The 288358-nt window shown below is 43.6% G+C and overlaps 2 protein-coding genes and 2 pseudogenes across 8 annotated transcripts; 2 read left to right on the forward strand and 2 right to left on the reverse strand.

The window, feature by feature from the left end:
• Window positions 1-42045: 42045 nt before the first annotated feature.
• Window positions 42046-42721, reverse strand: LOC147605839 (MFS-type transporter clz9-like; annotated as a pseudogene).
• A 6406-nt stretch (window positions 42722-49127) lies between these two features.
• LOC147605840 (cytochrome P450 703A2-like) lies at window positions 49128-51392 on the forward strand. 2 transcript variants are annotated; one of them, XM_086792835.1, is made up of 3 exons: window positions 49128-49196; window positions 49302-50283; window positions 50555-51392. In XM_086792835.1, exons 1-3 carry the CDS (start codon window positions 49189-49191, stop codon window positions 51164-51166), a joined length of 1602 nt encoding a protein of 533 aa, XP_086648961.1. In that variant the 5' UTR covers window positions 49128-49188; the 3' UTR covers window positions 51167-51392. The 2 variants fall into 2 exon arrangements, with proteins under 2 accessions (XP_086648961.1, XP_086648962.1); XM_086792836.1 differs by having other exon boundaries at window positions 49128-49174.
• Window positions 51393-61845: 10453 nt separating this feature from the next.
• LOC147605841 (putative triglyceride lipase) lies at window positions 61846-232210 on the reverse strand. Of its 6 annotated transcripts, none has more exons than XR_015265097.1 (19): window positions 231751-232210; window positions 201065-201123; window positions 193488-193569; window positions 188812-188879; window positions 188523-188592; window positions 188306-188387; window positions 156358-156422; window positions 154963-155973; window positions 154672-154734; window positions 136961-137007; window positions 124425-124470; window positions 124257-124336; window positions 122109-122222; window positions 121889-121970; window positions 86761-86886; window positions 86334-86440; window positions 63916-64041; window positions 62740-62829; window positions 61846-62611 (listed from the first exon to the last, which is right to left on the reverse strand). XR_015265097.1 is itself a non-coding variant. In XM_086792837.1 (19 exons), exons 1-18 carry the CDS (start codon window positions 232105-232107, stop codon window positions 62764-62766), a joined length of 2625 nt encoding a protein of 874 aa, XP_086648963.1. In that variant the 5' UTR covers window positions 232108-232207; the 3' UTR covers window positions 61846-62611; window positions 62740-62763. The 6 variants fall into 6 exon arrangements, 5 of the variants coding, with proteins under 5 accessions (XP_086648963.1, XP_086648965.1, XP_086648964.1 ...); XM_086792837.1 differs by having other exon boundaries at window positions 86360-86440; window positions 231751-232207; XM_086792839.1 differs by lacking the exon at window positions 201065-201123 and having other exon boundaries at window positions 86360-86440; window positions 193488-193565; window positions 231751-232207.
• On the forward strand, window positions 93531-116093 carry LOC147605842 (uncharacterized; annotated as a pseudogene).
• Window positions 232211-288358: the final 56148 nt, after the last annotated feature.

Genomic DNA, 288358 nt, shown 5'->3' on the forward strand with positions numbered 1-288358 from the left:
GCTCAGTTCCACAACAAGAGATGTGTCAGGATCTAAAGATATATGATATGTGGATTCTAATGCCTCTAACCACATGACCAGTCATAATATGAGTGGTTTAGAGATATGCAAAAAACGAAAAAACTAAGTTATGTAGAAACGAGTGATGATACTGCACATCCCATTGCGCATGTTGGTAAAGTGCCACTATCTATGCATGAAGGAAAAATGAAGTACTTGGCAGATGTACTTCATGTTCCAAATATTACAAAGAACCTGGTTTCTGTGTGGACAGATGGTGGGTGAGTAGGGTCTACAAGTGAGTTTTAATCCTCAATGATATTTTATGGAAGACTTTAAAAATCAATGTCGCTTGGTGGCAAAGGGTAACAAAAATGGTAGGATATTTACTTTGGATGTGAAAATGCATGAGGTAAAGGCAGCCACGTTTGTGCATGGAACAGGTGTCATTACAGATATTGACATATGGCACAAGCACATTGGTCATGTGAATATAACAAGGATTAAAGTCTATGCAGGCCCAAAATATTATTGCAAGTTTGCCAAAGTTTAAAGTTGATGGTATGTATAAATTATGTGAAGCATGCCAACTTGGTAAGCAGGCCAAAAATGCTTTCCCACATGAAAAGCATGTCAGTGAAAGGCCAGTAGATGTTATAAATTCAGATGCATGGAGGCTAACCAAGATTGGAATAATTGTGAGTTGTAGATATTATGTTACATTCATTGATGATCACACTAGGAAAGTGTGGGCAAATAAAATGCTTAAGATTAGATGATGGGGGAGAGTATTTCTCCAATGAGTTCAGTGATTTCTTGAGAAAGCAACAAATCAAGAGATAGTTAACATGATGGTACACTCCACAACAGAATGGTATTCTAGAAAGAAAACATATACACATTGCAGAAGTGGCACATGCCTTGATCTCTGAAAATAATATGCCACATTATTTTTGGGCAGAAGCAGTAGCAACTGCTATGTACATTATGAACAGGACTCCCACTACAGTTGTTCATGGTATGACACCTGAACAGAAGTTTACAGGCATAAAACTGGATGTGTCTCACTTGAAAGTGTTTGGGCGTATTACATAATGTACATAGCAGTAGTGACTGCTATGTACATTAGGAACAGGACCCCCACTAAAGTTGTTCATGGTATGATGCATGAACATAAGTTTACAAGCATAAAATCAGAGTGTCTCACTTGAAAGTGTTTGGGTGTATTACATATGTGCATGTTTCCAATGAAGTGAGAACAAAGCTGGATCCAAAGGCAAAGAAACACATCTTCATTAGTTGTAATTTGGAGTAGAAAGGTTATAGATATTATAACCCTACCTCTAAAAGATGCGAGTAAGTAGTTGTAATTTGGAGTAGAAAGGTTATAGATATTATAACCCTACCTCTAAAAGATGCGAGTAAGTAGAGATGTTATCTTTGATGAGATGATGAGTAGCTAGTTTGCACTAGTAGTGACAGCAAGAGAAGATGCATATGTAAGAAATACTGAGGCTATGCCACATGTAGAGCAGCAATCACAGGTGCTTAGTGGACCTAGAGATTCCTCTAGTACTGGATCCATGGCTAGGCAAGTTTAGAACAAATGTAGGTATACATGTATCACACAAAGGGAAGGAAAGGTAGATAACCCTTTTGTGCCTAACGTGTCACAATAGGTCACTCATATGTGGATGGTGACCCTAGTGGCTCCGAGCAGAGCCTTGATGAGGAGCTTAGCATTCCATATGTGGTTACTCCTGGTGTAAGCAGAACCATGGCTGTTTTGAGAACACTTGGCAGTGATCCAGGTGTACGCAAGTCTACGAGGGTTAGGACCCTATCTGGCAGGTTAAGAGATTATGGATATACCTCCTATCATTATGCTTACATGGTTAAAGAAATACAGGAGCTGGATCCCACTTGTTTTGAGTACGCACTTAGAAATAAAAAATGGAAAGATGCCATAAATGAGGAGATGGCATGAAAGATCCATGCTCCCTCCGTGCAACGAATTTTGGGGTGCTAGCAGTGGAAGTAGCACTTCATGCACAGAGCAGAGTCTCCCACTTGGGACCTCGCCCACGAATATCCGGACAAGAGACTAATCCCTCGGTTCTTCCCCAAAACCGAACCCGAAAAAACTTCCCTCGCCCAACAGATAGGCAATTCCTCCGGGATATTTTATTCTAACGTAGTCAAGGTCTTAACTAACCAAACTGATCCGACCAAACCTATAAGTCATATGGTAAGATCAAAGAAGAGACTTGCACTTGGATCATAGGGACCAACGCTTTTTTCCTCATCAAGAGGCACATCTGTTGATTCTTTTCCCATAGAATAAGGGTTATCTAGGATTTACTTTAACTATCGTAACTTAACAGAATTGAGTCACATTTTAGGGATCCATCAGTCCAGCCTAACCCCATCCAATCCCATGGGTTAGCCAACCACCCACAACCACTATAGTGATAGGATCCATTTAGGAATTTGGTTATGTTTTGCCCCGAGTACCAGGGAAAAGAGTTCCCAGGCCCCCTAGTAGTCAGCGCTTCAAGCACACTTCAAGATAGTCACACCACTTACACACCCAATATTAAATTGCCTGTTTCATAGATTCACCTATCTTTAAAACAATCTTTTAATGAAACCATAGTATCACTCATCATAATCCTCCAAAATATCTAGCTTTAATTCTAATCATTCCTTCATCGGTGTACCTATTGCATGATTGGCAACCAGAACGCTCACCACCTATTCACTCTCAGGGGCCTTTTCAATAGGTCCTAGCTCATAGTATCTAGAAATATAATCATTTAAGAAAATCCAGATGGACTTTCTATTGAAGATTAGTAAGACCAACCAACAGATCCATATAAAAGAGCCATGGACTCATCCGTTGAGGACCAGCAAGGCCAATCAACCAGATCCATACCCGAGTTCAGAAAACAACTCTAACTCCTTGTTCCATTTTCTTCCCCCCTTAGTCGTCCCTCATCCATCATACCAGAAGCTCACCATTTAAATCGAACCGAGGCTGGTCAAGACCTCGGCCGACCTTACTACGCGAGACGTCCTCCATTGACTGTTGCAACTTTATCACTTAGGTCTCCACGACCTTATTCATAAGATGGTCAAAATGCTTCCCCAGCATTCTTGACATAAAATAGTCATTTAAAAACAGGTTTCATAAATACAGTTTCTAAAACGAACTCTCATCTTTCCACATTGTTCCACATCATTTCTCGTTATTCCACATTCTTCTACATCAATTCACATTGCTTATTCCACATCCAGTTGTATGTATTCCCATCATCCTTCATTCATTCTCATCCAATCACATCTCATCATCCTCATCTATCCTCATCACATCACGTCACAACATATCCATATCACATCTCATCCATTCATATCACATCACATCCATCTACATCCATTCAGATCCACATCACATTCACATATCATCACATCACGTTCACATCTATTTACATCACTTCACATCCATTCACATCTACCCAAGTCCACATCACATCATCACATCTCCACATCATATCTCATCCATTCATATATCTAACCAGATTCACATCACATCACATCCATTCATATCTCATTACATCACATTCACATCTCACCACATCCATTCACACCCATTCACATCCCACATTCATTCACATCCATCACACCCATTCACATCCCACATTCATTCACATCTCGTCACATCCATCCTCATCTTATCACATCTCGTTCACATCCATCCACATCACATCACATTTATTCCATGCACATCTATCCATATCAAACCACATCCATTCACGGATCATCACATTCATCCACATCCATTCATTTATTCACATTCACATCTATCCACATCCATCCATTCATTCACATGCACATCTATCACATCACATCTCATTCTCATCCATTTACATAACATCACATCCTTTCACATCTCATCACATTCAAAACCACATCCATTTACATCACATCACATCTCATCACATTCACATCCACATCCACATCCACATCCATTTACATCTCATCCACATCTCCTCACATGCACATCCATATCCATTTACATCCATCACATCCATTTACATCTCCTCACATTCACATCCACATCCATTTACATCACATCACATCCATCTACATCCATTCACCTCCACTCACATTCGCATCCACATCCATTTACATCACATCACATCTCATCCACAGCTCATCACATCCACTCACATCTCATCACATCATATTCACATCTTATCACATCACATTCACATATTATCACATCACATTTACATCTCCTCTAACCACATCGCATTTACATCTCCTCTAATCACATATTATCACATCACATTTACATCTCTTATCACATTCACATCTCATCCATTTACATCTCATCTAATCACATCGCATCCATTTACATCTCATCACATTCATTCATATCCACATCCATTTACATCCATTTACATCCATTTACATCTCATCACATTCATTCATATCCACATCACATCTTATCACATCCACTTTTAGTACTGTTTTCTACTTTCGATACTAATAGGACTTTTCTAAGTTTTTGCCAATTGCTTGGCCTAGGTAAAGGTACTTTTTCTCGATCCCATTGAATCTACGTAGTATGAGAGTATTGTTGAAGGTTTAAAATGGAAAAATAAACCTTATCAGAATTGAATAGTAAAAACTCAAAAAGAGCATATACGTATTGTATTTTCATTCCTTAAGCTTCATTATTGTATTCTAAACTTCCGTTTACTCATTGGATCCTCGATCCTCCTAGGGATTCTAGATTCTCTTTTCTCTGAATAAGAATTATCCATGTTTTCTCGATGGATATTTTCATATTCTTTCTCAAATTTCTCAAGTAAGATATATCCAATATTCTTCTTTTTGAGTAAAGGATTCATGGGATTTACAAAAATCAATTCTACCCATATTTTCCAATAAAAATAATAATACTCAAAATTCCACTTTTAATAAATACTCATAATTTGAATTATGCCAAAAATTCCTCTTTTACCATTTAATTACTTGGATCTCAAATATCATGGAAATTCCTCTTTTTGCATAAAAATAAATTTACCAAAAATTCCTCTTTTCTTTTAATTAAATATTTATGCATAAATACAAAAACTTTATTTCCCATGAATATGATGAAAATCATTCTTTTTGCATAGGATGTCCAATCCTAATAATTCTCAAATTTTCCTAAAAGAGTAAAAGCTTGTAATGAAAATATTATAGCAGTTCCTCTTTTATACTTAAAATCAAACTATGAATTTAAATCATAATTTTAAACATAACTATGATTATCTCCCTAGATGAAACTAATTTCAACTTCCTCTTTTTTCAAATTGTAATCATTTTGAAAGCTTCTCAAGCTTGAGAGGGGTTGAGAAGAAGAAAGTTATTGAGATAATTTGAAAAAACCATATAAATCAATTTTACCTCCAAGTTTGGCTTGATTCTTTGTTAAGAAGCAGTGAAGCCCCCGACCAATCAATTGGTCCACCAAGAGGAGAAGAGAAACTCCAAAAGTTGTTGTAGAGAGAGAGAACCTCCAAGCTCCCAAGAGAGAGGAAAATTTAAGAGATAATAGAAAATATGATTATTTTAATATAATACTGGCATGGTATAGCTCAATATAAAAATACAAAGGAATGAGGGTCTATTTATAGGTGAGGGAGGCCACTAACCAAGTCCAACTAGGTTCTAGAATTTTCCAGGTTCAGTTTGACTCAATTTGGACAAGATTTGGACCAGTTTGGCTCCCTTTTTTATTTGGTTTGATCCAGAAGAGAGGAGATATAAAAATATCACAATTTTTTTGAATTAAAAACCCTTCCACACATGTGAAAAAGGTGCCTACAAGACCATATTAGGGAGTTTGGAAAAATCCCAATTCCCATTTTGCAAGATCAAAAAATTGGGGGCATGGTGAATTGTTTTAAAATTTTGTCAAAACCCCCTCATGTGAAATATCATTAGAAAGCTCTTGAAGAGTAGGTTCTAAATCCACGTTCTCCGACAAGGTTGGAATTGGTATGCTCAAGATATACCAAAAAGTAGATTGAAAAGAAAATTCCCAAAGTGATGGGATTTTTTCAAATTCCCTAATATGGTCTTCTACCTCAAGAGTCCCCCTTTCCTTACCAAGGTGTCAAAAATGCATCATTATTCCAAAATATCTCAATTTTCTAGTAATATCTCATAATTTTTAACAATAAACCTTTTACTCAATCAACTCTTCATCTTATGTGAGCATTTACTCATTTTTAGGTATTTTCTTTTGGATTTATCTCATCCCAACACTTGGATTAATCCAATTGGCCCATTGGAACCTTAATTGGACCATAATCTAAAAATTTCTGAAAATGTAGACCCTTAGGCTAAGGTCCCTTATACTATTTTCAATTAATTCCTAATGCACATTGGAAAGTTCATTTTGAACTTCTGTTTTAGGGGAATCCATTTTAGACACTAGAAAGACTTTTATATCCAAAGATATCTCAATTTTGGATTATCTCTCGTCGCTGGATATTTTCTCTCTCTAGGCCAAAACAGGGCAAAACAAGATCTTTCTTCTATTTCAGAGAGGGAAATAATTACAAGAACAGAAGAGGAGGTTCTTACACCTGTACACCTCAAAAGCTGGAGGGAGGAATCTTACATGGCAACATTGGATGCAAATGCAACATGGGAGTTAGTGCCTTTGCCTAAGGAAAGAAGGCAATTGGATGTAAGTGGGTGTATAAGGTCAAGTGTAACACATATGGTTTAGTGAGTAGTAGGTATAAGGTGAGATTAGTTGCCAAGGGCTAGGCGTAGACCTATGGCATTGACTTTTAGGAGACATTGAACCCGATTACGAGAATGGTAACCATGAGAGCTGTCATTGCTATGACTATAGAAAAGGGTTAGTCTTTACATCAGATGGATGTAAAGAATGCCTTCTTGCATGGTGATTTGTAAGAAGAAGTATACATGATGCAGCCACCACATTATGAGAGTGATGCACACCAAGATTTTGTGTTCAGGGTACACAAAGCCCTGTATGGCTTGAAGCAGGCACCCAGAGCATGGTCAAACAAGATTGAGAAGTATCTTGTTACCATTGGATTTTAGATATCTAGTGCATATTTTTTACTTTATGTGAAAAAGATAGATAGAGGGATCACGCTATTAGTTATTTATGTGGATGACTTGATTATCATTAGTGATAGTAATGCTGATATACATGATGTCAGAAGGCTTTTGAAGTAGAAATTTGAGATGAAGGATTTGGGTGCGTTGCGGTATTTCTTGGGCATAGAGGTGGTGAGATCACCTCATGGCATTTTGTTCCTACAAAGGCAGTATGGCTTGGACATGTTGTCCAAGTATGGTATGATAGGATATGAGAATATTTCAATGCCATTGGAAAAGAACACAAATCTTTCCCACATATACAAGTGAGATTTTGGAGAACCCCACTATGTGCAGGTGCATAGTGGGTAGCTTGAACTACATGACCATTAATAGGCCAGACTTGAGCTATGTTGTTGGACTTGTGAGTCAATTTATGTAGGCCCTAGGAAGCCACACTTAAATGTGGATAGACAGATTCTCAAGTACATAAAGTCCACAGTTGATTATGGACCTTTCTATGAGGCTGGCACAAAGATATAGCTACATGGGTACATAAATGCTGATTAGGTTGGTAGTGCCATAGACAGGAAGTCTACTAGTGGCTTTTTGTTTTCATTTGGGAGTGATGCTATGATTTAGAGCAATAAGAAACACCTAACAATTGCTTTGTTAATAAGCACATAGGCTGAGTGTGCTACTATGGCAAACTTGTGAGGTAGCTTGGTTTCAGAAGCTACTTGGTGATATGGGTAAACCCATGGATATGGAAGTTGTTTACTGTTGTGAACATAAGTAACATACAATTGGCTAGAACTTGCATATCAGATATGTTAGCTAAGAGGATAGATTGAGCAATTTTGAAAATAGCTATATCTTTGAGCATTTGGTCATTAAGGCCAGATAGATGGAAGTGTTTGTAATTAAGACCGAGGAATCACTACGTAGTGAAAAATATAGGGTGACTATGGGAAAGAATCCATCGTACACGTCTAAATTTTCAAATTAGAGTTGGTGGGGCTGGTAGATTATATTATGTATGCACCTATATTTTACATATTTGCATATATTTTAGGTTAGATGTGAGCCATAATATATTTATACATCAACCCACTCTTAAAAAAGAGGACCTAATCAGAATATTCAATAGTAGTAGGAAAATAATCTAAAAAGGAGCTCTTTTAGTTGGTATTTAAGTTGATGATAATATTAATGAGAAGATTATTTTTTATAATGTTTGTTTTCTCACAAATTTACATGAGAAAAAGCTACATAGCGTTAAACTCACATAAAGTATATAATGTCCTTGATATCATGTCACTATCAACTCTCTATGAAGGTATATATACTTTTTACTTTTTTATATCTTTCTAGGACAATCAAATTGGTTGTATTATAATGCTTCAAATGGAAAAGACAAATATATTTTTTTTTGTTAATGTCAATGATTGGAAACTCTTCATTTTATATATTAACTTTTTTTCATATGTTAATGTCAACATCGCCATTGTATATATTATTAATGGTTATAAAATAATTTCCTAAATATAACATTTATCCATGCAATTACTTTTCAAGTCATCACCTATCACATTAGAGAAAATATTATGGTAACTACGATAATCTATGGAAGGCTAACTTTCACCTCCCACTAAGTCTTCCTTCATTGCATCTAGCAATGTAGAATCTGTTCTAGAGGTACAAGCTTCGGAACTAACTCTTTTTGTAGCTCTTAAGAATGGTTATGGTCTCGGTGTCAAGGCCTTTGGTTGCACTAAGGTTCCCTTATTATTGGTTCTATGATTAGCTCTGGGATGGGCTTAGGGACCAATGGTTTGTACTCAACCACTTGCTCAAGCAGGGCCAATGGTTTGTACTCAACCACTTGCTCAAGTACTAGCTCTAGTTTAGCCTATACCTTCCTCCTCACAAGCTCTTCGGCTTTCTTCATTCCCTCTTTTTCTCCAACACGGGGTTGGGGTACCCTTGAGTTTCTTTGGAAGTTTTTTGTAGTCAATCAGTTTTTTAGTCAATCGGTTTCTTCACTTTAGGAAGAGCTGGTTTGAGAAGGAGATCACTCGTTATCTCTACAAGGGAGGTATCTTCAGAGCTCTCATGTTGTGAACTACTTTCAATGGTCACATTTTTATTTCCCTCGACAATTAATCATTTGTTGTGTTTCCATGGTTATGTTTCCACGTGCTCTTTGAGGTCTTCTTCTTTTGGACCTCTAGGTTTGGTCCATTGGCATTTTTAGGGGTTGTTACACCCTTTGGGGCTTGCACCTTTATCTCTTAAGGTCTAAGTCCTCCTTGTACACAACAAATTAGGACAATCCTTGAAAGCATGTTTGTTGGGTTTTATGCTGTGTATGCACCCAGAGGAGTGCTAGTGATCATCAGTAGATTACTGGGGCACTTTTTACTTCAGTTAGTGGAGTTTTTTTTCAGTTTCACTTATATGCAGTTTATAAGTGTTTTGGTCCACCCGGCACATTTATGGCCGGACATGTGAACACTTATCTTTTAGGGTCACTATCATGTGGCTATTGTACTTCACTTTTTGATTATTGAAGCATACAAAAGTCGTGTTCTCTCTCATCTTGGTTTCCACGCTTGCTTGAACCTGTGTAAACCCTAACCCTAACCCTTGAGTGCCTTCAATTGGTATCAGAGCATTGAAGCTCTGCATTGCCCTGCCCGTACACTGCCAAGCTTTTGCTACATCTGCCCGTACAGCATCCGTACATCAAACCTGCGCAGCCTTCAGCTACACGTGTGCGCTAGCTGCCCGTACACCCAGTCTGCGCCGCCTGCATCCCCTTCAGTTCTTGTACCAGCCCGTACAGTCAAGCGCAGTACACTGCCCATACACTACCTCAGCATTGCCCAGCCCATACAATCAAGCGCAGCCTTCAGCCCGTACATCTGTGCGCCGCCTACTGTACTTGGTCGCCTACTGTACTTGGTCGCCGTCTTCAGTACCCGTACTATACCTGCAACACACGTGTATACTGTACCTGCTTCGAATGATTGCGCCTGTCAGTATCAACACCAGCTCTTGTCAACGCTGGTCGCTTTAGAGTACTCAATCGACTCTGCTGCAACAACAACAGGCGCCCGTACAGTCAGCGCCAACCATCACCTGCGCGCAGAGAATCGTGCAGCATTCAGTGCTGCATACCTGGCGACTCTACTTGCTGTGATACGACTGTGTGATACGACTCTACCTGCTGTGACCTGTAACTACCAGAATCAGTAAATTGTACCTACTAGTACAGTCAACTATACCTGCAGGAATACCACAAGCTAACCAGTCATTCAGTGGTAAGCATTAAAATTCAGTTTTTGGGCATTTTTATTTTCTCTGTGAAAATATACAGGCACAACAGGCTGCATGTACTTGGTATTTTGATAGTGGTGCCTCAAAGCATATCACATCTCGCAGGGATTTATTTAGTCATGTTGGCCCTGCCCCTATTGGCAAAACTGTTCAGTGTGCCAACAATGCTTCATATCCAGTTCGTGGCATTGGGGAGATTCAGCTCACAGCCATTGATGGCTCCATTCTCCGCCTTACAGATGCCTTATATGTACCAGGGATAAAGAAGAATTTGTTGTCCATTTCTTCTTTAGCACATTGTGGAATACAGGTCCACTTTGATGATGATAAATGCATGGTCAGAGACAAAGCTAATGCCTTGACCTTGATGCTTACTGGTACATTATGTCATGGACTTTATCAGTTGGATGCATTTCAACCAGTGGATCACTCTGCTTATCATGCATTCACTCTTACTCCAGCTATGGTTGATGCGGAGTTATGGCATGCTCGCATGGGGCATGTAAATTTTGGGAGTCTTATGCTTATGCAGCGACATAATATGTTTACAGATCTACCTCTCATGGAGAAGCCTCCAGATCATATTTGTGAAGGATGTATTTTGGGAAAAATGCACAGGTTTTCCTTCCCACGTGATCAGGCTCTAAGAGCAACTGCAAAGTTGCAACTTATACATAGTGATCTTTGTGGTCCCATGCAGACAAAGTCATTAGGTGGTTGCTTTTGTTTTGCAACATTTATTGATGACTTCTCTCGTATATGCTGGGTCTATCCTTTGACACAGAAATCACAGGTATATGATGCATTTTTGGCCTTTGTAGCACTTGCTGAGACAGAGTCAGGATGCAAGGTGAAGACTCTCCGTTCTGACCGAGGGGGGGAATATATGTCACATGTGCTGAATTCCTTTCTTGGGAGTAGAGGTATAAAACATCAGTATACTACTCCTTACACTCCACAGCAGAATGGGGTTGCAGAAAGGAAGAATCGGTCACTCATGGAGATGGCCAGATGTATGCTAAAGGCAAAAAGACTACCACATATCTTTTGGGTGGAAGCAGTAATGTGTGCTTGTTATATTTTGAATCGATGTCCCACAAAGGCATTGGTCTCTATTACTCCTTTTGAGGCTTGGCATGGCCGCAAGCCTTCTGTATCGCATTTTCGTATCTTTGGGTGTCTTGCATATGCACACATACCCAAAGAGTTGAGGAGGAAGCTGGATGATAAAGCCACAAAATGCATTTTGTTGGGTATAGCCGTGAGAGCAAGGGCTACAGGTTATATGACCCACTATCCAGGAAGATATTCATCAATCGGGATGTGATTTTTGATGAAAAATCAGAAATATCCATGGCTGGTTATGAGGCAAATCAGGCTGAAAATGATGTGTTTGAAGGTCTACTACCCATGGAGTTTCATTCCACAGTTGGTGATCCAACTCATGAGGGTATTGGACAGCCAGCAAATGATGTAGGTGGTGCAGAAATTCAGCAGCCAAATGAGCCAGAAGCTGAACCAAATATGGGATAGCAGGCACCACAGGTCAGACATATACCTAGATGGTATTTGAGGACATTACAGGACAGCCATTTAGAGGGTCCTCTTGCTGGTCGTACTTGTAGGGAGACAAGGACCAATGAGCATGCACACATCATGGATTTGAATCTGGTTATGGCAGCCAGTTTACAGGATGATGATGAGCCTGATTCATTTATGGATGCATGAGATAATGTGCATTGGAACAAAGCCATGCAAGATGAGATTGATTCTATTAAAAAGAATCAAACATGGGATTTGGTTGATCTGCCCAAAGGCAAGAAAGCCATTGGTACTAAATGGGTCTATAAGTTGAAAAGACATGCAGATGGATCCATTGACAGGTACAAAGCCCGTCTAGTTGCAAAGGGCTATGCACAGAAGAAGGGCATTGATTATGAGGAGACATTTGCTCCTACATCCCGTATGTCGACACTTAGATGTGTCATTGCATTGGCTGCACATCGTGGTTGGGTTGTTCACCACATAAAGACTGCATTCCTATATGGGGACCTCAAGGAGGAAGTTTATGTATTTCAACCCATGGGATTTGCAGAACATGGTCATGAGGGGAAAGTTTGCAGGCTGAAAAAGGCCTTGTATGGTTTGAAACAAGCTCCACGAGCTTGGTATGCAAAAATAGATGCTTTTCTACTCACTCAGGGATTTGTGAACAGTCCATCAGAGGCCACTCTGTATGTAAAGAAAGAAGAGATAGATTTGCTGGTCATCAGTCTTTATGTGGATGATCTCTTGCTCATGGGATCAAATGATGACAAAATTGCAGCTTTTAAGGAGATACTGCAACAGACATTTGACATGTCTGACTTGGGCCTTGTACATTACTATTTGGGCATACAGTTTGTGCAGGATAACAGAGGCATTGGGTTGTTGCAATCACGCTATGTTGCTAAACTTCTGGAGAAGTTTAAATTTCAGGATTGCAAGCCTATTAGTACTCCTATGGAGCCTGGGATGAAACTGTCACTACAAGATGACAGTGTTTCCTTTGATGCCACTACATATGCTCAGGCTATTGGGTGCCTCATTTACTTGTGTAATACAAGGCCAGATATTCAGTATGCAGTCTCTCAGTTGAGCAGATTCATGCACAGCCCACGGTTGTCACATTGGCAAGCTGTGAAGCGTGTATTCCGTTATTTGCAGGGTACCTTGTCTCTTGGGTTGCTTTATCCTGAGGGGGGTGACATGCAGTTACATGCTTACAGTGATTCAGATTGGGCTGGTGATTTCGATACCAGACATTCCACTAGTGGAAATTGTTTCTTCCTTGGCGCTTCATGCATTTCTTGGCTAAGCAAGAAACAGACCACAGTGGCCACTTCGTCTTGTGAGGCAGAGTACAGAGCAGCCTACACTACTACTGTTGAGTGTGTTTGGCTGCGTCGTCTTATGGACTGATATGGATATTTCAGTGGAGGAGCCTACACCTATCTATACTGATAGTCAGAGTGCCATTGTTGTGGCCAAGAATCCTGTGTTTCATGCTCGCACGAAACACATTGAGATTCACTATCATTTTGTTCGGGAGAGACTCCAGGCAGGAGATATCAGTCTGATATACTGTCCTACAGATCAGAATGTGGCAGACATCTTCACCAAGGCATTACCACGTCCGAAATTTGAAGCATTCCGCAATGCTTTGAATTTGTTTCCTTTTGGTGGATGATGTACAGTGATCACATATCACTCCAGGGGGGTTTGTTGGGTTTTATGCTGTGTATGCACCCAGAGGAGTGCTAGTGATCATCAGTAGATTACTGGGGCACTTTTTACTTCAGTAAGTGGAGGTTTTTTCCCCCAGTTTAGTTCAATTTCACTTATATGCAGTTTATAAGTGTTTTGGTCCACCCGGCACATTTATGGCCGGACATGTGAACACTTATCTTTTAGGGTCACTATCATGTGGCTATTGTACTTCACTTTTTGATTATTGAAGCATACAAAAGTCGTGTTCTCTCTCATCTTGGTTTCCACGCTTGCTTGAACCTGTGTAAACCCTAACCCTAACCCTTGAGTGCCTTCAATGTTCAAATCCACACTTGTAACATGTGCCTCCACATGGAATGAGATTAATGTTTCGACATTAGGCAAAATATGGACTCTCATTTTTGCCCCTTAAGGATTTCCAAACCTTCTCTCTCTAGAAAAATGGGCTCATGGTGAAATTTTTGCAAATAAAATCAAAAGTTGGCGGAGATTACACATTTGGAATCTACTCATCGGACCTTTCCAAGACTAAGACTCCAGCTGGTGTTGGTTGGGTACCCACCAACCAACATGTCCTTACCTAGGGCTCTAGTTGTTAGTGTTGGTTGGGCACCCTTGTCCAATGATGAGGCTTTGGATGATGCATCCCCTATCTCTTGGTTCAGGTGGAAGACCACATCATTGTCTTACAGTTATCTACTAGGTCTATTGCCTTGTGGGATAGCATTTATCAAAGATATAGGGCCTGGACCTATAGAGATGGTCATGAAGCCTCTTTCTCTTAAAATAGATCGATGAGAAATAAGCCATCTAGTCTTACACGGGTGTTATATCTCATGTGGAGATACTTGGTTCTAACAATGGAATCCCACATGGTTTCTCCCTCCTCTTGCTTAAGACCTCAGAGATGGCCTTTTCAAGGTTTAGTGACCTAAACCACTGGCCTACTTTGCCTTCAAGGTAAAGTCCACAAATGAGCAGACCTTGGTGGGATCACCAATCCATCATGGCCGCACAAATTTCATTGAACATCTCTATATAGTCAATGGATCTTTAATTTCATAAAATTTGGTCGACATCCTTGAGATGTGGATTAGCTGGGTTTTGCCCAATTCTGAGCCTCTAGGTGTTATGTTGGTTACAACCCCCCTTCCCATTTCAAATGCCATCATAAACATGTGTTCTATATGTTCACGTGTGGTGGTGGAACGTAAGGAGGTGGTTGTATGAGACCCTTTTCTTTAGGGTATGGGATCTCTTGCCCTATGAGGTTGGGATGCATGGTTTCTAATGGCACTTAGCCTCTCTACCTTGGCTTTGAGGCTATTGGCTTGTTTTACAGTTGGCTGAGGACAGGCTGAGGACATGTTCTGTGTGAATTCCTTTTGTGGATCCCTTTATGAGGAGGTAGTCCCTGACATTGGATTTTTACGCTTCCTTGCATTCCCTAATCCTCGTCCAAATGAAGAAGAACTAGAACTTGGTTCCATGGTAAAGGCACTTCTATAAATAACTCCTATGGAGAAGGAGAATCTTGCTTGCACTATCTGTGTTTACTATTGTGTGTATTATGAAACATTTATCCCTAGTGGTACAATAAAAGGGACATTTCCTCTTTGTTGAACTATGGTTGCTGGGCTATTTTATGCTTAGAAGCCATATAGCTAAGATATCATACATGCAAAAAAAATAACGTCACTTGTTTTTGAAAGGAGATGTTCACTCATGTCCATTTAGGATGTGAATCATACTACCTTTTGACGTTAAATTTTCAATGCCATGAGGAAGTCATTTCTTCAGACTTCTTGGAAGAACTACATTTTTGGCTTGCCTCTAGAAAAGGAAGGTCTTTGTGGCATTCCAATTTCTTCTTAGTAAAAAATGGGGAAAAAAATAAAAAATCTTGGAATATCTCTTTGGTATGATTGCCCACTGAGGGATTCCATGTTCCATCATGTTTTTCTAGCATGTTCTTTACACATGTAAATACTCCCTCTTGATTGGACCCACCTTTTGAAGTATTCTAATTTTTAAATAACCCTATTAGAGAACCTTTTGGTATCTTAAGGTCTTATGAGGGATATTAAGGTTTTAGAATTGTAAGGTCTTGAGGGATCTTAATATCTTACAAGACCTTGAGAAATCTTAAGGTCTCTTGAGATATTATGGGATCTAAAGATCTGTTAAAGTATTATGGGATCTTGAGATCTCTTAATGTAAGATCCCTGTTCCCACCGAGCAACAGATTCGGGATACTAGCAGCGGAAGTAGCACTTCTCGCGCGGGACAGGGGTCCCACATTCGGGGTCTCACCCACGGATATCTGGATAAGAGACTAATCCGTCGATTGTTCCAAAACCGAACCCGGAAAACTTCCTTTACCGGAAAGCACGGGCGATTCCACCAGGATAACTTTTTACTCTAACGTAGTCAAGATCATTTCTGATCGAGCTGATCCAATTACATCTATAAGATACTTGGTCAGATCAAGGGAGAAACTTGCACTTGGATCATTGGGATCAACGCTTTTTTCCCCATTCAAGAGGCACAGCCGTTAATTCCTATCCATAGAACAGTTACTGTCCGGGATTTATTTTATCTATCGTAAACACAAAAGTTTGAGTCTCGATTTACGGATCCATCAGTCCAGCCTAACCCCATCCAATCCCATGGGTTAGCCAACCGCCCAACCACTGTAGTGATGGGATCCAATTAAGAATTTGGTTAGGTTTTGTCCCGGGTACCAAGGAAAAGAGTTCCAAGGCCCCCTAGCCGGATGTTCATGCAAAATAAAACTAGTCACACCACTCACACACCCAATATGAAATTGCCTTTTCACAGATTCAACCAGTTTAAAATAATCCTTTAATAAAACCATAGTATCACTGATCACCATCTTCCAATTTATCCAGTTGATTCTTAATTTTTCCATCATTCCTTCATCAGAGTATCTATGGCATCATTGGCAACTAGGATGCTCACCACCTGTCCACTCAGGGGCCGTTTCCTAATCCCTAGCCCATAATACTCGGTAATATAATCACTTATCAAGATGGACTCTCGTTGAAGATCAGCAAGATCAACCAACAGATCCATATAAAGGGCCATGGACTCATCCATTGAAGACCAGCAAGGTCAATCAACCAGATCCATGCCCGATTTCAGAAAACAACTCCAACTTTGTTCCAATATCTTCCTCGACGCACGCGTGGGTATCCTAGGCGAGACCCAGAGCCCGGGCACCGTATGGTCAGCACCCTAGGATCCTTCGCAGGTGACCTAGCGCTTCACTCATAGGCTGCTTCCTTGGCCCCTCATCCACCGTACCGGAAGCTCACCATTTTAATCGCACCGAGGCTGGTCAAGACCTCGGCCGACCTTGCTACGCGAGACGTCCTTCATTGACTCTCCGTCAGCAGTTGCAACATTATCAGTTAGGTCTCACGACCTTAATCACAAGATAGTCACAATGCTCCCCCAACAATCTTGACATAAAACAGTCATTTACAAACAGCATTTACAAACAGTTTACAATACAGTTTCTATTTTTACTTTCATTTTTTCACATTATCCCTCTCATCAATCCACATTACTTATTCCATATTCCATTTATATGTATACTCATCCCATCACATCATTTTCCATCTCAACACTTCATATTCCTTCACATCACATATCGTATATTCACATCCATACATATATCCACATCCACATCCACATCCACATTCACATCCACACATCCACATCTACATCCATACATCTAATTTCACATCCACATCTACATGCACATTCATGCATCCACATCCATACATCCACATCTACATGCACATTCACATCCATACATCCACATCTATATGCGTACATTCTCATCTACATGCATACATCCACATCTCTATGCATACATCCACATCCACATCCACATTCACATTCTCCTCATACATCTACATCTACATGCATACATCCACCTCCACATTCACATCCACATCTATACATCTACATCTACATGCATACATCCACCTCCACATTCACATCCACATCTATACATCTACATCTACATGCATACATCCACCTCCACATCCACATCCACATCTACATCTACATGCATACATCCGCCTCCACATCCACATCCATATCTATACATCTACATCTACATGTATACATCCACATCCACATCTATACATCTACATCTACATGCATACATCTACATCTCCATTCATATCCACATCTATGCATCTACATCTACATGCACATCTCCACCTCCACATTCACATCCACATCTATACATCTACATCTACATGTATACATCCACCTCCACATCCACATCCACATCTACACCTACATGCATACATCCACCTCCACATCCACATTCACATCCATACATCTACATCTACATGCAACATCCACATCTCCATGCATAATAAAATTCTTTTAATTAATCTAGGACGATAGTTCCTAGAATATGGTAGGAAGTCCTCTTTTTATGCTTTGAATGAATTTATTTTATGCGTAATTTCTATAAAAATTTTGCCATAGCTCCGCTACTATGACTGATAAATCTCAATTTTTTTTCTAAGGGATAAAGCTTATCATTAAGGATATAATTAGAATGGTCTCTAATTGGGTCATCAATCCATAAGGGATTGAATCATCAATGTGCATAAACTAAAAGTATAGAAAAAAGCCATTAATTTGGCCTCAAGCATAGCTTAATCTTGGATTAAGGAAAAGCTTTATGAAAAGCTTCATTTGGATTGAGAATGGGTCATGAGTATGACCATTTCTTGAGTGAGAGAGAGAAATTACATAAAAACCATTAGAATTTAAACATAAATGAAAATTAACTTCAATAGCATTTATTAAATTATGTAACTCTTCACTACTATTCACTAATTAACTTCAATAGCGTTAAAAAAAAAACCATACCAATTAAGCTTCTCAAGCTTGAGAGGGGTTGAGAAGAGAGAATCATTGAGAAATTATAGAAAGATCAAAATTCAATATACTTACCTTATAATTTGCTTGATTCTTTATTCACGGTAGAGGCCCCCAACCAATCAATTGGTTTAGTATGTTGATGGAGCCACCAATGGGGATTGAAGAAAGAGAGAAGTATCAAAAACTAGTGAATTATCAAAGAATTCACAGCTCTTGGCTTAGGTAGAGTAGAGTAACAATGCATAAGACACTCTATATTTTGGCTTAGGTGGAGTAGAGTAACAAAGCATAAGACACTATATATTTTGGCTTAGGTGGAGTAGAGTAACAAGCATAAGACACTATATATTTTGGCTTAGGTGGAGTAGAGTAACAAAGCATAAGACACTATATATTTTGGCTTAGGTGGAGTAGAGTAACAAGGCATAAGACACTATATATTTTGGCGTAGGTGGAGTAGAGTAACAAGCATAAGACACTATATATTTTGGCTTAGGTGGAGTAGAGTAACAAGGCATAAGAAGACACTATATATTTTTCAACAAGGGGAGGCTTCTATTTATAGGAAAATTTGAGCTCCTAACCAAACAAACTGATTCTAGAATTTTCCAAGTCAGTTAGGTCACTTTTTGACCATTTTTAGGTTAGTTAAGCTAACTTTTTGGAACTAGACTTGAATGAGGAGAGAGGAGAGATGAAATATCTCAATTTTTATGAGTTTAAAACTCATTCAAGCATGTGAAATATGCACCTCCTTTAAAGAACTCCCCTTCCTTACATATGTGTCAAAATTCTATTGCTCATAGTTTTTTTACTAATAAACCTTGTACATTTTCAACTCTTCATCTTATGTGAAATATGCACCTTCTTTAAAGAACTCCCCTTCCTTACATATGTGTCATAATGAAATCATTTTAATATTGCTCATAGTTTTTTACTAATAAACCTTGTACATTTTCAACTCTTCATCTTATGTGAGCATTTACTCATTTTTGGATACCCAAAATATCTCATATTTTTAATATTGCTCATAGTTTTTTACTAATAAACCTTGTACATTTTCAACGCTTCACCTCATGTGAGCATTTACTCATTTTTGGGTATTTTCTTTTTACAATTTGGATTTATCTCCTCTCTACACATGGATTGATGCTATTGGCCCATAGGAACCTTAATTGGACCATAGTCTAAAGATTTATGAAAATCTAGACCCTTAGGCTAAGGTTCTTTATACCTATTTCCAATTAATTCCAATTGCACATTGGAAAATTCTTTTTAAATTTCTGTTTCAGGGGAACTCATCTGAATTATAAGAGATATTTTTCTATCCAAAAATATTTAAAATCTGAATATTCTCTCTCTAGAATATTTTCTCTCTCTAGGTTAAAACAGTTAGAAACAAGATCTTTATATTTCTGAAGAGGGATTGATTACAGGGGAAGATACTAGACATCAAAAAGGGGGTTGGGGGAGGAATCTTACATTCTACCCGACTTAAAAAACGCGAGATGTCCTCATCTCACAACTTGGGATAATTTCGCAAGATGCACGAATATGAGACTTAGAGAAAATTTTAATCACGATTAACCACCAAGAAAAGTCTTAAAGAGAGCAAGATTCAAAATAAGAACAAGATTTAAACTTTATTCATTCATGAAACTTATATAGTAAAGATAGAAGAACTCTTTACACTTCCATAAGCCCGTCCATCATATGGTCACAAAAGCAGTCCTCATAAGCTGCACAAGTATAGGGTAACTCATCTATGGGAATGATTCTACTGGTTATTGCCGCACCTATCTCAGTGGTATGAGGTGATCTAACAAAAGGACCTCTGAGAGGCAAGCCAAAAACGGGATAAAGGCATATCTTCTCATGAGGAAGAAAACACGCCAGTAAGAAGACCCGCTCAGAAAACCCAAGATGCCTTGATCTCATGACGCAATAGTATCAGGGACCCAAACCCAAAGCTTCAATAACCATGGCCAAGCGAACATTGTTACGAAAGTGCTGCTGACCGCCCCAGGGTGTTATCCTAGTTATGTTTTGATAGGTCCGCCATTTGGTCTGTGCTACAGAAGTTCCCAACAAGTGAGGGAAAAGTGAGCGCTCATACTGTTCTATAAAATCTTTCTGAAGGTGAGAAATCATCATGGATAAAACTAATTCCTGTTGCCAAGCCATGAAGGAGATTAAGAAAGAAAGGAGATTGATGGGAGTAAGATTACTGTGAGCGACAAGTAAAAGTTATGACTTATATAAAGGAAGGAGCTAGCGTAACCTAGAAGCCAACGGTAACTTGCCACTGAAGTTTTACCGTCTTTCCATGATTTGTGTTTGACACATTTTTCTATAGAAGGCATTAAGAATTTTGAGATGAGGAGATAAAAGAAGCTTGTAGGCTAAGTCACCTACTTTCATATTGAATTCAGATATAAGGGTCACAATATCTGGGGGATAATAATTATAAGATCAGAAAGGGAGATTCTTACTTCTGTATACCTCGAAGGCTGGGGAGGAATCTTACATTCTACCCCACTTAAAAAGTGCGAGATGTCCTCATCTCGCAAGGTAGAGGACAGCTCTTATTCTTAAGATCCAATTTTATTATGGGGTTCCTTATATTCTGGTCAACCCAACAGAACACTGGGATAAATATCCCTTATATAGAACTCATCATTAAATAACAATTCATTCACATTATATCATTCATATCTTTAACATGATAATGGTCCATTAGACCGAAAAGTTTCCTTCCGAACATTCCTCCATGGAAATTTTAGTCAAGCAAGTTCTCAATTTGACATCCCTTAACTTGATCTACCAGTCAAGTATTAACAGTAGCAATCTGACAGCACAACCCACTAATCTCAAAGTGATTTGCTGAATTCGTTATCATCATTCTAGTTATGAATATCATCACAGGGACTCGTCCCATTCCCCCTCATTGTGGTTTCATTATATTTCAACTAATTTTTAAAATCAACATTTTGCAATCAGCATTTTCAATCAGAATCCAAATCAATTCATCAATTCTCAAACAGAATTAAAAATCATATCAATCACATTCGAAATCATCATCTGGATAGCATTAACACTTATAATTTCAAGTCTTAGATTTACTCGTATATACTGTCAGTAAGAGCTGCAGTATACTCTCGGTATATACGGGTAGTCACAGCCCTTGGAATTATAAGGTAAATACTATCATGTCTAGGCCTCAAGCAAGTCAGGGATTCTATATAATTGCGGTACTTCCATCTGGAGAACCAATTACCAAATTATGAATTTCAGTTTGAATATCAAATTGTATGAATTATATCACACAATTATAACCTTTTTGTGTTTCTTGATAAATTTTTGACATATTTGTCTTCTCAGTTGATCTTTATTAACCAAATGCTCTGATACCAACTGTAAGATCCCTGTTCCCACCGAGCAACAGATTCGGGATACTAGCAGCGGAAGTAGCACTTCTCACGCGGGACAGGGGTCCCACATTCGGGGTCTCACCCACGGATATCCGGATAAGAGACTAATCCGTCGATTGTTCCAAAACCGAACCCGGAAAACTTCCTTTACCGGAAAGCACGGGCGATTCCACCAGGATAACTTTTTACTCTAACGTAGTCAAGATCATTTCTGATCGAGCTGATCCAATTACATCTATAAGATACTTGGTCAGATCAAGGGAGAAACTTGCACTTGGATCATTGGGATCAACGCTTTTTTCCCCATTCAAGAGGCACAGCCGTTAATTCCTATCCATAGAACAGTTACTGTCCGGGATTTATTTTATCTATCGTAAACACAAAAGTTTGAGTCTCGATTTACGGATCCATCAGTCCAGCCTAACCCCATCCAATCCCATGGGTTAGCCAACCGCCCAACCACTGTAGTGATGGGATCCAATTAAGAATTTGGTTAGGTTTTGTCCCGGGTACCAAGGAAAAGAGTTCCAAGGCCCCCTAGCCGGATGTTCATGCAAAATAAAACTAGTCACACCACTCACACACCCAATATGAAATTGCCTTTTCACAGATTCAACCAGTTTAAAACAATCCTTTAATAAAACCATAGTATCACTGATCACCATCTTCCAATTTATCCAGTTGATTCTTAATTTTTCCATCATTCCTTCATCAGAGTATCTATGGCATCATTGGCAACTAGGATGCTCACCACCTGTCCACTCAGGGGCCGTTTCCTAATCCCTAGCCCATAATACTCGGTAATATAATCACTTATCAAGATGGACTCTCGTTGAAGATCAGCAAGATCAACCAACAGATCCATATAAAGGGCCATGGACTCATCCATTGAAGACCAGCAAGGTCAATCAACCAGATCCATGCCCGATTTCAGAAAACAACTCCAACTTTGTTCCAATATCTTCCTCGACGCACGCGTGGGTATCCTAGGCGACCCAGAGCCCGAGCACCGTATGGTCAGCACCCTCTAGGATCCTTCGCAGGTGACCTAGCGCTTCACTCATAGGCCGCTTCCTTGGCCCCTCATCCACCGTACCGGAAGCTCACCATTTTAATCGCACCGAGGCTGGTCAAGACCTCGGCCGACCTTGCTACGCGAGACGTCCTTCATTGACTCTCCGTCACAGCAGTTGCAACATTATCAGTTAGGTCTCACGACCTTAATCACAAGATAGTCACAATGCTCCTCCAACAATCTTGACATAAAACAGTCATTTACAAACAGCATTTACAAACAGTTTACAATACAGTTTCTATTTTTACTTCCTTTTTTCCACATTATCCCTCATCAATCCACATTACTTATTCCATATTCCATTTATATGTATACTCATCCCATCACATCATTTTCCATCTCAACACTTCATATTCCTTCACATCACATATCGTATATTCACATCCATACATATATCCACATCCACATCCACATCCACATCCACATCCACATGCACATCCACACATCCACATCTACATCCATACATCTAATTTCACATCCACATCTACATGCACATTCATGCATCCACATCCATACATCCACATCTATATGCACATTCACATCCATACATCCACATCTATATGCGTACATTCTCATCTACATGTATACATTCACATCTCTATGCATACATCCACATCCACATCCACATTCACATTCTCCTCATACATCTACATCTACATGCATACATCCACCTCCACATTCACATCCACATCTATACATCTACATCTACATGAAGACATCCACCTCCACATCCACATCCACATCTACATCTACATGCATACATCCACCTCCACATCCACATCCATACCTATACATCTACATCTACATGCATACATCCACATCCACATCTATACATCTACATCTACATGCATACATCTACATCTCCATTCATATCCACATCTATGCATCTACATCTACATGCACATCTCCACATCCACATTCACATCCACATCTATACATCTACATCTACATGTATACATCCACCTCCACATCCACATCCACATCTACATCTACATGCATACATCCACCTCCACATCCACATTCACATCCATACATCTACATCTACATGCAACATCCACATCTCCATGCATAATAAAATTCTTTTAATTAATCTAGGACGATAGTTCCTAGAATATGGTAGGAAGTCCTCTTTTTATGCTTTGAATGAATTTATTTTATGCGTAATTTCTATAAAAATTTTGCCATAGCTCCGCTACTATGACTGATAAATGTCAATTTTTTTTCTAAGGGATAAAGCTTATCATTAAGGATATAATTAGAATGGTCTCTAATTGGGTCATCAATCCATAAGGGATTGAGAAAAAAGCCATTAATTTGGCCTCAAGCATAGCTTAATCTTGGATTAAGGAAAAGCTTTATGAAAAGCTTCATTTGGATTGAGAATGGGTCATGAGTATGACCATTTCTTGAGTGAGAGAGAGAAATTACATAAAAACCATTAGAATTTAAACATAAATGGAAATTAACTTTAATAGCATTTATTAAATTATGTAACTCTTCACTACTATTCACCAATTAACTTCAATAGCATTAAAAAAAAACCATACCAATTAAGCTTCTCAAGCTTGAGAGGGGTTGAGAAGAGAGAATCATTGAGAAATTATAGAAAGATCAAAATTCAATATACTTACCTTATAATTTGCTTGATTCTTTATTCACAGTAGAGGCCCCCAACCAATCAATTGGTTTAGTATGTTGATGGAGCCACCAATGGGGATTGAAGAAAGAGAGAAGTATCAAAAACTAGTGAATTATTAAAGAATTCACAGCTCTTGGCTTAGGTAGAGTAGAGTAACAATGCATAAGACACTCTATATTTTGGCTTAGGTGGAGTAGAGTAACAAAGCATAAGACACTATATATTTTGGCTTAGGTGGAGTAGAGTAACAAGCATAAGACACTATATATTTTGGCTTAGGTGGAGTAGAGTAACAAAGCATAAGACACTATATATTTTGGCTTAGGTGGAGTAGAGTAACAAGGCATAAGACACTATATATTTTGGCGTAGGTGGAGTAGAGTAACAAGCATAAGACACTATATATTTTGGCTTAGGTGGAGTAGAGTAACAAGGCATAAGACACTATATATTTTTCAACAAGGGGAGGCTTCTATTTATAGGAAAATTTGAGCTCCTAACCAAACAAACTAATTCTATAATTTTTCAAGTCAGTTAGGTCACTTTTTGACCATTTTTAGGTCAGTTAAGCTAACTTTTTGGAACTAGACTTGAATGAGGAGAGAGGAGAGATGAAATATCTCAATTTTTATGAGTTTAAAACTCATTCAAGCATGTGAAATATGCACCTCCTTTAAAGAACTCCCCTTCCTTACATATGTGTCAAAATTCTATTGCTCATAGTTTTTTTACTAATAAACCTTGTACATTTTCAACTCTTCATCTTATGTGAAATATGCACCTTCTTTAAAGAACTCCCCTTCCTTACATATGTGTCATAATGAAATCATTTTAATATTGCTCATAGTTTTTTACTAATAAACCTTGTACATTTTCAACTCTTCATCTTATGTGAGCATTTACTCATTTTTGGATACCCAAAATATCTCATATTTTTAATATTGCTCATAGTTTTTTACTAATAAACCTTGTACATTTTCAACTCTTCACCTCATGTGAGCATTTACTCATTTTTGGGTATTTTCTTTTTACAATTTGGATTTATCTCCTCCCTACACATGGATTGATGCTATTGGCCCATAGGAACCTTAATTGGACCATAGTCTAAAGATTTATGAAAATCTAGACCCTTAGGCTAAGGTTCTTTATACCTATTTCCAATTAATTCCAATTGCACATTGGAAAATTCTTTTTAAATTTCTGTTTCAGGGGAACTCATCTGAATTATAAGAGATATTTTTCTATCCAAAAATATTCAAAATCTGAATATTCTCTCTCTAGAATATTTTCTCTCTCTAGGTTAAAACAGTTAGAAACAAGGTCTTTATATTTCTGAAGAGGGATTGATTACAGGGGAAGATACTAGACATCAAAAAGGGGGTTGGGGGAGGAATCTTACACTTAAGGTCTTATAGGATCATAAGATCTTAAGATGCTAAGTTTTTAAGATCTTAACGCCTTCATTTTTTTAGTAAAAGGACTCTTTAGGTTTCTTTAGATCTTGATGTCTTATAGGATTGTAAGATCTCTTGGGAAGTTAGGATCTTAAGGGATTCCAATGTCTAAAAGGATTCCAATGTCTAAAAGGATATTAAGTCTTGTAAGTTCATAAGATCCATGATCCTTATGCTCTCCTTATGAGAATCTTAAGGCATTTGAAGGAATCATAGGGGATTTCAAGGTAATCTTAAGTCATCTTAAGGGTTTATAGGAGGTAAGGAATCTTGAGCTCTTTAGTAAAAGAAGGGATGTTTGAGAAGACACTGTAACTTGTTCTTAAAATGGCCCAAAATGAGTTATAAATGGTAAAATATAACCAAATCTCAATATTAAAGCGTGTGTGTATGTGTGTGTGTGTGGGTATGTGTGCGCGCACACGCATGAGAGAGAGAGAGAGAGAGAGTGGTACACTTAAGTTTCAAAATACATAGTCTTAATATCTATATATATAATTTGTATCATAAGTGTAATTGCTTGAGTATAACATACAATTGAGAATGAGTTTTGTTATAGATAAATCAATGAGATGAGACATAATAATCCATTGAAGATTGATGTATATTTTTAAGTTGGTTTCATAATATCATGTAGTGCATACCGCCTTCTTGCATGATATTTCTGATCAGGAATTCTTCTGAAATTCTAGCATTCAATGTATTTTTTAACATTTTTACAGATTAGCTGACACATGATGTGATATTCGGTAAGTAAGTAATTCCTTCCCTATGTCGGATGTGATTTGACCAATTGCCTAACCCAGAATTTAAACCCTTTTTTAAAGGTAACTCAAGTGGACTTAATTTTATTATTTTTTATAGGTAAACCAATGAGATGTGACATAATAATCAATTGAAGATTGATGTGTATTGTTAAGTTGGTTCATAATATCATATAGTGCATACTTAATTTTATTAATGTATAAAACTTGATAAAATCTTATTCGAACTTAAATTCTAACACTTAGTAGAGTTAGTTGCAACTTACATGTGCATTTGCACTACGTCTAAAGATGAGACCACCGACTATTATAGAGAGTTCAAAAAAAATGAGTTTAATGTAGTTTACACTAGCATATTTTGAAAAATACCTTTAAATTTAAAACTTGAAGGTACAAATACCTCCAGATTTTGAGAAGGTATAGAATAAAAACCTTCAGATTTCAAGATTTCCCTTTATAAATAATTTCACAATTTTTAGACGAAGGTATTCCACTTATTGGGAAAATAACTTTTTTTTGAAACACTATCGTGATATCGTCATGCTCTTAATTTTGAAGCTACCGTTAATGATAGGGTTTTATTAGAGCACCGCCGCAGGATGGTGGCCTACACCCATGCCTACTCCATGCCGCCCTGAGTAGCTCCTTTCTTGCATTGGTATCAGAGCTCATGCCTTTGATCCATTCTCTTGAATTTTCTGAATTTTCTTGATGTTCTTGATGTTCTTGATCAAGAAGATGGATATGGTGACCTTGAATGGTTAAATTTCCTTTTCTTTGTTTACTTCTTAAGCTTTTGGGACCATGGGTTTTATGTGGACCAAATTTTGGGTGATCCAGGACCAAAGTTGGGAAAATTTTCACTAATCTTGATTAGTGTAACTAATCAAAATGTTTTTCTTTTGGCCTCTTCTTTGAGCTTGATCTTGAGAGCTATGGAGCTTCCTTCTTGAGAGCTATGGAGCTTCCTTTTTGAGGTTTAATCTTGCCATAGCTTAAGGTTTTGATTGTGCATGACATGGGCTTCACAATGAGCATAGCAATGGCTTCCTTCTCTTCACATTTCTATGCGTGAGGCTATGTTCAGGTTACGTGCATTTCTCTCCATTTCTTGGAGATAATAGCTCACATTGAAGCTTGATTGAAGGTGATTAAATCCTAATAAGCTTAGCTAGCTTAATAATGGCTTATTTCTCCTTCACATTTCTATGCATTTTTTTGCTTGGAGACTGCAGCCTGCTGCACGCATTTTCCCTTGTGTTTCAGTAAAAAACCTACCAAAACATAAAATAGGCTTTTGAAGAAATAAGTAATATAGAACATTATGGTGGTAATGTTCAAAGTCAAAAGGTTGTGTATGCAAAAGCAAGATTTAGATTTTCCATGATGTATGGACTTATGCATACAAGGTTGTTGAAATCAATGGAAGTGCAAGCTTTTCTTGATTATATGGTATCTACTCAAGTGGGTAGTTTATGGTTCAAAAGAGGAGATCCATTTGCACAAACATTGTTTACATTTGATGGTGAAAGAGTCACTTGCATGGGACTCAAGGATTGGATTCATAACTGGGATGCATATTTTCATGCCTTTCCTTGTGTGGGCAAGCTTTACAAAAAAGTGAAGAAAGTGACTTCTCATTTCATGGGAAGAGCTAGATCTTTGTGGTTGAAGGAAATGCATAAATATAATTGGGATTGGCCGAATTTGGCATATGATGTTGTGCAACACTTTGTGACCACCCAAGAGCAAAAGTGTTTTAGAGATCGATGCATGATATTTTCACATGAGGACTCTCTATCTAGTTATATGGAGAGATATTGGTATCTTTCCTTTTTCATCTCCCGAACATCAAAGAAAATGAAAATATAGAGTGTTTTGTGCAAAGATTAGACGAAGACTTCATGAAGTATCTTCAAAGTATTGTGCAAATTGATGAGGACATTAGTCTTAATAATGAGATCATGCTGTTGGTGGGACTTGTCCACATGCATATCCAAAGGGTTGATCACAAGGGCAAGTTTGTCAAGCTAAGTAAGATAGAAATGAATGAGTTGATGTTATCCATTCTTGGCTATACGTCATGCTTGAGAGGGGATGGAATGCTTCAACTCATGTTGAAAGATTTGGGTATCAAAAGGGATAAAAGAGGTTACCCGTTCACTCAACCTTTTGGTCATTGAATAGAGTATGACTATGTGCATCCCCTTCTGATAGCCTGTAAGAATTTTAGAAAAGAGATCATTAAAAATCCAACCATTGATTTGCAATTTTGACTAACCACCACATTCTACTAATGTCTCACTATCTACCACTCTTTTGATCTACAAGATTGAGCATTTTAAGTGGTAGTTATTGTGGGTATAAAATGTGGCATATATTATAACACTTTAAAGATCTTGAAATATTTAAAGAAAATAGACACATATCTTAAAATTTTCTCAAAAAATCAAGTTAAGCTCTATATTATGTGAAGGTCTAAGGTCCAAAGTGGGAATCTCATATGAATTTATATGTAAAAGATATTAGGATTTTATGGAATTAATCAAAATTTGGGACAGGGTGTATACATTGACTTTGTACCTAAGGAAATGAGGACTTTCGACTATCTAATGCTTAATCAGATTATGCAACTATATTCCCAAAATTTCATGTGATGTTCCAACAAAAGAACTTGAAAGGAAATTCCTTCGTTATCTAGGAGAGATTACCCACACTAAAGGTAAACAAATGCCTATTTTTTTATTGTTTACAAGGTGACTGAGTGGACAAAACTGGGCACCCTAATCCCGCAACCACCCTTGCATAGCTCCCATAGCTAGTGTGGTTTGAAAAAATCTAGGGTTTTTATAGGTCAACTTACTCACAACAAAGCCCCATAGTAGAAACTTTGCTAAAATTAGGGTAGAAGGCATGTATGCCAAGGCAAGTTTCCTTTGCAGTGATTTACTAGGGCTAGAAAGCTCATTATAGTAAGGATATTACAAAGTGTAGGGTGGAGTAAGATGACTACCACAAGAGGCACAATCGGGTGTCATGTAGGATCACAAAGAAACAAGAAGCAGCATCCAAGGAGGTAGTTTCTTTGTACCTTCCTTATGAAGTCACAACAAACATGGTAGGATAGTTCTGTGCCGAAGAGATGGAAAGTGTAAATGGGTACATGCTCTGAGTCAAATTTCATGTCAAAGATGGGTACACGCATAAGGTATACTATGCCATGGTGTCATTGCTAGACTGACAGATTGATCTTGGAGAATGTCAATGCCACCCATAGCTGCTACAAAAAGTAGGACTCCTTGACATTTTTAGCTTGCACTCTTGGGGATGGATTACCTAAGGTGCTTCTAGTCCATGGCCTCCTATTACCACATATAACAAAGACCTTTTACGACTGAAAAACAAAGGCCTTTCATTTTGACTCAGTCAAGGGCTAGGGAGGGCAAAGAGTAATCTTGAGAATGGGAGGCAGTGTAAAACTCCCTTAGCACATGCCTGGATAAAGCGGACATCATTGTTTACATAGGCAGAGTGGACATCATTGTTTGGCATGACAAAGCTAACCAAGCCTCATTGTTTGGTAGTGTAAAACTCCCTTAGCACATGCCTGGATAAAGCGGGCATCATTGTTTACAGAGGCAGAGTGGACATCATTGTTTGGCATGACCAAGCTAACCAAGCCTCATTGCCATACTTAGTCACAGTGACAAAGGCAATTCGTACATATTTCTCTTTCTATAAGCTAAATAGATTTATAGAAGTGGACACATGGGTTATCCTTAAGCTTTGCAGAGCCTATAAAGAGAAGGGTGCTGAGGTAGCCATGTAAAACGTTGTAGACTCTAGTCTACAAGGAACTAAATAAATTTCTTACACTAGAATTGGGCACGTCTTTTGTTAAGCTAGAATTGGGTGCAGGTCTTTTGCTAAACCAGAATCATGTATTCACGAATGGAAGCACTCCAATAGCTGCCTACACTTATGGAAAGACCTGCTGAAGGGAAAACTTCCACACAAGGAGATAGAGTCAATAACTCCCCTACTTGCAAAAGAAGATGAGAGTTGAAGAAGAGGCACAAGCTACTGTCGATAATTCTACAAAAGCCAAGGGTTGAAAGGAAAAGCTAAAGCCTAGGGGCATTGATTTAGTGATGACTTGAGAGTCAGATTTAGTGACGACCTGAGAGTTAGATACAAATATGGAAAGAACCCCCTCTCCGAAGCCAGAGCCACCACAAGGAACGGGAAAGGGTAAAGATCTTGAAGGCCCATTAGTCACAACACAACCCATGTAAAACCACCACATTGTTGGGGCTAGGGGAGCTTGCCTGTACACAAACACACACACGCACACACACACACACACACACGCACACACGCACGCACGCACGCAGAGAGCTTGAACAAGGAAACGTGTGAGAGATAGAGCTGCTGGAAACATACTTAATAATAATGATGATGTACAAAGTACAATGAGTACATAAAATCGTAGGGCAAGGTGCCCAACACACATAAGTGTGTAAGTTGGGTTTACACTTGAACTAGCCGGGAGTGGCCGGACAGACATGACCAACACACATGACAAGTAAATAGAGCATCGTGCAAGGACTAAGTCCGAGAGGATGCACCTAGTGCTCTAGCTCATGGGACCACTATTCCCAAATGCCAAGAAAATTGCCAAGTGGATGGTAAAGGATGTAATTGCTAGCCTAACTACTTCAAAAAGCCACAACTTAATTACCATTAGATAACTAGACATCCAAGTTGGATGTATTTAGTTGATCCAACACTTTATGACTCACTGACAACTTTCCCAAGTACACATAGTTCATTCATAGAGGGATGTAGAAGATACTCTACAAATCCCTATTTTAAGAAGAACAAATCAGATTAAGGGAGGCCCAAATACATGAAACTTTGAATTAAAGGAAGAATTACTGGCAACCATATGAGAGATGGAAAGGAAATATTCAAAATCTTGGAGTAGGACTCCACAGGCTCACAACATAGCTTAGCTAACCAATCGATTTGACTAAAAAAGACAAGGCCATCCACACTTTAAGAGTGTAGCCTTTAAGTCTTGTAAGAGCAATAAGCAAAGGTCCAGCCACCTTGAGGTTGGAACTACACAGAACTAATACCTTGCATGCAATAGAAATGAATAAAAGGGATGATGTTATTAGAAGTCTACAATAGGAGCTAGCCAAGGAGAGTGCCCTAGAGCCTGTGGGCTCAAGCTTACATGAGTCAATTAGGGCCAATGATGATCCTTGAGGTGGCAGTGCATCTGTCAAATCTGGTGGTGCAACACCATAACCCCGCTCAATACTTTCACCTAGCCCTCCAGGTGGTATCACTAATGTTCACATATTAAAGATATGTGTTGGACCAACTACTAAACCTTCATGTGTTCACACCAAGTTATGTAGAAATGTGCCAACAGAATATATGCACCTGATAAAACATGATGATTTTTAAATAAGACATCTTCTTGGAGAAACCAATAGACATTTACAATCAAATAGTGCATCCAATTATCTCAAATTACCATGTATGGTGTGTCGTGTTAAAAAACCCATGTGTAGAGGTTGATGCGTAGAACCCATTCTACTGCATGCAGACTAGTTTATATAGCTTGTTTCTATGGTGGAATACCATTATGGATCATATAGAGACATGGATTCATAAAGAATGCCTTACAGACATGTAGGCAACATGCAAAGCTCTTCAAGTGAGTCCATTGGCTATAATTTCTGACCCAATCGGCATGGTAATCCTTTATCATTGTATTGTGGCCCAAATCAAAGAGCAGAAAACAACCAATGCTCTATTCTTTACTACACTCCAAGATGCCTATCCTACTTTTGATAGAATGGAGGGGGATGAGGCCCTCGACTTTATTGATGAACTCAAAAGAAGGCAAGATTAAAAGCATGGGAAGTTAGGATGGTTAGGTCCTAGAGGACTTAGTGAGGGTGTTAACAAGGATGCAGAGGATGCCATCAAAGTTGCTAAAGAAGGGGCAAAGAGCCACCTTCAGGCACTATCACAGATGAGCAACCAAAGGATGTTGAAGCCTCCAAAGGAATTTTGCACAGAAAGGGAAGACATGCCCCAATAAGTGGACTTTCCGAACTTGAATTGCCAAAGCTTCTTTTGAGGAACCACCATAGGGGTGCAAGAAGGAACAAAGCCACAAAGAAGGAGATGAGGTCCTATTAGAAACAAATTAGAGAACCACACCACAGCGCACGACGCCTTGCTTGGCAATTTTAATCCCACTAGATTTTTTTTGAAGCAAAAGGAGATTGCTTTAAGTAAGGCCCCCTACCAGCAATCCATAATTATACTAAAGCTATTTATAGGCTCGCAAAGGATCTCCCTATAGGAGATTCCTAAGGCCCCCTACCAGCAATCCATAATTATATTGAAGCTATGTATATGCTCACAAAGAATATCCCTTGCTAGAGACTTGATTCAAGGTATCCATAGGCTTGAGGTCCCGCTTATGTGGCTCTACCTCGAGCAAACTTTCAAGCAATGGTTACAGAACATGTAAGTCAAAGAGCGAAGTGGTTATAATAGATGAAAAAGCTTTTAATCAAATGAAGAACCAATCGAAATGGTAGCTCCACACCAATTCAAACTGACATCTATGATCACAAACTAAACACCAAAAATCAATCTATTAATATATAATAAATCTAAGTGTAAAGAATTTAAAAAAAAAGTAATAAAAAGAAACTTATAATTTACACAAGAATCAAATATTGATCAAAACATCGACAAAACCAAAATATAAAGCACAATAAACACTTATATGCTCCTTGAAATCTTTGTCAAACTTGTTTGCTCCCTGAAACCTTTATGAGACTTCAAAACAAAAAAAACAAAACAATGTAAGAGCTTGTTTTCTATCAGAGAACACAACCAGCGTCTTAATATAAGAAAATATTAATAATGGAATCTTCAATACACATGTAAAAAATTCATTAAGCCAAATCATATCACTTTGAAAAAAACACTTCTAAGCTTTTTAGAACTAAAACATAACAATAAACATCATAGAGGACTCTTAATCAAAAATATTGATCAGAATATACAAAATGATTAAAACATGTAGCAAAAAGGGAAACCCCTTATTTGAATGCTCTTTGAAACCTTCTCCAAAATTTAAAACAAATAGATCAAATAATGTTAGAGCTTCTTTTCCATGAGAATATAATAATAAAATAAAAACCTTCAAAAACTTATATTTCTAACTTGAATGAGTTAAATCTTCTTACCTTTTATAAATAGTATTGCCAAACTTCTCAGATCTATAGGAGAGTACTTTAATGAGATAGAACATTAGTATGGGATGTTTATCTAGAAAAGACTATAGAGGTGGCATGCAAAATCAGTTATATCTCATTGAGTATTTGTCCAAAGCAAACAAAAATATATTAGAATGGAGACAAGGTAGCTGTAAATTTAGCCTAAAACATATGGAGCACAACAAGAGATATGGTGAGATTGAGTCCCACATGTGAGAAAAGGGGAGAAAGGGGAAAAGAAAAGGGGGGGAAAATTATAGCATGAAAAAATAGGAAGGAAATAAATTCGAGTTTCAAAGTGGTCACCTTTTTCCTCATGTGAATAGTCTATTGTGAAGACCACAAGGTACAACTAAGAAGTCTATACTTTTTTAAGAGATGGACCCCTCAATATTATATTTGGGCAACTTGATCTTGAGAGAATTAGTGGAAGAAGATTCAAAAATATCCAAGTTACATAGATCCACAATGCTAGCTCTCTCATTGGTTTGCCCATTCTTTTTTCATTCACTCCTTAGAGGCACGCCTTAGAGGGCACTCTTTTGAGTCCACATTTTTGCTAATGCTTTTTGTGATGATAGCCCCAAAAAGATATATGAAATCTATACGGTCACACTTTTACACTTGTATTATATATATAGTACTATATATGCTGAAGTATAAAATCATTGAATGAGCATGTGATGTTGAAGCCGTATAGCTAAGATATCATATATGCAAGAAAAATAAGGTCACTTGGGTTCGAAAGGAGCTATTCACTCGTGTCCATTTAGGATGTGCATCATACTACCTTGATGTTAAATTTTTAATAAAATGAGCAAGTAATTTCTTTAGACTCCTTTAAGAACTACATTTTGGGCTTGCCTTTAGAAAAGGAAGGTCTTTGTGGCATTCCAATTTATTCTTAGTAAAAAATGGGGAAAAAAATAAAAATCTTGGAATATCTCTTTGGTATGATTGCCCATTAAGGGGTTCCATGTTCCATCATGTTTTTCTAGCATGTTCTTTGCACATGTAAAGAGTCTCTCTTGATTGGACCCACCCTTTGAAGTATTCTAAATTTTTAATGACCCTTTTAGATAACCTTTTGGTATCTTAAGGTCTTATGAGGGATATTAAGGTTTTAGAATTGTAAGGTCTTATAAGATCTTGAGGGATCTTAATATCTTACAAGATCTTAAGAGATCTTAAGGTCTCTTGAGGTATTATGGGATCTGAAGATCTGGGATCTTGAGATCTCTAAGGGTCTTATAGGATCATAAGATCTTAAGATGCTAAGGTCTTAAGATCTTAACGCCTTCATCTTACTCTTTAGGTTTCTTTAGATCTTGATGCCTATCGGATCGTAAGACCTCTTGTGGGAAGTTAGGATCTTAAGGGATTCCAATGTCTAAAAGGATGTTAAGTCTTGTAAGTCTATAAGATCCTCTTGAGGTATTATGGGATCTGAAGATCTGGGATCTTGAGATCTCTTAGGGTCTTATAGGATCATAAGATCTTAAGATGCTAAGGTCTTAAGATCTTAACGCCTTCATCTTACTCTTTAGGTTTCTTTAGATCTTGATGCCTTATCGGATCGTAAGATCTCTTGGGAAGTTAGGATCTTAAGGGATTCCAATGTCTAAAAGGATGTTAAGTCTTGTAAAGTCTATAAGATCCATGATCCTTATGAGAATCTTAAGGCATTTGAAGGAATCATAGGGGATTTCAAGGTACTCTTAAGGCATCTTAAGGGTTTATAGGAGATAAGGAATCTTGAGCTCTTAGGTGTATTTAAGGCATCCTAAAGGTTTATAGGAGGTAAGGAATCTTATAGTCTTAGGACTATGATAGTTGAAGAAGGTCTAAGAAGGTATACTTTTTTCATACATAGTTTATCATGGTATAAAAGGGATGTTTGAGAAGACACAACTCGTTCCTAAAACGTCCCAAAATGAGTTATAAATGGTAAAATATAACCAAATCTCAATATTAAAGCGTGTGTGTGTGCGTGCACGCATGAGAGAGAGAGAGAGAGAGAGAGAGAGAGAGAGAGAGAGAGAGAGAGAGGTACACTTAAGTTTCAAAATACATAGTCTTAATATTTATAGATATAGTTTAAATCATAAGTGTCCAAATTACTTGAGTATAGCATATAATTGAGAATGAGTTTTGTTATAGATAAATCAATGAGATGAGACGTAATAATCCATTGAAGATTGATGTGCATTGTTAAGTTGGTTTCATAATATCATGTAGTCTTGGGGGGTTCACTATATGTAAACCCTTTGTATGGCATGCATTCAAGGCTTATTTTAAAAATCCCTTATCTATGAAATTTTCATGAATAAAACACTCCCTTTTTCTATTCAGCCTGTGAATACCCCCTTTAAATGGTACTTTTCTGTATGTAAAAAATGTATAAAAAGGGGATTTTAAAGATCCCTTCTATTGAACCCACATGATATGCTTACATATTTATAAGTGACCCCCCCACTCCCCTGCCCCGCGAGTATGTAGTACATACACTGCCTTCTTGCATGATCCTTCTGATCAGGAATTCTTATGAAATTTTAACATTCAATGTACTTTTTAATGCTGGTACAGATTAGCTAACACATGATGTGATATTCGATATGTAAGTAATTCCTTCCCTGTGCCGGATGTGATTCGACCAAGTGTCTAACGCCAGAATTTAAACCCTTTTTTAAGGTAACTCAAGTTGACTTAAGTTGATAATTTGTTACGGATAAACCAATGTGATGAGATGTAAATAATCCATTAAGATTGATGTGTATTGTTCATAATAATAATCATAATATAAAATTTGTTATAGATAAACCAATGAGATGAGATTGATGTTGTGTATTGTTAGGTTGGTTCATAATATCATATAGTTTATACTGAATTTTATTAATGTGTAAAACTTGAATTCTAACACACTAAATCAGTAGAGTTAGTTGCAACTTGCTTGCGCGTCTAAAGATGAGCATAGTGAATGCTACAGTAGTGTTGAGAGTTGTTTAGTGTAGTTTGCACTTGCATATTTTTGGAAAAATACCTTCGAATTTAAATCAAGGTCAAGGGAGTCAGGTGGCGAGATGAAGACAGAAGAAGAAGCTCGAATTTAAATCAAGGTCAAGGGAGTCAGGTGGCGAGATGAAGACAGAAGAAGAAGAAGAAGCTGCTGTAAAGTGAACACAGTACTTACTACAGGCCCGTCTTTAGGGGGTGTAATGCGCGTGAAAGAAAACACGGATGCCGGCGGCAACGGCCCGTCGGCGCCTCTCTCTCTCTCTCTGCGGTGCCTGCCATGATGATTCACACCATTTGTAGCAGGGCGATAAATAACCAGCCGCAGCTGTCAACGGAGGTTGTTGGATTCCCGCGCACTGCACTGCACCTGTGCAGCACAGTGAGCACACCTAAAAAGCTGCCACAGTAAATATGCATGCAGACTCTACACTAGAAAGCGCGAGATATGGGTTAGCACGCAAACAACTAATGATTTCTACACTGCCAACAGCCACAGCCACAGAGAGAGAGAGAGAGAGAGAGAGAGAGAGAGAGAGAGAGAGCCAAAGAGAGTTATTAACGTCAACATGAGGGCAGAGAGAGACCGACCGCACTCTGCACATGTCCCATGTGACCACTGACATCCAGTACATATGCACATTAATGTAATGTACATCGAGAGAGAGAGAGAGAGAGAGAGAGAGAGAGAGAGAATTATACTAACGTCTGTCGAAGGCCAACCACCGAATACAAAGACCATAGGCCAACTATCTAGTCCCATTTTAAATGAAAAATTAGTCCTAATGATATAATCATCTAGTAGATCTACACTACCACGCATCATTTAAAATAAGTCCTAAAATACGTGCACGAAACATTGAATTCTTGGCCAACTGAATCGAATTCATGCTATCACTGGGTCTTTCAAGGTTATTTCTAAATCTGCTAAGAGTTCCTGCATACATGCTGCTTGTACTAAAGGCTACCGTAGGTTGTTTCTTTGATGTCCAAGAAACAAAACCATTCCCAATTAAGCAACATATGCCCATGGGGCTTCTTCTTATTGATGGATCATCTACCCAATCTACATCACACTATGTATGAAGTTCAAACTCATCCTTACACCAATAGTAAAGTCCATGATTCACCGTGCTTTTGACATCTCTCAAGATTCTTCTCACTGCATCCATGTGAGGTTTCCTTGGGCTTTGCATTAATTGGGGTTACCAATCCCACTATGTGAGCAATATCTAGCCTTGTAATTGTGAGATCTCCTACAAGGAAAGTTTCATCTTCAAATATCGATCCTTTGTCCACTTTTCAAGCTTCACATTCACCTCCAAAGGTGTAGCTATAGGTTTGCAATTTGTCAAACCATATTGTTCCAACATGTCTATGACATACTTTCTTTATGAAAGTATATATGCTTTTTTTCTCCTTTGTTTTTTCCACTTCAAGAAAATATCTTAGTTCTCCCAAGTCTTTCATATTGAACTTTGCACAAAGCTATGCTTTTGCTGTTGGGATGATGTAGATCTTCATACCCTTGAGGTTGCTCCATATAAACCTATTCCTTCAAGTAACCATTGAGAAAGGCATTCTTTACATCCATTTGATGAAATATCCATCCTTGATTTGCTCCTAAACCAATGATGGTTCTCACCGTTGCCATCATTGAAACGGATAAGAAAGTTTCTTCATACTCTCCTTCATAAGTTTGTGCATATTCTTGGTATCAAGTCTTGCCTTCTACCTGTTTACACTTCCATCCGAGATGTATTTAATCTTATAAACCCATTTGCATCCAATGACCTTCATGTCATCTTTGTATGGTTGTATAGCATCCTCAAACCTTTTTGGTTCTTCCAATTCTATTACCTTTGTCATATAAGCATAATGTTTGACGATAAAAGAGTCATAGGTCAACCTTTTTGGTTCTTCCAATTCTATCACCTTTGTCATATACGCATAATGTTAATTATAAAAGAGTCATAGGTCAACCCTTAATCCGGATGCAATATCCTGATAGACCTTCGAGGTTGAATTTATTTAACATCTTCACTCCCTTGATTGATTCGAGAAATCACTTCTTGATTACCACTAGTTCTTAGTTCACTAATGATGGTGCAAAGACCTACTTTCCATGGAGACATCTTCTTCTTTGTGTAAATGTTGAGCCTCACTTCTCTTCACACTTGTCATACCATCCACTTTCTTTGCTTTTTCTTCTTTGTGTAAACATTGAGCCTCACTTTGCTCATATCTGACGTCAATCTCTTCATGCTTTATTATACTATCCATGCATCTCATCAAAGTCAACATCTATGCTAGCATACATCTTTTTGTTTGTAGGATCACAGCATTTATAGACACGCTTTCGTAAATCAATTCTAATGATCACACATTTCAAAGCTTTTGGCTCAAGCTTTGTTCGTAACTCATCTGACATATGGGGACAACATAACCATCCAAATCTCTTTAAGCTTGCTACATTAGGCTCCACATTAGGCTTTTGTCCTGTGAACTTCTCTTTCGGAGTTATGTTTAGATCAATCTATGTTGGAGATTGCTTAATCAAGAAAATTTCATGATTACATGTCTCTACCTGATAGTAGTATGGTATACTTTTCTCATATAACATGGCTCTTGCCAAATATGTCGATTCTTCCTTTTTGCCACTCCATTCCTTTGCAGTGAGTTAACTACCTTTTGATACCTTGTTACTAGAAGTATTTGTCAAATTCCCATGACATATACTCTCCTCCTCCATCACTATTTTGAATTGTTGAAACTGATCAAAAGCTTCGCTTTTAGCTTTCAAAAAATATATCCAAACCTTCCTTGAATAGTCATCATCAATGAAGGTTAATCATCCTTCCAATTTTTCACCTCTTGCTAGAACTTTAAGTGTGTTATTCTTCCATAGCACACCCAACTAGATTCATTGTTACTTATATATTTTGCTCCACAATCTATCCATAACAACTGGCACCAAGTTCTTTGTAATACTTGGAACATAAAGAACATTTCTTAAATGTTAAACTCCTCCTTCAAGAATCTCCAAAGGTATAATCCCAATGTGAGTAGCATAATGTGGTGTATCATCTGCACTTCTTGTTTTGATGAAAACAAGTCTTCTCTTGGCAATTATGTGATTTGCACATGTGGAATCTATGTACCATTTTTCTTTTCTAAGGACTCTACCATTGACTGATGATGCATAGCAAACAAGTTGTGTTTATCTTCTTCTTTTCTCTCTCCTTCCGTCGAGGCGTAATTCCCTTTCTTTAAAGTGTCATTCCTAATGTCTCTTTGCTTTAAATAGTAATCTTATTAAGCCTAATGTCTCTTTGCTTTAAATAGTAATCTTATTAAGCCTAATGTCCCATCTTGCCACAATAGTTGCAAGCATCTTTGTTGTTTTATCCTCTTCTCACTATTATAGCCTCCTTGATTTGAGGATTATCTTTTCCACCTCATCCTCCTTGAGTGTTTCTTTGACTCCCCCTATCTATGGTGTCCTCATGGATCTTATTACCTTGTCCTCTTCAGAAGTCACCACCTCTTTGGCCTTAATGTCCTTGTCCTCAACCTCTTCCTCTGGCTTTTCCATCACTGATATACATAGTGCTTTCATCATCACTCCAATCTTCTTTTGATTCACTTCCCCCAAGTATTTCCTCTTCAAGAATCATCGTTGCCACAAATATCTCAAAGTTCAAGAACCTATCTCAAAAAAAAGATAGATGTTTTGAACAAAATCTCTCCTAAGATCTCTAAAGTGTATCTCTACCATCTCTTCATCTTCAATTGGATCACCAATGATGGCTAATTGATCACATATACTTTTGACATTTGTAACATAATCAAACACTAACAAGTTCTTTTGTATGCTCCTTTGAGTTGTATCTTGCAAGACTTTGACACACTTTCAAACATGCTTAAAAGTGTTTCCCACATGTCAAAAGATGACTCATAGTGTTCAATGTGTGGAATTATTATTTAACTAAGATGGGGCATTACATAAACAAACAGGGGCATGATTGTACCAAAAAGGGGCATAACATAAGATAACATCACCTAGGCAGCCCATTTCGATGGTGGCAGGCCAACAATGGTGCCTTGAGCTTCCCCACAACTTTTATATACGGGTTATTCGTGCCATGCGATGGTGTAGCCCATCAACATGTAGAGGCATAGGCTGAAACCCTATGCAGGCTGCACCCTCCCATAGAACTGCTTATAGCCTCTTCTCAAATCCTTGCTGAGCATCCCATGCCATCTTCTCAAATCCTTGTTGCTGAGCATCCCACGCCATCTTGACAACTCTTTGTTCCTGTCTAGCTTCCCTTTTCCTTTTGCGTTCCTCTGAGCAACAAGATTCTCTTGTCTCTTTCTCTCTTTCTCAATCCTCTTCTGTTTCTATGTACTGACTTGATGTGAGAATCAGGCTATTAGTTTAATCAACGAATGCCTCCCGTGGAGCTCTCCATACACAAACCTCTATTGTTGGTACCCATAGAATATCTAATGTCCTTATAGCATCATCTGTGGCCGTAGGTATTGCAACCTGCATGCAATCTCCATTTATGGCAATTGGCTCTTCATTCACCATTGATGTTAGTGCTTCTATAGCTTGCCCTTCTATCTCGGTTCCCATGAGAGTGCTTGGCACTTGAGATAAGTCATCTTCAAGGCTGTCCAACCGCTAATGGATGCACAATGTTAAGGTGATTACAAATTGCACCATCAAACTGCACCGCTTGCGGGTTAAGAGGCCATATCCCTGTGGCCCTGAAACCAGCTCTAATGTTCTCCTCGGTGCATGACAACTTGAAAGCCTTCGATGTTATTTGCTTGCTTGTCTACTCTTGGTCCTATGCTGCCATATTGCTCTTTCTTTGTAAATGTGTCTTCAATGACCTGAAGACTATAACATCTCTAGAGGTTGTAGCTTATGGGATGTATGATCTGGCAAAGTTAATATGTCAACCCCCCATTGACATGCCTTCTCCACAACGGCTACTGATACATGACTTCCATGGCCATCCAAGATGAGTATGTGCATGTTTGCAAAGCCTATAGTGCCTTTGATAACATCATGAAAATGATCAAGCCATGCATGAAATGATCAAGCCATGCATGAAATAGCTGACCAGTCATCTAGGCCTTCTTTTGCATGGCCATCACAACACCTTCTTTACAATCTTGCACATAGTTTCCCCCAAGTCTTTGACCCTTGAAGATATAGTATCCTGGAATGGACCGACCCTCTGCATTGACACAACATAGAATTGTCATCCATTCCCAAGAGTCGGTTGTCAATCCATAAACTGCCTTGGATCCTTTCCTTGCCAAGACCCTCATGCCCTTATCCCTTGATTCGCGAAATCCAGTTTCATCCACGTTCCAAATGTTGGTTGGGGGATAGTGGTGCTCTTTATATAGCTTCTTTAGATTCTCATGCAAGCTTGACACAATTTCAGGTCAAAAATTGACTGCCATAGAATGTTCCAAGGGCTCACTCACCCAAAAGACAAGATTGGGGTGCCTCTTACGAAACCCATTCCACCAGCTCTTCCCTAGTATACCTTCGGTGAATAATGCGTGCCTAGTTTGGCAAAGTTCTGCCACTTTCAACTTGACATCTATCACTGACACTCCATGACCTACATCTATTTTTTTGAAGCACCATTCAAGTAGATCATCCTCCTCCTCTGTAGTCAGCATCGTGGGCGGGCATTTCTTTTTCTTGCAAGTTCTACCTACTTCCTAGTTGCTTATGGCTATTGTATTCATTCTGAACTGTAAGGAACACTTCCTTAAGGATAGTTCACCTTCATGTGCTACAAGGGCTTTGGCCATGTCCTCTTCCCCCCACTATTTGCTCCTCTTTTTAGGCCTTGGTTGTTTAGATGGAGGCTCTGTTGTTGCTTGTTGAGGTGTTGATTGGTTGGTACTAGCTCTTGATGGTAATGTAGGAGAAGGTGGGGCCAATGCTTGGGAGCGTTGTACTGGACAGAATCTTCCTTTTGATCGCTTAGATGATCTAGTTGCTTTCTTTGCCATCCTAATCATGCTTACATCGGATGGAATATTGTTAACATTGTAAGGTCATTTGCTTTATAAGATACATATAAAATATAAACAATGAATTATATTTAACATTAATACATCACTTGAGCTATATGCTTGCTTGCTCTACTGATATTGGCCCAGGAGATTCTCATATTACTTCACTGAGAACTTCCTTTTTGGTGGTGGAACATTCTAATCTTGTGTGAAGGTGCAGGATATTTAGTACATAGTTGCAGTTCTGAAGAAGCCAGCTTAAGCGTTGTAGCAAGGGAGGCTTTGTATGAGATTGGGGGTGGAGAAAGGCATGGTTTGTTTGCAGTGGTAAGTGGAGTTGTGGAAGGAGAGGGATTTTGCCTTAGGGCCTTGCACAAGAAGGTCGGTCTTACATGCACTCCCCGACAACAGCACACACGATCTCCATTCTTATGAAGTAGTACATTTGCACAGAGAATGTTAGCAATCTTTGGGTGTCTCTCAGATAGATATCTTTTGCACTCACAGGGGGGCTTGGCGTAGGACATTAATATGAAGTGGGAATTGTTGGTAAGCTATTCTCTACAACAATAGAGGGAATCCTAAATAGTAAGTTGTATTGTAAATCGCATACTCTAAATCTGATGGTAGAAAGTATGTAAGTGTGCTTACACCGTTGATTTGTGTAAATCCAGCTTCTGTAGTTTGATTGGTTGCCTGAAGCATGTTTGGATTGTCAGTATTAAATGAGAGAATATTTGAAGTATCAAAATGGTTGTTGTTGTGTGTGTGGAGTAAGTAGGGTGGTTAAGGACGCTGAATGCTGACAACCTGGCACCTCTATTTTGTTGCAGGTGGAAGATATGCAGGGGTGGCTCTAGTCGTGAAGTATGCACAGGCCAATCTCGATGGGCAGGGAGCCCAATAACGGGATGCCCCATCACTTTTCAGTTTACAAATTTATGTGGAAATATGGAACAACTAATTTGGCATTAATATGGGTAGTCTGTTTCTTTTTTTTTTTTGGCGCTCACTAGTGCCTAAAATGTGTAATGCCACTGGGCCCTGTCATTTTTTGTAGCAAGTGTAAAATAGGAAAACCTTCTATATTTTTTTTTAGAAAAGATATTTTCTTTTTTGTAAACATGTATATAAGGCAATTGAGCCAAGCATAACAAACATGTATATAAGGAAATTGAGCCAAGCATAATAAACAAGTCAAGATTTGGGAGCCCTTCATCAACAAGGACTTTTAACATTGGTATCAGAGCAAGGTCATCAAGTCTTGGAGAGCGTGGAGAACAAAGCTTTTGAAAAGCTCAGGTGGAGTTTGTTTTTTTTACACAAAAGAATTTATGTTCTTTGTAAACCTTATAAAGTCTAATGTAGTTTTGGCTAGAGTTTTCAGCATGCTCCATGCCCTCCCAAAGACTTATGATAGCATCTAGGATATACCTCCCCTTAATAAAACCTTTTTGCTCTTTCAAGATCCAGGAATCCATGTAGGGGCTTATTCTCCTAGTCAGAATGTGGGCAAAGACTTTGTAAAGAGATGAGAGACATGTTATGGTCTCCAATTCCCCAAGTCTTCCTTCTCCCCTTTTTTAAGAATAAGTTTTATCACACCCACATTGGTTTTATGAGCAAGGAAACCCCTTCTCATAGCTTCTTTCCATATGTTTAAGATGTGTGGGGTGAGATCCTCTTTGAAGGCATGGAAGAATTCATTAGGGATCCCATCTTCCCCAGGAGATTTCCCCTTTTTGAGGTGAGTGATGGCATCCTTCACCTCATCCTTAGAAGGGGGACATCTAATTTCATATCCAACAAGGAATTAACCATTTTTTTCCTAGTGAGAGCAATTTTGGCTCTAGTTGAGATAATTTCTGGAGTGGGAGTGGAGACAATGGAAAACAACTTAAGAAAATGGCCCTTCATGACTTGAAGGTTTTTCTCTTCAGTAGTAGCAACCTGGCCATTAGGTATCCTAACCAGAGGAAGAAGATATCCTTTTGAGTAAAGAAAACATCTTAGGGTGGGGGGTGTCAATTTTTCCAGCCCAAGCTTCTCTATACCAAAGCATAGTAGTCTTAGCAGCAAGCAGTTCCTCAAGTCTAAGCTGGTTCCTCAAATCAATTAGTTTATGGATCAATCATCCCCTTGTTAGTTTGAGAGAGATCTTGAATCTGTTTCCTAATCTGTATGCTTTCAGCTTATAGTCCTTGCAAATAGTATGCACCCTACTGACCCCATCCCTTGGAGGGGGAAACACCTTGTTTGAAGACATCTGAGATGCATCCTTTTATCTCTTGTTGCACACACGGCAGTAGGAACAGTGGTGGGTCCAAGTGAGGCCATCCTGCCCTACCTTTAGCCTGGCCCACCGAAAGTTTGCAAATCAAGGGTAAGTGGTCTGAGATGTTGAGGGAAGTGTCTGTAAAGCACTTGACATTCTGAACATATCCACCAGACTTCTAGAGGCATAGAGTCTGTCTAGTCTCGCAGCCCCATGATAGTGACCTCTTTGAAGGTTAGACCAGGTGAACCCTGTTTTAGGGGAGAGGTGTGTGAGGTCCTTTCCTATCTGAAGAAGTTTCCATTTAGCCTTCTCAAGACCACTAACTGTTCTTCCCAGAAATCTACTTCTATCATCTTGCCATTCAACCATTCAACCATGTTAAAATCACCCACCATCAAAATGGGACCCTCAATCTGCTTAACAGAATGCCAAGAGGCAGCCCTCATGCTAGCCAAGCAAGAAGCGTATATAGAAACAACTGTAAAGTTAAAAGGATTCCCTAATCGAACAGCTGTCCAATTGTGCAGATCATCAGACCAAGCATCCTGAATGGAATGTTCGCACTTTTTGTGGATGCCTACTGTAGACCCACCTTTGCCTGTAGTATGATTAGTAAAAAACCTATTGAGCGTTCTTTGAGATTCTTTGCAGATTATGATGAAGCTGGGTTCCCCCAACTTTAATCTCTTGAAGATTCAGAAAGTCAAAATCATGAGGCATGTCCCTAATCCATCTGTTTTAATGGCTACTACCCTTTCAAGGTTAGTGAGCCCCTTACAATTGAAAGAGAGCATGTTTATATGATTCATTTTTTACTAGATTTGAAGGGTTTCCCAGTGGACATAGAGGTTCTCAAAGCCTCTTGGACGTTTTCCTTTTTCCTCTTCATCTTAGCACTTAAAGGAAGGGGAGAGAAACCTCCCTCCTCAGGTTGTTTAGCCGGGGAAAGGGACATTCTTTTCATCATTGCTACATCTTCTGCTTCCAACTGAGATTTAAACTCATTATCAATGTGTTGAGTTTTATCTATGAAGTCCTCATCTGATTCCATAGGAGAGTCTTGTTCTTGGCTGTAGAAAACTCTATCCTTTTGGGCATTCATTCCAGGAGAATCTTGTTCCTCCCCTAAATGAGCTGCCTTTTCTACATTTTGAGGCTCTTTGTCTTGATTGGGATTATCCAAAGTATGACTTTCACTTTTCCCAACATACACATCTTGGACTTCTTCCAAGAGAGGAGCAAATCTCTTGGACTTCTTCCAAGAGAGGAGCAAATCTATTGGCGGGAATATGCCAATTTGCTTTGTGATTTTTATTCTTAGAAACGTGTTTTTTTTGGGGAACCACAAAGTTCTCATCCTTGTTTGGAGCCTTAGAATTATCAGTGGGCTTTTGTAGATCAGGGCAATCCCTAATCATGTGTCCTTGTTTATTACAATTAAAGCACGCATTGGGCAAATTTTTATAAGTTAAACATTGTTCATATATGACCTGCCCTTTCCTGTTTTTAAGAGGAACTTTTTCCTTTAAAGATTTAGCCATATCCACCTCAATGAGCATCTGGTAAGCCCATTGAGGGTTAACCACCTGGAAGGGCTTCTGCCCTAACACTTTACCAACAGCACCTCCAATCCTTTTGGCCCAGAGGGAGAACTTAGCCGGCATGTCAGTTAACTCAACCCACACTGGGATTTTTGTTGGCTTAGGCCCCTTAGGGTCAAAACTTTCAAACCATCTGAAAAAAGACAATAGTGTATTCCTTATAATCCATTGTCCACTGTTGATGATAGCGGTGGCACTTTCAGAATCCTCAAAATGAAACATGTAGTACGCATTAGTAGGCAGATGTTGGACTGAAGCAACCCTTATACCCCTCTATTCCCAGTTAACCTTGATCCAATACTTTAATGTGTCAACATGGGGTCTAGCCCCATGTGACAGAGGGCGATAAGCATGTGTGAGGACAAGCGTTCCTACCATGCAGCTAGCTCATCATCATCAGAGATGACAGCACCATCATCATCAACCTCTCCATCAGAAAACCCTTCTTCAAAGACAGGGTTATGGGAGAGATTTACCTTTGGATTAACATCATTCATAAGGGGAATTGAAAGAGGAACATGACCTGATAAAGGGCGATCAGTTTTCTGTTGACAAACAGCATCCGCAAAAGATATAGGTGAACCGAAATGGGCCGGGACGGGTTGTGGTGAAGCACTTCTGCCTTGACATGGCCCTTGCTACCTTCCAATCCCCGAGGCTCCGCACAGTCCTTTTGATGCAGAGGTAGAGGAGAGGGCATATGCCCTATTTCTGGTGGAAAATGGTAACTGACATGGGGGGGCACAGTAGGTGCTTGTTGTAATACCAGCGATGAGGGGCCTGCTCCCTCTCTAAGGGCTAGGGTTGGGGGGTTGGAGCCGAGCAAAACAATGTCCTGTAAGGACATCTTGAGGTAGAGCTCCCCCCTCTCCGGGGGAAGACCTTAACAGCAGGCGAGCTCAGAGAGCATAGAGAGGAGGGGGACACGAGGTGGATCCAAAGCTTTGAATAAAAGCAGGTATTACCGGCTACAAAATTATGGAGGTGAGGTAGGGGGTGAAAGCCCTCCACCCTTGCACTATAGAGCCTAGAGTTGCGACTGGGTGATGGCTATGGGGGGCATGTTCTTGCATATGGGGAAGAGTGCCTACCCTCTACTCAGGAGGCCCTATGGGGGCAGCCTCTAAAAAGGCTAGCTTCTTCAGGCCGAGACTTCTCTCACTATCCTAGGCAATCAGCAAAGAGCAATGACCCTCTGGGTCTCTATCTTAGGCTCTAGAGGTATTGGAGCTTCATCACATAGCTTAGATCCACGTTTACAAGATATTCTCTCTTCTCTTGAAGCTGAAGAATCTTGACCTTATCTATGACATTCTTTGGAGTGCTTCCAATAGGGCCTACTAGTTTTGAAATTCTGGCCTCAATGTCAGTGATCTTCCTCAAGTAGAACCTCTCCCCTACAATGATAAGGAGACTTTTGAGGGAGCAGGTATTCCGGGTATCACCGTTGTGTAGGGCCGCTAGTCTTTCAATCCAGAAGAACCAGAGGATTTCTGTTCTTAATACTGTCCATAGTTCAGTAGAGCAGCCTATGGGTTCCCCAATGAGGAGATGCTTCCAAGGTAAGCAAGTTTTCCCCCAACTGGCCTTGACCGCTATATGATGTGAGCCCGACTTTTGTAACTTGTCACGATTTTCTTCTTCAATAATAAAAATGCCTTTATTGAAAAAAAAAGGCTAGCTTCTGCCGACTAGCCGAACAGCATTTAATGTGCATTTATGAGAAGTGTGTGAGCTCAGACCACGTGGACTCCACGGCCAAGTTACATTAAATGTAGTTGTTGACTTGGTGTCTCCCACTAAAAGGGTTATTAGTGTTTTCTTTAAACGTAATTCTCTGTACTGCTTGCGGAACTCTCTCCTTTCGAGGTATCGCATTGCGAATGTCGAGGTCTCTCTCTTGTGTTGTGTTCATGCTGTGATTTTTTTATTTTCATTTTTCTCTTGTGGATTATGGTGTACTGAAGCTGTTGTGTTGTTCCTCCCGCGGCCCCAGTCTCTCTGTCTCTCCAATGGATATCATCTTCCAAGCAGCCAAAGCTTGGTGTTCGGCGCATGATTTGTATCTGTGCCTTGCTAAGCTACCACTTACAGCAGCTGTGTTGCTGCTAGCTGTATTCACCTTCAGTGCTGTGCGGCTCACGAGGAAAGGTGGCGGGTCGAAGCGGCTACCACCAGGGCCAAGGCCATGGCCAGTATTGGGAAATCTGCTACAATTGGGGGCGGTACCACACGAAGGGATGAGGAGGCTGACAGAGAAGTATGGTTCGTTGGTGTATTTGAGGCTAGGGTGTGTGGGGACGGTGGTGACAGACGATCCGAAGCTGGTGACGGAGTTTCTGAAGAAGCAGGACCATGTGTTTGCGTCGCGCGTCCAAAACATAGCCTCCGAGCATTTCACGTACGGCGGCCAGGACATCGCCTTGTCGCCCTACGGCGTCCACTGGCGCAAAATGAGAAGACTCTGCCTGTTCGAGCTGCTCAGCCCTGCAAGACTCGAATACTTCCGCCAAGGCAGAATGCAGGAGGCCCAGCACATGGTCAAGGAAGTGCTTGCTTGCTCTCAGTCCAACCAAGCGATCAACCTCAGAGATACCTTCGGCGCCCTCTCCAGCAACACCCTCTCCCGCATGATCCTTGGCAAACGCTTCTTTGGCATTGGCAACCCCGGCCCTAAAGAAGCTGCCGAACATCAGGCCTTAATCTCTGCTGCTTTCGCCCTGCTTCATGCCTTCAATATTGGTGACTATGTCCCCTTCTTGAGGTTCTTTGATCTCCAAGGGCATGAGAGAGCCATGCGCAAGATCATGGGTCGAGTTGATGAGATCTTGAATGCTGTCATCGATGAGCATCGCCAGAGGCGCGCTCAAGGTCTGGTTGGTGAGACACATGCAAACTTTGTGGACCATTTGCTGTCACTTCCGGGAGAGAATGGAGAGGAGCATCTCGACCAAAGCACCATCAAAGCAATCCTCGTTGTAAGCTTTCAGAGTGCCCTTAAACCTTCGCGTCTGATTGGGGGTAATCTTAGTATAATCTTGTTTAGTATAATCAGGCATGCGTGTGGATCATGTGTTGACAAACCCCTTTCACGCCGTGAACTAGCACGGTGGAGGTCACGAAGTGAAACGGACTTAGGGTTCGAAGTGCAATCTTTACTGTAACGTAGTGGTTAGATCCTGATCATATTCTGAGAGCTAGTAGCAGCATCATGAGCATGGTGTATTAATCATGTAGGCTGTGGTGCAGGATTTGGAGGCAGCGGGGATAGATACCTCATCGTCAACGAGTGAGTGGACAATGGCGGAGCTACTGCAGCACCCAGAAGCAATGAAGGTGGTGAGGGATGAGATAGACAGGGTGGTGGGCATGGAGAGGGTGGTGGAAGAGAGCGATCTATCAAGCTTGCACTACCTCAAGGCAGTGGTGAAGGAGGTGTTCAGGCTGCACCCAGTGGGGGCTTTCCTCATACCCCATGTTTCCTTGGAAGACACAGAAGTTGCTGGCTACCACGTCCCCAAAGACACGATGGTTCTGATCAACACCTACGCTCTGGGAAGAAACCCTAAGGTTTGGGAGAGATCGAATGAGTTCGTCCCAGAGCGCTTCCGCAACGAGAATGTTGAATTAAATGACTCCGAGCTGAGGATTGTGCCCTTCGGAGCTGGGAGAAGGGGCTGCCCTGGTGCAACCTTGGGTTCAAATGTGCTCCTCCTTGGCGTAGCAAGATTAATCCAAGGCTTCGATTGGTCCCCAGCAAGGATTGAAACGCATCTCAAGACAGCTTATGGACTAATGGTCCTTGAAAACCCTCTTGAAGCCTTTGCATCTCCTAGGTTAGCACCTCATTTGTACGAATAAAATTGTTGGCTTTTTTGGGTGTTTGGGGGGGGGATTATCAAGGCCCAATTTCTCACTAATAAATGGGCTTTGATCAAGTGCGTGTTGATGGAGGCGGCTAAGCGCTACTAGCAAGTGGTATTGTAGAGGGGTTTTAGGGATCAGCTTTCGTCCCTTGACACCATATGTTTAATTTTTGGTATGGAATTTTATTTGATCCTGTCCTTTGTTCCTAACCTAATGCAAAGCCACCACACTTTTAGGTGTTTCCCTCATAAGAATGCTCTCTAACTTCATAAACCGTAATTTAGATCCCACTCAAAATAGGATTTTAAGAGGAGTTTTGGTATATATTACTGTCAAAATTAGTTGTCAAATTAGAAAAATCTCACGAGTTTAGTAGCACATCTAATATGAGTCCGACTCAAAATAGAAATCGAAGAGAAGTGTTGGTATATCTTATCATCAAATTGAAAAAATCTCACAAGTACGCCTAGCTTTGTCTAAAATTGCATGTAACCTATTTAGCAATGTATCAAACCTATCTTAATCTATCTCAAACCATATAACATCCATAGGCCATAAGATTCTACCATCTCATTTCTAACACGGGACCTACTGGGCATTGGACCACATTTGGATGGTCACCCCTAAAGTGTATACAATAATTTTGGCATGTATGTGCATACATATACTCAATACCGAAAGTGGAGAGAATTTTCTAGCTTGGTATGGATTATTATATGCATGGAAATAGAATCCATACCAAGAGTGAAGAGAATTTTCTAGCTTGGTATGGATTATTATATGTATAGACATATAATCCATACCAATTTTCTAAATTGTTGTGTTAAAAAGAAGTGATCTTGTATAGATGAAGGGGGGGCATAACTCTTAGTATGTACATGTGTATTATTATGTGAAGATCCAAAAGGTTATTTTGGTTGATGTAAAATGGTGAAAATGATTAAGTTTCATATTATGTAAGCAATGATCATGTCATTATCCACATGGGTGCCACGTGGTGTGTGGAGAGATTCAAGGAAAATAGAATCAAGCATAGAGACTTTAGGAAAGGCGGAGTGATTTGTGGTGTAGATTATGGACCTTATAATTTATTAATTAAGTATTAATTATCACCTTAATTAATAATCATGGCATTTTTCATTTGGTTTGATCCTCGCCAGCTAATACTAGAGACTTCAAGAAAGGTGGAGTGATTTGTGGTGTGGATTATGGATCTAGATGCTCTTGAGAACCTATAAATTGATGTATTTGGAAACCCACTAAGATGTGAGTAATAAAGATATTGTGTTGATTTTAAGCTTAACACCTTGGTTATAATTTCTTGATTAAGCATTAACTATCACCTTATTTAATCATGGCATTTTGCATTTGGTTTGATCCTCCCTACCTACTAGGGAATGTGAGTAATAAAGATCTTGTGTTGGAAATGTGGATTGATTTGTGGTGTGGATTATGGATCTAGATGCTCTCGTGAGAACCTATAAATTGATGTATTTGGAAACCTACTGAGGTGTGAGAGTAATAAAGATCTTGTGTTGGTTTTAAGCTTATCACCTTGGATATAATTTATTAATTAAGTATTAATTATCACCTTAATTAATAATCATATTATTTTGCATTTTGTTTGATCCTCCCTAGCTAATACTAGAGACTTTAGGAAAGGTGGAGTGATTTGTGGTGTGGATTATGGACCTAGATGCTCTTGTGAGAACCTATAAATTGATGTATTTGGAAACCCATTGAGGTGTGAGAGCAATAAGTATCTTGTGTTGATTTTAAGCTTATTACCTTGGTTATAATTTCTTGATTAAGCATTAATTATCACCTTAAGTAATCTTGGCATTTTGCGTTTGGTTTGATCATCCCTGGCTACCAGGGAATGTGAGTAATAAAGATCATCCTTAGCTACTATAGGGAATGTGAGTTAATAAAGATCTTGTGTTGGAAATGTGGATTGCTTTTGTGGTGTGAATTATGGATCTAGATGCTCTTGTGAGAACCTATAAATTGATGTATTTGAAAACCCATTGAGGTGTGAGAGGGTGGAAGCACGTTAACGTGCTATGCTTTTTTAGGTTTTTAGGAGTGCTTTTTAGTAGTATTAACATAAAAAATGGGCATGTTGTAAATTTTTTGTAAATAAAATTAGGATTTTTCAGAGATTATACATAATCAAGAGCTTTCCAATGATGTATAGCATGATAGAAAATTTTGCATTGTGGGGGTCATCTTTGGATCTAATAATATCATTATATAAAGTCATGCTAATTAGTACCTGTCCCAAACACAAAAAAGTGTAGCACGTTAACATGCTTCCACCCGAGAGTAATAAAGACCTTGTGTTGATTTTAAGCTTATCACGTTGGCTATAATTTCTTAATTAAGGATTAATTATCACCTTAATTAATCATGGCATTCCTCCCTAGCTAATACTAGAGACTTCAAGAAAGGTGGAGTGATTTGTGGTGTGGATTATGGATCTAGATGCTCTTGTGAGAACCTATAAATTGAGGTATTTGGTGTGAGAGTAATAAAGATGTTGTGTTGATTTTAAGCTTATCTCACCTTGGTTATAATTTCTTGATTAAGCATTAATTATCACCTTAATTAATCATGGCATTTTGCAATTGGTTTGATCCTCCCTAGCTACTACTAGAGACTTTAGGAAAGGTGGAGTGGTTTGTGGTGTGGATTATGGATTTAGATGCTCTTGCGAGAACCTATAAATTGATGTATTTGGAAACCCATTGAGGTGTGAGAGTAATAAAGATGTTGTGTTGATTTTAAGCTTATTACCTTGGTTATAATTTCTTGATTAAGCATTTATTATCACCTTATTAATCATGGCATTTTGCATTTGGTTTGACCCTAAAAGTCGAGTTGGTATTAGAGCCTCTAGGATCATATTAGAGGAATCTGAGTTTGATTAGGAGATTGAGTTAGAGGTGATTAGTATGATTAATGGTTCTCTTTAGGGAAGGGTGTGATTAAGGCTCTACACTTTTTACAATAGAGTTAAGACCTTTGGAGGCTCACATGTAGGATTTGTTCTCATTAAAGATTGTCTCCTTTTTCTCCTTGTTCATTGTGACCACGGATGTGTGTGTGTGTGTGTGTGTGTGTGAGAGAGAGAGAGAGAGAGAGAGAGAGAGAGAGAGAGAGAGAGAGAGAGAGAGAGAGATACCCATGTTTTCTAACATCCCGTTGGTTTCGTCCTTTTATACTTAAGCCCTAATTACACATTACATTACCTTTGTAGCCTTAGCCCTTAACTCTATGTCCATATCCATTATTAATGTCCCATGGCCTTTTGCCCATATAAGTATATACAAATCAAGAGTAACCATGTTACAAACCATCCCCTCCCATTGGTTACATCCTTGAAACCATGAATATTCAACCCATTGATTTCATCCTCAAATCCATGAATATTCAACCCACAAGATGGAATGCAACTCCCATGACCATGTAAGCCCTATATATAACACGTAGTGGCTCAATGCACATGGCTCCAAATCTATCCATGAGAGCACAATGTCTTTGAGACATCCAAAAACTACATTATATGCTCTTAAATCAAATCCCAAATGGCTCCCCATATCCATATGTAAGATCCATGCAAGATTTCTTGCTTGAGAACTAAAATCTTCCACTTATGGGCCTCTAAAACTATCATAACAATAATTTCTAGTAAGAAAATAAGCTTCCATTTGGTATCAATACCATTCATGATATTCACTTAAAAGCTCTTTAAGTCCTTCCAACATAGAATTGGGCTACAATGAAGCTTCTTTTAGGTGAATATCACTCATGATATTCACCTAAAAGCTCTTCAAATCCTTCCAACATAGAATTGGCCTACCGTCGTCGTGAAGCTTCTTCACCGAAATTATGAGTGAAGCGTAATTTACTTGGTTCAATCCATCTCATATTCAAGAGTTCTTTGATTTGCCTTGCAACTTCATCCTTTTCCACCTTAGAGAGACTATATGGGGGTTTGTCGACGACTCTACATTTGATTCAAGTTGAAACATGAGCTTATCACCTTAATTATGTGAGCTTGTAATTCTAAAAATTAAAGATTTCACACCTTAAATCAACACACCATATTATAATATAAGAAGAAGAATATACTTAACACAAGAACAAAAGCATTGGGGGCAATCTCCCCCCCCCCCCCCCCCGACGTGTGTGGCTCCTCCTCCCACATAAGTCAAATATTTATGAAAGAGAGAAAAACATCTAAATTCTATTTTAAACTTGGAATCACAATTGATTCGAAAAACAACTATTCAAATAAAAAACTTGACATCATAAAATAAAATTTAAACTAATTATTGATATCAAAGTAGGAGAGTCTTAACCTTAAATTGATGAGTTACTACAAAATGAAATTTGAAATTGATAATAATGTTAAAAATAATAAGTTTTATAGTCTTTTAATAATACGAGTATGATCTAATATAAATACTTTTACAGATGATAACTTAAATTTCAGGTAGTAGAAACGAATAAGAAATTATTCATCAGTTCACTATTGGATAATCTTCTACGATGTTCCCCCGAATGATATCTTGATGCTCCATGATTTGACAGAAACGGATGTTAGGAGTGAAAAATATGGTGTTGCGAATAATCTAAAGAGGAAAGTGTGGCATTATCATATGCCTTGATGGAGTACAACCTCTCTAAGGTTCAAAACCATGTTAAAGAATCCATGGGGGAGTTAGCAGATTTGCAAAGACAAAATGAGGGATTATTGCAACACACCTGCATGAGATATCATGACGAAGCAACACACCTGCATGAGGGATTATTGCAACACACCTGCATGAGATATCATGACGAAGCACTCTCTTGTGTGACAGAGGTAATATTGACCCATCAATATGAGACCATATTTAGAATTAGATTAGTTGACCAATTAGAAACAAGATTGCATCCCATAGTGGCTAAATTAGTTAAACTTTATATGCCTCTAAATTCATAGTCATTGGATCTAAAATCATTTTGTCTTGTAAAAGTATTATTTATTAGAAGTTTGTATTTAACTCTCTGCTATATTGTATTTTTTTAAGAGAAAATTTAAAAGAGCTTCCTATTAAGCTCCCCATTGAGACCAAACTCATTATTGATGTACTTGATCCTAAAAATCTGAAAGTTTTTAATTATCAGAAATATTTTGGCCAAAGCAGTATGACTCAGATATCTCTTCGTGAACTAAAAAATTTACTAAGAGTTGTCTAAAAATTCTCTAAATTGTAGAAATGTTTATGATCCCTAAGTCTCTCAAGCAAAATTTCAAAAAAAAATCTAGATCTATTTGGGATTTTCTAGCTACTCTCATGTATTGCTTTCTTATCCTCATCCATAATCTCTTCTTTACAAAGCTGTATTACATAAACACACTCCATTTTCATGAGATATCTCGAGTTTGGTGCTATTGATCAATGTTAACGTAGACGAGCAAGATCCGTTCACTATACCATACCCTTCTCCATGCATAAAGCTCATGAAGCCTTGTTGCTACAAATTCACGTTGAAAGTCCCACGTGTGCAAAACCACTTCTTATGAGAGAGAATCATCACAAATGCTATCTTCTTCTTGACTCCATGTAGGTAAAGGAAGCTCTATCTTCAAGCCCTTAGTAAAGGAGCATTTTGGTGTGACAAAAAAGGAGCGAGGATGTGATGGACAAGCTAGTGCACCACAAGGAAAGTTGCATTTCATAGCTCTATGGTAAAGTATCAAATGACATGATTCAACAAGGCTAAGGTAAGCTCTTCACTTGAACATATTTGCCACTAACAGGGTGCCTAGGACTTAGGTGCAGACTAATTGTTTGAAATGATAATCTAGTTGACTATAGTGCATCAAATTATACCTCTTCAAACTCCCCACCAAGGCTAAAATTTGGGAAAAACAAAGCTAATCCACATCTCAAGGATGATGACCGAATTTTATGGAGCTCAACATCCGTACTTAGAAGTTTAGGAAGCTATGAAAAGAATTGATATCTCACCAAAATCTACTCATTTGGACTTTGACCACAAGGCAAAGCAAGCTAGTGGTGAGGGCACTAAACCCACTTGAAAAGGCCAATTATAAGGTCTTGAGATTTATTGTGGGATTTTCAAATAATGGAGCCCTATAGAGCGCATGTTTACCTTAAAACAAGAGGAGTCCGTGCAAAAGGCTAGGTGACTTATCACTTATAGACCGATTCATGATCATTCTTAAGAGCAAGAGGCTTTACGACCATCTCTACAAGTCTAGATACACTACATCTTTAATGATTATTGTCACAAGGAAATAGACCTAGTAGACAATCTACAAGGCATGCTGTAGAAGCCATCCCACCTGAACCAAGAGCTAACACATAAGCTCTTATGCATAATGCTTAAGAGTCTATGTAGTAGTACCTCTGATAAATGCATTAAGCATAAAATCTCTCTTATGCATTATGAGCTTTAGGCATGTAAACATAGAAAAGATTACAAAATTTCAATACATGCAAGGGTTCTATTAATATATGAGTAAGAGGAGAGGAGTAGACTCTTACCACAAATAATGTTAAGCAAACTCCTATGTGAGAAGAGGCTTGCTTGAAAGTTTTAAGAACACCCTACATGTAAGAAAAATCTATTATAGTGAGAAGAAAAAGAAGAAGACAATTCTCTTCCTCTTCTTCTTTACTTCTTGTTCTTAGAGATCCTCACTTGAAAGTTTTGAGAAGACCCTAAAGTAAAAGAAAAAGAAGAGTCTCTTCCCTCTTCTTCTACCTCTTGTTCTCACAAAGAGATCTGACCAACCTTATGCCTTGTACTTGTGGTTTGTGTTTGTGTACACATAAACCTTATCTCTCTACCTTCTCTCTCTCTCTCTCTCTCTTTAGTTTTTTATTCCCATTCCTGCACATTAGGTTAAGCCTAACCTAACAAAGGTATGAGAGTCCAAGGTTTATCTTGCCTTGTTTGAGACCAATTTTTTTGTACATCGTACACCCATGCAACACTTATACATGTCCGTACTACACCCTTGCATGTTTCTAATACTTGACCGTACACCCTCACATGGCGCCATACTTGAAAATTGTATGTACTTTCCGTACCGCTCATATTTCCATGTCTGTACCTGCATAATGGGTATGCGACTATCTATACCTACAAAATTTGTATATCAGTTGTACCTATTGTACCTAAACATTTTTTGCAAATTTGGGACTTTTTGCAAGTTAAACACGAATTAGGACATTTAACCTTAGAGAGAACAAATCTACTTGTCAATTTTGCTTTTAGCTATCGATTTCTCTCCATACATGACTTTTCTACAATCAACTGCTGGGAAAAGGCAATTTGCAGCTGTGTGGTGCCCAAGGGAAATTTGGCAAAATCAATAAAGACATTGTGTGTGTTACCCAAACACATGAAGTAATGGCACAAAATGCAGGAGATGTATTTAGGGTCTCATCTCAAGAGAACAAATTTGATGGCTACAACTACTCTCTTTGGACTTTTATGGTTGGAAATTTACTAGTGACCAAGTTTCTATTTGGTTTTATTAACATTGTGATGATGCCCGTCTCACAGTAGTTATTGCACTTGCCACTCCAGGGCGAGGTGTTTAAACAAGCTCCAACACCTACTACCACTCATAAATAGAAAAGATGGGACACCAAAGATGCCCAGGCAATGGCTTTGATCTTATTGTCAAAAAAGAGATCAATTATACTGCACATCAAGTCTTGTAAGACATCTCAACGAGCTTGGGATGTGTTGGAAACAAAGTCTTATATCTCAAGAAGAAACTTAAGAATCTTGATATGGGTGAAGATGATGACATGTCAGATCATCTAAGAAAGATCTAGGGTCGTGCTCAATATAGATGAGGTGATTCCAGAAAAGGAACTTGTTTCCAAAAATCTTCACTACCAAAAACTTGAATTTTCATACGTCTCTCACCTTGTCCATGGAGGGTAAACACAAACCACTTCAGTTCAAAGAATTACAAGAGAAGCCAAGAACAATTCTTCCATTATGCATGGTAGTAATGAGGTCTCTGTTGCTTATGACAAAGACAAAGGAAAAGCCAATGGTGGTTATCAAGTTATCAACCAAAACTGATTATGGACATCCATCAACAAATAAAGGTAAAAATGATGGTGATAAGCCCTTAAAGAAGGAAAAATATCCCTAATGTAAAAAGCTAGAGCACTACATTAGTAAGTGCATGAAAAGACATGCCACAAAGAAGAAGACATAATCTAGTTTGGCAATGGACTCTTATGAGCAGACAAAGCTGATGATTCAACTAACTTTGTGCAAGATGATTGGGCTTTCTTGGTTTGTAGTTCTAATGCATCACAAGAGCACTTGTCTTCAATGATATGATAAACATGCTATATGGTATTTCGATAGTGGAGCCTCTAGACATATCTCCAAGAGAATTTGTTTAATTAATTGAGGATTTTCCTAGAAGACAAGAAAGTCACGTACAAATTAACTCTTCTTATCCTGCCAAAGACATTGGTGAGGTCATACTTACAACTATGGATGATTTAGACCTATGCATTTCAAATGTACTTTATGTGCGAAGAATAAAGAAGAATCTATTGTCATTCTCTTTTTTTGCCAAAAAGAGGTTATGTGGTTAACTTTGAGGATGACAGATGCATAGTGAGAGGTAGAGACAAACTATGTGGTAGTCACTTCTGGGACTTTGTAGTAGGGCCTATACCACTTGGACTCATTTGAGAAGAGATCACAAAATGTTTAGCCACTACTACTACTTCTGCCATTCAAGAGGCAAAGTTATGTCATGCCAAATTTGAGCATGTGAATTATAGCAGTTTGTTGTTGCTACAAAGGCATCAAATGGTTCAAGATATGCCTCATGTGGAGCTCCCACCTAGTCATGTATGTGAAAGGTGCATGTTAGAAAAAATGCACAACAATGCCTTCCCAAAGGATGGATCTATAAGAGTTGTCCAAAAATTGCATCTCATAATCACTGATGTGTGTGGTCCCATGAGGACACCATCACTTGGAAACCATCTTTATCTTGTGACCTTAATTGATGATTACTTTAGATTTTCTTGGGTGTACACTTTAAAAGCAAAATTTGAGTTGTTTATGTGTTTTTAGCATTATGTAGCAAGAGCTAAAAATGAAACAAGTTGTGGAGTGCAAATCCTCTGAACAGATTGAGGGAGGGAATACATGTTAGATACATTCCAAACATATTTGATAGAGAAAGGCATTAAACATCAATGCACAATGCCATACACACACATCAGAATCGTGTGGTAAAAAGAAATAGGTCATTAATGGAGATGGCTAGATGTATGGTCGAAGGTATGGGCTTGCCTCACAAGTTTTGGATCAACCAGTGCTCCATTTGAGGGCTAGTAAGACACAAAGCCTAAGGTTGACCACCTCATGACTTTTGGTTGCCTTGCATATGCTCATGTGTCTTACAGTGGTATAGCAAGGGATACCATCGCTACATTACATGTAGTCAAAGATGTATGTGCTGAAATGCCCATTGCAGATCATAACATAGAGGAACAGTTCTTGAAGAGCAGACAACTTTGGAAGAAGCTAGAAGAGTGCTTGTTGGTTGGTCTATACTTTACAAGAAAGTAAACTCTCTCTGCTTCTCTTCATAGCAGGACACCGGCTGGTTCCAAAAACGCTAGACAACATGCATGAGTAGCATTTATGACAAAGATGTGCTAGATGCTTATGAGGAGCCTCAAGAGGATAAGCATTTGCAAGAAGCCATGCAACAGAAATCTTTTGTCTAAATTTTCACTAATTTTCATTAACTTGATGCCAAAAGTTATGCACAACAAAAAAAATGCCTTCGTTCAAAGCGGCCAATTTTTTTAGTACCCCCAAGTAACCACATTCACTACTACTCAGAGAATGCTGATTTCTAGGATAAAGCAGTAAAGATGCATCACAGTTGTCTCCATAAGCAAGTAGGGGATCAGAGATTCACCAAATGATTTGGAGAAGTTTAGGCTTCAGAGGCTTGTATTATATCAGAGAAGGAAGCAGTTTAGCTTTCCCATGTGAAGCTGATCAAATAAGGGCCTGGAATGCTTTCCACTCTTGTGATCCAGCTGCCCACAAAGGTGCAGCACAATGCTCGTCCAAAAATGTAAAAACAAGATGATCTTCAGCTTCCCTGGGCTACAGGACTGTAAGAGCAGTTATTATTATTACATGTCCTCAATGCTGATTGCCAATATGAGACGAAACCCTTATGGGAAGGCACATGTTCATGCTTGGCATTCTAAGTACAAGGGTGTGCTAATGCATGGGATGATGGGTTATTTATTTTGGCAGATCCTGACCACGATACCCTTACGGGAAGGCACATGCTCATGCTTGGCATTTTAAGCAGTGGTTTTTGTGAAGGGTGTGCTAATTCATGGGAGACCTCTGAGTTCTGCTTTAAGTCTGATCAGGCTTGGAAGCATTGGTCTGATTGGCAGTCATTGTGGCAATGCCAAGAAGTAGAAGCACAAGAATGGCCTGCACAAGGGGCATCCCCAGGCCCCTGGAAAAGCAAAAGGTGCAATATACCCATAAGAATGCTGACAATCCTGATAAGATGTCAAGCCTCCGCACTGCTTAGAGTCCTGGCCCTATTGACTTTGCTCTTATTCACAAGAATAAAAATAATATTTATTGAAGTGACCAAAAAACATTTCAGTTGAGTAATGACATTAAAGGGACGGGTACTTTATAACAAACCCGTGCCTGCATGTCCATATGAATGTTGTTTTGTATTGCATTGTAATGCCTTTATTAGCAATGTGCATGTACAAATATGGGAGGACACACAATCTGTACAAAGCTGTTACATGCATTGTCTTATGCTACAACTTCTGGTAGCCAGTATAACTGTCAAGTTTTATATGAGGACAGATGCAATGGTGTGCAATGCATCCTTCCCAGATCCACTTTTTCAAATTGGTAAACACCCTCCATATCTGTTATTGATTTACTCATTCCCCTTTGTTCAAATACCGTTGATATTTCTTAAGTAGAGGCACTTTTTTTTGCAAGAGATTAGACTTCTATCAAGAATGAACAAAACAATGCAAAACCACAGGCAGATGCCCGTCAATTATCATCCTAGCATATACAAGAACCCCATCATTTCACCAATATGATGCATAGAATCAGGGAAGCTCCCTTGACTAGAGCTTGTGTGACTCTTCATAGAAGAGTACACCTGAAATCGCAACCACACCCTGGAGTCTCTGCAATAACAGTGTGAGGCCGCATGCATGTGGGTGCACGCTTGCATGCGTACGTACATGTCACATGGTGTACCTTCCTTTGTATTCACATGATTATCTCCATGAGACGTTGAAGTGATTGTTTGCCTTTATATCCTCAATAGTTGGATGCTGCATACCCCACCTGTGAAACCATATAAATTGCAGGCAAAGAAGTAAGCCATGTTAAACTAAATCTGTTACTCTGCAATAGTAGACATCAAAATGTCAGATAAGAAATTATGACATTACATAATTTCAACTCTGAATTACCTCAAGCTGTACAGCATCTCATCTTTAAGCCGTATCCTTCAAGGCTCTTTTGTCATCTGCTTGCATGGAGCGAAACCTCAGCCTCACGCTCTGCATAAATGGAAACATCCACACATGACTGTTCCAAAGAAATCCTACAAGAGATGACCTTCTCATAAAGGTGAGCATTATGATAAATCTGAAGTGTGTGCGTGACAGCATCAACTACTAACACTAAATGGTGTGGATTAGGATGGGGCTCTTGTCATGCAGAGTCCATGTGCGGGGCAGGGAATCCATCTCATGTCAAAATGTTTTTTCTTAACAAGAAGTTGGACATCGTTCTTTCCTGATCCAATCCTAAGATGAGTTTGCAGGTCATTGCAAGTGAAGCCTCAAGCTGCTTGGACTCCAAGATGCAACTCAACTGTAGAATGCAAACTATTGCTGCATTACACCTATTGCTCAGCCCAGTTTGAATAAGCTTGAAAATTTCCCCTGGTGCACAGTTTGCCAGGAGTCAGTTGAAAAAGGGTGGCTTCCTGTTGAGGATCCTATAACATACTAGCCATATGATTCTAGTGACAGTATATGTTTGACGCTTCTTCAAGGACTGGTTAGCATGGTGGTTATACCAACAAACTACACAAGTTATAAACAAAACATGTGTAAACAAGGCATTGGTCTTGTGGGTCAAAACAACAATAAGCATATAGGCTCTTAGCTACTGAATGACAGTGAAAATATTTTCAGATTGAGGGCAGCAGCTTGGATGATGAAATGAGACTGAAAAGGACATGGGTTTCTGGATAACGCAGTTGACTTTTCATCTACTACTGATGTACTCATGAGACTCAAAATGTGAGAAATGAAGTACCCCCTTGTGGCACTCGGGTGTGTGTGTGTGGTGAGTAGTATGTCTGTGTGCGTGTAGCTCGTGTGGCACTAGGAATGGAAAAAGACCTCTTAAAAAAAAAACAGAAATGTTGCACAGATCTTCCTTCCTGCAAGTATTGGCCCATATGGTCGGATAGATGTATCCATCTATCAAGGCTATACACAACATGCATGGTATTTCTTTAGCAGTATATCCGACACAAGCACTACCTTGCATAACCGCCACCCTTGTATGTGCAACTGAAACCTTTAGTAAGAAAAGTTTAAAATGATGAGTAGCCAAGAGTGCAGTTTAAAAACCTCAAGTAGTGATATGTAGTAGAAATCCTCCATGTGTTGCATCAAAGCACTGCCATCTCTGATTGCACGAAGCATGGCGACCTCAGTTTGCAATAGCCTCTCTATCAAACTTTTTTCTCCTTTCATCTGCAACGTAAACTTCCTTTCAGAGGTGGCACATAATTTCAAATGTTTAATTTGTGGCACCGGTTTCTGAGATCCAAATAAAAGTGTGTGCGTGTGGGCAAAACTTATCCAAAATAGCCGCTGATTAAATCTGGAGTTACTGTGAGCATATAGATGGATCCTGAACTGCCAAACTAATCTAAAACAGAAAACAGTTAAAGAGTCATATATGCAATCTTAATTCTGCATGTGCCAACCTTTAGTTAATCGAGGAATGCCTTTATCATCATTATTGTACCTGTACCTAGTTGTGAAAGGTTTGTTGCTAACAAACCCTCTCCAAGATCCCCTAAACACAAACATAAGTATAGTTAACCCAAATCAGGTTCTGCTCACCACCCAACAGTAGATCCTGTACATCGGATCACCCCTCAAGGCTCCCATCCATACGGATTCACATTCCGGCATTGGAGACATGGTTAGCTTGGTGGGATATTTGGACCTTCCATTGAGGATCTTGGTTTGTTACTCAATACGAGTCTGGTATTTTTCTTCCCACAACTAACCTTTCAGAGGCTAAACATGCAAGCATGAGAGCAAGTGTTGGTTAGAAGAGCAAGCTTTCACTCTATGAGGCAACATGTGCAAACATGGCAATGGCGGTTCTGCAGAGCGCTAAATACCATGCATACTTGAAAGGAATGCGCACAGGAAATGGGCCAGGAATGTAAGAAATGGCAGAGAGATTTTACAATCGAGGAACGGGTACTTCTACAAGTAAAAGACTGGTTGATTCGGCCAATACAGTCATCTAGGCCATTTGGTCGCAACGACCACTCGACTGCGAAGTCGAGTATAGTCATTTGGGCCATCTTGTCACTAGGACCACCCGGCTGTGAAGCCCAAGATATTTGGCATTGTTGCCGTCCATATACAAATCTCGTTCTGGCATCGTTGCCTCCCATATACAAATCTCGCTCCTTGGGCTATCGGGCATCGTTGCCACCCAAACTAGAGCATGTCCAAATAATCATTATATATGCAGAACAATGATCAATTCCAATCCAATATATATACAATGAAGAGGGCTAGAGGCACAATCCCTCCCTCTTGAATCTCTCTTGATCGCAAGTCGTCCATATCTATACTTCAAATACATCTGGATAGTCCTTGAAGTACTTCTCTAGCATCCATTTTGCATCCAATAGGCGAATAATTCTCATATTCCAAGAGGAACTTTTTGACCGTTGTCTTCCCTCTTTTTATCACAGAATAAAACTCAATTTGTTCTGGCTCTTCCACCCCTGGTGGATCCTTCGATACAAGCTCCTCGGGGGGGGGGGGGGGGGAGGGGGTCACCCTGTACGTGGTTCCAATAAAATGTCAAGGAAGGCATTATGTATTCTCCAATGCTCTTGGAAAGTCCAACCGATAACAAACATGGTTGATCTTCTTGGTATCCTGAGAAAGGTCCATATACCATCATTTCCTGACTTTGGCAATCCAAAGATAAAATCCATAGCAATACTCTCCCATAGAACATTCAATGGGTGCAATAATCTGCTAGCTTTTGTCGGTCAGACTTGACCTTCAAGCATTCTTGAACATAAAACTTAAATGTTCTTTTTGTTAGGCCATTGAAGTAGCTTCTCCCAAGTTTGTGTTGTAGACGCTTTTGGTCTTCAAGTCCTTCGTTATACATAAACGGGTTTTACTTCATAAAAGAATCTACCTTGATGACAAGAAAAGTCACGAAATTTTCATCCTAAAATCTGTTCCAATACAATCCTCGAAATCCTCATCAAAGACTTTCGTGAGCCGCAACATGGTCCTCATGGTACAAGACTGCTCCAATGCAATCTCTTCTTGACAAACTTCCTGGCAGGATGTCAATCTGATGATCTTCCGATCTATCTGGCTTCTTGCTTCGACTTGTCAGGACAATTTGCAACCATATGTCCCTTGTTTCCACATTGGAAACACTTCCCTTCTTTGGCGTATTCCTCACGTTACTTGAGGGACAATCTTCTTTGAAAGAGTGGAGGCTTGTCCCCACTCCCATCTTTCTTCTCTTGAGACTTGGCTCTTGATGGGGATCGGTCTTTAAACTTCTTCCTTTGAGATGGATCCCGATTGTTTTTCTTTGTCTTGCCATCCATCCAAGGCATGTACAAGGCCTTGGCTTGCAAAGCTTTGTCTTGAGCTTCCTCCAAAGACTTTTAACCAGCCATATAAACTGCTTGCATAAGCTTTGGTTGTAGTCTATTCACAAACTTTTGTATTTCCATTAGTGGTGGAATAGGAGTATAAGAAGTAAACTTCAAAGAAACTGCTGAAAAGTTATTAAGGTATGATGCCACATTCTCACCAACTTTCTGTTTTACCTCATCCCATTCCTTCTTGCTTCAAAGTTTGTGGGTAGAAACCTCTTGTTGAACATAGTCTTGAAGTTGGTCCACATCTTTGGCTCGGTCCCTTCTGTACCACTTTTAGATACCAATTCAAGGCGGTATGCTTCAAATGCATGCGATCCATTCGAAGCTTTATCTTTTCGGAGTAGTCATCTCCTCCAAAAGCGGCATCAAATTGTTTAACAAAAGATAATGCTTTTTGTGTATCCCGCTTTCCATGAAAAGCATCAAACTTGACACTCTTCTCTCCCGGCTTGAGGTCCATCTTGCCCGTTGATGTAGGCTCCTTCGCCTTACTTTCCCTTACTTGTCTTGAAGAAGCTTCATCTGAGAAAGCAAGCTTGGGAATAGCCTCCCTATTTTCTCCACGAGAAATAAACCGAGTAGCTCTAGATCCTTCTGCAATGGTGACTCCTTTGATCTGAAGATAGGCTTTAGCAGCTTCAACTCCTTCGGCTTAGGTGGCTCGAAACATCCGAGCCCTCTTTTGGTCCTGTTCCTTCTTGGCTCTCCAAGCGAGGAATTCTTCATCTTGGAGGAACTATTGAAACTGCTAAAAATCTCAATACTTTGCTGATGACATGGCCGCGGTCCCATGAGTAATGGATCGATGGCCTTGGTTCCCATCCTGAAGTCCTCGATAGGCCTGATAGTTGTTCGCTTCATTAGGCTCTTGGTTTCCCTCTTATCTCAACATGGCTTTGTCACCCCAAGAAAGTTTCTTCAAGGGAAATCCTGCTCTAATACCATTGTAAGCCCAATGGGCCGTGCCATAACAAACTCAACCACGCATCCAAGAGATAGAGATATAGAGAGAGGGGGAGAGAGAAAAGGGGTTAGGGAACTTTGCACAGTACACCAAACTGAGCGGGGAACATGCACCGCCCCCTTTCAGGAATTTATTCAGGAACAATCCATGGGCACGCTAGCCAAGATCAATACAACAATGCATACAAAAGCAAACAGATATATTGATGTAGAATCCCAAGTCAAAGTCGGTGTCGCGGCACGAGATCTTTGATTCCTGAGCACACCACAGGGATGACCCACAAGAATCTCTCACCAGGCTAGTACCAGATCCAATATCCAAGTCCAAGTCCAAGTCCAATATCCAATTCCAAGTATAGATCCAAGTCCAAATCCAAGTCCAAGTCCAAGTCCAAGTTCAAATCCAATTCCAAGTCCAAGTTTAAATCTAAGTCCAAGTCCAAGTCCAAGTTTAAATCCAAGTTCAAATCCAAGTCCAAGTCCAAGTTCAAATCCAAGTCCAAGTCTAAGTTCAAATCCAAGTCCAAGTTCAAATCCAAGTTCAAATACAAGTCCAAGTCCAAGTTAAAATCCAAGTACAGATCTAAGTCCAACTCCAAGTGAACTCAATACCGAATCTTCAAGAAAATCCTCAAGAAGCTTCTCCAAAAAAAGGTGGCGGATGTATGAGTCTGATAGCCACTCCCCCTTGCTGAGGTTCTAGAGGAAAACATTGGTGGCTATGGGCGGTGGGTCGCATTGCATAGGCAGCGGCGGCGACGGGCGGCTCTGCAGAGGCACGGCGGATGGGCTGAGCTAAGCAGAGGTGGTGAGGTCGAAGATGAGGATGATGATCTCCACAGCTTTATGTACTTGATGATGATGAAGGTGAGGATAATCTCCAAGCTTCCATGGATTAGAAGGGAGAGGTTCATGCTTCTTTTATACCTGAAGGGAGGTCCTGCTTTTTGCCAAAAGCTACCATGCTTTGCTTTTATATTTTAATAATAATAAAGTATTACTCATCTTTTGCCAAAGTTCTTGATTTATTGCTTTTCTAGCTTCAGGGCCTTGCTTTTTGGCCCTGCAGATGCTTTTTGAAAAAGCGGCATTTAGCTTCTTGGGCTCAGTCTCCTCTTTCCAATGGTGCCCTTGGCTCGTGGTCAACTTAGTTTGACTTTTTGATGTTTCTTGCTTTTTGACCAAAACTGGTGATTTTCCCTGTGCCAACTTCATGAACCCTGTTTGCATGCCCTTTGGGATTGCCCAAAGGCTCAGCAGATTCTCCGCATCTTCGTTATGGACTGGGCATGGACATCGACCCGGATCATCACTTGGGGTACTATCACTTGGACCACCGAGGCTAGAGTGGTCAAGACTTACGAGGAGGATGGGTGAGGCCTTGCCCTTCAGGTCTCCCACCATCGTGTTGTAGTAGTACCGGTCACAGCCCCACCTACAGGTGTCTGGCAACCAGGCTCATGCCAGTGATGGAGATTTGCAGTAGCATAGCAGCTTGGCACATTTGGCGTGCTAGATGTAGCGAGGTCATCGAGGGTACCCACACTCCGCCGGCTGAGACCATTGGGAGCATATGGCTCGACATCATTCACACCCTCCGCGATCAGTGGGGGAAGCTGCAGGGAGGTTCTGACCGCTGCGGAAGCAACGGGAAGCCTTCTTGAGACTTTGGAGGACTGGCCCTTTCCTCACAGATAGAGGCGGTGATCCCATTTAGCGTTACAGACCACCTGTGTGGTTGTTTCCCCCCCCTCCCCCTGTATGAGATAGCCTTCTCCTCATAGAGCGGCCAGCTAGAGGAGAAGCATCTCGTCCCCTTATGATCACTTGTTTCCCGCCCTTATATGAGGCGAGTTTGTATTTAGTAGCCCTTTGTGGTTATACTTCGCCCTTTGTGGCTATTTTTTTAAACTAATTGAAGGATCTTTTCCCGGGACAAAAAAAAACCCTGTTTACATGCTTTCATCAATCTGTCCATGTGTCCGAGCATGTGTTCCATCATGTGAAAAGAGCTCGGAGGGCCAAATAGTTACACCTCGCCTGGACACTTGCCCTGCAGAAGGGCATGAAGTGAAGCTTGCAGCTCAATGAGAGAGAAGGGAGAGTGCAAGGCGGCCTGGAGGACAGAGGGCACCACCTCCTGCATCATATGCTACCAGACTCTCTCCCTTGCCACCTCCACCTGCGGGGTGAGGGCATCTGCTGAAAGGTGGTCTCTGAAAAAGCTTGCATCTATGGCCCGAACCTGCACGCGCGTTTGTGTGTGTGTGGGGGGGGGGGGGGTTGTTTTGTGTCAATGGTACCGTTTGGGCACCTCAACCTCCGAATCTAGTCTCTGTGATGGTGAGGGACTCCAGTCTCAAAGAAATCCCAGGTGACCTTGTCCCCGCCGACCTGAGTCCAAAAGGAGGCCTTGGCGTGGTACTGATACTCCACCCTCCTCTCCTTGATCGATCGGATCTCTATATACCAGTGGCCTCCAACTAGGACTCCACCCATGGGATGTCTGGACTCTGCTCCTAAAACCGCTGAAGGGATACAAGGCCCATGTAGAGGCTCCTCTCCTGCTCTCTGAACATGGTGAGTCTTTCTTGCGCTGCACTCTGTAAAAGCATGTTGATCTCCTGCAATCCATGGTCGAGCGCTGTGGCCGCCTCTCCCGGCCTCAAAGCAAGGAACTCCCAAAACTCCTGGACTCCTTTGACGATCTTTGGGTCTTGGACCAGGTAATCGAGATGCGAACGCTCTAGTCTCCATGTGTCCTCCAGAAGCAGGATAATTGGCGAGTGATCTCATAATGTGGTGCCTGAGAGAATACCAATCAAACCACCTCTGCTGCACCCCCACTCATCCACATAAAATTTGTCAATGCACGAGAGGTTCGGTCCCTAAATCCTCTGGTCTGGTCTGGAAAAACGAAGGCTCCTTGGCATACGGCCAAACTCTGGTACATGCCATGGATCCTGGCCTCTCGGGGAGAGGACCACCTCCTCCGAAGCCGTGTATCCCTGTGATAGTATCCGAGCCTCCTCCCATCCTATCCCCTGAGTCCTCGGACATGTTAAATTCTCCACCTGAACACCAAAAATCTGTCTAGGGAAGGGCCTATCTTACCTCAATCAAAAACTCCGTCCGCCTTGCCACCCTATTGGGGGCATAAATGTTGAGGAATCCCACACGGTCTTTCCCAACCCTGACTATAATCCACTGCACTCTCCTTGAACAGTGGTACCAGAATTGAACACTAATGTAAGTAACTGCTCATTGACCGTGATGCAAACCTCTCCTTGGTTCCCCTCAGTGCCAAAGGCAGGGGACCAGAAGGTATAGCTGCGAGCAGGCAATATCTTCTCGCATTTGTGGGTGCACCCTGTCGAGAGGTGATGTTCCTATAGGAACAAGAGATTAACTCGGCCTCCTACACTGGCTCTTTGAAGCTCCTAAAGGACCCCTCTTCGGCGATGGAAGCCGAGCTAGGGACCAAAAATGGGTGATGAGGTCGACAAGAGGGCTATCTCCCAGGTGCTGAGCAAGGGAGACTGCTTGAGAGTGGATGGCGGCGGAGGCCGACCCAGTCTATGCGAGACTATGTATCTTGACTAAAGCAAGATGTAAACTATGTGAGAGGCTAACTGATGAGATCAGTTATTCCCTTACTTCTAGAGAGGGGGGTTGGGAGTAGTTGGGGGGGGGGGGGGGGGGAACGGGGGGTGGGGGCTTGTTTGGAATGATCCAGGGAGGCCGAAGGAGGGGGGGAAGAAACGGCAGGGGTAAGAGCACAGGGAGAGGCGGCAGGAGACCAATGAAAAGGGGGGGGGGGGGGATTTGGAATGATCCAGGGAGGCCGAAGGAGGGGGGGATTTGGAATGATCCAGGGAGAGGCGGCAGGAGACCAATGAAAGGGGGGGGGGGGGGGCGGGGGGTGGGGGGAGGTGGCACCGGCTTTGAGAACTCAGAGGATGAGCCAAAATCAGCAGGAATCTCCTGGACAACGCACGTTGTCGCCACGTCGCCATCTCCTCGTCAAGAACTAAATGCTCATAACAGTTGCCTAGGAAGACAGAATTGCTGCCAATGGCTAGCGGCCTCCTCCCGCTGAGCCTGCGACAAGGGGCTCAGCTAGTTGGGAGCCTCCACCGCGGGCTCAGGTCTTGCATCTCCTGGTCTCGCTGAGCACTCCTACCGAGGCCTCGGGCGGGGGTCAGGGAGGATTCCTCTATGGGCTTGGTGCTGAGGGCAGGATCGAGCAAGGTGGCCCATCTGCCTGCAGATGAAGCACTGGCCGGGGAGACTGGTGTACTCTACTCGCTGAAGAATTGGACTGCCCTGGATGGGGAGCACAATAACCTGCAGGAGATCCTCTGGGGAGGCAATGCAAACTCGGATCTGCTGCCTTGACCACCACTGAAGCGGCCATCTGCAAGGGACTCCAAGACCTGCCATGTTGACTGTCCAATTGATCGAATCAGAGGGTGATACTCCTTTCGGAGGGGACGGGGAAGCAGACTGTCACGAGGGAGCCAGATACACCTTCCAGGGGGTTGGATGCAGGGTCGAAGCCATGGTGCCATCTCACGAAGAACGCCTTAGCGCTATGTATCACGAGAGGCCTCTGCTACGAGATACAAGGGTATGAAGGAGGAGCAAAGGATTTGCAAAATATGTACCATGGGGGAGGTAGAGATTACATATGCACATGCCCAGTGTTCTATGAGATACGAGGAAGATACCACTGCCTATTCAGGGGGGTTTCGGTCACTCTCTATTATGATGGACTATGAGGACTAGATGATGTCTAGGCCTAGTTCTCTTGGAGATGCGTCGCCCCCGAGGTACGCTATGTCGAGCACAGAGACCAAGAGGAGACACATAACAGAGAACCCCCTCAGAGTACTTCACCCAGACACCACACGAGGCAACCAGACGGCATGCCCATGAGCAGAAGGATATTCAGCCCAGGCACACACGTCAGCAGCACTTTATCATGAGCACACGGCCATGGTGAGTTACCATTGAGAGGGCTTGCCAAATCCGATGGACACGATGACCCCGGCCACACGGGAGACGCCCTTCTATGTGACAGCTCAACATCCCAAATCTACAACATTGAAACCGTCCTTTGCTAGCACTAGATGTTTCCTACCTTATGGATGTGGATGTGAATAGTAAGGGCACACCAACACGCACATGATGTATGTACAGCCCAAGGCCCAAGGGCCTTGGGCTCGAGGTAGATAAGTTCTCTTTTATCCATTTCACTTCATCTGTTACCAGATGTTGCAACACAACTTTGTAATTTGTCTTGTAGACCTTTATGGTCTTTTAAAGATGAACTTTCTTCTTTCTTTCTTTCTCTCTTCTTCTTCTTCTTCTTCTTCTTCTATTGATAAGAAGAAGAAGAAGATTCTACCAAAGATTCACTTCTATAGAGATCAATTCCTCACACTCATTGAGGATGGATTCATCCAGCAGCCCGGCCACCTAAGTGTTCACATGTCCCATGCCATGCGGATTGTCGTTGGCCAAATATGGGTTTCATCCCATCGCCTCAGAGTGGAGACGAGCAGAGCTGAGTGCGTCTCTATTGATAAGAAGAAGAAGAAGATTCTACCAAAGATTCACTTCTATAGAGATCAATTCCTCACACTCATTGAGGATGGATTCATCCAGCAGCCCGGCCACCTAAGTGTTCACATGTCCCATGCCATGCGGATTGTCGTTGGCCAACTATGGGTTTCATCCCATCGCCTCAGAGTGGAGACGAGCAGAGCTGAGTGCGTCTTCAGAGTGAGGGAGCTCATATGGAGACCCAAGGAGGAGAGGATCTGCCGAGTATGCCACACACAGGTTGAGACAAAGGAGCATTACATATGCCGCTGCCCAATATACTATGAGGTCCGCGGAAGGTTCACTATCTGTTTCATGAGGGATTTGGCCCTCTCTCGAGAATCATTGACTTCCAGGACCATTGTTGCCTAGGGCTCTTTCTACTTGAGCTCCGTAGACACAGGATCACTTTCTTGAGAGAGCTTCGGCCCCAACCATCCCGACCCCTCCCTCGCCAACCAACCATCACTAGCTTCTTCCAGACCCACACAAGGAGGATACCCATACAAGAGATCCTATGGATCCAACTCGGGCTGCTCCGGACCCACCTTGCTCAAGAGGAGTCACCACGGACCGGCGGGCTTCCGCATTCTAGCGTGCCCCGATGCCGTAGGCTCCCCGGACGTCGGCAACGATACCCTCATCAGCTCCTGATCTAGGACATGCTCCGTCGCCATCGAGCTACCTTTCCATGTGTGCCTTTCCATAACCTCTCGGCCATACTCATCAACCCCATGCTCCTCTCAGGTTTTTGACCTTGTTACTCCAACCACATCTACTGCCAACTTCAGGATGTGGAACCTACTGTCTGCCTATCCACCCTCACATCACAGCTCACCACCATACTCCACACATCCGCCACCACTTCTTTCATTTGCACGCAGTGGTCTACCGCCAAGCCACCTAGCGGTTCCATGCCCCAGAACTCTTGGTATGATGACGAATGCCGAGTCACACGCTCCTGTCCTAAGCATGAGGTACGGCTTGGCCAAATCACGAAGCGCCAAGCGCAACAGATTTCTCAATGGCTCACCCAATGAAAGAAACGGGAGTTCTACGCTCAGAAAGAGGATGAGTTATACCGACTTTTCTTAGGGCCAAACAAAGAGGCCTGAAGGAAACTCCGAGAACATCGCCCCCCCACACCTATCACCTGCCCGGACACATGGCACTCCTATGCACGCTCCCTCTCATATACCTCATCAACCACCCCTACCCCCACCACCAGATCGCCACCCCACCATCTCCCCCTTCTTCGCAAGGGCATGGTCCTCAAGGCCATTTGTTTACTACGTAATGGGCGAGCCTAAGATCACAAGGGACTTGCTGCCGAGTACATCTCGCATGCCGATGATACCTTGGCACCCTTACTATCCTACATGTTCAATAGAGCCCTTTGTGAAGGTTTTCCACCCTCTTGGTCCTACCAACACCACCACCCCCGTCCTCAAAGCTGGAGATCCACTTGATCCTAATAATTACACGACGATCATGATTGGCCACACATTGGCGAAACTCTATGGATCGGTGCTAGAGGTAGAATTTGCAGAGAGCCAAGGATGCAGAGCCTCAAGACAGGCAGGCTTTCAGAGGAGCTACTCTACACTTGACCACGTCTTCACCCTCTGTACCATCATGGAGAAGGGTAGAGCACGACATTAGAGGATTTACTACTTCTTTGTGGATTTCTGCAAAGCTTTTGATACTATACCCCGAGCCCGCCTCCTACACCATCTATAGGAGATAGGAGTCCCGTCTGACCTGGTTTGGAGCATCATTGCCCTCTGTGAGTTCGTCACCGGAGGAGTGACAGCCCCAAGAGGTACATCACAAGAGATTTCCAGCACTATTGGGGTGAAACAGGGCTGCCCTCTATCACCCACTCTTTTTGGCCTCTACATTGATGAGATCTTGAACTTCATTGACGGATTAGGCGGGGCTGGTCCCACACTGGCAGGCATATTGATCCCCATACTACTTTATGCAGATGACATTGTCCTCCTCTCAGATTCAGCCAAGGGGCTTTAGAGACAGTTGGATGCCTTACAAGACTTTTGCACTGAACAGGACCTCTCTGTTAACCTTGGTAACACCAAGGTAATGGTCTTCTATACTTCTCACCCCTTCACATCCAGATTGAGCTTCACATATAGAGGGAATCCTGTGGAGATGGTCTCATCCTATGTCTACCTTGGTGTCACTTTCAATGGCCCACGCTTCACCATGCTTCCCGCAGCACATGCCAGAGTGACACGGGGATATGCAGCCTTGAGCTTACTTGAGCGGCAGTGCTTCCAGGAGCACAGGACGAAGGGTTGGCTTTTGACACCCTCGTCACACCAGCCTTGATGTATGGAGAAGCCTTCTGGGGGCCAGATTTATCCGATAAGGATTGGCAGCGAGTTGAGAGGCCGAGGTCATGATGTTCTCCCGTATGATCCGCAGCAAACCATCAGTCCCACACCAGATTATCCAGGTAGAGTTTGCTGCAGCCCTAATGGTCGTGGATGCACTCTTCTAGACAGTCACAACCCGAGGCTTGCCTTGGAGTCCTCAAGACAACTAGCACTTATGCGGATTGTGATTGGCCAGATACGGGTTTCATCCCACTGCCTCAGAGCAGAGACAGGATGAGCTAACCGCATCGTCAAAGCCGGGAAGCTTATACAGAAACCTAGAGAAGAGAGGATGTCACCAGCCTGGACATTTCCCAGTCTGAAAGAGATCTGGTGGACTCCAGGATGTTTAAATATTTGGAAAGTACAAGCTTTGGGAATGGGGGATTATCCTAGAATACAAAGGACCACACTCCTAAAATTTAGGAGAGTTGCTATTTTTGGCCTGACTCCGATGGAAATTTTGTTCGCGTCATTACATCTCGAATTGAGCAGATACCAAGAGTTGGCAAAGTGCCTATGACAAAATGTCTACCAGTTGGGATATTTTTAGAGATAAAGTTTATGGAAGGACCCATCTCTTAGATTGGGACATGTGGCAAGGAGGTGGACCAAAGTGAGACAAGTGGCCTGACACTTGTTAGAAAAAGGATCAAAGTTAGACAAGTGGCCTCACACTTGTCACTTCAGCTATTGTGTGGCTCTCCACTTGTCATCGTAACCTTCTCTTGCCATTTTAGCTCATGGGAGGCCCAAATCTATAAATTGGAGCCCTCTCTCTTCATTAATAGAGGCTCTCTTGCTGGACACTAGCCTCTACCACCGTTACAGGCTGCCCTAATGATGGCTACTCTCTTTCTCTCTCTCTTGAAGGCTGCCCATGAAGAATACCGGCTGTTGGGGACTGTTTTGGAGGCTTCCATCGCGAAGAAATACTGAAGGCAAGGGTATTTAATCATTTATTATGATTTCTAGCCATTGTACTTGTTGTACTAGCATTTGTACTTGCTGTACCAGCCCTTGTACTGGCTGTACCAACTTTTGTACTTGCTGTACCATCCATTGTACCGGCTGTACCAACTTCTGTACTTGCTGTACCTACTGTACCAACCACCGTACCGACTGTACCAACCACTGTACCTACTGTACCAGCCATTGTACCTGCTGTACCGGCTGAATGGAGAGTTGTACTTACTGTACTCTTTCTATTGCATGAAGACCCGTGGTTTTTGGGGAAGAATCAGTACCCACATGGAGGTATATGGATTATGTTGTTGGCTCGGCATTTCTACAGCCTATCTTCCGGCTTGGTTGCCTCGTGTTGGGTTGTGTTATGGCATTTGTATATGGATAATCCGGCATCTCCCGTGGGGAGATATATCTCGGGATATCTTAAGGATATGGTGAGGAGATATTTCTTTTGGCTTCATGACCAACCTGGCAAAGAACAGCTAAGTATACTTTGAGTTTGCAAAGTTGGTGCTTTTGCTATTTACAATGAAGTATTTTTGATGTTCACTAACCCTTGTATAGCCATGCAAGGAGAAAAGTGGTGTTGTTTGCCTTGAGATGGTTTCAGGGAAACATTGTTTATGGCTCCCTTTATTGGGATGGATTATATCTATGGAGATTTCTTTCTTAGATGAGATTTATATAGATATTGGGCTTCACAAGCAATTTCTATGGACGAATCTGTCCGAGTTTATAGAGAAGAAAATCTTTGGATATCTCATGGATATGATGCTTTTATGGATAAAGTCCACCTCTACTCCAAGGCGTGTGGTTAGCACCGAGTATGTGGTAAGAGGTATGGTATACAGGTCTATGGATTCCTGGACTTCTTTTCTAGGGATTTGGATCCATCCTTAGGTTTATGGATTATGTTTATGACTCCCTTTTACTGGGACGGATTATTCTTTTTGGCTCCCTTTATTTGGGATGCATTGGACTCATGGAACTCATGGTTCACATACCTTGTGTAGTGTTCTCTTGTCCTACGTGCTCTCTTGAAGATTGTTTCTACCATGTGTGGGTGGAACAATAGAGAGCAGATGAAAGGAAACATGGGCACTTAGTGACAAGCACAACATACCCTGTGCAGTGTTCTCTTGTCCTATGTGCTCTCTTGAAGATTGTTTCTACCATGTGTGGGTGGAACAATAGAGAGCAGATGGAAGGGAACATGGGCACTTGAGAGGGTAGTGTGAGTTGGTGGCCGAAATGACTATAAACTATGTGTAGTAGAAATGCTTATGGAACACCAGGTTATCTATGCCTGCAAGTGATTGTTTTATATTGTTACTTGAGCCCATCTCTCATCCAAGGTGTGTGGTCAGAGTACCAACACGGAGTGCAAGTGGTAAAGTGGACATGACGGGACTTATGTCTATGCCAAGGGTCAGGTGGACCGATGTCTTGTTGGCAGGAGACTTATTTTGTCTTGCCCATTTACTTGGGACATGGATTATGATATCTGGACTCATGGGACTGATTTGTCTCGCCCATTTACTTGGGACATGGATTATGATATCTGGACTTATGGGACTGATTTGTCTCGCCCATTTATCTTGGGACATGATTATGATATCTGGACTTATGGGACTGTTTTGTCTCGCCCATTTATCTTGGGACATGATTTTGATATTGGTATTATGGAGACTTATTTAGTCTCGCCCATTTCTTTGGGACATGGATTCTTCAGTTATATTGGATTTTTGAGACTGTCTTGTCTCGCCCAATTGATGGGACATGATTATATCTTGAATATATGGCTTGAAGCTTAAACTTGCGGACAACTTTTAAGAAGTTGGGAAGGATGTCACCAGCCTGGACATTTCCCAGTCTGAAAGAGGTCTGGTGGACTCCAGGATGTTTAAATATTTGGAAAGTACAAGCTTTGGGAATGGGGGATTATCCTAGAATACAAAGGACCACACTCCTAAAATTTAGGAGAGTTGCTATTTTTGGCCCGACTCCGATGGAAATTCTGTTCACGTCATTACATCTCGAATTGAGCAGATACCAAGAGTTGGCAAAGTGCCTATGACAGAATGTCTACCAGTTAAGATATTTTTAGAGATAAAGTTTATGAAAGGACCCATCTCTTAGATTGGGACATGTGGCAAGGAGGTGGACCAAAGTGAGACAAGTGGCCTGACACTTGTTAGAAAAAGGATCAAAGTGAGACAAGCGGCCTCACACTTGTCACTTCAGCTATTGTGTGGCTCTCCACTTGTCATCGTAACCTTCTCTTGCCATTTTAGCTCATGGGAGGCCCAAATCTATAAATTGGAGCCCTCTCTCTTCATTAATAGAGGCTCTCTTTCTACACACTAGCCTCTACCACCGTTAACAGGCTGCCCTAATGATGGCTACTCTCTTTCTCTCTCTCTTGAAGGCTGCCCATGAAGAATACCGGCTGTTGGGGACTGTTTTGGAGGCTTCCATCGCGAAGAAATACTGAAGGCAAGGGTATTTAATCATTTATTATGATTTCTAGCCATTGTACTTGTACTAGCATTTGTACTTGCTCTACCAGCCCTTGTACTGGCTGTACCAGCTTCTGTACTTGCTGTACCACCCGTTGTACCGGCTATACCAGCTTCTGTACTTGTTGTACCTGCTGTACTAGCCACCGTACCGACTGTACCAGCCATTGTACCTGTTGTACCGACTGAATGGAGAGTTGTACTTGCTGTACCCTTTCTATTGCATGAAGACCCGTGGTTTTTGGGGAAGAATCAGTACCCACACGGAGGTATATGGATTATGTTGTTGGCTCGGCATTTCTACAGCCTATCTTCCGGTTTGGTTGCCTCGTGTTGGGTTGTGTTATGGCATTTGTATATGGATAATCCGGCATCTCCCGTGGGGAGAGTAAGGCCCTCAAAGCTTGTACATGATATTATTCTACTTGGGTAATAAAATAAGGGGGGGGGTCGGCCCATTCCGACCTCTATGCGGTGTCACACGTGCAAGCTCCATTTTCAGCATTTGTGGATGTTGTCTAGCATATATGTTTTATGCAAAGTGATGATGGATATGTGTTAAGGCTGTGGCCATGTTTAAATGTTTTAATATGCATTGATGGTATCAACAAGTGTGTCAAAGGCCCTAGTCCCCCGGGCACCCGCCGCGAGTTACAGAGGGTCTGCCGACTATGCCCCACAGAGGTTGAGACGGACGAGCATTCAATAATATGCTGCTGCTAGTATACTATGAGATCCGCGGGAGGTTTCACTGTTTGTTTCGTGAGGGATTTGGTCCTCTCTCTAGGATCATTGGATTGGCTTCCCGGAACAGCATTGCCTAGGCCTCTTCCTGCTTGAGCTCCACAGACACAAGGACACTTTCTTGAGAAAGCCTCGGCCCCAGCCACCCCACCGCCTCCCTCGCCAACCAACCATCACCAGTTTCTTCTAGACCCAAGAGATGGAGGACACCGACATAGTGGATCTTGTGGACCCACATCGAGCTGCTCCGGACCTACCTCGCCCGAGAGGAGTTACCTTGGACCAGGTCTCCGCACTCCAATGTGCCTGACACCCCCTACCCGCTGGCTATCGGCCACGATCCTCTCATCAGCTCCAGATCCACGACATGCTCCCCATCGAGCTACCTTTCCATGTGCAATAGTTGAGGGAGACCTCTTGGCCATACTCATTAGCCCTATGCTTAATATTTTGGAGAGTGGTATACCATCTACGGGGAGCTGATGCTGCTCTCATGAGTCATAGCAGTTTGTCGAGCGAGACGCCCACGCCTACCAAGACCTTGTCCACGGCCGCTTCATCACCGGTGGATTAGAGCCATCATCACCCACCACAGGAGACGATTGCCCCGCCACTTTAGCCTCTCTATCCTACAGCACCCCATGAGAGAGATACTAAGATGAGCAGATTACACCACTCTTATGCTAGTTGTAGATATTACACACTTTTTTTGTACCTCAGTAGGAATATTTTCCTTTCATAGCTGTTTAGGACTTTTTCAGTCCTTTTTGTTTTACTTTTGATGAGACACCATCAGTTGTGTACTATGTTTTGGTCTCATAGGCCACTTTGGCCTTTCACAGACGTTAATATATCTTTCTTTCTCTCTCTCTCTCTCTCTCTCTCTCTCTCTCTCTCTCTCTCTCGGTGGAATTAGTAGTATACCACCTATCATGATTGTACATCTATAGCATGCTAGACAATGATTGCATAGTGAACTGCATATGACTAGGATTAGCTTTTCATTTCAGTTTTTGTTTCCATGATACTCAAGACATGGACTTGTTGTATACAGATTTGTCTCATAGGCCAATCTGGCCTTCCTTCCGTAGACGTTAATATATCTTTTCTTTTCTTCTTTCTCTCTCTCTCTCTCTCTCTCCATCGTAATACCTCCTCTGGAATGGCCGGCCCCTCCCCTGACACTCGCAGAAGGGGGGAAAGTACAACACAATATGGAGTAATGCAGAAAAGGTTACAGATGCATACATGAAAAATTGTTTGAATGCAGTTCGAGACATATGCAAGACCCATGATGCAGAGATTGAGAATGTACAGAAAAGCATGGACGTATGGCAGGTTGAAATGGGTAATGTAATGCAAAAAATGCAGGGTGAGATGTAGGCCAAAATGGAACAAAAGATGCATAATTGGAAAACAGAAATGCAAGCAGAATGGGAAAAACAGATGGAAGAATGTACATTAAGGGGAAAGATGATATTATTGCAAGTCTCGAGCAGGAGGTCATGGAATGCAAGGCACAAATTGAATCTATCAAAAAAGAGGAAGGAGAGATTAGTGTGATGCTTGATTTTAAAAATGAAATGTTGGATTTAAAAAATACATGTACAAAACGAAATGCTTGCATGTACAAAAGGAAATGCTTGCATGGAACAAAGTTGCTAAAAAACATGTAGAAGAAGATGCCAAATGGATTGAAGTGGTGAAAAGCACAAGGATGCCCCGCCATCAACCATGGTTATAAACAACACATTAGAAGAGGAATATCGCAGGAAAGTGCGTGCCTTACATGTACAAGTGACTGGACTCAAGGAGACAGAAAGCCCAGAGAATAATGCTAAGAAGTTATGTAAAACCATGGGCATTGAGCCAATGAGGTCTCGGTGGCATCTTCCTCTGCGCCTCCAAAGCCTCATCGTCGACGTCGTTCGTGTTCTGACCCCTTCTCTCCAGGAGCTGCTCCGCTCTCTGTGGTCGAGTGCAGCTGTCACTCTCTTTTGAGGGCCGCATAGATGGACTTCGTAGCTCTCAACACCAGCTTGGCTGGGACGATGAGCGAGTTGTAATGTTAACTAATAGTAGGATCTCTCGAAAAAAAAAAAAAAAAACCATGGGCATTGAGGCACCCAAGCATAATGCAGCCTGGCGAGTGGGCAAGAAAGTCATGCCAAACAGCGTAGCACAAGAGGAGGGACAAGACGGGATGAACACGAAAGTAAGGGATCGAGCACTCGTTATGCGATTCCCTAACTTAGAAGCAAGGAAAGAATTCTTGGCTAAAAGGCCAACACTCAAAGGCAAGGGGGTTTTCCTTGGCGATGACCTCACCCTCAACCAACTAGCACACATGAAGGAATGCATGCCCAAGATCCAAGAAGCAAGAAAGGAAGGGAAGCTTGCATACTATAGAGAGGGGCGTGTATTTATTACAGAAAGACGTGCTAAATGACGGTGTGAGACCCATGGGACCAGCCTTACTGTTGCAGTATGGAATTGTGATGGAGCTCTGAGGCTTGAAGCAGGTTTGTTTGTGGAGACATTCAAAGGGAGGGATGTTAATTTCTACACAGAGACACATCAGTGTCAAACAGGTACCTTACTTACGGTTACAGGATATAGATGGGAGTCTGCTTATCGTCCATGCCCACGGTCAGCGGGTAGCACTAGAGGATCGGGAGGGGTTGCAGTTCTGTTCAGGAGTGAACTAGGACATAGTACGTCACGATGATGAGGCTCGTTTCATGTGGATTAGAGTCAGGGCAGAGGAGGCTAGAGATGTATACATTGCCGTATGCTATTTTTCTCCATCCACCTCTAGGTTTGCCACACAGGGACAGTCCCCCTACTATGAGGACATTATAGAGATTTCAGGGTTGGGGGAGGTTTTGTTAGTTGGAGACTTTAGTGCCAGGACAGCCAATCGACAGACACTCTTTTTTGATAGCACAGATGACATGTTCAGAGAGATGGAGGTGGAGCATCTTGACATCGAGAGAGTCTCACAGGACACAGCCGCATGTACGGAATATGGAGAGTACCTTCTGGCTTTAGGCGGAGCGCATGGCGTGGCTATACTTAATGGTCTTTCCAGATGGCCTCTTTCAGGATATTTCACGTGCTATCCTAGGCGACATGGTGCCAGCACAGTAGACTATGTACTAGCTCCTCTATCTCCGATACCTCATGTACAGCATCTGACAGTCTCGGCCTGCCCTATTGGAGTAGCTGCAGATCATGCATACCTCTCTTTCTCCCTGGACTGTCAGTACTCCACGCAGCCTATCAGACATCAGAGATCAAGGCATCCTAGATACGACTTCACTAGGGAGACTGCCCATGTCTATACTTCCCAGGTATTTCTTGCTACAGCTGATTTAGACACGCATGCGCCCATGGAGGAGCTCACTATGCAGATTGCAGTTGCCTTGCACTCATCCGCCACTACATCCTTTCCTCATTCTAGTACCAGATCCAGGGCTACATTGGGGACCACTCCTCAGAATAGATGGTATGATGAGGAGTACTGTGAGGTGAGAGCCCGCTTACAGAGGGAAGTGGCTTTGGGAGTCACTACTCATAGGCAGTCGCACATTGTCTTTCGTCGACTCATATGGCGAAAGAAGAGAGCATACTTAGCTCAGCTTGAGGAGGACTTGTATCAGCTATTCTTGGGGCAGGATTCTAGAGATGCATGAAGACTTTTTTGAGAGCAACGCCCACCTATCCCCATTACCTCGCCAGCCATTTGGGATCAATATGCCACTACTCTTCACCAGGTGCCTGACCAGCCTGACCTCCCAGATCCACCGGAGCCTTGGCCGCAGGCCTCCACTTTCTTTCGCTTGAGCAATGTATATGATGCTATTGACAAGATGAAATCAGGGAAAGCTCAGGACCATGATGGCCTAGTTGTGGAGCATTTTATATATGCGAGAGATTTGTTGGCACCCTTGTTGATTCATATGTTCAACAGGGTTTTGTGTGAGGGCTTTCCGGCCAGTTGGAGAGATAACACCATTGTGCCCATATTGAAGTCTGGAGATACCATTATGGTCGGCCACACCTTGGCCAAACTATATGCATCTATTATTGAGGATGAGTTGAGTATATTTGGGCAGAGACTCAAGGATTGAGAGCTCCAGGCCAGGCAGGTTTTCGACAGGGATACTCAACATTAGATCATATCTTTATGCTCAGAGCCATGATTGAGGAGGGCAGAGCACATGATCGGAGGATATATTGTTGCTTTGTGGATTTTCGCAAGGCTTTTGATACGGTACCACGGGCCAGGCTGATGCAGAGGATGTATGACATTGGGGTACTGCCAACACTCACTTGGGGGGTACTTACTTCATATGAGTCAGTCACTGGCAGAGTGAAGACTGCGGAAGGAAACTCACTTGATTTACAGCAGGGCTGCCCTTTGTCTCCGACTCTTTTTGGGCTATACATTGATGAGGTTTCAGATTTTATTGATAGAGGAGAGGGGAGAGGTGCTTGGCAGGAATTTGTATAGCATTGCTTATATATGCTGATGATATAGTCCTTATAGCAGACTCTCCAGAGGGGATGCAGAGACATTTGCATGCACTACAGGCCTACACGGAGGCCAGGGACCTCGCGGTCAACCTGGGCAAGACTAATGTTATGATTTTTAATACCTCAGCGCAGTGGATTAGCAGATCAGCACCGGGTTTCGTTTATAGAGGGGAGACTGTGGAGCAGGTTACCTCCTATGTGTAGCTGGAAGTCCTATTTAGGGGCCCAGCTTTTTCCATGCGAACAGCCGCTGAGGCGAGATTGACACGAGGATATGCTGCCCTAGGGATGCTAGAGAAGATGTGCTCATAGGTACAGTTTCAGGAGCCCAAGACCAAATTATGGCTTTTTGATACTCTAGTCTCCCCTACTCTACTATATGGTGCCCCCATCTGGGGACTGAGCCTAGATCATCAACGCTCTTGCACGCCACCCGGGGGGGGGGGGGGGGGGGGGGGGGGGGGGGGGGGGGGGGCACACATAGTTTCAGGAGCCACGCACCAAATTGTGGCTATTTGATACGCTTGTCACACCGACCCTCCTGTACCGAGCTCCAATTTGGGGGCCCAATATACATCACAGATCTCGGAGAGGGACAGATGAGGGATGGAGGCAAATGGAGAGCTCACTGATTATGATGATTGCCCGCATGATTCGGAGCAAATCATCAGTACCACATGAGATTGTTCGGGCTGAGCTGGGTGCCCCACCAGTAGTAACCGAGGCCCTATTTCAGGCAGTTACCTTTTTACAGCGGCTATGGGAGCTCCCTCAGCGGAGGTACTCCCGATTGGCATTGACCTCATCCATACACTTGGCAAAGGATGGAGATACTCATTGCTAGTACGCTCAGATGAGATCATGGTTTGACCTACATGGTTTGCGGATAGAGGCACTACCACCCTTTCAGTACAATCTAGATTGTCCATTTTTGGATCTCACCCGCTCAGAGCAAAACCGCGTGATCAGGATGGATATCATCAAAGTGGACACAGAGAGGACATGGACTAGCCCCCTTGAGCCCTTAGGCACGAAAATGGCTCATTACAAGAGCCATTTTCTACACCTCTCACCGGATGATTTTATCACCCGCCCGGCGTACATGGATGTACACCTATCACATGGGGATACGTTGTGCCATTGGACAGATCCGGACCTCATCACACCAGTTGTGGATTGAGATAGGGCAATATGTGCATCAGATCTTGGATGACCGCATTTGTCAGCTATGCTACCAGGAGGTAGAGACAGAGGAACACTACATTTGCCGATGTACAGTCTATTATGAGATCCGAGGGAGATATCACTGCCTCTTCCGAGAGGGTTTTGGGCCTTTACGCAGGGTCATGGAGTTTGAGGATCAGAGATGCCTGGGATTGTTCCTACTTGAGCTCAGGCGACACAGAGAGACCCTCTTGGGCAGACAGGAGGCCGAGCCATGATGTACCTAGACAAAGGACCCTGACAGATTTCTTCGGCACCAGCGCCAGCAACCCAGCCCACACACCTCCTGATACCTCCTCCATTGGGCCATCAGGGCACCGACCACGCTCCCAGGGAGTCACCACTGATAGAGCAGTTATCTTATGTCGTGCTCATGGGCCACGCCCACCAGGATCCCGACCACGGCATCCTCACCATCGCCAGATCAGAGCCATTATTGCTCAGCATCAGAGGTGCCTACCTCGCTTCTACGACCTCTCCATTCTAGACAGCCCCATGGCGGAGATACTTGATCTAAGGAGAGGGCAACACTTCAACTGATCAGCATACATGGATCTACGTGATATACATTTTCTGGTATTTTCCAGTATTTTCTACTCAGTATCATCTCGGAGTCTTACAGTTCTGTTGTTATAACTATAGGACAATCAGTTTATTGTACTTTTTAGTCTCATTTAGTTGTTCTCTTTGATGAGACAACAACTTCAGATGTACTCTCAGTTTTGGTCTCATAGGCCATTATGGCCTCTTAGAGACGTTAATATATCATTTCATTTCTCTCTCTCTCTCTCTCTCTCTCTCTCTCTCTCTCTCTCTCACAACTGAGCCAAGGTGTAGCACATAGGGCTTTCTTTGACAATTTTGATAGTGATAGCTCAATTTTACATTAGTTCTTGTTTCATTTTCAGTTTGTTATTCCATAATTCAGTTACTCATGGATTTATTGTAACTTCTGGTCTCATAGACCTTGCGGGCTTTTGCAGACATCTTTCTTTCTTTCTCTATGTGAGCACACGCATGTACACACACCACTCTTCGTAGCATAGAAATTGCTTCAGATTATGAAGACTATCCTAATAAATTTTAGTGATCGTCTCACAGCTTAACTTCATGCACCAAATCCTGTGATTGCTTACAGGCAAAAGGTTGGTCTAGAACATACAAATTCTTCTAAAATAAAATCAGGGGTTGCTTCTCCAATTACATCTCCAAGGTAGCCATCTTCTACAAGTTCCATATTTACCTACAAATTAAAACAAAAATATGGTCAAGCCTTGGATTCCCAAAAAGGCAATGCTTTAAATTACATGTACTGGGGTTTTAACACATGCACACTGAGCACTCCACTTCTTCAATTGTTTGGCTACATAACGTTTTTAAACCATTCCAATCCAACCAACTTCCTTCATACCATTAGTTAATCATCAACCTAGACCTTGATTGTAAAGTTCAAAAAAAATATTCAATGGGCTGGTATTAAATCCTTGAAAAAATCTATTAGACTATGGCAAGTGCTTATAACTTCAAAAGCATGATTTATTGATGGTGAGAATGACAACATACAGTGGCATCGTATACATCCCCTGCTGTCAGATAGATTGGCTGGGCTACATGACAGTATCCCATCAGACGTGGAACAGTAGGAATAATGTCACGGTGATTCACCACGCGCCAGCTATCTTTAACTATCTGCAGCACAAAAACTTGCTCAATTCAAAATTATCTGCAGCACAAAAACTTGCTCAATTCAAAATCATACGCAAACTAAAACATGAATGAGTTTATCCACCACCTGCAAATTTGATTGGCTGCATACTACTGATGAGATATTGGGTATACATTTCATTATAGTGGTCAAGGAGATTAAGTATACTGTGTAATGTATGTTTGAGTAGTGATGAGCACCCTGTGTGCTATCTTTTGCATTTAAAATAATGATAACATAGTTAGGAAAATTATAAAAAGTAAGAAAAAGGTAAAAGCGAATGGGAGCAAGAGAGAAAGGGAGAGCTCTTGTAGGCTGCAATAAGGAATGCTTAACTTTACATTTTCACACATACATATATGGTCATATGTACTATTTGAGAGAAAAAAAAAAACTTAATCTCATGAAATACATGTTACATCTCAAATATCCCTTGATTATTCAAGATTGAGCATGAAATTATAGACTCTACAATGCCCTACAATGGCATTGCTTGCCCCAAGCCCCTGCCTATTTTTCTATGCCTCCTACCCACACTATTCATTGCCACTTTGCGCAGCCATCGCCCTTCCTAGTACCCTTGTTCCCTTCCCCTGTACATTGTGGCCCTCCTCTTGCCCTTCTCGCCTTTGCTGGTCCCTTGTGAATCTTTCTTTTAGCCCTGCCGCTGCACATTGCCTCAGCTCTTTTGCCTTGTTTTCTTCCTTCGGGCCTAATAGTGTGAATGCTGTCAACTTGTTTGGATCCGCCTTCACATCTCTGTCAATGTAATAGTAGTCTTGGAGAACTGTTGACTTTTTGAAAGAACAGCACAAGCAGATGTGATGGGCCATAATCAAACATGCAGCTAGGTCCCTGACTGGCAAGATCTTCTGCTCATATCATTCTTGCTACTCACTAGTTTTTCTCAAAACCTCATTGCACATCATAGATGTTCATCATTTGAGAGAAGGTTTTTCCAAGTTAATCAAATGCCATTCCACATCTCAAGTACAGGTAAAAAGACCCCTGATTCACATGAAGTCCTACCAAAAAAATCCAAGTCATATCCCTTCTCAAAATCAAGCACTAGAATAGCAGAATTTGATTGCTCTCCTTGTCGCATTCTATAGCATTCTAAAGAAAAAGAAAGAAAGAAGAAAAAAAGATTACATTAATATCTACAAAAGACACGGTCTATGAGACCAAAAACATTACATATGATCCATGAGTGAACTGGATGTCAAAAACATAATCATCCTATGCCATCCTCCTGAATGAAGTGTAGAGCATCAATGTCGACTTCATGTGGCAGTGTAGCTGTATGGTATGTCCAAAATCTGGAGCTCCTGAGACAAAGGCCTAGTTCTCTTGGTGACTGTACAGGAGGCCCACAAGGCAGGCAAGTGGGCTGTGTACAGAGATGGCCACATCATCATCACTGAAGCGTCGCCCTAAATAGGGATGCGGGGTCTATGAGACCACACAATTGAGGCTAGCTGTATGGAGCTGCAAGGGCACACTGTGGTCTGACCCAGGAGGGATGAGTGAGACCCTCACAGGTAGGGACATCATCTTCTACACAGAGACAAACCTGAGGCCCAAGAGGGGACTACCACGCATAGTGGGTTACGAGTGGGAGTCAGCCTTCCGCATGTCAGGAGGGGTACGAGGCTCCAAAGGCATTGCCGTCCTCTACAGATCACACCTTAGCAGATTCTTAGCATTGTCCAGATGGACGAAGAGGCACAGTACCTACGGGTGTGGCTACAGCGCACGGTACCTATGGGTGTGGCTACAGCTGACTGGAGAGAAAGCTATTTATATTGCAATATGCTATCTCCCACCAAGCCACTCCCGTTATGCTGAGCAGCATGACCAGTCACCTTTCCTACCACTCTACAGTGATATCATGGAGTTCTCTTGCCCTCCTACTGGGAGACTTCAACGTGAGGGACTGGGAGAGCCACCAGGTTCCTCTACTTGATTTGGATGACCCCATCATACTGCACGAGCTGGACATCAGTGACACGGGCCTCATGAGATCATCACAGGACAGGAAGGTGACAGCATCTAGGAGTACCTCCTGGAGCTCGGAGCTGCACACGGTCTCGTTATTTATAACAGGATGCCCCACTAGCCCTCCTCAGGTACCTTCACCAGCTTTCCACACCGAGGCGGCTCCAGCACCGTGGATTACGTATTGGGAACTCTGGCTTTGGCATGCCTCATCCTTGACTTCTCCACCCCGCCACTCCCTGTCAACGCCGACCACACCTATCTCCACTTCACCCTCATGTGCACACTACCCACCCTCCCACCAACACCCCCCACCACTCACTACACCCATCCATTTTGATCACGAGCTTGATGGTGTTTACTTAGACCACATTTATCGCCACCTCAAGGATGTGGACCCTCTTGCTCCCCTTGCCACCCTAACATCCCCGCTCACCACCATCCTTCACACATCTGCCACCACCTCCTTCATATGCACACCCGGCTCCACTGCCAAGTCCCCTTGTGCCACTATGCCCCATAATGGTTGTAATGACAATGAATGCTGGGCCACCCACACCCGTCTCAAGCATGAGGTATGAGTTGGGCAAATCTCGAGGCCCTTAAGATTTCCCGACACATTACCAAATGCAAGAAACAAGAGTTCTACGCTCAGAAAGAGGATGAATTATATCCACTCTTCCTAGGGCCTAACTGAATGATGCTCTGTGAGCACCGCCCCCTCATGCCCATTACATGCCTAGCCACTTGGTACTCAAATGCACACTCTATCACATCCCAAACCAGCCACCTCTACTGCCCCCCCCTCTCCAAAACCCCACCCCGCCACCTCCAGTTTCTTCACACCGGGCATTGTACTCACGGCCATTCGTGGACTACGTAATGGGCAAGCATTGGATCATGAGCGACTCACCAGCAAGTACATCTCCCATGCTAATGACACACTTGCACCCTTACTAGCCTACATGTTCAATAGAGCCATGTGTGAGGGATTCCCACCTTCCCGGCCCACTAACACCCATCACCCCTATCCTCAAAGCCGGAGATCCACTTGACTCCAATAACTATAGGACGATCATGATTGGCCACATTGGCCAAGCTATATGGATCAGTGCTTGAGACAAAGTTCATTCCTTTGCAGAGAGACAAGGCTGTAGGGCCCAACGACGATAGGCAGGCTTCGGGAGGAGCTACTCTATCCTTGACCACATCTTCACCCTTCAAGCCATCATCGACGAGGGCACACACGCCATCATAGGATCTATTGCTGCTTGGTGGACTTCCGCAAAGCTTTTGATACTATTCCCCGGGCCCAACTACTCTAGTGCCTACAGGAGATCGAGGCTCCATCCAACACGATTTGGAGCATCATCGCTCTTTATGAGTCGATCATAGGATCGTCACAGCCCTAGGAGGGATGTGTCTACAACTATGTATATATCTGTATGTGTGCAAGCTTCAAACCTAAGATTTGAGGGAAAGAACCTTCACAAAAAAAAAAAGAGGACTTTTGGGAGAAACACTATTTCGGCCAAGCGGTTTCATCTTGTTCCGAAACATTTCATCATAGAAATGTTTCATCCCGTTTCGAAGGGACGAAACTGTTTTCATTTGACTATTCTATCTAGGGACCAGATCTATCAGACCGAGATTGGCAGCATGTGGAGAGGCCCCAGGTCATGTTGTTCTCTCGCATGATTCGCAGCAAACCGTCGGTCCCACATGCGATCATTCACGGAGAAATCGCTGCAGCCCCAATGGTGGTAGACGCACTTTTTCACACAGTCACCTACCTCCACTGCATCAGCGAGCTCCCACAGATACATAAGGCTTGTCGTCGTGTCCTCATGGCAGCTCGCACTTGAGGATGACACTTGAGCATGGTACGCCTGAGTTTCCACTTGGTTCTCAGGACATGGGCTCCACATGGACCACCTCCCACCTCTTTAGTACAGTCTAGACTCTCCTTTTCTCCACCTCTCCAATGAGGACCTCAACCGGACTATCCGGTTCGACCTCCTTAGCCTCCACATACACAACACACGGATTGCCCCTTCGGAGCTCCCACAAAAGATGCACTTCTACAGAGATCATTTTCTTAGGCTCACAGAGGATGGCTCCATTCAACACCTAGGCTACCTAGGTATTCACATGTCACATGCCATGCAGATTGCAATTGGCCCGCCATCCTCCCACTGCCTATTACGAGTGAAGACCAGGTAGAGAATATCTACATACTGGACCCTGTGGGTGGAGGGCCACCACAGGATACCTTGGCTCAGCCCCGCCCCCGAGAGTCACTTCGGAATGAGCTTGCGCGCTTTGACGTACCTGGCGTCCCAAGCCCACAGGATACCAACCACGATCCTTCCATCAGCTCCAGATCTAGGACATGCTCCACCACCATCACACGACGTACCGTGACAAAAGGGGACCTCTTGGCCATTCTCAGTAACCCCATGCTCGACATACTTGAGAGAGCTGTACCCTCTACTACAGGATGATGTGCACCAGATGCTTCATATTCTCATGTTATCCATGATGAAACTCTCTTGTACTAGGGCTTATACCCCATGTACTTCCCCATGATGATTGTTGTTATCAACCTCTACTTTCAGAGCTATGTTATTTGTACTCGTTTTGTTTTTCTTTTCCATGTCGAGACATACCATGGATAGCATCGTATTACTTTGGTCTCATAGACCCATTGGGTCTTTAGGAGAAATTTAATATAACTCTCTCTCTCTCTCTCTCTCTCTCTCTCTCTCTCTCTCTCTCTCCCCCCCCCCCCGATGGCCCTCTCCTACCGGGGGTTTAGCTCCATAGGCTGTATGATGATGATGATCTCATTTTTTTTTGTATCATATAGCTTGGATTTGACATTCCCAGCTCATAGCTCTAGTCTATGTTTTCTTTTGTACCATGATGAGATTACATGAACACTATTGTATCACTTTTGGTCTCATAGACCCATTGGGTCTTTTGAAGACGTTTAATATACCTTTCTTTCTTGCTTATTGCAAATTCTCCAATGGCTCTTCAGAGGCATCCGGACACATTATAGAACTTTTGTGCACAATGGGATCTCCCAATAAACTTGGGAAAACAAAGGCTATGGTCTTCAACACATCCCTCTTTTCATATCTCGACTGAGTTTCACCTACAAGGGCAGCCCAGTGGAGATTGCAGTCATGTGTGTACTTGGGAGTCACTTTTACAGGACTAGTCTTGTCGATGAGCCATGCCGCAGAGGCTAGACTGATGCGAGGGTATGCTTCTCTCACTCTCACAGAGAGAGAGTGCTTCCAGGAGACGAGGACCAGGATGTGGCTATTTGTACCTTGGTCACTCCGGCATTGATGTATAGAGTACCCTTTTGGTGGACACTCGATCTCACAGCAGCCAAATGGCCGAAGATGCTCTCCTGTTTGATACACAGCGACCCATCATTCCCACATGATATTATCCTGGCAGTTTGGTGAAGCACCCATGGTAGTAGAGGCACCCTTCCAGACAGTCATACATTCACAAGATCAATGCTGTGGCCCCTAGGAGACTCCCAAGGCTCGCCCTATAGTCCTGCCAGCAACTCGCATCAGATGGGGACAAGTCATGGTATGGTGGAGTATGCACCTGGTTGACGAGGTAGGGACTCAGGGTGGATCGCCTCCCCCCACTCCAGTATGACCCGGACTCCCCATTCATCACGCTATCTCAGGATGACAGGAATTGGGTAATCAGATATGATTTATTGGGACAATACACACAGGATACCCAAATCACAACACATGAACCACTCTCACACAAATGGCAATACTGCATGTATACTTTCATGAGGCTTACAAAGGATTGTTTCATACTAAGGGCAAAATATCTTGACATATACATGTCACATGCCATGCGGATTGTAGTGGGCTAGCTGCGGGTGTCTACACTCTTTGGTCTATACCATAGTTGTTACGAGGTTCGAGGCATTCGAGGCGTACGACTGCCTGATCAAGGCGTCCACAAAAATATATATATATATATATATATATATATATTTTGCTGGTTTGAGTCTTTAGACGGGGGCTTTAAGGGCCCACGGAAGCCCCTCTCAGACACACTCTCTCCCTCCCTCCCTTAAGCCTTTCTCAACACCCAAAGTTCAAAGTTCAAACTTCAGACACACTAGGATGATGATGTTTTTTATACCCACTTTTGGAGCTATCTCTATACTCTACCGGTTCATTTCAGTTCATTTCATTTTACTTTGTACCCTTGAATCTTGATGATGTATCCAGATGATGAGGATGGACTATTTTGGTCTCATAGGTCATTTTGGTCTTCTGCAGACGTTTAATACAGCTTTCTTTCTTTCACACACACACGCTCTCTCCCTCTCTCATACACACCCTCTCTCTGCAGCCCAAGATGCAGAGACCGCAAATCTCAAGATAGAGATAGAAGAAGCACGTGCTCAACATAAGCTCGAGGAAGGTGAAATTCAGCCCGTCATGATGGAGGAGCTGAACACCATCAAGGCCCAAGTGAGAACACTTCAAGAGGGAGAAGAAAAGAAAGCCCGGGAGACCTCCTCGTGGGTGGAGGTGCTCACGAAGACGCGAAAGCAAGTAGATAAAGCGGAGAAATGGATAGAAGTGGTCAAGAAAGGTAAGAACAAGGAGGCCGAAAGCACATCTACCTCGAAGATTATCAACCTAACCATTGAGGAGGAACAAAGAAGAAAGACAAGGGAACTTCATGTGCGGATCACGGGGCTTAAGGACGGTGACAATGTAGAGGAGGAAGCCAAAGATTTATACACACGCACGGGCATTTCGAGGCCTACACACACGGGGGCTTGGAGAGTGGGCAAGAAAGACAAGAATGGAGGAGAGAGTTCGAAGGAGAGAACTCTCATTTTACGCTTTCCCACCTTGGAGGCCAAGAAGGATTTCTTGGCCAAGTGCTCCGCCCTTAAGAAAACGGGCATCTTTTTAGGAGATGACCTCACCTTGGCACAGCTAGCAAATATGAGGGAGTGCATGCCGGAGATTAGGGCAGCCAGAGAAAAAGGGAAACTAGCATTTTACAGAGGAGGCAGAGTGGTGATACTAGAGAGACGCACCACCTGACGGTGCGAGACCTATGGGACCAGTCTGAGACTTGCAGAATGGAACTGCAACGGAGCATTGAGACTGGATGTGGGGGCCTTTGAGGACAGTTTCAGAGATAGGGACCATCTTCTACTCGGAGACACATCAGGCCCCAAGCAGCACATTACCGAGAGTGGCGGGATACAGATGGGAGACGACTTAAAGACAGGAGGCCCGTTCAAAGCATGGTGGTCGCGGATCCGGAGGAGTTGCAGTTCTTTTTAGAGAGGAGCTTCAGCCACTCATCCATGTTATGCGCCGTGATAAGAGCGCGAGGTACATGTGGGTCAGAGTGAGGGCAGATGAGGGTAGACCCCTATACATTGCTATATGTTACTTTCCACCCAGCACATCTCATTATGCAGCGCCCAAGGGGCAATCTCCATATATGATTCTAGATGAGGACATATGGGAGTTATCCAGGGAGGGAGATGTTATCATACTTGGGGACTTTAATGCTCGAACGGCTCAGTACCAGACCTCCTTCTTTGACACTTCGGAGGAGATGTTGAGAGAGATAGATGTGGAGGAGATGTGTTTGACCCGGAGATCACAGGATGAGGTGGAGTGTATTGACTACGGGAGATACCTCTTGGAGATGGGTACTGCACATGGGCTGGCCATTTTAAATGGCCTAGAGAGGTATCCACTTGCCAGTGGCTTTACTTGCTTTCCACACAGACATGGGACGAGCACAGCGGATTATGTTTTACCCTCGCCAACCTTCATCCCGAGTATCCAGGATTTTGCAATTGGCCCCAGGCCCATCGGAGTTACGGTGGATCATGCACTTCTCTCCTTTACGGTGGATTTCCACTACAGTACCCGCCAGGTTGGGCAGTCCTCCTATCACCCAAGATATACCTTCTGTAGAGAGACTGATGGAGTATACACCGCAGAGATCTACAGCTTGTTGAGTGCAGAGGATCCACAGAGGCCATTAGCAAAGCTCACACAGATCCTGACAGAGGCTTTACATACAGCTGCAGCGACGGCCTTCCCACACACGCAGCCCACAGTACGACCACGTCTTGGGAGCATGCCCCAGAATAGTAGGTATGATGATGACTGTAGGGAGCTCAGAGCCCGGCTACAGAGAGAGGTGGCCAAAGGTGTTACTACATATAGACAGTCACGCATCATCTTCCGATCCCGCATTTAGCGGAAGAAGAGAGCATTCTTAGCTCGGCTGGAGAGAGACATCTATCAGTTGTTTTTGAGTCAGGATTTTGGGGAGGCCTGGAGATTGCTTAGAGTGCACCCCCCGCCTCCGGCCATTACCTCTCCAGATACATGGGGTGAGTATGCAGCCTCCCTCTACACAGTACCAGAGCAGCCACCACTACCGAACCCTCCAGAGCCTTGTCCACCCACTTCTACCTTCTTCACAGCAGAGATGGTGAGGAGGACCATCAACAGATTGCATACAGGGAGGGCACAGGATCACGAGGGCATTGTAGCCGAGCATTTCATACATGCTGAGATATGATTGCAGACTTGCTAGCTCTCATGTTTAATAGAGCCATGTGTGAGGGCTTTCCTGGGACTTGGAGTACTTCCACGATTGTGCCGGTACTCAAGTCTGGAGATCCGAGCCTGCCGACTAACTACCGCACCATTATGATTGGTCACTCGCTGGCCAAGCTATATGCCTCTACTCTTGAGCATGAGTTGAGCAGATGGGCAGAGAGACAAGGGGTCCGAGCTCAGGGACAGACCGGTTTCAGGAGGAGATTCTCTACTTTGGATCATATCTTTACCCTCACGGCTATCATTGAGGAGGGCAGAGCACATGGGAGGAGGATCTATTGATGCTTTATGGATTTCCGCAAGGCCTTTGACACAGTGCCCAGAGCTAGACTGATGCACAGGCTGCAAGACTTGGGGGTTCCATGTGAGCTCATTTGGGGTATTATGGCACTTTATGAGACAGTAGTTGGGCAGGTGCGGACTTCAAAGGGTCTCTCCCAGCCAGTACACTCCACTATAGGGGTGAAACAGGGCCTCTCTCCGACTCTATTTGGACTATACATTGATGAGATCTCTGATTATATTGGGACACGAGGGGACAGAGAAGCCCAGTTGGCTGGCACTTGGATACCTCTGCTCTTATATGCTGATGATATTGTGCTTATAGCAGACTCACCAGAGGGTATGCAGAGGCACTTGGATACTTTACATGCTTATGCACAGGATAGTGGGCTCTCAGTTAACCTTGGTAAGACCAAGGTTATGGTGTTTAACACTACAGCTCAGTGGGTCTGGAGATCAGCGCCTATTTTCACATATGGGCAGGAGACAGTGGAGTATGTTGACTCATACACATATCTTGGAGTGGTGTTCACTAGGCCAACATTTTCCATGAGGGGGGCAGCAGAGGCCAGATTGACTAGAGGATATGCAGCACTAGGAGGTCTAGAGAGGATGTGCTCACAGGTACAATTTCAGGAGCCACGCACCCACCTGTGGCTTTTTGACACGCTGGTCACATCGGCTATGCTATATGAAGTACAGATCTGGGGGCCCAGCCTAGATCGTCACAGTTGATCAGGACGCACATACGATGGATGGAGATCGATGGAGAGACCACTTGTGTCCATGATCTCCAGGATGATTCGGGCTAAGGCCTCGGTACCCCATGAGATTATCCAAGCCGAGATGGGAGCACCACCGATCGTAGTCGAGGCTCACTACCCGGGAGGAGACACAACGGATAGCCCAACAGTGGGCACCCCGTGGGACTCTAGTTGAGAGAGCTATCCAGTTGGGCAGATCCAAACGCCCGAGGGTTCGCGGATCCTTACATCAGAGACGGTGCCTACACCGGAGGATTCAGAGCATCATTGCGAGGCATCGGGCTCGTCCGACCAGGCATCTCACTATGGCAGATATCCAGGCCATCCGACAGAGATCCATGCTAGAGCTCCTAGGATGATTACCACTCCAGCCATATTCTGTTGTACTCATTGTCACTTTTGTACTCCCCCATATTCATGTATTCATGTATCCATGTACTCATGTACCCCATTTTGACTAGTAGCATTAGCTTCCCACTCTCCCTAGTTGCTGCTTCCGGATGCTCCCTACTGATGTATTGTAGGGCTAGATACTTACCTTCAGTCCTTTCTTTTCTTTTCCAGATAGTGTATCAGATGTCACATGGTTGTAACTTTGGTCTCATGGGTCACTTTGGCCTTTTGAAGACGTTAATATAACATTTCATTTCATTTCATTTCTCCCTCCCTCAAGGCTCATACATACACACTCTAGTCTCTCTCTCTCTTTCTCAACTTTCACTATATATCTATCTATCACTATATTAATCTATCCCCCTCCCTCAAGGCTCATACATACACACTCTAGTCTCTCTCTCTCTCAACTTTCACTATATATCTATCTATCACTGTATTATATATATATATATGTATGTATGTATGTATGTATGTATGTATATAACAGACGCCTCTAACACGCCTCTAACGTCTCTAAAAAATACAAGTCTTTCGAGGCGCGTTCCATACCCACCTCGTACCAAACGCCTCTGACGCCTTTAACAACCATGGTCTATACATTCATGAGATAGAAGTCTTTGTGGACAGCCTTGGAGGCTAGCTCAAGTAGTGGTGGTTATATTACTACATGCAAATGACATTGTTCTGATGTCACATTCAGCTGACGGCTTACTGAAACACTTGGATGCATTGGAGAGAGAGGGACCTTTTGCAAGGAGAGAAAAGAAAGAAAGAAAAGAAATATTTACGTCTACGGAAGGCCAAATTGGCCTATGAGATAAATCTGTATACAAAAAGTCCATGTCCTAAGTATCATGGAAAGAAAAACTGAAATGAAAAGCTAATCCTAGTGTAGTACATCATACATGGGGCATGGGGCATGGGGCAAGGACTCTCGCATCTGTTGTGCCCTAGTGTAGCCTCTGGACTCTCTCCTCCATAGCTCTGTGGTATCGTGCCTGGATCTGGGCAGGCTGGGCCTAATGGAGTAGTGGTCTACATCCACGTAGTCGTGGTCTACTGGCAGCTCTGATCTTTGAGGCCCTCTGTAGTGAGAGCCCTCGTCGCGAGGTAGATGATACAGGGGGAGGGGGATGTGGCTCGTTGATAGGCCTAAAGAAGCTGGTGATCTGTGGCTGGGATCTTTGGCTCTACACCTGTAGAAGCCTCTCTCTATGTCGGTGTAGCTCAAGGAGGAAAAGGAATAAGCATCTCTGATCAGTATACTCCATCACCTGGCTAAGTGGGCCAAAACCCTCTCTTCTCTGTGGACCCATGCCTCTGATGTGTCTGATGTAGGCTATGGTCTGAAATAGAGCCTCTACCATCATGGGGGGCACTGCAAGATCTGCTCTTCTCATGTGGTACTGATGGTTTGTTGTGAATCATCCTAGAGATCATGAGGATCTGCGGTCTCTCCATCCGACGCCAATCATATGTGGAGAGGTTAGGGGCCCACACCGGTGCTGCATACATCATAGCTAGGGTGACTAAGGTGTCAAATAGCCATCCTTTGGTGCAAGGCTCCTGGAAGTGAGCCTAATGACACTGTCGCTCCATCAATGCAAGGGCGGCATAACCTCGGGTGAGCTTGTCTTGTGATGCCTGTCTCAAGGAGAAACGGCTCCCATTACTAGTGAAGGTAATACCCAAGTATACATACGATTCTGTCACCTCCACCTCGCTGCCTCCGTATGTGATCATTGTATCTTTCATAACCCATCTGGAAGTGTGAAAGATCATAACCTTGGTTTTCCCAAGGTTCACTAAAAGGCCTCTCTATGTACAAAAATCATCTAAGGCGTCCATGTGGCGCTGCAGTCCCTCCTGCGAGTCAGATATTAGAATGATGTCATCTGCATAGAGTAATAAAGTGACTAAAACCCCTGAGAGTGATGCACCACTCCCTCCTCCTCTGTCTATGAAGTCCGTGACCTCATCTATGTATAGGCCAAAGAGTGTCGGGGAGCTGCCTTGCTTCACCCCCATAGTGCTATGTATCTCCTCTGACAGACCACCTGAGCATCTAGCTCGTCCCGTCACCCTCTCAGTCACCTGATTTGTGAATGGGGGTAATGATATTCATGCTCCATGTGTGTGGAACTCCTCTACAAGTGCCCTATTGAAGAGATGTGCAAGGAAAGGAGCTATGATGGTAGAGGCATAAGAGAAGTGCTCACTTTGTATCCCTGTATGATCTGCAGATCTCCCATGATGTAGCCTCTTAAGAGCTTTCTCTACCATACTCGAAGTGAAAAAAGTACAGGTGGTGGGTCGAGGATTGGGTGGAGAGGGTAACGGGGGCTGATTTGGTACATGGTAGAGGGAGTTTGTATAATCATGCCAGGTGGTCGAATCAGTGATGGGTGTGGGTGGTCGTGGCTCACGAAACCGCCTCCAAGCCTCTTTTGAGTTAATGAATAGTTGGTACAACTCCCAATATTGTTCGATTTCATGTTTCCTTCTCTTCGGAAGAGTTAGAGCGCGGTTTAATCTTTGAGCTTCACGGTCAGAGATGTCCCCTAGTTCTTTCTCTCGTTTGAGGCGAGCACAAGTCTCATGGTACTCGTCGTCGTACCATGGTACTCGTCGTCGTACCAACCATTCAGGGGCATCATCCCTACTTTAGCTTTAGTGGGGGTATAAGGTGTATGAGGGAAGCTGGTAATGGCAGAGGAGTGGATTAGATTAGTCAACAGTGATAGAGTATCTCCAAAGGTGCCGCGGGATCCATGTCAAGTAGAACATGGTAAAGGGTATCTGATATATGTGATCACAGCAAGGTCACCGTGAAACATTTCACTATCGAAACGAAATGATGCTGAAACGATTTATTTTGGAACAAAACCTTTCAACACCAGATAGGTGGACAATGAAACGTTGGACTGAAACGATCATATACATAAAATGTGAAGGTGCTGGCCGATAGTTATAAGATGATATTAGCATATTTATCATCAGTAAACAAAGAAGACATACAAAAGAGAAGAGAAAAGAACAAATAGGATGAAAGAAGGAAAGATAAAGAATTATAAAAGCTAAAAAGCGCACAAAATCACAACCTTTTTCCCCGCATGAAACGATATGGTTTCGATGTGCACATGAAACGTTTCAACACTAAAACGTGAAACTAGTTTCAAAGCCATCGAAACGAGTTTCATGGTGACCATGGATCACAGTCATGAGTGAAGTGGACAATGGTGTGATGGATGGAGGTGGGTGCTGAGGCAGAGAGAGGGGGGGTGGCTATCATGGTGAAAGATAAGTATGTGTGATCAGCTCCGATGGGTATGGGGGGTACTAAGAAATCATGTATAAGCTGAACTGTCTCCCGGGAGCCTAGGATGTAATCCACTGCGCTACTTCCACCTCCATATGGCAAGCATGTAAGTCCTCTTGACTGTGGCTATCTCTCCGTCCCGTTATAGATGAGACAGTGGTGTGATCCTAGCTCCAGAAGCTCTCTTCTTCCCTCAAAATCATATGCAGTGCACTGTCTGCTCGTCGTCCTGGCACTGAAGTCTCCCACTAGTAAGTCTGAGGTACTGTGTAATCTCATCTGAGAGAGACCTTACTAAAAACCTTGCAAATCAAAGTACAACAATAATAAAAAGGTGTCCTTTCACACCATGTGTGCTAGGGGGAAACACCCAAAGGAAAAAAGTGCACCTAGTTATGCCCTGTTCACATTTGGCACTACAACCATGTAATATATGCCAATAAATCCCCCCTGTAGTGGCAATGTGAACTTGTACAAGGTTGGTAGCAGATCACTCTCTGTTGGAGAGTAAGCCCAAAGCTTTGTGGAATGCTTCGAACTTCTCTTGAGGCAACTGTGTAGAGAAGAAAGATAATGTGATCTCCCTTGCATGTATCCTCTCCCTGAGATAATGATAATGAATCTCGATGTGCTTAGTTCGTGCATGAAACACTAGGTTTCATGCCATGGCTATAGCACTCTGGTCGTCAATGAGTGTGGTAATGGGTGTCTGTTGACACTCACAAAGATCAGCCATTAATCTCCTCAGCCATACACAATCTATTGTGGCGATAAAGACTGCCCTGTACTCAGCCTCACAAATAGATGTGGCAATAGTGGGTTGCTTCTTGCTCAACCATGATATGCATAAATTCCCCAAAAAGAAACAATTCCCAGTGGTGGATTGCCGTGTGTCATGGTCACCAGCCCAGTCTAAATCACTGTAAGCATGTAACTACAAGCTCCCTCCCATGGGATATACCAAAGAAAAATCCAGGGCGCCTTGAAGATAGCAGAAGATCCGCCTCACTGCTTGCCAATGCTTTGTACCTGGGCTGTGCATAAATTTGCTACACTGGGAAACACCAAACTGAACATCCAGGCGTAGGTTGCATAAGTATATGAGGCACCCTACTCCTTGGATGTAAACACTCGTATCAAAAGGCTCTCCAACATCATACATGCTCAATTTGAGCCCTGGTTCCATTGGAGTAAAGATGGGCTTACAATCCTAAAACCCAAACTTGTACAACAACTTTTGAATGTAGTTTGATTGTTGTAAATATATCCCAACATCTATCTGCACCATCTATCTGCACAAATTGTATGCCCAAATAGTAATGCAACATCTCCAAATCTGTCATCTCAACTGAGGTTTTCAATTAAGCTTTGAAGGCTAAACTTTGTTCTTCATCATTCCCAGTTAGCAACATGCCATCCACATATAGAATGATATCAAAGTGCCATGATCCTTTTTCACATAGAGAGTGCTCTCTGTTGGACTATTCTGAAATCCCTAGCTAGTCAAATAAGTATGTATCTTCTCATACCAAGCTCGGGGAGCTTGTTTCAGACCATAAAGTGCTTTTCGAAGCCTGCATACTTTTTTTTTTTTCAGAAAGAGACTTCTATTAAGTATGAGAAAAACACACAACAATCACAGCTATAAGCCGGAAAAGAATTGAATCACCCCAATATGTAAGGTGATCTCAACCACTGAGGAGCATCATGATGCCATGTAAGACCTATGGTACTAAAGGAAAAGAAGATGCCATGGTCCCATTCCCACATAAATATCACACGCTTCGCCTACGTAGAACGAGAGGACCCCTGAATGCGAGTCCAAGTAGCCATAAGAGTATGGATCATATCACCCCATATAGTACTAATGCACTGAGACTCAAAAATATGGACACCCTCAATAGCCTCCGTGCATCTAGCTCTCCGGATCTGCCATGCTGTAATACTGGCAATAATCTCCCAACTGGTGTCAATCCTCTGTCTAGGGGGTGTATAATCAGAGTGAGGAACATCCTGCAATAAACCATACTAGGCAATACCTCTACGAATGAAAATAGCAGAATCTGTACCACTGCCAACATAAAAAAGCTATAGACCAGACTGGGAGAGCCAAGCAACTGCCCCCCAAGTCACATGCATGACTCAGCCACTCAATTTGCCCATAAATTGGGCTACAAAACCCCAAATCTGATGTGCAGTGCTGCATCCCCATAAACAATGTTGTACGGTCTCAAAATCTGCTGCACACCTAGGACAAGAAGGTGCTACACCGAAAACTGATCTCCACTGATTGGTGGGGAGACCACCATGTAAGAATAACCAAAAGAAATGAGAGATCTGGCTCCTTCTGTATGAGTGCCAAAGTCTATGCCAAGATTTGCGCTGTATCACTGGAGAAATATCATAGCTCTCCCAATGAGTCCTGAGAGTAGGGATCCTATGCATCTGTCGAGTGAGGAGAAGCCTGGCATTCCGGACAGTGAAACTGAAAAAAGGAAGGCTTTTCAAAGGATCGAAGGCATCAATCCACTCCCACTCTCCTGGATCCCACTGAAGATATCTGATAGGACTGCCACCATATAGCCACAAACACCAAGAGCCACGAGTCTCTATCTGAGGAGAAGGGTCAATGAACCAGTGCTTCCCCGAGAGAGCAACAATCCTCACTGGACTAAGCCTAGTATCTGGGATGATCTCCTCCATACTACATCTCCTCAATCTCCCACCAGCATGATAGAGTAAATGAGGCAATCCGTATCCTCCTAGCCCGGGAGAGCAATGACCTGCAGAGGTATGCCTATCCTCGAAAAAACTCCCAGCCAACTCATATGATAGTCTTCGTGAAAGGTCCCAGAAAGCCACTCCTACAGAATAGCTGCATCAATCTAATCAATACGAATGCGAGAGCCCCTAAGATGCTGAATGGATGCAGCTCTCCGATCCTCCGAATTGGAAGACTCTTAAAGGTCTTCAAAGCAAGAACTGTGTATGCACATCTCTCCCATCCTGACCACTGCATATAACGAATCCCTAATGAGCTCGTTCCACATAATTGGTTGTTGGTCAACCTCGCCCAGAGACAAAGACCTAGGAAGCCTTTGTCGCAAAAAATATCTCATGCTTCTCCATGCTCTGACAATGGCTGCAATAAGAGGGGAAGATGGTGCCCTAATATTAGGCTCTATGAACAAAAAACGTGTACTGGGCATCCAGTCTCTCCTAACCCTGGGTGTACATCCGAAAATCTGAGACAAGAAAAAATCCTTCCAAGGCTCAGTGCCTAGTAGGAAACCTCTGACCACAAGTTTGCAAAGCAACGCTCTGCACTGAACATCCGGATTGATAATATTCAAGCCCCCCTCTCTTTTGGGCTGAATAACTGTGAGCCAAGCTACCCTGACAGCACGAGTGTCTGAGGTGCCATCCAAACCCGACCAGAGAAAATTGCGGATCAATCTCCGCAATTGGCCAATGTACGCACGAGAGAAGCACCAACAAGAGGCAATAAACCAAGCTGAGGCAAGCAAAACTTGATTAGCCACCAAAGCTCTGGAGGCTAAATCTAATCTCCTGGAGCTCCAATGGAGGAGCTTCTTCCGGATACTCATAAGTACCGGAGCAAACTGCTCTGTAGGAGAAATATCAATCCCAACTTGGTATCCCAAATATCTAGCAGTGCATCCTCTGCAAATCCAAGTAAAACCAAGCTCTGCACCCCAATCAACTCTCGGTGAATCACTAACCCAAAAACCAGCAGATTTGTGCCAATTAATGAGTGCCCCTGCTGCCAAACAGAACTCCTCTAGTGCTGATTTACATAAACCACTTCTTGCAAATCCCCATTGAGAAAAGCTGATTTAATGTCCAACTAATGCACTTTCCATCCATGATAGACAACCAATGCAACAACACATCTAACTGTGGCCATACAAGAAGTAGGTGTGAAAGTCTCATCATTAATGCCTTTTTTTCTTGGCATACCCTTTGACCACAAGCCTAGCCTTGTACCTATCAATGGTACCATCAGACTTTCTTTTCAACTTATACACCTACTTTGTGCCAATTGACTTCTTGCCCCGAGGCAAGTCTACCAAGTCCCATGTGTTTTTGTGGATAGAATCCATCTCATTTTGCATGGCTTGCACCCAATGCCCATCCTTATGAGCCTCTTCAAATGAATCTGGCTCATCTGCATGACAAAGAGTACTCATGCTTGGATATATCCCCTAAAGGCAAAACCTGATGTATTTGCATGTTTTCAGCATTATGTGCCACAAGCTGAAAATCAAACAGGTTGCAAAGTGTAGTCCCTTCGTATAGATCAGGGGGGGAGGGGGGGGGGGAGTTGGGGGGCGAGGGGGTGCGTACATGTCCATTGCTTTCAAAGCTTTTTTGGTAGAGAAGGACATGAAGCATCAATGCACAATGCCATACTCTCCTCAACAAAATGGTGTTGCTGAGAAAGACATATTTGTAGGTTAGAGCAGTGGCAGTAAAGGGTACTGTCTCTATAATTCTTCCACACAAAGGATTTTGGACAGCAAAGACGTGTTTGCTGAAAATTCAGACCAGCCGCTGGCTGAATTTTATGGACAGCCACCTAAAAGTCCACATAACATGTTTGAAGGACTACTCCCAATGGGAATTGATGGCACAACAGATCAGTCATCAATTTTTCCTATGGGACTGCATCTGGGTGCTCAAAATCAGCCCATAAATGAGCTCATTACGCCCCAAAATGTAGAGTAAGCAGGGGAGGAAGAGCGGACAACAACGGAAGAGGGTAGAGTTGTGCCTTGTTGGCTGCTTCGTACCTTACACAGGAGAGCAACCTTTTAGCTCCACTTGGTAAGAGGACATGGGCTGGTTCACAAAATGCAAAGAGTAGTCATCGATAAAGGCTACAAAGTATACACGCTTCCCAATCGATGGTTTCTGCATAGGACCACACACACCACTATGCACAAGCTATAATTTCCGAACAGCCCTTGTTGATCCATCTTTTGGGAATGCATTTCTGTGCATTTTATCCGATATGCACCCTTCACATACATGTTTTGGTGGCAGCTCTACACGAGGCATGTCCTCCACCATTTGATGCGTTTGCAATAGCATCATACTATCATAAGTCACATGCCCAAACCTGGCATGCCACAATTCTACCTCTTGCATGGCAAGTGTCAGAGTGGAAACCACATGAGCATCATGCTCTCTCTTGTCAAACCTATCAAGCTGGTATAACCCATAGTACAATGTGTCTCTAACTATGCACCTATCATCCTCAAAGTTCACTGCATATCCTCTTTTAGCCAAAGACAAGACTGACATTAAATTCTTCTTAATCCCAGGTACATACAATACATCTGGAAGACATAAGTCTGCACCATCTGTTGTTGTGAGGATCACTTCACCAATTCTCTTCACTGGATAAGAAGAATTTTTTACACATGTTACCGTTTTTCCCTAAGGGGCAACCATAAGCTTCTTAAACAAATTCCTTTGAGAGGTTGTGCGTTTAGAAGCACCACTGTCAAGTCTTTCATTGACACTAAGAGACATATGCTCCATGTATGTAGACCGTGTCACAAAACCATCTGGGGAGAGATGTAGAAAATGGTCCCGATAGTGGGCCATCTTTATGCCTAGTGGTAGGGGGAGGCTGGACCATGTCCTTTCTGCATCTAGCCTCACGATGTCCATGCTGATCACCCTATTCTGCTCAGAGCGACGAAGGTCCAAGAAGGGGCGGTGCACTAAGATGTGAGCAAGCGATAAGTATAAGGCAGCCATTGTTAATCAGCTTTCGATCTCAGAAGAATTATATGCTAGAGTGGCCAGAGTCCGGTACCTTTTATAATCGAAGTGTGGGTATAAGTTAGGAAGTTTAAGATCTACTAGCCCATGAATATTTCAAATCGAGTGTCTTTTCTGCACCGCCTAGCAATGCTGAAATTTGAAGCCTTAGAGAAGGTCTCCTAGAAAATAGGGTTACAAAAGAAAGCCCACTATCTTGAACATTTCTCTAAATTTAAGACATGAATTTTAAAGTCAACCTAGTTTAGGGCCGTTGAGTTGAACGTTAGTGTAGGCCTTCAAATTTCAACCCTAGCGCTCCCTAGCACCCACGTCCTAATGCCTACATAATAATAAGAAATTAACATCAACACCGATATAAGCATATAAGCAGGGAGAGAGTCAGGGATCTTGGCAACCCAGCGACGGCTGCCGATCTGCTCCCGCGAGCTCCGCCTCATCCCCCTCCCGTCTTGCTGCTTCTCGCCGTCGCGCGCCCCCCTCTCCCCCCCCCGCCTGCCCCCCGCCATCTCCTCTGCCTCTCTCCCCCGCCTCCTTCCTCGCTTCCTCCCCCGCCATCCCCCCCCCCCCCCCCCCCCCCCCCCCCCCCGCCTTCTCCTCCTCCGCCTCCTTCCTCGCTTCCTCCCCCGCCATCTCTCCCCCCCCGCCTTCTCCTCCGCTTCGCGGCTCTTCCCCCCGCCTTCTCCCTCTCCTCCCCCTCCGTCTCGCCCCTCCTCCCACCGCTAGCTCCCCCCGCCTCAGCTCCCCCCTCCCCCCCCCCCCCCTCCGCCCCGGCTATCCTCTCTCCTTCCGCCTCTCCGTTTCCTCGTAGGGCTGTGTCCCTCCCGTTGGTGACCCCGGTATCTGGCCTTTTCCCTCTGGAGGACTCCATGGAAGCCGCTCCGACTACCCCTGCCGATTCGGGTCTCCGTCTGGAGTTCACAGATGCAGATCATCAGTTGTTTGTTTCCACAGTATCCGCTCTTGAGGCCTCCTCCTTGGTCTGCAAGATAGTGGGTAGCCGTCCGATGCGGAGAGAGCTTCGCGACCTTCTGCAAGGCAGCCTCGTTGGCATGCCTGCCAAGATCGTCAGCGTCGATTTTTTGGGACGTGGCTACTACCAGGTGGATTCGAGTCCCCCTAGGCAGCTCAGACGGTGCTGGCTCGGAGCCCCATTGCCCTCTGCTCATCTCGGGCGTTCCTGGCACGATGGACTCATGGTTTCGACCCCGCTTCTGACCCGCTAGAGCAGGCGCGACAGGTTTCCCCATCACTATTTGCTTTCCTGGACTCCGCAAGGAGTACTTGCCCCTCTTGTCATCCATTGGCAAGGCGTTACCCCCGACCCCTCTTCCCCTCACTCGGAGAGCACTCCTTCCACCCCCCCTCTCCCCCCCCCCCCTCCCGCCTCCCCCGGCGGCCCCCCCTGACACCTCTCCTCTGGCAGATGCCTCTCCATCCTCTCCTCGCTCTCCCCCCTCCTCTCCGCGAGCCACCATCCCTCCCTCGGCCTCTCCAGGATACTCCTCCAGACCACCCACTGCCCCGGGGCAGCGCAGCTGGGTAGGCCAGAGTTCAGTTCAGCGCCTTTTCCACCGCCACTCCGGGCCGGTGGAGATGGCGATCCTAGCTTCGTCCGCCACAGAGTTCTCTCCAGCCTCCCCTGGGGGGGCCCCGCGAGTGATGGGGCTCCCAGTGGATTACGGTTTTTTCAGGTGTCTCCAGCTGGATGCTGGCCCGTTCGAGACACTGGTCGCGCCCTTGCGAGTTTGCGTGGTGTGCCATCCCTCTCGTTCTCCTTCAGTGGTGAGCAGCATGGTGGCCTTCTCCTTTCCTCTCAGTGTTGCCCCAGACACAGCATGGGATTGCAACTCTGTAGAGGAAGTTTTGTGTGATCAGATACTGGAGTTTTCTCACCACTTCAGTGACTTGGGGCTCACGGACTTATTGCAGACCCGATTACACTCAGCCCGCATGAGCTTGTTTGGTATAGGAGATTGGCGGGCGGATCCGGTCCACACCTCAGTTGAGGCGGTGTTCCTGATTCTCCTCCACGCTGCCCCGAGGATGCAGCCTACCTTTAGATACATATATGCAGAGGATTGGTCTCACGCCTATGCCCTGGATAGGGCGAAGGTGGAGTGGGGCTGGACATAGAGACAGGTCACCCTCTTTTTGGAGAGACTCCGCACCCGGACAGACAGTGACTATTCTCCCTCCAAGCCGGCGCCCAAGACTCACAGAGTGGAGGGCAGCTCATCCGGGCCGGCTGAGAGGGGTGAGCCAGTGGCGGCTGCTTCACTTGCCATAGCTCATCCATGAGGATCCTCTCATGGAACATCCAGGGTCTTGGTGGACCTCGCTGCTACATTGGTCGGGGCAGACTTCGCCAAGAGATCCAGAGGGCTCTCGTTGGAGGACCCATAGATATCCTTTTCATCCAGGAGCACCACCTTTCTGCCGGGCGTACCCGCACCTGCGGGAAGATCTTGCCAGGCAGGAGTCACACTTTTTGGTCACCGGCATATGGCTCCCAGGGGAACCAGGGTGGAGTATGCATCTCAGTCAGCGAGCAGCTTCTATCCGAGGTTGTGGATTCTGGCACTCTGGTCCAGGGTCGAGCGCAGTGGATCATCACCGCATTGGCTTCCTCAACTTCTACGCCCCTAATGGGGCGACCGGGAGAGCTGAGTTCTGGAGCACCATTAGGCAGTCCCTCCCCATGGCAGACCATTGGTGCCTAGGGGGGGATTGCAACATGCTGGAGGATGCAGAGGACAGGATGGGGGGCAGCCAGGAGACCATTCATGGGCCGGAGCTCGCTGCCTGGGAGGAACTAGTGCTACAGGTGAGAGGCCAGGATCCGTGGACTCTCCCGGAGTTTGGCAGGTTGCAGGGGAGTTTATCTTTCTCGCGCTCGGATAGACGGGCCACAGGAGTTAACCTTTCCCGCATCGACAGGTTTTACATTGATGAGTGGGCTTGCGATAGAGGTGGCACTGTGGGTATACTTGCAGGCTCCTCGTTTTCAGACCACTTTCCAGTGCTTCTCCAGATCGAGGACCCTACGAGAGGAGAGCGAGGCCAGAGCGTCCGGATTCCAGATTGTCTCATAGAGGAGCCCGAGATTGCGACCAGAGTTGAGCAGGTCTGGCAGGAGCTTCAGTTCAGGAGAGGATCGGCAGCCAGCGATCTTGACAGGGGTCTGCAGGAGATCAGTAGGATGCTCAGACAGGCTGCCCTGGACCGTCTGGAGGCTTTCAGAGAGCAGGAGAGGAGCCTGCGGAGGAGTCTAGCTTCCCTTCAGAGACTTTAGGAGAGGGATCCTACGAGCCCTTGGATTTCAGAGCAGATGGAGTCAGCTCGCACAGAGATCAGATCCATCGAGGAGAGGAGGGTGGAGTTCCGATTCCATGCTCGGGCTTCTTTTTGGACACAGGCTGGAGACAGAGTGACTCAAGATTTCTTTGAGGCGACAGGGCCTCGCTTCAGACGAGAGGGTCTCAGGCGTCTTCGGCAGGCTGATGGCCAGGTAGTGGTGGATCCCCCCAGGGTTCGGGCGATCGCCACAGATTTCTACAGGGATCTGCTCTCTGCTAAGCCAGCAGATGACAGGGTGAGAGAGGCTCGGGAGGCAGTCTGGAGCTTCACGAGACCGGTTGTGCCGGCCCATTTGCAACACTCCCTTCTCTCCCCCTTCTCGGATACGGAACTGGAGGCGGCTCTTCAGGCACTTCCTCGGGGAAAATGCCCAGGAGAGGACGGTCTCTCAGTGGCTTTCTTCCAGAGGTACTGGGGTCTCTTGCATAGGGGTTTCAGATTGGCATTCCAGGAGATCATGGAGTCGGGAGACATGCCGGACAGCATGGCAGAGGGGTTGATCCACTTGATCCCCAAAGAGGGAGGAGACAGACTGGAGATTAGACAGTGGAGACCGATCACCTTGCTAGGCACGGCCTACAAGGTCCTAGCTAAGGCGATCAGCAGGCGGCTTTAGCCTCACCTTCCGGACATCATCCACTCCACGCAGACAGGCTTCATCCAGGATAGGAGCATCTTGGATAACATCTTCTCTTTCTGGGAGGCTACGGCTTTGGCTAGATTTCGGCAGGAGGATCTGGCAGTGCTCCTTCTGGACTTCGAGAAGGCATATGATCGGGTGGACTCGGCCTTCTTGGAAGGCACTATGGAGAGGATGGGCTTCCCCCCTCAGTGGATCCCGTGGGGTCTTTGCACTCTACACATCGGCTCACAGCCAGGTGCTGATACAAGGCATGTGCGGAGAGAGGTTCCAGCTCTCGCGCTCGGTACGGCAGGGGTGCCCCTTGGCGCCCTTTCTTTTTCTTTTTGTGGCGGAGGCCATGAGCACTTTCTTGACGGCACAGGATACAGGTTTGCGGGGCCTCCAGCTCCCCATCCGCACCTCGGAGGAGCTCCTAGACTCGGAGTTTGCGGATGACACTGCTGTCTATCTTCAGGGAGGGGAGGAGAACCTCCGCCGCTTCGCCTCAGCCATGGACAGGTTTTGCAGAGCTTCGGGCGCTTTGATCAACTGGCACAAGTCGTGTGGGTTGTGGGTCAGTTCTGTGCCCCCCCCGACTTGGAGGCCAGTTGATGGGTTTCAGTGGCTGCCCCCCGGCACTACAGTGCGCTATTTGGGATGCTATGTGGGCATTGCCATATCTCCGGAGCAGCAGATAGCCCCCCTTCTTCTGAGCATTCGGAAGAAGCTTCTGTATTGGAGTACCGCTCGTTTATCTCTAGCTGGCCGAGTGGTTGTGGCCAACCAGGTTCTCCTTGCTACCATGTGGTACATCACTTCTTGCTGCGCCTTCTCTCGGGCGTGCATTGGCCAGGTGCAGAGGCTCATCAGGAACTTTCTTTGGTCCGGTGTGGCGACGGGCGGCCCGCCAAGGCCAAGGTGGCATGGGCTGTGATCACTCAGCCGAGGGAGAGAGGCGGCCTGGGCATAGTTGATCCTATTTGTCAGAGCCGAGCTTTGCTTGGCAAGTTGGTGGTTCGTGGCCTCCTACCAGGCACTGAGCCGTGGAAGGAGTTTCTTGTTTCCAGGATTCTCAGCCACACTCCTTCTCTTAGCGGCCCCTGGACCCCCAGCATCAGGTGGATCTTTACAGAGCAGCGATCCAGAGGAGTGGGCCTTGGCTTCGAGGAGCGTTTTGCAGCTAGCCTTCTAAGGGCCTGGGAGCATCTGAGGCCGTCACTCTTCCAGACTCCCCCGGGCACCGATGAGGAGCGCCTGAGGCAGCCATTGATCTGGAACCCCTTGATCCGACTTCCCAGTGGTCATATGGTTGGATCGCGATCTCACGTGTCGTGGGGCCCGTTGAGCTCCGACCAAGCCCAGTCCCTAGACGACTCGATATGTTTTCAGCAGCTGCCTCTAGAGGTTCAGGAGAGGAGACTCAGCGGGATGAGGGGCAGAGAGTTGATGAGGCAGGACATTGAGGCGGCCATCCCCCGGGAGTGGCGGACTCCAGTACAAGACCCTCCACCTCCACAGTGGGTGGGCGTCTTTACTCAGCATGAGATCCTTCTAGCGGTCTGCGGCTCAGCAGAGAGAGTCGCCCCACTCACTTTCGAGGTGGGAGAGGGAGGCCAACTTCAGAGGACCCGTCTAGATTTGGATGAGTTCCAGGGTTGTATCTTTCAGAGGGTGCGGGTGGTCGGCTTTCATCAGAGACAGTGGCATGTAGACCCCTCACCGGCCTCGATAGGGGAGGACTATTCTTGGAGATTATGGGCTTGGGACAGCAGGCCTCTTATTCGCCTTCAGTGGGATCCAGGCGAGTGGCTTTGGCGAGATCCCTACTCGGCCCCTACCAGCCCAGGCACCCCCTTTTTTCAGTACACAGCGAGGCTGGGGCGGCGGATCCAAAGGCACAGGATAGCGGGCACCCCGGCGGCGGCCGAGCATTGGCGGTGACAGGGGCTCTCCCCTGCCTTCCTTAGGGACTTCTGGCAGTGCCTTTGGGCCAGCTTCCGGCCCCGGAAGGTGACGCTTTTTCTCTGGCTTACAGCGCATAGAGGACTGGCTGTGGGGGCTTGGCTAGCTTTTGGCAGACACCCAGCGTCCTGCCCACGGTGCGGCCATGCACAGGAGTCGCAGCGGCACTGCTTATGGGATTGCCCACAGGCACAGCAGGTCTGGCAGCGCGCTCTCAGGATGGTTTTTGCAGGCTCACTAGGTGAGATGATGGTGACGTGGGGTGCGGTGGCTTGGGCCACGGAGAGCGGCCCGGCCCTTGGATACGAGAACGTCCCTGGCAGTGTGACCATCCAGGTCTCTGACAGGGCGATGGCGGTGGTTCCGACGCCAGACTTCTCTTCGGCAGTCTCCCAGGAGGGGGACGGGCACAGATGGGAGATGATCAGCAGCATGACGGCTTGGCACATATGGAGAGCCCGATGCAGGGAGGCCATAAACCGCCAGGCGACTCCACCGGCGGAGGTCATATAGGCCCTCTGGGTGGACATCATTCACACCTTGAGAGGACACTGGGGGAAACTTCAGGGCGACTCGGATCGCATGAGAGGTCGCCGCAAGGCGTTCCTCCGCACTTGGCAGCCTGGCCCTTTCCTCATCGCGAGGGGCAAGGATGTCACTTGGCACTACAGGCCTCCAGTTTGGCTCTTCTCACCTCCCGCATGTATTACTAGGTAGCCCCCCCCCCCCCCCCCCCCCCCCCCCCCCCCCCCCCCAGGAGAGCGGCCAGCCACGGGGGTGGAGCTCCGGTGTTCACTGTGTTTATTATCCCTCCTTGTGAGGTGAGCTTCGTAGCCTTATGGCGTTTTCTCATTAACTAATAGAAGGATCGTTTTTCCAACAAAAAAAAAAAAGCATATAAGCAGGGAAAACTTTAAAGATTCCCACTCTCAAGCTCGTAATTGTATCGAAATAATTCTATTACCAAAAATGTTTTTGAATGGGCTCAACCCTCAATCAATATTCATTCCACAAAACATTTGTGAGTGGACCTAACATTAATCATTTTTAGTGAACCTAACATGAATCCTTCTCACCATGGGTTGAACAAGAAAATGTAATTTTGAATAAGCATTTTCTTCATAATTCCATCCAATTACTATTATTGTATTTGGAAACAATATTTTTCCTTATCCGCTCAAGACTAGTTTTCAAAAGAAAGAGAACTCATCTTTTCCCGAACATTGAACTCAAATCCTTTTCATTGAAATCATAAACGAGCAATTTAGAATTCTTGGCGGGCTTCAAGTTTAGTTCACACACCCCTTTCCAAATCCTTTCTTGAACACTATTTGGAGGTTTTTCATGTACAAGTGAAAATATCTTAAGTTTTACCATACTTAATTTTATTAAATTAAGTTTTTGAAGAGAATATTTATTATGAAACACACGAACCACTCTACATGAGTTCACACATGTGGAAGGGTGGGTACTTGGAGAGTAACTCAATATTGGCCACGTTATGGTTCATGCTATGCTTTTCTAATTTGAAACAAAATTCCAGTGGTTCTCCTGCATGTGCATCCCTTGGCCTACGCTTGAAACATAATTGGAATAACAAACTCTATTTTTTAAATTACATATCATATTAGAAACTATTCTATAATAAGAGAATACCGTGAGTGCGGTTTTAAAAAATGAAAGTTACAAGCAATGGCTTTGATTGCTTTGTCAGTAAAGCGATCAATTATACTGCATATCAGGTCTTGTAGGACCTCACGGGGGAGCTTGGGATGTATTGGAGACCATGTATCAAGCTAAGAATGAGGCCAGAGTTTCCTTTCTTAAAAGGGAATTGTGGAAAACGTGTCCATGGAAGATGGGGACAGCATGGCTAATCATCTAACAACGATAAAAGATCTTCGGGAGAAGTTGCTTAACATTGATGAGGTCATTCCTAAAAAGGCGTTGGTCTCGAGGACACTATCATCACTACCAGAAACTTACCTGAATTTCCACACATCTCACTTTGTTTATGTTGGGAAACCTAGAACCAATCCTTTTTGAAGAGTTGATTGGTTTGTTGCTATAGGAGGAGCAGAATCGGAAGAACAAATCTTCCGTCATGGATGGTAGTGATGGGGCTTTTGTTGCCCAAGGCAAGGGAAAAGGAAAAGTAAGAAGCAATTCTCAACCAAGGGCTGATTTGGGACAGCCTTCACAAAAGGCTAAAAATGATGCAAGCAAATCCAAGAAAAAGGGCAAGTGTCACTACTACAAAAAGCCAGGTCACTATGTAAATGAGTGCAGAAATTGCAAAGGAAAAGAAAAAGGACATCGGCATGGCTGTAGATTCTTCTTGATCACTTGTAGTGAAAGAAGATGCGTCGTTAAATCTTGTGCAAGATGAGTGGACTTTTCTCGTTTGCAGTTATCTCTCACATGGCATTCGCAGTGCCATTGGACAGATCCGGACTTCATCACATCAGCTAAGGGTAGAGACTGGCAGATACGAGGGGATGAAGCCAGAAGACCGCATTTGTCAGCTATGTCACCAGGAAGTGGAGTCAGAAGAGCACTACATATACCGATGTACTGTGTACTATGAGATACGAGGGAGATACTGGTGTCTCTTCTGAGAGGGTTTTGGACCATTATGACATGTGATGGAGTTTGAGGATCAGAGGTGTTTGGGGCTTTTCTTATTGAAGCTCAGACGCCATCGAGAGGCTCTCCTACGAGCCAGGACAGCACACCACGACCCACCCCGCCAACGAGCCATGACAGATTTTTTCAGGGCCAAGACCACCCCAGCAGATACGACGAGCTTACCAGGACCTCGTCCACGGCTGCTTCATCACCGGTGGATTAGAGCCATCATCACCCGCCACAGGAGACGATTGCCCCGCCACTGTAGTTTCTCTATCTTACAGCACCCCATCAGAGAGATACTGAGATGGGCAGATTACACCAGTCTTATGTTAGTTGTAGATATTACACTTTTGTTAAACCTTAGTAGGAGTATTTTCCTTTCATAGTTGTTTAGGACTTTTTTAGTCCTTTTTGTCTTACTTTTGATGAGACACCATCAGTTGTGTACTATGTTTTCGTCTCATTGGCCTCTTTGGCCTTTCGCAGATGTAAATATATCTTTCTTTCTTTCTTTCTTGTGGAGGGTGACAGGTTGCAGTTGAAAGCCGACTATTGTTTCTCCCTCTCTACCTCTTTTTATAGGCTTGTGGGCGATGTCAAACACACACGGGTTCTAACTCCTCTTTCTTCCGGCTCGTGGGTTGTTCAGGAGTCTCTCCTAGTCCCTTGTGAGAGTAGGGATTTGCAGCCTAAGAGGGCAGAAACAGGAGTAATATTAACATGCTTTTGGGAAGAGTTTACAGGCTGATGTATGGCTGGTTTTTGGCTATGTGCATGGGCCAGTTAGATGCGTAATTCAAGGCCTCATGGATGTACTATCTTGGCTGATTAGAGGTGAATAACAGTGTGGTGTTTTGGGGCACAAGGCCGTGTGAAACCTCTATGCTAAGAGGTCCCAGAGGATTTGCAGATTGGACATGCATATGTATAAGCCATGAATGGCCATGATGTATTCAATTAAACTCTTCCATTGAATTTGAATAAAGTAATACCTAAAGGGGCGCCAAGCTTTGGGGCCAACACGTGTCGTTGTTCTTTTCGTGTAGGAGCATTCTAGCTCCCTTTTTATCTATCTTATTTGCTGGATTACAACTTTGTTTGGGTGACTGCTAGTCTACCGCACTTTGGTTTCTACCAGAGGCCAGTTTCAAGGTTCCGTTGCTGGGATCATCACCAACTTTCTTAAGGGGGTGAGCTCGTGGTTGTCTCAAGGGAAGTCGTCGCTGAAAATTTCAACAAGATGTCAGACTATGAGGATGACTATGACTATGATGATGATGAAGAGCAGGAGAGCACTCCTGAGAGGACTAAATCTGAGGATATACTTGCAGGAGAACGGGCTGCAGAAGATGCACGTTATGAGAAAGTAACGTAGCCAGATCATATGCCAAGTAGAGAGGAAGATGATGCCCAATTCAAAGCCCGTTTGGCAAGGGCAGTGGATGTGCTCATGCAACTCACGCAAAGTGAGAAGTTTGCTAAATTTATGAGGGCCCCTTCTGAGCCTAAGAAGAAGAAGAAGAAGGTGCAACCCACCTCAGGGCAATAGTGGTGCCTTCCCACAGGATCCTGCTTTTGGACAGGTTTCCAACACATGTGATGGCCTATGAGAGTCGTATATTATAGAATGCCGAGAAGCATTTACAGGTCTATGAGAAAGAGATGTTGGCTGTAATTCATGCTCTTTCTGCATGGAAACACTATTTGCTTGGGGCTGATTTCACTATGCAGACATATCATCAGACCTTGTGTTATTTCCTCACGCAAACTAAACTTTTTGAGAAGCATATGAGATGGGCCAACTTTTTGTCTATGTTCCACTTTCTGGAAGGCAAAAAGAATGTTGTGGCAGATGCTTTGTTACGCAAGCCACAGGTCTCAGCAATTTCACTTGCTTATCATCATGAGCTTGATGAGATTAAAGAGCAGTATGCCTAGGATGAGGATTTTGGCAGGGTCTATGATTAGATGTCTGAGGGTCAGTGGCATGATCATTATACTCTCAGGGATGGCTTCTTGTTGATGCATGGTAGACTGTGTGTTACCAAGCAGTTACGACTCAAGGTTATGATTGAAAGTCATCCTCTACCGTATGCAGGTCATAGGGGCATTGAGGCCACGGTAAAGGCAGTTGAGGCTTTCTTTTATTGGCCGACCTTGAGAAGAGATGTTGATGCTTTTGTTAGGCAATGCATCGTATGTCAGAAGGTGAAGTTTGACCGTTAGAAGACACCAGGGTTACTCCAGCCTTTACCTATTCCAGATAGACCATGGGAGAGCATTACCATGGATTTTATATTTGATCTTCCGAGGACAGAAAAGGGGAATGATGGCGTTTGGACTATCATATGCAGGTTCAGTAAGCAGGCTCATTTCATTCCCGTGCGTAAGAAGATCAAAGTTGATCACATGGTGAAATTGTTATGGCGAATATCTTCAAGTATCATGGCATGCCTTCGTCTATCATTAGTGACCGTGATCCACGGATGACGAGTTTATTTTGGAGAGGGTTGTTTGACAACATGGATACAACTCTCAAGTTTTCATCCACAGACAGATGGGCAGTCGTCGGAAGAGGCTAATTCCACAGTGTTAGATCTTCTCAAGTGCTATGTGTCAGAGCACAAGCAACAATGGGAAAAGTATCTTCCTTTGGTGGAGTTCGCTTTTATAACAACACCATCCATACCTCGACGGGCAAGGCGCCTTTTGAGATTGTAGGAGGGAAGAAGGTACCACCCATTTTGCACACAAAGGATAGATCTCTCAGACTGACCAGTATGTGGAGAATATGGATGAAGCTTATAGGAGAGTTAAGTTGGCACTCCAAAGAACTCAAAGTCTCAAACAAAGCAAAAGAAGGCAACAGACCATCACAGGCGTGCATTAGAGTTTGCATTGGGTGACTGGGTTCTTTTGCGATTTCAGAAAGCTAGGCTCAAAAAGATGAAGGGTAAAGAGTGCTTATTCCCTAAGTTGAGCATGCGCTACTATGGACCTTTTCAGGTATTGGAAAAGATCGGTGAGGTGGCCTATCGTTTGAAGCTACCAGATCACTAGAGGATTCACAATGCATTTCATGTGAGTCTACTTAGACCTTTCCATGGGGATGTGCCTGAGGATGTATCAGATGAGGCTCAGCCGGAAGTTGAGGAACTTAATGAGGTTCTTATTCCCGAGCAGATACTCGCACATAAGGAAAGAAAGGTACGAGGTAAAGTTTCCCGTCGCTATCTTGTGAAGTTCAAGAACTATTCACCGATGGATGCGAAGTGGATGGAGAAGGGTGACTTAGCAGACTCACCTCAAGTATTGCAGCTTTATCTTCATGCCAGTTGGAGCCGACTCTTGCTACGGCTCATTCAGATTCAGCAGAGCATAGATCTGGAGCATTGCCTGATGCTCAAGAGGGGGGTAGCACCTCCGCTCCCTTGATACAAACAAGCTCAGATGTCATCTAGAGGTCGCTTGGTGCAACTTTTGTCTCACTCGAAGGTACTAACAGCTGATAGTACATCTTATGGGACTTCTATGATATATGTGTACTAGTCACATTGGATGTTGTGGTTATGTATGGTTCATAGTGGTATACAACTTGGACTATTACTACACCATTGGTTTGTAGTGAATGTTGCTACATATACATGGCTCAAAGAGATTGGGACGCTGATCTTGCCATATTGTAATTTTCACTTTTAGTTGGATCACATGGCTGATATCTTACTGCATTGGGTAGCCTTCGTTATCAGTGTGGTTCCACTTTGGATGTCTTGCTGTGTCACCAGAATGCAATCGAGGACGCTTGCCATTTTTCAAGAGGAGGGTTATGTCACGACCTTGTGAATTTGTGTAGCGGAGGTGTGAGCATGGTGGACAATGCGCAGGACACAAGTGTGTAGGACAATGGTTATATGTTCACACTTGGGGACACTTATTTTGAAGTTCCCCTTTTATAACCCCATGTGGGGGACAAAGGTTTTAAAACAAAAGAATACTTTTTGGGAGAATGGTGACTTTGGGCTATTATTGGCAAAAGGGCTTCTTTTGGAGGAGTCGGGCAGCAGCCAAGGGGGCGCTTTTGCTCTCACGCTTCTCTCTGCTTTAAAAGAGACAGGCGGGCTGGACTCGACTGGAGTTACGCAGGTGCTTGCACACTCTCTCTCTCTCTTCCTCTGCTCGCGGGCTGGACAGAGGGGCAGTTGACAGGTGGCTCTCGCCGGGTGAACAGCAGGCTGGTTGGGCAAGTTGCAGGTGATGCACAGGGGCTGAACAGCAGGTCCCTCTCCTCTTTGCAACTGGCTGGCCGCAGGCCCTCTCTCTCTCTCTCTTCTCCCTCCTGGTGGCGACTGGCTTACTGTAGAGAAACACAGGACTGAACTAAACATGAACTGAGGTGCAGAGAAGTGCAGGGACAAACTGCACTTTCTTTCTCTCTCTTTCTCTCTTGTCGAGGGTGACAGGTTGCAGGAGAAACAGAGAAGAGGAGTGTTGCGAAGCATAGACAGCCGACTAATGTTTCTCCCCCTCTCTCTCTTTTTATAGGCTTGTGGGCGGTGTCAGACGCACACGGGTTCAAACTCCTCTTTCTTCCGGCTCGTGGGTTGTTTGGGAGAGTCTCTCCTGGTCCCTTGTGAGAGGAGGGATTTGCAGCCTAAGGGCAGAAACTGGAGTAAATTTAACATGCTTTTGGGAAGAGTTTACAGGCTGATGTATGGCTGGTTTTTGGCTATGTGCATGGGCCAGTTAGATGCGTAATTCAAGGCCTCATGGATGTACTATCTTGGCTGATTAGAGGTGAATAACAATGTGGTGTTTTGGAGCACAAGGCTGTGTGAAACCTCTATGCTAAGAGGTCCACAGAATTGGCAGATTGGACATGCAAATGTACAAGCCATGAATGGCCATGATGTATTCAGTTAAACTCTTCCATTGAATTTGAATAAAGAAATACCGAAAGGGGCGCCAAGCTTTGGGGCCAACAGGTGTCGTTCTTCTTTTCATGTAGGAGCACTCTAGCTCCCTTTTTATCTATCTTATTTGCTGGATTACAACTGTGTTTGGGTGACTGCTAGTCTACCGCACTTTGGTTTCTACTAGAGGCCAGTTTCAGTGGAGCATTAATATCCAATACACTCTTGGACGTCTCACGACAAGAGATCAACTGGATTATCTGGTTGGACAGCCCATTGGGAAGCTACAGAAAATGAAGAAGCCAGAGGGGATCTTGCCACAATCTTCAAGCCGGCGAAGGAGGCCACGGCATTGAATGTCCTGGCCTCTTGCACCCCCTTGGTACTAGTAGTTTGCAAAGGCATGCACTGCAGCTATAGAACCAATCTGGGACACAAGAATCACCATTCAGAAAAGCAAGTGCTTGACGATTTCATACGTGGCAAGTTTCTCTGACTTGGGCAGACCGACACGGTGAAAATTTTCACCTCTTCTTTGTCTGAAAATCTGAATGGAGTCTTCATACCGCGCTTCAATGATGGAATGATGTAATGAATTAAATTTTCATACTCGCCAACTTCAGACTGAGCTTAATCTAATGGAGAAAGGCATGTGAGGACGAAAGCTTTTAAAGCCAACCCCTGGGGCTGAAAGAATTAAAGTATAGGAAGTCCAAAATGAGAAGGCTATTGGCATTACTGGTACTGGTCTCGGTAAGGGGATACATCCACCACATGGATGTTGATATGACTGCCAAAAAAACTTGGGACAAACTTGAGGCATTGTTTGGAACAGGAATGAAAAATTCAAAGATTGTGCTTAAGCAAGAGCTTTTTCAGCTAGAGATCCGACTTCAAGAAACACTGGGAGAAATTATCAACTAGCTTAAATCTCTCATGGTGCAGTTATCTAGCCTTAGTTCCCTAGTAGATGATGAGGATGTAAGGGGCAATCCTTTGAAAGATGGCTGCCTCTTTTGCAATAGGTACAAGTGATTGCCACCATTTGTTTCTTCAATTTGTGTCAAATATACTATTTCCCCTTCAATTGCTTGATCCTTTTCCTTGCGTTCTTCATCTGACAAGATAGCAATTAGAGAATGCAAATCACTTGAAGGAACAGCCCGTTCCGTTTGTACAAGAGTTGGAAGTCGATGTTCAACACTTGAGAGTAGAATGCCCACTACCACCTAGTTAGCTAGGAGCTTACAAAATGACTAGCCTATATATATCTAGCTCACCATCATTACACTCACGCATAACAAATACTACAAAAACTTTTGGTGTGTTTTAAGGCTTATTTTAAAAGCCCAATCTCCAACTAAAGCAACTAAGTTGCATTCAGGTGTTGAGTCTGGAGCAGCTTCAACTTCTTCCGTTTTGTCTTTGGCCATGCTTGCACTTTCACACATGACATGATAGGCCATTATAGATTTCTTTAGTCTACATGCATCATACTATTTGCACAAGAATCCACATATCCTGAGGTCAATGATCGATCAAAGCCGGGAGTTAATTTCCAGAGTTACTTTGGGGCAGTAAACAGGATAATTTTGAGGAAAACATGTAATCTACGTTTTGATTAGCCAGAAAAAAACTGTATCAATGGGAAGTTGGGAGCTTAAAAACAGGAAAATATCATAGCTACTGTAGCCCTGTAAGGCTCCAACATTTATTTACATAATTCGTTAGTATCACATGGGCATGATCATTGTATCACTGTATTATTACCTGCCTTTACTGGAAAGCTAATCACATTCTGACAGTTCCGTTTTCTGCTTAAAATATGCAATATTGAAATCTTCCAATCAAAGATATAGTAATGCTTGTATCCGTGTCTACATGTATTGATGTATAAATGCAACTCTGCATGTCGACATATTATGTACGCATCAACCCCTAGAGAATTATACCTTCTTTTTTTACACATGTGGCATTCATGGCTGCACATAGTAAATAGTTTATGTGTCTACTGTGTAGGCTTTTGTATTCATGCATCTGCCTATACAATGTATGCATCTTTGCAGTTGCATGCTCATGCATTCATGATTGAAAGCACACATATATCTGCATGCTGTATGACATGTGCACACATGCATGTCTGCATGATGTATGCACAAAAGCATGTCTGCATGCATGAAAGACATCTTTACTTATAAATAAATAATTCAATATCTCAAACTGCTCATAATCTCAGCATACACACGTTATGAAACAGTACCTCATTGTATCGATCAGCAAACTTTTTATTCCCTACGCGCGGAGAGCCAAAGTTGTACATGGTGACTTTGATATGTCCATGCCTATACAAAGCACAACCATTCAGTCTATCCAGAAATTTTCTTCAACTAAAACTCTCTTTTCTTCACCTTTGTTAATCTGAAAATTTGGGCACTAAAAACTCCTATTACATTGTCAATTATTAAGAAGTCAGAAATCACCTGGCCAACCGACTTGTTGAAAGTTCAAGTGTAAAAAGAGTAGCCAATGCACCACCGAGGCTGTGGCCAGTTACATACACCTGATATTGATGCTCCGTATCCAGTTTTTCATCACTGTTAGAAGAATGCATCAATATGGCTCACAACGTGTGGTGTGTGTATATGTGTGTGTTTTAGAGAGAGAGAGAGAGAGAGAGAGAGATTAAGCGTCTACTAAAGACCCAATGGGCCTATGAGACCAAAGTGATACAATGATGTCCATGGCATATCTCATCATGGAATGGAAAATAAAACAGAAAGAAAACATAAATATAGCTATCTCACTCGGATGATACAAAACTGTCCATGGAAACTCGTCATGGAATACTAAGAACATAAAAACATGGGAGCAACATCAGCTCCGAGTAGATGGTATACCACTCTCCAAAATGTCAAGCATGGGGCTGATGAGTATGGCCGAAAGGTCTCCCTCAGGTATGCCACGTGGAAAGATCTACTAACGTCTACAGAAGACCCAAAGGGCCTATGAGACCATGAATAGTACAATGATACTATGCGTATACACTTCCCTAGAAAAACTAAAAAAAGATGAGAAAACTGAAAACTGAAAACTGAAACATGACTCTATAAGTCTCCTGATGGCAGATGTGGCTATGGTGAGGGCATGTCCCGTCGTCGGAGGTGGATATCCTCGGCGCTTTGGGCTGACACGTAGGATGGAGTAGGCCTGCCCACTTAGGACTCCTCTAGGATGCGAATATGGCCCCTATGTACAGCTGGTATGAGCTGATGTCCACGCAGTGCAGTCTGCATGGGTGGCTGATGTTTTTATCTCAGGATTATGAAGCACAGGTTGAAACCAGTGGGCACTATGCCAGACCTCCTACCTCCCAAGAAGAACAAGAACCCGACATCATCGATGGAGCTGAAGAGATCTTTCTAGAACAGAACCTTTTGCACTATTTCAAGCATGGCTCTTGCTGTCGAGAGTGTCAGATCCTTACAAAAAGTTCAAGAACAAAGGGACGCACGAAGCTGTGTGGGACATGCACACCTGACCATGACCATGTAGGGGACTTGTACCCCTTACCATGATGCTCTACAGTGGAACCCTGGATGACTCGTCCTCGGACAAGGGCTCACAAGGGACCAGGTAACCACCATAGGCCTTGCACCTGTACTATATAGATATGTCCATGTAGCATCCAAGTGCGGAATGCATTTGGCATCCTTCTGCTTACCTTATCGGAAGCTTCATAGCCTCCAACTAGTCCGTCAATAATGCCGGATAGTCTTTAAAGAGACTCCTGTCAAGGTATACCTGATTTCAATGCATGTCTCCTACGTATTAGGCTTGCAATCGGGCGTAAGAGCACTAGTCTAGGTCTAGGAGTTAGTGGTACCCAAGTGCGGGATGCATGTGACATCCTCTTCTGCTTAACTTATCGGAAGCTTCATAGCCTCCAACTAGTCCATCAATAATGCCGGATAGTCTTCAAAGAGACTCTTGTCAAGGTATACCTGATTCAGCTCTACCTGTCTCCACTCTCAGGCGGTGGGATGAAACCCGTATCTGGCCAATCGCAATCCAAATGGCATGGGACATGTGAACACTCAAGTAGCTCGGTTGCTGGATGAATCCATTTTCAGTGAGTATGAGGAAGTGATCGCTGTATAAGTGCAGCTTTGTGGGGAGCTCTGGAGGTGTGATCCATGTGCAATGTGTGTAGAGGCTGAGAAGATCTTACTAGATAACCCGGTTGGTATCCTCGTGAGACAGCCAGAGAAAAGGGGACTCCAAACTGTCCAGAAGGGGGGGGGGTAAGGCGGTCCATGCAAAGCCCATATACTGAGAACCAAGTGGAAACTAGTGCATACCATACTTCAGAGTGCCCCTCAAGTGCTAGCTGTCTGGAGGACTCCAGGGCAAGCCTCCGGTACCTGTGGGGATCCATGTGACTAATGCGATGGAGGCATGTGACTGTCTGGAAGAGTGCATCCACTACCATCAGGGCTGCAGCAAACTCTGCCTGGATAATCTGGTGTGTGTGTGGAGAGAGAGAGAGAGAGAGAGAGAGAGAGAGAGACGTGGTGGATAAATACCCCAAAACTAGTGCATTGAGAGACAAAATAACCTTATGATGTTACCTGACTCCAATTGATGTTTTTACAAGCGACATCAATCTGTTCCGAACTGAATCATAGGCATTCAAAAACCCTCCATGCACCTGAAAAGCAACCCAAAAAAAAGAGTCACTCACCCTTTATTGACTATATTATTTTCCTGGAAATCTATGCATATTCTCCCAAAATTACCATTGCTTCCTCCTTGAATTCTCCTCCAACACGTTCTGGATTCAAACTGTGACATAAGATCTTTTTTGGAATTAGAAACAACAAATTTATTCAAAGAATCAATTGTTTTTGTAGAATTTCCTGTTCTTTCTTATTGCATTCAAGATTGATGCTTATCCTGCTGAAAATTACGTGCACGTGAATCTGTGCATGTGCAAACTTGTGTGTATCTGAGAAAGAAAGAAGACCGAAAGATTTATCAACATGTGCTTGAAGCTAAATGGCCTACGAGGCCAAAATAGTCACTAGCGTGAATATGATCATGGGTCTTGAGCAATTGAGCCATCCACTACTATCATGATGAGCCTTCCCCAAGCTGACAGAGAATACCCACATGCCTAAAGCCTAAGAAGGGTGTGAGTCCCATGATCGCTTGGAAGCTCACATCTCTGACCAAGTGGGCCGAGGGGGAAAGCATGTAGACTAGGCATCCCCTAGAGCTAGCAATACTACCTCAGCAGGCAGACAGCGGCAGGGTAGCGCATAGAGAGAGTCTGAGAGAGCAAGCACAAGAACTTGGCGAGCTATTTTTTTGCAAGAGAAAAAGCACTCTTATACCACTCATAGGGTTCTAATTTATTTTTTTCCAACTATCATGCTATTTTTATTATAAAAAACATGCGGGCTGTTTTATTTAAAAAGCAAGAGGAGGAGGGGAAAGGAAGAAGGCCACCGCGGGAGAAGGGGGGGGGGGGGGGGTTGTGTGGGTAGTTTTTAGTGTACACTTTAAAAAAGGCCCTTTTTTTGGGGGGGGATAAAAGCACTTGGGTGTTTTTGTAATCCATATAAGGAAAGACCTTAGGCCCCCTATACTCAAGTCTCAAACTGTTACGAAATCGACTGAAGGTAGCCATTGTGAGGATTCACAGCCGGATCTTCATCTCTCGTACATGGGGTAAAGGTGGGTCACCTTATTTTGCGTGCTTTTCTCCGGCTTCATGCGCAAAACTTGTGTTTTTCCCTGGCTTTTCTGAATTTTCAAAATCGGTCATGTTGGTGTCTTGCAGCAGCAAACCTTTCTTGACCCTTTACCATGGATCCACAACTCAACTTTGTTGATGAGGTTTCCAACCATGAGGAAGATCGTTCTCTCAGGGGTTAGGGACACACCTAGAGGTGCAGCAGAAGGTGGTCGAGGGGGTTGAGAAAACTTACTTTGAGTAGCAGATGACTCAACAGATGACAACTCCGAGCAGGGTTCCGAGAAGAGCTCCAGCTTTTGTGGGAACAGATTGTTGTACTTCAGAGAGTGGTGATTGGTGCCCTCCACGTGATGCCACTCTATCCCGGCCTTGGAATATGCATACTATGCGCTCCACCTGTCACAATGTAGATATCTGTAGGAGGGAGGAAGGGGTACTGCCACTGAAACATGAAACACAAAAAGGAGAACCTACAGGCTAGAGCACACAATCTCCCCTTCCAGATCTCTCTGGCCAGAGCCATCCAACACCATCCGTGCCAATGGCTAGAAGTGAATGAGCACATCAGTGATACACAAAATCATGCACATGGTGTGAGCACTCTATGGCTTAGATTGGCAAAAAAGCCAACAAGAGGCTAATTATGTTTAAGGGCTTCATAATAAAAGCAGTGGGGCAATAATAGCTTGGTTATTACTATGTAAGAGAGTTTGGGCTAGCTTCTGATGATTATGAGGTATCCATGTGGTAAAGGAAGGTCTACTGAGGCATGTAGAACCTCAAGGCCAAACTAGTTGTAGACAGGCAAGCCGTCTCGTGGTATGTGACACCAAAGCACACTATCAAGGCTTGGTTGACTCATGGTAATCTGACCTCAGGCTCGAGGATGGTTCCAAAAGGGAGGCCTATGGCTGGGAGGAGAGTCGATTACTACAATCTATCACAGTCTATCGACTTTGTTTCGATGCGGGTTACTCCTACCCCTATTAGGGTTTCCAAGTACGTGGTCCTAACATTGGTATCAAAGCCAAAACTACTGGCTTTAAGCATGAGGAACTCCGAAAGGACAGAGGGAAATCCGTTGACAAGATCTTTTGCATTCAGGCCAAGAGGCTTGCTTTTTAATCTTCCAAGGTCTGAGGTGGTATGGGACACCGAAGATAGAGGACAGGAAGAAGCCTGGCTTAAAAGGAGAAGATGGCATGGTTGGGTGTGCAAGGAGCGGTGTTCTACTGCTGCATAACCATTGCTTTTCCACGTCCTAAGAAGGTTGACTTATTGGCTTGTAAAGCAGGTTTCAGCTGTTCTCACAAGGCTGGTCGGGTCTGTGGGGGGCTGAATTTTGTGTGCATCCTCTATGGGAGGGTTGCACACAGAAAATTCATGCTCACAATGACCATTCTGGAGCCATTTCAGTTCATCTTGCAATGAGATGGCTGAGCCGAGTTTTACTGAAGCTTATGACGACTAGCAGGGACTTACGTGTGCATAGAGACCTGCTTGGAAAAGTGTGCATAGCTTGCTTCAGAGGAGAAAACTGAGAGCACATTGTTGTGCAGGCGTTATAGGAGGCCATGAGGGGGCCCTATGAGGGGGCCCTACAGGATGTAATGCAGGTCGTACAGGAGCCCATGAGCCGGCTGTACTTGCTGATGTACAGGCTGTACTGGATGCCCCGTGCCCATGCTGTGCAGGCTGTAGAGGCCGTACATGCTGCTAGGCTGGTGTTCCTATGTGATTGCGACCATAAGCCTAATTATGTGCAGAGCATGCCTTTTCTCCAAAAAAAGCGAATGTGTGAGTTATTTTGGGCGTGCTTAATTAATATTGCTTTTTCAATAGTTTTAATGACAAAAAAAGGGGGGTTAAAGAGTCTTCATGGTTGACACATGCTTTTTCTGCAAACACCCATCTCGGCTCCTCACGTGGTTAAGTGTGGGCTGAGTGGGCATGGGTTTCTGCACTAAAAGCACACTTCTTTACTAAAAAGCATTGGCTGCTCGTCTCTTCTGCCTTACTGAACCTCCTGCACGTTTTTCCACTGCTGAATTCTGATCTTCAAACACTTTTTTGGATATTTTTTGGTGAGGCAGCTATTGCTATGGACACGCTTGATGAACAACAGCATTGACCACATAAGCAACAGGTTATAGCCAGCTTACAAGCGGTGTACTTTTTACACAAACACTTAACAAGCTTGGCGTATTGAATCTATGGCTAGTAATGACTTGGAGTCTGTGAAGCCACTCATATGGCTGCCCATTATTTTGCAAGAGGATGACCGGGAAAGCCAGGTCCAGAACCCCATGGGGTTGCGTTGCACTCGGCTAAGCCCAAAATTTAGGAACCACAGTCTTGACGAGCACGGATAGACGAACATTGTGTTCTCACTTTGTGCCGGGAGGTTCTTGCTACGGGGGATTCAGATAAGAATCCACACGTTATTGCATGGGCCCAAGAGTGGCTTGATAAAGCCAATTTCATGGAACCGGAATTTTGATGGAATGTTTATTTATTCCTAAGGTCATATTTCCGGTTACCCGGGAAAATCTTAAACACTGGATTTTTTGGTAGTGTGTGCTTTTGTTTAAAAAACCCTATTTAATGAATTTGTTTCATAAGGTCTTTTTACTGCAATTTGTATGGATGGATCCAATTTTATTTTGCAAAAAATATTTGTCAAAAATTTATGTTGCACGCTCAGTGCCTTCTACATCGTGAATATGACACTAGGTAAACATGCTTTGCTCTGGTATGCTTGCTCGCATATCATGGCTTGTTATGGTTCGTCAAAATGCCATGATTCTCACTGAGAAGGGTGGTGTGGAGGGCGAACCCTCTAAAGGGGTGGAGAGATGATGCCTAGATCCATTGTATCCACTATTTGACCCAGGCAGCTTATGGGTGGCTGACTGTATTGAGGCTAGATCCAGAAGTCAGAGGGTTGTGGACGGCTTGTGGTGAGCTGGCTATATGTTGGCTAGCACCAATAGCTAGGTCTCTATGCCTTTAACGGGGGTATTACATGGGGTATACCCTGGTGGTAGTACGGGAAACAAACACCTATTTCATGTAGGGTATCCCAATACAATTCTCTGTCTATTTCATGTATGGTATCCTGATGCTTCTAAGTCTTTAGACTACAATTCTCTATGCCTCAGATAACCCTGTGGGGTGTGGTGCCAATATGTGGGGACAACAAGATAACGAATCTTCTTGGGTCTCTGGAGCATTCCAATTGACCAGAGTTGTGAACCTCTCACAGTTCTGATCAAGGTGATTCTTAAGTCCCTTAGTGCTTTGAGCACTAGATGGGAGAGATGAGAAGTTTGAGAACTTCTGGCCAGAGACTTTCAGTTGGAGATCATTTGACTTCACCCCACGTTTTGGGACTACAATGATTTACTGGATGAGAGAGATGAGAAGTTTGAGAACTTATGGGACCAGAGACTTTGAGTCAAAGACCATTTGACTGCATCCCAGGTTTTGTGACTACAATGATTTGTTGACTTTGTGCCGCTTTGGAGTGAGGTACCCACAAAGATCATTGATTCTCCAGGTGGGCGTGGTTCCCACCGAGGCAGCGTGCTCTATGGGCGGATATAATTCTAAGGAGGCACTCGATCCCTTGATTCTAAAAATCAAAGGGAAACCCATATATCTAAAAATCAAAGGGAAACCCATATATCCTATGGGCTGCAGATCATGGACACCATAATGAGTGAGATACATACTTCCTAGTGAGTGGGCGTCAGCCTCATGTTGAGAAGGTTGCATTTGTCTGTCTGCAAGGACAGTGAAATGGGCACTCGGTGGTCTGGGAATTGGTCTGGGAGTGGAATTAAATTATCCCCCCTAAAATTAGGCTAATTCTAGTCAATCAAATTTCTTGCTTTTGTGAGAATTTGAACCTATCTCACGGAATCCTTTGTCGCTGAGAAAGGTGTTAAGTAGTCCCAAAGATTCAATCAGTTGTGTCCTGATAGGACAGTTGTGAGAACTAAGTGATGATCGCCTTCATTATGGATTCCACTAGAAACGCATGGTGAATGTATCTTGGGAGAATGCTCATTCTTCACAAATAAGTTGCTTCAGCTGGAAATCTTCTTCTATGAGTCATGAGCTCAAAGGTAGGATGGAGAAAATTTCAGATTTCAGTCTAGCTTCGTGAAGGTTCGGAGTACTCTTTTGTTGCAAGCTTTCCTGTCCATGTCATGGGCCCTCCACTAGAAACTTCCATGGGAACACACTCTGCATGAGGACAGATTCTGGTGGACGATAAGAGATCAAGACAAGGAATGGCACTTAAAGCCTCTGCCATACCAGAAGCGAGTTGGGAACTTTTCCAGACAGACTCAAATCAATGATTGATTGCTTTTTGCATCTTTATGGGAAATCTTTATTAATCAGAACTAGGGCCTCATGGTAACTAGGGCCAGTTGTGGTGAAAGGGAGGAATTTCTAGCCGAAAGACGCGGAGAAGCAACAAGGCCTACTGACTGTTCAGCCAAGTTGGAATAAGGTCTCAGTTCAGCCTTAGTTTGGGTTGCTAGCAGAGGGGATCTTGTGATTGGATTGTGGTACTTTCACGTACCAATTGCGGAGTATCATGGGTTGCTTTCCTACATATTGGGTTGTGCTAGAAGACTTTTCTCGTGCATGGATGCATGTCCCACATGGTGTAACCATCATGGCTTTGAGAGAGTTGTTGGCAGGTTATATGATCAATGGTAGGGTGCATAGGTCTATGCACGACGCGAAAAGTTCAAACAACTTCCTACGGATCTATGGATTGATTCAATTAGCTCATGACCGTACAAATGTGTACGCTAGGTATTGTACCTGGAACAAAGTGCGAACGGGACACACTACATGTAACTATTCTGCCCTCCTAGCTCTTTTCACGTGATGGAACACATGCCCGGACACATGGACACATTGATGAAAGCATGTAAACAAGGTTGATGAAGTTGGCACAAGAAAAAAACACTAGTTTTGGTCAAAAAGCAAGAAACTGCAAAAAGTCAAACTAACTTGCCTGCGAGCCAAGGGCACCATTGGAAAGAGGAGACTAAGCCGGACCAAAAAGCTGCAAGATGCTTTTTCAAAAAGCAACTCCAGGGCCAAAAAGCAAGGCCCTGAAGCTAGAAAAGCAATAAATCAAGACCTTTGGCAAAAGATGAGTAATATTTTATTATTATTAAAATATAAAAGCAAAAAGACAAAAGCAAAGCATGGTAGCTTTTGGCAAAAAGCAAGACCTCCCTTTGGGTATAAAAGAAGCATGAACCTCTCCCTTCTCCTCATCCATGGAAGCTTGGAGATTATCCTCACCTTCATCATCATCAAGTGCATAAAGTTGCGCAGATCATCATCCTCATCATCTACCTCACCTCCGGCTTCACCTCCTCGCGCCACCTCTGCTCAGCTCAAAGCGGCCGCCGCTGTCGCCACAACGCCGCCTACCGCCCATAGCCACCAGCGTTTTTCTCCATAAGCTCAACAAGGGGGATTGGCTATCAAACTCATATATCTGCCACCTTGGTGTTTGCTTTTTCGAGAAGCTTCCTGAGGATTTTCTTGAAGATTGGGTATTGAGTTCACTTGGACATCTTTGAGGTTTGGGAGTTGATTCAGACTTTGAACTTGGACTTGGATATTGGATATTGGATTTGGATTCATTGGACTTGGATTCATTGGATTTGGATATTGGTACTAGCCGGGTGAGAGATACTTGTGGATCATCCCCGTGGCGTCCTCGACATCAGAGATCTTGTGCCTCGACATCGACATCAACTTGGATTCTACATCGGAATATTTGTTTCCTTTTGTATTCATTGTTGTATTGATCCTGGCCAGCATGCCCATGGATTGTTCCTGAATAAATTCCTGAAAGGGGGCGGGACCTGTTCCCTGCTCAGTGTGGTGTACTGCGCAAAGTTCCTTAACCTCTTTTCTCTCTCCCCCTCTCTCTATATCTCTATCTCTTGGATATGTGGTTTGAGTCCTCCGCTGGGCTTACACTATAGCTCTTAGTAGAGGGTCAGCTATTGGCTACTCCGCTAGCATTGGCACAAATAGTTTGGCATGGGGGCTGAACTCTGCAGTGGACTGGTGCTAGGGTTCTCCTTGGTGGGACTCATTACATTTCCATTTTTTCCTTTTATCCAACTACGATCTTTAGGTTAGGATGGAATTGGATTGGTAAGCTAGTTATCTCATAGGGATTATGTCATTTCAATAGAAAGGATCCACTACCGGGATTCCACACTGGCCTAGGTAAGGGTCAAGGAACTTATGTGGATGCTATGTTAGGATATACAAATTCAGGGTTAAGCTTACAATGCATTGTTTGCTACTTAGAATCACAAGGACGTGAATCTAAAAGAAGGGGGAGATAATGTTACATCCCTAACTAAGCCTAGAGCTAGGGTTAACCACGGTTAGGATAACCCGGGGTGTTCAAGTTAGGGCTTAGTTGGACGTAGGGGCTAATAAAACCCGCCCCCAAGGGCTGAGGGCTAGCAAGAATGAGGTCTAGATAGGCTTAGAGTCAAGAAAAAGCTAACTAGATGGGCTTATTATGGACAAGGGCTTTATAATAAAAGTAATGGGCCAATAATAGCCTGGTTATTACTATGTAAGTAAGTTTGGGCATCCACGTGGTAAAGAGAGGTGTACCAATGCGTGCAAGACCTCAAAGCCACAGAATAGTTGCAGGTAGTCTGGCGGTGTAGTGGTATGGGACATGAGGGTACACTGTCAGGGCTTGGTTCACTCATGGCAATCTAACCTCAAACTCAAGGGTGGTTCAGGGAGGGAGCCTATGGCTGGGAGGAGGGTCGCTAAACATAATCTATCGTCATCGACTTTGATTCAACGCAAGTTTCCAGGTATGTGGTCCTAACAAAAGTAACACACTACGATATGCATAATCTGAAAGCCAAGCCTAGCTAATCGCATCTACATGCATCGGGCCCAATCAAGCCTCCTCATCTTGTCTAGTACGCTGCACATGTGAGGTCTAAAAGGGCATCAAAGAACAGGGTTTCCCTGATGCCCATTTGTCTGTGTGGTGTCTCCTCATCGTCTTTGGGTGACACCCCTTTGGAGAAGCCGGTGACTCTCACATTCAAGGCCCTGTCTTGCATGCAATTGTCCTCCTCCAATGTTGATGTCATGATGGCATTTTGTCACTGTAGGGGCTGGTTTGTGTTGCTTTGACACCTCCACCCATTTGGAGGTCTCATCTACATCTTTCCTGACCACTTTGACCTATTTAGTAGTGGCTTCATTTGCATTCCTTAGTCCGGCATTTGCCTCATTTATTTATGTTTTGGTTGGGTCAACCTCTTGATTAAGCTCATCTGTAATTATTGATTTTCCTTTTTGCAAGTCAACTCTGGGTGGTTCAAAGGCTTTCCTGAGGTCTTCCAATTCATTACCCAATGCCTTTTTATGAGACTCTTCTTCCTCCATGATAAGGGGGTTTGCATTTTGTGGATAATGACATTGAGTCCCCTGAGATCTCTGCCATTCTGTGTTTGCATGCACTTCATCTCTATTATGTGTATTTTTTAGACCTGTAATTTAATTGTCATGATGTTCTGCCTGTAAAGCTAGGATCTGCTTTATACTCACAAATGCATCCTTGACATAAGCCGCATGTCCCCTGGTTTCTCTGTGCTATTCGTATATGTATCCATCGTCAATACGTGTACGGATTACCTCAGAATTGGCACAAGTGCCGCGTGGCATTGCCATGTGGCAAGCACCCATTGGACATTAACGACAGCATTACTGTTGAGGTGTGAATATATACGTGAGTAGAAAAAACTTCATAATCATCTGCATTCCTAAGCGATTAGAGCCTACAGGGCGTCTCTCTACAGTACAGGTTGGTCACGAAGATCTTAGGTAGTGTGGGAGCTAAGAACTGATGTCTTCATCCTCAATCATATTTATACTTGAAGCATAGTTGTAACACTTCTTTCTTATACCTAAGACACAGTAATTTAGGACTTGTGTGTGTGCGCTGTATGTGTGATTTCTCCGCACTCTTTTCTACCTTTGAAAACAGAGCGTCTCTCTGCAGTAGGGAATCTTAGGCATTGTGTGGAATGAAAACTGATGTATTCATTCTCAGTCATCTTTGTAATTGGAAGTACAGTTCTAACACTTCTTTCTTGTACATGATACAGACACTAGTTTAGGACTCTTGTGTGTTGTATGTGTGATTCCGCCGCACTATTTTCTCTCTCTAAAACCCTAGCACATGGGCACAAGTGTTCTACACGTCATGGAAGATGTAAGGTTAATGATTTAATAGCCTTGCAACGGCCCATCCAAGATGTCCATCATGGGTGATACAAGGCGGCTAGAGATGTCAATAGTCTGCTATGAGGATGAGGCTGCTCGATGGCGGGTCACGATCTCGTGAATCTGGAGCTGATGAGCAAGGGTGGTCGGGGTCCAACAGGACGAGGGTGTCTAGCCCTCTGGGTGTGCCTTCCCGATTTAATGTGACTCCCATGGGCCTGTTGTTGCGAGGGGGCATTATGATATAGGCTCTCGTATCCATCGTGATGGGCTCTGGTGCCTCTCTATTCACCCCTCTAGGCTGGAAAAAACTGGTGATGGTAAGCAAACAGGAAGGATGTTAAGGGATTTGGCCCCAAGAAAGGTCTGGTTCTTCTGCCTGTGCCCCTCCCTCCCCCTGCGCACCCCCCCCCCCCCCCTCTTTTTTCTGCCTCCCTTCGCTCCACCCTTATCCTATTGCCTCCCACCCCCCCTTTTTTTTTCCGTCCAGCTTGCTTCGAGCAGAGCACCAGCCAGGTCTCTTGGAGATTGGATTGCCCACCATAGGAAGTTACCACCGGAGGTGCACGCGAGAGGCCTGATAGGGATCCGGGGTAGAGATTGGCTTAGCACCGACATCGACTCAACTATCCCTCGGGAATAGGCATGTTTACCAAACATGATATCCTCGTGGTACTCCATAGAGCAAATGAGGACAGTGGTCTGCTCACTTTTTCTATTGGATCCCATGATAGACTAGAGAGATCTGAGCTTCCCTTGAAGGATTTCAGTGGCTACACCTTGCAGAGGGTCAGGGTGATTGGTTTTGGGGCACGAGAATGGCACATTGATACAGCACCGGCCAAGGTGGCCAAGAGAGATTATGGCGGCTATGGATATGGGAGTGTGCCGCCCTCTCACGCGCCTTCAGGAGGACCCAAGAGAGTTGACTTGGCATGATCCAGCGGATTATGGCGGCTATGGATATGGGAGTGTGCCGCCCTCTCACGCGCCTTTAGGGGGACCCAAGAGAGTTGACTTGGCATGATCCAGCGGATTAGGAGGAGACTCTAGATGCCCCCTTCTTTGCATATACTGCACGGCTAGGCCACACGATCCAGATGCCTGAGATAGATGGCACACCGGCAGTAGCAGCACATTGGCAGTCTCACGGCCTCTCACAGCATTTCCTTTTAGATTTCTGGAAGAGACTGTGGGACAGTTTCGGCCTAGAAAGATCACCCTCTTTCTTTGGTTCATGGCACATAGGAGTTTGGCGGTCGATACTTGGCTGGTAGTAGGAGGTCGCCCAGCAGCTTGCCCGAGGTGCGGCCACCCCAAGGAGTCTCACAGACATTGCCTTTGGGATTGCCCGCAGACTCGGCAAATTTGGCAGCGGATTCTCCGCATCTTTGCTATGGACAGGGCACCAACCCGGATCATTACATGGGGCACTATCACTTGGGCGCCACAGAGGCTAGAGTGATCAGGGCTTATGACGAGGATGGGGGAGGACTAGGCCTTCAGGTCTCTCACCATCGTATTGCAACAGTACCAGTCATTCACACCCTCCGTGGTCAGTGGGATAAGTTACAGGAAGGTTCTAGCCGCATGCGGAAGCGGCAGGAAGCTTTCTTGAGACTTTTGAGGCATGGCCCTTTCCTCACACAGAAAGGCGGTGACCCCATTTGGGATTACAAACCACCTATGTGGGTTGTTCCCTTCCCCCCCCCCCCCCCCCCCCCCCCCCCCTTATGAGATAGCCTTCTCCTCACAAAGCGGCCAACTGGAGGAGACGCATCTCTTCCCCTTATGATCATTTGATTCCCGCCCTTAAATGAGGCGAGTTTGTATTTAGCCCTTCGTGGTCGTATCTAGCCCTTTGTGGTTGTTTGTCTATAACTAATAGAAGGATCTTTTTCCCGGGAAAAAAAAAAAGAGGGATGTTGGGGGTGAGATCTTTGAGTAGTGACTCTCTGTGTGGGTGGCTAAGCTCCAGTAGGAAGAGTCCAAGGCACCTCTGATATGGGTACTCCATGATCCGGGATAAGGGTCCAAAGCCCTCTCTGAATAGAGAGAGTGAAATCTCCCTTTGATCTCATAGTAAACTGAGCAGTGGCAAACATAGAACTCCGACTCAACCATCTGACAGAGTCTACATGTCATGTCCTCTCTGGATATCCGCTCAGCTCTCCCAGTCTCTATCCTCAAGTCTACGGGATGATACCCTAAGCTGGCCAATTGCTATCCTCATAGCATGGGACATAAAGGCATCGAATAACTTGGTCTCTCTATGAAATCATCTGCTGTGAATCTCAGGAAATGATCTCTGTAGTACTGCATCTTGGTAGGCAATGGGCTACCGGTGTGATCCATGTGTTACGTGTGTATAGCCCCAGTAGATTGTATAGGATCACTCTGTTCATGTCCTCATGTGTAAGCCTAATGTATGGGCAATCTGGATCATACTGAAATGGAGGGAGCCAGTCCATTTGTAATCCATGTGCCTGAAACCAGGTGAGTATTGTGCCATACCAAGATTAATGCTCTCCTCCGGCCGCTATCTGTTGTGATGACTGTAGTGCAAGTCGGGGGAGTCGAAGTGGACCCATCTCCTTCACTCTTAGTATAAGGCTACTGAAAATGCACCTAGAAACACTGCCTCTTCAATAAGGCTAGAGCTGCATATCCTCTAGTGAGTCTATCCTCTGCTCTCTATCGCATAGAGGAGCGTGGACTAGTGAAGGTAGCTCTGAGATAGACATATGAGTGCACCACCTCAACCCTGCTACCCATGTAAGTGATCTCTGTACAGAAAGTTTTATTAACGTCTACAAAAGACCAAAGGGTCCATGAGAACAAAAGTGTTACAATGTGTCCATGAAGTGACAAAATCATGGGAAAAAAAACATGATTATAAAAACCTAACTAGAGCTAAGAGAAGAAACATTAGTGTCCAATGGGTGATAGTGCTAGGTTGCACATGCACGAGTTCTGGAAGTAACCCGAACTCCTGCCTACCATTATAAACTGCCTGCGCACCTAGTCCTACTACCCACAGCCTGTATGAAGGTGAGGTGTGTCACATGACCTAGGGAGTCTCTACACCTTCTCTCACACCTACATTCTCCAAACTCTTATCAACCTTTGAGCAAATACAGCATACAAAAGGAAACAATTGGAGAACTCTTGCCTCGCGACCCAATATTTCAACATACAGCAGAGCTTGGAGAAAAAGTAGCAAGTTGCAAAGAAAAGTCAAAACACTTTTTGTACCTCACTGGTAGAAGCATGAGATCGGTCCTCAAGTCTTTCCATTTTACCTGAGAGACACCATTGAGAGTATTTTAACATAAGAAGTTGAATGTGAAATTATCAACCATTTGGTGAAACCAGATCTTTCTTGACACCTATTCCAGTTAAGCCAGATTTGGTTCCTTAAATGCAGGTAATTATCTGATATTAATTACTAGCCTGCAGAAACACTCCATTTCAGCAAGACTAGAAGCAACATTCTTTAACAAGGTACAGAAAAAGGTTCCAACGCAATATTTTCAGAGAGACATAGTAATGCTATTTCTGATCTTCGTCAATGGTAATAGATAAACCTCACAAAAGAAGTTTTAAAACTTGGTAGTGATAGCAGCAGGGATAGTGGAATGGGTGGTTTGAAAGATGACTGTTCCTCCTCTATAAGCGAGAATTGGGCATCATGTCCTCCCATCATTTCAACTCGTGCTTGGCTTCACACAAAAAAACACCTTAACCTACACAAGCAGGACATCACCAAAGATTGCACACATTGGCAAGAAATTCATTAGCTATACTGAGCTACAGGCTACCAAAATATTTTTGCAACAGAACATCAGCATAATGATCACGTATGGAGACTTTGGTAATGTGAGTGCAAATGCCTGATCACACTTACATTTTTTAGTGAAATTTGTATCTTTCAAAAACCCATTGCAATGCTCTTTGGTGTGGAAATGTCACATGCACCACTCAAATGCATGTGTCATGCTAGGCTACCAATTAGGATAAGGGCTAGGCTACTCATTCGGATTAGGGCTCAGGGAAAAAATCAGTCCTTGTTGTGAGCCCTCAACTACAAAGAGACGGAAATGGCTAATTGCAAATTCAATTGATTCAAAATATAGGATGTTTGCAACGCACACACTGTGCCGGCCGTAACCCTCCGATGGCCAACCAAGTGTCGACAGTGAGGCTACGGTAAGTTAACTGCCAGAGGGAGAGAGTGATCTTCCTTAGCCGATAGTTGTCCCAAAGGCGCTTCCAAAAGACTCGAAGTAAGCGGAGAGAGCTGCCCTAGGAGGACCAATGAGCTGCCGCTGCCGGGGTACCGTCGATCTTAGGAATCTGAATCCTCCGACCCATCCTCGCCGTGTAGTGAAAAAGAAAGTAGTCGGGCTCTTCAGGCTGAAAGGGTCATGCCACTACCAAAAAATTCCTCATTGCTTCTGTTTTCTACTGTTCATGTCTAGCATATGGAGCCTGACATGACAATACATGTATTGCTCATGAAGCGTGACATGACAGTACATGTATGGCTCATGGAGCCTGACATGAGGTGATTTCCCGCAACTAGCTACCCTGGTGATTATCTGCATGTATTTTTTTGGAAAGATCCCAGAAGGATCATGAATCCCTGAACACTTTACCGATACAACTCGGCAAATGGGTGTTTCTTCTAGTCTAACTGCACTCGTGTGTGCAAGACTTCGATTTTATATTTGGATGACTTGTCTTGTTTGCTTGGACAATGCCTGAGAGTACTCCCTGTGTTGTCCATGGGGGACGTGTATGTGCACACCTATTTGGGACTAACAGGTGGACTACATGTGTTTTACAAGTGGTATGTGTTCTATTTACAGCTTTATGATTTCATATACTAATATTTATTGATGCAGGTTCACATTCACTTATAACTGACCGGACAAACTTACAAGTTGTTCACACTGGGCAAGACTATTTTAATACACGTGGTAGGCAAAGACCGGGCACCAGACAAATTATGAGCTGAAGGCTTATAGGCGCCCCATATTGGACCTAAAAAGCACACGCTTGAGTTATTATCGGAGGACAAGCTCTATTACTAGAGGAAACTCGATTTTGGGCTGAGCGCATGCTTTCATGGTACATGGAGGAGCTGGCCGACCTGATCTGGAGCTGCCTACCACTAACCATCGCGACGGATATCAACTAGTGTTAATCCCATTTTGGATTAACAAGTATGCTCCTCCAATTGGGGACATTAATAAGTCTCATGTAAAGGCACTATAAAAGTTGTACATTATGAGATATTGGCCACCCAAGGCCTTAGTTAAGTTTTTGGCGCCCAAATATGAATAAGGGCCAAATGTATATAAGGCATTTTCTCATAATGAATAGACACAATCCCCCTTTGTGCTATTGAGAGCTCTTCTTTGTGTCTTGAGAGAGATTGAGAGAGAGCGTTCTAGCACTTGTGCCTCTTCTAAACATGTATGTTTCATGCTTGTGTGGGAGAGAGAGAGAGAGAGAGTGATTGCCTTATGCGATGGTGCGAGCGACTCTACGGTCACAGCGTGGAGGTGGAGCTTGGAGGTTTGGAGCTTAACAAGTGAGCTTGGAGGCCTCAAGGGACTCAATTTCGAAGCATTGGTAAGTGCCCTACAACAGTTATGTTCTATTGCTCTTCCTTTAGGTGAATGCATTGAGTTCTCTCTTCGAGGTGTGGTAGCCCATTACAACCAGGTGGAAGGAGGAGGGTGCTGGTCGATTACTTTGGAGAGTTTTCTGGTGCTGGTTGGCTGCTAACAGCCCTTGAAAAGCTATTGGTCGACTCATCTGTGGACACCAAAATCCGAGTCGACTTGTGTGATGACCTCTCTCTGCTGGCCGACTGCCTTCTCGCATGTAAACCTCTACTCGTCGACTTTTCCAGAGGCTTCTAAGAGCTGGTTGACTATTGAAACAACCCCTCAAGGCTGGTCGATTTGCTCTGTGGGCCTAACAGGTGGAAAATGGAGTTACAAGGCTATCCCGGGCTGATGTGGGAATGTTGTGGGCTATCCATGGTTGTCTTGCAGATGCTCTAAGCCGGGAAAGCTCTCTTGTTCTGTGAACGAACACCAAATTCAGCATATGTTTTGCTTTAGTTTTCATCTTGTTATGGAAGAATCACGTGCTAGCCAGTGGAGAATCCTTAAGCACCCGCAAGGTTGTATCTGAAGCAGACTCCTTTTTGGTAATCTAACCATAAAGGAACGGGAGGGGGGGGGGGGGTGGGTTCAGCCCATCTTCTAGCCCCTAGTGTGGTGTTACACTGTGCAGAGTTGTCTACTTCTCTTTCTTATCTAGCATGTTCATGTGTTTGATCAGTTTTCATGATTGATAAGATTTCCGTGTTACAGGTGCCCTTCTGTTACATTGGTATCAGAGCCAGGTTTTCTACAAAACTTATGCCATATATGATGTTGGATATGGCTGTAAGGAGTCATTATCCATGAAAGAAGGTTGGGATTATGAGGTAGCTCTCGCCTTACTATCGCGCTTCGAAAGAGGTTACCTTTGGTTAAAGCGGCAGTGAGCGTGTGGAAAGACTTCATGTCCCCCCTGTCTGTGTATGGGCAGTGTTGCACCCTTGCATCTATTCAGTATCATTCTTGGAAAGCTGGTAGAGAGCAATTCCGGTGCACATAAATTCTTTTCCTTCTGAAGACTTTGGTAAATACATCATGGCCAGCCATTCTGATCATTATGTGGAGGATTCTATTACTCCTATTTGCTGCATGCGGGAAGAGAATAGAGACACGGACCAAGTTGGGGTTTTCGCAGGTAACAATCCACAGTTAGTTGCTAGGGCTGAAGATCAGCAAGATCTTGATGCTTTGATGAATGAGCTTGAAGAGCTCCGTGCCTTGCAAAGGGACCAGGATGTACAGAGGGTTATTGAGTCCAAGTCTCAAGTTAAGACAGATGTGGTCACTTTTGATGCAATTGTTCAATCGAGAAATCTCGATAGTTAGTTGTTGGTTATTTGAAAAGCTATGGCGATGTTATTTCCGATGATGAGGGCAAGTGCGTCTTCACAGGAGGGCAACCTTGCAAGCAATCCCGTGAAGGGAATTCTGATGATGTTGCGAGAGGGCATGCAGCCTGAACAAGTGATGTGAGAGGGCATGCAGCCCGAGCAAGTGATGTGAGTGGGCATGCAGCCCGAACAGATGTTATGAGAGGGCATGCAGCCCGAGGGAATGATGTATATCGACATGCAGCCCGAGCAGATGATGTAGAGTTTTCAGCCCATATGAGAGATGCGGAAGATCTTAATGCATTGTCGGTGATATCTCCACCCTCTAGGTATGTTCCTGCTCCTAGAGTTCTATCCCGAGTGGAGGGTTTTGCACGGGAAAACAGCCCTTGATTTGGGCATCGCCGCCATCGTAGACACATCGAAGGGGATGATTAACAAGAGCGATGGGATGCTGAGCACAACAAGAATGCCAAAGAGTTCAAGTCGGGAGACAAGAACATCAAATTCGAGAGCTATAATGGAAAGCTGAAGCTGGGGGATAAGAAGGATGATCCCAAGCTGTCCAGACAGCATATTTTTGATTGCATGAAAGAGGGGAAATGCTTGTTATGTGGCAATAAGGATCACATGAAATCACAATGCCCCCAGAATGCCAAAAGGTATAATGTGCAGGATGCAAATCCAAGTGTGAATGTTATACCAGATGTACAGCGTAATACTGCACATGAACCAAAGAGTGGAATTTTATGCAAGGCTTGGGGCAAGTTAAAGGATCAAACAGCCTTATTCCTTTTTAATAATGTCTCTACAGATAACTTTATATCCATTTAGATGGCTACTGCTCTTGGGTTAAAGCCGGAGGAATTGGGCATGGATTTTCCTTATTCCTTTTTAATAATGCCTCTACAAATAACTTTATATCCATTTAGATGGCTACCGCTCTTGGGTTAAAGCCCGAGGAATTGGGCATGGATTTTCATGAAGATGCTGCCTTTGAGGGCAAGGAAGCTAAAGTCACTCCCATCATCAGGAAGCTTCGCATACAGATTCAGGGATATTTGGATCATGAAGGCTTCTTCCTGGTAGCACTACTTACGAGATGTCATGTGATACTTGGGATGCCTTGGCATTATCGTTTGGATCCCAAGATTTTGCACAAGGAGAAGAAAGTACATTTTACTCATATGGGGTTGTATTGATCCAGTTCCTACCATACCCATTGTAAGCCATATTTCTATTTCCAAGGCAATAAAGAAATTAGCTTGTTCTTACTTAGACTTTGTACATGATAATGTTGAGCATGGTTCTGTAACTCCCATAGATCAAGATAAGATTGATATCTTAAGTGATTATGTTGATTGTTTTACTGACTCCCTCCCTGGACAGTTACCCCCAGAGAGGCTAGAGGATCATTGTATTAACATAATCCCTGGTAGCTCCCCTCCTAACCGACCTCCTTACAGAGTGAGTGTTGCCAACAGGAGGAAATTTTGACTCAAGTGAATGATCTTCTTGAGAAAGAGTTGATTAGACCAAGTCCTTCGCCTTATTGTTCTCCACTTTTACTTGTGCAGAAAAAGGATGGGTCGCACAAAATGTGTGTTGATTACAAGGCCCTTAACAAGATAACCATCAAGAACAGGTTTTTGATTTCTAGAATCGACGATTTCTTGACAAGCTTAAGGGAGCTGCTTGTTTCAGTCGCATTGATCTTAAGAGTGGCTATCATCAGATTAGAGTGGTACCTCAAGACAAACACAAAACGGCTTTCAGGTGGTACCATTTGGGCTCTATGAATATTTGGTGGTACCATTTGGTCTTACAAATGCCCCTTTCACTTTCAATAGAATGATGGATATAATTTTTAGACCTCATTGCAAGTTCATAGGAACTTTCTTTGATGATATTATTATCTTTTCAAAGAGTGAGCCTATGCATAAGGAACATCTAGCCATTGTTTTTGAAGAGCTTAGGGAACACAAGCTTTTCATCAATGAAAAGAAGAGTCAATTCTTTTTGTCAGAGATCCATTATTTGGGGCATATTGTTTCGAAAGACAGGGTACGCAGGGGCCAATGAGGTGATAGCTCAAGTGGTGAAGGAGTTTGCCTAGGACCAAGAGGCCTTGGGTTCAAACCCTCCCTTGGTGCTTCCTCGACGGCATCACCTACGCGTGGATAAATAAGCGCCTACGGGCGGCTCTGTCTCAAATGGTGAAATTTGGTAACTATGGGAGGACCTTGGACCAAAGGCTAATTGAAAAAAAAAAAAGGGACGGCATACGCACGGATCTTGCAAAGATTCAAGCTATTAAGGACTGGCCAGAGCTTCAAAACGTTCATCAAGTCAGGAGCTTAATTGGTCTATGTTCTTACTATCGCCGATTTATCCGACACTTTGCTTTCTTGGCTTCTCCGTTGCATGATTTAACGAAGAAGAAAGCTGTATTCTCTTGGTATGATTCAGAAAGAGCAGCTTTCCAAAAGTTGAAGAACACCATCATCTCAAGGCCTGTTCTTATTATTCCAAACTTGCATAGATCTTTTGTGGTCGAGTGTGATGCATGTGGAGATTATTTGGAGACTATTTGCCGCTTGCTACATGCAGAATTTTATTTGTAGGTTTATGAGAGAGAGTTATTGGCCGTTATGTTATTCATGCCCTACAAATATGGAAACATTATCTTTTGGGGGCTGAATTTATGGTTAAAACAGATCATCAGAGTTTACGGCACTTTCTCACACCACATTAACACTCAGAAAAGCATTTAAGGCGGGCAAATTTCTTCTCCATGATTCATTTTCAGATTCTACATACTCCGGGCAAGAAGTATTTGGTTTGTCACGCCAGCCTCAAGTGCATGTAGTGACTACCGTCTATCTTCCGGACTTGTCAGGGATGCGAGATATGTACTCTTTGGATACAGATTTTCAGCTTATTTGGGCTGATTTGAATGGTGGTATTGTTGTCCCATCTTATTCGGTACGAGATGGTTTTCTAATGATGCAAAATCGTATTTGTGTGGTGCAAGAATTGCGCCAAAAGGTTATGGAAGAGTGTCATGCTCCTCCGTATGCAGGTCATCGTGGCATTCTCGCTACTACACGGGCTTTGGAATGATATTTCTTTTAGCCAGCTTTGCGCAGGAATATTGAAACTTATGTTCGTGAGTGCCTGGTGTGTCAGAAAGTCAAATTTGACAGGCACAAGACCCCTCGTTTGCTTCAGTCTTTACCCATTCCATAGGAACCATGGGAAAGCATTGCCATGGATTTCATTATGGATTTGTCGAGATCTGTACATGGTAATGATACTATATGGACTATTATTGATCGCTTTAGCAAACAGGCACATTTTATTCCTATGAGAAAAACAATCAAGCCAGAGCACATGGCAAAGTTATTCTTAGCTCAGATTTTCAAACATCATGGCATGCCCAAATCTATTGTGGGGAATAGAGATCCTTGGACCACTAGTTTATTTTGGCGGGCATTGTTTGATAGCATGGACACAAAGCTGAATTTTTCATCAGCTTATCATCCTCAAACGGATGGTCAGAGTGGAATCGCAAATTCAGCCCTACTTGATTGGCTCAAGTGTTATGTATCTGAGCAAAAAAAGACTGGAAAAATACTTGGCCTTGGTTGAGATTGCTTACAATAATACTGTGCATTCTTCAACTAACAAGGCTCCTTTTGAGATAGTTTATGGCAAGGTAATGCTACCACCTATCTTACGAACAAAAGATAAAATCTTTGCAAACAGATGAGTATGTTTGAGATTTGGATACTAAGTTTGCACAAGTTCAGACAACCATAAAAAGATCCCAAGCTAAGCATAAAAAGGCAACTGACAAACACAGACGAGAGGTTATTTTCAAAGAAGGCGATTGGGTGTTCCTGAAGTACGAGAAAGCACGTCTTCAAAACCAGCCAGGTAATGAAGGCCGGTATCCTAAGCTTTCAAACACGTATTATGGGCCATTCCAGATCTTACAGAAGATAAATGAAGTGACTTATAGATTGGCATTGCCTGATCACTAGAAAATACATAATGCATTTCATGTCAGCTTGTTGAGGCCTTGTGTGGGACCACCTCCTATGGAACCAATTTTGGAAGATCCACCAAAGGTGAATGAGCTTGAGGAGGTATGGCAACCTGGGCATATAGTTTCTCATAAGGAGTGTAAGCATGCGGGTGACAAGCCAGTGCACAAGTATCTTGTGAAATTTAAATACTATTCAGCTATGGATGCAAAATGGATGGACAAGGATTATTTTCAGGATTATCCGGAACTTTTGACGGCCTATCAGGAAGCTTTTTAGTTGCGGTCAACTGCTTAGAAGCCGGGGGGAATGTCACAAAATTCATCATTGCTTCTATTCTCTAGTGTTCATGTCTCGCATATGGAGCCTGACATGACATACATGTATGGCTTGTGGAGCCTGACATGATAGTACATGTATGGCTAATGGAGCCTAACATAACAATACCTGTATGGCTCATGGAGCCTGACATGATGTGATTTCCCGAGACTAGCTACCTTCGTGATTATCTGTATGCATGTTTTGGGAAGATTCCGAAAAGATTATGAATCCCTGAACACTTTACTTGATACAACTGAGCAGATGGGTATTTCTTCCAGCCTAGCTGCACTCATGTGTGTGCATCACTTTGATTTTATATTTGGATGACTTGTCTTGTTTGCCTGGACAATGCCGGAGATTACTACCTATGCTGTCCCTGGGGTCTGGGACTTCTTGGCACCCTGTGGATGTGTATGTGCACACCTCTTTCGGACTAACAGGTGGACAACATGTGGTAAGTGTCCTTGAAAACTCAATTTACAGCTTTATGATTTCATATACTAATATTTAATGATGCACGTTCGCATTCACTTATAAGTGACCAGACAAACTTACAAGCTGTTCACACTAGGCAAGACTATTTTAATACACGTGGCAGGCAACGACCGGGTACAAGATAGATAATGGGCTGAAGGCTTGTAGGTGCCCCATCCTGGAACTAAAAAGCACACGCTTGAATTATTATTGGAGGACAAGCTCTATTACTGGAGGAAACTCAAGTTTGGGCTGAGCGCATGCTTTCCTGGTGCATGGAGGAGCTGGTCGACCTCATCTGGATCTGCCTACCACTAACCATCGCGACAGATATCAACCAGGTGGAAGGAGGGTGCTGGTCGATTACTCTGAAGGCTTTTCTAGCGCTGGCCGGCTGCTAACAGCCCTTGAAAATCTACTGATCGACTCATCTGTGGACACCAGAAAGCTGGTCAACTTGTGTGAAGACCTCCCTCTGCTGGCCGGTTCCTTTTGGCATGTAAACCTCTAATGGTCAACTTTTCCTGAGGCTTCTAGAGCTGGTGGAAACAGCCCCTCAAGGCTGGTCGATTTGCTATATGGGCCTGATAGGTGGAAGGTGGAGTTACAGAGCTGTCCCAGGCTGATGTGGGAATGTTGTGGGCTGTCGATGGTTGTCTTGCATGTACTCTAAGCCGGGAGAGCTCTCTTGTTCTATGAACGAACACAAAATTCAGCATATGTTTTGCTTTTGTTTTCATCTTATACTTCAAGAATTAGGTGGTAGCCAGTGGAAAAACCCCGACACCCGGAAGGTTGTATCTGAAGCAGACTCCTTTTGGTAATCTAACCATAAAAGGGGGAAGAAGGGGGGGGGGGGGGGGGGCGGGAGAGGGAGAGAGAGAGCATCTTTTGGCCCCTAATGTGGTGTACTGTACAGAGTTGTCTACTTGTGTTTCTTATCTGGCATGTTCATGTGTTTGATCAATTTTTGTGATTGATAAGATTTCCATGTTATAGCTGCCCTTTTGTTACAGCCACTCCCACTCGTCTCGTTCCAACTGGGCACATGTCAAAGGTCCGATATGCCAGAGCCAAAGTCACCAAGATCTACCGTGTGACACCTATGCTAGAAGACGGTCAACATGAAGTTGGTGATCATGGAAACCAACAATCCTCACCCACTGCAGAGATCACGCCTAAAATCCTCAGTGGGGGAGAGGGTCAGTCGGCCCTAATAGCCTACTAAGAAAATGAGTGTGAATGGCCATCCTTAAAAAATCATCTACTCGTATGCCTCCCAACTATTATCCTTTATGGAAGAGTCAAACTCCACCTAGGTGTAGCAAGAAAATGGATATTCATGACTTTCACGGGCTCGCCAATGAGAGCTGCCTCCAACAAATCCCAAATATGACCACGTGTTGGACACCTCCCCTCGATCTTGCAAACCAAAGAAGAGGCCACAAGGGAGAAGACTGACAATGCCAAGCCGCTTCGGAGAATAGGCAAGAAGCGGTAGCTCCAGTTGGTGATGAGCTGCTTCCATAGAGTCTTCGTGACGGGGTGAAGACAGTTGAATTTGCAGCAATGTGATGAGCTATGGTGGATCAAATGCAAGAATCAACATGATTAGCAAGTGATTAGAAAGAGATTAAGACAAGATTAGTGCACAATTAATTTAATAATATAATGTAGGCATGGATACTCAAAAACTAGCAAATTCTCATTAGGCCAATGCCTCAATTTATAGCTTTTACATCCACAAGGTGCCAAGCATCTAATCCCATTGATTTCTCCTTGATTTGTGCCACCTCCTCTACATCTGGGGGCACCTTTTCCTAGAATCTTTCCACACCCCTATATTCACTCATGCTACCCTTGATTCTCTCATTCAGTAGATTCTTCTCACCTTTTCACTGCTACCCACTCAATTACAGACTCTCTTTTACAGTCTCTAGCTAAGGACTTGTTCCCACACACACCCATTCACTTGCATCTTTCAACACCTCCCCTAGCACACCTGGACCCTATACCAAGTTTCCCTCTTACTTGGTAGCCCGTGACCAGTGCCTCAAGTCCCTAACTCATAGTTCTTGACACTCTCTCTCTAACTCACGGGCTACCAAGTTTCCCTCTTACTTGGTAGTCCGTGACCAGTGCCTCAAGTCCCTAACTCATAGTTCTTGACACTCTCTGCATAGCGTACCCCCCCTCACTATATTCACACCCTATAAGGGTTTCTGTTTACCTTCCAGTTCCAGTTTCATTTTCTAGGTGCCAGTAGTATCATCTTTATTTTTCATTTTCTAGGTTTTTTTATCCAGACATTGTATCAGATCCACCATGATATAACTTCTGGTCTCATAGGTCATTATGGCCTTTTGAAGACGTTAATATAATATTTCATTTCATTTCATTTCTATGTGTCCAAGGCTACTACAAGTGCCCGTAACTTTGACTAAAGTGCTCACACATACATCTACCACATGGCCTACATCATCGGTGGCTCAGAGGTGGTTTTACTCTATTAGGACAGGTTACGCTCATCGGGGCAGGCAGGCTTCAAGAGAGCTTTCTCTACCACTGACCATGTATTCACTTTGAGATGTATGATTGATCAGGCCAGAGTGAGGAAGAGAAAGCTCTATTGCTGCTTTGTGGATTTCCGCAAGGCATTTGACACAGTACCACGAGAGAGGCTATTTCAGCGCCTGCAGTCTCTTGACATACCAGCAGATATGACATGGGGCATCTATGCATTATATGAGCAGGTTTTTGGGCGAGTCAGATGTCCAGGAGGTATGTCCGAGATTATTGCTAGCACCATTGGTGTGAAGCAAGGATGCCCACTTTTCCCCACGCTATTTGTATACATTGATGAGGTGGCTGACTTCATTACACGGGGAGGCGGATTTGGAGTTGATTTAGCAGGTACCTCAGTACATATTATGCTCTATGCTGATGATATTGTATTAGTGTCTGAGTCTCCAGGTGGTCTACAGCAGCATCTACATGCACTCGATGATTTCTGCACACAGAGGGGTCTTACTGTGAACCTTGGGAAAACCAAGGTTATGGTCTTTCATATATCGAGACAGGGCAGGAGTCAGCTGACATTCACTCTCGCAGGACGCCAGGTGGAGGTGGTGACATCATACGTGTACCTAGGGGTTACCTTCTCTGCAACAGCCACACGCTTCACCATGGGTTCAGCAGCCAGAGCTAGATTGACACGGGGATATGCAGCATTGGCTATGCTAGAGAGACAGTGCCACCAGGCGCATTTTCAGGAGCCTCGGACGAAGGGGTGGCTATTTGACACATTAGTCACACCGGCATTGATGTATGGAGCAGCGGTATGGGCGCCAGGCCTTGCTACCCATTGGTGGACACAGATAGAGAGACCACAGGCCCTCATGATGGCACGCATGATACGCAGCAAACCGTCAGTACCTCATGACATTATCCGAGCAGAGTTTGTTGCGCCTCCTATGATGGTAGAGGCCATATTTCAGACTATATGCCTGCTAGACAGATTCAGAGAGATGCCACAGGACAGATTGTCATGCAGAGCTTTTGAGGCATCTAGACAGCTACCTGAGGCATGAGACAGAGGATCATGGTATGCACAAGTCACACATTGGTTCTCACAGCATGGCCTAGACATGGATCATCTACCACCATTCCAGTATGACAGGGATGCACCACATATCCGTCTCTCTCATAGTGAGAGGAACAGAGTATTGAGACAGGATCTATGGCAGCTCTATACACGAGAGACATGGATATCGCCTACACAGCCTCTTCCACCGAAGATGCTATACTACAGAGATGACTTCATGAGTATCACTGATGATGGATTTATAGAGAGGCCTAGATACATGGAGGGCTTTTTACCACACGGCTCCCGAGTGGCTATTGGTCAGCTTAGAGTTTCATCACACCGATTGGAGATTGAGACTGGCAGAGCAGCACGGATCTCCCGAGAGGAGAGGGTATGCAGATTGTGCAGAGAGGAGGTGGAGAGTGAGGAGCATTATGTATGCAGATGCAGAGCATATACAGCCATCAGAGCGAGATATCCCATTTTATGCAGAGAGCCACATTCCCTACGCCAGATCTTTGAGGCAGCAGACCAGCGCATACTGGGGAGATTCATTCTAGACATACAGCGCCACAGAGAGACATTATTACAGGCTCAGACAGCTCCAAAGGGGGGACGATAGACACAGATTACTACATTTTTTCAGAGATCCATCCCCCTCCCAGCCCCTACATGGCAGGGAATTACTCTCCAGAGAGCAGAGACACTTAGAGCCCGCAGGAGACAGAGGACACCTGGCTTTCGGACACCACGCCTATACCAGAGAGAGATGACAGAGATCAGAGCTCAGTTTCACAGAGAGGGTGCGGAGCGACTGGCTCGCTTCAGAGCACACCTAGGCATGTTCTTCAGGGAGCTGTGGACACCCCCTTCACTGATGTATACCATTTTATACCCCACAGGATGGAGCTAGCTAGGTTGCATATCATGATTGTATACTCCATGCATATAGCTTTGCATTCTCCTAGTAGTAGAGCTCCATCCTCTTCACCACTCATTGTACTTATTGCACACCCAGATTCAGCTTTTTAGTTCAGTACTTTTTCATTTTGTTGGGATGACAAAGGATACCCCATACAGGTACTCCGATTTGTCTCATAGGTCGAGTTCGGTCTTTTGGAAGACGTTAATAAAATCTTTCTTTCTTTCTCTCTCTCTCTCTCTCTCTCTCTCTTTCAAAGAAGATATTCTGACTCTACCTTAAGAGTCTCCATGAAGTTTTACGATCCCGATCCTTCTTCATTTGGTTTGCTATCGCAGTCTCTAGCCATGTGTCCTAGCTTCCCACAGTTGTGGCAAGTGAAGATCCTTGCTCCTCCCTTGCCTCTTCCTCGTCCTTGTCCTCGTGCGAGACCTCCTCGGGTGTAGAGTCCAATTGTTGGGTCCAATCCTTTCTTCTCTTTGACCTTGTTCTCTTGCTCTAATAAAGCTCCTTCTATCTCATGCAACTTCAAATTTGGTATATTCTTTAAGGTTGCCACAATGTTCTCATACTCTCCCTTGTCCACACTCTTTAGAAGCACTGCTAGTGCCTCATCATCTTCTACTTTCTTCCCAATGACTGCAAGTTGTTATTTAATGCTTTTGTATTTGTTCAAGTGTGTGGTTAGAGATTCACTTTTCTTCATGTCAAGTTTGCAGAATTGCATTAGCAGATTTATCTTTGAATTCTTTGCTCGAGTGTCAAATAATTTGTTAAGTTCATCCCATGCATCTTTAGCTTATTGTATCCCTGCAATGTGGTGAATGATTTCATCATTTAAGCTCAGTGCAATGAGTCCTAATGCTTTCTCATTTCTGCTCTTCCACTCATTCTCCCCATTCTCCTCTGGACATCTACCCTTTTACAACTCCAATTTGGTGTTTAATGATGATTACAAGAAGTTTACAAGCATGAATATACCAAAACTTGGATAAAGCCAAGGAAGTGTGAAGCATAATGAAGAAGGGTGAGCATTAATGCTAAAAAGATGAACCTTTGGAAATGACGCTAGCTAATGAGGTCTTAAAAAAGATCTCAGCATGTAAAACAAACCATAATTAGACAAAAAATGGATGGATTAGTAGTAAACCACTCTTGTTTAAAAGACTTGGAGCTTTTGGCTATGGAGACTTGAGAACCCTGTCTAAGAAAAAAGATCACAACAGACGATTGGAGCCGAGTTAAGGCAAATCCTCTGAGATCTCATTAGAAATGGTGATAGCACAGCTATTCATACAAGTAATGCTACCGATTGATGGCGACACTTACAGATATGACTGTACAACCTGAAAACAGCATGAATTGGGAAAAAGCTTCTTCTCGACGGGCTGTGAGCGTATTTGCGCCTCAGGGCTGCGTCAGATGGTCACCCTGAGCTGAGTAAAATACCCCTTAAAAGATTTGGGCAATGGCTGAGTGGATAGGGAGCATTGACTGCTTCTTCAGCGGAGTGTACAGGCACGCTATGGTGAAAAGAAGAACAATAGTGATTAAATCACTAAATGATGGATTAACACATTAACGATAGGCTAAAGCAAGGATGGGCATGGATCTTAAGCTCTGATACTAAGTTGAATTTGCAGCAATGTGACGAGCTATGGTGGATCAAATGCAAGAATCAACATGATTAGCAAGTGATTAAAAAGTAATTAAGACAAGATTAGTGCACAATTAATCTAATAGTATAATGTAGGCATGGATACTCAAAAACCAGCAAATTCTCATTAGGCCAATGCCTCAATTTATAGCTTTTATATCCACAAGGTGCCAAGCATCTAATCCCACTGATTTTTCCTTGATTTGTGCCACCTCCCCTACATCTGGGGGCACCTTTTCCTAGAATCTTTCCACACCCCTATATTCACTTATGCTACCCTTGATTCTCTCATTCAATAGATTCTTCTCACCTTTTCACTGCTACCCACTCAATTACATACTCCCTTTTACAGTCTCTAGCTAGGGGCTTGTTCCCACACACACCCATTCACTTGCATAGTTCAACAAAGACTAGCGTAAGTGGACACTCGCTGAAAGAATAGCAATCGGGCACAAAACCTGCTGGAAACGAAGAGAATGGTGGGGGACGAGGTGTGGCCGATAAGGTAGGAGAAGAAGGTAGGCAGAAGGGAGCTCAGGAAGCGGGGTGAGGATGGGCACACTGCCAAGCGGGGAGGAGGCGGAAGGCGCGAAGAGGAGGAGAGGTGGCGGGCAATGCACAGGAGGAGGGCCGAGGGTAGAATAAGGGGCAAGAAGGGTGCACAGGAACAGGCGCAAGTTGGGGGGCGGGGGGTAGTGCAAGCAGTGCACGGGAAGGGTGGGGGCAGCAGCATCAAAGAAGGGAAGGGGCTTTTTTTTGGGGGGGGGCGGGGGGGCACATGTGCGAAAGAAAGCGGAAGTGGGAGAGGGAAGGCAGAAGTGGGAGATGTAAGGCGGAAGCAGGAGATGGAATGCGGCAGCCAGCAGTGCGAAGTCGAGGGAAGGAAGGACAGAGGGGGGGCAATGGCGCAGGAAGCAAATGCGCAATGGGGACAGCTCCAGTAGGAAGACTTGCAAACACAAGCACACAAAAACAGAGCCCTTCACTAAAAATGGATGGCTTCATGCTACACATTTAACGAGAGTTAGTGAATTGAAACTAGGAAACAGCAACCGCTAGGAAATGGCGTGTTAACACTACTAGTGTTGTGAAAGTGCTCCTAGAGAGAGCACAATCACACACAAGTAGACCTAAACTAATCCTTGTATGATATACAATGAAAGAATGTACAACTAATTGCCCTGAAGTGCAAAGAATGATCAGGTCTTCTGATCCCACCTCAAGTTGCTAATGAATGTTGGTGCCCTAATTCTTCTCCTCCTGTCTTCCAATTGCCTATGCTCTACTCCGTTAAAGAACTCTGAATGCAGATACATGATTGAATGATGGGCTGAAGGCACCGGCTGCAGGCACCTACTTATAGGGAAATTCCTGTCGAACTAACACAAGTCAGCCAGCCTTTTGCAAGCCCTACAAAAGTATCATACAGATCCCTTGACATGTTCAAACTCCACTAAAAAAGTGCCCAACTCTCGGCCCTTTGGCAAGGCTGGTTAGGCTGCCCAAGAGTAGTCCAAAACTGCTTTCTGGGCTGCCCACGCATGCCTTGGCTACATTGCAGTACAGTGGGTCACATTCTCCCCCACTAAAACTACATTATTTATCAGCTGTACAGTGTCCAAAAAAGCGTAATGCACAAAAAATTATATCAGTCTTCCCCAAGGAACTCACTGGGCGGAAAGTTGACAGACCACCTTGTGTTTATTGCAGAGGCTGACATTTTGTCCATGCCTCATCAGCACCAACACTCACAAACAAAACTCCCAGCAATGCCACTAACCAAACTCCTCCAAATAATGTTAACACCCAGTAGTCATGCCCACTAGTCGGACATCTCCTACTAAAATGTGGACCCCTAATGAGAATCTTTCCACCCGAAAACAATCCAGCGGATGACAAGGTCTTCAAGGTAATAGCTACTCTACAATACCAACAATCCTATGCTCAAAACAACATCTCCCAACTCCAAGCTAGACTCTACAACTAAGTCCTCCCTTTGAACACCTTTCTATGAAATAGACTCAAGAAAATAGGCTTTTCGATATGTGGAAGAAATATGGCAACCAGGGTCTTTACCAACTTCAGCTTCGGGGTTTTGGAAAGCCACATTCACTGTAGATATTTCCAGGGGTGGACACATCTACTAGCACGCCCTCCTCAGATAACGACATGTACCGACATGTCCTTTTGTGGTGCCATAATTGCTGAAAGGAGCCACCAATGTTACTGAAGACGCTTCACCCAACTCTGCCAATGGCATTGAATCCCCTCCTTTGTCCCTTGGCTGAAAAAATAAGACTTTAAACTGCCAACTACTTGGCACGGTGCAACTATTCCACTAGAACTTGGCTTAGCTCTTGTGGCCTTCTGGTTTCCTATCCATGCCCATAGTTGAGTGTCTTAAAAGTGATAATATATATACCTAGATGAATCCAGGCACATGCCCAAATTCACCTTTTAGAAACGTGCGTGTTATATACTCATGGTAGTCAACCCACAAGACTATATAACTATCAACTCCATTATGCATAGTATGGACTAGATACTACGACATCCCCACTAATGTCATCAGTGCCCAATAGTGGGTGTAGAACTCTATATCAAGATATGCTCTCACACACGCACTCCACACACACACACATAAGAGCATATATTCACACAGCCCTTCGTACTGAGTTTCTCTCAAACCTCCGGAGATGCAGGGCAGACTCAGCCATAATGAAGCCTAGCACTAAGAGTGAAAAGGGATGAATATCAGTTATCTTTCTAGGCTCGCCAAGAAGGCTTTCCTGTAACAGATATCTGAGCTGTCCACGTGCCAAGTTTGAAGTGGCTACCCACAATCTTGCAGACCAAGGTGGGGATGATGGAGTGGCTGCCATGAAGTCCTCCTGGAGGAAGCTGACCTGTCTACAACTTCAAAGTGTGAGGTTCAAGGAGCTAACCTGCTCAGTTCCTCGAAATGCAACAACCAGCCTGTGGTGTTGAGCATCACGCCAAATAGCAACCTGTTTTATCCAATGACAAGGTTGATGTTAACTCCAAAAATGAGACAAGTGGGAACAAAGCTGGCTTTACCTATACTCAAAAAACTTCAAAATTGACTTCATCAGCTTAGAATAAACTCTGGTGGCGGTAGGTGCATGTGTGTGCATACCTGTACGTGTCTCAACTCTGGGGCAGTACCCCTTTCTTAACTCTCCATACTTTTATAGCCCTATTAGAATGGGAAATACCTGAGTGTCTGTTTTGTTGTTATCAAGGAAGCAAAGCTTTTCAAATGCTGACTTGACAAAACTCTTGTGACCCAGAGAAATTGCCAGCACAGCCCAAGCCTCCATTGCACTCTCAGCTTTACAGAACATGTTTCTCAAATCTTCTAGTTCTTCAATACTACGAAACTTTTCATCTGGAGTTCCGTTTGACATCAATGGCGCATCCCCCTTTGAAGCTGATGGAATACTCTCTTTGATAATGGCTGTGTTTCTGTTTGCAGTTTTCTCCTTGCTCTCATTCTGGCCTGTCACAGATGCAGCAAGTACTGCCCATGACTTAAGTGTTTCCTCTGTCTGCTTTAGTAAGACCATTGAAACTTTCTGTATGTCTTCAATTGATGAAGTGTTGTTTTCCATTTTAGCAGATTCGTCTGAACAGGAATCATCCTGTTTAGTTGATGTGATTGCCAGTCCATTCTCCACATATTGTGATTCTGCTTTGTTTTGGGACTCCAATCCAAGCCTTTTAATCACATCCAAAGCATCCCAACTCACATTATCAAGGAGAGGAATGCCAAGTCCGTCTACACTAACTCCTAGTGTTTGACTGATGCGTTCACCTAAAATCCTCAAAAAATCGCCTCTTTCATCAAGCTGGTCTCCCAAATCCGAGCTTCCAACCAGCTGCAAATCAGGCATCCTCTCCCCATTCGCATTTCTATTTATCAAAACTTCATGGTTACTCATAGCACTACTTCCAACACCAGGAACGGTGCACTGGCCATCATGCTCCGTACTAATCTGCATCTCTACCGCCATGGACCCTTCCTCCGATCCAGATCTAGGGTCATTAGTTTCCTGTTGGGAACTGCCCAGAACTGAACTCAAAAAGTCACGGGCTGTAAGACTTTCAAGACCAAAGGTGTTTCTGAAGACCTCCTCCAATCCCTTTCCTGGTAGAATATCTGAAAGCAGTGGCAGCTTCCATCCTTGATTAGCAGTATCGATGTCCTCAAAGCATTTGTATTGAACCTGGGAATAAGGAAGCAAAAAAGGTCAAGTTTTTCCATGAGACGAGATATTTTATGCAGTTAGCATGATGCATCTTGACCAAGCAGGGCCCCACTACATCCCCTACAGGCACTCAGTTGCATGATAACAAATTCCTCTAGACTTCAAAAGCTTATATGTGCTAATGCATGCTAAGCATCCACAAGTGAAAAAAAATAAACGCTTCCTTGACAGTTAAGAGTTCAGAGATTCAACAATGATTGGAATGTTATCATTAAGCCATGCTATTAAACCTGGTAAGCAGCAGTATTTAGAGGCCATGTCCAATTTTGTGACACATACATGGCATGCTTCACATGGCAAGCTGACAAACAATTGAAATTTGGATAAAAGAAGACACGGAACCTCCAGAATTAGGACACCACCACCACCCATGCCTTCTAGCTCCACTTTTATCTCATGCTTTTCTCCTGAAATATACACAATTCGGTTAAGGATCAACATTATATGTTCCAAGTTCAATGAAGCCTCTATCTGCATCTGTATGTTACACAATCATCACTTTTGTGTTCATTAATTTAAATAAACAGATTAGGGAGTATTTTGTGCAAGAGAAGTTTACTGACAAATAATATTCATAACCCTCAAAAATGTTTATCAAGAGTGCAGTCAACAACTTCCACACCAAAACTAGTTACTTTTCTTCTCCACCTCTTAAAAATTAGTAAAAATATCCATAAAAACCTACCCACCATTTTTGCATTTGTCAAGTGTACCCTAACAGAACTCTGCTATTTTAAACCACTAGCATGCATTAAACTGAACAAACACGGAGAATAGGAAAAGAAGAAAAGAGATGACAATGAAAGACTTTGTTTCTTAACCTAAACGACTGCATATATTAGCTGATTGACTGAAAATGAAATATTTACAATGACATTTACAAGATCTGGGCTTCTGATGTGCATTGACTCTACTGCTGGTCTGGACTGAATTCAGCTACTTTCTTGAGTGGATCTGCTCCTTTCCTTGGCTTCTCCATAAATTCTTGTGTAAGATACAGAGAACGGGAATTTAGGGATCCTTTTATAGGGGAATTTTTTCCCCAATACCTCCATCTGCCAGCCTTTTTAACACCAAAATCATGTCATAAAGTCACTAAATGTGCTCAACTGCCTGATTGTTGAAAAAAACAGCTCGCAGGTGGTCTCAAAATGGCTGCAAGCTGGTCTACTGCTTGTAATCCTACAACCAGGGTAGTTGTGACCACCATCGTCAGCCAAGGGGCATCACCATAGCGAGGTAACAGAAATGTTTGGCTCTTGGGAAGTATACGCATCCAAGGAGTCAATCCTCCCTTGTCCGCTAGGCCGGAACCTCTTGAACCATCCACTCCAAGTAGCCTTCCACTATGGCACCACAAGGTAGGCTCCTCACTCACTGTAATGCTTCTCTCATTGCTAACTTCGCCCCACTCCCTCTTTCCATGCACGGGACGAACTCATAGACATATGCAAGCAACATTGACACAAGATAGAAGCTCAACACAATAACAGTGCCATAAACTGTATTTTAGTGTCCACTCATGTGGTGTGCAGACTGAGCAGGCTGCCAGGAGGACTGAAAGCGGCAGTTGTTGTTTTTGGATTTTTTTTCTAAAAAACAGCGGAAAGCATGCACGTCGTTTTTTTTTAAAGCAATCTTCTAAATAGGACAATTTGCTGCTTTTTCTATAAAAAGCCGCCCCCCCACCCTCCCAGCGTGGGACAAAATAATGGGGAGCAGAATTCGCACCTCTTCTTGTACAGAGCTTACGGAAGGCTTGGGTAAGTGGTTTTATCCAGTCTCAGATATTACCTACAGTTTGTCTAGTTTTTTCCCTCGCTTTTTTGGAAATTCAGAATCCGCACGTATCAAATTACCGATGATCTATCAGATCACGAGCAGGAACGGGAAGACACCAAGGCAGATGTTGCAGAACCTATCCATGATACTGAGCTTGGCCACCATACTATAGTAGTGGACGAGAAGATAGTTGTGGTGGAGAAGGCTAACTTCGATTAACGAGATGCAGAAACTCCATGCAGAGATCCTTCAAAAGGAGATTACTTTATTGCATCAACAGATCACTTTACTACAGAAATCAGTGGCGAGTACTCCCACACCTGCACGGCATTATTTCAGAAGCTCCATTCTTCACCCCATAGGTTTTTTCAAGGGAAAGGAAGGAGATAAGTCGTAATGCGGTTGATGCAAAGCTGAATAGGTGGAATGCTAATTTTGAATTCCATCCTCTCCAGGACGCTTGGAAGATTTAGATGGTACAAGGCCTCCAAAGAGGGAAAGCCTCGTCATGGTGGAAAGAGCCCCAGAATAAGCCTGTTGCTTCAGATATTCAAGGATAAGTTCCTCCATGCAGAGGATGAGTATGACATGGTATCCCGATTTGCAAAATTGGATATGAAGACCATGTCTTTTGACACCTATTTACACAAGTTTAGAGAGTTGCAGGCGAAGGCACGCATATGAATAAAGTAACCTTGCTTGGTTTTTTTATGTGGGGATTGTCCCCAGATCATAAGCTTCAGGTGGGGAACAACAATTGCAACACATTTGAGGATGGTATCCATTTTGCAAAGATTTATGAAGAGTCAGTTGCCGGCAAGAGTACGAAGAATGTTCCCCACATGCAGAAAAGCTCAAGGAACTCTAAACCAGATTCCAAACGTAAACGAGGATTGTGAAGGCTTCTAGGACTAAGAATCAAACCCAAACTCCGGGTCAACTTGATTCCAAGAAGGCTCAGTAAACCGACCAGAGCCTCCATAACATTCAGGAGGGCCTATGCTTTACTTGTGGCCAAACAGGCCATTGGAAAGAAGAAAGCCCTGAAGCGCCCAAAAAAAAAAAAAAAAAAAAGGAAAAGCATAAGGGAGCTCACTTGACCGAGATTACAGGTAACCCTAAGTTTACCGTTCATACCACAGCTCTAGATAATAGTTCTTGCATGGATTGTAACTTTCGTATGGTAGTTTTCGAACCCAATGATCGCAAATGCATGTATGGATCAGTGTTGGGGAAAACTGCACACATCTATTTAATCCTAGTAGCACTCACAATTTTATTAATGCCAAATTGGTGGAGAAATTGGGCGTGGATACCCGGCCAAGTGATCATGTCTCCCGTGTGAACGTAGCAACAAGGCATGGATAGATCTCACCCAATTACCTATATCTATCCAGAATTATTCGCATAATCTAGATTTTTTGTTGATGAATCTAGATAGGGTAAATATCATTATAGGTAAAGAATGATTTCATAACCATGATGTCCATGTAAATTGGAAGGATCATACATTGTCTTTTTAATTGGAAGATGCTCCAGTTTGTCTCAAGGGTGATTTTGGAGTCCCACCCTCTACTCTTGTAAACTTTGTAGAACTTCATACAATTATATAGAGTTCGTATTTTGATTATGAAGTGCTTCAATGTGTTCTTGATCCCCTTTCTTTATGATTTTAAATCTAGTAAATTAGAAGTTTGGGAGACATGTGAGTTGAAAAACGTTAAAGCATAGTTCGTTGATGTTTTTCCCATAGAGTTACCTCATGGTTTACAGCCCAGTCAGTCTAGCCTGTAAGTATTGCACCTTACAAGATGAGCCAGCTGGAAGAGGATGAGATTGCCCGAAGTTGTCGCAATATCTTAGGACGGGACAGATTCGACAGAGTAAATTCCCTTGGGAAGCTCCAATTCTTTTGAAGCATTAAAAAAAACAAAACTTGGAGCATGTGTGTCGACTATAAAAAGTTGAACAAAGCTACAATCAAGAATAGACACCCCCTTTCTAGGGTGGACGATATGATAGATAGGCTCCAACGAGCCAAACATTTTACAAAGATTGATCTTCAAAAAGAATATCATCAATTCAGGATAACCAAGGAAGATGTCTTTAAGACAAGTTTTTGAACCAGATCTGGTCATTACGAGTTTCTCGTATTCCCTTTTGGGCTCACAAATGCTCCTACTACTTTTCAACAGATGATAAATGATCTCTTTTAGGATTTTTTGGGGAAATTCATTGTGGTATTCTTAGATGATATTTTTATATATAGTCGTTCTTTGGAGGAGCATGTAGAGCATCTCAAATACATCTTGGTGATTCTAAGGCGTGAGCCACTGTATATAAAAATCTCCAAGTGTGAATTCTTTTGCAAAGAAATCACGTACCTAGGCCATGAGATTTCTAGAGATAAGATCAACATAGATCTTGTGTAGATCCAGAAGATTTTAGATTGGCCAATACCTCGAACTGTCAGACACGTTCATTCGTTTTTAGGATTCACTGTCTTTCAGTGAGGGAGTATAATGACGCGACTGTTCCCCTCGGTGATGCAAAGGGTGATTGGCTAGGACTCAAGAGTAACCCATCCCATGTCCATAAGCTCTTGTACTTGCTTTGCCACTTCATCGTTTTCTTCCTTTGACAACCTATAAGGTGGTTTGTTAAACAGGCTTGGCATGTGGCTAAAGCTCTATCCCATGACCAACCTCCCTCTGTGGCGGTAAGAATATCGGCATTTGAAACACATCCTCGAGTTTCATCCACTACTAAGCGATCCTAAATCTTGGATATGCAACCTCGTCTTAGGCACTTAGTCCTAGACAAAAGAGAGAGAGAGAGAGAGAGAGAGTGAGAGTGAGAAATTATCCTACAGGTAACTTCACCAAAAGAGAGAGAGAGAGAGAGAGAGAGTGAGAGTGAGAAATTATCCTACAGGTAACATGTCATGCTCAAACGCCTAAGAAAGCTTCTTATCTTGTTGTCACTCACAAACTAGCATTGTCCCTCATAATTACCACAAAATTAACTATGCCCAAGCATAGAGCGTTCTATATCAGCAACCCGCAATGCCTCAAAAAATCCTACATGAGAATACACTCTGGCGTCCCATACCACTAGAGCACACCCCATGAATGGGAGAGATAATTAGGGTTAGAGTATTCTTGTGGGAGACATACACAAAGAGAACAAGGGAGAGAAAGAGAGAGAGTTGTGTGGATAAGTCAACTCATGGGAATGAGTGTGTGACTCCCCTATCACACATGCATATTGCACTAGTACACATAGTGCACTTAGTACATTAAAAGTACTAAGTGTACTATGTACTATAACTTATGGGCTTGTACACACTATAAGGGTGGACATAATGCCTTTACCCCAACAACCTCCCACTTAAAGGCAAAGTGCCCTTAAATGAAGGAAAAGAAAAATCAGCATGTACATGATAATATACAAGGCCATATCAAGGCTGAAACTGGCCTCATCCAATGCCCATCAAGTGTCTGCAATGAGCAAACCGCTCCGGAGGCAAACTCTTTGTCAACAGATCAGCCGGGTTGTCATCCGTATGAATCTTAACAAGCTGAATTTGCTTGTTCTCTATCACCTCTCTGATGAAGTGATACTTCACATCCACATGCTTCGTCTTTGCATGAAAGACAGGGTTCTTTGCCAACTGGATGGCACTCTGACTGTCACAATGCAACAATGGAATATCCCCTGTATAGCCCAAATCAACCACTAACCGAGATAGCCATAATGCCTCCTTGCAAGCCTCTGTGGCTGCAATATACTCGGCCTCTGTAGTAGATAAGGCTGTGCACTTCTGCATCCTGGATATCCATGACACAGCACCTCCTGTGAATGTAAATACATAACCGATAGTAGACTTCCGGTTATCTGGATGACCAGCATAATCCGAATCCGTGTAACCATATACTAATGCATCCTGTTTGCCAAAGCAAATGCACATATCCTGTGTGCCCTTCAGGTATCTCATGACACTTTTCACTGCTTCCCAATGCTTCTTGCCAGGGTTGGCCATGTATCTAGAAACCACTCCCACTGCAAATGCAATGTCCGGCCTAGTAGCAACCATGGCATACATGAGACTGCCACAAGCTGAAGCATACGGAATCTTGGCCATATCAGCCCTGCCACTATCTGACTGTGGGCTGTCCATAGCACTGAGTTTCACATATGGAGGCAAGGGAGTACTAGTCTTCTTCCCCCCGTCCATATTGAACCTCTGCAAAACTTTGCCAATGTATTCCTTCTGAGACAAATACAACACATGCTGATTTCTGTCCCGAAGTATCCGCATACCCAAAATGTGATTTGCATCACCCAAATCCTTCATATCAAAGGTTTGATGCAGCCTCTGCTTCAAGGCATCCATCTCCTTACGAGATTTCTCGGCAATCAACATATCATCAACATACAAGATGAGGATCAATAGACTGCCATCCAAAGCTTTCTTGGTGTACAAGCAGTGATCTATGTCACTTCTCCTGAATTTCTGGGATTTCATGAATGTATCAAATTTATGATACCATTCCCTTGGTGCCTGTTTGAGCCCATAAAGACTCTTTTTCAGCTTGCATACAAGCTTCTCCTTTCCACTCACTGCATAACCCTCTGGCTGTTGCATATATATCTCCTCATGGAGATCACCGTGAAGAAAAGCAGTCTTCACATCCATCTGAATCAAGTCCAGATCATCATGCGCAACCAAAGCTAACACAGCTCTAAGTGTGGTCATTTTGACCACTGGAGAGAAGATCTCATCAAAGTCCACACCATATTCCTGCTTGAAGCCCTTAGCCACTAACCTGGCTTTGTATCTTGGCTTTGCATCAGGTGCAACTTTGAGCCTGTAAACCCACTTGCATGGCAAAACCTTCTTGCCTGCAGGCAAATGCACCAACTTCCATGTTCCATTTTTGTGCAGAGAATCCATCTCTGACTTCATGGCACGCTCCCAAAGAGCCTTGTCTGCCCTCTTGTAAAGCCTCCTTATAACATGAGGGCTCCCCACAGTCAGTGAGCATCAAGTAGTCAACCCCTGGAACAAACCTGTCGGGGGCTCTGGAGGGTCTTGTGGACCTCCGTACCCAATGACCATCATTTGCAGGTTGCTGTCCAGCCTGCATATCACCTATTGGTGGCTCCTGTTCCATGCCATAAGGCTGAAAAATCATGCCCGGTATCTCCTCTAACTGTGGCATATCCATAGGGATATCTTCTGCCATCTCTGGCTGTCCATTTGGACCATTTTCAGCACCATTTAAGGGCTGGTTTTGCTGCTGTAATGGCTGATTTACAGCCCTTGGTTGTTGTCCATGATGTCCATCATCATCAAAGATGACTCTGCTAGGCTCCTGTTGCCTTGCAGGCTCCTTATACATGCATGTTTCATCAAAAATGACATCATTGCTGCGTATAATCTTTCTATTCACGGGATCCCAAAGTCTATACCCCATTTCACCTCTGTCACCATATCCTAGGAATATGCATTTGTGAGACTTAGGATCAAGTTTGGTGCGCATTTCCCTGCGTATGTGCACGTACGCAACGCAACCAAACACTCTCAAGTGCTTGTATGACGGAGGCTTCCCTGTCCATACTTCCTCTGGCACTTTCCCACCAAGCCTCGTGTTAGGTGACCTGTTTATAAGGTGAACGGCTGTCATAACAGCTTCAGCCCAAAAACCATGAGGTAACGCAGCATGTGACAACATAGAACGGACCTTCTCCTGAATGGTCATGTTCATCCTCTCTGCTGTCCCGTTTTGTGGAGGATCATAAGGAGTAGAGAGCTCCCTCTTGATGCCTTTAGCATCACAAAAGTCCTGAAACTGTTTGGACATATACTCTCCACCATTGTCGGAACGCAAAGCCTTCAGTGTTTTGCCAGTTTGATTCTCAACATGAGCAACAAACTTCTGAAACACTGAGAATGTATCACTCTTCAAACGAAGAGGATAAACCCACACCTTGCGTGTGGCATCATCAATAAAAGACACAAAGTATTTTGCCCCTCCCAAAGAAAGCTGAGGCATCTCACATACATCTTTATGCACAAGCTCTAACTGAGCATCTTTCTGTCCAAGAGCTTTCTTGTGGGGGCACTGTAGTTGCCTACCATATATACAATGCTCACAAAACTGAAAACTTGAAAACTTTAGAGAAGGCAAGTAACCCAAACGAGACAATTGCTCCATTCCGTTGACACTCATGTGTCCCAACCGGCTATGCCACATAGAAATTTCCGGCAGCTCGGTTGCATTTACATTAGCATGGTGACAAACACCTGCATGCATGAAATAAAGAGTGTCCACCTTAGAGCCTTTGGCAACAACCAATGAGCCCTTACTAATTTTCCACTTTCCACGACCAAATGTGGTAACATAATCAGCATCATCAAGCTGTCCAGTAGAAAGCAGGTTCTTCTTGACATCATGGAGCATAAGCTGTGAGCCATCTGAAAACACAAGCCTCACATCACCTCTGCCAAGAATCTTGCATGCATGGTTATCACCCAAATAAACCACTCCTTCATTGCCAGCAGTATACCTGACAAACAAGTCTCTGCAACCTGTGACATGAAAGGAGGCACCTGAATCAATGATCCATGAGTGCATACCATGACCATCTCCTGTAAGAAGCATCAAGTGAAGACGTGAATAGGACCTCATCCTCACTGTCACCTGCATGTGACACATTGACTTCTTCAATCTTGACTCCACTTTTGCCCTTTGGCTTTACATCTTTGGCTTCATCTTTGTCTTTGTCTTTGCCTTTTCCCTTTTCCTTTTGATCATTTTTCCATTTGTAGCATTGCTTTTTAATGTGTCCCTTCTTGCCACAATAATGGCATTCCAAGTCCTTTTTGGAGCGAGACTTGCTTCTTCCCCGTTCTTGGCTTTTACCCCTTTGCTGGGATCTCCCACGTGCATTCATTGCATTGGACTTTCCAACAGAGTTGTCCTGTTCATCTCTTCTTGAAGAAGAGCACCCTCAACATCTGCATATGACAGCATAGCATTCGAATTGCTAGTGGCTGTCCTGAATGTGTCCCAACTCTCTGGCAAAGTGCATAAGAGAAAAGTGGCTTTGAACTCATCGTCCATTGCCAACTTTTGATTAATAACTTGGCTGACAATACCATTAAACTCATTTAGATGGGCTGTCATAGACGCCCCTTCCTTCATCTGAAGACCTATGAGGGGCTGTCATAGACGCCCCTTCCTTCATCTGAAGACCTATGAGTTTCTTCAACCAATACACTTTGCTTGAGGCACTTTGCTCGGCATACAAGTCCTGCAATCTCTGCCACATTCCCCAAGCTGTCTTCTCTTCACGAATGCTGAAAAGTAAAGAGTCTGACACAGATAACATGATAGTAGATCTTGCCAGCTCATCCATATCTTCCCACTCTTCAGCAGTAAGAGAAGCGGGCTTTACACCCCTTTCTTTGATAGGCTTGTGCTGCTTTTTCTGGAGCAACACATTATAGCACTGGGTTTGCCAAATATCATAGTTATGTGAGCCTTCAAGCTTCTTGATATGAAGCAATGAAGAGCTCTCACCAGTGGTTGCCATAGCAATATGCAACCTATCAATGCCTGACTCCCTGCAAAATGTGCAAACACTGCACCAAAAGCACACAAAGTGCTCACAGTTGTTCTCCCAAGCTTTATCTCCCACTGCGGAAGCACAAATGCAACTTTTCTCCCACTTTATGTGATGAAATCACCAAAATCTGGTTGCAGCAGATTTAGGACAGCACCTTAAATGTGCTCTGTTCCGCACAAAGACCTCGGAGTGGCAGCCTGGACAGGGGCGCCGTGGAGGGAGACAGCCACAGCAGCACGCCCAGAGACCGATGCAGCAGCAGCCACAGTCTCAACATCACTGGGATCCCATGAGGAACAGCTTTGCTCCCCTCCAAGAGGAGACCCCAGTGCCGACTGAGGACCAGGAGATGCCATCACCCCCTCCTTCGCCCCCACCCCCCCTCCCCCGTCCCCCCCTCCCGCCTCGCTTCCACCTTCGCCTCCTCCCGTCCCCGCGGCAGCGGCTCCTTCTCCACCCCCTTCTCCCCCCCGCTCGCCTCAGCTCCTCGGGAGGCCCTAGCAGTCCCCTGGCGTTCACCTGCAGTCCGCAGGGCTCTGAGCACCGACCTTGCTCGAGCACCGCAGAGGAGACTTACCATGCCGATTCGGGCTTCACGGATATCCTCTATCCGCAGTCGGCTGAGTCGTCTCGACACTAGACAGCGCTCGGAGGCTTTTGATTACTCCTTCACATGGCTTTTTGGAGCAGAGGGCCCCCATGAGCCAGCACCCATCAGAGTTCATGTAGTGATACCTCCGGCCCGCGCGGAGGAGGCACTTGATTCAGCGGTGGCCTTCTCATTCCCTCTCTGTGGCCCATGCGACCGGGAGTGGACTCTGGAGCTCGCTCTTAGCACTTTGAAGACTCAGGCAGTTGAGTTTTCTCACCATGTGAGCGATCTAGAGGTGACAGATGTGATATATCGAGCTCACCTCTTTTTTGCACGCTGCAACCTTGACACGACTGGGAGAGGCTCGCAAGCCGGAGCGTCGGCTGAGACATAGCCTTGCTTCGCTTCAGCGCCTTCAGGAGAAGCAGCCTACATGTGAGTGGGTGGCGTCCTAGCTGAGCCAGGCACGCCAGGAGGTTAGAGAGACAGAGGAGCAGAGACATGAGTTTTACTGTCGCCGCCAGGCCTCTCAGTGGACGCAGCTTGGTGATAGAGTGACTGGGGAGTTTTTTGAGATTACTGGACCCCGCCATGCTCGAGCAGGAGTCCACCAGCTTGGGAGGCCGGACGGATCGGTAGCTACTGAGCCCGAGGAGATCAGAGCCATTGCCACTATAGAGACCTGCTTTCAACGGAGCCAGCCACTGAGGCTCGGGATGCTTGCAGACAGACTGTGTGGGCCCATGTGTAGAGGAGGGTCACAGATCGTATGCGTACAGTTCTGGGTGAGCCTCTCTCAGAGGTTGAGCTTGCTGAGGCCTTGAGGGTCCTTCCGCGCCATAGTTGCCCAGGGGAGGACGGATTGACGCCTGCCTTTTTTATGCGCTATTGGGACCTTTTCGGGCTAGGCCTCCGCCGCAGGGGCTTTCAGTATGTTTTGGACACTGGGGTGATGCCACAGAGCTTTTCAGAGGGCTTGATCTTTCTTATCCCCAAGGGGGAGGGAGTATCAGATGATATTCGGCATTGGAGACCTATTACGATCCTCAATACTGTCTACAAGGTCTTAGCAAAGGCCTTGAGTTTGAGGATCCAGCCCTTCCTGGGGGAGTTGATTCACGCTACCCAGACTGGATTCGTCAAGGAGCGTAGTATCCTTGACAACATTTTCACCTGCTGGGAGGCGACGGCCCGAGCTAGATTTCTTGGTGAGGACTTGGTCGTGATGCTTCTCGATTTTGAGAAGGCATACGATAGAGTCGATTGGGGTTTCTTAGAGGGCACTATGCTTTGCCTGGGCTTTGAGCCAGGTTGGATTCGAGGGGTGGCGGCTCTATATTCCACAGCTCGTAGCCAGGTGCTGATTGCAGGAGGACGGGGGCCGAGTTTTGAGTTGACCAGATCAGTCCGTCAGGGGTGTCCTCTCGCCCCGTTTCTTTTTCTCTTCTTTGCTGAGGCTATGAGCATGTATCTGATGGCAGAGGAGGTTGGTTTGAGAGGACTCTAGCTCCCAGTCCGGGGGGAGGACCTCCTTGATGCTGAGTTTGCTGATGACACGGGTTTATTTTGGCATGGCCAGGAGGCCAATCTTCAGCGGGCAGAGCAGTCGCTCCAGGTTTTTAGTGCAGCTTCGGGAGCATTGATCAATTGGCGCAAGACAGTGGCCTTTTGGATCAGTAGCGCTCCCACTCCGGCATGGAGCCCAGACCCGGGTTTTAGATGGATTCCTCCTGGCACAGCAGTGCGATATTTGGGATGCCAAATTGGACTAGATTTGTCGCTTGAGCAGCAGATTGCCCCGCTTCTTCTGAGCATTCGGAAGAAGCTTTTGTATTGGAGTACAGCTCGGCTATCCTTGGCTGGGAGGGTGGTGGTGGCAAATCAGGTGCTTTTAGCGACCATGTGGTACATTACGTCTTGCTGGATCTTCTCGAGCTCTTGTATCAGCCAGGTATAGAGGCTGATCAGGAACTTTCTTTGGTCTGGGCGGGATGGTCAGCCAACCCAGGCAAAGGTTGCTTGGGCAGTTATTACACTTTCGTTGGCCCAGGGAGGCTTGGGCATTATAGATCCAGTTGATAAGAGTAGAGCCTTATTGGGGAAGCTTATTATTCGGGGGCTGCTTCCAGGCGCTGAGCCTTGGAAAGAGCTTCTTTTGCAGCGGCTGCAGGCTCGGGCTCCCCCAGCAAGGGGCACTTGGGCACCAGAGATACGATGGATCTTCATAGAGATGAGGAGGACAGGCCTCAGTAGAGGATGGGAGGACAGATTTGCCTTGAGCATCCTGAGAGCTTGGGAGTTGCTAAGACCGGGGCTCTCTCAGAGACCTCCTTCTTGTGATGAGGAGCGGGCCAGACAGCCGCTCATCTGGAGCCCAGCGGTTCGCACAGAGCAGGGTCATATGCTGGGTTCTCGGCCTCATCTAGCCTGGGGACCATTGGCGGCAGGCCCAGCACGTAGTTTTGGAGACTGGCAGGCCTTCTGCAGTCTCCCAGAGGAGATCCAGGTGGAGCGGCTGAGTCACTTCAAAGGGGGGTTGATTATGAGGGATGACATTCAGGAGGCACTCACAGAGGAGTGGTTCACGCCTCTCGAGCCCGTGGCCCCACGGTGGATGGGAGCCTTTACACAGTTGGAGATCCTGATTGCTGTCAGAGCTTGCACTGAGGATGGCAGATGCCTCTACTATGAGATCCAGGATGAGGGCAGACTTCAAAGAGTGGAGGTGGAGTCGCCTTTGGTTGCAGAGTGCATCTTTCAGAGGATATGGGTAGTGGCCGCCGCTTCTCGAAAGTGGCATATTGACCCAGACCCTGCAAATGTGGACTCTGATTGGCGCATATGGGCATATGCAACGCGCCCCTTTGCCCGGCTCCAGTGGGATCCTGGCGAGTACGAGTGGCATGATCCTTATGCATCCCTTGAGGCCACAGAGATCACCTTTTTCGAGTATACTGTTCGGTTGGGGCGACATATTTTGATGGCGAGGAAGATGGTCTCTCCAGCTGCATCATCGGGGCACTGGCGGCTACAGGGACTCTCACAGGAGTTCCTGGAGGTGGACCAGGCTCTGGGCTAGTCGACAGGCACGCAGGATCTCGACTTTCCACTGGCTGGTCGCCCACAGGGGCTCTGCAGTTGGCACCTGGCTTGTCTACAGCGGTCTTCCGGCGGCCTGCGTCCGATGCGGCCACCCTATGGAGACACAGAGACATTGCCTATGGGACTGCCCTCAGGCGCAGCAGATTTGGCTGCGGATGCTGCGCATTCTGGCCCCCCTCTCTCCAGAGGGTATGTATACGTGGGGTGCCGCTGCTTGGTCGACTTTGTCTGGGCCTGCTATGGGCTATGAGACGGAGCAGGACAGCCAGGCCATCAGATTCATTAGGGGCCAGCCTCGCCTTGTTCCTTCACCGGATTTCTCGTCCGCTGGCTGGACACAGGAGAGGGATCTACGATGGGAGCTCCTCAGCAGCCTCACCATCTAGTTCACCTGGAGGGCCCGGTGTTTCAGGGCTTTTGAGGGGAGACTGGAGCCACCAGCAGAGACTGTTCGGGGGATTTGGCAGGAGTTGATCCACACCCTGCGAGGACAGTATGACCACATCCGAGGCGACTCGGATGAGGCGATCTTGCGGCGCCAGGCCTTTCACACCACTTGGCGCAGCGGCCCCTTCTATACTCTACACGCGGGGCCCCCCCGTTGGCAGTACAGGGCACCTGTTTGGCTTTTCCCCCCTCCTATTGTATGATATAGCCCCTCAGTTCTTTGTACTGATACTTGTACTTTTCAGCACCTAGGGAGAGTCTCCCTGGCTGCCTTGCTTTGTTCTCTGCTCTGTTTTCTTATGAGCAGGAGAGGATCTTTTGTAGCCCTACGGACGTTTTTATATAACTAATGAAAGGATCTTTTCTCGGGAAAAAAAAAATCCAATTGTCAGCATGAGGCATCAACGTAGTGAGAGATTTCCAAAATACAATCCTCTCACCTCTATGGTTAGGAGCATAGAGGTTAAGAATACCAATGCGTGAAACACCCTGCCTATGCTCACAGGTAGAATGACACCATGTCCAATGATGCAAAGCAAAACCACAGCTGAAACAGAAATACAAACACCACCTTTGGTACCAATGCCTGGCGACCAAAAGGTCTGTCCCGAGAGAAGCTTGCCTGATCTCCCACATTGTCTAGCATCAAGCTTATGCTCTTGCAAGGGCAATACATCCATAGGTCCACCTGTAACTACACTGTGCATCTCAGTTTTGACAATCTATTTCCGCCGACACAGAAAAAAACCCCCAAGACCTTGAATGTTCCATGAGACAATCCTCAAAAGGACTTAGAGTAGGAACGACCAGATCTCGTGGTCAACAAAGGGCCCCCTTTAGAGACAAAGGTACGTCTCCCATAGGTAAGGGAGGGAAAATTTGACAATGAAAACCTTACCTCTCGTTCCCACTCCAGGGAAAGCCAAAGCTGGTCCTCAAAACTGGAGAGAGCAGCAAGCAGAATGTGATGAAACGCCATCGATGCTAATGGGCACATCTACATAGCCTCAAAGGCAAGTGTACTTTAAGCCAAGTACACGGGTAGAGCCATACCTTATCTTCGAACCATGTACAACATAGATTCTTCATACTACATCAATTTCCATAATCCATTGCAAGTAAAGTGATCAATGCTAAAGAGCCAAGGCAAGTTTTGAGCCAACACTTGAATACCTCGATCCTAGCACCGGCATTCTCATGGTATCCATATGCAGAGTGATGAATCACCACATTTCTCCTCCAAATTTCCAGCTCAAACACTCAATAGTAGCACTCGATCCATCCCATACAATCACCTAAACAACATAACAAGTATTTCACTACGAAAAGACAAACGCCAAACACAACAAAAGCAAAGCATACAAATTGGAAGACATGCACAAACCTCCCATGGAGGACATCATGAGCAACTTTCCTGCGTCTAAGAGACAGGATACAACCACCGAAATGCCATTATGCACATGAACCTCATACATGAGATCCCAAGGGGGGGCGAGTCATGGAACCATAATGCATACCACCAAATGGGAGATCTTAGAATATAAAATCTGCAGCCCAAGCCACAATGCGTCCTTTACAATGCGACTGCGCAACATCATCCTCAAGCGTGCAATCATCCTATAACTATAATGCAACATCCTCCTGCGAAGATCCAAATCATGCCTACGTAGCCTCATCCTCCAAAGAAGAATCCACATCCTGTGATCAGATTTTATAGTTCTAGATTTTTGTTATCTTTCTTTATTAATATTTTGTACCCAAGATGATGTACCTCATGGATATGATGTAACCTTTTGGTCTCATAGGTCATTTTGGCCTTTTGAAGATGTTAATACAACTCTCTCTCTCTCTCTCTCTCTCTCTCATTTCGCCTGTGCCCAGTTCGCTTTCGCCTCCCTTTCCCATTTCGCCTGTGCCCAGTTCGCCTCTGCCCCGCCTCTCCCATTTCGCCTCCCCTTTCCCATTTCGCCTGTGCCCAGTTCGCCTCTGCCCCGCCTCTCCCATTTCGCCTGTGCCCAGTTCGCTTGCCCTTCCCCCACCCACCCCTGCTCTCTAGATTTTATAGTTCTAGATTTTTGTTATCTTTCTTTATTAATATTTTGTACCCAAGATGATGTACCTCATGGATATGATGTAACCTTTTGGTCTCATAGGTCATTTTGGCCTTTTGAAGATGTTAATACAACCTCTCTCTCTCTCTCTCTCTCTCTCTCTCTCTCTCTCTCTCTCTCTCTCTCTCTCATTTCGCCTGTGCCCAGTTCGCTTTCGCCTCCCTTTCCCATTTCGCCTGTGCCCAGTTCGCCTCTGCCCCGCCTCTCCCATTTCGCCTCCCCTTTCCCATTTCGCCCGTGCCCAGTTCGCCTCTGCCCCGCCTCTCCCATTTCGCCTGTGCCCAGTTCGCTTGCCCACCCACCCCTGCTCTCGCCTAGCCTTTCCCCACCCACCCCTGCTCAGGCCCCCAAGGCAGCAACATAACTTTCTCTCTCTCTCTCTCTCTCTCCTCCCTGCCTGTGGGAAGGACTGCAGAGAGTGATCTGGAGGAATGGCCCCGAGTCTCCAAGAGAAACTCGAGGCCCTCGAGATGGCAATGAAGGCACTAATCAAGGAGAACAAGAAGACATCCGATTCCAACCTCAATGAGGTGGAAAACAAACTACACCGGCACATCATAGCTCTCGAAGCACGGGTCACGAACCTCCAACAAGAGAACACGGCACTCAAGGAGGAGGTGAGTGCATTGAAAGTGGAAATGGTAGCCATCAAAAATGCTGAGAAGGAAGAAGGGGAGATCAATGACAACACTCTCACGGCCATCAAAGAAGAGATCTCCAAGGAGATCACAAAGGACATGGAGGGAAAGCTTGAAGCCAAGCAGTCAGGATGGGTCGAGGTGGTGAAGAAGAACATCCGTAAAGAAGTGAGGGAGGAGACTCAAAGGGAAGAACACCAAATCATTCACACCACCATTGAAGAGGAGAAGATGAGGCATGCCCGCCGCCTCAACATTCGAGTCACAGGTATAGCCGAGACACCCGACTCCACCCCCGAGAAAGATGGACAGCTTCTATGCATGAAGCTCGGCTACAAGGAAGAGCACCCTCTCCCCTTCACCAAAGCATGGAGAGCCGGGAAAGACTCAACACGCAAGCGAGCCCTCATCCTACAGTTTGCAGGAGAGACGGAGAGGGTCACCTTCATGAGGAAGAGGGTCATACTACGGGGTTTAGAGGAAGCTCCTATTTTCTTGGATGATGATCTCACGAGGATGCAGCTTGAGCATAGGAGAACTTGCATGCCACGAGTCTTACACGCGAGGAGAGAAGGCAAGAAGGCCTTCTATCGAGATGGTCGGGTCATCATTGATGGCCGGCCCATGGATTAGCGGTTTGGGGCCTATGGGACACAGACCAGGCCACTGACAGAGATACACATGGCAGTATGGAACTGTAATGGTTCACTATGGGTGCAGCCTGGACGACTGGAGCATGTTATGGTGGGGAGAGATATCATACTTTTGACAGAGACACATCAGAGCCCAGAGAGAGGGCTACCTCGAGTAGAGGGATTCCAGTGGGAGTCAGCATACAGGAGGACCACACGCCAGGGTACCTCGAGAGGGTCAGGGGGAGTAGCAGTCCTATTCAGACGGGAGCTACAGGGGGACTGAGAGTGGTAGCACAGGATCCAGAGGCCAGATACATGTGGATCAGCTTACAGCTCTCACAGGACAGGGTTATATACATAGCTTTATGTTACTTTTCTCCATCAGGATCCTCCTATGTCATTACAGAGGACATGCCACAGGAGGAGGAGACAGGAGCCTCGCCATACACTTGTCTGTCAGAGGAGATTATGCATTATTCTACACTAGGGGAAGTATTTCTAACGGGCGACTTCAATGCCCACACACAGAGCAGACAGTGTGAGGTGTATGACTATGATGACATGGAGATCCTCCACCCTGTGGATCCAGAGGAGATAGGGGCTAGTCGGGCATCAGAGGATACTGGACCAGACAGAGGACATTATGGGGACCACTTACTAGAGTTGGGAGCCAGGCATCGTCTCGTTATTTATAACGGGATGCTACAGTGGCCGGGATCAGGAGGGCTGACATGCTTCCCACATGGGGGTCATACACGGACCGGAGGCACACTGGTAGACTACATTATGGGGTCTTTGGAGGCATCACAGCTTGTCACCTCATTCTCCATTCCACCTCGTCCTATTGGGGCAGATCATACATACTTGGTATTTTCACTAGCCGGATCACCAGTATCACCAGCCCCCCACATACCGACGCCACACACTACCATCTACTTCACACATGACATGGCAGACATATACACTGGCAGAGTAGAGGATGGGCTCCTACTCATGGATCCCCTGGCACCTATGGATACCATTACAGCCCAGCTGGCATCACTCCTACACACGGCTGCATTACAGAGCTTCCCACATCGTGTACACTCAGGAGAGCCTGCGAGACCTGGGACTATGCCCCAGAACAGATGGTATGATGACGAGTGCAGAGCCCTATACTCACGGCTCCGCATACAGAGAGCCTTGGGAGCCATCACAGAGCAGGAGTCGAGGAGAGAGATGAGGAGACTTACTCGCCGCAAAAGGCGGGCCTTCGCAGAGATACAGGAGCTAGAGATCTTTCATTTCTTCATGAGTAGAGATAGCCCTGTCTCATGGCGGCACTTCAGAGAGCCCCGGATCCCGACACCTATTGCAGACCCACAGACATGGCACACATATGCAGAGGGCCTATACCATGCCCCACAGCAGCCACCTATACCTCAGCCACAGGAGCCTCGACCTACCACAGCTAGCTTCTTTACCCACTCGATGGTACAGGAAGCTATCCGCCGCCTACAGCATGGACAGGCCGCCGACCATATGGGCCTGCAGGGTGAGCATCTCATATATGCAGTAGATTCTTTAGCTCCTTTTCTTGCACACCTGTTTAACAGGGCACTAGCAGAGGGTTTGCCTGCGGAGTGGACGATGCACACCATTGTGCCGATTGACAAAACAGGGGATATGCTCGATCCGAGCAACTATAGGACGGTTATGGTTGGCCACGTGCTGGCCAAACTCTATGGTGCAGTGCTGGAGCAAGAGCTTAGCTTATATGCTGAGCGAGCAGGTTTACGCTCATCAGGGCACGCAGGCTTCAGGAGAGCTTTCTCTACCACTGACCATGTATTCACTTTGAGATGTATGATTGATCAGGCCAGAGTGAGGAAGAGAAAGCTCTATTGCTGCTTTGTGGATTTCCGCAAGGCATTTGACACAGTACCACGAGAGAGGCTCTTTCAGCGCCTGCAGTCTCTTGGTATACCAGCAGATATGACATGGGGCATCTATGCATTATATGAGCAGGTTTTTGGGCGAGTCAGATGTCCAGGAGGTATGTCCGAGATTATTGCTAGCACCATTGGTGTGAAGCAAGGATGCCCACTTTCCCCCACGCTATTTGGGTTATACATTGATGAGGTGGCTGACTTCATTACACGGGGAGGCGGAGATGGAGTTGATTTAGCAGGTACCTCAGTACATATTATGCTCTGTGCTGATGATATTGTATTAGTGTCTGAGTCTCCAGGTGGTCTACAGCAGCATCTACATGCACTCGATGATTTCTGCACACAGAGGGGTCTTACTGTGAACCTTGGGAAAACCAAGGTTATGGTCTTTCATACATCGAGACAGGGCAGGAGTCAGCTGACATTCACTCTCGCAGGATGCCAGGTGGAGGTGGTGACATCATACGTGTACCTAGGGGTTACCTTCTTTGCAGCAGCCACACGCTTCACCATGGGTTCAGCAGCCAGAGCTAGATTGACACGGGGATATGCAGCATTGGCTATGCTAGAGAGACAGTGCCACCAGGCGCATTTACAGGAGCCCCGGACGAAGGGATGGCTATTTGACACATTAGTCACACCGGCATTGATGTATGGGGCAGCGGTATGGGCGCCAGGCCTTGCTACCCATTGGTGGACACAGATAGAGAGACCACAGGCCCTCATGATGGCACGCATGATACGCAGCAAACCATCAGTGCCTCATGACATTATCCGAGCAGAGTTTGCTGCGCCTCCTATGATGGTAAGAGGCCATATTTCAGACTATATGCCTGCTAGACAGATTCAGAGAGATGCCACAAGACAGATTGTCATACAGAGCTTTTGAGGCATCTAGACAGCTGGCTGAGACAAGAGACAGAGGATCATGGTATGCACATGTCACACATTGGTTCTCACAGCATGGCCTAGACATGGATCATCTACCACCATTCCAGTATGACAGGGATGCACCACATATCCGTCTCTCTCATAGTGAGAGGAACAGAGTATTGAGACAGGATCTATGGCAGCTCTATACACGAGAGACATGGATATCGCCTACACAGCCTCTTCCACCGAAGATGCTATACTACAGAGATCACTTCATGAGTATCACTGATGATGGATTTATAGAGAGGCCTAGATACATGGAGGGTTTTTACCACACGGCTCCCGAGTGGCTATTGGTCAGCTCAGAGTTTCATCACACCGATTGGAGATTGAGACTGGCAGAGCAGCACGGATCCCCCGAGAGGAGAGGGTATGCAGATTGTGCAGAGAGGAGGTGGAGAGTGAGGAGCATTATGTATGCAGATGCAGAGCATATACAGCCATCAGAGAGAGATATCCCATTTTATTCAGAGAGCCACATTCCCTACGCCAGATCTTTGAGGCAGCAGACCAGCGCATACTGGGGAGATACATTCTAGACATACAGCGCCACAGAGAGACATTATTACAGGCTCAGACAGCTCCAGTGGGGGGGCGACAGACACAGATTACTACATTTTTTCAGAGATCCATCCCCCTCCCAGCCCCTACACGGCAGGGAATTACTCTCCAGAGAGCAGAGACACTTAGAGCCCGCAGGAGACAGAGGACACCTGGCTTTCGGACACCACGCCTATACCAGAGAGAGATGACAGAGATCAGAGCTCAGTTTCACAGAGAGGGTGCGGAGCGAGTGGCTCGCTTCAGAGCACACCCAGGCATGTTCTTCAGGGAGCTGTGGACACCCCCTTCACTGATGTATACCATTTTATACCCCCAGTATGGTACAGGATGGAGCTAGCTAGGTTGCATATCATGATTGTATACTCCATGCATATAGCTTTGCATTCTCCTAGTAGTAGAGCTCCATCCCCTGCACACCCAGATTCAGCTTTTTCTGTTCAGTACTTTTTCATTTTGTTGGGATGACAGAGGATACCCCATACAGGTACTCCGATTTGTCTCATAGGCCGAGTTCGGTCTTTTGGAAGACGTTAATAAAATCTCTCTCTCTCTCTCTCTCTCTCTCTCTCTCTCTCTCTCTCTCTTATTGGAGCTCAGACGCCATCAAGAGGCTCTCCTACGAGCCAGGACAACACACCACGATCCACCCCGCTAGCGAGCCATGACAGATTTTTTCACGGCCAGGACCACCCCGGCAGACACAAGCTAGACCTCCACTACCCCCTCGGAGAGCCAGTCACTACCCCCTCGGAGAGCCAGACGTCCTTCAAGAGGAGTCAACCTTGACAGAGCCATAGCACTTTGTCAAGCGAGACGCCCACGCTTACCACGACCTCGTCCACGGCTGCTTCATCACCGGTGGATTAGAGCCATCATCACCCACCACAGGAGACGACTGGCCCGCCACTTTAGTCTCTCTATCCTAGAGCACCCCATGAGAGAGATACTGAGATGAGCAGATTACACCAGTCTTATGCTAGTTGTAGATATTACACACTTTTGTTGTACCTCAGTAGGAATATTTTCCTTTCATAGCTATTTAGGACTGTTTTAGGACTTTTTTAGTCCTTTTTGTCTTACTTTTGATGAGACACCATCAGCTGTGTACTATGTTTTGGTCTCATAGGCCACTTTGGCCTTTCGCAGACGTTAATATATCTATCTTTCTTTCTTTCTTTCTCTGCACGTTGTGGTCTCTTCCATCTCCATAGTGTGACGTTGCGCCAGCCCCCCATCCCTGCTCGCGCTGCGCGCTGGTGGTCTCTCTCTTCACGCCCCTCTCTGTTCGCGCTGCACGCTGGCGGCTGTGTCCGCTTCCGTTTTCCCACCCACCCTTGCTGCGCCTGTGTGCTGTGTGTCCCCTTATTGGGTGGAGGAGTTCAGACCAGATGATGGCTATGTTTGGATGATCTAGAGGCTTGCAGCTGAACATGTGTTTCAACTGGGACTCTTGGAAGGCTAACTGAAAATGGCCAAGTGTTTCTCCTCTTGGCAACATTGTGACTGTTAGCGTGTACAGCGCTTTTCCCACCCGCTCTTGCTCAGGCCCTCAAGGCAGCAACTAGGGGAAAATAGCCACAATGAACCTACAGGAACTGCAGGCATACATCAAGACAGTGGAGGACAACACCAAGAAGTTATTGGGCGAACAAAAGAAGGTGCTGGTGGACAGGGTTCTGAACCAACATGAAAAACAGATGGAAGGCCTCCGCAAGGAGATACAAGGAAAGAAGAAACAAGGATTGAAGAACTGGCAGCCCAGGTGAACCACCAGGAAGAGGTGATTCAGATGTTGAAAGAGACCCAGCTGCAACAAACAGGAATGCCAGAGGCTACCCCAATAATAGGGGAACTCCGCACAGAAATGGAAGCCCTAAAGGCTACAGTCAAGGACCATACAACAGTGGAGGAAGGGGAACTAAAAATTCAGGAGGGTTTAAGGACTGACTTGGAGCAGTTGAAAGCTGCGAGTGATAAGCTGCGGGAAGAACTGCAGACCACTAAGAAAGATTGGGTGGAGGTGGTGAAGAAGCACAAACCCCCACAGAGCATCATACATGAGACTCTCGAGGAGGAGAAACGCAAGAAGGATAGGGCCCTCCATGTGTGAGTCCAGGGGCTACATGCGGGGGCTCCCCTCAAGGAGGATGCCATGACGCTTTGCCAGATGCTAGGAGTGGACGGGATCGCCCCCCCCCCCCCCCCCCCCCCCCCCCTTCCCTTTGCAAATACATGGAGGGCAGGCAAGGATATGACACGAGAGCGGCCCCTCATCATTAGATTCCCTGATGCCACCAGCAGACAGGCCTTCTTAGACAGGTGGGCTGCCCTCAAGGGCACACAGGTGTACATGGGAGATGATCTCACGCCAGCACAGGTGGCACACTGGCATGAGGCGATGGTGATTGTTCATGAGGCCTGCAGAGCAAGCAAGTGGGCTATCTACAGAGATGGTAGAGTCATTATCACTGAGCGCCGTCCCAAATAGGGACGCGGGGTCTATGAGACCAAACACCTGAGGTTTGCAGTGTGGACCTGCAATGGCATGTTGTGGTCGAATCCAGGAGGTTTGAGCGAGATTCTCGCAGGCAGGGGATGCCATTTTTATACAGACTCATCAGAGCCCTGAGAGGGGCATACCATACATAGGCGGGTATGAGTGGGAGTCAGCTTTTGGAGGTGAGACCCGCACACCAGAAGGAGTACGTGGCTCGGGGGGGGGGGGGGGGGGGGGGGGGGGGGTAGCTGTCCTTTTTAGATCCTATCTCCGACAGATTCTCAGCATCGGAAGGACGAGGATGCACGGTATCTTTGGGTGCGGCTACAACTTAGCAGTGACAGAGTCATCCACATTGCACCACGCCACTCCCCTCACGCCGCATAGCAAGGCCAGTCACCGTACTTACCATTATATGGGGATATTATGGAGTTCTCACAATTGGGGGAAGTCCTCCTGCTCGAGGATTTCAACGCCAAGACGGGAAGTCAGCACGTCCCACTACTCGATCTAGACGACCCTATCAGACTACAGGAGCTGGACATCATTGACACACGGCTGCAGCGATCATCACAGGACCGTGAGGAGGTCACAGTGTATGGGAGATATCTCTTAGAGCTGGGAGCTGCACATGGTCTCGTTATCTATAACGGGATGTCCCGATGGCCCTCCTCCGAGCCCTCACCTCCTTCCCTCACTTGGGAGGTACTAGCATTGTGGACTACCTTATGGGATCTCCGGCTTTGGCGCACCTTCTCCTCGACTTCTCCATTCCGCCACCCCCTTTTGAAGCTGACCATGCCTACCTCTCTTTCACTCTTACCTACACACCACCCGTCCCTCCACCACCACCCCCCATCTCACATTACACTCGGGTCCTTTTTCATCAGAAGCTTGACCTTGTTTACTCCAACCACATCTACCGCAACTCCAGGATGTGGAACCTACTGCCCCCCTATCCACCCTCACAGCACAGCTCACAACCATACTCCACACATCTGCCACTGCTTCTTTCATCTGCACGTGGTGGTCTGCCGCCAAGCCACCTTGCGGTTCCATGCCCCAGAACTGTTGGTATGATGACGAATGCCAAGCCACACGCTCCCGTCTTAAGCATGAGGTACGGATTGGGCAAATCACGAAGCGCCAAGCACAACGGATTTCTCAACGGCTCACCCAACGCAAGAAACAAGAGTTCTATGCTCGGGAAGAGGATGAGTTATACCGACTTTTCTTAGGGCCGAACTGCAAAGAAACCTGGAGGAAACTCCAAGAACATCGCCCTCCCACACCTATCACCTACCCGGACACATGGCACTCCTATGCACGCTCCCTCTATCATATCTCCCATGAGCCACCCCTACCCCAACCACCAAATCCCCGTCCCACCATCTCCACCTTCTTCACAAAGGGCATGGTCCTCAAGGCCATTCGTAGATGCAATGGGCGAGCCCACGATCATGAGGGACTCACTGCTGAGTACATCTCGCATGCCGATGATACCCGGCGCCCCTTCTAGCCTACATGTCCAATAGAGCCCTTTGTGAAGGATTTCCACCCTCTTGGTCCACCAATACCATCACCCCCATCCTCATAGCCAAAGATACACTTGATCCTAATAACTATAGGACGACCATGATTGGCCACACATCGGCCAAACTCTATGGCTCAGTGCTAGAGGCGGAGCTCAGTTAATTTGCAGAGAGCTAGGGATGTAGAGCCTCAGGACAACCTGGCTTCCAAAGGAGCTACTCTACCCTTGACCACAACTTCACCCTCCGTGCCATCATCGAGGAGGGTAGAGCACGACATCAAAGGGATGTAGAGCCTCAGGACAGGAGCTACTCTACCCTTGACCACATCTTCACCCTCCATGCCATCATCGAGGAGGGTAGAGCACGACATCAAAGGATTTACTCGTGCTTTGTGGATTTCCGCAAAGCTTTTGATATTGTACCCCGAGCCCGCCTCCAACACGGTCTATAGGAAGATCGGAGTCCCATCTGACATGGTTTGGAGCATCACCGCCCTCTATGAGTCCGTCACCGGATGAGTGAGAGCCCCAAGAGGTACATCACAGGAGATTTCCAACACTATTGGGGTGAAACAGGGCTGCCCTCTATAACCCACTCTTTTCGGCTTCTACATTGATGAGATTTCGAGCTTCATTGATGGATTAGGCGGGGCTGGTCCCACACTGGTAGGCATATTGATCCCCATACTACTTTATGCAGATGACATCGTCCTCCTCTCAGACTCAGCCAAAGGGCTTCAGAGATAGTTGGATGCCTTACATGAGTTTTGCACTCAGCCAGACCTCTCTGTTAACCTTGGTAAAACCAAGGTACTCATCTTCAATACCTCTCGCCCCTTAACATCCAGATTGAGCTTCACATATCGAGGGGATCCTGTGGAGATTGTCTCATCCTATGTCTACCTTGGTGTCACTTTCAGTGGCCCATGCTTAACCATGGTTCCCGCAGCACATGCCAGAGTGACGCGGGGATATGCAGCCTTGAGCTTACTTGAGCAGCAGTGCTTCCAAGCACATTTCCAGGAGCCCAAGACGAAGGGCTAGCTTTTTGACACCCTCGTCGCACAGCCTTGATGTATAAAGCAGCCTTCTGGGGGCAGATTTATCCGATGACGATTGGCAGCGAGTTGAGAGGTCCCAAGTCATGATGTTCTCCTGTATGATCCGCAGCAAACCATCAGTCCCACACCAGATTATCTAGGTAAAGTTTGCTGCAGCCCCAATGGTAGTGGATGCACTCTTCTAGACAGTCACATACCTCGATCGCATCAGTCACATGGATCCCCACAAGGACCCGAGGCTTACCCTGGAGTCCTCCAGACAGCTAGCACTTGAGGGGCACTCTGGAGTATGGTATGCACTAGTTTCCAGTTGGTTCTCAGTATATGGGCTCTGCATGGACCGCCTACCCCCCCCCCCCATCAGTACAGTTTGGACTCCCCTTTTCTCCAGCTGTCTCACTAGACGGTCCCCTTTTCTCTAGCTGTCTCACGTCTCTACTCGCAATGCGTGCTGGTGGTCTCTCTCTCTGGTTGTTTCGCTGCCCCCGCCCCCGCCCCCGCCCCCGCCCCCGCCCCCTCCCCACTGTGCCGAGTGCCGCTTCACTACCCACACCCCCTCTGCCCAGCAGGTGCACCTACACCTGCCCTCCCTGCTCGCGCTTCGCCGCCCATGCCCCCTTTGCCAGCTTCGCGCCTGTGCGTTGCACTATGTGCACCTGGCTTCTTCCGCCTCCCATATCCCACCCATTCGAGCCTATGCGTTGCACTGTGCGCACACGGCTCCTTCTGCCTCCCTTATCCCACCCATTCGCGCCTATGCGCTACGTTGTGCGCACTCAACTCCTTCCACTTGCCTTATCCAACCCACCCTTCCTCAGGCCCTCAAGGCAGCAACATAATTTTCTTCTCAGGCCCCCAAGGAGGCATCAATATAATCTTCTCTCTCTTTCACTTGCACCAAGATGAAGAGATCCCGGAAATGGGAGGCCTTGAAATCACAATAGAATGCAATCATTGACCGGATGGAGAAACACGTGCTTGCAAGCTCCAAGAAGCACCCCTTAGGCGGATGGGCAAAAGATGGGCTGAAAGTTATCAAGGACATCCTGATACAACCAAAGTGGAAAAGTGGAAGGCACAGGTTGAAGACCTCAAGGAGGAGCTACATGTATGCAAAGCACAGATGAAAGAAGAAGGAGAAATTAATCCCTCACTTGCTAAAAGCCTAAAAAATAAACTGCAGGAAGTTTTAGAAACCACAAAGAAGGAGATGGAGAAAGGGTGGGCCGCAGTGGTTAAGCAAGAAGTAGAGAAAGAATGGACAAAAGAGGTGAGAAAACACCCCCCACCCATGCCCATCATACATGATACACTGGAAGAGGAAAAGAGGAGGAAGGTCCACGCTCTTCATGTGAGGGTGACAGGCCTAAAGGAGGGGGAACCTCCTCTAGCCCATTGCAAGAAACTCAAAGTGGAAGGGAACCCTTATGTTGACACATGGCGTGTGGGACGAGACACCTCACAGGAGCGCCCCTCATCTTGAAATTCTTGGACCTTGCTAGCCAAGACGCTTTCATGGACATACAGACAGCTCTCCGAGGGGAGAAGATATACCTAGGGACGATGTTTGCACAAACGGGCAAACATGCCCAAGGTGCACGAGGCCCACAACGTGGGGAAGTGGGCAGTATACAGGGATGGGCAAGTCATCATCACAGAGCGGCGTCCCAAATAGGGACACGGGGTCTGTGGGACCATAGACCTGGAGCTGGCAGTTTGGAACTGCAATGGATTATGGGACACTATGGTCAGACATTGGGGGACTTTGGCAAATTTTTACAAAGAGGGACATGATCTTCTTCATGGAGACCCACCAGAGCCCGGAGAGAGGGCTACCACGCATTTCAGGCTATGAGTGGGCATCCGCCTACTGAGAGGAAACACCCACATGTGGTTGGGTACGCGGACCTAGCAGAGTGACGGTACTATTCAGGACACATCTACATCCCATGATTTTCTAGAGGAGGGAGAGCAGTTTAATCCCCTCCATGCTGACATCATTGAGTTCTCACGGTTGGGCGAAGTTCTCCTTTTACGGGACTTCAACGCCAGGACTCAGAACAAGCAGCCATCTGTATATGATGAGGAGCCGACTATGCAGGAGATAGACTCAGAGGAGATGGGCATTAAGCGAGCATCAAAGGACAGAGGGGACATTACAGCATCAGGGAGAGAGTTCCTCCTGCTGGGGACCACACATGGCTTAGCCATCTTCAACGGGATGTCCCGTTGGCCTTCTTCCGAAGCTCTCACATGCTTCCCACATGGTAGAGGCTCGAGTACAGTGGATTACCTGATGGGATCTCCGGCTTTAGCCACATCCACACATACCTTCACCATTCCCACACACCCACTTGGAGCCGACCATGCCCATCTCTCCGTCAACCTCAGCTTTTCCCGACCATCCTCACCACCACCGCCTATCTCCCACTACACCCCAATTCACTTCCACCATGATGGGGACTTCACTTACACCAACCATCTCTACCCCCAATCTCCCAGTAGCCGACCTTACCTCTCAGCTCACCACTTACACAACTCTGCGATACCCGCTTTCCCATCCACCGACCCATCTACCGCCAAACCCCCCACCGGCATCATGCCCCAAAACGATTGGTATGACAAGGAATGCCACACAACACGTGAGCGTCTCTTACGCGAGGTTGCAACTGGGCAAATCTGAGAGCGAGATGCTCAAAGGATTAACCAATACACAACCAGACGTAAGATACAAGCACATGTTAAGGGCCAATACAAGGACTTATACCAGTCTCTCAAAGGTGTGAACTGTACTGAGGGCTGGAAGAAAATCTGAGAGAAACGCCCACCCACACCCATCACATCTCCATCCATATGGTACACATATGCATGATCCATATACGAAGTACCAGATCAGCCCCCCATCCCACCACCATCACATCCACCTTCTTCACATCCGACATGGTAGCCCGAGCCATCCGGAGACTCAAAAACACTAGATCACTAGACCACGAGGGCCACTTGGCAAAGCACATCTCCTATGCGGGGGAAACTCTGGCATCCTCCTGGCCCATATGTTCAACCGGGCTCTTTTGGCAGGCTTCCCACCCTCCTTGACAGCCCATATCATCACACCCATCCATAAAGCCAGAGATCCCATGGACCCCAACAACTAAAAGACTATAATGATTGGCCACACATTGGCCAAACTTTATGGGTCAATACTTGTGCTTGATCTCAACACACTAGCAAAGAGATATGGGCACAGAGCATCAGGGCAGGCAAGGCTTCCACATGTCATTCTCTACTTCGGATCACATCTTCACCCTCCGAACCATCAGAGGAGGCCGGAGCACGACACCAACGGGTTTACTATTGCTTTGTGGATTTCCGCAAAGCATTTGATACAGTGCCTCGAGCCAAACTTCTGCAGAGACTCCAAGATTTGGGGTACCATCAGACATGATTTGGGGTACCATCATACATGATTTGGGGGGTGAGATGCCTAGGAGGCTTATCAGAGGAGTTCCCTAGTACCATTGGAGTGAAGCGAGGATGCCCACTGTCTCCCACTCTCTTTGGCCTCTACGTCAACAAGATTTCGGCCTTCATTGATAGAGGGGGAGGAGGCATATCAATAGCAAGCATCCTTGTTTCCATACTACTTTATGCTGATGACATTGTGCTTATTGCAGATTCTCCAGAGCCATCTTGACACGTTACAGGACTTTTGTGCATAGCAAGATCTCACAGTAAACCTTGGGAAAACCAAGGTTATGGTCTTCAACACATCCCCTTTTTTGACATCTCAACTGAGTTTCACGTCAGAGGAGCCCTTCATATGCAGATGCATCGTATATTATGTGCCAGCAGAAGGAAAGGATATGCACTGTGTGCTAGCAGGAGGTAGAGTCGGAGGAGCACTTCATATGCAAATGCATCGTATATTAGAGGTTCCACTATCTCTTCAGAGAGGGGTTTGGACCCTTATCTAGGATCATGGATTACCCAGATCAACGGTGCCTAGGACTCTTCCTAATAGAGCTTCATCACCACACAAACTCACTGATTAGGGAGCCAAGACCCCATGGGAGACACCCACCCCAACCCCAAGCAACCATCACTCAGTTCTTCCGACCACAAGAGGATGCCCCACCAGCTATGGATGACATACCCACAGCCTCATCAAGCCACACATTCTTGAGTGCCCGACCCCCGCTAGACCCCACTCTGGCATGACTGTAGGCCGGGCCACAGCACTACAACGAGCCCGACACCCGATAAAGAACAATGATGCAAACTTTGATGATGATTAGACAAAGAGAGAAGAGAGTGGTACAAAAAGACGATTAGACAAAGAAAGAAGAGAGAAAGAGGTGAGTTGTGTGTTCAATGTATTATATGGTACAAAAAGATGATGATGTCTGTACAACTTCTGAGGCGTTGGCCTTACCAAAAGGTTAACTTTAGACCTTCTGCTGACTGCCTATGACCTGACCCTAGAGGGGGATTAGATGATACGTACAAATGAGAGCTTGGCTATTTATAGGGAGAAGATGAAAATTCATAATCCAGTTGGTTTTGCCTTTTCAGCCCACAAAACTTCATCCAAAAAGTCATCTTTTGTGTCCAAATTGTGCCCAAAAGGTGTCCCATATATGGGTGTATGTCTGGGGCACTTCGGGAGCCTATTGGGCTGCAAAATCGGCTCTAAATCAGCCCCTAAATCTCCCCTAGAACATTGCCAAATCTGGGACTAATCATGAGGTTCTCCATGTCCACAGCTGTGCACATGACATCATCCAAATGGCGAAACTCCATGTGACAATGTATATTGGTGGCCTTGCATCCACAAGCAACATGAAAATAAAGTTTTAGTATGAACGACAACTCTGTGCACATTATGTTGGGCAGCCTTTACAGACCATACAACCAAAATGACCCCCTCCTACAAATTGGTAATTCTCTCTTTATATAACCCAGACTGTGCAACAAAACAACCCCCTTGTCATCCTACAGCTAAGTGATTCTAACGTTTCTCACCATCTAGTCAGTGAGTAGTAACACAACATCGAGGGATGTAACACACATTTAAGTGATTTGGGACTTCAATTTGTTGTTACCTCTTGGGGACTTCCAAACCTACTTTTGGCTGCAAGTCCGAGATGATGAGGAAGCTAACTCATTGTCCGTGTGCTTGTCATAGTATCATAATCTCTCTTCGACCCTGGCAGCCCTTTCAAAGCATTCATCCAATGTAACTGTAGCTTCCACTTCCTCCATTCTTAGCACCACTGTCTTGTGGCTTTTCATCATCACGGCGCTTTGCAACGAGCTGCAAATGCTCACAATGTAGACCCCGACCCTGTTATTCTTTTGCTCTGCATCTCGCAGTTTAACGACGTGCTGGTCCCAAAACACTAGTGAGTGCAACCTGTTGATGAAATAATTCTTTCATTATTTTATTATATAATTTGAAAGTTTGCTATAGAAATGCTTCTCTCATTAATTTTATTACATTTTGAAAATTTGCCATTGAAATATGTATTTTCCTGATTTGAGTCTTTACATGTCACATAAGTGGGTTTGATGTTTCCTTTCTTTCTTTTTTTAGAGATTAAATAATGTTTTTTTAACAGCAAATTTTGAAAGTCCCCAGTCTTAATTGATGAGTAAAGTCATGAATATGGCTTGTTTAAAAACACTAGCGACTTATTGTCTTCCTTCAGAAATGCAGATCCTCCGAATCTACGGAGTCCTCAAAACATCAAAGAACTCCACTCCATGTTGTTCCTTCAGAGCTGCAGAACCTCGATGAACTCAAAGTAAAGAACACACGACGTTTCAATAATACTAAACAACCTGTCACTTAAAAGAAAGATTAACCACATCCAGGCCGAATTCGACAGGCACGTAAGCTTCTTCAACACAAAACATGTTCTCAACATTACTGCAATTTCTAACTTAGAAACGTAATGTGACTTGATGATTTGTGCTACACATGGAAAACCCTATCATTTGCACGGGTTCAGAAGGAGCCACAAGAGTGAGGAACCATAGACCAGTTAACCAGTTCCAACTTGCATGTCAACAATATAAAAGACAACAAATTCCCACATCCGTGAGGCTGGGTGGGTGTTTGGGAGGTAGCTTCTCCCTTTTTCTCTTGACATTCAAAATTCAGGTGGAATTGCTCAGCTAAGCTATGTACTAGTAATAGCTTGATTGATCAAACAGCACTCTTGGCTGAAGTACAAGCATAGGTGGTGAGCAACGCCATTCATGTAGAAGGTTTGGGACAGACATAAAAAGCATTCCTCTCTGTAATGATAGCACAGCTACTAAGCCATGACATAGACCTCAACAAGTCATCTGCTCCAATCTTAGTTGAACAAGTTCATAGTCCATTACAACTATTAGAGGTAAACCTTAGGATACTATGCAAATTATAAAGCTCTTACCATGCTCTCTCCCCTCAGTACTTGTTTCTTTTCTTTTATGCATTGTCTGAGCCTACATTGGACCTAAAATACTACAAGCAGAACCACAGATACAAATGCAAACCCTTCATGCATACTAGCGGACATAGCCCCTCTTTACCTCACACTGCTTCTACCGTAGTCCGGAACCACATCATCCCTGCTTGGTTTCTCAAGCGACTACCATTTCGGAAAGGAACTATGTTGCATTATTTTGTGTACCATTTCTGAAAGGAACTATGTTGTATTATTTTTCTTATTTTTGTTTTGGAAGGGTTTGATGTTTGGGCGTGCGCGCGGTTGGTTTTGGGGGGGGGTGGGCGGGATGGGGGGGGGGGGGGGGGGCACCTTTCACAACCACAATCCTTACCGTTGGAAAGAGGTTCCAAGTTGACACCAGTATTTCCTAAACGCCGATGATCACTGACAAGATTTGCATCCCAAGCTGCGAGCTGTCAAAAGACAAAAAAGATCTTTATTCATGGAGCACATACACTATATGTATGGATGGATGTATGTATATATGTGCGCGCATGTCTGCAAGCGTGCACAATATACAGATTAAAAAGGATAGAAAGATTACTGACCTGTAAATACTGTGTGGACAGATTTTTCACATTGATTTTGAAGCGCTCATTCCAAACAGGCTCAGTTGTTCTAGATAGTGGAAGAACAGGACAAAGCAAAGATGCAAATGAGGTACCACAATTTGAGGGGTGGAATAACACGAAAGTTGCCAAAAAATGACTAATTTCAAAACAGTTCAACATTTATTTATTGCGAGGCATTACACGCCAATATTGATATTGCTATATCCATTTTTTAAACCACATTAACCCATATCATCTGAAGGTTCATTAGATCTTTTCCACTTACGCCCAAATAGTTTTGCTTCGCACAACAGATTCTCCTACACGCAGCACTACATAAGGGTCACTGGTTCCCTGCCACCATGAACATGCACATAGTAACTCGTTGAAAATTTGTGAACATATTACAATGCATCTTTGCGCTTAACAAGAAACAGGACAGATCAAATTTTGGTATTTAAAATTGACAGCAAAACATTGATTTGGAGTCAAAGGGAAGGATCCATCACGATGCCAGCACTCAAAGAGCCCTTTATTACTGGCAAGTCATTAAGCTAAGTAGCATGACGAATTGACCCAACTGCAAAGCATGGCTAGTAAGCTCTGCAAATGCTAATGTAATGCCAACTAAAGCCATTTCATCACAAAGAGGCTTTATTCTACTGACGAACAGTTCACCACTTCCTTCGTTCATCTTAGCGACTTTGCAGATTCTCAACCCTCCTGGAAATTGAAGATATCAAGTCTGCAACACCCCCCATGCTTTTGTTGCATAAGAAGTATTTGTCAATACGCTATCTTGACAGTGGCATGAAGAGAGTGTCCAATCCTCTGTTGCAGTCAAAGTCACAACTGGGTGGTACATCAATGCATTCCAGGCCATTGCCATTCGAACCTCTAGCTCTAGATTTTCTCCAAGGGAGAGATCAAGGAGCTAAAAAACACTCCAAGAGTGTCATCAACTTGTACTTTCAAGCAGGCGATCTGACTCCATTTCCTTCCTTGCCAATTCCCAAATGGAGGAGGACAAAGCCTCCAGTACAACTCTGCATGTCCCTTCCTCACACATGGGGACAGCCGCTTCACTAGGCACTTCAGCCCCCAGTGTGCCCGTCCCAAATGTAGCCTCCCTCCAAGAGCAGCCAGGCATGGTGGGAGCCCCCCTCTTTTTATATCGTCCATTCTATCTCCTCTGAGTGTTGTAATCTGCCCACAAAATGGCATCCTTTTTTCTACTAATACAAAGGGCTTAAGTAGAACTTTTCCAAACACACTTGAGAATTAGCCACCACTAATAGCAGAGCAGTCTGTGAGATATAAAAACAATTTACACTCACATAAACACGATTCTGTCATACAAGAGACAAAATGCTCTTTTTGCAAAATACAAGCGATGAAGAATAAAGTCATGTCCTACTAAATTCATTGTGACAGCAGGAAGATGGTTCTTTTAGTAGGCAGTCCTAAGATGGAGATTTTATATGGCAAGCTAGACGTGATGCAGGTTGAGTACTACTACTAGAAAGAGAAGATTGTTAAATGGCTTGGATAACAGTCAAGGACGAGAGGAGCACCTTATACGAGCCCCAATGTGTCAACCGTGTATCCACCAAGTTGCATCATGGTGATCCTTGACAAAGTGCCAAACAATGAAAGAGAACTAAAGTTCACAAATACAGGATGCACACGAACTGAAGGAAGATCACATACACCAAAAGGTGGTTACAAAGCTGGAGTAGGCAGCACGAGGCACACCGTTGGTGCAGCCAAGATCCCAGAATATGCGGAAAATGAGATGATACAATTGAGGTCAAAGCCCATGCTTATAGATCCCAGTCGACCGGCATCAAGCAGGCCGACTAGAGCATAAAATGGAACATGCGAAAAAAAAATGTGGAAAAAATCCATTTAAAAAATGGGGAAATTTCTCAGGCTGGGGAAGGTCCTCCAGATATGCAAAAACAGTGGAAAAGCGCACAGAACATTTGAGATGACCCCTTCAACACCTCTTCAGCTCCACTAAAGAGGACCGATACCGTCACGTGGAAGTAAGTTATCCAAAGTTGGTCTCGAAAGCACCTTGCTGAAGATGTCCGCCACATTGTCCCTGGTAGGATAGTACTCCAGTGTTAAGGTACCGAGCGCCAAGTACCCAAGAACTATATGCTAGTTAACAGCAAAGTGCTTGGACTTCGAGTGGAAGACCGGGTTCTGACTGTAGAAGTAGACAACGGTAGGCATCGGAAAAGGGACATGCAGATGATCAAGCAGCTGATGAAGCCACGGAAGCTCTTTGACTATTTCAAAGTAAGTACAATACTCTGCTTCTGTTGAAGAACTCGCATCTGTAGGCTGCTTCTTTGTTTGCCAAGAAATGAGTCCAGTACTACCAGGTAACAATAGCCCATAGAAGACCTCTAGGTATCTGGATCACCTGCCCAGTCAAAATCTGAATATCCAACCAAATCAAGACTAAAGCCATATGAAATCCCATGTGTCAAGGTGTCCTGTATATATCTGAGAACACGAACAGCAACCTGCCAATGAGAAGTATGTGGTGCTGAAAGAAACTTACTTAGGACACTAACGTTGTAAGAAAGATCAGGCCTTGTAATGGTGAGATGAATAAGCAAGCTGACAAGCTCTCTATACTGAGTAGGATCATGATAGGGTGGAGACTCATCTTTTTTACGCAGCTTCTGATTTGGATCCATAGGGCAAGATAATGAGCGACAATCCTTCGTACCAAACCTCTCCAAAATCTGAAAAGCATACTTTTGTTGAGAGACAATTATCCCCTGTGCACATTACCAAACCTCCATGCCAAGAAAGTAGTGAAGAAGTCCTTGCCTTCCTTCTGGGCATAGCCCTTAGCCACCAAGCAGGCTTTATATTTGTCGAGTGAACCATCGGCAAGAAACTTCACTTTATAAGTCCGTTTGACGCCAATAACGTTCCTATGAGAAGGCCGGGGAACAAGTTCCCATGTGTGATTTCTGTTAATGGCATCCATTTCTGCCTCCGTCGCAAGCCGCCACTCAGGAATTTGTAAGGCCTCCTCTGGTGTAGAAGGCTCCGCATGATGAATCAAGGAAGTCATCAATGCAAAATTAACTATAAGCATGCCAGTACTCTAAGGTTGTAATATGGCAGATCTCATCAATTCAAATGGAGCAATTCCAGACTAATAAATGGTCAGAGAAGGGACTTGAGAATCCCGCAATGTAGAGTGAAGCCACCGCGGAGGCAGAGTGGTTCTCGGCGGAGGCGGAGGAGATGTAAGAACCAATGGTGAGGATGGAACCAAGGAAGGTGTTGATGAAGCTGCTGGTGATTCTAGTGATCTGGAAGTCTCCGAGGTTTCATCAAAGCACCCGTCCCGAGATAACATAACTTTCTCTTTGTTGGGATCGCAAAACCGGAAGGCTTTGGAGTGTTCGTTGTAGCCGACGAAGATCATTTTGGTGGATTTGGGGTCAAACTTCGTCCGATGAGGATCGGGAACATGAACATGAGCATCACATCCAAACACATGGAAATGTGAAACTGATGGCTTTCTCCCAGAATATGCCTCCTCTCAGTCTTCCCATCGATCGGACCGCCTTTGTGGGGGTACGGTTGATGATGTACACAGCAGTGTTATTTGCTTCTTCCCAAAAACTTTTGAGGAAGCTGAGAATGAGAAAGAAGAGATAGAGCCATCTCAACCACGGTCTTGTTCTTCCGTTCTACTACCCCGTTTTGCTGAGGAGTGTGGAGAGTAGGAAAATGTCTCTATACGCCGTGGGAAGTACAAAAGTCAGTGAATGCTCGAGAAGCAAACTCGCCACCATTGTCAGAGCGCACTTTGACGACTTTGAGGCTAGTGTTAGCCTCCACCATAGCGACCCATTCTTTGAACTTTGTAAATGTCTTTATGGTTTTGATTGATGAGTTGTTTTTGCTCTTGTTTATGTTGTTTGGTTTGAGATTGTTGAGAAAATTCAAGTATGAGTGAAAATCTGAGGTTTCCTAATCTAGATTGCCCAGTCAGCCAACATAATGCAGGCCGACTAGAGCATAAAATGGAACATGCCAGAAAAAAGGTGCCAAAAATGTGTAAAAAATCCAAAAAAATATGGGAAATTTTCCCAAGCTGGGGGAGCTCCTCCAGAAGTGCACAAACAGCGGGGAAGCACCCAAAACAGTGGAGATGACCCCTCCAACACTCCTCTCCAAGATCGACCCATTGAGACCAATGAGAGGCCATGGTTCACCTGTAGGCACTGAAGGACCTTGGTGTCCATCGGCTCAGGCGAGTTGGATTTGAACTCCAAGACCCCCCACTCAAAAGTTCAAATACTTACTAACTCGCCTACAAAGCCGCAGATGCCCATCCCATGTTTACAGACATGATTCCGTGAACCTTTGTAAACATCGAGCATGGAAACAATTGTGGCAGCAACTACGAAATTAAGGTCATGTAGCACCATATATGGCTAATAATAATAATCTATGCCACCATCCAAAAGTGTATGTCACCTATCAGCCACCGCTTCGCAAAGCCATGACTAGCCATCTTATCTCAATAGCCACTTGTTTAGTGTCCATACTGGAATGCCAAGCATTCACGCTTCTTTAACAAGGCTTCACTCTACATTGCGGGAGAGCACAAAATGAGGAAGGCTTTACCAACTTGAGCTAGCTAAAACCCGGGCACAAAATGAGGAGGGTGGAGCATTGATTTCTATCACCAAAAGGTGAAACAAGATTTGGCACCTTGCTAGATATGGCTTTCAAGATCCTCTCAAAGTCTTTCAACCTTCAGCTATAGATTTTTTTCCCAAGTTTTCACTCACAACACAAACACACTCTGTTAAAAAAGGTCTGCAAAAACAGCATTCAAAAAATCCTTAATTTCTGGAAAAACATGAAAGTGGGAAAATGATAAGACAAACAAATCGATTGTAAGGTAAATCATACCCATAAATCCAAGCCAGGAAATTGAGAACCTTTTTTCAAGTTAATAAGCAGCTGTCCATCGTACACTTCCCGAAGAAACTGCCTACAATCAATCTGCGTGACAGTTAGAGTGCGAATATGGTAAGGTGAATTTGTATGTAACAGAACTCAATACAGTCCACATTAGCAAGCCAACATCGTTTATAAAGTTAAAACATTGGAAATGCAGCAGCCCACACAAGAAATCAAGTTCTTAACACAAGTTTCCCGTGTAGTAGTATACTAAAGGTTTATCTTAGCAAGCCGCGCTGAGGAGAACAGCCACACTAGAGGCTGTAGCACCATGTGATTCGTCCACACCTCCAAACAAAAGCAGATCCAAATCTCCAAATGCACAAGAAATCTGCCCTGCATTCCTGCATGGCCCTGGTGCTACCCTTAAAGCACTCCCATTGGCTGCGGGCAGGGGGTGGATGGCCTCAACAGGAGATGTGGCTGACCCCTCTATGGTCTAGTGGCTCTGTGCCTGACAAACCTATAGTCTGCAAAGCTATACTGATCAGCACTCAGAAAATATTCCATGGCCTCGAAGTAGCCCAGAAAGTCTGCACACCTCAATGGCTTTGATCCTTTTCAATGACTTTGATCCTTTGATATTTCAGGTGAAGTACCAGTCTTGTGTCATCCATGATAATGAGGTGCCAGGTACATAAAGGAAATTAATTAAGAACCAATACCCTGCATAGAAGTCATTACAGTATTGGCTTTCTAATCTAACTCATGAATCAAATAGCATAACACTTACAATATCATAACATGCAAGCGCAAGCTCATCCATTAATGCTAACCAAAAGAGAGATCATCGCTGAGATCCTACTTAGCAAACACACAATAGAGAAGAGGCAAGAGAGACCCTAAACTATTGTATATTTCCGAAACATGAATATATACAATGAGATCCCAAATCTACACCAAGATATGTCATCGGTTGTGTTTCCCTTAAACTGGGCCCACCAATTCTGCTTTTGGATGGTAAACAAATTCCCCTTGACTTGCCTTTATATAGGAATATGATAAAAGGTCGTATGTTGGTCAGTCAACCCTTTTCCGTCCCAAAAAGATCTAAAATGTCATTAAAACTAGTCTTGTAGTAGAAAAGCCACTTTGGTGGCTTTTTGAGACTTCTGTTAAAAAAATCATTTCTCTTTAAGTATATTATTTTAAAGAAATTCCTACTAAAGAAATACTATCAACACAAGATATTAGTTGGAAAAAAAAAACATCAGGTGCCAAAAATAATTTTTAATACGTAATCTTCCATGGTCAACATTAGGCATTTTTTTTTTCTTAAGTTACAAAATTTAGACTTTACATTTTAATACCTTAAATAAATTTTTAAGCACACTACAAATGCAATAAGAAAATTCTTCGATATGTACTTAGGACACTCGCATGTACCTTCTATCAATTGAAGATACACTTTGTCATACATGTCTCCTTGAAATTGAGGCTATTAGAGTTTTTTATGTTACTTTTAGTAATTTGAAAATTTACTAGGTTAATCAATCTTTTTTTAAAAATTACCATAGGTTTATGTATGCTAACTGAGCATTCTCAAGTAGTTTCAAAAGACTGCTGTTAAACATGTTCATATCATAGTTATGGGAAACAAGGAAACAAAAACCGATATAGAAATGGAAATTTTGATGGGTTGAAACGCGGGAACGCCACATCAACAAGGGGGATACAAACTAAGGGGGAGGGAAAAGAAGAAGAAAGAGAGAAGAAATAAATGGAGATGCGAGAAAATAGGAGAGTATATGATTGGAAACTAGGGAAAAGGAGATATGTTAGAAGTATATGACTAGAAACTAGGGAAAAGGAGATATGTTAAAAGGCACCTTGAAATTAAGGTTTTACAAGGGAAACAGCAAGTGTTGTCAAGGAAAACAGCCGATACGGCATGGGGGAAACAAGGAAAACAGTTGAAACGCGCCGTATTGGAAATGGAAACAGCAAGTGTTGTCAAGGAAAACAGCCGATACGGCATGGGGGAAACAAGGAAAACAGTTGAAACGTGCCGTATTGGAAATGGAAACGGCCAAAATGACTCAAACGTGTTTCGGATCTTTGGCTCCCCCGAGACGGTTGAAATGGCCCAAAAACTCAGAGTTTCAGGAGCTTCCCGCAACTATGGTTCATATTGTGCCCAACTTGCGTCCCATCCATTGGTGCATGACTTGGCACCCCTAGGCACCTTTCGGGCTTGCGAAATTGCCCAAATAAGAGGAAACTTGCCATTGGATCTTACCTAAAGGGTGGTTGCAAGGGAGATGCATGTCCATGTGCATCTTGTTCAAGCATACACACGTGACATCCCCTCAGGCTAAACTAATGATGACCTCCTGGCACATGTATGTCGGAAACTAGAGAAAACACACATGATGGTTCAAAAATCTGCTTACCAACAATCAAAGGACTTGGGGTACTGTGGTTGTCACAATCTGCAAATGCAATTCCAACTAAACTTTCATAAACTATTGTCACAAACATATGATATTCATAGCCTTACACCTTGACAAGGCAATATCTTCAATAAAAAACAAACACATCTTTATTGCAATCGAATTGGATTCGGACTTGGATTTGGATATTGGATTTGGTACTAGCCCGGTGATAGAATCTTGTGGGTCATCCCCGTGGTGTGCTCCGCATCAGGATCTCGTGCCTCAACATCAACATGGACTCCATTTGGTTTTCTACATCGGCATAATTGTTTGCTTTTGTATTCATTGGTTGTACTGGATTGCGAGCCCATGGATTGTTCCTGAATAAATTCCTAAGAGGAGGCGGCGTGTGTTCCCCGCTCAGTGTGCGTGTGTATTGTGCAAAGTTCCATAAACCCTTCTCTCTACATCTTTATCTCTTGCATACATGGTTGAATCTGTCACGGCACGCCCCGCTGGGCTTACAGTGGTATCACAGTAGGATTTCCCTCAAGGAATCTTTGAGGTTTCTATGGGATATCATATGGAATTTACTTTGACAAAAAAAAATGTCGATTTCAGAGATGTTTGGACAAAATTGCAAAATGAAGATTTGGTGACTTCTTATGTCATCAAAAAGGGTTTTCTTATGATGCAAACCCATTTATGTGAGACAGAGAATTTGAGGCCAAAAAGTGATCAAAGAAAAGCCATGCTCCACCTTACATGGGGCAAAGAGGCATACTGACTACAACTCAAGGTTTAGAAAGCTACTTCCATTGGCCTAGCATGTGAAAGGACATTGAGCTATATGTTCGAGAATGTTTGGTTTGTCAAAAGGTCAAGTTTGATCGACTCAAGCCAACGGGATTATTGCACCCATTGACTGTTCTATGGGAGAGAATTGCTATGGATTTTATCTTTGGATTGCCAGAGTCGAGGAATGATAGTATATGGGACCTTTTCAGGATACCAAGAAGATCAACCATGATATGGGGAAAGACCAGATGCACAACCTCACCAAACAAGGCTAGTACTTGGAACATATGGATGTACTTGGAACATATACATATGCTTGGAACACCTCTATTCCGCAGTTGAGGACAACTGCGATATAAGAGGGAGGGAATGTAACTATTTGGCCCTCCTAGCTCTCTTCACATGATGGAACCCTTGCCCGGACACCAGCCAAGTGGAAGAAGGCATGGGTACATGGACCATAAGGTTTGTTCAAGAAAAAGCACCAATCTTGGTGAAAAAGCAGAGACAAGCAAAAAGTCAAACTGAGTTGACCGCGAGCACACCACTCGCAAGAGGAGACTAAGCCGGACCCAAGCCTATATAGATCAATTAATGGCTCATGAGTGAAACATTCTTTAAATGGAGGACTCCCTAAAGATCGATACCCAAGCAAGGCCTAGTTTATGCTTAAACCATGCACTCAGATAGTGAGTGGGCTTTGGTGGTATGGGATGCCAAAGTTTGGGCAACAAGCATGGCTCAATCTTTGTAATAAGGCCTCAAGCTCGAGGGTACTCCAGATGGAGCAATGGTTAGGAGAAGTGCTTGCCAGCTACTTCTATGATTCGTTTGTGTGTGCTTTGCAAGAACTGTCTGGGAGTTTTCAGCCACAAGGAGTGGTCGGCTGCAGATCCCTCATTCTATAGAAAGGAGTCAAGCATGCCTTCCTAAGGTAGCGGGAGAGCTTGCTAGATCGTGATAAGTGTCTTATGCTGGTCGAAGGTAGAGCCAATCGATCCTCCTTCATGGACTGTCCAAAGTGGGAGACCGCAAGAGGAAAGGGCCAACCATATGTGATGAAGAGGGAGGGACCACTCCCGAAGGGGGGGGGGGGGGGCGCTGCTAAGAGCATGTCTGTGCCTCATCATCAGGAACCGTAGAATCGTCCTCCATCTCGTCCTAAACTACGCTGCAGGTTACCCCCTTTGAGAGAATGTCGTCAGGTGCCAACCCCTCCATCAACCAGACTACCATCTACCAAAAGTGATCCTAATGAATTGCAAGTGTCTCACAGTACTGAGCCTGAGTATTGTTACGTGACATGGTAGAGTCGTGTGCTTGGTGGGGACCCATTTCTGCTTTTCATTTCCCTTCCAACTTTTCCTGGCTAGTTTGGTTGCGGTAGTTGGGTGATTGGGGGTTCGTGATGAGGTTTTTGCACAGATGGTGTTGTTACAGGATTTCGTGGTTTGGGTACCCATATTTTCCTATTCCCTTCATAGGATCCTTGTGCTTTTAACAGTCTTTTGGGAACGAATATGAGGCTACTGACTCTAATAGTTTCCCTGTGGGGTGGGATTTTGGCCTATGCCTATCACACTTGCGTCTTTCCTTTGGGGTACTTGTGGTGCTTTAGGTGCAGGAAGGCATAGTAACAACTTGGGAGGCTGTGGTTGCTTAGATGTAAGAGGAGGGGTTGGAAAGGTTTGGTGGGCGAGATCAGGGGCGGCCTTTTTGTTGAACAAATGCTGAGGGTATTGTTATTGTAAGTGTCTCATCAAGAGGCAGCTGAAGCATTATCTTGGGAGTCTAGAAAACTTTGTGTTGAATGAAGGTGGAGCCATCTGGTTGAGGGACAGAAACTTACTGTAGGAGCTTCTCTATGAGGGTACAATCAACAGGGAAGCAAACAGTCCATATAAATTCAAGCTCTTGGAAGTGAGGACAAGTAATCCTCCCTCCATCAAGGAATATACATTGTATCGTTGTGTAATCCAAGAGGGCTTCTCTGAAGGACACTGCTAGCCGAACCCTCTGAAAATTCAAGCTGGAAACGGTCTCAGCCAAAGAAGCTCAGTGTCTGCCATGTGACTGCTCTCACTGAGCAAAGCAACTTGCACGTTGTCTCTGGAGGTGGCCTCAAGCTGGTACCTGCTTCCAGTGATCCTGCCCACCAAAGTAATGAATCCAAGTCATGCTACTGAAGTCAATAGAATCTGAAGATCCACCTCCAAGAGGATGCAGTTGAGGGAAGCCTCAGTTGGGGAAGTCGTGGAATCATCCGGAGGTGGGGAGACAGGTGCGCTAAATAGAGGTGAACACAAGGGAGTAAGAGAAGTGAAGGAAATTTCACTGAGTCATCCAGTCAAAAGCTTGTCAAGAGAAACTGCCAATGGAGGTGCATTAAAGAGAGGCAAAGGGAATAAGAGAGGTAAAGCAGGAAAAAAAAAAAGGGGGGGGGCAAGAGAGAAAAGGCAAGAGGGAGGAGCAGGGATCATTCTCAAAATTTAAGGATCACTGGGCGAGGTACTTGTGAGGGCTGGCCACTTGCCATGTTACGATTCTTTTGATTACACGCTGGAAAAGCATGGGACATGTGGGTAGCACGTAGAAATTACATGCTGGCAAATCATGGGATGCAGATAATGCGTGGGAATACCAATGGCAGCATATGAATGCACATCACCACTTATGAGATAAAATGTGAATGGGCAGCGTTTATCGTGGTTGTAGGCCAAAAGACATAGTGATCTGTAGCATGGGGGTACAAGCGAGGGGATAGGGGGCGCGTAAGTATGGTGTGTGGCCGATAAGGTACAGACTAGGCACCCGGGTTACAAGTATATATATAGTTGGGTGGATTCGCTTAGTATGCCATGCTAGGTTTTCTTATGGCTGATTTGAGAGCTCCTCTCTCACATTTTTGCATGAAGGCTGGAACACACAGCCTAGGGTTTGATGCATGAGGCCACAGAATGGAGCTCGGGCAGGTGGCGAGCAGGTGCAAAAAGGCTGTGAATGGCCACAATAGGCAACAATGGCCTTGGGCAATTGTCGCCTATGGTGATAAAATGTGAATGGGCAACGTTTGTCGTGGTTGTAGGCCAAAAGATACAGTGATGTGTAGCACGGGGGTACAAGCGAGGGGATAGGGGGCGCGTAAGTATGGTGTGTGGCCGATAAGGTACAGACTGGGCACCCGGGTTACTGGTATATATATGATTGGGTGGATTCACTTAGTATGCCATGCCACAGCATGTTACTCGGGCAGGTGGCGAGCAGGTGCAAAAAGGCTGTGAATGGCCACAATAGGCAACAATGGCCTTGGGCAATTGCCAATTACAGGCAGCAGCAGTGCTACAGCCAAAACAGGTAGCAATGGACATCTAAGGTCTGCACGAATGAAAGAAGAAGAGATGGAAGAAAGGGGAAGAGGGGAGGTTGGCACAAGCAGCAGCAGTGAACAGGGTGGGACAGGAGCAAATCACTGTATGCAGGATGGAAGCAGGGATGTGCACTTGACATGAGAGAGTTCTCTACAGCCCCATGTGATAATTAAATTTGCATGTAGCAGAAATTTATTCAAGGCTTATCTCAGCAAACCAACACTGAAGCAAAAGCATTGATAGAGAACTTTAAAACCAATGATGTTCCAAAGGAAACAGGTCCATTGCAAGACAAAGTGAAGTATTCAAGGAGAACAATCTAGCTCATGTTATTACTTTGTGAAGTATTTCACAGCTTGATTATGAAGGGTGTAAAATTCAAACCAGGGTTTTTCTCCCAAGAGCAGGAAGGTGCACCCTTGCAGCACCGTTGATCTGGACCTGGGAAGTGGACCAGTTCATCCTTCTCCATCGCATGGTTTACTAACAGCCGTGGAAGTTGTTCTCTCCATCTGACCGAGCCGTTCGCTTGTGGGGCCTATCTCGACAACTTGCCCATTGCCTGAAAAATGGCAATATTTGGAAAGGATGGTACCCCCTTGTGGTACTTCGGTGTGTGTGCTGACGCTTGAGTGGCCTTGTGGTGCAAGCTTGTGACTCTGACCGCTAGGGTGATCATTGAGGCGGAGCTCCCACCGGGAGAAGATGCTGCCTTTGGGCAGGAAAATTGGCAGCTTCAGTAGGATCTCTCTCCAGGGTAAAAAAAAACCATTTATTTTGAATAAGCAGCCTACAAAGCCTTCAGCAGGACCAAAAGAAATGCATCCAAACTACTAAGAGGTAGTTGTAGAGTTGAAAGATTGACTAAAAAAAGGCAATGCATCAGTTTAACAGAATTCTCTATCCCTACTATCAAATAGATGTATGTAGTTCTGAAAGCAACCATACACATGTATATAACAGAGAGGGATGAGTGTCTAATTACTCCGAGAGAAAAATTGTCTTGCAGTCAAATGGATCTGTTTCATGCGTCCTTGAGTTGTCCTGTGAAGTTGACAAGAACAAGTATCAAAGAGTTAAAGTCACACAACTTATCCAATATTTCTATCAAGTGTTGCAAAAAAGGTACAAACTTGGAACCAGCCCACAGTATCAAGGAGATACAAAACATTAGAAATCAGCTGCCATAAAATGATAGGGACCCTCATGTAACTGTAACTGGTGCAACTTTTCAGGAACCTGCTCGATATCAATGGAAGTCAAGTAGCAATAATGGGCCAAAAGTCCGCGATCCCATGATCTGACCAGCCCTTTTGTGTTCCAAAGAAAAACTAAAGTGTAAAATTTCATACAATACACACAAAGCGACGTGCTTAAACACCATTCAGTAGCTGTAAACAGATGCCCAGGAGTCTAATGATCATTATCTCGCTTGCAGGTCCACACCAAAACAATCAAAAGCGGAGGCAAACTCGTCTGGACCACACGTGTTGTGAGCCACACCAGCCAAAGCCCTATCGATGTGGAAAGAATAGTGGGAAAAAGACCCTCTCCTTATCATGCATGTAAAAATTGTAATCCTGTGTCAACTCCAAGTGCAATGCTGCATAGTCTTGGAGTGTGCTTGTCACTATTTCAGCATTCTCTACGCTTCAGGCTTATGGACGAGTTCCAAAAGATGGTCTGGCATGGTCAAGGACTTATTGTCATAGTCACAGGGGACACAGGGGACAGGAGCTTGGGACGCGGGGACGCCGTCCCAGGACGCGGCAGCAACAGCGATGCCGTCCCAGGACACGGCAGCAACGGGGACGGAAGGGGCCGGACGGACGTCACCCTGGAGGCATCCCTCACAAGGGACGGGGGACGGGGACGGTTACTGGCCAGGAATGTTGTGGGGGACGGCCCTATGGGGGGGGACGGCAGAAAGCTGCTGCGCCCTGCAACGGTCCGTTTTCTGGCCGTTTTTCGACCATTTAAGTGGCCGTTTGGGGACACCTTCTCCTCTTGGGCCTTGGCACTTGCCTCGGCTCTCTTGCCTTGGCCTTTGAGGCTTGGCCCTTGCCTCTCTCTCCTGCCTATCTATATATATTATAAGAACAAGCACACACACACACCTTCAAGCAACTTTCAAGTCTCTGGAGTCTTTGGCACTTTGCTCATTGCTCTAGCCTCAAGCTTCAAGCCGCAAGCCACACTCTAGTGACTAGTCTCTATTATCTACTCTCTCTAGTCTCTCTCCCTCAAGCCTCTTCCAACTTCCAAGCCTCTCACACAAGGCTCAACCACTCTAGTCTCTACACTCTAGAGTCTAGAGTCTACTCTCTTAGCTCTACTATCTAGTCTCTACTCTCTAGACTCTCTCCCTCAAGCCTCTTCCAACTTCCAAGCCTCTAGGCTCTCACAAGCACTCTAGTCTCTAGTCTCTCTCCCACTCTCAAGGCTCAAGCCATCTTCAACCATGGCATCCTCCTCACGTGTCGGGGCTTCCCATAGAAGGACGACGAGATGGAAATGATGGGAGGAGGTTAACTACACCCTATCCGCTCATGGAGGCAGTTCTCAGCAATGGACATGCAAGCTTTGCCCATATCGGCGAACGGGTGGCGCCGACAAAGTGCGAGCCCACCTCTTGCATGAGAGTGGACATGAGGTGCGGGTTTGCACGAATGTCATGCCCGAAAAGAGACAGGAACTTCTTGACAAGCTTGCTGTCTACGAGGCGGTCAAAGCGGCAAGGACACCACGAGTGGCCGTGGATCCCGTGACGATGGGGAGAGGAACTCAAGCCTCTACGATGGAGTCATGTGGTGGATCGGGATCATGCACGCCACCACCTTCACCATTGAGTCGGAATGTTGCTCCATCCATGACGTCGGCACCCTCCATCTCCACGGCCTCTCAACCCTTGCATGGCCCATGGCAACAATCTACACTTGGGGAGAATTGGAACCCCAAGTTGAAGGAGGAGGTGGATATGGCGGTGGCCCGGTTCTTCTTCCCCACAACCACATTGCCTTTCAAGCGGCTAGGTAAGTGTGATCGACCATTGCCAATTCATCATTCATGTTTTCATCATCCTAGTCCCCTTCTCATTAGTCAAATGCTTTCTTGAATAGACCCGAATACTTCAAGGTCATGGTTAAGAAGATTGGGGAGTATGGCTCAACCTATACGCCCCCCTCATCTGAGAGCTTGCGCACTACATTGCTCGAGAAGGAGAAGCGCATTATAGAGCAAGTGGCCGACAACACAAAGCAGCAATGGGAGAGGAACGGATTCTCCCTCACTGTGGATGGATGGAGCGACAACCGCAGGAGCAGTATTCATGGCGTGGTTACATATTCCCACGGAGAGATGTACTTCATCTCATCTCATGATGCATCCAACACCGGGAAGAGCGCGGATGTGCTTGTGGCGGAGTGGGCTAGGACCATGGAGATCCTTGGCCCCCTGAGCATGTAGTGGGCTTTGTTGCAGATGGGGAGCGGCGGGAGTTATCCTCTAGTATGTATGGACCCACCCGAAAGCCAGTCTTGCATACCTCATGCACTGACAAAAGATGAAAGCCCAGAGCAGGGACATAAAGAACACGGGAAGCATGCTTGCCCCCCTTGCCGTCGGGAATGATCTCCATCCGGCCCTCACTATGAATCGGAATAGTGGAGTTATCGCCAATAAAGATACGACCTGACTGCCGTTTCAGATCCAGGAAGAAGTCACGGGATGGAGTCATGTGCCTGGAAGCACCACTGTCGAGAATCCATTCCCGGGTATCCTTTGCGGTGAAGCCAACTGCCTCCTCGCTCGAAGACGATGAATCATCGAAGTCCACCATCTCCAAGTGCACAAATGCCGGAGTCTTCGCAGCTGAGGCTGAGGACTCAGCACTCTTCCCTGTCCGCTTAGGGCACTTCCTCCAGTAGTGGCCTTTCTCGCCACAATCATTACACGATCTTTCGGCCTTCAGCTTCTCTCGTTCTGGATCAGGCTTCTTCTCGGAAGACTTATCTGATGAAGCCTTCCCTTTGCCCTTGTTGGTATTACGGCCTTTCGATCGTTGGCCAGTTAAGGCCTCCGAACCTCCACCATGAGGAGGGTTCGTGAAACGTTCCTCCTGGTCCAAGACCATTGGCACAAGCTCCTCCCAAGTAATGGTGCTGAGCCTGCCACTCGTGATCAACGAGGAATAGAAAGCGGAATACTGACCAGGCAAGTGGGAAAGTAACGTGATGGCCATATCTTCAGACGATATCTCTTTCCCAGCTTGAAGGACTTCCTGCTGAAGGGCCTGCAGCTTGTTAATGTGTTCCCGCATCGTCGAAGACTTTGCAGGGTTCATAACCCGCATCTGCACTTCCAAGGATATCCGCTTCATGGGTGACACCCTGTTGTACAAAGAAGCCAAGTGCTCCCATATGCCTCTCGCCAGCGTCATGTGCTTCACATGGTTGATCACCTGTGGTGTGCAATTGAGGAATATAAACGACCGGACCCTGGCGTTGACACGGTCCCACATTTGTGCCTGTGCCTCTCGGTCCTTCCTCGTCGATAAAACCTCCCCTTCCTCAGCTTCCGGCCTTGGCACCCCTTTGATAATAAAATCAACAAGATCGTATGACTCCAAAACTGACTGCATCATGACCTTCCAGATGCCATAATTGGACCCGTCCAACTGCCGATCCACTGGGAACGTGGGGAGAGTCGGAATCTTCACGTGCTTCTCAGCCATCTCGAGTAAATCCGCCATCTCGGAGAGTAACCTGAAAGGGTGGGTGGGTGGGAAAAATCTGAAAATCAGAAAATATGCAAGTGGCTGTCCAGCCCCTCTGCCCGCCTTCCTCTTGCACCTTCACTTCCCGTTCAGCCCGAAACAGTCCACCGATCAGCAACATGTTGCTCCCCCTCTTGCTCAGAAAAACGCCCAAGATCTCCTAGAGCCTAGGGCTCTGATACCATGTCAGAATATGCAACGGAAATGACAACCAAACTTGGGTAGACAAGAGCAAGTAGACTGCAGAAAATAATCAGCACAAGAAACACAGAGAGATAGGTGTGTAAACTCTTCTCTATACACAAGATCCCGAAAAACTGAATGAGAAAGTGGAGGAGGATGGGGGGCAATATATACAAGCCCATGAGGGCAGTCGGCCAGCACTGGAAAGGGCCCACGACTGAGCAAAACTCCCACGACTGCTGAATATAGCAGTCGGTCAGCATCTGATGCCCCACGCCTGGACAGAACAAGTCGGCCAGCACTCAGACAGCCCACGACTGATACAGATGCAGTCGGCCAGCTTCAGAGTGCTCCTGGCATCAACTGGCAGCCCTCCAGCCACTAGGAAAAAATGGGAAAAATAGGGAAAAAATACGGGGAGTGTGGAAAAATGATATACGGGCGGGCACACCCACAACAGAGGCCCTGGTGTATACAAATAGACAGGAGATGACTTCTAACAGACCTTACAAGGATGCAGATAGAACACAGGAAAACATGCATGCCGAGAGTCCTACAGGCCCGGAAAGAGGGCAAGAGAGCATTCTATCGCGATGGCCGTGTCATCATTGACGGCAAGGCCAGTGTCCTCATTGATGGCAAGGCCACCGATTAGCGCCAGGCGGCCTATGGGACATCAGCTATGGAGGATCCAGATTCACAGATACACATAGCAGTTTGGAACTACAATGGAGCACTTTGGACACATCCTGGGAGGATGGAGGAGGTCATGGAAGGACGGGACATCATACTACTTACAGAGACGCACCAGAGCCCAGAGAGGGGGCTACCTAAAGTAGAGGGCTATCAGGGGAGTTTACATACAAGGGGACCACACGGCAGAGCACATCGAGAGGATCTAGAGGTATAGCGGTACTCTTCAAGCGAGAGCTACAGGAGCGCCTACAAGTGGTAGCACGTGACCAGGAGGCTAGATACATGTGGATTAGACGGCAGCTCTCAGCAGACAGGGTGTTATACATTGCTCTATGCTACTTCTCTCCTAGAGGATCGAGATATGCCATGACAGCAGAGGATGAGAGTAGAGGCGAGGAGGAGGACAAAGGGCCATTGGGAGAGTCACCATATGCAGCCCTTTCAGATGAGATCATACACTACTCCAACCTGGGGGAAGTCCTCCTTATGGGGGACTTCAATGCACAGACACAGAGCCGACAGTGCGACATTTATGATTTCGAGCACCCTGAGGTGATGCACACACTCGAGGTGGAGGACACGGGAGCTTGTAGGGTGTCAAAGGACATAAAGCCGGATAACACCAGATATGGTCATCACTTACTTGAGCTAGGAGCGCGACACCATCTCGTTATTTATAACGGAATGAGACAGTGGCAGGATTCAAGAGCACTGACATGCTTTCCACGATCAGGGGGCGTAGCACAGTGGACTACATCGTGGGGTCCATGGAGACCACACAGGCAGTGACATCTTTCACCATCCCCCCCTGTCCTATTGGTGCGCATCACACGTACCTCTTACTGTCACTGAAGAGCTCCACACTAGCACCCACACAGCCCACACAGACATCGCATACAACTTTCTACTTCACCCATGACTTGGCAGACATATATGAGCATCATGTATATGACGAGCTATTCCAGATGGATCCGCTGTCACCTCTAGACACACTCACCACCCAGCTGTCATCTCTACTACATACGGCCGCCACCCGGAGCTTCCCCCATCATACACACATTGCACACACAGATAGATCTGGGAGCATGCCCCAGAATCGGCGGTATAATGATGAGTGCAGAGAGCTATATAGACACCTCCGTGCCCAGAGAGCACTGGGGACCATTACACAGAGACAGGCGAGCCGACAGATGAGGATCCTCGCACGCCGTAAGAGGTGTGCATATGAGGAGGCACAGTACTGGGATATATACCACCTACTCATGAGCAGAGATGCAGCCACTGCATGGCGCAGGATGAGAGAGCCTCGTACCCCGATTGAGGATCCACACACATGGCACACATATGCAAAGAGCCTCTACCATATCCCACAGCAGCCGCCCATACCACAGCCACAAGAAACCCGCCCTACCACCTCGATGGTAGAAATGAAATGAAATGAAATGAAATGTTATATTAACGTCTTCAAAAGGCCAAAGTGACCTATGAGACCAAAGTTACAACCATGTGACATCTGATACACTGTCTGGAAAAGAAAAGAAAGAACTGAAGGTAAGTATCTAGCCCTACAATACATCAGTAGGGAGCATCCGGATAGTGGAGTATGTTGACTCTAATGGGGTACCGAGGTCTTAGCCCGAATCATCCTGGAGATCATGGACACAAGTGGTCTCTCCATCGATCTCCATCCATCGTATGTGCGTCCTGATCGACTGTGACGATCTAGGTCCTAATCGACTGTGACGATCTAGGCTAGGCCCCCAGATCTGTACTCCATATAGCATAGCCGATTTGACCCGTGTCAAAAAGCCACAGCTTAGTGCGTGGCTCCTGAAATTGTACCTGTGAGCGCATCCTCTCTAGACCTCCTAGTGTTGCATATCCTTTAGTCAATCTGGCCTTTGCTGCCCCCCTCATGGAAAATGTGGGCCCAGTGAACACCACTCCAAGATATGTGTATGAGTCAACATACTCCACTGTCTCCTGCCCATATGTGAAAATAGGCGCTGATCTCCACACCCACTAAGCTGTAGTGTTAAACACCATAACCTTGGTCTTACCAAGGTTAACTAAGAGCCCACTGTCCTGTGCATAAGCATGTAAAGTATCCAAGTGCCTCTGCATACCCTCTGGTGAGTCTGCTATAAGCACAATATCATTAGCATATAAGAGCAGAGGTATCCAAGTGCCAGCCATTTGGGCTCCTCTGTCCCCTCGTGTCCCAATATAATCAGAGATCTCATCAATGTATAGTCCAAATAGAGTCGGAGAGAGCGGGCAGCCCTGTTTCACCCCTATACTGGAGTGTACTGGCTGGGAGAGACCCTCTGAAGTCCGCACCTGCCGAACTACTGTCTCATAAAGTGCCATAATACCCCAAATGAGCTCACATGGAACCCCCAAGTCTTGCAGCCTGCACATCAGTCTAGCTCTCGGCACTGTGTCAAAGGCCTTGCGGAAATCCACAAAGCCACAGTAGATCCTCCTCCCATGTGCTCTGCCCTCCTCAATGATAGCCCTGAGGGTAAAGATATGATCCAAAGTAGAGAATCTCCTCCTGAAACCGGCTTGTCCCTGAGCTCGGACCCCTTGTCTCTCTGCCCATCTGCTCAACTCCTGCTCAGGAATAGAAGCATATAGCTTGGCCAGCGAGTGACCAATCATAATGGTGCGGTAGTTAGTCGGCAGGCTCGGATCTCCAATTTAAGTACCGGCACAATCGTGGAAGTACTCCAAGTCCCAGGAAACCCCTCACACATGGCTCTATTAAACATGAGAGAGCTATCCGCCCGCCGGTTACAGCATGGGAGATCGGCTGACCACACACTGGGCACTAGTGAAGGGCCTACCAGCTGAGTGGACTATGCACACCATCGTGCCTCTCCACAAAGCGGGAGACATGTCACATGCCAGACCCCAACAACTACAGGACTATCATGATTGGTCATACATTGGCCAAACTTTATGGTGCAGTGTTCGAGGCAAAGTTGAGCTCATATGTAGAGGAGGGACTGCGAGCACCAGGGCACGCTGGATTCTAACAAGCTTTTTCCACTATTGACCATATATTCACTTTGAGATGTCTGATTGACCAGGCTAGGGCGCGGGAGAAGAGATAATACTGCTGCTTTGTGGATTTCCGCAAAGCATTTGACACGGTGCCACGAGAGAGACTCTTCCAGCGCCTACAGTCATTGGGGATCCCATCAGAGATGGTTTGGGGCATCTATGCTTTATATGAGCAGGTCCTTGGGCGCATACAATGCCCCAGGGGGCTATCTGATGTTATTGCTAGCACCATAGGTGTGAAGCAAGGATGCCCACTCTCTCCTACACTATTTGGTCTATACATCGATGAGGTGGCTGACTTCATTGGTCACGGTGGTGGGGACAAGGTAGACATCTCAGGTACCACAGTCCACATTATGCTATATGCAGATGATATTATTCTGGTCTCTGAGTCGCGGATGGGACTACAGCACCATCTCCATGCACTCGATGACTTCTGCACACAGAGGGGGCTTACAGTGAACCTTGGGAAAACCAAGGCCATGATTTTCCACACCTCAGGGCCGGTTCGACAACAAGCCATCTTCACACTAGCAAGAGGACAAGTAAAGGTGGTAGACTCATATGTGTACCTGGGGATTACATTTACAACTCCGCCAGGAAGATTTACTATGGCACAGGCAGCCAGGGATAGACTCACACGAGGGTATACAGCTCTAGCCATGCTAGAGAGACAGTGTCACCAGGCACACTTCCAGGAGCCCCGCACGAAGGGGTGGTTGTTTGACACACTAGTCACCCTGCTTTGATGTATGCTGCAGCAGTATGGGCACCTGGGCTCGCCACCTCCACATGGTCTCAGATAGAGAGGCCTCAGATTCTCATGCTCTCATGGATGATCCGCAGCAAACCCTCCGTCCCACGTGACATTGCCCGGAGGGAGTTTGCTGAACCTCCTATGCTAGTAGAGGCCCTCTTCCAGACGATTTGCTTCATACAGAGGATCGGAGATATGCCATCAGATCGACTCTCACATAGAGCTTTTGAGGCGTCCAGGCAGCTCGCAGAGAGTGGAGATAGGACATCATGGTATTCACAGATGATACAGTGGCTCACTCAGCATGGTCTTGACATAGATCTCCTGCCACCTTTCCAGTATCATATACATGCACCACACATCCAGCTCTCTCACAGTGAGAGGAACAGAGTCCTTCAGCAGGATTTATGGCAGCGATACACTCAAGAGACTTGGATTACACCCAATCAGCCTCTACCGCCAAAGATGCTATACTACAGAGATCAATTTATGCGTATCTCAACGGATGGATTCATACAGAGACCTGGATACATGGATGTGTACATGCCTCACAGTGCCTGAGTGGTGATTGGCCAGCTCATAGTGTCATCACACCAGCTTGAGATTGAGGCAGGTAGGGCAGCACGGATCCCCAGAGCAGAGAGGATATGCAGACTATGCCAGGAGGAGGTTGAGAGTGAGGAACATTATGTATGTAGATGCAGAGCATATAGTGTCATTAGAGAGAGATACACCACCATCTTCAGTGGACATCCCTCACTCCGCCAGATCATGGAGTCTGCAGACCAGCGCAGATTTGGCCGGTTCTTGCTAGAGACACTGCTACGGACTCATACCACAAGGAGAGGTGGGCGATAGCTCCAGCTCACTGATTTCTTCCAGAGATCTATCCCAGTGCCTGCCCTGACACAGGAGGGGGTTACACTTCAGCGCGCTGTGGACCTCCGAGCCAGACGGAGACCAAGAGCACCAGGCTACCAGACTCCCAGACTACATCAGAGGGAGATCACAGAGATACGGGCTCGACATCAGCACCATATCCAGGAGCGGCTAGCTCACTTACACTCACACCCGGAAATCATGCTCCGAGGTATTTTTGCCTCGCCATCGCCTATGTATCACATATTATGGTCCTGGTTGCAGCTAGACAGATTTGCATTGCATTCTTGTATACCCTACGCATATAGGTTGCATACTGAGCCTCTAGCAACAGTGCTCCATCCATCACACCCCCCCACTAGCTCAGTACTTTCATAGTTTATTTCATGTTCATTTTGTCCTTTTTTTTTCTGGACATCCAGAAGACATTGACAGTTGTACATTGATTTGTCTCATAGGTCGAGTTCGGCCTCTAGTAGACGTTAATACAACTCTCTCTCTCTCTCTCTCTCTCTCTCTCTCTCTCTCTCTCTCTCTCTGCTCCAGCTTGAGATCTTGGAGAGGCACAGAGCCACCTTCTCTCTCTCTCTCTCTCTCTCTCTCTCTCTCTCTCTCTCTCTCTCTCTCTCTCTCTCTCTCTCAGCTCCAGCTTGAGATCTTGGAGAGGCACAGAGCCACCTTCCCACGCCCGACGGATCTGCAGAGCCTTCTACAAGCTAGCCCCATGTTCGATATCCTTGACGGCCCCCTTTCCCTACCGGGGGGTTAGCTCCATAGGTTGTATGATCATGATGGTTCCACTTTGTATCGTATGGCTCAGATTTGACATTCCCAGCTCATAGCTCTAGTCTTTGTTTTCTTTGTACCATGATGAGATTACATGGACACTAGTGTATCACTTTTGGTCTCATAGACCCACTGGTTCTTTTGGAGACGTTTAATAACTTTCTTTGTTTCTTCTCTCTCTACGAGGAGATAGCTCACGGGTGATCGAATATATTGTTGCTTTGTGGAATTCCAAAAGCCTTTTGACACTATCCCACGGCCAGATTGATGAGGAGACTTCAGGATGTGGGAGTACCAGCAGATATGCTTTGGCGGATCCTCACACTTTACGAGTCTGTCTCACTGGCCAAGTACGGGCTCCGCGGGGTGACTCAAAGGTCATACACAACACTATCGGGGTGAAACAAGTCTACCCCCTATCTCCTACTCTATTCGGGCTATATATTGATGAGATATCTTGAGATATCTGACTACATAGACAGTGAGGGAGGACCAAGAGCACGATTGGTAGGAGACTTGATACCTATCCTATTGTATGCAGACGACATTGTCCTTATCTCTGACTCACCACAGGGGCTACAGAGGCATTTGAATGCATTGCAGGGCTTTTGCGAGGACTGGGACCTCACTATGAACCTTGGGAAGACCATCTTTAATACCTCCCCGCCGTAGATAGACAAATCCATACTGCAGTTTACATATAGTGGGGAGCCCGTGGAGCATGTGACCTCTTATGTATATCTTGGGATCACTTTTGCCGGACCGCAGTTCTCTATGCGGAAGGCAGCCAAAATTAGATTGATGCATGGCTATGCAACCCTCAGCTCACTAGAGAGGCAGTGCTCACAAATACAGTTTCATTAGCCGACGCTGAAGCTTTGGCTATTTGACACACTAGTCACACTTACACTATTGTATGGAGCTCCCATCTAGGATCCCAATTTGTACCACAAGAGGAGACGGAGGGAGGAGCCAGCAGAGATAGATATGGGAGAGGTATCTGATGGGTAGAAGCCAATGGAGAGGCCCCTAGTGCTGATGATCTCGCACATGATTAGGAGTAAGCCTTCAATGCCACATGAGATTGTGCGGGCGGAGATGGGGACTACACCGATCATGACAGAGGCTCTATTCCAAACAGTGACATATTGGCACAGATTATGGGAGTCCCACCAGATAGATACACCCCGCTCACCCTAGAGTCCTCGAGACGGCTGGCACTAAACAAGGACACGCAGTGGTAGTATGCCTAGGTGAGCACTTGGTTCGGTATACATGGCATGCAAATGGGGACACTCCCCCCATTTCAGTATAGCATAGAGCCCCCCCCCCCCCCCCCCCCCCCCCCCCCCCCTTTGCTCTCAGCCGTAGCTCTCAATCGCACAAAGCTGAACAAGGTCATCAGGAAGGACATTGAGAGACTCGATTCTCAGAGAACCTAGCGTTCACATGTTCAGCCCCTGGGGACGAAGATGGCCTTCTACAGAGATCATATTCTTTGCTTGACAGAGGACGGTTTCATCATACACTTGCGCTACATGGACACACATCTGTCATTTGTCATCCCATCAGTTGAGAGTGGAGAGCCGGATATGGGCCAGGGGTAGCTGCACCAATGGACAAGATATGCCAGCTTTGTCATACAGAGGCTGAGACAGAGGACTACTATATATGTCGATGCCCGGTATACTATGAGATCAGAGGGAGGTTCCATTGCCGCTTCCGAGACAGATTTAGACCACTTTCCAAGATCATGGATTTCCTACACCAGAGATGCCAGGCCTCTTCCTTCTAGATCTCCGCAGACACAAGGACTAGCTGCACCCACCCACAGACCAACACAGAGAGCTCTCACTAACTTCTTCCAGACTAGAGCTCCAAGAGCAGATCCACCCACTACACTTGACCTCCAGGTTGATGCACGAGCTCGGCTGAGAGGAGTGACAATAGACAGAGCCATCAAGCTATGCAGAGCCCGACACTCTCGACCCCGTGGCCCCCGCCCACGCTCGCATCACCACAGCGATCAATTCCCACCATCACAAGTCTTTCTCCCGTAGGCTCAACTTTACTACATTGGGTACTATGACGCAGCGGCAGAGCCCGACACTCTCGACCCCGTGGCCCCCGCCCACGCTCGCATCACCACAGCGATCAATTCCCACCATCACAAGTCTTTCTCCCGTAGGCTCAACTTTACTACATTGGGTACTATGACGCAGCGCCCTATGCGGGATATTTTAGGGTGATGTGAGAGCTGTTGGAGTATGCACAAGCGAGAGCATAGACAAGAAAAGAGAGAAATGAAATGAAATGAAATGATATATTAACGTCCTCAAAAGGCCAAAATGACCTATGAGACCAAAAAGGTTACAACAATTGGTGGATCTGATACAATGTCTGTGTAAGAAAAGCTAAAACAACTAAACAACTAACTGAAACTGAAATAACAACTATGAGGAAAAGTAACGTACTAGGAGCTCCTAATGGATTAACATCTGGGAAGGAAAACTCCAGCAACAAAGGTAAGCATCATATACATCACTATCCAAAGATGTCTCTTATCGGTCGATGGCGGATATCCTCAATGTCCTCCATGGTGAGTACTCTGACTGGACATCTCCCATGCCGTGCTAGTATGGTCCTGATCCTCTCTTGTAGTCTCCACCGGTGTCGTGATGGGCCTCTAAGATAGGGGCGCTTGGACCGCCCCACATAGTAGCAACGGAACGGGAACAGGAACGGAACGGAAGCACCACCAGGGGAACGGGAACGAGAAAAAGGGGGAACGGGAACGAGGGGGAACGGAAACAGGGAACGACCTAGATAATTCCTAGAAATGACGATAAATCTTAACATACAATGCTCATTTATATAACCAAATCAGAGACACACTAAAGTCTAGTGCACCATAATTTGCATGGCTAGATACTAACACTGAATAGATCTCACAAGTCAAAATAAATTAGCCCACATCATACATGACATAAGTGACAAAAAGCACAAAATGTGGCCCACATGGCACAGCCTAGATAAAAGAAACAATCCAAGTCCAAAGTCCAAGCCTCAAGGTGACATGCAAATAGTAAGGAGATATCATGCATGGCTACTGCCAGTGATGCCATCAAGGAGACTATCATCTATGTCATCCAAGAAAGCCATATCATCAAGACCAACATCTGCAGCATCCAAATCTTCAATCCCATCCTGACCAGGATCTGCAAGTCCATGTGTCTCCTCATCATCCGAGGACTCCTCATCAAGCAATATAAACTTCTCTGGTTTGGGAGATGCCATATCACCAAGCAAGCGCAAATTAGCACTTACAAAAATCAAGTCATTGACTTGTTTTGTCCCAAATTTGTTCCTCTTCTTGGATGCAACATGGCCGAACACACTCCATAGCTGCTCAATCGGAGAGGAGCTTGCACCTTGAGATAAGATCCTTACTGCCAATGATTGAAGCTGTGGTGTACGAGCCCCATAATCCTCCCACCATAAAGCAGCCCCTATCTTAAACCTATCTCTCTGTGCATCAGCCGATCCAAACCTTCCCAACTTGCTGTGATAAAATCCAAGTTGGTCTTTCACCAACCTTCGTTTATCTGCATCACGAACCTGCCTAGAGAGCACTGTCTCCCAACCATCCATCACCTCATCATCGGCCTCTTGTCCACATCCTTGGAACTCGGGATCCAAAACATACGCAGCAGCATGCATAGGAGAATGATAACCATTCCATCGTGCTTCACATAATTCTCGAACCTCTGCATATTTCTCATTAGACAAGCCCATTTCCCCTATTTTCTCGATCATTCGGTCAGCCCCCTCATAAACCTTGCCAATGCATGGCTCCCGTCCATCTGCAATCCGCATCAAGCGCATGATCGGCTTCATCATAGCATTGATAGTATTGACTTCATCCCAAAATGTGAAGTCTTGTATGGTTCTTGCAACCTCTATGCCGGCTCTTGACCGAGAAAGTGCCCATCCCATCCACTCATTGCATACAACCAACTGCTTCAAAGGCAATTGCACTTTGGATAACCTCTTCATCATGAGAAAGTTATAACCAAAGCGTGTCTCTGAGTACTTCAAGAAATCCTTTTTGGCCGATCTCTTGCGGATTTCATTCAAAATAAACTGATGGTTTTGAATGAAGCTTATTATCTCCTTGCCTTTTTGAATGTGTCGATCAACCCATGGCAAGCTGCCAACATCCTTCAATAAGTTGCTCAAACAATGAGCAAAGCATGGACTAAATGTGATATGCGGATACCTGTCTTCAAGCTTAAGACCAGCTGCTCTATTTGTTGCCTCACCATCAGCTAAGAACTGAATAACATTCTCTGGTCCAACTTTCTCAATACCTTCGGCCCACTCTTCCACAAGCTGATCTGCAATTTTTCCAGTCCCAGAAGCATCATGTGAGGAAATGAATTGCATTCTTCCTCGAGAATAAGCAACCATGCCATGAATGGACCTTTTTCGAGTGTCACTCCAACCATCTGCAACAATAAGTGACACACCATTCTTTGCCCAACTTTCATGCACAGACTCTAAAGCACATTCAATTGCAGCTTTCTCCTTTTGCAACAAGGTGGTGCGTAGTGTCTCATATGAAGGAGGCTTGTATGTTGGGCCATACCTTGAATCTCCTGGACCATTTCAATGAAATATGGAGACCTGGCAACATTGAATGCTACATGATCATGATAAAAGAACCTTGCAACAGCTGCATCTACCCTCTCTTTCTTGCGGGGATCCCAAGCTGCTCCCAAGGTTTGCTGCTTGCCGGAACTTGCACCCATAGACTGCGAATCTTGGGAAAATGCAAAGCTCCCAAGTCCACCATACTGTTGTCCATCTCCCAAGTGTACATCTTCCCCTTGTCTACTGAAGTAAGATGCATCAATTGCCGGTTTCTTTCGTGCACATGCTTTCTCCTCTTCACTTGGGTACTTTGCCAAAAGCTCTCTACGCATTTCAGGTGTTGTCCCTGGGCATTTGTTCACTTGTGCTTTTTCATTGTTTACATGGCATAGATGTGCTCTCACACGGTTTGCTCCTCCTGACTTCTCTTTGTTACATTGTTTGCATTTCCATCGTGTTGCACCTCCTTTAGATGAATACCTTTCTAGCCTTTCAACCTCGTCCCACCAAGTAGCATTCGAAGCCGATCGCTTTGAACCCGAGTAAGCCATGATTTCTACAAATTCGGGCAAAAAGTTGAATAGGCTTTCAAAGTTAACCATTACAAAGAAATGAGTCCTTTTTTTTTCTCGTGTTTAATGGGGAGAGACTGTGCAGTGTGCAATCCAGATTGTGACATAGGTATCAAACAAAGAAAGAGAGAGAGAAGAAAGAGAAAAGCTTGCTGCCTTGCCTTTTAGATGAATGTAGTCACTGTATGTACAGTGTACACTACAAGTCTGCAAGGGCTGGTTGCCTGGCTGGGGCGACTGTACTATGTAGTACAGAACAGGCAGGACAGTACGGGCAGGACAGTACGGGCACTGGAGTCGTGGACAGCAACGCCGACTGGTACAGGCGTGAACTCCGAAAAGCGACGGGCGAAAGCGTACGGGACCCGGGTGTGAATTTTCGAAAAGCGACTGGCGCAAGGCTTACGGGCTTCTATTTTTTTTAAAAAAATCCACGTCATCAGCGTTCCCACGTGGGGGAACGGCAGGCTCGCGTTCCCTCTCTCGTTCCATCTCCCGTTCCACCACCGTTCCCTGCCGTTCCACGTCTTTTCGACCACCTCAACATTCCAGCCCACGTTTCCAACGTTCCACTGGTTCAAGCGATGGGGGAACGCGTTCCACCGTTCCCAATGGGGGGAAACGGGGTTCCCCTGCTACTATGCCGCCCCAGCTCTATAGCCCGATCAATCAGTCTACCTCTGGTGCGGCTATACTCTGGGGCTAGCTGCAATGCCTGCTGGCCTGACTGCTCAATCTCTGGTCGAAAGAAGTCTGTAATCTGCCTCTGTAGGTGTCTCTCCCTCTCTGATCCCCTCCCTCTCAAGAGACCCTCACTATGTCTACACAGCTCCAGCAAGTATAATCCGAGGCATCTCTAATCCTGGTATCTCATGACTCTGGAAAGTGGCCCGAAACCCTCTCTGAACAGGCAGTGAGAACGGCCTCGTATCTCATAATATACTGGACAGTGACATATGTAATGTAACTCTATCCCTGGCTCCATCTGGCACAACTGACAAATCCTGAGCAGAGATGCAGCCACTGCATGGCGCAGGATGAGAGAGCCTCGCACTCGTACCCCGATTGAGAATCCACACACATGGCACACATATGCAAAGAGCCTCTACCATATCCCACAGCAGCCGCCCATACCACAGCCACAAGAAACCCGCCCTACCACCTCTACTTTCTTCACCACCTCGATGGTAGAAATGAAATGAAATGAAAGGAAATGTTATATTAACGTCTTCAAAAGGCCAAAGTGACCTATGAGACCAAAGTTACAACCATGTGACATCTGATACACTGTCTGGAAAAGAAAAGAAAGAACTGAAAGTAAGTATCTAGCCCTACAATACATCAGTAGGGAGCATCCGGACAGTGGAGTATGTTGACTCTAATGGGGTACCGAGGCCTTAGCCCGAATCATCCTGGAGATCATGGACACAAGTGGTCTCTCCATCGATCTCCATCCATCGTATGTGCGTCCTGATCCACTGTGACGATCTAGGCTAGGCCCCCAGATCTGTACTCCGTATAGCATAGCCGATGTGACCAGTGTGTCAAAAAGCCACAGCTAAGTGCGTGGCTCCTGAAACTGTACCTGTGAGCACATCCTCTCTAGACCTCCTAGTGCTGCATAACCTCTAGTCAATCTGGCCTCTGCTGCCCCCCTCATGGAAAATGTGGGCCCAGTGAACACCACTCCAAGATATGTGTATGAGTCAACATACTCCACTGTCTCCTGCCCATATGTGAAAATAGGCGCTGATCTCCAAACCCACTGGCTCTTCCATGGCGTGACGATCCCATGGATAGAACACAGTCCAGGTCATACACGGGTGGCACCAATCTGGCTCCCGTCCATATGACACCATCCTGCTAACACACGGGTGACACCAACCTGGCTCCCGTCCATGTTATGCAAAAATACTGGCCCCTTCACATGAGACACCGGCCTGGCCTGAAGTGAACGAGACACAAATCTGGAGATGGACCAAATGGTCGACCAATTGGTGACATCACGATTGTGACTAACTCTCTTAATCTCTCCTGAATTACTCTTTAATCCCTTATTAACTGAAAAGACACCTGTGAAGGGTCACACCCTTACACATGGGTCACTATCAAAGGACATGTCTATTCATTAAAAGACACACCCCTAAGTCCAAAGGGCATAACCATTGATTCAAGAGCCACTCCCCTTCCCAAGGATGTCTCTTCACTTGTACCCTTTCGGCCTCTATTTAAGAAAGGCCCCTATCTCAATGCAAACAACTCAATCTTTTCCTGCAGTATTTGTCTTATGTTCATTAATTAAGTCTTAATCATGTTAATAAAGCTCTAAAAGCTTTACAATAAGGAGCATGTGTATGAAGCATGTGACCAACCTCTAGTTAAAGTGGTATGGTGCATGTGACCAACCTCTAATTAAAGAGGTCGCTTATGCTGGTGCATATTATTAGATTAAGCTTAATAACATCTTTGACTATTAAAGTGGGATTTGAAAAGAATCTCATTTTAATATTGTGGAGTGTCTTCTTTTAATAAAGAGATGTGGGGTGGCTATTGATTTGGGAGTTGTCCCATTCACACTCTACTCCACTTCTATCTGCCACATGTATGGATTAACTTCATCCACTTCACTTTCCCGGCGGATTTACAAAGCTTTCTACAAGCTAGCCCCATGCTCGATATCCTTGATGGTCCCCTCCTCCTACCAGGGGGTTGGCTCCATAGGTTGTATGATGATGATGGTCCCACTTTGTATCATATGGGTCGGATTTGACATTCCCAGCTCATAGCTCTAGTCTTTGTTTTCTTTTGTACCATGATGAGATTACATGGACACTATTGTATCGCTTTTGAACTCATAGACCCACTGGGTCTTTTGAAGACGTTTAATATAACTTTCTTTCTCCAGGGATCCTCTAATCTCTCTAAAGCAAAAAAAAAAAATCACCACCAGACCTCCCACTGGGAAATGAAGTACTGAAGAGTTTGGTATTGTGATATGCAGCGGAAGTCTTTGTATTGGTTGATCCTGTCACACAATATGCTCACACCGTCTTCTGTATCCTGAGTTTCGTGAGTTTAGCAATCCATTTCATTACTTCAAACTTTAAAGAGATGAGAGAGAGAGAGATATGAGAACTGTACACCAGATTGGGTCCCGAATTACCCACTGAAGGGCCCCCTATCCCGATAACGAGATAGTATTTGCTTTATTACTTTAGAGAGAATGACTTTGGACTGTAGATAAGCCGAACACAAGATCTCGGAGGATCGGAGAGCGGCTGATCCGTACACTGCTGTAGAAACACCTCAATGACTTGATCTCGAGCCTATGCACTCTTCCCAAGGGCATGAGGAAGGGCTGCACACCTGAGGCTCAAAGAAGAAGAAGGTGGACTGTTCTACACACTGTTAGAATGCTGAAAACACATATGAATGCTGTGTTACCTTCACCAGATGACTGCTGAATGTGTGGATGATGCACAGAATGCTGGACACTGATGCAAACAGCAGATTCAGGGCTGAAAACTGCTGTAGACTGAACCTTCAGGGCTGGAATCTGCTGTGGACAGAAACGCTGAGCTGTAGAGAGGGCTGTGGACTGAAACGCATGAGCAACAGGGGACTGCAGGGCTGCTGTACGGCTGGAGCAGAAACGCTGAAGACCTGCTGTACGGCTGTGCAAAAACGCAGAGATGATGGCTGTTTGCTGGCGTTAATCTATGCTGAACTGTGGGCTGAACTGTGGGCCTGAACTGATGCTGAATTCAGGGCTGAAAGAGGCTGAAGACATGCACCTAGGGCTGGGCTGAAGCTATGGATCTCAAGGGGCTGGAGAAGAAAGCTTATGGGCACTAGGGCTGGATTAGTCTTGGGCTGAAAGCAAGAGAGAGGAGAGCTCTTAGCACAATGAAGACTGAATGAGGAAAAGAGGCTCTAGGCAAGCCTATTTATACTAACTGGAGGTTGGTCATTTAATAAAGTTAATATTTATAAATGCCCAATAATGCAAATAATGATAAATAAATACTAATAAATATGAAAAAAATACCAGATAAATCCCAGTAAATTCCCTAAGGCTTCGGGGATGTTCTAAATGATGCACAGGCATATGTATGCATATTATGCAAGATGCAGAGTGCTTTCTGATGCAAACCCTAAGGCTTCTACTGACTCTACATGCATGAATGATTCTCTCCAAGTGGGTTAAGGGACTTGACTGACTAACTGACCCGCTAAGGCTGAGGAATGACCTACGTAGCTCGTGCCTGACTTATCCTGGACTGAGGATGTACAATGGGGTCACGGCGTACGACAAATATCATCCTAATGGGTTCTAAAAATGTACAACTGTTGCACTTCTGATGATGAGCCATCTTGTCACCATGCACTGAGTGCAGAGTGCATGTGATATTCCCTCCTGATCAGCTTGGCGGCAGGTTCATGGCTTCCAAGTAGTCCGCCAATAACTGGGGGTACTCCTGGAAGAACTCCTCGTCGAGCCATACGGCTTCGTGGGTGCCTCGATCTCGGAACTTCGTATAGAACTAACGAATCCGTCGACTGGAACCATGCTTCCATCGATGAAGAAGGATCTGCTCAGGCTCAATAACTTCTGCCTCGTCTACCACGTCTGGCTGCTGTTCATCTGAAACATCAAACACTTCTGGACCAACATATGGTTTTAGCCAAGAAACATGGAAAACATCATGCATTGTCCAACTGGCAGGCAACTTTAACTTCATTGAGACATCACTTATCTTCTTAACTATTGGAAAAGGGCCAAAACTACGAAATGAAAGCTTGGGACAATGTTTGCCCACTTGTTTCAATCTCTGCTTCATGATACACAAATAGACCCAATCCCCTTCCTTGAAGTGGACATCTCGTCTAGATTTATTTGCTAGTCTGCTATATGCTTCCTGAGCTTTGGTCAAGCGGTCCTTGACTGACTCAATGATCTCGGAAAATGCTTCCGTGGTTTTATTAGCCTCTAAAGATGGAGACACCATTCTCGTCAAAAGAGAAGAAAAACGGCGACCAAAGGCTGCTTCATATGGAGTCCGTCCGATACTGGATGAATGAGTGTCGTTCAAGATAGCTTGGACCAACGGAAGATAGTGCTCCCATTTGGACTGCTGGTCATGACAATATGACTTGAGGACATCAAAGGCCAACTGATTATAAATTTCTGTCTGGCCATCTGTCTGGGGATGGAATGCACTAAACAACTGCAACTTAGTTCCAAAGTTTTCAAATAATGCCCTCCAGAAATGCGAGGTAAACTTGGAATCTCTGTCTCATGTTATGGTGCTAGGCAAACCACAAACTGGATACCAATGCTTGAGAAACAGACGGGCTACGTCCTCGGCTGTGGCCGTATGCTTGCATGGGATGAGCATGCAGAACTTACTAAAGCGATCCACAATGGTAAAACACTGAGTGTTACGGGATCCAGTGGATGCTGGTAGAGGCCCTACAAAGTCCATAGATATGTCAATGAAAGGTCCGTCGGGGAAAGGTTGAAGTAAACCTGCCTTCTTTGTATGGGGAACCTTGACTTTTTGACAAATCTTACAGGCTTGTACATGTGCATAGACATCACGCCTCATCTTTGGCCAATAAAAGGACCGTTCTAATTTCTCGAGGGTACTGTTGATACCCCTATGTCCTCCAACTAAGGAGTCATGGGCATCGTGGAGAAGAGCGGAACGCTTTTCCCAAGTAACATAGAGACGGTTCTTGTAGAACAACCAACCGTTCTGTACTGAATAGTGGCCAGGCTCAGAAGTGAGAGCCAAACTATACTGAGTACCAAACTCAAGGGAGTTGACATATTGGTCTTTCATACTATCCAAGTCCTTCCCCGTGATTTCGAGAATGGTAGCTTCTTGGACTGCCTTGATGCTGGACTTTCGACTGAGAGCATCTGCTACTGGGTTATGCTTACCAGGGATGTATTTGTCAGAATATGCAGCGGAGATGATGACCAAATCTGGGAACACAAGAGCAAAAACGCAGGCAGAAAAAACAGCACAAAAAGAGAGAGATGCAGGCGTGTAACTCTGCTCTGATATACACAAGAAGATCCCGAATATGATACAAATAAGGCATGGGGGCTGAGGAGCTATATATACTCCCCTAGAGGGCAGTCGGCCAGCATAAGAGAAGCCCACGACTGATAAAAGAAGTCCACGACTGCATAAATGCAGTCGGCCAGCTATCTGGTGCCAAAACCTGATCAAAACCAGTCGGCCAGCAGTAAGAGTGCCCACGACTGATAAACATCCAGTCGGCCAGCACTGTACTGCTCCTGGCACCCTCTGGCAGCCCTCCCAAGCCTCAGAAAAATGGGAAAAAATAGGGGAAAAATACGGAGAGTGGGGAAAGATGGGAAAACACCTCATAAGGGCGGGCACACCCACAACAAAGGCCCTGGTGTATAAATCTAGACAGGAGATGACTTCTAACACCCCCTCTCAGCTCCTGGCTGTGTAACCAACCACTGGGAGCTGGGGTGCCGCCTGAGCAAATCCTGAGAGCGACTTCGTGAAGAGGTCCACCGTACTGTCCTCCGTCGAACAGAACTCCAGCAAGATGTCATCAGCAACGATCTGTTCACGAACAAAGTGCCTCTGGATGACCATGTGTTCCTCCAGTGGAAGCCCAAACCTGCCATGCAACCTCCTCCTGCTCCGTAAAACTGCTCCTGGGCCATAAGTAGATCTCCTCGTGTCCGGATCTCCTCCCCAAACCGAGTCACTCCAACCGCGGAGTCGGACTCCATCCAACAATCCCCCTCCTGTGTACAAGAGTCCATGATCCTTCGCATGTCGCAGAAACCACAGGAAACGCGATCCTGCCTCCCAAAGAGACATCTGCAACCAAGAGCTCAACTGCCTCATCAGGAAGCTCCCGTCCAATCCGGTGTCCATCAACCAGATCAATGAACCATACAGCTTCTGAGTCACAGAGACATCACATTGCTCACAAGGATCAACACCTGTTACGGTGCACAAGCAAGTCCTGGAAACCTTATGAAACCTGTCAACCACCCCCTCTGAATCCGGAACCACAAAGCCTGGAGAAACCACCTCCTTTTGCAAGTAAGCACCTGCTACCTGCCTGGCTTTCCGAAAGGTCCCCGTGGAAAGAACATCCTCAACTACTGGAAGTTCTATGTCCCGAACACTACGAGACATCAGAGCATAAGTGACCTGTTCAGCTTCCTCTGACTCACGAACACAAGAACTACCAACCTCAGTACTGGAAAGTTCCTGCCAACTGCTGCCATCTACTGGCAAGCTATCCACCATCTGGTCTCGGAAAGCCCGCACCTGCAGCGTATCCACACCTGAGTAGCTATTACCACACTGCCACTCATCACAATCTTGAGGACCTGGGAGAGAGAGTACTGAAAGCCTGTAAACTCCATTCTCCACTCCACCTTCCCAAACCACTTGGCCTGTTGCTTTGTCCCGGAGAGCAACAAAATGCTCATCAAACTCCACCCGTACGCCAGTCTTGCAAACCTGATGCACTGACAACAGATGAAAAACAAGTGCCGGAACATACAACACCTGGGAGGAATGCTTCCCCCCTCTGCCATCGGGAACTATCTCCATCCTGCCCTCACTGTGAACTGGGATAGTGGACGTATCCCCAGTAAGAATATGACCAGAACACCTGCAGAGATCCTGTAAACCGGAACGGGAAGGAGTCATGTGCCTCGAAGCACCACTATCGAGAATCCACTCCCGAGTATCCGTTGCGGAGAGTCCTCCAATCTCCTCCCTGCCTGAAGAAAATGAAGCATCGGTGTCCATCACCTCCAGGTGCACAAAAGCCGGAGTCTTCATGATTGCTGAGGAGTCTTCACCCTTCTCGGTCTTCCGCTTGGGACACTGCCTCCAGTAGTGGCCTTTCTCGCCACAATCATTACAGGTCCTCTCTGCCTTTAGCTTCTCGCGGTCAGCGTCGGACATCTTCTCAGAAGACTTCTCCGATGAAGCCTTCCCTTTGCCCGAGTTACGGCCTTTCGACCGTTGGCCAGTAAAGGCCTCCGAACCTCCACCCTGAGGAGGGTTCGTAAATCGTTCCTCCTGGTCCAAGACCATGGGCACAAGCTCCTCCCACGTGATGGTGCTGAGCCTGCCACTGGTAATCAACGACGAGTAGAATGCTGAGTACGAAGAGGGCAAATGTGACAGCAACGTTATGGCCATGTCCTCTGACGATATCTCCTTCCCAGCCTGGAGAACTTCCTGCTGAAGAGCCTGCAGCTTGTTAATATGCTCCTGCATCGTCGCCGACTTTGCAGGGCTCATAACCCGCATCTGTACTTCCAAAGAAATCCTCTTCATGGGTGATACCCTGTTGTACAGAGAAGCCAAATGCTGCCATATACCTCTGGCCAGCGTCATGTGCTTGACATGATTGATTACCTGCGGTGTGCAGTTGAGGAAAATAAACGAACGGACCCTGGCGTTGACGCGATCCCACATCTGCGTCTGGGCCTCCCGGTCCTTTCGGGTTTACGGTAACTCCCCTTCCTCTACTTCCGGCCGTGGAACACCAACAACGACGAAATCGGCGAGATCGTAGGACTCCAGAACGGATTCCATCATCACCTTCCATATGCCGTAGTTGCTCCCGTCCAACTGACGGTCCACCGGGAACGTGGGGAGTGTCGGGATCTTCACATGTCTCTCGGCCATCTCAAACAGATCTGCCATAGCGGGGATGTACTCTGAAAAGGGTGGGTGGGTGGGAACAAAGAAGAACTGATACCTGCAAGTGGCTGTCCAGCAAATCAGCCCGCCTTCCTCTTGCTTCTCCTCTTCCCGATCAGCCCAAAACAGTCCACCAATCAGCCACAAAACAGCCCCCTCTTGCTCACACAAATCCCAAGACCTATCTAGAGCCTAGGCTCTGATACCATGTCAGAATATGCAGCGGAGATGATGACCAAATCTGGGAACACAAGAGCAAAAACGCAGGCAGAAAAAACAGCACAAAAAGAGAGAGATGCAGGCGTGTAACTCTGCTCTGATATACACAAGAAGATCCCGAATATGATACAAATAAGGCATGGGGGCTGAGGAGCTATATATACTCCCCTAGAGGGCAGTCGGCCAGCATAAGAGAAGCCCACGACTGATAAAAGAAGTCCACGACTGCATAAATGCAGTCGGCCAGCTATCTGGTGCCAAAACCTGATCAAAACCGGTCGGCCAGCAGTAAGAGTGCCCACGACTGATAAACATCCAGTCGGCCAGCACTGTACTGCTCCTGGCACCCTCTGGCAGCCCTCCCAAGCCTCAGAAAAATGGGAAAAAATAGGGGAAAAATACGGAGAGTGGGGAAAAATGGGAAAACACCTCATAAGGGCGGGCACACCCACAACAAAGGCCCTGGTGTATAAATCTAGACAGGAGATGACTTCTAACAGTATTCAATCATACCTCCAAACTGTTGGAAGATTTGACTCCACCTGGCCTGTCGATCACTCCACTGGGCACTTGGCATAGTCTGAAGCCACTTAAGTGCTTGGTGGTCTATTTTCACTGTGAAAGCCTGTCCATAAAGAAAAGGCTTCCAATGTTTGAGCGCTGTGATCACACCCAAAAGCTCTTTGTCATGTACCGAATAATTCTTTTCGACGACGTCCAACTTTCTGCTGTAATATGCCACGGGTCTATTGTCCTGTTGGAGGACTGCACCTATGGCTACATTGCTGGCATCGGTGATGACCTCGAAAGGTTCGTCCCATGATGCTAACTTTAATACAGGTGCTTCTGAGGCAGCTTTCCGGAGTGCACGGAATGCATCAAGTGCCTTACCTGTAATTGAGACTTTCTGCTTGCGAGTCTTCACCCCCTTGAGCAAGTCGGTAAGAGGTGCTGCAAGGTTGGAAAACTGATGGACATGGGTACTATAGGCCTGACAAAGACCTACGAATGAACGGATTTCTTGGGCGGTCTTAGGAATATCCCAATCTAAGATCTCCTGAACCTTTGATGGGTCTAGTCTAATCCCATCGGAACCAATGATGTAGCCCAAATACTGAACTTCCTTAACACCAAAGATAGACTTTTTGGCGTTTATGTAGAGCTGATTATCTCGCAAAAGTTGCAAGACTTTCTCCACATCTTTCTCATGCTGCTCCGCAGTGGCTGAGAAGACTAGTATGTCATCAAGGAATATGAAAACACACTTCCCAATGTGGACTACGAAAATCCTAGACATCATCTTATTGAACGTTGCGGGTGCATTTGTAAGCCCAAAAGGCATGACTACGAACTCGTAGTGACCACGCTCTGTCCTGAAAGCTGTTTTTGGAGTGTCAGCTTCAAAAATGCGGACCTGATGGTAACCACTCTTGAGGTCGATCTTAGTGAAAAACTTAGCACCGTCTAGACGCTCCAAAATGTACTCTATCCTGGGCATAGGAAACTTATTCTTGATAGTGAGTTTGTTTAATGCCCTGTAGTCTACACAAAGGTGTGCAGACTTGTCCTTCTTTTGGACAAATAGGATAGGTGCAGCAAATGGGGAGGAAGAAGGCCGAATGAATCCGGCTCGGAGAAGCTCAGATAACTGCTTTTCCAACTCGCCCTCTAAAGTCTTGGAAAGACGATAGGGAAACCTGCTAGGAGGATCTGATCCAGGGACCAAATCAATGTGATGGTCCTCAAGGCGAGAGGGTGGGAGACTGGGCGGGAGATCGTCCCTAAGCATAATGTCCTCGTGTCTGGATAGGAGGTCTGCTAACTGAGGGACTGAAGATGTAAGGGATGCTACTACTGAGGGAGGGGCTGTCTGAGCACGAACATAAAGGAGTGCTCCTTCTGCTCCCTTGCGGATAGCTCGTCTGGCCTGGAGATGTGAAATCAATGGGATGCAAGAATGCTTCTATCCCCCCGAATCATGACAGGCTCAGGAAAACCTTTACAAATAGTAAAAATGTCCTACCCCCAATTGGGAATAGGCTCATACTGACGGAACCACTGAATTCCTAAGATCATGTCACACCCTAACAGAGAGGAGACGATGAAATCTCGTTGAAATGAGGCCTTCTGAACTTCAAAGGCAAACTGCTGTGCCTTCTGGGAAATGTGGGTGCGAAGACCAGGTGTAAACCCGTCCACATCCAGATGATATGGAACTAATGTGCAGTTCAATTTATTAGCCAACTCGGGAGAGATGGCGTCTTCAGAACTGCCCATATCGAAAAGGACTACAAACTGTCGGCCCTGGGCAGAGCCATAAGCTCGGATAAGGCTCTTCTGAGCAGCATCGCTCTCACCCTCCTGCTTAGCATCAAATACCACGGATGGCATAGGATGCATGGAAGGTAAAAGTTGAACTGCATTTGAGGTAGTAGGCGGGGCTGGAGGAGCTGGGGAGGCTGTGGCAACTGTGGCAGAAGGAGCTTTGGCAGCTTGTGCCGCTTGCCATTTGTGGCAATCCTTCTTACCATGCCCTATAATATGACAGAAAAAACATCTATTTTCTGACTGGTACTTCCTTTGCTCCTCTGGAGAAAGATAACCTCCAATAATGCATGCTTTAGCCTTTTCATCAGGGGTTTTCTTAGGCTCTTTATCCTTCTTACCCCCTGAACTAGAGCTATTACTGCTGTCCTTCTTAGCATCTTTAGAAGATGCGTTACCTTTCCCTGTCTGTGCAGCTGATTGCTGCTGCTGGGGTTTGGTACTGGACTGAGATGTCTCCTTGGGCTTGCCCCCGTTGAGCTTCATTTCTTCATTCTGAGCGAGAGTCAAAGCCCGGTCATATGTACTTGGTTCAAAGTTACGAACTGTGAACCGAATGTTGGAGTCCAATCCACGAATGAATTGCTCCATCTTGGCCTGCTCAGATAACCCTAACTGCTGTGCTAAAGTAATAACCTTACCGGAAAACTGAAGCACTGGGGATCCGTTCTCTCTGAGTCCATAGAACTCGTCTTTCAGACCGGTCATGTACTAGGGCGGGAGAAATCTGGTCTTCAGGTCATGGACAAAGATGTCCCAGTCAAAGGCTGTGACACCTGTGGCCTGGTCAGTATGAATACTAGACCAATGCTGCCACCAAGTGACTGCCTCACCAGTGAGATGGGGAGCCGCTAAGTGGACTTTGTCTTGTGGGTCTGTGATCTTAGCTAATGGAAAATGAGCATTAAACTATTGAATAAATTGATTAACTGAAGAATGATCACACTTACCATCATACTTGCTGAAATTCAGTTGACTGCGAATGATGCTGGTTGATGCTACTGCGGGATGCTGGCTGGTAACACCTATGACTGGGGAGACTGAGGAGAGCTGCTGATACCTCAAGTGTATGGCCTCCTTTTCCCGTTGGTGTTCGAGTAACATACGTTCTCGATCAAGCTCACGTTGGTGTTCCCGAGCGGCGAGTTCAGCCTGACGCCGGTCTTCGTCGATCCTGCGTTGGGCTTCCTCATAGTCCCGTCTTTCTTCTTTTTCTCTTCTCCTTCGGGCCTCGTCCTCTCTCCTTTGTTGTTCCATCTGAAAGAAGAGGGAGATGTAGTCGGGTGCTGCTGGAGGTGTAGAAGGACGTGCTGCTGCTGCCTCCAAGAGTTGGAGACGCTCCATGAGTAGCTGGTTCTGAGCTCTAAGAAGAGCTATGGTGTCTGCTGTAGGCGGAAGAACAAGGTCTCCTTCGGGGGAGACGTCTTCCGGCTGATGAGTACTCTCTCCTGTAGACATGATGCTGAAGTCGGTGGTCGTGCCGGAACGCAATCTAACCATCCGAGGATGCCCCCACGCTAGGATACGGTGTGTGTGGACTATCTGAATCTGATACCAATGTGATATGCAGCGGAAGTCTTTGTATTGGTTGATCCTGTCACACAATATGCTCACACCATCTTCTATATCCTGAGTTTCGTGAGTTTAGCAATCCATTTCATTACTTCAAACTTTAAAGAGATGAGAGAGAGAGATATGAGAACTGTACACCAGATTGGGTCCCGAATTACCCACTGAAGGGCCCCCTATCCCGATAACGAGATAGTATTTGCTTTATTACTTTAGAGAGAATGACTTTGGACTGTAGATAAGCCGAACGCAAGATCTTGGAGGATCGGAGAGCGGCTGATCTGTACACTGCTGTAGAAACACCTCAATGACTTGATCTCGAGCCTATGCACTCTTCCCAAGGGCATGAGGAAGGGCTGCACACCTGAGGCTCAAAGAAGAAGAAGGTGGACTGTTCTACACACTGTTAGAATGCTGAAAACACATATGAATGCTGTGTTACCTTCACCAGATGACTGTTGAATGTGTGGATGATGCACAGAATGCTGGACACTGATGCAAACAGCAGATTCAGGGCTGAAAACTGATGTAGACTGAACCTTCAGGGCTGGAATCTGCTGTGGACAAAAACGCTGAGCTGTAGAGAGGGCTGTGGACTGAAACGCATGAGCAACAGGGGACTGCAGGGCTGCTGTACGGCTGGAGCAGAAACGCTGAAGACCTACTGTACGGCTGTGCAAAAACGCAGAGATGATGGCTGTTTGCTGGCGTTAATCTATGCTGAACTGTGGGCTGAACTGTGGGCCTGAACTGATGCTGAATTCAGGGCTGAAAGAGGCTGAAGACATGCACCTAGGGCTGGGCTGAAGCTATGGATCTCAAGGGGCTGGAGAAGAAAGCTTATGGGCACTAGGGCTGGATTAGTCTTGGGCTGAAAGCAAGAGAGAGGAGAGCTCTTAGCACAATGAAGACTGAATGAGGAAAAGAGGCTCTAGGCAAGCCTATTTATACTAACTGGAGGTTGGTCATTTAATAAAGTTAATATTTATAAATGCCCAATAATGCAAATAATGATAAATAAATACTAATAAATATGAAAAAATAACCAGATAAATCCCAGTAAATTCCCTAAGGCTTCGGGGATGTTCTAAATGATGCACAGGCATATGTATGCATATTATGCAAGATGCAGAGTGCTTTCTGATGCAAACCCTAAGGCTTCTACTAACTCTACATGCATGAATGATTCTCTCCAAGTGGGTTAAGGGACTTGATTGACTGACTGACCCGCTAAGGCTGAGGAATGACCTACGTAGCTCGTGCCTGACTTATCCTAGACTGAGGATGTACAATGGGGTCACGGCGTACGACAAATATCATCCTAATGGGTTCTAAAACTGTACAACTGTTGCACTTCTGATGATGAGCCATCTTGTCACCATGCACTGAGTGCAGAGTGCATGTGACAGGTATGCTAGATTCAATTGCTGTGGACTGCTTCAGCAAGCAACCTCCCACTGGGAAATGAAGTACTGAAGAGTTTGGTATGCTAGATTCAATTGCTGTGGACTGCTTCAGCAAGCAGCCGGTGAGGTTCTGACGTGCTTCTCACTGATCCCTCAGTTGAGCAGGTGCCCTCAGCTGATGCCTCCTGTGCTGGTTCATCTCAAGAGGCATCACATAAGTCACCCCGGGGCGAAACTGGATCATCCTCTTCACCAGTCTCTTGCGTCCACATCAGGTACACATGAGTGATGAAGGTGTGCGATTACTACTTTGGTCCATTAACTTAATGCTAAGAGAAGAAAGGAACAAGGTAGTACTCCAAGCATTTGATTGGATCTCAATGACCCGCTAAAGGACCCCCCAACCTTCCTGTGTATTTGCTTTCTTATTAAGGTGGATTGAAGACAATGCAAATTTGATCCTTGACCTGAGAATATCTTCCTCCTTGCTTGGCAGAGCAAGGGCATGTGAATCAGAGCTGGATAGGAAGCCATACTTGTTGATATGAAAAGGAACTATACTGGAGCAGGCCTGCTTCTAGGCGTTAGTGGGGGCACATGTCACACATCTAAAATCAAAAAGCACCTTTAGTTGTACCAAAGGATTGTGGAGCTTATATCACCGTTTGGTAAAAGGGCAGCATTGCATAGTCTCGCGGAGCAAGATGACCATAATCCAAGTGGGGGCAAATGCCATACATCTACCACCAATATAAACAGTTGGTTGACGCAGATATATACCTAGAAGAAAGAACCTACATAATCAATTATAGTTCAATGCCTATATTAGATGCTTCAATTTGGAGTGGACAATCAACTGATTCCGCTCTAACTCAGTATGCAAATTACCTCCTCTTTTCGAAACCCTTGGTATGTGATTGGAAATATGCAGATTAACCGCCAAAAGCAAGAAGGAAAGCCACAGAATGAAATCAAGCCAGTGCTGCATCTAAAGATTGGGCTTCAAAATCCAAAACATCAAAAAAATATCCGTTGGAGGAGATTTTTCTCTTACCGAAGGAGTGTTGTAAGCCTCAAAGGCAAATCCGGCCAGTACCACGGCTATGTTAATGTCAAAAGGCGGTCTCTCATCTGCTTCTAGGTTTTCAATGGACGAATCAGAAGCTTTCCTGTCATCGCTTTCAAATCTCCGAGCAGCATTTCTCCCTCTATAATTGCCAATAGCAGAAAACCCCAAAGACCCTCCTCTGCTATAACGTAATCTAGACCAGTAGGGGAAATTCGCGCCCTTTCTTATCTGAAAGACTGAAGGGCGACTTGGATACGGCGCATAACACAGAAAATACACGCTGCTCAACTGATGATACTGAACGGTAGCCATAGCTGGTCTTGAATACCTTGCAGTGTTCATTTGTAGAGAGTGGGAGCCGTGATCTCTCCAGAACCTTTCAACTTTTTTCGTTTGTGGGTATATTGCATGCCACAAAACCAATTTCTATTATCCGAAGGTCGAGAGGGAGGGTTCTGATGGGCTATGAGATCAAAAATTTAGCATTATGTAAAAAGACCAACTAGAGCTGAGAAAAAAAAACTAACTAGAGATAACGGCCCTGTAAGTGCCAATGGTACAACCTACAATGCTACAATGTGAAGAGAGAAAGTTGTTATTAATGTCTACAAAAGACCCGAAGGGTCCATGTGAGAGAGAGAGAGAGAGAGAGATTAAAGACTACCAACGATCCTAATAACATTTACATTATTACTTGCATGCCTAAACACTTGGAAGAGGTATCATTCGGGCAAACAAAGTAGCTTGATAATCATAAAATGTTACCTATAATTGTGTGGCATCAAAAAAAATGAAACTTAACAAAGTAAGGTGTAAAGTAAAACTCAAGTGCCTCCAAGATTTACCAAAGTGTGAGGAGATGAGTGGAAACAATGAGAGTCCTTCGATGCTTCAAGATATTTAGAGCTTATGATGCCACTCTCTCTCTCCCTCATATTAGGCTTTCACTTTCCAAAGTCGTTACATGATCATGCCAATTTTTCCTCTCACCCAGATGTCTAATTTGTGTCTTTGTAGCTCATTCAATAGAGAAGTGGCAATGGGATTGAAAAATGTTTTGATCGGTGGAGATTTTCCTCTCTTAGGTGAGGTGACAATGTGATGTAGTTTATTAACCAAGTATACTCAAAGCTCAACAATAGTCAATGAGTTACATGAACAATCAAATTGGGATCAAGCTAATCAGCCCTTAAATATAGTAGCTTTAATGGTGGATGGCCATTCAATAATGTAGTTGACAATTGTAGCAACAATTGGTGCCTGTGATGGCATGAGGGTGTGCCATGTGATGTGCCTAGTCTAATACTTTAAGCATTAGTTGATAGAGAATAATAGATTGTGGAAATAGACTAAAGTATATACATGGTATGGGGTGAGGATAAGAAGTATTAGTTTTGTATGTAAAGTCAATTTCTCTATGTTATAATGATAGCCTACTTTGATAGGGAGTCTCTCTCTTTAAATTAGTGATACTTGTGATAATGGCATATAGAGTATCTACATTGATGTGGTAGTTGAGCCTGGGTGGTGATGTGAGTTTAAGGAAGTGACCTTCCTCACAGTAGAGAGTGTAGAATTGATGAACAAGTGGCACCACATGGGGAGATTAGACACAACTAGATGGGATTTAATGGAGTACATAAGTGTGGTATCCAAGAAGGAGATGGCTTGGTTGAAGAAGAAGAGGTTGGCGAGGGTTGGTTGTTGTGTGGTGATGATGGTGCACCACACGACGGTGTGGAAGGTGGGGTTTGAGATGGGGTCGGATAAAAAGATATTGAATTGAAGCAAGTAAAGGGCCAAGGTGCGAGGATAAGGGTATTCATGGGGGACCACCTATTGATTAGTAAGGTGTCGAGGTCAGTTGGCCATGAGAGAAGCATATCCAGCTTCTTTTATTCATGGCCTTCTTCCAAGGGGGTATCACCCGAGGGCAATGGTTTCCAGCTTATGAATTTATGTGTGTGCATGGGTAATAAGGGTTTCTTTATATTGAAGGAGCTCTTGATAGGCTACTTCTCGAGCTATCCACTTGGTCATCGCTTGGTTATACTCCTCATTGAAAATTTAATGAGGACTTTGGTTTCCTCTCCAGTTGTGTTGCTGGGGCAAGCCATCTGTGCCAGTTGTGCTGGGGCGTCTTCACACTCCCCTTTGCAAACTGGCACAGACAGAAGGTCATGATGCAAAATAAGGGGGAGGAAGAAGAGGGAAAGGAGAAATACATAGAAATGTGAGAGAATAGGAGAGTATATGACTAGAAACTAGGTAAAAGGAGATCTTTTAGAAGAAAGAACAAAATAGCAACTATATCAACTTGAAAATAAGGTTTTACAAGGGAAACAGTAGGTGTTATCGAGGGAATGGCCAAAACGGCACAGATGAAACAAGGAAAACAATTGAAACGTGTAGTTTTGAAAATGGAAATGGTGGAAACAATTAAAACGCATTTCAAATCTTTGGATCCTGTGAAACAGCTAAAATGGCACAAAAACTTTGAGTTTTGAGAGTTCCCCACAAGCAATGGTTCATATATGTGCCCAACTTCTGTCTCTGAAACAGGACCTTTAATTTTCTTGAAGGGAATAATTAAAAACTCATAAAATATATCAAATGTTAAAACAACTACTTGAATTAAATTGAAAATTAAAGCATATAACAAAACATAAGACAAGAGAAAGAAATACATCACCATCAACACAAGGCAACACAAGACTGGGTGCAATCTTTCCCCCCCAACGTGAGTGGCTTCTTCTCGCGTGGGTATTTGTGATATATTCCCAAAAGTAGGCTTTCAGCCAAAAATAAAGTATACATCCATATTTGGACTTTGCCATTTAATTAGCCTTTGTCCTCAAACCTTCTAAGGTTTGCACAATTCTTCTAATGCAATAATCTAACTTGTGCACATATGCACATTACAAAATAAATCAACTAGTGCTCGTACGCACGCTGCACAATAAATTGACGCGTGCACACACACACATCACACTAATGTCAAAATAATATCAAATGCCATAATACAGCCACAAAATATTGTGAGGTCGGTCCACACGCCATGACTCAATCCACCATCCGTGCGACACCTAAATCGGTACCCTCGCACTGTGCAACACCTAAATCGGTACCCTTGCACACCTCATCACCTAAACTCATAAACATAAACCACGTCAATAGTAACAATCAATTGACATCACATCAATCAATCCTAACGTGTTCATGAAATAGGCATCATAAAAAATATATAAATTTAAATGACCATGATTATCATTCGTCAAATAACATGGGTCATAACAGTCCCCCCTGTTGGGAATCAACTGTCCTCAGTTGCGCAATCAATGAGTGGATGTCTTCATGGCACAAGTGGAGGACAAGATCATCACATCAAACAATTTCTGAAAATAAAACCAAACAAGTGAACGCATGTGAAAAGGGTCTAAGTGTCCCATACCACATAGGTACCTTCCACATACACACTCGTTGGTGAAAGATAGAAGACATAGATACATCTGGGGTAGGCATGTAAAACCAATCTAATGTCCCATACCATAGATTAATTTCACACGACACTACCTTAAGAACAGAAGTTTGAGGCGGAGTAGCTAATTCCCTCTGAAACTTTCATTCTGACATAACTTTTCTCTATCCTCAAAATTAGACTACAAGTCTTATTCCAAAAATGAATTAGGTTGAAATGGAAAATTCTTATCAACTTAAGATTGAAAAATAATCACTTACATTACTGTCAATAACTTGATGAATTCTGGGGATTTGTTCTTGATCTTATTCTTGTAATTGTCTAACTAAATTCTCGGGATTTGTTTTTGATCTTAATCTTGATGAATTCTCGAGATTTGTTTTTGATCTTAATCTTAATCTTGTAATTGTCTAACTAAATTCTCGAGACTTATTTTTGATCTTAATCTTGATGAATTCTCGAGATTTTTTTTTAATCTTAATCTTAATCTTGTAATTGTCTAACTAAATTTCAAAAATTATAATCTTTGAATAGGTTTATAATTCTTGAATTTGTGAATCTTTACTTGTAAACAATGAAATCTAAAGGGGATCTTGATCTTAAGCTTAATCTTAAACTTGAAATTAGAACTTGAATAATGATAGACATCTTGCGTCCTAGTTGATAGCAAGAACTTGATATACTAGTAATGAATCTTGGCTTAGATTAAAAATACTTGAATGGCTTAGATTAAAAATACTTAGATTACAATTCTTGAATAAATCTTGTTCTTAAGGGGTTTAAATCTTGTGGTTGAATATATCTTTGACTTAGAGCAATTCTTGGTCTAGAAAGAATCTTGTACTTGGATAGATCTTAAACTAGAACACTTGAAAATTTAGACAAAACTTTACTTGAATTGGTATAAACTTCGTAATTGTGATTGGTATACAACTTAAGCTTGGTTTCTAGTCACTTGAGAGCTATTTCTTTACTTTTCTTATCATCACTAAATTCGATGGTGAAGCAATTGATAACTTGAATTCAATGACTGGAGAAACTAGCTTGGTTCTTGAATCTTCAAATTGGTCTTAATCTTCTATGAAATGTCTAGCAATCATTTTTACTTGAATTTGGGTAACTAGATCTTGAAGATAACTTTTGCTAATCTTGTCTTGATCTTTCTAGTTAAGTCACTGTATCTAAAATTCTTTTTAGGAGCTAAAGTTTTCTAACTAGGTCTAGAAGGAAAGAATATTCAGAAAACAGATACAAAAGCAAACAAGAAATTGTAAACAATAAATAATTTTTTTTTACACATACCTCCACCTTTGGTTAATGTGTCGAGTGCGTTAACCTCTTCGGTGTCAAGCTGTTCCTGTGAATAGTACGATGGTGCAGATATTCACTCATTTCTTGACAATTAAAAGAATAGGAAAAATTTAAAACAAGAGAAAAGGTAGGGTTTCTTATCTCATATAGAATGTCGAGCTAGATGTGAATCCTGCCAAGTTAGCTCAATACACAAATGCATAATTTTTCAAGAAATAATCCATGTACCCTTTAAAATTAGAAAACTAGTAGTAGGTTAAAGCAACATTTTAATGATATCTTCACTAACAAGCTGTTTTATATTATTCGGACTTCACGAGGATTTAGAAAACAACATTATTCACAAGAATTTGACAACTCTCAAAATTTCTCTTGAGGTAAATTCTAAAAATCTGTAGAAGAAATCCAAACTAACTATATGTACATGGAATCCTTTTCCATAAAATATGATGGGAATAGTCAAAAAAAATATTTTCTTTTGTAAAATATTTTACTAATCTCATTTGTTAAGCTTTAAGCTTATTTAAAAGCTTTTAAAGCTTAGTCAAAAGCTTAAATATATATATAGTAAAATAATTTTCCTTCTAGTAGGGTGTACTCACCGCAAGAATAGAGAAGAGAAAAATAATAATAGTAATAATATGAAGCTTTATTATTATTATTAATTTTTTTTTATAAAGCTTTATCTCCATAAAGCTTTCCTAATGATTTATTCATCTAGGCAGCGCCCGTGATGAAGGAGGGAGAGAAAAATTACAGCAACAAAAAAAAATTTTTTATGCTTTATAAAGCTTTATCAAAGCCTTTATAAATTTAAGCCGTAAAGCCTTTATAAATTTAAGCCATCAAACCTCCCCCACTAATTTTCGGGCAACGCCAGCAAGTAACGTGCAGATTTTAAAAAATAATAATAATAATTTAAAAAAATCAGCACCGCGCGTAGCTCGCAAGAGAAAAAAGGAAGAAGAGAAAAAAAAATTCAGCGCCTTCTCGATTTTGCGCAACCTGAAAATTCCCTTCCCTCCCTGAATTCGCAGCACTCGCCCCGCTGAGATGAAGGAGGAAGAGAGAAGGAAAAACATCAATTGGAAAATTATATAATTATATAATATATATATATATATATATATATATATATATATATATAATTTTAAGCTTGCGCCCAGCGCATCAACTGAGGAGGAGAGGGAAAATAAAAATTAAAAGTAATTTTTGAAAGCAACTCTTGAAGAACTCTCATCCCTCTATTATAGAAATTGAGCAAAGGAAAGGTTTAGCAATTCTGCTTATGGCTCTCCATGCTCCTCTGCTTGCTCTTTCAATCCGTAAAGATAGATTAGGAAGAGGATTAGTGAAGAGGAAGGTGGTTTTATGGTTTTGAGAAACCCACTAATGGTTTTCCACCTAGTTTTACCCTTTGGGCAATAGATTGATGGAGATTGATTACCCATGGTCAAAAACAAGCTTTATTTCATCTATACATAAACAAAAATCCCTAAACGTGTTCTTCTTTCATTTAAATTCAAGAAAATTACCAAAATCACCTCTGTTTTTTGTCTCTTTCACCTCTTTTGACAGCCTTCAAGAAAATTAAATTACACCAAAGCTCTGATACCACTGAAACAGGACCTTTAATTTTCTTGAAGGGAATAATTAAAAACTCATAAAATATATCAAATGTTAAAACAACTACTTGAATTAAATTAAAAATTAAAGCATATAACAAAACATAAGACAAGAGAAAGAAATACATCACCATCAACACAAGGCAACACAAGACTGGGTGCAATCTTCCCCCCCAACGTGAGTGGCTTCTTCTCGCGTGGGTATTTGTGATATATTCCCAAAAGTAAGCTTTCAGCCAAAAATAAAGTATACATCCATATTTGGACTTTGCCATTTAATTAGCCTTTGTCCTCAATTAACCTTTGTCCTCAAACCTTCTAAGGTTTGCACAATTCTTCTAATGCAATAATCTAACTTGTGCACATATGCACGTTACAAAATAAATCAACTAGTGCTCGTACGCACACTGCACAATAAATTGATGCGTGCACACACACACATCACACTGATGTCAAAATAATATCAAATGCCATAATACAGCCACAAAATATTGTGAGATCGGTCCACACGCCATGACTCAATCCACCATCCGTGCGACACCTAAATTGGTACCCTCGCACTGTGCAACACCTAAATCGGTACCCTTGCACACCTCATCACCTAAACTCATAAACATAAACCACGTCAGTAGTAACAATCAATTGACATCACATCAATCAATCCTAACGTGTTCATGAGAAATAGGCATCATAAAAAATATATAGATTTAAATGACCATGATTATCATTCGTCAAATAACATGGGTCATAACAGTCTCATCCATTGGTGCATGACTTGGCACCTCTAAGCACCTTTTGGGCTTGCAAAACTTCCCAAAAATGAGCAAATTGACCATTGGATCTTACCTAAAGGGTGGTGCAAAGGGAGATGTATGTCCATGTGCATTTTGTTTAAGCAACACATGTGACATCGCCTCGGGCTAAACTAATGATGACCTCGTGGCACATGTATGTCGAAAACTAGAGAGATCACACATGATGGTTCAAAAATTAGCATATTGACAATCACATGACTTGGGGTACTATAGTTGTCAACTCCGACTAAACTATTATAAACTATCGTGAGACAATCTATAATATGGGGAATCATCCCTTCATATCATTCAACTCCAAGCATGGAAGCAGCTCTCTTCTTCCACTAGCAACTCTACCTCTGCAAATCTAGGCATGGAGCTAGCTCTTCTTCCACAACTGACAGACATATATGAGGAATCGTCCCTTCATGTCATTCAACTCTAAGCATGGACCTAGCTCTTCTTCTAGTAGTGGCTCTATCTCTATAAACCAGACATGGTACTCTCCTCTATATTCCAATTCTCTTCTCATTCCTTTTCACATCTTCTACTTTCCTCCAATTACACACCTTCCTTCCATACACCCATATTTTGCAAGCAATCACAACATGTGAGTGCTTAACTCTTTCATTCTTAAGTTAGACGACCTGTTTTTGCAACTTCATTGCTTGCATTTGATTGCCCAAATCCTTGTGTTTTTTTGCTCATTTGGCCAAATCTCAAATTAGGGTTCATGACATAGGAAAGAGCTAAAATCAATTACCTATTTGTAGCCTTAATTGTTGCCTTTTGTAACCCTAAATGTTGCAAATTGATCGCCCAAAACTCTATCTAAATTTAGCAAGTTATTTACCCAATGCTTGGTTTAGGAACTAAAACTTATACAATTGAGTTTCACCTTCTACAATAACAAAATTGGCAATTCTCAAACCAATACTAGTGCACGTATAATAAGTAGTCTTTCAGGATGTGATACATATGCAAAGAATTCGGATATGGCCATGGGGGTGCAATAAAGATACACCGAAGAAAAAAAAAAGGGCAATCAAGGAAGCATCTATGCTAAAAGGCTGGGGCCCGCATCACTTCTACATTCCTAACTTTTATAGAGAAGCAATAATGGCATAGAGAGCATGTAGAGGACGTAGAGAAGTCATCCAACTTCAAATGCACACAAGGAAAAGGCATCTAGCAAAGAATTATACTTTATCAACCTTGTCAAAGGGGTATGGAAAAAGTAAATTTGTGCCTCTAACGAAAGTCAACATACCAACTGTAGTGAGGTTAGTATGCCAAGCATGTCAGCAAAAAAATTAAATAGATCGTAGTGTCTAGTGATGTTTATATTTAGAATATCTCCTAGGTGTGCCTGGAGTAGTCATTAATAAAACTCACAAAGTAGAGATATCCCCCGATTGGTAGTGTCCTCATGGGACCACATATAATTTCTAGATTGCCCTAACTAATCCATCTTTTGGGAATGATGCCTATGCATCTTGCTAAAAAATGCACCCCTCATAGACATGTTTGATGAGTGCCTTAAGTTTTGGCAACTCTGACACGATCTCTTACCTTTTAAGGCACAACAAACTACTAAAATTCAAGTGACCAAAGTAGGCATGTTAAAGCTTCGCGTCACTCATAGCACATGTGGTAGTAACTGAACAAGCATTATGTGTCAGTCTCTCATACCTGTCCCACCTGTAAAGCCCATTGCTTAGAGTAGTAGACACTGTAGTGATGTCTCCATCACTCGAATCATGAACGATACACCATCACTCGAATCATGAACAATACACCATCAATAAATCTAACCATTAGGCTTGTCCTAGCAATGGCAGAGACTAACAAGTTCTTCTTGTTCCTAGCATAAACAAGATAAAAAGTGATTATCCCACCATTTGCAGCAATGAGAACAATCTTACCAACTCCTTTTACAGGATAAAAGGAGTTGTTTGCACATGTGACTGATCCTTCGAGAGATAGACTCAAGTGAGGAAAATAAATCACGCTGAGAAGTAATGTGCTTGCCACCACTATCAAAGTACAAGACATGCTAATCTATCACTAACATGCATACGTTCATAGATAGAAGGATCATAGCTGCCTTACATAATGAATGCCCAATAATTATGAGCATAGTACGCTGACTCCTTCTTTTTAGCACTTGGTGCTGCATCAGAGGTCATAGCCATGCCAGACTCTTTCTTCTGTTCTTTCTCTAGCCTTTTTCTCTATTTATCAATGTAATGGCCTAGCTTCAGTAGTTGCATTTATCTTTTTTCTTAGGCTTATCATCCCCCTTCTTGGCATTCTTTCCAAAAGACTGGGCTAATTCTTCCTTTGGCTTAGAGCCGCCTAAGAAAAGGCTTTGCCTTTACTTTTTTGACTAGCAACAAATGCTTGATCTTCCACATGCATACTAGTTCGGTTTTGTCGAGATTAATCAATGCTATAATCAAAAGCGCAACTCGAGGAGAAGGGGTGAGAACCAAGAGAACCTGCTTTGATACCAATTGTTGGAGTGGAGATCAATGTAGCAATACACACATAGATATAGCAAGCAAGGAGAGATAGATGGAAGCACAACATACAAAGTAGATTGATGACACTAAGTGAAGGACAAGTGAAGTGGCATGTCACTTACACACTCATAAGAGTGCGTATATCCTCTCGGTGGAAAAGACCTTCTAAAGAGGGAAAAAGTGCATCGGCCCATTATTAGTCTACGTCCACATATCACTACCATATAAATGCTACACTAACCCAATAACTATGTCCATATTTGGCTTCTCATTGGGCGTCTAGGCACCTGGACAATATTACAATGCCCAACTATCACGGGACCACGTGTACTTCTTGAAGAATTATTCAAACTCCCTTATTCATCGAGGAATAAACCATAGACCTGAATCAAATTGACAAGATTGAGCATATAATAAAACATGAGATAGAGTAAACAAAACTATCAACACACTATTAGGTGCAATCTCCCCCTTATGCGTGCAACTCTCCCACTTTCACGACATGAGTATTTTGAGAATTGTATTCAAAATATAGCCCAAGATGCTAATAATAGTTGTGTGTACAAAATAGGGCTTGCTTTTCCTCTTCTACAAAAATAACTTAATCACTAGAGCTTGCTCACACACTAAGTGTAAAATAACCAAAATTCTTCTAACACATGTGCTAGTAATATAGCAATGCCATGCACAAGCGTGTATAACTAATCTCTACAATCATTTGGCACATGGCCAATAAAATAACTCATACAAAGTAATAATAATCAACGATGATATAGACAATATCCTCCATGTGTGACACACGCACTGCTCATCACATATCTCACAAATCCCAATATGAAACGTTGATAGGCACAAACACAACATAAACTCACCACTTGTTACACTTCGATCAAAGGTTCATTATATACATTATCTAGCATGGCGTGTCTTACCACTTGTTACACTTCAATGAGAATATCACTATACACATCATTTAGCATGGTATATCATTTGCATAAACTACTTGTTACGCTTCGACTGTGTGCAATTGTCTAGCGTAATCTACTTGTTTCACTTTGACTACACATAGTAAGCATGACACTGCTTGTTACACTTCAACAACATACACCCATCAAGCATGGTCTTAATCTATACTAATAACACTAGGTAATTAGTATTTAATTCAGGATTACCCACGATACCAATTCACTAGCATGGCGCACTAGCGTCCGGGTGTCCCTGTTCAGCTAAAGGGTGGACATTATGTAACATCCCTCCTGTGCCTAGATAAGCAACTGACCTCAGTTATGTGTTTGCTCATTGAGATCAATGTCTTACAATATATAAATTCCAGTATCTTCTCTAATTTATGAAAGATAGACACTCTATCAAGGAATTCTATGTGTAATAAATTATAGTGTCCCATACCACCATAAATTATCCCACATAAATCTAGAGATAAGTATGCATTGGAATCCTTCATAGAGGATTAATCTTTATGTCCCATACCACAAGACTAATACGTAGTGAAAATTTCATAAAGCATAGTTCAAGAAGGAAGGACCACTTCCTCTAAGAAGTTCTACTTTTGATGCATAAAAACTCTCCTTGAAATTTATAAAAGGTCTTAAATAAAATTTATTATAAAAATAATTAAATGAAATGATATGTTACCTTAGGAGTTGGAATACTCGTCATAGTAAGGATATTCATCTTCGTCACATCATCAATCATATTTATCCCAAGTGAAATATACTTTGACTTCCATGGAAAATTTGATGCGATATGTCCAATCTCGTTGCATCTGTAACACTTCTTTGAATCATCTTTATTAGCTTGTTGTGAATCATCAATCTTGGTGTCAATAGATGTGTTATTGCCATTGAGGGGTGGGGTTTACTAATGATTTTGGAAAGATTTTAAAAAGTTTGATATCGAGGTTTGAGGTGACATTGGTTCCTTTTGGGAATGCCATTTTTCTTTTTGTAATTCAAGGGTAAGGAAATAGCCAAGATAAGAGAGTGTGGTCGAAACATGTTCACTTCTGATCGAATTGTGGGTTTATCTGCTATAAACTTCCTTCTTTGATCTTTGCTGTGAACTTTCTCAATTACCTCTATTTTTAACAAGGTTTGCCAAAATCTATCGACATAAGTGAATATTTTCTCTTTCTCAAACTATCTAAAGATAGATCATCGTTGTCTAGCCCTAACTTTATATTATGAGGGGTAAGAAATCTTTCTTAATGAGCTTCTGAAATCTCTTCCAAGATATTGGCTTGTGTTTGTTGGTTTTAATCATGTTTCACCATAATGCTGCATTGTCCAGATTGGTAGCACACTTGATTTTATCCTTCTCTCAAGGAATTTCTCCCCCAAAAAGTAATCATCAAGTTAACTAAGCCAAGAAAGCATTATGTGAGCATCTTTCATACCATCGAAATTTTGAAAGGTAAAAGCTTTACGACTAATTTTATTTTCTTTCCTAGACTCCCGAGTTCTAAGAGTAGCTTGCACGGTTCTTTGAATATGGTCGCCGATCGGAGTCTGAAGATGCATCCCTAGCATGTCTATGCCTTTTCTTGTAGGATAACCTATCTTCTAGATCCATTCTCAACTTCTTCTCAACTAGAATCTGGTTTTGGAGTGACTGAATTTGCTCTTGAATGGTTGGTGGTAGAGGGTTCATGAGATGAAAGAGAGATGTGGAAAAATAAAAGGTGTAGAAATGAAAATTTACTAAGATAATGATAATACTTAGCTCATCTGATGCGCGTTGAGCAATAAAATGTCACCAATGTGCTTGAATTCGTGAAATTGGCAAAATATTCAAATTAGAGCTTGTACGTCGAAAGATAAGTGGCAGAAATAATTTTGTTAATGTTGAATAGTTAACAAAAACCCATGATTCCACAAGTCTTCAGAAGCTCGAGAATATTACCCAAGAAATGCATTCGAGGTAGAAGATAACTTGATGACTACTCCACATAGTGATATATGTGGTCCCATGAGGACACCACTAGTCAGGGGATATCTCTACTTTGTGACTTTTATTGATGACTACTCCACATAGTGATATATGTGGTCCCATGAGGACACCACCAGTCAGAGGATATCTCTACTTTGTGACTTTTATTGATGACTACTCCACATAGTGATATATGTGGTCCCATGAGGACACCATTGATTGGGGGACATCTCTCCTTTATTACTTTTATTTATGACTACTCCAGGAACACCTAGGTGTATCATTGAAAGCAAAGTTAAATTTTTTTACATGCTTTTAAAACTTTTTTTCTATGGATGAAAATGTTTATGCATGTAAAGTTGGCACCCTTTGTATAGATCAAGGGGAGGAGTATATGTGAAAGGAGTTTCATGTATATATGGGTGAAAGAGACATAAAACATCAATGTACAGTGCCTTTTACACTCAACAAAATAGTGTGGCTACTAAGAGAATGACTAGATCTCTCATGAAGATGGCACATTGCATGGCTAAAGGTCAAGAATTGCCTCATATTTTTTTGGTTAGAGGCAGTTATAGATGCCCCACCCAGATAACTATCCCTTATGAAGCTTGGAATGGTAAGAAGCCCTCTATGGTTCATTTTGTGTGTTTTTGGTTGTCTTACTTATGCTCTTGTGCACGAGCAACAATGCAATAAGTTGGATGATAAAGTGGTAAAATGTATTTTTGTGGCATAAAACTCAAAAGGAAAAGGGTATATGATATACTCTACCATTTGACCACAAAGCGGATTTTGGTGAGTAGAGATGTATTTATTGAGAACTTAGTTCATTCCATGCTTTTATGTAAATATATGCTCACAAGACATCTTTGATACTCTCATACCTTTGTACAATTCTCGGCAACCATATGTGGAGAATGCTAAAAAGGTGCTACAAATCGGCCCATACTGGTTGAAAATAAGCTTGAATTTTAGCCCACAAATTAGCCTATTGATGAGGCAATTATGAATGAGGAAAGGGCAGCCATACATGCATCCAAGAGTATTCCGAAGCGGTTGGTGTAGACATTGCAGGATAGCAAATTAGCTAGTCCTTTACCTAGCAGGACACGTGTAGGCTCTCATCATGCATCTTATGCTTTTGTGGATCATACTCTCACTATGCCAGTATATGCAATGAAGAGAAACCATTTTTTTATAGGAAGCACATGAAAATGATCATTGGATGCACGCTATATAGGATGATTATGACTTAATCCTAAAAATAGATTTGTCTTATGATAAAAAGACCATTGGTGCAAAGTGGGTTTATAAGCTAAAGCGTAAAGTTGATGGTAGTGTTGATCGCTATACAAGACAAGGCTTGTTTGCTCAAGAGAAGGGCATAGATTATGATTACGATCAAGTGTATTATTGCATTGGCAGCACATCATGGTTGGAATGTATATCAATTGGATATGAAGACTATTTTCTTCAATGGTGACTTGCATGAGGAGGTTTATGTATGTTAGCCTCATGGTTTTGTTGAGAAGGGGCAAGAATCTAAAGTATGCAGGTTAAGAAAATCTTTAAGCAAGCTCCTAGAGCATGGTATGAGAAGATTATTTTTTGGTTATCATTTTATACATTGATGACATATTATGCTCATAGGCCCTAATGAGGAGAAGATTTCAGCCTGCAAGGTTGAATTACATGTGTCATTTGAGATGATAGGTTTGGGCTTGTTGCATTACTATTCGCGCATATAGTTTATACACCTTGATGATGGTATTGCGATGTTGCAATCAAAGTACATATAGAGGCTGCTTAACAGAGGTTGCTTACACGATTTGGCCATGAAGACTGCGAGCATGTTGCTACACCAGTAAAGATAGGTGATAGGCTTCTCTAGGATGCAGGTGAACCATTTAATGCATCACTTTATCAGTAGTAGCATGCTATTGGGTGTCTCAACTATCTATGTAATACGAAGCCAAACATTCAATTTGGCAAAAAATTCAGAATGAAGTCTCCTAGTTGAGCAAGTTTATGCATAGTCCTGGAAGTAAGAATTGGTAGGCTCCCCAAGTAAGTATTCAAATACTTAGAGGGCACTCAGTCCCTTGGCTTATTCTATGCTAAGGGGACTCTTGCTAATCCTCTTGCTAATTACCTTCTCTAAAGCATTCTAATGAGACTGTGTGGTTGATTTAAGGTGAGAGGAGGGATGAGGATCTATAGTCCAATGCCATCGTATGATGGTGGTTATAGGAGACAACAAAAAAAATTGATACCCATGAAGGTGAGGAGCTTTTGAAGCGGTGTGTTCGAGCTCTTTGTTCATGAGAAAGATCCCTCACCATGATAGTTAGCTCGCACAAAGATAAGCTCTTGTGAATGTGTTTTTGGAGTGACTAGAACGGACCATAACATTTTTGGCCCGTTGCCAAGGAGCAATCCCTTGGCTTATTCTGTTGTTTTTTCTTGAAATCTATGTATAACCCATTGGCCACACTCTCTAGTAGTGGGTTTCTATAAAAAAGAGTTTGTTTGATGGAGATTTTGGTCTATTTTATGTTTTAAAAATGTTTTAGCTTAATTTCTTGCTTGATTTGTTGTTGTTGTTGTGTTTAGATTGGTTTTGATGGTTCATTTAACATCCACATAAGTTAATCTATGCTTATAATGTATCATTTGAATCACATTCTACATTAGGAATAATTTTAGAGAATGTTTAGCTCTCTTTTATATTTTTAATATAGAGTTTAGATGATTCCTTCTTGCATTTTCAACGAGTTTTTTTATTGAATTTGAGTAGATCAGAGTAATGGCCTGCATTTTAGCTAGCTTAATTATTTTAAAAAATCTTTTAAAAAACCCATTAAAAAAGTCTTACTTTTTATTAAAAATACTATTTAGGCTATTTTTTTGTCTCAATCGAGTGATTTAGTGAAGATAAAGAGTGTAAAAATTATAGTTCTTTTAGTGGTTCTTGGTTTAATGTGACCTTAGAATTAAAGATTCGGAGTCACTTTTGATGCAATAATGTACCAAATTAATTTAAAAAACTCACAAATTAAGGAATTTATCTCTCTTTTGCATAATTTTACATAAGAGAATAGCCAATAGTTAGAAACTTGATTGATCTTAATTTAGTGATTAACACATTAGGAAATGCACATGGCTTAGTATCTAATAGCTTAATTATGTGAATAAAATTAATAATTAATGGTTATTTAGAGTTTCTAAATCATTCCAAAAGGGAACAAATAATTAAAATGTTAATCTTAAATTAAGTCCTAATCATTGTTTTCCACAACTCATTAGTGGCTCATGTGTATTATCAATGCTAAGTTGCCTAGTGGGCTGGGTAGTGTTGAGGGGAAATCCTTAACATGATATTTTCACAAAGAGAAATATGCTCAGAGATCCACGAACCATTGTATTACATGAGAGAGTATACATGTTGAATACAAGATGAAGGTAATAGGAAAAGGTATGATGTGGGGATGCGAAGGGGCATGGGTTACCACCCTACGAATGCATTATTAAATGCCTAGGGTAGGTTTATATGCATACTAACACCTGGCACACCCGGTGGGTCGGATTCCCAATCCAAAGGTGGAACCCACATAGATGATAGTTGTATACAAGAAATGAAATCCTATGAGGTATATGCAATACCATGCTATATTATACAATATGAATATATGAAACCATGCATCAATGATGATATCCACACTCCAAGAGCATGGAGTGAACCATAAAAATCTACATGAAGCTCCAGCATCTACATCATAGGCCAGAAATAGCCTATCACCACCATAAAGATATGACGATGAAGAACCTCCAATTGGGACACATGACAAAAAGGGCATACCACCAAAAGAATAAGTCAATGAAGCACATGGGAGAGGTCATCACCATAAAACCATTCCAAATAGGATCTAAGCATTTGCAGTAAGAAAGCATGGATGGTTAGATCATCCATGCTTCTAACAATGTCGATCCTCCATCTAGGACACATGCCAAGAAAGGCATACCACCAAAAGAATAAGTCAATGAAGCACATGGCATGAGATCATCACCATAAAACAAAGCAAAATAGGATCTAAGCATCTACATTAAGAAAGCATGGATGGTTGGATCATCTTGTAAAGTAATCACCATGGAGCTACCCCACAATTCGTCCGCCAAATAAGAAATGAAATCTAGATCATAATCTAGAGCATCATAATACTCAAACTGAGATACAACATCATATAGATATCATCATCAAAAGAATGATCGCCATGATCATCATCATGACAATGATCCACATAAGCAACACCATGAAGAACATGCGTGTCATCAATCAAGGTGATATCATTACTAAGAATAAGAGAAATAAGCTCCATCCTCCCTATGCACTGCCAAGAAGAACAAGGAGGGCCTTCACGAAATACATCTCCAATATCATCATCCTCAAAGAATATAAAAACATAGAACCATAAATGCATGATATCCCCATGCCAATAGTATAGAAAAATCCATGCTATCCTAGTGCAAGATATAATCCATAATCATATGCTTGCATATCCATCATATGAAAGAGCATAGAAAAATCTCCATGAATAAATGCATGCCTTGTTACCCATCATAGGCAACAAGCTGAATATATCTCTTGTGAATATATGTAGACCCACTTTGCATGGATAGGCAAATCAGCCCCATCATGCCTCATAAAACAATTGCATAAACCCTCCATCACATGGAAAAATCCATCAACATAGATCCCATCATGCAAAAAAATATCATGAATAACATCATCAAAAATAAGAAACAACATCATCACCCCATGACGATCAAGAGAAAGCAAAAATTGCATAATCAGTGCATCATCAACATGATCGGCATGAAGATACATATCATGTGAACCTAGAGAACCATCAAATAAGGTCATATCAATGTGATCACCACACCACCATGCATAATAGGCTCAGTCAATGAAACCTTCAAATCTGGATCACGTGTAGTAGACTTAATGTGAGTCTCCACACCCATATGAAGAACTGGATGACCATAAATAGAGTGAAAACTACTCATCATATCTGTATCAATATTAATACTAGTAGCCAAAGCTAGCTCCTTTGGATCATCATCAAGAATTAGTGAGAGAGTATCATCAACTACATCACCACTGTGGAAACTAGATCAAGAATCTACATATCCGCACTGTCATCAGGAGAACACTCTCTATCCGGAACATATGGTTGATCTGGAACCATAGAACTGTCCTCATTTGGAAAACCAAAAGTCACACCATTATCATGGAAAGCATACTCCATATCATCATGGAATCCATCCTCTCTAAGAGAAATAAGCTCCATCCTCCCTATGCACTGCCAAGAAGAACAAGGAGGGCCTTCACGAAATACATCTCCAATATTATCATCATCAAAGAATATAAAAACATACAGCCATAAATGCATGACATCCCCATGCCAATAGTATAGAAAAATCCATGCTATCCTAGTGCAACATATAATCCATAATCATATGCTTGCATATCCATCATATGAAAGAGCATAGAAAAATCTCCATGAATAAATGCATGCCTTGTTACCCATCATAGGCAAGAAGCTGAATATATCTCTTGTGAATATCTGTAGACCCACTTTGCATGGATAGGCAAATCAGCCCCATCATGTCTCATAAAACAATTGCATAAACCCTCCATCACATGGAAAAATCCATCAACATAGATCTCATCACGCAAAAAAATATCATGAATAACATCATCAAAAATAAGAAACAACATCATCACCATGATGATTAAGAGAAAGCAAAAATTACATAATCAGTGCATCATCAACATGATCGGCATGAAGATAAATATCATGTGAACCTAGAGAACCATCAAATAAGGTCATATCAATGTTATCACCACCACCATGCATAATAGGCTCAGTCAATGAAACCTTCAAATCTGGATCACGTGTAGTAGATTTAATGTGAGTCTCCACACCCATATGAAGAACTGGATGACCATAAATAGAGTGAAAGCTACTCATCATATCTGTATCAATATTAATACTAGTAGCCAAAGCTAGCTCCTTTGGATCATCATCAAGAATTAGTGAGAGAGTATCATCAACTACATCACCACTATGGAAACTAGATCAAGAATCTACATATCCGCACTGTCATCAGGAGAACACTCTCTATCCGGAACATATGGTTGATCTGGAACCATAGAACTGTCCTCATTTGGAAAACCAAAAGTCACACCATTATCATGGAAAGCATACTCCATATCATCATGGCGTCCATCCTCTCTAAGAGAAAGAAGCTCCATCCTCCCTATGCACTGCCAAGAAGAACAAGGAGGGCCTTCACGAAATACATCTCCAATATCATCATCCTCAAAGAATATAAAAACATAGAGCCATAAATGCATGATATCCCCATGCCAATAGTATAGAAAAATCCATGCTATCCTAGTGCAACATATAATCCATAATCATATGCTTGCATATCCATCATATGAAAGAGCATAGAAAAATCTCCATGAATAAATGCATGCCTTGTTACCCATCATAGGCAACAACAAGCTGAATATATCTCTTGTGAATATCTGTAGACCCACTTTGCATGGATAGGCAAATCAGCCCCATCATGCCTCATAAAACAATTGCATAAACCCTCCATCACATGGAAAAATCCATCAACATAGATCCCATCATGCAAAAAAATATCATGAATAACATCATCCAAAATAAGAAACAACATCATCACCATGATGATAAAGAGAAAGCAAAAATTGCATAATCAGTGCATCATCAACATGATCGGCATGAAGATAAATATCATGTGAACCTAGTGAACCATCAAATAAGGTCATATCAATGTGATCACCACCACCATGCATAATAGGCTCAGTCAATGAAACCTTCAAATCTGGATCACGTGTAGTAGACTTAATGTGAGTCTCCACACCCATATGAAGAACTGGATCACCATAAATAGAGTGAAAGCTACTCATCATATCTGTATCAATATTAATACTAGTAGCCAAAGCTAGCTCCTTTGGATCATCATCAAGAATTAGTGAGAGAGTATCATCAACTACATTACCACTGTGGAAACTAGATCAAGAATCTACATGTCCGCACTATCATCAGGAGAACACTCTTGTTGCATGCAAATGAAGATCAATACAAGGAAGCAACAAAAAAGATACTTAGGGCTCTTGTAAAGAGTTCCACTTTGTAGATGAATGTGGGAGAGGGCTTCACAATAATCCCACATGGGAACTTTTGAGAGTTCTAGAATTTTTGTATAAAAGGTGGCTCATTTGAGAGCATGGACACATTGGGCAAACTCATGTTTGAGCTCTCTTGAGACTAGCTCTCCCTCTTCTTCCATAGAGGTGCAAGCTCTTCTCACTCCCCATCAACATTGTTGTAAGTTCTATTCTTTTGTTAATTCAATGCAATGAGTTGATATTTGTCTCTCTTCTCTTGTCAATTCTCTAGTATGCATGTTTCTTATTGATAGCTTCAAGAGTTGTGTGCATGCTAGGGAAATGAGTATTTGAGAATGAAGAATGCTTGATCTTGTGTAAGCAATAGCTAGGCTTTCTTCTTGTTTGGATGTATGGATGAATGGAATGTGGAGTTGAGTGAGCAATAGCAAGATTGAGCTTGAGTGTGTGTTGAGTCTATGTCAATAGTAGTAGTTTTCTTAGCATTCTCTCCATCAAATGGATAAGCTTTCGTGCACCGGTACGGGTTGAATCCCTAGCTCCGAAAGGGATGCAAATCCCATTGGATTGAGCTACGTGTGGATCATACTACTCTTGCTACAAGTGAGAGAGTTTTTCCGTCTCTCCAACTCTCTATCCGGAACATATGGAGAGTATCATCTACATCACCACTGTGGAAACTAGATCAAGAATCTACATATCCGCACTGTCATCAGGAGAACACTCTCTATCCAGAACATATGGTTGATCTGGAACCATAGAACTGTCCTCATTTGGAAAACCAAAAGTCACACCATTATCATGGAAAGCATACTCCATATCATCATGGCATCCATCCTCTCTAAGAGAAATAAGCTCCATCCTCCCTATGCACTGCCAAGAAGAACAAGGAGGGCCTTCACGAAATACATCTCCAATATCATCATCATCAAAGAATATAAAAACATACTGCCATAAATGCATGATATCCCCATGCCAATAGTATAGAAAAATCCATGCTATCCTAGTGCAACATATAATCCATAATCATATGCTTGCATATCCATCATATGAAAGAGCATAGAAAAATCTCCATGAATAAATGCATGCCTTGTTACCCATCATAGGCAAGAAGCTGAATATATCTCTTGTGAGTATCTGTAGACCCACTTTGCATGGATAGGCAAATCAGCCCCATCATGCCTCATAAAACAATTGCATAAACCCTCCATCACATGGAAAAATCCATCAACATAGATCCCATCATGCAAAAAAATATCATGAATAAAATCATCAAAAATAAGAAACAACATCATCACCATGATGATCAAGAGAAAGCAAAAATTGCATAATCAGTGCATCATCAACATGATCGACATGAATATAAATAGCATGTGAACCTAGAGAACCATCAAATAAGGTCATATCAATGTGATCACCACCACCATGCATAATAGGCTCAGTCAATGAAACCTTCAAATCTGGATCACGTGTAGTAGACTTAATGTGAGTCTCCACACCCATATGAAGAACTGGATGACCATAAATAGAGTGAAAGCTACTCATCATATCTGTATCAATATTAATACTAGTAGCCAAAGCTAGCTCCTTTGGATCATCATCAAGAATTAGTGAGAGAGTATCATCAACTACATCACCACTGTGGAAACTAGATCAAGAATCTACATATCCGCACTGTCATCAGGAGAACACTCTCTATCCGGAACATATGGAGAGTATCATCAACTACATTACCACTGTGGAAACTAGATCAAGAATCTACATATCTGCACTGTCATCAGGAGAACACTCTCTATCCGGAACATATGGTTGATCTAGAACCATAGAACTGTCCTCATTTGGAAAACCAAAAGTCACACCATTATCATGGAAAGCATACTCCATATCATCATGGCATCCATCCTCTCTAAGAGAAATAAGCTCCATCCTCCCTATGCACTGCCAAGAAGAACAAGGAGGGCCTTCACGAAATACATCTCCAATATCATCATCATCAAAGAATATAAAAACATAGAGCCATAAATGCATGATATAAAAAAATCCATGCTATCCTAGTGCAAGATATAATCCATAATCATATGTTTGCATATGATAGTATAGAAAAATCCATGCTATCCTAGTGCAAGATATAATCCATAATCATATGCTTGCATATCCATCATATGAAAAATAGTATAGTATATAAAAATCCATGCTATCCTAGTGCAAGATATAATCCATAATCATAGTATAGAAAAATCCATGCTATCCTAGTGCAAGATATAATCCATAATCATCTGCTTGCATATCCATCATATGAAAGAGCATAGAAAAATCTCCATGAATAAATGCATGCCTTGTTACCCATCATAGGCAACAAGTTGAATATATCTCTTGTGAATATCTGTAGACCCACTTTGCATGGATAGGCAAATCAACCCCATCATGCCTCATAAAACAATTGCATAAACCCTCCATCACATGGAAAAATCCATCAACATAGATCCCATCATGCAAAAAAATATCATGAATAACATCATCAAAAATAAGAAACAACATCATCACCCCATGATGATCAAGAGAAAGCAAAAATTGCATAATCAGTGCATCATCAACATGATCGGCATGAAGATAAATATCATGTGAACCTAGAGAACCATCAAATAAGGTCATATCAATGTGATCACCACCACCATGCATAATAGGCTCAGTCAATGAAACCTTCAAATCTGGATCACGTGTAGTAGACTTAATGTGAGTCTCCACACCCATATGAAGAACTGGATGACCATAAATAGAGTGAAAGCTACTCATCATATCTGTATAAATATTAATACTAGTAACCAAAGCTAGCTCCTTTGGATCATCATCAAGAAATAGTGAGAGAGTATCATCAACTACATCACCACTGTGGAAACTAGATCAAGAATCTACATATCCGCACTGTCATCAGGAGAACACTCTCTATCCAGAACATATGGTTGATCTGGAACCATAGAACTGTCCTCATTTGGAAAACCAAAAGTCACACCATTATCATGGAAAGCATACTCCATATCATCATGGCATCCATCCTCTCTAAGAGAAATAAGCTCCATCCTCCCTATGCACTGCCAAGAAGAACAAGGAGGGCCTTCACGAAATACATCTCCAATATCATCATCATCAAAGAATATAAAAACATACAGCCATAAATGCATGATATCCCCATGCCAATAGTATAGAAAAATCCATGCTATCCTAGTGCAACATATAATCCATAATCATATGCTTGCATATCCATCATATGAAAGAGAATAGAAAAATCTCCATGAATAAATGCATGCCTTGTTACCCATCATAAGCAACAAGCTGAATATATCTCTTGTGAACATCTGTAGACCCACTTTGTGTGGATAGGCAAATCAGCCCCATCATGTCTCATAAAACAATTGCATAGACCCTCCATCACATGGAAAAATCCATCAACATAGATCCCATCATGCAAAAAAATATCATGAATAACATCATAAAAAATAAGAAACAACATCATCACCATGATGATCAAGAGAAAGCAAAAATTACATAATCAGTGCATCATCAACATGATCGGCATGAAGATAAATATCATGTGAACCTAGAGAACCATCAAATAAGGTCATATCAATGTGATCACCACCACCATGCATAATAGGCTCAGTCAATGAAACCTTCAAATCTGGATCACGTGTAGTAGACTTAATGTGAGTCTCCACACCCATATGAAGAACTGGATGACCACCATAAATAGAGTGAAAGCTACTCATCATATCTGTATCAATATTAATACTAGTAGCCAAAGCTAGCTCCTTTGGATCATCATCAAGAATTAGTGAGAGAGTATCATCAAGAATTAGTGAGAGAGTATCATCAACTACATCACCATTGTGGAAACTAGATCAAGAATCTACATATTCGCACTGTCATCAGGAGAACACTCTCTATCCGGAACATATGGTTGATCTGGAACCATAGAACTGTCCTCATTTGGAAAACCAAAAGTCACACCATTATCATGGAAAGCATACTCCATATCATCATGGCATCCATCCTCTCTAAGAGAAATAAGCTCCATCCTCCCTATGCACTGCCAAGAAGAACAAGGAGGGCCTTCACGAAATACATCTCCAATATCATCATCATCAAAGAATATAAAAACATACAGCCATAAATGCATGATATCCCCATGCCAATAGTATAGAAAAATCCATGCTATCCTAGTGCAACATATAATCCATAATCATATGCCTGCATATCCATCATATGAAAGAGCATAGAAAAATCTCCATGAATAAATGCATGCCTTGTTACCCATCATAGGCAACAAGCTGAATATATCTCTTGTGAATATCTGTAGACCCACTTTGCATGGATAGGCAAATCAGCCCCATCATGCCTCATAAAACAATTGCATAAACCCTCCATCACATGGCAAAATCCATCAACATAGATCCCATCATGCAAAAAAATATCATGAATAACATCATCAAAAATAAGAAACAACATCATCACCATGATGATCAAGAGAAAGCAGAAATTGCATAATCAGTGCATCATCAACATGATCGGCATGAAGATAAATATCATGTGAACCTAGAGAACCATCAAATAAGGTCATATCAATGTGATCACCACCACCATGCAAAATAGGCTCAGTCAATGAAACCTTCAAATCTGGATCACGTGTAGTAGACTTAATGTGAGTCTCCACACCCATATGAAGATCTGGATCACCATAAATAGAGTGAAAGCTACTCATCATATCTGTATCAATATTAATAATAGTAGCCAAAGCTAGCTCCTTTGGATCATCATCAAGAATTAGTGAGAGAGTATCATCAACTACATCACCACTATGGAAACTAGATCAAGAATCTACATATCCACACTATCATGAGGAGAACACTCTCTATCCGGAACATATGGAGAGTATCATCAACTACATCACCACTGTGGAAACTAGATCAAGAATCTACATATCCGCACGGTCATCAGGAGAACACTCTCTATCCAGAACATATGGTTGATCTGGAACCATAGAACTGTCCTCATTTGGAAAACCAAAAGTCACACCATTATCATGGAAAGCATACTCCATATCATCATGGCATCCATCCTCTCTAAGAGAAATAAGCTCCATCCTCCCTATGCACTGCCAAGAAGAACAAGGAGGGCCTTCACGAAATACATCTCCAATATCATCATCATCAAAGAATATAAAAACATACAGCCATAAATGCATGATATCCCCATGCCAATAGTATAGAAAAATCCATGCTATCCTAGTGCAACATATAATCCATAATCATATGCTTGCATATCCATCATATGAAAGAGCATAGAAAAATCTCCATGAATAAATGCATGCCTTGTTACCCATCATAGGCAACAAGCTGAATATATCTCTTGTGAATATCTGTAGACCCACTTTGCATGGATAGGCAAATCAGCCCCATCATGCCTCATAAAACAATTGCATAAACCCTCCATCACATGGAAAAATCCATCAACATAGATCCCATCATGCAAAAAAATATCATGAATAACATCATCAAAAATAAGAAACAACATCATCACCATGATGATAAAGAGAAAGCAAAAATTGCATAATCAGTGCATCATCAACATGATCGGCATGAAGATAAATATCATGTGAACCTAGAGAACCATCAAATAAGGTCATATCAATGTGATCACCACCACCATGCATAATAGGCTCAGTCAATGAAACCTTCAAATTTGGATCACATGTAGTAGACTTAATGTGAGTCTCCACACCCATATGAAGAGCTGGATCACCATAAATAGAGTGAAAGCTACTTATCATATCTGTATCAATATTAATACTAGTAGCCAAAGCTAGCTCCTTTGGATCATCATCAAGAATTAGTGAGAGAGTATCATCAACTACATCACCACTGTGGAAACTAGATCAAGAATCTACATATCCGCACTATCATCAGGAGAACACTCTCTATCCGGAACATATGGAGAGTATCATCAACTACATCACCACTGTGGAAACTAGATCAAGAATCTACATATCCGCACTGTCATCAGGAGAACACTCTCTATCCGGAACATATGGTTGATCTGGAACCATAGAACTGTCCTCATTTGGAAAACCAAAAGTCACACCATTATCATGGAAAGCATACTCCATATCATCACGGCATCCATCTTCTCTAAGAGAAATAAGCTCCATCCTCCCTATGCACTGCCAAGAAGAACAAGGAGGGCCTTCACGAAATACATCTCCAATATCATCATCATCAAAGAATATAAAAACATACAGCCATAAATGCATGATATCCCCATGCCAATAGTATAGAAAAATCCATGCTATCCTAGTGCAACATATAATCCATAATCATATGCTTGCATATCCATCATATGAAAGAGCATAGAAAAATCTCCATGAATAAATGCATACCTTGTTACCCATCATAGGCAACAAGCTGAATATATCTCTTGTGAATATCTGTAGACCCACTTTGCATGGATAGGCAAATCAGCCCCATCATGCCTCATAAAACAATTGCATAAACCCTCCATCACATGGAAAAATCCATCAACATAGATCCCATCATGCAAAAAATATCATGAATAACATCATCAAAAATAAGAAACAACATCATCACCCCATGATGATAAAGAGAAAGCAAAAATTGCATAATCAGTGCATCATCAACATGATCGGCATGAAGATAAATATCATGTGAACCTAGAGAACCATCAAATAAGGTCATATCAATGTGATCACCACCACCATGCATAATAGGCTCAGTCAATGAAACCTTCAAATCTGGATCACGTGTAGTAGACTTAATGTGAGTCTCCACACCCATATGAAGAACTGGATCACCATAAATAGAGTGAAAGCTACTCATCATATCCGTATCAATATTAATACTAGTTAACAGGTGTATTTTGGTTGCGAGACTGATTATTGTACAAAGTGGGTAGAAGCTGCAACTTTGAGGGATAACAAAGCAAGGAGTGTGGCTAAATTTTTGTATAAGAATATTATGACCAGATTTGGATGTCTAATTGAGTTAGTTTCTGATCAAGGAGGGCATTTCATTAATAAAGTGATCAGTAAACTGACAGAGTTGCACATGATACTACATAAAAAATCAACTGTTTACTATCCTCAAGCTAATGGACAGGTAGAGAGTACCAACAAGATTTTAATTAGGATAAGCAGAAAGTTGGTGAACCAGAACAGGACATATTGGGATGAGAAGTTGGACTCAGCACTCTGGGCTTTCAGAACAGCATTTAAAGTGACTACTGGCATGACACCGTTCAAGTTAGTATATGGGTTGGAAGCAGTAGTGCCTATGGAGTTTCTTATACCAAGTCTCAAGGTACCAAGTCTCAAGGTTGCAGTTTAGCAGAGACTGTCTCCTGAACAATCAGTCAATTTTAGGAAGGAAACTTTACTGAAGTTGGAAGAAGATAGGATTCAAAGTATATATATTGCAGAGGTGATTCAGCAGAGAAGACAGGCTTGGATTAACAATAAATATTAAGTTTAAAATTTTTGTTGCAGGACATTGGGTCATGGTTTACAACAGTAAACTTGGGCCTAAACCTGGTAAACTGAAGTTGAGGTATGTGGGGCCATTCCAGATAGTTCAGTGTGTGGGACCCAATACTTTTATTTTAGCTGATGTGGTAGGTCAAATCATTTCTAAGCCAGTCAATGTATTTTGCCTTAAACCATTTTTGGGAGAAATAATCGGCCATCGACAAGAGGGTAATATTAATGATGTGGAGGAGACAGCGCATATTTATGCATGTGAAGTGATTGGGTTGGTATCTATTTGTACGCGAGTTGAGAGCTTTTCTTCTCAGCGTTTTTCTCTCTCTGTACGCATGTCGAACCTTCAAGGTGTTTCGTTTGGAGCTAGCACTAGTTCAAAGGGAAACGATGGCGAGCCACCATCGTTGCTGCGTTCTGGCAAGAAGACAAGATATCAAGGCCCTATAGTTACCGACACAGCTTCAGAGGAAGAGGTGGAGATACTTACACCCAATAAGGTGCTACCTTTTGCCAAGGATGACATGCTTGTGGAGTACACATTCTTGGACTTTAGGTATGACTTAATCTTTACTGAAGAAAATGTTGCATGGCTTAGAAAGATTGGTTTATTAGACTTTGCAAGGTTGCCTTGGGAAAGTTGGAGGCAGAATCAAATGCCAGCAGTTTATTTGAATGATGCTCATATTTTTGAAGATGAGTACTTCACTGAAGAATTGGTGGCCAAGGTGTTTGATCTTTCTACTGTAGATGATAATGAAGTTGGAAAGGCTACTGAGAAAGTCATGTCTAAGGCTTTTTGTCAGTCTCAGGGAGAAAGGCATTACTATCAGCTGTCAGGTATGAAGAATCCAATGAGATTGCAGCAAATAAAGTGGTTCATAGTAGAGAGGGTATTTTTGCTGGTCAAGTCTGAGTACATTAGTAGAGAAAATTATGGAATACTGTTGGCAGCAGAGAGTGGTAGACAGATGGGATGGGCAAATATTGTCTATGATAGGATCAAGTTTGAACTGTATACCAAGCAGAAGAGGAAAGATAGAACTACTAAAGTGGGTCCTTATCTCACAGCAATTTTCCAGTATGTGAACAACAAAAGCATTTTGAGGGGTAGACAATTTTTGGTACCATCACATGTGCCTGACGATTCAGGGTCTGCACAAAGAAGGGAAAAAAGGCAGAAATTGCATCAGGATCATAGGGTTATGCAGATACCTAAGGTGGCAGAAGACCTTATGTCTGCAGGGTATTCAAAGGAGGAGTCTTTGGCAGCAGTTAGAATGAATTTGGACAAGCAATTTGGGGATTTGTTTGCTGAACCTATGGAGGAGCCAGTTGAGAAAACTGCAGTGCTTATGTCAGCTAAGACAGGTTTTAAAATTAAAAAGCTGAAGAGCAGTGCTACAAAGGAAGAGTCAGTTCTTAAAGCTAGAGTTTCTGATGTGGGTGAGCCTAGCATGGCTAAGGCTAACTTTACAAATGTGTCATTTTCTGAGGCACAGAATGCTTTGAATTTGGTTAAGGAATATATGGAACAGCAGTCTATGGATTTTACATTACTGAGCAGGGAAAATGATGGGCTTCATAGTGAGTTGAAGCAAATTAAGGAGGGAGTTTTGAAAGATAGGAGGAAATAGACTAAAGTTGATTCTTTGCAGGTCAAGGTCAATGAATTAACTGATGCAAGTAAACTAATACAGAAGGAGTTAGACTACTACAAGCAGGTAGTAGCAACTAGAGAGAAGACTTCAGATACAGTTAGACAATGGAGAGATGAATGGTTTCAGGTGATAGAGAGTCAATTGACTGAAATGTCTACCTTAAATGCAACTTTAGAGAGCAGCAATAGGGTTTTGCTGAGTAGGGTTACAGCTTGTAGGAAGGTAGAGGAGAAAATTAGACAAATGGCAGAGGAAGAGTTGGATGTTGATGGTTGTTTTGGTACTTGAGCTCAAGGGATGTTGAAAAGATGAAGATTGAACTGATGGAGTACATGAAGGGGGTCTGGGAGTAGATCAAATTAAAAATGTATGATGTGGTAAGTAAGCCATATCAGGCTTTTGTAGAGGAAGAGACAAAAGAAGAGAATTTGTTATTGCAGAAACAATATACTGAGCTGAAACAGCAGTATGAACAGTTGCAGCAACAGGTGTATTTGCAACCCGCACAAGTTGAGGAGCAGAATGTTGCTGTAATGCTGGATAATGTTCAGGGTGAACTTCAAATACAGTTAATTAAATATGCAATAATAGACACAGTGGCAGTGGCACCTTTGGTGGATGCAGGAGGACAAGGGAATGTTGAAGAACCAGAACTGAACACTATTCAGGAAGTGTTGGATAAGGAGACTGAAGCAGGAACACTGGAGATAGTTGCAGGAGTGGTGGATGCAGACATTGGTGGGGAGTTTGACAGGTTTACTGATATTGAAGTTGCAGATGTAAAGGAGCAGCAGGCTGAAGCTGAAAACCATTTTGATATTGTTTCTGATCAAGGGATTAGGGGTCCTCACAATGTTTTGTAAACATTGCCCACCGGGTGTGCCAGGTGTTAGTGCCTGAGCTGTCAGTAATTACCTTTTACTTACTCTTTGGTAGCAATCAAGGTTGAAGCTTTGAACCTTAAAGGCATGTTTACATAAGTGCCTTGGTAGTTATATGTACCTGAATGATCTTTTGGCGAAGGAGTAGTTTTTCACGCTACATGAGCAGTTACTTGTTATCATCCTGCTGTTGTACTATGTGTTTTTGGTACTTGTAGTTTGATGATGATGAATACAAGACAGCAGTATCTTCTTTGATTCTCTGTGTTATGATGTTTATTGCTTCTATACTGTGCAGTTTCATGCTTATATGTGCAGTCTATTGTTGTGTTTTTCCCTGAACTGCATGTGTCTTGATTGAATAACTGTTAGGGCAGTAAGCCCCTAACACTCCCCTTGATCTGTACAAAGGGTGCCAACTTTACATGCATAAACATTTTCATCCATAGAAAAAAAGTTTTAAAAGCATGTAAAAAAATTTAACTTTGCCTTCAATGATACACCTAGGTGTTCCTAGAGTAGTCATAAATAAAAGTAATAAGGAGAGATATCCCCCGATCAATGGTGTCCTCATGGGACCACATATATCACTATGTGGAGTAGTCATCAATAAAAGTCACAAAGTAGAGATATCCCCTGACTGGTGGTGTCCTCATGGGACCACATATATCACTATGTGGAGTAGTCATCAAGTTATCTTCTACCTCGGATGCATTTCTTGGGTAATATTCTCGAGCTTCTGAAGACTTGTGGAATCATGGGGTTTTGTTAACTATTCAACATCAACAAAATTATTTTTGCCACTTATCTTTCGACATACAAGCTCTAATTTGAATATTTTGCCAATTTCACGAATTCAAGCACATTGGTGACATTTTATTGCTCAACGCGCATCAGATGAGCTAAGTATTATCATTATCTTAGTAAATTTTCATTTCTACACCTTTTATTTTTCCACATCTCTCTTTCATCTCATGAACCCTCTACCACCAACCATTCAAGAGAGCAAATTCAGTCACTCCAAAACCAGATTCTAGTTGAGAATGGATCTAGAAGATAGGTTATCCTACAAGAAAAGGCATAGACATGCTAGGGATGCATCTTCAGACTCTGATCGGCGACCATATTCAAAGAACCGTGCAAGCTACTCTTAGAACTCGGGAGTCTCGGAAAGAAAATAAAATTAGCCGTAAAGCTTTTACCTTTCAAAATTTCGATGGTATGAAAGATGCTCACATAATACTTTCTTGGCTTAGTTAACTTGATGATTACTTTTCGGGGGAGAAATTCCTTGAGAGAAGGATAAAATCAAGTGTGCTACCAATCTGGACAATGCAGCATTATGGTGAAACATGATTAAAACCAACAAACACAAGCCAATATCTTGGAAGAGATTTCAGAAGCTCATTAAGAAAGATTTCTTACCCCTCATAATATAAAGCTAGGGCTAGACAACGATGATCTATCTTTAGATAGTTTGAGAAAGAGAAAATATTCACTTATGTCGATAGATTTTGGCAAACCTTGTTAAAAATAGAGGTAATTGAGAAAGTTCACAGCAAAGATCAAAGAAGGAAGTTTATAGCAGATTTAAACCCACAATTCGATCAGAAGTGAACATGTTTCGACCACACTCTCTTATCTTGGCTATTTCCTTACCCTTGAATTACAAAAAGAAAAATGGCATTCCCAAAAGGAACCAATGTCACCTCAAACCTCGATATCAAACTTTTTAAAATCTTTCCAAAATCATTAGTAAACCCCACCCCTCAGTGGCAATAACACATCTATTGACACCAAGATTGATGATTCACAACAAGCTAATAAAGATGATTCAAAGAAGTGTTGCATCAAATTTTCCTTGAGGGAGGAGTATGATAGATGAGAGTGACTTAGAGTCAGTGGTGGCGGATGATGAGAGTGATGCTGACCTTGATAGTCAGAATATTGGGATGGATATGATGGGAGTTGAGAGTGCACGAGAGAACTAGGAAGGTCGAAAGTGCCAGGAGGAGTTCTTGGATGTCCCTAGCTTTGCATCGGATATTTCTCGTGGTTTGGCTGATGGTCAAGATGATAGATATGTCAATGTGTTTAGTTCCGACTCACATGTCTGTGATGATGTCATATTGCCTCATAATTTCGAGAGCATTGATTCATGATGTGGTAGAGGATGGATGCCATGATGATATGGAGTATGCTTTCCATGATAATGGTGTGACTTTTGGTTTTCCGAATGAGGACAGTTCTATGGTTCCAGATCAACCATATGTTCCGGATAGAGAGTGTTCTCCTGATGACAGTGCAGATATGTAGATTCTTGATGTAGTTTCCATAGTGGTGATGTAGTTGATGATACTCTCTCACTAATTCTTGATTATGATCCAAAGGAGCTAGCGTGAACCTAGCAGGTGGCTTGATGGGACCAACAAAATCTAATCCCCACTTTTGAAATGGTTCCAAAGGCAAGATAGGCTGTAGAGGCATTCTGTCCACATTCATCAATGGTCTACCCTCAATGATCTACCCTCCCTTTGGCATAGCAAACACTTCTTAGTAAATTACTGAGCATCCTTTATCATAGTAGGCCACCAAAGCCCTGCCTGAAAAATTTTCCTTGCAGTTACTTCCCCTGAAAAATGTCCTCCAGAATTACCTGCATGAGCTTCAGCCAATAGTGCTTTTTGTTCAAACTCAGGAACACATCTCCTGATGACTTGATCAATCCCTCTTTTATATAGTACTCCTGCAATCACTGTAAATGGTTTAATTCTTAATGCTAATCTTTTTCTCTGATCCTTATTCATTTGTGCAGGCAACACTCCTTATTCATTTGTGCAGGCAACACTCCTTATTCATTTGTGCAGGCAACACTCCTTTAGTTAAAAACTGAAGCATATCCTCATACTAGTCCCCTGATTGGTCAGTCACCTGAACTAGAAATAACTCTTCATCAGGCAACTGATCAGGTACCCCTGAAGAATCAGCTTCTCTTGTTTCCAATCTACTCAGATAATTAGCCAATACATGAAGTCTTCCTGGAGTATGTATCACCACATAATCAAACTCCTGCAGAAGCAGTACCCACCTGGCCAACCTCCCTGAAGGGTGGGGTTTATTGACCAAGTAAATCAATGCCTGATGATCCACATGAAAAATGACCCTATTTGCCAATAGGTAATGCCTGAACTTTTGATAAATCATCCCCAGGCACTCCCTTTCAGTAACTGTGTAATTCTTCTCTGCAAGTGTTAGGACCCTGCTTGCATAGTAAATTGGCCTGAACCAGCCCCTGCTTGTTTCTTGCATTAAAGCTGCACCCACTGCTACATTAGATGCATCAACAAAAATGTGAAATGGCAACTTCCAATCTGGAACAATCAAAACTGGTGCTACAGTCAACATCTTCTTCAGAACCCTGAATGCTTTATCTTGCTCTTCTCCCCATTCAAATACAACACCCTTCTTTGTAAGCTTTGTTAATGGTGTACATACATGAGCCAAATACCTCAAAAATCTGTTATGAAACTTCACTTGACCCAGAAATCTGCTCAACTGTTTAATTGTTCTCGATACTGTTGCCTTACAGATAGCCTCCACCTTTTGTGGATCAATAGACACACCTTCTTCAGAAATGACATGTCCTAAAAGAACTCCTCTTTTTATTGCAAATGCACATTTGGCGGGATTTAATGACAGGCCAAACTCCCTACATTTTTGAAAACAGAACCTCAAGTGTTCATATGCTCCTGCTTTTTTCCAAAAACACTGAAATCATCCAAGGAAACCCGCATGAATGTTGTAAGGAAGTCAGCAAATACTCTCTGTATCACCCTTTGAAATGTAGGGGGAGCATTTTTCAATCCAAATGTCATCGCATTACTAGCATAAACTCCCCATTCAGTCTCACAAAAGCTGTTTTATCCCTGTCTTCAGGTGCCATTAATATTTGGTTGTAACCACTAAACCCATCCAAAAAACTATAAATCTCATGTCCAGCTACTACATCCAGTAGTGTATCACAAAAAGGCAAAGGAAATGGATCAGTGATTGTAGCTCCATCAATTTCTTGTAGTCCACACACACCCTGATCTTTCCATTCTTCTTTGGAACTACAACAATAGGTGACAGCCAAGTAACCTCATCCAAAGGATAAATGAATCCGATAGCTGACAATTTGTCAATCTCTTCTTTAACCTGTTTGGCATAATTAGGATTCATCTTGTACCTTTGTTGCACAACTGGAACTGCATCTGCTTTCAAATTAATTTTGTGTTGAAAAAAACTAGCATCAATTCCTTTCATATCTGTGTATTTCCATACGAAAACATCTTTAAATTCAAAAGATTCAGACGTTGGCAGGTCAACTCCGGAATGATATTGACTTCTGACCCCCCATCCAAGAGCACACCTGGAAAAAACACCTTTCCAATAGATGTCCCAACTACTGGTGCCTTGTAATCAATATCCAGGTGTAGCATGTTATATGATAGATCCATCACATTGAGGCAGAGTGTTGAAATAGCAATGTATGAGGGTGTAACAAGTAGATATAGTGTAGCATGTTACATGATAGAACCATCACATTGAGGGGGAGTGTTGAAATAGCAATGTGTGAGGGTGTAACAAGTGGGGGAGAGCATGCATATCAAAAATGGAAGAAGAAAGACTAAGGTTCCTTGCTCAAAGATTAATTTGTATGGTCACTTGTAAAAGGTGAAGTCAATGGTCAAAAAGGCATCACGTGGAAAGCACAAGGTGGCACATAAAGTGTGAGCATTTATAGACACATGGATGGCACAAAGCACATATCTTGTGTGATGGATCTCCTTGTTGGAGATCCATCACACAAGGATCTCCTTGTTGGAGATCCTTGTTTTTATAGCTCTCCTTGTTGGAGAGCTATAAAAACATGTTACCTTGGCTCATTTGAGGCGCTTGATTAGTGAAATCATCTTGTGATTAATGTCTTGATTATGCTTTAGTTAATCCTTATTTAAGTGGTTTACTTAGTATTTTATCATTCATGAAGATTATTTCTTATTATGAGCCTCCTTAGCAATGCAGAATTTCTAGTAAAATTAGCTCAAATTTTAGCCCATGGATCAACTTATTGATGAGGTAATTGTGGATGATGTAGTGCATGATGAAAGGGTAGCCATACAAGCATCCAAGGGTATGCTAGTGCAGACATTGTGGGATAGCAAATTAGCTGCTCCCTTACCTACAAGGACATGTGCAGTTCTCATCGTGCATTATTGGATAGCAAATTAGCTACTCCTTTTACCTAGTAGGACATGTGCAGTTCTCATTGTGCATTATGGGATAGAAAATTAGCTACTCCTTTACCCAGTAAGACATGTGAAGTTTTCATTATGCATATTATTCTTTTGTGGATCATACTCTCATTTTCAGTATATGCATTAAAAAGGAACTTGTTTCCTTTGAGGAAGCATAAGAAAATGATCATTGGGGATGCTAGACATGTAGGATGAGTATATTACTCTATCCTTAAAAATGACACTTGGTAATTAGTATATTCACCTTATGGTAAAAGGCCATTAGTACAAAGTGGGTTTATAAGCTAAAACATAAAGGTGAAGGTAGTGACCGCTAAACAAGGTAAGGCTTGTTGCAAAGGATTACGTTGATAGTAGTTGACTATAAGTCAAGGCTTATTGCAAAGGGTTATGCTCAAGAGAAGGTCATAGATTCTGAAGACCTTTGTACCCACATCTTGTATGGCTACAATCATGTGTGCATTGGCAGTGCATCATGGTTGGAATGTACATCAGTTGGAATGTACATTAGTTGGATATCAAGACTACCTTCTTAAATGGGATTTACATGAGGAGATATATGTATCTCATCCTCGTGGTTTTGTTGAGAAGGGATAGGAGTCTAAAGTATTGAGGTAAAGAAAAGATTTATATGGCCTTAAGCAAGCTCTCAGAGCATGGTATGAGAAGAAAAGATTTATATGGCCTTAAGCAAGCTCTCAGAGCATGGTATGAGAAGATAAAAGCATGCTAAGTTATAAATGGTTTTGTAACCGTCTAATTAAGAGGAGCAATCCCATTCTCTGAACAATCTTCTTCAGCGAGTTGAAAATTAGAGCCAAACTTAGCAATAAACCCCAAAAAAATTGGTATTTTTTAGACTATATTTCATAACACAAATGTAATTAGAAAATAGTGCTTCACTTTTCGCCACTCCTATGAGCATAAGACATATGCACTTACATAATACCTCTCCATTAACCATTCGAAAGACACCAAAATTCCATGAACCACAAACACACAAAACCAATCTATATCATAGTGCATATATAATTGACCTTTCTTACCTAACCACAACTATGTTGGAAGATCCAAAAATTGCCTGAACCACCAACACACAAAACCAGTCCATAATAAAGGTAGAAAAAACATTGTAACCACACAAAACATTCTAATGATCCTATGTCCTGCAGACCCCAAAAAGCAATGAACATCCAACGAAACATAACCACATTCATTCGCGCTCTTTCAACGTGCGACATTTGATCGCCTGCCTCCAAGTGCTTGAAACAACTCAATTTTTGTTAGAGCTGCCTGGTGAATAAACTCATGAGGCAGTCGCATCAAAATCAAGGACATGCAAGTAAATGAAGTACATGTGCTTGCATGGAATGTATGTAGAGCGGTTTCTCTCTCTTTTCTAAAAATCTTCACATGTGCATCTTGGAAAGTTGTTGATCATAATGGAGTAGTTCACTTCCAACGCTCTAGATCCATTAGTGCTTACGTAGAAGATATGAGACTCATTGCATACCACTATGGCCTTATGGATTACTTGTTCGTTACTTGTTCTGACCCTTATCAACGTTCTCATTAAATTCGTTTGTTAACCTTGTCCTCCATCTCACAATTTTCCCATCCCACGAAACCGTGGACGAAAAGCACTAGACACCGCACCATTTGCAACTGTATCATTCCATGTGCTTTGTGGAACAACAATCTTTTTTTGCAAGACGAATCCATTTCTTTCAAGCATTTGCACCTCATGAAAATCCAAAACCTTGGGTGCCGGTCCTCCATAGGCCAAACCTTGGGTGCCGGTCCTGGTGCTCCTATCACATGATCCTCGTTTTAACAGCCCAAGAGTGTGTCGGGGAGACGAATTGCATAACCACACATATCTTCCAACACCGGGATACTTTATGCAACCCCAAAAACATGGAGCCGGCACAACTCGACTGTTTCTATCCAACCCCACAACAATAATTTGAGAGACACATTTGACATTCTATCCTGGCAAATCGCTCAAAACAAGTTACTTTGCTACCAGGAGTAGTTTTGTAAATTGACCACATTGTTTTGGGCATTTTAGTCTCCACACATACACTTGTCTCCACACTCTCTGCATTCCGCGTGCTACCCTTGGGACGGTCTACTGTCATAGTCACATACTCTAGCCGATGATTGTCTTCATCCAAGATCTCGCTTGGATCCACACACATTGGATGCTTTTGGCATACACTTTGCTGACTTCTCTTGCCGCCACGTTGTATCTCACGAGAGTCAATACCCATCTCCTGCATAGTTGTGTGAGCCAAATCAATGAGTATTTTGCCAGAAGTAGTTTTTTCACCTACAGTCATAAATCTGTTAGCCATGTCCTGCATTTTTGGGCATGTGCCAGAGTGCACATCTTTCGAGTAAGCATTATACTTCACACTTTGCAAAACAGCCAATGCCATGTGTGCACCTGTGGCCTCAAACAAGCTAATCTAACTTTTATAACCTACAGATGCTCTCATACTCGTATGCTTTGCCTTAGTAAGGTTTGTCCTTGGAACAAAAACATAAGAGTCCTCCTGAGTAACAAACCAAGAGTCCCAGTGAAAATCCCTAATATCCCACCAAGCTAGCCATGTCTCCAATGCAGGAATCTCTCCTTGCACAGCATGGCCTAAAAACCAAAAATTTTGAATCTCATTTTTACAAGCCTCAGGGGGGCGGCTGTCTCTGAAGGTGCACTTTTCCATTTTCTACACAGAGACTTGTGTTCCTCAATGAAAGATGGTCGGATACACTTACGCAAGTGCCTCACCCAGCCAGATCAAAATAATCACATACTATAGATAATTTCAGCTCAAAAAATCTCTCATTAGAGACCAAGCATAGTTTATGTCTTGGGTTAGAGGCATACACAGTAATATTCCTGCTCGTTGTATCGTTCATCACAGTTGCAACAAAATGTGGGAGAAAAATGGCACATAATAGACTCAAAGAAGCTCAACCTAGATTTTCAAACTAGGCTAATTCTCTCCTTGTAGTACCACTAATAGCAAATAACAGTTTTTATTAAAATATCCATTCTATTTACAAACAATTGATTACAGAAAATCTCTAAATATTCTTAATTTATGAACACGTAGTGGTGCCATCAAAGTAGTTACCGGTAATCATCATGACGGGTCTTAAAATACTTTATATTTGCTTACTGGGACCGTTTATTTCTCATTAAACAGTGAAGGGAGTAGAGTCAATAGCCACTAGTTGGCCACCTAGCACATTTTTAACCTCCCCATGAATTGAATTTTTAACCTTACACATTTTTAAACCTATAACTTTAAAAATGTCTAGAGTGGAGAATATGATTGGTGGCTTGGGTCACCGGTTAAGTAATGCACATGGTGAAAGTAGTTCTACAAGAGAATCTATTACTTTCTATTGAAACTCAAATCAAGTAGATTATGGAAGAGGTACACCTCTATATGTTAGATTCTTGTTGAGGTTTTTGAGAAGGATTAGGTCTTTGTGATGTTGGTTTTAAAAGGACTTCTTTAAGTATTAATGTGTGGATGTCTTCTAGATTCTAAAGTCTCTTAGTTTGTATATGTGGTTTGAGAGAAAGATAGAGAGAGAGTATTGAAAAACATATATCCTTTTTTGGCTTTCATAAACTTCTTTACATATTGAAGTGGTGATGTCTTTAGATTTTAAAGTCTTTTAGATTGAAGCCACCAATTGGTAATCATATGCATAATGCTGACATTTCAAAGGAAGGATATTATTTTCCAAGAAGAAAGAGTACATGAATTGACCTATTAAAGAGTACATGTATCGACCTATTAAAAGAATGGTAAGTCTATCCTAGTAGAAAGAGTGCACATGTCAATCTATGGAAGGGAGGGTACATGAGAGAAAGAGTTCACATGTTAAACTACTTAAGGAAGGGTATATTTTTTTGCTAAAGGATGATTATGAATATTGCTATCAACCAAGGTCTAAGGAAAGAAAGGCACATACCCAACTAAAGATTAGGGACATTGTAATCAACCAAAGGGTAGGTATAAGGAAACAAGGGCACATGACCAACTAAAGATTATGGATGTTTTGATCATACCCTTTGTGAATGAAGGGTATGTTGGTTGCTAAAGGAATATTATGGATACTAAGATCAACCAAAGGGCAGGTCCAAAGGAAAATTATGGATAGGTCTAAAGAAAGAAGGGTAGGTCTGAAGAAAGAAGGGTAGGTCTAAAGAAAGAAGGGCACATAACTAGTTTAAGATTATGGATATTTTGAACAACCAAAGGGTAGGTATATAGAAAAAAAGAAGGGTAGGGAGATAAAGATAGAGAGAGAGGGGAGTGGGCTACTCGACAAGGGTTTGTTAGAGGAAGTCATGGGAGGAAGAGAAGATGGAAGTCATCTTTGAAGAGAAAAAAAACCCCCCCAGAAACAGGCCGCATCGGCGCGGCCTATTTCTGGGGTTTTTTTAATGTTTGTTCAAGCATAAGCTTCTTCATACTAGAGCTTCTCCAAGCATAATTTTCAAGCATAAGATTCATACTAGTATAAGATATCTAATGTATAAACTTCTTCTCCTGGGGCTGCCTTAGTCATCTTTGAAGAGAAAAAAAAACCCCAGAAACAGGCCGCATCGGCACGACCTGTTTTTGGGGTTTTTTTTAAATGTTTGTTCAAGCATAAGCTTCTTCAAGCTTAAGCTCCAATATACTAGAGGATGCATACAATATCTAATGTATAAGATATCCAATGCACACAATATCTAGTGTATTATGCTCTTAATAGTGCTCTTATGCTTACTTTTATGCAACACATATAGTAGCTATGCATAAGAGCATGCATATGTATAGATCTTATATATGTATAGATCTTATGTGTATGTATATCTTATATATGCTCTATATGTAATGCCTTAGAGCATGCTCTTATGTCATAGCATAGCATAGTATAGCTTATACACATAAGAGCTAGCTTGCATAGAATCCAATGCTAGGAAAATATGCCCAAGCTTGGCATTGTTGGCTGGGCTAAAGCTTCTTCAAGAGCCACCTCAGTCATCTTTGAAGAGAAAAAAACCCCAGAAACAGGCCATGCTGGGAGCCACCTTTAGTCATCTTTGAAGAGAAAAAAAACCCCCAGAAACAGGCCATGCTGGGAGCCACCTTTAGTCACCTTTAGTCATCTTTGAAGAGAAAAAAAACCCCCAGAAATAGGTTGCATCAGTGTAGCCTGTTTCTAGGGTTTTTTTAAATGTTTGTTCAAGCATAACTTCTTCAATGTACTAGCTCTTATATATGTATAGATCTTATGTGTATGTATAGCTCTTCAGTCATCTTTGAAGAGAAAAAAAACTTCCAGAAACATATGTTTGTTCAAGCATAAGCTTCTTCAACTTCAAGTACATTTTATGATGGGCATAAGCTTCTCCAAGGACATGTTATGCTTCTTCAAGGTAAGACTCATAAATTATGTTCTTTTTTTGTTTATGCCACACCCTTACATGCTTGTGTATGATTTTCAATTTTGATATTTGTGCATATATGCTTGCATATAGCTCTCCAATGTACTAGAGCTCTAATGCATTATGCTCTTGCATCCATATAGCTCTTATGTATGAGAGCTCTATATCATTATCCCTAATGCATTGTACCTCTAATGCATTATGCATTATATTATGCATAAGACGTACAATGCATGATTGCAAGAGCATAGCTCATAATGAAAAATGCATGCATGTATAAGATATCTAATGCATAATCCAAGTTTTTGGGGTTTTTTTATATGTTTTTATAGCTTCTTCAAGTACATATTATGCCTATATAATGTCTCTAGACATATTATGAGTTTTTTGCTAAGTAGCTACTCTATGTGAGTTTTTTGCTAAGTAGCTACTCTATGTGAGATCTTCTTCTATTCTTAGCAAGCCTTCAAAGGATGAATTAGTAAGTTGCATATGAATTTATGATTGAGATCTTGATCATGTGGTTTTTTTCTCGAGCAAATTATAAATTTTTATCTTCATTTTTTAAAGTTTGAATACTCATGCTTTGGTAACCACAACCTTGCGGGACGAGATTGTGAATTGTGCCAACATTAGTGCTGCCAATTATGATGATTACATGAAAGATTTTTCAGAGAGAGGTAGAAAGTTAATTACTTTGATTAGAAAGAAGAATATAAAGGGAGCCGAGCCTTGGTACCCTCTTACTCGTAGATACTTGGGAAAGCTTGTTTATAATGTGAGTATTTGGTAGCTTACGATTTGTTTGATACTCATGCTTTTGTTTTAATTGTCATGTGATGAGATTTGATGTCATGTGAAGGTTCAAATTACTCAAGCCTTGAACAAAAATCTTGAGCAAGTGCGCTTGACCATGGGAGAAGATGAGGTGAAAAAAATTGAAGCTAAGGAGATAGAGGAATTGGCCACAAGATATGGTGAAAAAAAATTGAAGCTAAGGAGATAGAGGAATTGGCCACAAGATATGGTGAAAAAAATTGAAGCCAAGGAGATAGAGGAATTGGCCAAGGAGATAGAGGAATTGGCCACAAGATATGGTGACCGCAAAGGGAATGTATTTTGTAGTGTGATTTTTACAATGATGAATTGCATTTCTATTGAGATTAATATAGAGTGACTCTATTTGAGTTTCAAGACAATGTTAATTTTGGACATACTGTGTTGAGAATGATATCCATTTCTGTAGATCCTTAACATTATTGATCCAAAGCATGGTGATGCATGGCGGGCTAAAGTGTGGTCCTTAAAGTGGGATGTGGATAGCTACTCAACACTAGAGGCGCTGAATTTATTAGCGTTGTGTGATGTACCAATAGAGTCCAAAATCTTTTGGTTGGATTTATTGGAGGCAAGCAAGACAACAACCAAAACTATGTTTGGCCTTGTGCGTGGAGATCATGTCTATAGAAAGTAAGTCATGGTTTTCTATATCTATTTGTGTTTAGTTATTTGCAATTTTCAAAACTTGCAAATATGTCATATGTATACTTTCCTTTGTGATGAGATTTCTTTTTGCTTTGAAGCTAGCTTCAAAAAGAGGTCACTCTTGAAAAGATTTTACAAGGGGAAAATGCTATCCTTTAAGATTTTGTGGATGAGCCTAATGGCATGGTAGTGCCTAATGATTACTTGCTCTATGATTATTATGAGGAGATAAAGATTGAGAAGAGAAAGAAATCGTTCCCTCTTGAGACAGGCCAAGACAGGGGGAAAAAAAGAGTGCTGAAAAAAGCAACAAAGAAGTCTGACATGGTCCAGATGGCTGCCCAGAGGTTGATCTACAAGTTGATTTTTTGGCAAGTGGTGTTGGAAATGTTCTTAAGAAAATGCTACATTCTTTTTAACTCAAAGATGCTTTCTCAATCATATGCTACTTTTCAATGTTTTCAGATATTTTGTGTTTTTGAAAGAAAGGGGTCATTTGGTTGTCATGCCTGTAGTAAGAGAAAAGAAATGGTTGGCTTTAGATAATGAGGATTTGTGTATGTATCCCCAAAGTATGTACAAGTGGGAGTTGGAGATGTGCCCTTAGTGGATTGACCTTGAGAAAGGTCATGTTTTAGAGCAGGAGAAAGATCTCCACCAACATTTCAAGCTTGGGCATCCTCTTGATGTGGAGAAGGTGGTTGATGAGGAGGTGGAGAACAAGAGACTTGCACAAAGGAGAGGTAAGTTGGGTACTTTATCAATGTAGGCATCTGCTAACTATTGGTCATTGTCTTGAGTTGCTCGTTGCTTTATTTTGCATGTGTAAGACAAAGACAAAGTTGTGGAGGAAGAGCAGCCAAGGGGGTGGACTTATTGGATGAAGAGATAGACATGAATATTGAGGATGCTCATGATGATGGTAACTCTTTTCCAGCCTCTCCAAAATTGAGCTTGGGATATTCTTTTTGTTGTGTTGATACTACATTATGTCCGGTTATGATTTTGGTTTTCCGACTATCCTTTTGACAATGGCATGAATAAGGAAAGTTGTTTGACATTAAAACTTTCTTTGGAATGTTTTCAAGATGAGGGCCTTCACGGCAAAACAACCTCACTCATTTCTAAAAGAATGATAACATATGTCTACCAACCACATGTGCCAGTTTTGGATGTGTCATGTGGGGATAGTCCAAAGTGTTTGGCCATTGTTGGGGATTATATTGGTATTGGCAAGGGTTTTATAAATGGCATAAAGAAGGCATCTTACACCATATTTCATGAGCATATGCAAAAATCCTCACCCAAGGGTAGACAATATGCAAGGAAAGGGAGATCAGTTTCTTGGGCGACTGATTTGATATTTTTGGACCTCCCTTTCGGTGGAGTGGTACATGGTGCGCCGACTCTTGGCCCCTGTGGGATATAGTATCTGAGGACCATGTGCGGTATGAAGTGGGTTTGGCTGCATCGACTCTTGGTGATTCTGGGCTAATTGTTGATTATGGCATCAATGGGAGGTAATATTCCATGTGTTGGAAGCTTGCAAGCATTTACTTTTGTCTTGCAATTTGGTTGATAAAAGTTATGTTATGTTTTATAGGAGAGACAGTGGGATGGGCTGAGCGCTATTTCCGTGTATCGGATTTAGAGATTTGGCACCGTGTTATTGTCATGCATCACTCACCCTATGGATACTATGAGACTGGTGGTTTCTGAACAGAGGTAGTGTGTTTAGTGGTGGTTATAGGGAAATTTATTCGGTATATATGATTTTTCTTGCTTCATTTGGTTGTTGTCATCCTATTGCAGTATACCTCTTCTATGCTCTTTGTAGTTTGTAGACAAGGTACGATTCCTGTGATTTACTACTTAGAGATTGCACCTCTTTTTGAGGCGCTTCATATGCATCCTATGGATTCGGTGGCATACCATTACTTTCCAGATGTGTCTCGTGCTAGGGATCTCGGGGGTGTGAAGATCCATGGTGTTTTGGAGTGTAGTGTTACTTTCCTTTGCAGGGTATTTGGAGTTCTTCTATCGTCTTGGTGGTGTTTGCGTTGAGTTGGGCTGCTATGGCACAACTCCTCTACTTAAGGCATGTTTGAAGTCTGGTCGTTTATGCGCTTTGATGGACTCTAACGAGGGTCTTATGTCTTCATACGTATAGCCATTGCTTCTAGAGGAGGCCAGGGGGAAGCTAGCAGTTCACATGATTGGGATGATGATATCGATGCGTGTGTGGGACAGAATCCATATGATTAGTGAGCATCTAGACCTTATTCAGTGCTACATTGATGACTATTTATTTGGCTTTGTTTTTTGATGTGCTTGGGACTACTGTCACTCTATTTTGTTATGGATTTAGTGGTGTTTCGCATTAGGTCAATGCTTGAGGATCCTACTTTGTTATTTTGGTTGCCTTCATGCATATGTTTAAAGATAGGAACATTCAAGTTTGATCTACAATATATAGATATACTTAAACATGTGAATTTGTAAAAACCAAACAATTTTTATTCTTTATTTTCTATCCAAAGTGTTCTGCTAGATTATGCCAAAGCAATGGCAAGAACCATGGCTGGAGATACACGTTTTGAGAAGGACCATGCAGATCGACATCATGCTTGTCATGTTTTTATAGAAGATGAGTGTGACTCAACTTGATTTGTTTTGGTGTATGTAGTGGATAATACAACACATGGTTTTTGTGTTTGCTTGTGAGTCATGATTAGCGATTTTGTTTCGGTCGGTCTTGATTATTGCAGATATTGTTGGGTATTGTTCCGTACAAACAAAAAATTATAGTTGGAGTGGTGTTTCAATTTTGTATGGTGATTGATGTGATCTTCTAATGTGCTACTTGTGTCTTGTGCTCACTTTGCATTGTTTTCTGTTGTAAAAGTTTATCGAGTAACTTCCAATTTTTTGGGGTTTGTTGCCAAGTTTTGTTCTAATTTTCAAATAGCTCGGAAAAGGTTGCTCGGTGTTTAGTAAGACTCAATTAAGAGTACCCTCTATGTAAAGAGAAGTGAGGATTGTTTTTTGGTAGAAGATCCAATTCTCTTATTTTAGTCTTGAATGGGCCCCCATCTTGGAAAATTAAAGCTCCGGTGGACAGGACCATTCTGGATTGTTAAAAAATTCTATGATGCCACTTTTCTTCTTGGCACACTCAACGGTGAGTTATTTCAGAAGCCAGTCACAACGGCTACCACCTACGGCCCTACCACACACCAATGCCACCAAATCCATTCATCAATGTGACAACCCCACTAATCCACTACCTGGGCGTCCATCACCTTGATAACATCACTCCTCTCCGAACAATCATGGGCGTCCATCACCTTGATAACATCACTCCTCTCCGAACAATCATGGAAGATTCACCTCAAGTGCTCACCGACATAATGCAGTCCCATCAAGAATCAACATTTACTTCGCCAATGCTACATGGTAAGTCTTTTTAAACCTCCACAGGATGCTAATACAACTGTCTTTGTTTATTTACATACAGCAACCCTTTCCACCGCAAGCTATAAGCCCTCGCCTCCAACCATCCTCTACATTCTCTCTTCCCTTCCAATTACTTTGCACACAGTCATGAAGAATATCATCTATGCCCCTAAGAGCCACCTTCCCACTCTAGAAAATCTCACCCCCAAACCTACAACTAAAGTACCACTTGAATGTACACCCACCCCTCCTGAAGAACTCCACACTTCCCACATCCCACATCCAAGCCCATAGCTCTTTCTTCTGTTCTTCCCCCAAGCCACACTTACCATCACCCTAAAAAGAAACCCACCACATACGGAGGCCATCCACAATCTCGAAGCAGTTTCTTCAATGAAGGACAACCATTAAGGGACGCCAGGCAGTATCCTTACAACAAAGGGACAAGCCACTAGCAACCAGAAAGAAAACCATTTTTCTCACCACACTGGAGAGCAAGGCATGAAGTACAAAAACTCACTTCTGGATACCCCGATAGTCAAAGTTCGAATGACAAAGATAGTTACCATGAAAGGAAATGGCAAAGAAACCAACAACCTGCACGAGGAAGATACATTACCAATGACACCAGCAGAACAGTACAAAGAAGACAGTATGGGTATGAAGGTACCAACAGCACTACGATCTCCAAAGGACAACAACACAAGAAGGCTCATATTCAAGGATCATGGGCAACTCCTCTTCCACCCATGTCTGTACTCCTACCAGATGTAGTGAGTATATCACTAGAAGAGGCAGAGCCATCCTCACCTGAGCCCGAAGAAAGCATCCCCTCACCTACCAACATAAGGAGGCTGAAGCTGTTGGAAGCACTGGACGATTATTCCACGGCTCTCTAGAAGCACTATGACTAACTCCAAGATTAGCTATTCACCATCATGATGTCCTCCAAAGAACAACAGAGCAACAACCAGCAAGAAAGGGACGACATCCACCACCAGCCAAGTAGCATGGAAAGAAGTAGGTACTACCCCGGGATCTTTCTTCTAGATGTCCGCTTCCGGGAATCAATCCATGGAATTCATCTCATGGATGGTATCCTTCAATTTTCGCCTTCTGAATCTCAAAGTCCAAGATGTGCCTGCCATGACCATGACCAAAACTCACCTAGAGGATAAGAAGTAGTTAACATTCCACAATTTTGGGTTCGAGTCGTCGGAGTGGGAATCCGACCCACCAGGCGTGCCAAGTGTTAGCCATAGGCTAGGGGCTGCCGTGGACTAATGACTGCAACCTTGCTACAACTATAAGTCAGAAACGTCAACGCTAGCCAGATGGTAGCTAAAGGTCATTATTACTCAGCGGTGCCTCCTGCATGCCTCGTCGGTGCATCTTACCATCTAGAGGAAATCTTAGTACTTACAGATGTAGCAAGAAAGTAGTATAAAGTCCTGAGCCTTGTAGAGGCTGCTACCAATTTTGTATCATTTCTCCTCTTAATATATATATATATATATATTTGCAAGACTGTTGTTCTCTTTTTTTCATTTTAAGCTTCATTAAACACGAGTCATCATGTTATATTTTTGAGTCTTTGATGTTTGTGTCCAGTTGTTAGTTCCCAAAAACTTTATTCTGTAGTAGTGTTTTTTAAAAACTTTTGAGTAGGTAGGTAGTCTGGTAGTTGTTCTAGTAACCCATAAGTTATTTTTGTTGAATGATTCAACGCTGCATTAGTTTGGTGTAAGATCCCTATCCCCACCGCGCCACAATTTCAAGGGTGCTAGCAGCAGAAGTAGCACTTCTTGCGCGGGGCAGGGTCCCACACTCGGGGCCTCGCTCACGGATATCCGGACAAGAGACTAATCCATCGGTTTTTCCAAAACCGAACCCAAAAAACTTCCTTTGCCCGGAAAGCACGAGCGATTCCACCAGGATAACTTTTCCCTAATGTAGTCGAAAGCCTTAACTAACTGAGCTCATCTGACCGAACCCGTAAGTCCCATAGTCAGATCAGGGAAAAAGACTGTACTTGGATCATAGAGACCAATGCTTTTTTTCTCATTGAGAGGCACAGCCATTGATTCTTTTCCATAGAACAATTTTTGTCTGGGATTTACTTCATCTATCGAACTAAACAGAAATTGAGTCTCGATTTATGGATCCATCAGTCCCTAACCCCATCCAGTCCCATGGGTTAGCCAACCGCTGTAGTGATGGGATCCAATTAGGAATTTGGTTAGGTTTTGTCTTGGGTACCAGTTCCCAAGCCCCCTAGTCGGATTTTCAAGCAAATTTAACTCCAGTACACAATTTTAGAAAATTTCGTCATAACCTCCTTTGTATGGCTGACCATTTTTTAATTTTTAACTCTCTAAAATTAATTAGAATTTCACCAAGAGTATTTAAATCATTCTAATGTAAACATTTTCTACTTATCAAAGAGAAACATTATGAAAAACTTGATTTTATCCATTAATCATTTATCTAGGATAAAGAATGGTTGGATTTACTAAAAGAGAGAGGGGAATGCCTTTTTTCAATGAGACATAACATCATAATCATTTTAGAGAAGACAAAAAATCATAAAAAACCATAAAATGAAATAGAAAAGAGAAGAATCTCCAACTTACAAGGAGAATTTGAGAGCTTTCCTTTGGCTTGGTGGTTTGAGGGATCTACTCTTGTTTGAAACAAGAGTGGCCACCAATCTTTAGAAGAGGGAAGTTCAAAAACTAATGAATTATGAGTAAATTCACAGTTTTTGGCTCTTGGGAGAAGCAGGGTAACAGTGCAAAAAACACTATTAAGCTTCAACAAAGGGGGAGGCTTCTATTTATAGGAAAAAGTGAGCTTCTAACCAAGCCAACTGATTCTAGAATTTTCCAGATCAGTTTGGTCAATTTTTGACTATTTTTAGGTCAATTTAGCTCACTTTTGGATCTAGTTGAAATAGGAGAGAGGAGAGATAAAAATATCTCATTATTTGGGAGTTTAAAACTCTCCCACACATGTGAAATAGGCGCCTCCTTCATGAGGGGAATTCCCCCATACTGAGGTGTCAAAAATGCATCATTTCTTCTAAATATCTCTCTTTTTTAACTAATAGTCCTTAGTCAACTCTTCATCTTATGTGAGTATTTACTCATTTTTGGGAGGATTTTCTTTATTTCTTCCATTCATCTCCTCCACACATTTGGATGAATCTTATTGGCCCATAGGAACCTTAATTTAAAATTTTAAAAAAATCTTGACCCTCAGGATAAGGCCTCTTGAACAGATTATTCTTGATTTCTAATGCACCTTCTGAAAATCTTTTTGACCTTCTGTTTTGGGGGAACTCATTTTAATAAGAAGAGATATTTTTCCATCCAAAAATATTTAAAAACTGAATTATCACTCTCTAGAAGATTTTCTCTCTCTAGGCCAAAACTGGTAGAAACAAGATCTTTTATATTTTTGAAGAGGGATTTGACTATAGGGGAAGATACTGGACATCCTGAGAGGCTGGGGAGGAATCTTACAAGTTGGTGTATGATACGCGCATAACCAGTGAACTTCAATAGGTTGTTGGGGGAAATAAGCGGTCAATTTCCTTGCTAACAATGGTTGCCAAGATTGAACAAAGTGAAGAAAGCCTCACCACCGATTTCAACCCTAACAGCTTCACCTAAAGTTTGACAAGAATGGAGGCCCAAGCAACACCAAGCAAGCCACTCAACCCATCTCGTGCATACAACACATACACAAGATCTTGTGTGTTCAGTAAAACCAATAATTGAGCCACAAATTCAAGAATCAGTTCCCACGCCTGTTAAATGGAGACTTATGAGCACATCAAGGACAAACTAGCAATGCTCTTTTCACCCCTCTGGACCTATTCTCTTAAAAAGGAGAGTAGACACAAGAACCTCTTACTTGCAAGGTGGTAACCAAAAAAAGAAAAAAAGAAAAAAGAAACAGAAAAACATAAGGAAGTCACACAAATGGCCTACCTAAAAATGGTAGATGATCACAAGAAACTCCCAACAACGATCTTCAATAGCCAATATATTTTTGTTAAGCTTATAGCTTACTATTGCTTTGGCTAAGCTAATGTATATCAATACTCATGCACTTGAGGACATTTGCACCAAAACCTCATCAGTGCGATAACTTTCTAGGTACATCTCTAGATGGGGGGCCATTGTGGGCGACAGCCCTGGTCAATGGTACAGCCCATCACCTAGAATTTTCCTTCATATTGCCAACCTCTTCAAACACAAGTCTTCACAACATTAAACTCTAATCTTCTGTGAAGATTTATATATTGGCCTTGCAAGTCGACGTAATTCTTTCATGCCTGACCAGCTACTTCAATAAGTAGCAGCTCAATAAGAGTCCATTTGACTCATTTAATGTACTTCATGATTGTCTACTACAAAGAGCACTTAAATATACATAAAAGCGTAAAAAGCACATGGGATTTGTCTACGTTCCTCTGGATACTTCCTTCTCTCCTCCCCCATCATTAGCATCTCTTAGTTTCCCAACTAATACAAATCACATGTAACTTTGCTTATGATTGCCAAAAACAAAATGAGCAAAAAATATAACCCACATAAAACAAGCTCAAAAAAATATAAAAATACAATCACTCACAAAACCCCAGCCCCCACCCCATTAGGACTTCCGACTAATATCTTACCCTTTCCTTACTAACTAGCTTTTCTTATTCCTTTCGGAGGAACAAAGACCATTGAATGTCACTCAACATCAAAATCCATCAACAAAGCTTGCCGATTATCCTCACACAAAGGTCTTCAAGTGATTATAAGGATGCGATTGCTATCAAGAAGGGGGGAATGTTAACCCATTCCTAGGGTTAACAAGGGCTACTACCATTATCTTACATCAAGGAATCAAGGTAGATACACCAAAAGGTTATACATTCAAGATATGAAGCAATGGTGTCCAAATCTATAACTTGGACGAGCACCCGTAATGGTCCTATGAAATACTTATGGTGATTTTTGCTTTAAGAGCGTGTGGTAGTAAGTTAGGATGAAGTCCCAAGTGATGTACTTCATGGATATATTATGAGAGTGGTCATTGTAATAGCGTTAGGCCTCTTATGAGCCTAAAGTCCCCGGCCGGCCCCATAGTTTAAGTGAGTTTGAACACTTATGGCCATGTATATAAGTGAATATCTCTCGTAATACAAGGAACTCTCCCATTGTGTAATAGAGTCTTGCTCTTGCTAATCCTCTTGCTAATATCTCTCTAATCTATGCTAGTGAGTGTGTGTGATTGAAGTGAGGTGAGAGGAGGGATGAGTACATATAGTGCAACATGGCGGTGTGACAACGCTCATGGGAGGCATTGTGGAATTGCTTCTCAAGGAGTTGTAGAGCTTGGAGACCTCAAGTGTTACGAGCTCCACCATTGGAAAGATCCTCACACGAGTTGCGGTTCACCAGGTAATCTCTTGTTGGATGTGTTTCAAGGGGGGTTTGGGTGAGCCATAACACCAAGTCGAAGAGGTGTGGATGGTCCAGGACATGCTGTGAAGTTAGCATGCCACGTTGGAGTGCCAGCTCAGAGAGGGGTGGATGGCATAGGATATGTCATGAAGTTGGCATGCTAGGTTAAGTGGTGGATTGCTCTTGTTTCACATGAGATAAGTGCTCTTCCTTGCTCTTGATAAATCAAGATATCATCAAAGAACACTAACACAAACTTGAATAGGAAGGGAGCTAATATCCTATTAATCAAAGCTTGGAAAGGGACTGGGGCATTTGTAAGGCCAAAGGGCATAACCATAAAGTTGAACAATCCCCTTTCGGCCCTCCTTCATTTGTATTTGATGGTAGCCCGATCTTAAATCAATCTTAGTTAATAACTTTGCACCTTTGAGCTCATCAAGAAGATCATCAATACGGGGAATTGGATACCTATTCTTGATAGTGACTTTTTTAAAGTCACGGTAATCAATGCACATACGAAAGGACCCATCCTTCTTCTTCACCAATAGAAGGGGTGATGCAAATGGAGATTGTGAGGGTTAGATAAGACCCATGGTGAGCAATTCTTCTTGTACTTGCTTTGCCACTTCCTCTCTTTCCACCTTAGATAAATGGTAAGGAGGCTTGTTCACAACCTTTGCATTTGGTTCAAGTGTAATAGCATGGACAATCTCCCTCTTGGGTGGTAAACTCTTTGGCACTTGAAAAATATCCTCATACTCTTTGAGAAGAGCCACCATATCTTTGTCCATTTTCCCTATGTGGTGTCCATTACCTTCCATCTCCTCTTGAACAACATGTAACACATAGATAGTGCCAAGAGTCTTGAGATCCTTCTTGAACCGCTTTGGAGTGATCAAAGAGAACCCTTTTGATGCATTTCCAGCCTATCCATTTGGTGTCCACCATGTGAAAAGCTCATAACACCTTGTTGAAGGTTCATGTGGAAATCACCAAGAGAAGCGAACCAATCACATCAATGGGACCCATGTCCAAGACCACCGAATCACCTTTCCAAGTGTATGAAGAAGATAATGTCACTTGTGTAGAAGGGCAAACCAATGTAGCTTTCTCATTTTTCCCATTTGCCACTTGCACTTGGAAGGTTATAGGTAGCTCCAGTAGAGATAGCTTGAGAAAATTGATGGATTTAGAGTTAATGAAGCTATGTGTACTCCCAAAATCCACCAAAATGTGTGCAACTCTCCCATTAATGGTTCTCACTAATCTCAAAGTGTTTGGGCTCTTTCATTATGCCAAAAGCTCTTGAGAAATAGAGCATATGCAAGCTACATTTTTTGCACGTTTGGATGTATCATTTCTCGAAATACTTGCATGACTTTCCCCACCAGGGTCAAATGGAAACTCATCCAATTCTTGGATGAAAGAGTGATCCTACAAAGCATCATCATGTAGTACCTCTTTAGTGCAATCTTCATAATCCTCCACCTCATGAGATTTCTTTGAATCATGCTCTTCATCCATAATAATCATAGTGGTTGTCACTTTCTTTGACTTGCAAACATGCATGGGTGACCACTTTTCTTTGCATTTAAAGCACAAACCCTTGCTCCTCAACTCTTCAATCTTTGGAACATCCATCCTTTGTGTCCTCTTGAAGGGTTGAAAACTCTTCTTGACAAAACCATTGCCTTTCTTAGCATCCTCCAAATGATGATAAAAACCTAGAGGTAAAAGTGGGTGTTGTGGAAGGAAAGATTTTTCCAACATTTGAAGAAGTATTGGATGGTCTTTGAGAAGGTATAATGGGCTGAGATTTTATGTACTTTGGCTCATAGAGCTCCGCCAACCTCATAGCCTCTTTGATGGTGCTAGGTCTTTGTGCTAATACATCTGTCTTGATGTAAGAATCTCGACCATGCACGAACTTCTTCATCTTCATGTTCTCATTGAGTCCATCCACAAACAAAGAGAGTTTCATGAACCTTTTTATGTACTCTCTAACCAATGTGCCCTTTTGTGAAAGTTCATACCATTCTTCATGGTATAGGTCAAGAACCAAAGGTAAAACAAATGCCATATTCATCTCTCTCTTCAATTCCTCACAAGTATGTGGTGTAGTCCCTTCTTTGACCAAATGCCTCCACCATTGATGGGCATAATCTTCCAAGTGTAAGGATGCAAACTACACTTTATCCCTCTCATTCTTTGGATATAGCTGAAAATATGTCTCCATTTTGTTCATCCATTCCTCCAATTCATGTAGGGTTAATCCTTCACCCTTGAATTTGAGGATTGAGATCTTATCCTTAACATCCTTGGTAGATGATGCATTCTCATGAATGATTAGAGGGTTTGTACCTTTGCATTTGCACATATGATCCTAATAATTGTGCAAAATCCTTGTACTCCCTCTTGAGAAAGTTAGGCATTTCCATCCATGTATCATGAGCTTCCCTTTGCCTTTCGGTGAATGACATATGCTCCCAATCATGCTCAACCACATCACCATCAACATACAACTCCTCTTCAAGAATAGAAGATTTATTTCCCTTGGGATGTGAAGATACTCTTTTAGGTTCTCCAAGGGTTGGTTCCAAATGTGTAGACCAAGATGTATATTGCTTCCCATGTAGTTGAGAGGGACCGGCTTGGAAGGATGTAGGCTTCATTTCCCTCATAAGATGTCTTCTAGCCTTTGCCATGAATCCACTTGAGGTATTCTTTGTAGGAATCTCATAGGTAGCCTCTTGCATAGTTTGCTTGCCTTCCTTGTGACCACCATGACAAGCCTTTTTGCATAGCTTGCTTACCTTCCTTATGACCACCATGAGAAGCCTCGTGCATAGGGCTCCCATGCATACCACCAATAGCATCTTCATGGTGTTGCTTCGATTGGTCTTCAATAGCCCCAATATTGGTAGTCATGAATTCAAACCTCATATTCAAGGTATGATTGATGACATCCAACCTCTCCATAAGTGTCTTGAAATTGAGTCTTCCCACAAGTAATTGCAAGAGGGCATCATTTGAAAGGACTTGTGCACCTTGAGATGTAAGCTTATGAGTGCCTCCCATATTTGCCTCCTCTTCAATTTACTTTGAATCTTGCCCATTGATGGAGAAGTGCTTTTATGAGTGCTTGTCACAATCAATTTCTCTTCTAAATCCTCCATTTCATCAATGTTGCCATGCTCCACTAACTCCTCCCCTTCCATACCTTCCATAACCAAAGATAGCTTTCGAGGATGACCTTTTGGCTTGTTGGCCATAATGGAATGTTTGAGAAAATTACCAAAAAGTGGAGCTAGGGTTATCCAATTTGAACAAACTAAGGCTCTACGTAAAGGTAATGAGATGAAGAATAAGCCTATGTGATTAGTTTAAGTTCATTCCGGGCCCTAATACTCTCTGTTTTGGGTTTTTATGAAATATGCTTTTACCAAAAATGGGTCGTAACTCCCTACTAAAGAGTCCGATTTGGGAAATCTTTAGCTTGTTAGGATCCTTTTGAGGAGTACTACACACCCATCAAGTTCAGTTCATAAGATCACTTTTGGTTTACAACAAACTACCAAAACAGGGTTGCCCCATGAAAACGGCTGTAACCGCTCACCAATAGCTCTAAATGGTATGCCGTTTGGTTTGTTTGGAAGGTGTTAGGATGGGGAAAGAAGTGTAGGTTTCCAATTTAGGTTAGCCCAAAACCTCTTGGACTGAATTGCACTTTTGAAAAATCTGTAAATTATTCCCAAATGTCCACAAGCATCCCCTTTGCATACCCTTGCACCAATGCATTCCGGCATACCCATAGCATCATGTGGCATCCAATTAGCATCCTTTCAATGCATCTTGACTCACTTTTAAAATTTTTTTACCATAACTTTTTTGCATTTGGAAGCAGATCTCAATCAATACAAACCTAATCCAATGCAACTAAAGAGATCAAATATGCATCGGTGTAGAGATTTTGAGAGGTAAGTCGTGTTGAGATATCGAGCTCATCTAGTGAGGCGGTGGACACTGATGACCCGCCTGGGGGATAGGCCCCACACTTACACCACTGGCATGGTTGGTGAGATCATGGGTGATATGCGGCCAGTGGGATGACAGGCTATGTGACAGCCATTCTAGAGACTGGCATAGTTATAGTGCCAGTTCATTTAGCTGGGTTCACACTATAGAGAACCCTAGTATGTATTTGGTTGAGTACCTTTTCATATGTGTGTACTCTTATCTTTGTATATGGTGTGTTGAGTGTTGGGTGAAGAAGAAGAAGATTTTCAGCCTCTCACCGTGTGTGTTCTCTATTAGGGTTTTGTGAGTGTGTGTGTGCTTGCAAGAGCTCAAGCTCTCTTCTCCCCTGCATCTTTTCATGGTATCAGAGCCTGATTCATGCTAAGGGCTGAGCTGCAAGCAAGAGAAGCACAGGAAGCGGTACAAGGAGAGCTAAGCTGGATATGTGTGTTCATTGGGTACTCCCTTGAGTAAAAGAGATATAGGTGTTATAACCCTGCCACACATGAGTTGAGGGTAAGCAGGGATGTTGTTTTTGATGAGATGAGCAACTGGTATGCTGCTGAAAAAGAAGCTATTGGGACTGATGTGAGTGGAAGTGTGGTTGCACAGAATGCAAGTCAGCAATCACAGTCTTTGAGTGGACCAGGAGAGTCCTCATCTAGTGGTTTACTTGATAGACCATGGAGTGGCAGGCTGCGTCATAATACGAGTCCTGCAAATGTGATTAGTACATCACATAAAGGCAAAGAGAAAGTGGAGTGAGTCCCTTAGTATGCTTGACATTTCTGCAAGGCATTCTCATGTTGATGGAGAGTCTAGTGGCTCAGAGATGAGCCTTGATGAGGTTCTTGGGATCCCAGCTATGAGAACACCTGGTGTAAAGAAGGCTATGGAAGCCATGAATGCAAAGCTGTGAAGATTTGGGAGAGTGAAGAATCCTGTGCAGAGGTTTACCTATGATGGTTATGTGGCACATCACTATGCATACATGGCAAAGGTTGTGCAGGTTGTAGAGCCCACATGCATTGATGAGGCTGTTGGAAACGTGTGTTGGGAGAAAGCTATGGATGAGGAGATGGATGCACTATATGGAAATGAGACTTGGGATTTAGTGCAATTGCCTGAAGGCAAGAAAGCCATTGGATGCAAGTGGGTGTACAAAGTAAAACATAACAGTGATGAAAGCATAAGCAGGTACAAGGCTAGATTGGTAGCCAAAGGATATGCGCAGACATATGGCATTGATTATGAGGAAACTTTCAGCCCAGTTGCCAAGATGGCAACAGTGAGAGTTGTGATAGCAGTGGTTGCATCAAAGCAATGGTCTTCACATCAGATGGATGTAAAGAATGCATTCTTGCATGGGGATTTACAGGAAGAGGTGTATATGTTGCAGTCACCTAGTTATGAGGAT

The sequence above is a fragment of the Cibotium barometz genome, chromosome 58 (genome assembly GCF_041138505.1).
Source record: "Cibotium barometz isolate CiBa-2024 chromosome 58, ASM4113850v1, whole genome shotgun sequence".
NCBI lineage: Eukaryota > Viridiplantae > Streptophyta > Polypodiopsida > Cyatheales > Cibotiaceae > Cibotium > Cibotium barometz.

Coding starts and splice junctions, on each gene's coding strand:
- LOC147605841 (XM_086792837.1), bottom strand. CDS start 232,107: ATGAACACTGCAAGGTATTCAAGACCAGCTATGGCTACCGTTCAGTAT. Junction 155,974..156,357: donor GTGGTGTCCTAATTCTGGAG/GTTCCGTGTCTT, acceptor CCTTATTCCCAG/GTTCAATACAAATGCTTTGA. Junction 137,008..154,671: donor CATTTCGAGGAACTGAGCAG/GTTAGCTCCTTG, acceptor GGTGTCTCTCAG/GTAAAATGGAAAGACTTGAG.
- LOC147605840 (XM_086792835.1), top strand. Junction 50,284..50,554: donor CCATCAAAGCAATCCTCGTT/GTAAGCTTTCAG, acceptor GCTGTGGTGCAG/GATTTGGAGGCAGCGGGGAT.